At 38.1% G+C, this 288,358-nt stretch overlaps 5 protein-coding genes across 6 annotated transcripts; 2 read left to right on the top strand and 3 right to left on the bottom strand.

Annotated features, from left to right (window-relative positions):
* Positions 1-18,238: 18,238 nt before the first annotated feature.
* det1 (DET1 partner of COP1 E3 ubiquitin ligase) lies at positions 18,239-31,047 on the bottom strand. Of its 2 annotated transcripts, none has more exons than XM_022662349.2 (7): positions 30,967-31,047; positions 28,451-28,770; positions 27,226-27,681; positions 24,600-24,953; positions 22,455-22,645; positions 19,985-20,176; positions 18,239-18,777 (listed from the first exon to the last, which is right to left on the bottom strand). In XM_022662349.2, the coding sequence occupies exons 2-7, from the start codon at positions 28,745-28,747 to the stop codon at positions 18,588-18,590; spliced, it is 1,680 nt and encodes a 559-aa protein (XP_022518070.1). In that variant the 5' UTR covers positions 28,748-28,770; positions 30,967-31,047; the 3' UTR covers positions 18,239-18,587. The 2 variants fall into 2 exon arrangements, with proteins under 2 accessions (XP_022518070.1, XP_022518069.1); XM_022662348.2 differs by lacking the exon at positions 30,967-31,047 and adding an exon at positions 30,763-30,960.
* A 6,926-nt stretch (positions 31,048-37,973) lies between these two features.
* Positions 37,974-39,925, bottom strand: LOC111195966 (uncharacterized). The gene is made up of 3 exons (XM_049483988.1): positions 39,335-39,925; positions 38,881-39,163; positions 37,974-38,730 (listed from the first exon to the last, which is right to left on the bottom strand). Exons 1-3 carry the CDS (start codon positions 39,577-39,579, stop codon positions 38,071-38,073), a joined length of 1,188 nt encoding a protein of 395 aa, XP_049339945.1. The 5' UTR covers positions 39,580-39,925; the 3' UTR covers positions 37,974-38,070.
* A 93,330-nt stretch (positions 39,926-133,255) lies between these two features.
* map1lc3b (microtubule-associated protein 1 light chain 3 beta) lies at positions 133,256-147,562 on the top strand. Its single transcript, XM_049483989.1, has 4 exons — positions 133,256-133,498; positions 139,769-139,824; positions 143,585-143,691; positions 144,963-147,562. Exons 1-4 carry the CDS (start codon positions 133,459-133,461, stop codon positions 145,135-145,137), a joined length of 378 nt encoding a protein of 125 aa, XP_049339946.1. The 5' UTR covers positions 133,256-133,458; the 3' UTR covers positions 145,138-147,562.
* Positions 147,563-153,419: 5,857 nt separating this feature from the next.
* zcchc14 (zinc finger, CCHC domain containing 14) lies at positions 153,420-192,557 on the bottom strand. The gene is made up of 13 exons (XM_022683522.2): positions 190,389-192,557; positions 183,782-183,893; positions 169,740-169,810; positions 169,538-169,609; positions 168,041-168,123; positions 166,124-166,215; positions 163,088-163,124; positions 162,486-162,804; positions 162,109-162,197; positions 158,772-158,896; positions 158,493-158,636; positions 156,430-157,596; positions 153,420-155,069 (listed from the first exon to the last, which is right to left on the bottom strand). Exons 1-13 carry the CDS (start codon positions 190,983-190,985, stop codon positions 155,014-155,016), a joined length of 2,964 nt encoding a protein of 987 aa, XP_022539243.2. The 5' UTR covers positions 190,986-192,557; the 3' UTR covers positions 153,420-155,013.
* An 11,246-nt stretch (positions 192,558-203,803) lies between these two features.
* jph3b (junctophilin 3b) lies at positions 203,804-287,305 on the top strand. The gene is made up of 6 exons (XM_015602660.3): positions 203,804-205,774; positions 254,392-254,975; positions 256,320-256,543; positions 274,308-274,432; positions 277,768-278,804; positions 282,857-287,305. Exons 1-6 carry the CDS (start codon positions 205,393-205,395, stop codon positions 282,935-282,937), a joined length of 2,433 nt encoding a protein of 810 aa, XP_015458146.1. The 5' UTR covers positions 203,804-205,392; the 3' UTR covers positions 282,938-287,305.
* Positions 287,306-288,358: the final 1,053 nt, after the last annotated feature.

Genomic DNA, 288,358 nt, shown 5'->3' with positions numbered 1-288,358 from the left:
AAAATACAACCACTAATCAGAGTTTTTAAATGTGAGCAATAACATTGAGCATGTCAGGTGTTATTTTGTCCCATTCTACCTGCAAACACATCTTAAGGTATGTAACAGTTCAGGGTCATTGGGTATTTTTCATTAAATATTCTCAGTAATGCTTTATAATACAGCTCGCGTTTTAGAGGGTACGTTCCCTTTACTTACATTGAAACTCCTCTGGATGATCCAGTATATTCTTACATTATACATATATACTGACCAGGTCCTACAGGTACTTTAACAGTAGGTATAAATAAAGAACAACCAGAAACAAGAGCGTAACAACTACATAACTTTATGAAACTTACCTTATACTTTTATAATACTTATGATGTAACTCTTCTCTCTGAATCAGTAAATACAAAATACTTATTGGGTTCTACTCGTATTTATATGTAAGTACAAGTAAAGCACAGGAGAATCTGCAGTTTCCCTAAACTTCTGATACAATTTTCATCTAAAAATATATAATAATTTTGCCCTTTGTTCATGACTGCCGTTTCTGACGCAACAGGCCACCCAACTCCTGGTACAAGCAGTCGTCATCTCATGCCTCGACTACTGCAATGCTCTGCTAACTGGCCTCCCGGCCTGCGTAGTAAAACCACTCGAAATGATCCAGAATGCAGCAGCTCGTCTGGTCTTCAACCAGCCAAAACGGGCACATGTCACCCTGCTGCTCATTGAGCTCCGTTGGCTACCAGTTGATGCTCGCATCAGATTCAAAGCTTTTACAATCGCCTACAAGGTGATGACAGAACAGGCTCCTTCCTACCTGCACTCACTCCTGAAGGCTTACGCTACCTCCCGGCCGCTGCGCTCCTCCAATGAACGTCGCCTCGCTTTGCCAAACATTCACACAAAGCAATCCAGACTGTTCTCATACAGAGTTCCCCAATGGTGGAACAAACTACCTTCCACTACCAGATCAGGAGAATCTCTCGCTATCTTTAATAAACTCCTGAAGACAGAGCTCTTCAAAGAGCACTTACTCTCCTAACACCTCTAACACACTAACTACTTCTAAACTCATTTCCTTCTTCCCCTCCTTCACTTCTCTATCCCTTTATTTCCCTTCGACCTCCTTTAAGCCCTTTCTAAAAATGGTTTATCTTAATTCCTATTACTTTGTACTTGACTATTGTAAGTCGCTTTGGACAAAAGCGTCTACCAAATGTAATGTAATGTAAAATGTAATGCTTCAATCCAGTCACACGTCAGGGAATTACTTTATTATTTTATATTTTTAAATAATATTAATAATATTAATAATTATTTTATAAATCAGTATGAAATAGAAGATGAGAATTTAATTTATGCTTATGGTGGAGCAGCTAAAAATAGTCAGCGTGGAGCAGAGTAGGAAGAAAAGGTAAAATTTGTAATGTCAAGACTAAAATACAATAATATTTATATATATATATATATATATATATATATATATATATATATATATATATATATATATATATATATATATATATTCAATAACACAATCAGGAATACAGAGAATTTAAAGAAAATTCATTCGTTAATACACAGAAACCACAAGGTTTTATACTAATGGTTAATACCAACACCAACACATTTTTTGTCACTGGCCACTTTATTAAAAACACCTACTAGTTAGTGTTTTCTCTCACTGGCCACTATATTAAAAACACCTGTTATTTTAGCATTCTCTCTCACCGGCCACTTTATTAGAAACACCTAGTATTTTAGTGTTTTCTCTCTCTGGCCACTTAATAACAATAACAGCAACAACAAAAGCGCACTAAAGGTTCTTAAATTAACCATTTTTTTTGTAATACCTGACCAATCAGGCCACTAGGTTTACACCTAATAAACCTGCAAAACATTATGTAAAAAACATAACATTTACATGTTTATTCCGTGATCCAGCTGCAGTTTAAAAAAACCCTCTGAGCGACTACAGAAACATACAAAAGTGCAAAAAACTTTACTGTCTAAGTTATTGTTGAATATAATGTGAATAAATGTAATAATTTGATAGCTGATCAGTAAGTCCAGTCTGTATTAGTAATCTGAGGTATATGGAGGGAGTGCTGTGTGCAGGTCTGTGCAGACGCTTTAATGAGCTGATGATCAGAACTGCAGAACGATCTGAACTTCTGCCTTTTTACTGAGACATCTGATATCTGAACAAACATCGCAGTCGTGTCTGGTTGCATCACGGATCTGCAGTTTACCCCTTCTCTCCCTCCGTCCTGCAGGAGCTGCGCTGCACCCTCCCTCGCCCTCTGCCTTCTGGATGTTCTCCATCTGTTCCTGAGTGTTCTAACAGCTGTGTGTGTGCTGAGCGTTCTGCTCCTCTGGCTGGCTCAGTCGGGTTTTTACAGTGTGGAGATTTTAGCGCTGTCTCCAGCAGCTGTGTGATGCTCTTGTACACACTTTCACATGTGCCTTCACGACACGCCTGACGAAGAAGCTAAAACAGCTGCAGTTTTCCACCTAGAAAAGCAAATGAACATTGGTATAAACTTATTGGCTGTAGGTATGTACAGCTCTGTAACAAAATAAGAGACCACTTAAAAATTATGAGTTTCTTTGATTTTATCATTGTGAAAACCCCTGGAATGTAATCAAGAGAAAGTTAGATAATCACAAGCCGTCAAACCAAGTGCAGCATAAAGTTATCCAAAAGCAGTGTGTAAGACTGGTGGAGGAGAACATGCCAAGATGTATGAAAACTGTGATTAAAAACCAGGGTTAGTCCACCAAATATTGCTTTCTTAACTCTTAATACTTTATGAATATGAACTTGTTTTCTTTGCATTATTTACGATCTAAAAACTCTGTACCTTTTTTGTTATTTCAGCCATTTCTAATATTTTTCAAATAAGTTCTCTTAATGACAATATTTTTATTTGGAATTTGGAAGAAAAGTTGTCTGTTTTTAATAGAATAAAACAAAAAATAATAATTTAACTCAAACATATACATATATATAGCAAAATCAGATAAACTGATTCAGAAACTGAAGTAGTCTCTTAATTTTTTCCAGAGCTGTATGCGTGTGTGTGTGTGTGTGTGTGTGTTTCTCAATAAACATCCATTCCTTTATTTTGGTTGTCCAGTTATTGAAATGTTTAAAAACATTGTTCCTCAAAAGAATAACTGGAAGAGATTTCTATATACTGTATTTTTCTCTAACCTGTGTAATATCACTAAACAACTTAAGGAACAAAATCTTACCTTTAAACTTTACCTTTACCTTGACTTCTGCAATGTACCATCATGCAGTGGAAACTTCAAAACCAGGATTCCAGACTTTTACCCACAACAAATATTATGGGATGGTTTCAGGACACTGTTTTGAGAAACATACGCTACATTCAAAACAACATCTGTTCCAGGGATGTCCATGCATTCATCATCAACAAAAAAGTGCAAAATGCTGAACAAATTACAAAGACATGGCTGCAGAAGAAGAGGGTACTGGACTGGACTGTCTGTAGTTTTGACCTGTTACTAACACAGAATGTGTAGAGAATTTGGTAACAATTTATAGTATTCCCCACGTTTTAGAGGGTAAGTACTGTGTGCTTACAAAGTAAGAATGGTAAAACACTGTACTCTACATAGTTCAGCCCACTTCCGGTGGTGGAACTAGTAGGTGTTTTTAATACAGTGGCCAGTGACAAAAAACACTAAAGAGTAGGTGTTTCTAATAATGTGACAAGTGTGAGAAAATAATAAAATAGTAGGTGTTTCTAATTAAATGGACACTATATTTTTAAATGAAGATTGTTTTATATAAGATGTTTATTATTTTGAGAATGTATTAAAGAAAAGTATTTAATGCAGTTTCTTCTGAAACATGATGCAATTTAGATATTATTTTTTATAAAAAAAAAAAAAAACTAGACATTCATATTATATTATAGAAAAACAATATAGTAGATGTTTCTAATAATGTGGCCAGTGAGAGAAAATACAAAAAAGTAGGTGTTTCTAATAAAGTGGCCAGTGAGAGAAAATACTTAAATACTACACGTTTCTAATAAAGTGGCCAGTAAGAGAAAATACTAAAAAAGTAGGTTTTCTAAAAATGTAGCCAGTGAGAGAAAACACTAACTAGTAGGTGTTTTTAATAAAGTGGCCAATGAGAGAAAACACTAAAGAGTAGGTGTTTCTAATAATGTGGACAGTGACAGAAAACACTAACTAGTATGTGTTTCTAATAAAGTGACAAGTGTGAGAAAATAATAAGTAGTAGGTGTTTCTAATAAAGTGGCCAGTGAGAGAAAATAATAAAATAGTAGGTGTTTCTAATTAAATGGACACTATATTTTTAAATAAGGATTGTTTTATATACGATGTTTATTATTTTGAGAATGTATTAAAAAAAAGTATTTAATGCAGTTTCTTCTGAAACATGATGCAATTATTTGCAATTATTATTTTTTATTAAAAATCAAACTAGATATTCATATTATATTACATAAAAACAATATAGTATATGTTTCTAATAATGTGGCCAGTGAGAGAAAATGCAAAAAAGTAGGTGTTTCTAATAAAGTGGCCAGTAAGAGAAAATACTAAAAAAGTAGGTTTTCTAAAAATGTAGCCAGTGAGAGAAAACACTAACTAGTAGGTGTTTTTAATAAAGTGGCCAGTGACAACAAACACTAAAGAGTAGGTGTTTCTAATAATGTGGCCAGTGACAGAAAACACTAACTAGTATGTGTTTCTAATAAAGTGACAAGTGTGAGAAAATAATAAATAGTAGGTGTTTCTAATAAAGTGGCCAGTGAGAGAAAATACTAATATAGTAGGTGTTTCTATTTAAATGGACACTATATTTTAAATGAAGATTGTTTTATATAAGATGTTTATTATTTTGAGGACGTATTAAAGAAAATTAAAGAAAGTAGGTGTTTCTAATAAAGTGGTCCGTGAGAGAAAAATACTAAAATAGTAGCTGTTTCTTATAATGTGGCCAGTGTGAGAAAATAATAAATAGTAGGTGTTTGTAATAAAGTGGCCAGTGAGAGAAAATACTAAAATAGTAGATGTTTCTAATAATGTGGCCAGTGAGAGAAATTGCAAAAAATTTGTTTTTTTCTAAAAAATGTAGCCAGAGAGAGAAAACACTAACTAGTAGGTGTTTTTAATAAAGTGGCCAGTGACAAAAAAACACTAAAGAGTAGGTGTTTCTAATAATGTGTCCAGTGACAGAAAACACTAACTACTATGTGTTTCTAATAAAGTGACAAGTGTGAGAAAATAATAAATAGTAGGAGTTTCTAATAAAGTGGCCAGTGAGATAAAATACTAAAATAGTAGATGTTTCTAATAATGTGGCCAGTGAGAGAAAATGCAAAAAATTAGGTGTTTCTAACTGTGGATTTAAAATTGTCAATTTTACATCGGCTCCTTTTTTATTAACATATATTGGTGCAGTAATATTGCTTATGGTTTGGTCTAATGTGTTCAGCACTCAACACTCAAAGCAAACAGTCGCTAAGTTATTTTCCTGTTTTAGAAACCAATATTACTGGTAATTCATGTGCATTCTTGGTAATTATGCATCTGTATTAGTAAGGCAGAACCAATCAAACCGAGGCAAACTGCATACCCCAGCATCACGTTTCAAATGACTGTAATTTGATTGAGTGCTGGACCCTGATCCACCATAGCATGCATGCACTGTTGTCTTATTGGGGCACTTACCCGTACAGCATGCGTTGGAAGGTGGTCTGGATGGAGGTGGGAACATTTACTCTTGTGTTAAAAATAGTGCAGAGTCTCGGTAATGGGGGAATGATGATTTTACACCACGCTGAATGGTCTTCAGTAGCAACCGCTAGCATTAAGCCTCCGAGTGGAGATGTGAGGAGCTCTGGATGGAGCCAATCAGTAGTTTGGGGCTTGAGTGAAAAGAAGAGGTTTCTATTTAGAAGGATGGAGATGTTTTTGAGATAAAGCAGGTCTGAATCTTCATCTCACATATTTTCTTTGCTTTCAGCTAATGGATCACTGTGTGGTTCGCTGGTCAGCACATATAAGCAGGCATTTCACATTCTGTACCTCCACCAGTAGACATGAAACAAAATGGCCTGCGTAAGAGTGTTTTTACACGTGAAAATCTACCAGGTGTACCAGAGTCCAAAGCAAAGTTCATGTTTGTTATAATGTAGACCACTTGCAGAATCAAAGGGAGGCATGGGAGAATCACACCGGCATCACAGTCCGTGTGCGGTCCAAACGTACTGCTCAAACCCAATCTGATCTGTTCTAAGACAAAGTAAATCTTTCACTAGGTGTGAGAAGTGCTATAGTGCTCTGAGATCCAGAAAATCTATTTGATATATTTTTATGTTTTAAAATGATTTTTCTTGCTTATTTACATGCTTACTTGGTGTAAGAAGTGCTATAGTGCTCTGAGTTCCAGGTAATCTATTTTATATTGTTTGACTTGTATATTATGCTGTCTATCCTGTGCATTACAGGCATATGTGTTTAATCTGTATTATCTAAAAAAATCTAAGATGTCATCAATTATTTTAAAATATGCTGTATTTTTTATTTCTTCTTTTTTTAATGAATAATACAATTAGATTTTATTTTGTTTAATGATTATTATATAATGATTACTGATTTTATTATATTTTTTGTGCTGTCAGGTAAATAAAAAAATATATCTAATAAAATATACATGCTCTGTGAATAATCAGAATTAAACAGAATTTAGACAATTGACCATACCTTGATTAAAAGTTTAATTAGTAAAGTCCAAATAAAATAAAATATGTTTTAATATAATTTCCTTTTGGGACTTTTATTATGAAGTCCAAAATGGCAGATTAGCCACAATGGCTAATGGGTATCTGGTGACACTAACTGTTTTCCGAGCTGAATTAATGGCCGATGTTTGATAAAAGATGGACGGCACTGTGCCAGTTAGATTAGTAGGTTCCGTGGTTTTATATGTGGACTATGGCTATTGTTCACCGAGTGCTCATTTATTGACCTCATTGGAATATAGCCAGTAGCTCAACGCTAGCTAACAGACAAATTCAATAGTAGCTGTTTATCAGCGTAATTTTTTTTTCGTTTTTTTTTCTGTTATTTAATTAATCAAAATAAACACATTAATGTGTCTGCCCTATGTTTTTTTTTTTTGTTTGTTTTTATGCCCTTGTATTGTGCCACTGGGTATCAAAGGTGCTATACAAATAAGCTTTCCTTGCCTCTGGAGTGACAAGAAAGATGCAAAGTGCCCTATTGGCTTATTCTCATGGGAAAGAAGTGATTGAGGTGACCTTTAATCTTCCAACATGGCTGCTAAGAAGCCAGAATCAGTAATTAATGATAAATATTCAGGGTGGTCATTAACTAATATGAGAATTGAAGAAGGCAAAGCCATGTCTCAAACAAGGAATCACCCTCTGGAGCAGAGAAACGAAAAGAGAAGAATCAGGAAGAAGAGAGAAAATAGCAAGAAGTGTTCCAGTAACTAACGTAAGATTGTGGAAGCTAATAACGGGGGATGTTAATTAAAGTTGGTGATTGAAAACATCTAGGCTAAGATGTAGCCTACCAGTACATGCATGGAACAGAATCAGCAGGATTGCGTTTCATTATGGACAGGCTGTATGGATAACAATTGATGGGTTATTAAATTCTAAAGAAACAAAATCTAAACATAGCCAGGTTCACAAAAAAAGAAAAACAAAGAAAAACAGGCACAAATAATAAAAGGGGCACTGGAACACTGGCACTGGGTGATGTATGGGTTTAGAGTTCCTTAGAAGTAATGAAACATACCAGTCCTGCTTAAAAAATGTAAAAACATTTCCTAACCTTTTAAAAAAAAACACTTTAATTGTGGTAATTTCCACCTCTGCAGTGTCTCTAAAAGATTAGCTGTGCTATAGATGTAAATTATATGCAGATCAGTCTATCAATATTACCGCCCCCTCATGACATCACATCCAACCATCTGGGTCTCACGGCTATCAGAGGCACACTGCTACTGCTGCAGCTCAGCCAATCAGCTCTCTCTCTCTGTGCTGTTGTTCTGTGCTTAATCTTAATAAGTCTGCCTCTAGTGTAGACATTTATTCCAGTGTCGTTGTTAGAGATGTGGGTTGTGATTATCTATACTTCACACTGATTAATGTATTGTAGATTCTTGTTGTCAATTTAACAAGATGCAAGGTGTTGTGCCTAATTTTCCTCCTGACAGAATCTGACTACCTTCAACTAATTGCAGGAGCATCAGTAGTAATTAATCTACAGTTACAGTAGATAAAGCTATGCTGTAGATATAGCTATACTGTTAAATGACAGTCAAAACCATTGATTCTTTTAACCTAGACCAAGACAACTTCTTGCCAGATCAGGGGAACCTTTCACACTTGACATTTTGGTTTGGACCCAACTAGAAAGTCCAAAGGTCTGAACCAAAAAAGGTGTGAAAAGTGTGAAACAAACCTGTACAGCTCAGAATAAAGCAGATAAAGCATCATGCTTTTTCTCAGAAAGGGGACGCAAACACTTTCAAATAATAATAAAGAGTTTTGTGCTTCAATTGCAGTTAAGTACGAATTAGTTTGTTTGTGATTTGCTCTTTATCACAGCAGCAGATTGTTTGCTAAAAAGTGACAGAGCCCTTAAACGGCTCATTCTGAAAGGGACTGAAACTGGTAAGAATAGAGCTGGTGAGATTTCTTTATGTGAGAGTGATTTTGTGCAAAGAACTGTATGAATATGTTTTTTTTTATAACTCACAGACCTGTTCTACATAAGTAGTAAAAAATAATAATAAAAAAGGTATAATATGTCCCCTATTAATGCTTAATCAAAAATAATGGGTTTCTCCTTCCACAATATGCTCATATATAACTTTAAAGACATGAAAGACATGATTAAACTTATTTATTATTATTTTTTATGTGTTAAATATCATTAAAGAAAACGCAGATCAATTCTGAAGAAGGTAAAAAAATATTGAATTTTTAAATTATTATAAAGGACAAAAATATATTTCTTAACATTTAATACTGATCGAATTAGGAATCTCCAGAGGCCTAAACTTCGACCCGACCGGACTGATCAGCCCTAATAACAGCAGCGGCTCCTGGCTGCAGTGGAAATCAGAGCCCATTACTGCAGAGCAAACAGCGGAGCGGCAGGCCGGGCCTCATCCGCTTCATATTAAATATCTAACAGGTGTCAGGCAGCCTGCAGTTCAGCGCCCGGCTAAAATTAGAGTGAACCCTCTGGGTCAAACTCACCGCCTCACCTCCTTTTAACCCCCAAAACAACGCTCAACACGCACCTGCCGTCTGCCGGTCAGACGCCCGAGGCAGGCGCGGGATTCTGAGGCCATGAATACGCAGATTTTCTCGCAGATTGTTACCCGTTTCCCAGGATTACATCGGGCTCCACGTTGCCAAGACAACAGCAATTAGCAAGAACTGGGTTACCAGGCAGACAGCAGCGATAACAAAGTACACATGGTAACCATGGAAACCAGGGTCAGGCCAGCAACACAAACCCACCAACCTCGCTCTGGTACGGCGGCTGCGTCTCGGCCCGGAGTGATCATAAACATTGATTAAGAACACTCACTGATCTGAAGTCTGCAGCGCTGCGTTCAGCACCAGACCCAGTTAATTATAAAAATGTTTGTTTTTACCCGTCAGTGTTTGCGTTAGACGTGTCTCTATACTCATACTGTTCTGTTTGTGTTTGTCTACTTTTGTCTAATTTTGCTGTTATTCACCAAAAAATGAGAATGGTTTAAAAGAATAGTTTATGATTGAAAAGACAGAAAACAGTTAAAATGTACCAATTTAACATGTTAACAGCCACAGATTGTAGAGCATTTCTAGCTTTATACACTTAGCCATTTTGCTGACTAAATAACTAAAACAAAAACTCAAAATGCAATATTAACAACCTTTAGCCTTTATTAATAAAAAAGTTAACTTTATATTACAGTAAAAAAAAAAACTCCATAAAAACATAATGCAATGATTTATAAATCTTATAGACCCAATTTGTATTCACAATATAAAACATATATTTAATGTTAAAATAGATTTTTATGAAAACATAAACATAAACATCTCAAAACACCTTTGGACAGAAGCGACAAAAGGCTGAAAAGTAAGAGAATCAGTTTGCAAATATCTGTTGGCTGAGTAACAAGATTTTTGATGATCTTTGTGACTGCACTTAAGGATACAGTCAAAAATTTGGACATTTTTTAGATTGACTGATCTTTATTTCTTAAAAACGTATAATTTTTTTCTTTATTTAGTTGCGTAGTTCTTGCTATAATAGCTCTGGTCATGTGATTACTTACACCACCTACGCACCACTGTTCATATAAACTAGAAAGAACAACTAACTAACTAACTAACTCAAATTCAACCCTGGCAGGGTATAAAAAACAGGTTGGAGACTATAGGGTTCTTTCACAGCCAGAGATTAAGACTAGTATACAGAGCTACAGCATTTTAAATAGAAAGGGATGATTAAAAGGAACATAGACTCCATCCCTTTCTGGAAAACCAACACTAGGAGTTGGTCTTCTGGACAGGAAATAATCCTAGTCCGAGGCACATTTTCTTTTAAAGACATGAAACTAACCCACAAATCAATAAGATGTCTTTTAAAAGAGAGCACTACTCAGAACCTGCTTTCCTGGAACAAGTCTAAATGATTATTATTAGTTACGCACAAATAGCAAACATTTTTCTTAAGCCAAACTGATGATTTCATTTGAATTATTTATTTTTTTTCCTGTTATTTTATGGTCAATGTTGTTCTGTGTTTTTTTGGGACCTCCTGGATGAGTTTTCCATGCCCTTTTAGAAAAAATTCGGTCAGCCGGCCACTTCTGGAAAGGTTCCCCAGTGTTCCATATTTTCTCCAATTGTGAATAATAGCTCTCACTGTGGTTCTCTGCAGTCTCAAAGTCTTAGAAATGACTGTGTAACCTTTTTCAGACTGATAGATGTCAATGACTTTGTTTCCTCATCTGCTTTTGAATTTCATCAGATTGCAGCATAATGTGTCAGTTTGTGAGATCTTTTAACAGCTTCATGTTGTCAGACAGGTTCTATGTGTTTTCCTTACTCTAAAGATCTGGTAGGAACCAGGCTTGGTTGTGGCTAATGAAATTAAACTCAGCTTTCCAAAAATCGTGATAATTTTTTTTTTCCCCTAATAAATCAAATCATTTAAAAAGTGCTTTATATATTTACTCAGATTACATTTGTCTGATATTAAAATATGTTTGATCATCTGAAAAATTTACGTATGACAAAAATGCAAAAACAAAAGAAATCTGTAAGGGGGCAAATACATATATATACAGCTGTGTTCAAAATTTTTCATATCAGATTAAATAAGGACTTGTATAATAGACAAATGTAACTTAAACTACAATATATATTTTTTTTATTTTATTTATATATACCATCTAATGTCCTTTTTGTGATTTAAAGATTACTCCTCTCAGTAATAAAAGTTTAAATCAGGTGTCTTTATTTAGGCTTTCAAAGTACCTGTAGATATAAACAGAAACATAAGCAGCAGCAATTAAGCAAATTTACAAGAACTTCGATACTCAGCTCCTTCTAGAAAGTTAATGGTGTCCTTGCGAAATGTTGAAATCCCCAATAAGGCGCACAATGTGACTCCCAGATACACTGCTGACTCCAAAGCATACAAAGAGTGCACTCCAGTATGCCAAAAAAAAAGGAGAAAGAATGAGGCTTATACAGAAAAAAAACACCTTGCCTACTGTGAAGCATGGTGGTGGGTCAGTCATGCTCTGGTGCTGTTTCGCTTATTCAGATGAAGGAAATCTCCAATGTGTGGAAGGTACCCATAAATGCAGTAAACTGCCAGGAGATCTTGTATGAAAATGTCATTTAGTCAGTGATAAAGCTGAAGCATGGGAGATGCTGGATCTTCCAACAATACAAAGATACCAAGCATACCTCCAATTTCACCAAGGCTTGGTTGCAGAAGAAGAGCTGGAAGATTCTGGAGTCTGGAGTGGGCATCACAATCGCCAGACTTAAATCCCATGGAAAATCTCGGGTGGGATTTGAAGAAGGCACTGGCAACATGCAAACCCAGGAATGTCATGATAATGTTATGAGCCCATGAGGAGTGGCTAAGATGCCTGTTGATTGCTGCAAGAAACTTGTATCAAGCTATGTTTCACATCTGAAGGATGTTATTACTGCCAAAGGGAATAATATTGTATGTGACTAAGGGAGTGAACAATCTTTCTGTTTATTTTAATGTTATACAGAGTTGTATATATATACAGTACTGTGCAAACGTTTTAGGCACCAAAGCAAACTAGCATTTATCTCAACAACTAGAGTGTTTTTACATGAAAAAAACACCACATATGATTTGAACAGATGCAAATAAACATAAATACAGTAAAACGCAACAAGGAATTCTCTAAGTATAACTAAGTATGTTATACCTGTGAGCCAAGCTGAAGAACAAAGTGTAGAGACTCCAGATTTCTCCTGGATGCTCCTCAGCCTGCATGTGTATATTATGTTCAGTTCCAGGTGTTGATTAATATGATTAGAACTAGAAATAACTCTATCAAACTCAGATGAGGAGAGATTAGGAGATGTTTTTTGTAAAATTGTTTTTTGTATTTATAGTAATGCTGGTGTTTTACTGAGCTAATAAACACTTACTGCACGGATATGAAGCTTTTTCTTTACTGAAATTCCCACAGGTCCCTAAAACATTTGCACAATTCTGTAGGTAACACACTTAATACTGAAGGAACAGAGAGTTTTTTTTGTTTGTTTTACTACAATATTTATATTTCTTCTATATAATTTACTATTGTTGCCTTAAGAAGGTACCAACATATTATTTGAACAGGGGTATCTAAACTGCATACTGATAATTCCATTCCATATCTATTAACAAATAAATATATCTTAAACAGAAAAAGGGTCAATGTCTGTATTGTATAAAGGATGTCTTTGTATTTTAAAATGAGATTGATTTATCTTTTCTATTTTTCCCCCACTTTCATTCCATTAGTTCTATTGAATTGTTTGTTATTTAATCAGTAAAATCTGTTCTGATTTACTGAGTGCAGGTCGGACATATTCGGTCAGCTCGAATAACAATTCACATCAGAATAATTAAATTACACAATTTCCAGGTAATCTTACCAGTCAATCCCTCTGTTCTTTCAAACACACTCACTCTCTCTCACACACACACACACACACACACACACACACACACACACACAAAGAAAAGGCAACCTTCTGAGCCCTCCCACTCTGGAGGGCTACTGTGTCCCCCAGGTGTCCACAGCCTGTTTGAATGTGTTCAATTAGCCTGTGTGACCAGAGGCAGTCTGGACAGTTAATCCCACAACACCTGCAGCCTACCTCACAGGTTAACCTGAGAGAGGATATCACACACGGCCCCCAGCTTTACTCACCTGGCCTGATTGGACGTGCGAGCGGCGCTGACCCACTGACAAGCAGCTGGACACCTAATTAGCCACTCGAGCCGAGCTAGATCAGCTCTCTGAAACGTGTCACCCTTCGGCCTTCCCGTTCCCCGCCGCGTCGAGCAGCGAGGCAGTGGGGACCCTGGAGTCATAACACGGAAGAAGTTAGAAGAACTAATTAACAGAGGAACAAAAAAGAAAAAAGTATCCAATCATTATTTCTTTTCTAATTATTACAATGCTCATTTAAACTTCCAGATCATCTGAAAGCGAAGACTGGCTTGTGAGCTGCTGATTGAGAGCGAGGTTTGGAGAACATGTTTCTGACTCATTTCCAGCTCCTTCAGGGTGGGACAAAACATTGCAGAGTATTTTTGGACTCACCAATGTGGTTTAAATGAAGTATAAAGACTGGAAAGAAAAAGAAAAAAAAAAAACACTCAGAACTCAGAAATCACCCAAAAATGTGGTGAGATCATGAGATCAATGTTCTCAGAGTCAGATACATCAGATTGATGAGGCTAAGACACTAATTCTTAAGAAAACAAAAGAAATCCAAAATGTATTTTTAATATAAATCATTTAAGGCATGGTAGCCACTGTCAGAAACATTGCAGCTATGTTTAAAATGGAAATATCTACATTTTCTGAAAATGTATTTTTTTTTTCAATGAACAGTTAAACATCTAGCACACAGGCAGTGATGTAAGAACTGATTTTTTTTTTTTCTGCAAAACTGGGTCTGGCCCAGTGGACATAAACCAATTTACAGTATCAGTCAACAGTTTGGACACACCTCTTCTCATTCAGTGTGTTTTCTTTCTTTTTATGATTTTTTACAAAAAGGTAATTTTATAATGAAGAGCTTTAGATTATTAAATAAATTGTAATAGTGATACTTACTTACTTTTGATCCTCTAAATTGGTAAATCTGTTATTTTAAAATACAGTAGATTCTCTATGTATGCCTAAAAGAGTTACAGAAGTAGTGGACAGACCAAGACAGAGGCTAAACCCTTTTAAATAACAGTCAAAATTGAGAAACCTGGCAACCCATTGAGGACAGAATGTAATTAAGAAAGTAAGTAGTGCTGCTCCCGCAGTGCAGGAAAGCTAAATGTAAAATTAACTGCATCTGGGATTTGGAAAATCAGAGGTTCACATTCACGATGTGTTCATGTATAATGAGAAGCTGTTTTAGCCTAAAATAATTGTTTAAATATACCATATATTATTTACTATTAAAAACTTCAACTCAGGATCTCTGTAATAAAACTTCCCCATTAAAAAGCTTTTCTGACCAGTGATACTGCCAGAAAGACATATCCATAACGTAACCGTGGTTTGTCATATATTACCATTGATTTACATGGAATCTCACACTGTCTTCTACAGTTATATTTTACAACTAAAAAGTCCAATTAAAGGTTTGAAGAAATTATTACAAGTAATTACATCTTCTTATTCCTGGAAAGGGTCACAAAGGGTCCAGAGCCTACAAGGAATTAGGGGAGTGCCGTATCATACCGTGCACTATAATATCGGCAAAAGTGTTGAATATCATTATCAGAAGATACCATGACATTATTATTTTTATATCATTACTTTTTTTGCTGTTTGTAGCAAAATGAGAATTTATACTGTTCTTATTTTCCATTAAAAATATATATTTACTATTCAATCCTCTTGGTATTGAACACTTCTGGAAAAGAGGATAATGCTGAGACTGCTACTTATTTGCTATTGGAACTAAGTCATTCCAGCTTAAACAGCCTTGCAGTTATAATATGGTGCCAGTGCACCATTACGCTAGCTTGATGCTACGTTAAATACCCCGAGTTGTGAGTAAGGAATCTACCAAATGAATATGACGGCCTGGTAACAAACACTGTTATGGAAAAGAAGATGAAGCTAAAACTTATATGTTGCCAGCAGGGTTTAATTGAGCACTATTACTTTAGTTTGATGCTACCTTGATGTACCATCCCAGTATGCTCCTCCACTGAAAACAACTATATTTGAAGTAAACTCCAGTAATTGCCAAATTTTCATTAAATACAATTACATTTTCAGCTAATTCAACTGCATCTCCAATGTATACTTGCATCTTCCGGAAATACAATGACATCACCAGTAAATACACTTGAATCTTCAGTAAATACAACTGCATCACCAGTGAACCTAACTGCCACTGCATCTCCAGTAAACACAACTGAATCACCCGTTAATCTAACTGCATCACCCGTGAACCTGACTGCAACTGTATCTCCAGTTATTACAACTGCATCACCCGCATCTCCAGTAAATACAACTGAATCACCTGTGAACCTAACTGCAACTGCAGCACCAGTAACTGCAACTGCATCACCAGTGAACCTAACTGCACCTGCAGCACCAGTAAATACAACTGTAATTGTACCTCCAGTAAATACAACTGTAATTGTACCTCCAGTAAATTCAACTGCATCAACAGTAAACCTAACTGCACCTGCAGCACCAGTAAATTTAACTGCATCACCAGTGAAGCTAACTGCATTTCTAGTAAATACAGCAGCATCTTCTGTGAATTTAACTGATTCTTTAATGACTACTCGTGCCATACACACAACTTCAGATGACTACAACTTATATCCAGTAAATGTATCTGCTCCTCTAGTGAATACAGTGGCATCAGCAGTGCACGACTGCATTTCCAGTAAACACAACTGCATCTTTTTGGAAACAACACAGACCATATAGAACCTCCAGCTACGCTCTCGTTTCTGAAGTGCTCGTGCGGCAGGTTGTAATTAGTCACTGGAACGGGATTTGCACCTCAGTAGGCAGATCAAGATGACCTTTAGAGCCTCCGGGTCTGCCACTCTGCCCGTGGGCTGTTGCTGCCTTGGTGACTAGAACAAAAAGAGAAGGGAAAAAAAAAACACACAAGTACAATTTGACACAAAAGCTCACTCTCATTCCCCCTTAGGGCTTCCTCCTCGTTCAGAGAGCGCAGGGCTTATTGATTCAAGACTACTGACGACACAAAGAGCACAAAAATAAGGTAATATCCTGTGTTCTACAAACATGGTGCACATAATGGATGGCCTAGATTGCATAACACCCTCAAAGGCACAGTGTTGTGAGACTAATAAAGACAGCGGTGACACTGATTACACAGCCAGCCGCAACAATGAGACTTGTTTAACCTTGAGAGAAAACAATAAAAGCACTGTGTGACAAATCTGACAGCTAAAACGTCCTGGTTTTAAATGTTTAGGGGACTTTTCCACCCCCTCACTACCCCAACACCACCACCTCCCCGTTTCTTTTGTCCTAGCATTATTAATTAACCGTCACCTCTGCTCTTAGTAGCAGAAACGGGTCATGTAAATACTCCTTTTCTAATAAAGGAAAGAATATGAGAATAGAATAAAAAGGTGAACACAATGTAATCATGGTTATTCTATTTGCTTTTCAATCAAGTGCTCCACATATTCCAGTGTTTTTTTCCCCTCTCTCCACTCCTGCTCTCCCTCATTTTGCCCTGTAGTGCAAAACCGAACTGATTGTGCTGTAAAATTATAACCCCGGTAGATTTTTTTTGTTCCGTGCCCGCAACGGAACCATTACAGCTGAATTAAATGAGAGAGAAGCCCCACGAAACTCAGGCGCCTCCCACCCACGGCCGCCCACACTGAACCCTAGGATCAGACTTCTATTTTTTTTTTTTCTCCCATAGCGGAGTGCCGGCTAAAAGCATTCACAGCCTGCGCCTGGAGCGCTCGCAAGAATGCGGCCATCTCACAGGAAGGAGGGAATTTTTGTCAGTAACTAGCAGGATATCAGAGATTCGTATTCATAAAGCCTTGAGAGAAATGATTACGTTTACAGTAGTTGCACTTAGGGGTCTACTCACGAAAAAAAGAAAGAAAAAAGAAACCAAAGAAGCTTTCAGACTGAGGGGAGACTTGACTTTCTCCTTTTCTTCCCTTTTTCACAAGAGACAAAAAATATGGAAAAACAACCCCAAATACGTGTTTAGCTTCAGGTGTCCGTTTTATTTTATTCTTCATTTTTGTGTTGGCTGACAAAAATAAATAGGGAGACTGCATCTGTACGGACAAATCTGTCCTCCAATGACCAAAGTGGAAGCTAAAACAGATGGAGAACAGATTTTCTTCAACCTTTGCACCAGAACCATCAACACACACACGGCCCTGGTTTTCTCAGGGGAGATCCAGCTCCAGCATTTAGTAGAACCTGGTATAATGAATCAGTTCCACAATTAGTCCCTGTTATTATTGTGACATTAACAATGGTGACACAGATGGTAAGTGCTATGATACCACCTCCATTTTTGGTTAATGCTGGTCCACTATGTGGGATTCGGGCTGGTAATGGATTGTACCGGAGTTTATTTCATTAGGCTTTTTGAATGGGGGGGTGGACGGCTAAAAGGGGGCATCCGCAGACCCCAGCCTGGTGCAGCAATTTCAAAAATTGCACTGCATTTCGTGACTGAAGTATGAATTTCTTGTCCCTGTAGTCAGCATTCAAGAGAACAACAGTAGCATGTGACAAAATTGCTTTTAAAGAAGAAGAAGAAGAAGAAAAAAAAAAAGACGCTAAATATGGTATGATTTGTCATTTCAGCTCCAGTAATCCACCCACCCCCAGGTGGTAGAGTTAATGCAAACAAACAAACAAAAATAATCTGAGCACTGATTTAAATGTAAAACTCCTTAATGTGCTTTATTTACCATAAAATAATCCATAAAACAGTGAAATATAATACATCATCATTGTATCTGCAATAAATAAAGATTTAGTATAAAAGAGTTTATTTATAAAAAAGTAAAGATGTATTCCTCACAGCCTTTACAGTCCTGTTTTAAAATCCAGTAAGCACCTCGATCTCCTTGCCGAAGAGTATGGAGAAATTCACACATCACAGTCCAAAACCACCTGTTCTTTTCCACTCTGAAAACAAACTGTTTGAGGGCTGAAAACTGAAAAAAAAAATGTCCAAAATGCACACACACATACAGTCCATTTAGATACAGCATGCATGGTTTTATACACAACCGTGTCGCATATGGAAGTTGACGACATATTCAGCGTTTGTGCGCTGCACAGAAATCGCAAAAGGCTCAAAAGGATGGAATGTGAAAGCAACCAGTCTCCGGACAGCATGGTTTATCGGTCTGCCCAGCAGACCAGCCTGAATTTTAAATTTCAGCAAGCCGGAATCTCGCGCATAGAACCTGCAGACAGAGACAGACAGTCAGCAATGATAGAGTATTCAATCTGGAGCACTGTGTGTTAACAGAATAACTATGCACCAAAAGAATAGTTTGGTGATAAAAAAATATTTAACCAACTATATTTGTCCTGTATAACAATTAATGTTTATAGCTAACAATGTGTCAGTCATTAAACTCTACTGGAATCCAGTATGAATCAGCATGCAGCAAAGTGTAGTTTTATTAGTCTGGAAAAAAATTAATTTAATCCAGTATGAACTTGTTTGTGTTTGTGATACCAGATTTCAATCTAGTATACATTTCAGAGCACAGTTTCTATATTTAGACATAAATAAAAAAAATGAAAAGCTTTTTATTTAGTATTAATCAGCAATGTGTGTAGTTTTAACTGTTTTAAACTTTTATTTAATATTTCATGTGCTGTTTTTATAGCTGGGAAAAACATCTGGAATATACTGGATTTCAATCTAGTATGAATCTCAGATCACAGTTGCCATAGTCGGGCAGAAAAAAGTATGCAAAGCTTTTAATCCAGTATGAATCTGCAGTTTGCGCAATTGTTATAGTTAGAGGGGAATCATTACAGTTCATTTAAATCCAGCATGAATCTGCAGTGTGTGTACTTTTTTTATAGTCTCAGAAATAATTATAGAATGATTTTAACAGAGTATGAATCAGATTAGAGTAAATTTAACTGCGAGACAGGACAAAATGAGTAGTGCTATTTAAATCCAGTATGTATCAGCAATGTGTACAGTCAGGACAAGAATAATTGAAAAGTGAGTCAATCCAGTATGAAAACACATAGCGTTATTATTAGTGAGGCAGGAAAAAGTAAAGAATGTTTTGAATCCAGTATAAATCTGCAGGTTTTTTTATAGGCTGACCATAATGCATGCGGAGCAGTTCAAATGCAGAATGAATTAGCCATGTGAGCATTTTGTATTGTTTTTTTTTTTTTTTTTTTTACTTTGTGGACCAATTTAAATCCAGTATGAATCAACAGTGTGTCTAGTTTTTACTGACTGACTATAAAAATATGATAAAAAAAAAAAAAGAAAAATAATTAAAATGTGCAGTTTCCCTAAAAAAAAAAAAAAAAAAAAAAACAACAACAACAAAACATTATATAGTGACATAACTTCGGTATGAATCAGAAGTCTGTTTTTAGAACTATAAACCATATCAGAAGTCCCTCCAGTCTTACCGTATTGGATGGTCTCCACAGGTTTTGGGGCGCTCCATTACAGATACCCACTTATCATCATAGCTGAAAAGTGAGAGGTCCAAATAGGGGCTACTGCTGTATGACTGCGCACTTATGGGGAGTTGACCCAGCAGCCTCCGGACCGCTTCTGTGTGACCACCATACTTCGCATTTACTATAGTGTCTTTAAACCTGCAAAAACATAAAAAATATGAGAGAGAGAAAGAGAGAGAGGAGCTATGTTTAAATGTACAGAATCTTCAAATATCTGAATATTCAATAAACAAAAAAAAAAAAATCCTCAAACGTCCATATGTTAAATTGTACATTTTCCTTGGGCCATATGTTCTCCCAGGTTGGCTGAGCATACATCTGAATCATGAGGACCATACGGACGAAGTGCATTTTTCTCCACTTAATTAAGGCTCTAACTAAATCCTGTAACATATAGCATCCTGTTATCTCCTAACTAGGGTGGACAACAGCAAAATACAATGCAAAAACCTTAGTGATAGGGGTGTAAGAAAATATGTACACACTTGACTATCGCATTATTATGTTTAGCAGTACTGCATCAATTCCCAAAACTACAGCATGGATTTTATTTAAGGCACAAGCTATTTGCACACAGGTCTAAGTAAGAGTGTGTACGATTACAAAAAACCTTTATATGGAAGCCAATGTAATTTTTTTTCATGACCTAGAATGTCTTTTGATCCATTCGTTAAGACATTTCAGCACAATTTAAAGAACACCTGCCAGACTGAAATGATTGAGAAAATGAAAAAGAAAAAAAGGTTTTTGCATGACTTTGACAAAATTAGCAATTTACATTCAGAAAACTGGATTTCATTTTCACAATTTAGCAACTAGAATCTCTTTTCGCTTACTTACGCCTCAATATTAGATTAGTTTGAATACAATGGTCATTTTAAGCTCTTATTAAATACTTATTTAACCATATGATTAATCTTCTTTTTAAAATTCACAGAACTACACATTAACATATAAAAATCTGGATCTACCTAGTTAGATCTTTATCTTTACCAGCAAATAAGGTGTTTCCAGTCATTAGGGTGAACTGCAGTGCAAAGTGAGCTTGCTCATTCTAGCTGAGTTTGTCCAAAGTGATCTAACTTAAAGTGACAATACACAGTACAGACTGTGTTTTTGGTGAGAATGTGTAAATGCACTTAAGATAAAAAAAAAACGTACTTTTCAAACATCTGATGGAACTTTATAAATAAACATTAATCAAATCCTGCACTGTATTTCCTAGTGTCTTGAATTTGTGCTTTTATTTTCCCTCGCACTCAGTTGTAGACATGCACACTTGTTTTATTATTATTTTTTTTATTTATTATGGGGTTAAACTAGCCTCCCTGTTTTGTAAATGCTAAATGTACCTTTTAAACATCTCACTCACTGAACTGTATTCACAACTGACTGGATTTACAATCTGCTCACTTGCACTTTGCTTATTTGCACAGCTATACAGATGTTCCTCTGTAACTTCCTAAGCAATATTTAAGATAAACCTACCTCAGAAACATTCGGTTCTAATAATATATTCATATGTGTACAGTACAGATTTTATTTTATTTTATTTAGCTCTTAGCTCCTATCACTCTTCAGTGCTCTTTATTTCTGTAGAACTTTTAACTCTATTCTTATTCTATTTATTGTTTATTGTTCATTCTTTTGTAGTGTGATGTTTGTCTATAGTCTCTGTATTTGTTATGTGTCATACACGTGTTGCTCTCACCAAGACAAATTCCTTGTATATGTAACATACTTGGCGAAATAAAGTGATTCTGATTCTGATAAATTGACTTTAATCTTGTAATTCCACTGTTCAGACTAGTTAAAAACTTTTCTTCTACTAAGATTTTATGCAAATACAGCTCTGGAAAAAAATAAGAGACCACTTAAAAATGATGAGTTTCTTGCACAGGAGTGGCATAAAGTTATCCAAAAGCAGTGTGTAAGACTGGTGGAGGAGAGCATGCCAATATGCATGAAAACAATGATTAAAAAACAGGGTTATTCCACCAAATACTGATTTATGAACTCTTAAAACTTTATAAATATGAAATTGTTTTCTTTGCATTATTTGAGGTTTGAAAGCACTGCATCTTTTTTGATAATCTGACCATTTCTCATTTTCTGCAAATAAATGCTCTAAATTACAATTTGTTTTTTGGGAATTTCGGAGAAATGCTGTCCATAGTTTATAGAATAAAACAACAATGTTGCTTTTACTCAAACATATACCCATAAAAACTGATTCAGAAACTGAAGTGGTCTCTTAATTTTTTCCAGAGTTGTATATGGTGGTGTGTTTTTCTTAATAATTGTGTTTACTATATTGCAATATATCACAACAGACTTGATAAAACACCTTGATAAGCCTTATATCACCAGGCACCACACAACCCTACTCAAACAAACAAGAGCATGGCTGGAGTACCTGCGCTGGACCTGCCGGGCGAAGTTATTGCTGGATGCGGAGCAGGGGAACTGGACAGCCTCGCTGTGGAGCGTAGCGTTCCGGAAAAGGTCACAGAAATTCTCAAACAGCTCCAACAGCATGTCTGAAGTGTTTTCAAACACTGCAATCACCTCAGTGGTGACCATGTTGTACACAACGAAGAATGATGGCTATAAGGGGGGAGAGAGAGAGAGAGAGAGAGACAGAGAGAGAGAGAGAGAGAAAGAGAGATGTAACACAAAAGATAAATAAAGATAAATATAAATAAATATATAAATATAAATATTACAATTAGAGATGTATTAGAATAGGGATCATGCAAGTTGAAGACAATACAGACAACAGATTTTTAGTAAAGATTTCACTATAATGCATTAGAATTTTTTTGTGCATCATGAAATCTCAATACACCACATGCTTTGATTTCTTTTCTTTGGTGTAGATATGAATTATTTGTAAAAATGTTCGCACATCAATGGGGAAAAAATGCACTTTAATTCCATTAATTGTTATTAACATACTATTGAGAATCTAAAACCATAAATCTTTTTTCATTATATCTAAAATGTCCTTATTATTTCCATATTAATCAGATTTCTCAAATTTTTCCACTTTTCATCTTATGCTCAAATCAGAAAACGACAAATTGGACCAAATCTTTTTTCTAATCAAGATTATTTTACAAAGTGATGCATCCATCAAGCAAAAATGCATTTTTTTGTTACAAACAGCATCCATCTAATGAGTGCAACGCTACTGCTTGTATTTGCTGCGAGCCCTATGCTCAATCTCAGATGTTTCAGCACAGTGTTCTGTAAGCATCCTGGTAAATCACAGGTGTTCATCTAGTGGCTGACTAATCATAGGCATTTCCACAGAGCACTCTGTAACCACCCATTAAAATGTACTAACCACTGTTATATCGCTATAAATAATCCCAATTATCTTTTTACTGGTCAAAACCTCAGAGCTGATTCACCCACCTGCTTTTTAACCTGAATGTTAGTCATCAGTAGCCAGGACTGAATTCTAAAAGATTATACAGAGGTGATGTACCCTTAAGAAGGGGGTTGTTCATAGGTTTTTAACAGGGCTAAAAGGTACCAATCAAAATATGTAGAACTAGAAAACTTATAATAAAGAAATCTTTTCTCTATTATGGTGAAATTCTTGTTTGTTTTTTTTTAAGAACATTTAAAAAAAAATGGTCTGGCACAGCACTACAATGATTTTCTCAACCTTTTTTGCCCAAAACTAGGGCTGCAACAACTAATAAATTAAACTGATTAAAATGTATTATTATAATAGTTAGTAACTAACTTAATAATCAATTAGCTGGATCTTTGTTATTATACATGTAATTACAAGTTATAATACAGAAAAAAAGCTCTAGTCTGCCTGATCTAAACCACACTACACTATTATTATATATGAATGGTACTGTACATGTAACTGATTAGGGAAGCACCACATATTTGGCAACCAAATATATTAGTCATAAAAAAGTGTTTAATCAAATAAGTGAAAAGACAAATATTATTATTGCTGCCCCCTCTCAAGTCAGTACTGAATTCACAGTATAGTACCAGTATCAAAAATTTTAAAACTATACCCAGACCTAATAATGATAATAACATTTCTGTAACTGAACATTTCTGGTAATATTTCATAGTTGTAATAATGGTAGGTTGTATGTTTCTTTTTCCTTCTTTTTTTGACAATTACAACATTAAAAACAAAGACAAATTGGTTTATTAAATAAATAGCTAGGATTCTAGTTTTATGAATGTTTTTTTTCACCCTGTTATGGTTATTTTTGTAAAAAAAATAAATAAATATTAAAGTAATTTTTCTAGTTCATAACTCTGGAAGCAGTGGAACACATCTATTTATATGGTTATATTTATCATGACATTCTGATATATCTGAAATTAAATAAAACTGTGCACCTGAAAAACAGCAAAATTGAAATGCAAGGTTTTTGTGTGACAGCAACAATATCATGAACTGCAAAATCTTCAAGTAACTGAAAAATACGTTTTTGACTTTTTTACATAGAGAACAATACTGTAATAACAATAATAAACACACAAACAGACACACAACAGAATAGCTCAGCTCTACCTGGGAGGGGTCAGTCACCCTGAGTGTGACCACATCCTCGCTGGTGTACTTGATGAAAAGGTGATGCTCATCCAGAAGCTGCATTTTCCACATTCTCAGCTGCCGCAACTGATCAAAGAACTGGAAGAACCGGCGTTTGGCAGTAGCACTCCCGTCCTGCTCTGCTCGTCTCCACAGATACACCAGGAGTCTGTGTTTCAGAGAGTTGATGCTTTTCTCCTTGTAGAGCCGTGAGAAACCCGGCTGACCCTCTGCCTGGGCCTCAGAGTACACAGCTGAAAGGGTCAGAAGATCATCCTCGTAGCAGAAACGGCCGATGGTTCGGACGTCCAGGAAGGTTCCCTCTGGAGTCACCTACAAGAGAGCAAAGGATGAATACTTTATACAATATTGGTCAAATGTTTATAACATTGACACTACAGAACTTCATGTCCTGTGAATAACCCCAAATGGTGCAAAAGTATGCAGTTGAAAAGAATTTCGAGCAAAATCAAACAAAAATCTTGATGCACACAAACTCTGTCTGTATAAAAGCAGTGTTGAGACAGACTGTGTAACTGCATTTTCCTCTGCAGGATAGTGTTGTCACAAAAACAAAATTATAACTTAATGATACCTGCCTCTCAATTCCAATACTGAAACAATACCATGGAAAAAAACCTACCTAAAACATCAGAAAAATAATGGAACAATAGAAGATCCAAAATGAAACTAAACATTTTTAATTGATATTTTTTTAATAATAATAAAACCTTAAAAAAGATGAACACTTTAAAGTTTATTCTTCATTTCAAGTAAGAACATAATGCCTTGATGATTTTTTAAATATTAAACTCTGACTGTGAGCTGTGAGCTGTCTGAAAGAAGACAGAATGTGTTTGGATGCTTTGAAGAACTTACACAATAATGGCTTAAGTGAATCGGTTCACGAATCAATAGAAATCAATGATTCAAAACATTGTTTACAAGCCCATGTGTGAATATTAGGCTCTGAGCTTGTGTCTACAAACAGCTATAGGGAAACCCAGAGATGGCACAAAGCTCTCCTTACACACTGGATTATACTTCAGAAAGTGTGTTTGTGGCTGAAAACTGAGAAATAAAGCAGTAAATGAATACAAACAAACTAAAAAATAATAATAATTATTTGGAGGAGTGCTAATTATTGAGCTTTTCCTCAAAGAAATACTGAAGCGATGATACTGAAGTTTTTAGAAACTGTATGTTATATAAGGTTTATACTGATGTGTTTAGGTATTCTTGAGTTATTAAGCTGAGGAGAGGACAAGGTGTGATTTTGTGCCAAATGCAACATCTGGTTTCAACTGGGTTAAAAGTACCAGTACTAAATAAATGGGGTATTGTAACATTTTTAATGGCAAAGAATTGTGATATTTTCTAGTTTATCATAATACTGCACTATTTTCACATAACTGCTAGGGGTGTCACGATTCTCTAAATGCTCGATTCGATTTTATTTCTGATTTTAGGGTCACGATTCGATCCTCGATTTTTTTTTTTATAGCAGAGAGGCCTATGCCAGTTTTAGATTGGTCTATGGTCAGTCATTGGTTTGATTCATCAAATTTACAATATCTTATTTCAAAAGGTGGGCTTGATATAAGTGATGCAAAGTGATACAAGTGATCTGTAATACACCACATTAGGCACTAATGGTTAAATTTAAATAATTGAATTAAGATATAAATGTAATGCCATCTAGTGGCTTTTTTGGTACCAGCAGTGTGCATTATTAAAACAGCAATTGTGCAACATAAAATAAATAATAAAAAAATACAGGATGTATTTCACAATGTCTGCAAGACCAGTGTGCTGCGCCATTTGCGTAGCGTGCTGCGCCATTTGCGTAGCGTGCATATGCTTGCGTAGCTTAGAGGAAGGGATCGTCAATCATCTTTTTGACTTCGAGGCTCGAGACCATGACATACTTTTGATCGATTTCGATGAAATATAAAAAAAACGTGATACCCCTAACAACTGCACAATTAGATTACTCTTATAATGTCTATAAAAACATACAAAGAAGCACAGAGATTTCATTTTTGAGCTTAAACAGGGTTAAACAGCTTTTTCCTTTACAGACATTTTAAATAAAACCAGAGTGTGGCGAGTACAGTTTCCCACACCATCAACAAACTCTGGAAACTGAAGAGATCTGTTACAGGAAGAGGTCTGACCAACTCAAATTCACAACAGCATCAGAAGGCATTTTTCTGAGAGTCAACAGCTTGTGTGACTGACAGCTCCTACAACACCACCCTGTAGTTCAGCTTAACACATGTTTCAGTTTCAGCTTTGAGGAGAGGACTAGGAGCAGCAGGGTTGGCAAATGGTGCGACAGTAAAGGCACCGCACAGATAGGAAAAATCCTGTGCCATGCAGCACTGCAAGTGGAATACTGAAAAACATCTGGTGTTCTAAAACTTTTTAATGGTACTGTACATGTAACTGATATGCTTCATATGTGACTTATATGATATTTCTTCAGGCAAATGTCTAATTTTAATCAGTTTTCATTAAAATATATTTCAGTGCATCTCTATAATTTATATAAATAAATATCTAAATATATATGCATTCTTGTAAGTGTGTATAGATCACTCACCTGAAACACATGGATGGTCTGCTGCTGAACAGACAGGACAGCCAGTATGTTCCTGTACAGGTAGAGCCCCTGGTTGTGGGACAGGATGATCTTGTCACACTTGAAGGTGCGAGTGTCACAGAGGCGTCCTGTGTGCAGGTCTATGATATGGAGTGAATAATCCTCCAGAGGAGAACGTGGGTTTGGAGTCACAGACTCATTGTTTCTGTAAACCTCAAAGAAGTGCGGGTGCGGCTCCTCGGGCAGGTAGGCCGCAGATCCCACTATTACGTAACGACAGTCGTCCGTAAACAGGCTGCACTCTCGGTTCAGGTGTTCCCCATTCGAGGCCACGTTAGTGACGTGTAGGAGAGAGAAAAAACGCTCGAAGAGTCGGCCGCGGATGTTTAGAGAGCGCTGGTCGTTTCCGTTGGCCAAGGTTTCTCCTTCTTGACCCTGGAGAAGGTCTTCAGCAGCCTGGATGTATGAGCAAAAACAGGTTGTTAAATGTATATATGTAATATTTTACACTGCGTTTATAAAAACAATAGTGTCCCTAATACTTTCTTCTTCTTCTTCTTCTTCTTATTATTATTATTATTATTATTATTAATATAGATAGGATTTCTATTCAAGTATTATATAAAAAGTTTTCATGTTTGATAAAGGAAAAACATAATTGTAATTGTAATAGAAAATATAAAAAATATTTAAGTAAATCTGCTAATGTCAAGATATAATGAATAAAATCATTAAATTGTCCCTTTCCTGAACTTCATTTTATAATCAATATTTTCCTGGATACAAATCAAACAGTTAATTACCTCCAAACCTTTAGTTTCGTTATGTTTGTGTAGTTTTTACGTCCATTTTTAAACATGCAGAATTTGGGTTTGATTCCTGTTACTGATCTGGAATTATTAAGTGAAAACAGACAGCTTCCCCAAATGTCCTGTAGGCGATTTCAAAGCCCTCAAATTTTTAGAATGTAAGTAAGTTATTTTACTGCAGAGAAAAAGAGTTTACGGGACAAGGAATTTGTTCTAAAACAAGGATTTTTTTTTTTAGCTTGAATGAATATTTAGTTAATATTAAGTTTAGCTTTTCTCTCATAAGGCCAAAAAATGGAATAAATAATGGTCTTTACTCTGCATTACTGTATACCATTCTTGGCTTTATAAACATTATCATAGAATCATACTTTCTACATACTTTCACTTCTATACCAGTTATTGTCCCACCCTACCTGGCATCCCTGGTACTCGTATATCTCCAGGGAAGTCTGGTCTGAGGAGAAAGCAATGAAGCAGCGTCCATCCGGAGAGAACTTGCGCAGGAAGCATGGAGGCTTCTCCACATTTACCACAGTAAAATTGGGGAAAAGGTTCTGATGGAAGCACCGCACTCTGTACCAGTGTGCTCCAGGGCGGCCCGAGCAGATACGCCGGCGCTCCAGGCGATGGACAACATTCTGGTTCTGGATGCGTCGTGGTCGCAGGGTTGGGTAGTCGTCTTCAGCTGTCGGAGCACTGCAGGACGCCATCAGCGCCTACATTACAGTCAGTGCTGTGATAAAGGCAAATGACATGAGTAAAAAAGGTCACCACCTATATTTAAGTAAGTAATTAGGTAGGTGTATGGGCGAATATATTTAATCTGAAAACAAGTTATTTAACCCTAACAGATGCAGTGAGTGGCTTCTTATTTGTTAAACAACCATTCAGAAAGCTAGCATGGGCATATTCCAAGGCAACAATGGCAGAATTCATGGGGATCAGATTGTGAAAGAAACAACTAAAATTCTGTGTTTTTATTTTTTATTATTTAAAAATTTCTGCATTTTAGATTACTTCCGAAGTCATCCAAACTATAAACAAAAAACATATGGAATTATTTTGTGGAAAAAGTTTTAAACAATTCAGAACATGTTTTATATTTAAGATTCAGCTTTATGAGGAAGAGTGTCACCTGGAATGGCTTTAAGTTAACAGCTGTGCTGAACTTGAATGTCTTGCCTCTTAATGTGTTTAAGAACATCAATTGTAAAGTTGTGAAGAGGTAGAGTTGGTATACAGTGAATAGTCCTATTTGAGTAATGTTTTAATCCTAATTATGGCAAGAACCTGTCAACTAATTAAAGAAACAAATATTTTAAGAAATGAAGATTAGTCAATTGGGAAAAAATCAAGGACTTTGAAAGAATCCTCAAGTGCAGTTACAAAGACAATCAAAAACTTCATGATGATTCTGGCTCTCATCGGGACCACCCCAGTAAAAGAAGGGCAAGAGTTTCCTCTGTTGTACAGGTAGGGGTGGGCAATATTACATCGTATGCAATATATCGTGACACAGAAATATCGTGATACTAAAAATCCATATAGTGATAATAGAGATGTTCTGTCTTAAAAGTAGTCTATTATTTACTGTGAAGCTTTAGGTGTATTTATTGTATAAATGTTTTAGTTTGCAGTTTATATGCATGCACTAAATATTCTGCAATATTTTTTTGCTGCATTATATTATGTTATGCTATTAAAACATTATGATTATACTGTTATATTATTATAATACACTCCTGAAATGAATTGAATTATTTTTCTGTTTTCCTATATCGCCAAGTATATCTTATAGCAAAAATACCCTGAAATATCGTGATATTATTTTAGAGCCATATCTATGTACAGGATAAGTTCACCAGAGTTACCAGCCTCAGAAACTGCAAGTTAACAGCTCCCCAGGTAAGAGCAACTAAATGCTACACAGAGTATGTTGGTTAGTTTAACACATTTAAGTTACTACATGATTGCTTATGTGTTCCTTTATAGTCTGGATGACTTCAGTATTCATTTACGATGTAGGAAAAATAATAAAATACTAATTGAGAAAGCGAAAGTCCAAACTTTTTACTGGTACTGGAGAGTAAATTAGGAATAAAACCTCCAACAGTGTTTACAGTGTTTTTTCAGCTTCCTTTCATATGTAAGCAGAGCTTATTCCTGTATGTATTATAAAAATACCTAACTACTTAAACTAGAATCCAAACTAGCAATGAACGTGTAAAACAATGTACTGGATAAAGCTAATTCAGGCTCACAGTCCCCAGTAAAAGCAACAGTAGCAGTAACAGTTAGTGTTTTAATAAAAATAGATGTAACACAAAATATCTAAATAGTTCTATAAGCATTTCTGTATTTTAAGCAATGAAATCAATACACTCAGAAACCGCAGTAGACAAGAATATCCTAGTCGGCTAGCTTATGTTCTCTTTTACCAGCTTCTTATAAGAACTCTCCGTTCCACCTTAAATAATGCGCTGTGACAGACCGGCGCGTGTACAGACTCCGCGTTAAATCTGTTGCACCATTTAAGGTGGAACGGAAAATTCCAATAAAAAGCCAACTTCAGCTTCCTAAGCTAACAGCAGTTTTGACACAGACCTCACGTTTAAAGGCGTATTTTAAGCACCATATCACCCGTAGGTGTTTTTAATCCGTCACACTAGTTTATAAGCACTCGTGTTTTAATGTTTCTCGTTTAAACAAACTTAGGTTATCTTACTTTAATAGAGAATGCTCCGCAGTTCCGCGCTAACAGGTCGACTACTAATCAGCTTGGAGAAGAAACCCCCACACACAGCGCTGTATTCCAGTGTAGAGGCAGTGTGTGTGTGTGTTTTAGTGGGCGGTGTGAAGGCTGTGAATTAAAAGCTTTAGACTAAAAGTGCTGTTTAGTGTGTGTTAGCTTGTAGCTTAGTTAGCTTACCGGCGAAATAACAACGACCAACAGTGAAGAAACCAAGCTGGAGATTTTGAGCGCCACCACCAGACGCGGAGGAAAAATCAGATAAAGGCTGTGGAGAAAATCAACTATTCAGAAACTCTCAAATGCTGACTGTATCAAGCTTAATTCGAAAATAGAAAATTGGGTATAAAACTTAATCATTTTTTTTCCATTTAGTATAGAAAAAATAAAATGGATTTTTATCCAGTTTTCAATTATTTCGTTTTTTATTTCAGCCTTTCGCAAACAGAATTGCACTAAAAATTAAATGTTGAATCTATAGATTTTTAGATTTGTCCTTTTGTGTCCTGTAACACATATCTGATGTTTTAATCCAACTTGCAAAATGCAGAAATTGAAAAATCTGAAAATAAAGAAAAGATAAAATGATTTTTAATTTTTCCTAAAAAAGATTGCGAGGGGCAGAGATGAAAAAACAAAATTTGGAACAATAAATGAAAAATGATTTATCGTATACTGCACTACATTAAAAAAAAGAATAAAAAAAGACAAATTTTCTAATTTTTCATTTAGCTTCAAACGGTCGGAAAATTAAATTAATAAACATTACACTTACCATTTACACACTGTTGTTAGCATTTATTAAATTTGTGTAGCTACAGTACCAGTCAGAAGTTTGGACATACCTCTTCTCATTCAATGCTTTCTTTTTTTCTTTATTAAATTAATTTTCTTCATTAAATTAAAAAAAATACATAAAACAATTACAGAACACATGTGGAAATATTTAGTTAACTAAATCAAGAGTTTGGTCTCCACAAACCCCTGGTCTAAACCTGATCAACTGAGATGGTGATTTAGGATGAGCTGGAGCTTCACAGCATGAAGGAAAAGCAGCAGCTATTGTTCAGCACCTCCAGAAACTCCTTCCTTCAAGACGCTGAGAAAACTATTCCAGGTGACTCTTCCTCATGAAGACACTGAGATTAAAATACCAAGAATGTGCAAGATAAATGTGGTATATAAAACATAAAATATATTCTGGTTTATCTGGTAATCTCACGTGTAAAAAATACATTTATTCAGTTTTTTTAAGGGGCTGCAGAAAGAGAGGGAGTAGGCAGAGCAAACTTGTGGCACAGCAGAGAATTTTAGCTTTATAATTTTCTCATCCATATGTTTTTCTTTTTACTCAAACAACTAGTATGACTAATTTCTCACAGACATCTGTTTTGGAAGATAAAAAAAGCTTTCATACATGACATATATTTTCATGATAAAATGTATTTTTGAGAGTATACTGACTTTTGGAGGTTCCTCCTGGTGAAGGATCATGTGCTTTGTGACTCTGTGCTACTCTTCAGACGTTTAACATGCAAATTCTTACAACTCCAAGAGTGAACCTGGTTCATGGTGATGCTAGACACAAACACCACAAATTCTCTGCTATTTCTACCAATTTTAAGCTTTTTTTTCTTTTACATTGTGCATGCAGGGAATCGTGGAGAATTGTGGGTATACTAATCAAGGGCTGCATAAAGATACATCAGCTTTGCATGTTGGCTGCGTTGCTTATCTGTGTACAAAGAGTCCATCACTTTGGAATAGCCTACTATGATCTAGTCTAGGCTTCAGGGTGCTACTACTTTGTTCCTTTTAAGGTGGGTTTGTGAAAAATAAATAAAATAAATGAGCTTTGCTTTACTGTTTTACCACATCTGTTTATGGCTCACCCATGACATCACCCATATGGTAGTATCATGAGCCTTAGGGGGTGTTCAAGGTGTACAATGTGTCAGTATGATAGCAAACCCTACTGGAAAAACCAACTCATACCAGCTAAAGCTGGTCAAGCTGGTTGACCAGCTTTACCAGCTTAAGCTGTGTTTTGGAACCTGGTAACTGGTTTCTAGCTGGTAACTGGTTCATAGCTGGTCAGAACATCTAAAACCAGCTTGTAGCTGGTTTGCACAAGGTAACTGGTTTCTAGCTGGTAACTGGTTCATAGCTGGTCAGAACATCTAAAACCAGCTGGTAGCTGGTCTGTACCTGGTAACTGGTTTCTAGCTGGTAACTGGTGTATAGCTGGTCAGAACATCTAAAACCAGCTTGTAGCTGGTTTGCACCTGGTAACTGGTTTCTAGCTGGTAACTGGTGTATAGCTGGTCAGATCATCTAAAACCAGCTTGTAGCTGGTCTGTACCTGGTAACTGGTAGCTGGTTTTAGACGTTCTGACCAGCTATGAACCAGTTACCAGCTAGAAACCAGTTACCAGGTTCCAAAACACAGCTTAAGCTGGTAAAGCTGGTCAACCAGCTTGACCAGCTTTAGCTGGTATAAGCTGTTTTTTTCCAGTAGGGAAGACACACTGACATGCCCTAAATTAGGGCCCTTATGTGTAATACTGTGAAATATTTACTATTACATAAATGCAAGAATGTCAATAATGGCCTATTCTCCAAAAGTGGTTTGACTGCAATGTACTGTAGCTTTAGAATGAATGGCCTCTCTGTCATTCCCACTCCAGTCTGGAACGTTGCTGCTTGTAATGACCCCCTGAGAGTCTTTGCTGGCGTCTTTGCTCAATTTAGAAGAGAGGTTAGAATAAAAATTCCTCAGAAATATTACCCAAAACAAGGTCTGAGCACTAAAACAAAGAGAGCGAACCTCCGCTATTGGCCTCAATTTTAATCATACCTATTCCAGTGACACCCAGGTGCAGCCACTAATCACTATCCACTTCCACCTACCAGTCCAGCCCAAGACACCAACCACCAGCAAAAAGAGTCTCAGGGGGTTGTAACACTGCTGCACTATTGATCTGGATTTGAGGAAGCTGCACACAACCTCTCTCCAGAACTGTGTCACGATTCGTAAGTCAACGTAAGTCATATTTATTAAACATATAAGTTATATTTGTTAAAATTGTGTCATTTTGCCCTATTGCTCAGCTTACATGATTCTTTCACTTCAGATGCTGCGTTAGTATATCTCAGCTTGTCAACAAATGCATGTGTACATTTACCTATAAGAAGTGCTGCTCAAATTGAATTGTGATTTATAAAAGTGAACCATATTCCTTAAATGTAGGGGGAGCCTAGCAGCAAAAGCATTAATTCTCATATTAAAGGGTAGATTAAAAGGTAGAAAAATATATGCAGTATTTGCCCCCTTACGGATTTCTTCTTTATTTGCATTTTTTGTTATACTTACATTTCAGATTCACATTATTAAACAAACTTTAAATAGTAATTTAATTTATTAAGGGAAAAAATATCAAAAGCAACACATTATGCCCAAATCTGAAGAAATTCAACAACAGAGGAAAAAACAAAGTCATTGACATCTGTCAGTCTGGTTACAAAGTAATTTCTAAAACTTTGGGACTAAGGCAGATAATTATTCACAATTGGAAAAAACATTGAACACTGATGAACATTACCAGGAGAGGTCGGCTAAATGATTTATTCCAAAAGGGCATGGACAACTTATTCAGGAGGTCACAAAAGAACCCAGAATAACATTTAAAGAACTGCAGGTCTCACCTGCATCAGTTAATGTCAGTGTTAATGATTCAATTTTAAGAAAGGGACTGGGTGAAAATGGTCTCCATGGGAGAGTTCCAGGGCAAAAAAACACTGCTGACCAAAAAGAACACAACAGCCTATTACACATTTGCCAAAAAACATCTTAATGATCCCTAGAACATTGGGTAAATATATTTTGTGCTGACATAACAAAAGTGGAACTTTTTGGAATGTGTGTATCCCATTACATCTGACGTAAAACTAACACATAATTTCAGAAAAAGATCATCATACAGAACATAGAACATGGTGGTGGTAGTGTGATGGTCTGGGGCTGCTTTGCTGCTGTTTCAGAACCTGGACATCTTGCTTTGATAAATGGAACTAGGATTTTTTGCTGTTTAACAGAAAAGGATATTCTAAGAAGGAGAATATCTGGCTATCTGTTTGAGACCTCAAGTTCAGGTGTACTTGGGCTCTGCAGCAGGACAATGATCCAAAGCACACAAACAAGTCCACCTCTGAATGGCTTTAAAAACAAAACAAAATGAAGGTTTTGGACTGGTCTAGTCAATGTCTGATTGAGATGTTGAGGCATGATCTTAAACATAATGTTTATGCTTAAAAACTCCCCATAGAGATGTGAAAGACTCATTGCCAGTTATCGGTAAAGCTTTATCGCAGTTGTTGCCATCAAGGGTGGCACAACAAAGTTATTAGATTTAGGGGCAAATATTTTTTTCACACAGGGCTAGAATGGTTTGGAAAGTTGTTTTTTCCTTTCATAAATAAAATTATCATTTATAATAAGCTTTTTATATTTACTCAGGTTATCTTTGTCTTATATTAAAGTTTGTTTGATAATCGGAAAAATATCAGTATGACAAAAAAGCACAGAACATAACAAATCTGAAGGGGCCAAATACTTTTTTAACGCCACTGTAGGTTACTATGCATAATGCCAAGTGTGAGCTATAAGGGTATAAAGCCCTCAGCATTGGATATTGGATTCCCACTTACGTTTCTGAATCAGTTTCCCTTATTTTGATATTTACAGGTTTATGTTTGAGTAAAATTAACATTGTTGTTTTATTCTATAAACTACAGACCACATTTCTCCCAAATTCCAAACAAAAATATTGTTATTTATTTGCAGAAAAAGAGAAATTGCTGAAATAACAAAAAAATGCAGAGCATAACCCTGTTTTTAATCACAGTTTTCATGCATCTTGGCATGTTCTCCTCCACCAGTCTTACACACTGCTTTTGGATAACTTTATGCCACTCCTGGTGCAAAAATTCGATTCAAAGATTTGATGGCTTGTGATCATCCAGCTTCCTCTTGATTATATTCCAGAGGTTTTCAATTTGGTAAATTCAAAGAAACTTAACATTTTTAAGTGGCCTCTTATTTTTATCCTGAGCTTTATGTCCTTGACATCACTGAAACTAGTTTGCGGTTGTATGCAACCAAATATTTATAACAATGTTCCAAATATTTGTAAAGTAAATTCCTCTTGGAAACTTAGAGACTTTCACTGTTGTAAATGAGAGACATACAGTTATTAATCCCCTAGATTTCAGAAGAAACACTGGGTATGTCTCCACACTTTTGGACGCGCAGTGTGTTTTATACTGTCTGAAGTGCAGGTCAGTGGATGGTTTTTAGCTGCTGTGGGTCTTAGTAGTGAGAACGGAGAGACATTAGGACAGAAAATTACAGTCAAAAGTACCCTAATGTCCATTAAAATAGCTTCACCCATTAACAGATTACACTGAAAAGGTGAGCGAGAGGAAGACGGGGTTTGTATCCTCTTTTCCTGCTTTTTTGCCATTCACAGAACAAATTGATGGATGTTTAAAAACCCTGTCCATTCCCTCCAAGCAGGCCGGCGGACATTTGGACTTTGTAAATAGACCTTTTCATGGCCCTGCTCCACGGAAAGCATGCTAATCTACCACAAAAATTACGAAATTAACACACCTTTTCAAAATGTCAATTGACATCTTCCGACAAGCATATTTCCATAATGATTCTGAAAAAGGTCATTTTTTAATTTCTTTTTCAACTGAACGTTAGCAGTGGAGCTGCTCTTCTCTTATAAAATCAAACTCAAAACGGTATGAAACATAAAATACTGCAATAAAGTTCAGCATTAAAAGAGTTTTCAATAAACCAGATATACAATCATTTTATAAAACACAATAAGTGAAATAAATTGTGTTCGGTGTGTATTAATGTGTATATGTCTATATAAGAGACTGTGTCTAAGCAAAACATCCAGTAATTTTGATCCATTTGGAGGAAAAGATTCAGAAACGTACTTTACTGGGTGGTAATGGACTGTACTTGTGTGTACTGGACTGAACTGTTCAGTACTACAGTACTATATTGCTGATACACATAAATGGACCAATATATTTACTATAATACACAAACCTGAAGTTTATGTTTTACATTTTATTAGCTCTCTTAATAATTTAAATGCATTTTACAGTTTTTCTCCATTGCTTTGGCTCATTTCTTGAAACTGAGATGACATTTTCAAAATAACATGGACAAATCCCCAAACTAACTTGCGGTTTCTCATAACAGAATGGCATTTCTCATTGCTTTCATCACATTTCAAATGCTTTGTAAATGTCTCAAGCACTTAGTACTTCTTTGCAAATGGTTATGTACAAGTAGCTTACACTTAACACAATCATCCTACATTAAGTACATTTTCCAAAATAATGCATCTTGTTGATCTTTCCCAATTGGTTGGTTCTCAGTGTAATGGTTGTTCTCTCCAAAACATGTCAGCACAATTTCATCGTATAAGTCATCATCTGCAGAATGGTCTGCTCAATTGTCAAAATGAGTTAAGAAGTTGTAATACAATACAGAACACATATTTTGGAACATTTCATAAATTCATGACAATCAGGTGAGTAGGTAACAGGTAAAAGCAGGTTTTGACGAGGAGGAGTGTCCCACATTACAGGTGACCAATCCATCAGTTTGTTACCTGACAGGTGTTGTCTAATGTTTTGAATGCTGGCATTGTTGCATATACAGTCATATGAAAAAGTTTGGGCACCCCCATTACAGTTTTTCTGGATTGTTTACACACATTTCTGAAAACATGCCTCGTATTCTCAGCACTCTACACACAAATCCAACAAACACACACACAATGGGCAAAACCCTTCAGTTCTCCTGCAAAATGAAACTTTACATTCAAAACAGTTTTATCTCTTCACAAAAGGCCATTTTGTGTTCAGATGACACACACAAACTATCATATGAACAGACAATTAAAAAAAGCATTTAAACACTGATGTGCTCAGTGTAAAACACCATTCTCCATTCATCATAATGACTTTTTGTTCAGTGTTACACTTACTACAGACATTAAATACATAAGTGCGTTGTAAAATATTTTAGGATATTGTTTTTATACTCAGAACACACAAATATACTGTAACAAACATGTTTTATTTTTCCCACGAAACAATGTACACAGTGTACATCCCAACCGACACAAAGTTGCACATACAGTGCAGAAGATTTTACTGTATACAGTTAATAATAAAAAAACAAAACAAAATAAACTATGCTGCATCCTCTCTTCTGTTTCGGTCTGGCCACAGCACCTCATCTACATCACAAGCAATGTTTTCCCTGGCCAAGCAGCGGGGGAAATATCGCCTAGCATGGCGAATCCAGCCATGAAAAGCATCAACTGCTATATCTCCACATGCGTCTTCCATAGCTTGGAAAAGGGGTATACGCGTTTCTGAATTTAGGTCGTACACTTTCCATCTCCAGGCAGAAAAAAATTCCTCAATAGGATTGAGGAATGGAGAATATGGAGGGAGATAAACAACTGAAAAGCGTGGGTGGTCAGTGAACCAGTTATGAACCAGAGCAGCCCGGTGGAAGCTTACGTTGTCCCAAATGACAACGTACCTGAGCTGCTCTGAGCCGTCTATCTGATCTGGTGGAATGAGTGTGTTGTGTAGGGTGTCCAGGAATGTGATCAGATGGGCAGTGTTGTAGGGGCCAAGGGTAGCATGGTGATGGATGATGCCATGGTGGGTCATCGCTGCACACATTGTGATGTTCCCTCCGCGCTGGCCAGGGACTTCAACAATGGCACGCTGGCCGATTATATTCCTTCCCCTCCTTCGTCTTTTTGTGAGGTTGAATCCAACCTCATCAATGAAGATGAACTGGTGCTCCACTGCATCCACCTCCAGCTCAAGGACTCTCTGAAACACACATGACAATATCAGAAGTAGACATGGAGCGGTCACTATTGTGAAGCACAATCATTATGATTACAATTTAATAGAAAGAAATATGTATGATTTATACAATGTTGACAGTATGCATCAAGGGTGGGAATGTATAGGACGTACTTGCACATAGTTATATCGCAATTCTTTGACTCTTTCTGAATTGAGCTCAAATGGCACCCTGTAGACCTGCTTCATCCTCAGTTTATTTCTGTGCAAGACACGGTCCAGCGTTGATAAACTTACCCTATCAATATTTTGAAATATCTCATTGTTTTCTATTATTTTTCTTTGTATTTGCCGTAAGGTAATGGCGTTATTTTCAAGAACCATGTTCATGATCTCTGTTTCCTGTTCAGGAGACAGAAGACGGCCCCGTCCACCTCTTGTTGGTAATCTTTCAGTTCTGCAATACAAAGAGTGCAATACTGTAAATACTGTGTAGGAATACATTTCCCAAATACTCGAAACACAATGTCCTACAGAACAGTCCACAGGTAATACTGCACTACTGTACTCATTGAGTACTGTATTGATATGCAGTACTGCAGTTTTGTAGTGAGAGTAGATTTCTTACCTATTCTCATTGCGGAAAGTCCGGATGATGGATGCTACAGTGTACCTGCTCAAATTTGGCTGTACTCTTTGCCCAGCCTCCCTCATTGTTAGGCCATGGTTGACCACATGGTCAACCAAAGTGGCTCGGATCTCATCAGAAATGATTGTCCTTGGCCTTCCTCGTCCTCGTCCTCCCCATCGTCCTCCTCTTACTCTCACTCCTCTGGCTCTGGCTCTGCCTCTGTTTACAACATTGGCCTCCATTGCTCCAAAACAGAAGAGCTCACCTGTTGCCCTTTTATGCTAAAGCTCTGATTGCTGAGTGGAAACATGTGTGTTAGGTGTTTGCCCATGTGAGGAGTCAGTGTGCATAGTAGGGCAATTAACTTTAGAGTTTTGAATAACAGTGTGTTCCTTGTGAAAACAAGAGATTTTCTTCATGACAATTGTGTGTAGAGTTTTGGAAAAAGTGTGTTTTAGAACTGCAATTTGAGTGTAAAGCAGGAATTGTGCTTGTAGTTTAGCAGAATTGGTTCAGGGGGTTGGTGCATGAGTTACATTTTGTGGTCATTGTGTTTCAAGTACCAATATTTGTGTGTAAACAATCGAGAAAAACTAAGTCCAGAAGTGGCAGGCCAAGAAAAATATCAGAAAGGCAGAGAAGAAGAATGGTGAGAACAGTCAAGCACAATCCACAGACCACCTCCAAAGAGCTGCAGCAAGAAAGAAAAAGAAGCCATTTCTGCAAGCACGCCACAAACAGAGTCACCTGAGGTTGGTTGATTCATTGCTTTTGCATACCTCAGGCGTTTGTGGCGTGCTTGCAGAAATGGCTTCTTTCGCATCACTCTCCCATACAGCTTCTCCTTGTGCAAAGTGCGCTGTATTGTTGACCGATGCACAGTGACACCATCTGCAGCAAGATGATGCTGCAGCTCTTTGAAGGTGGTCTGTAGATTGTCCTTGACTGTTCTCACCATTCTTCTTCTCTGCCTTTCTGATATTTGTCTTGGCCTGCCACTTCTGGGCTTAACAAGAACTGTCCCTGTGGTCTTCCATTTCCTTACTATGTTCCTCATTTCCTTACTATAAACCTCATTTAAATCCTGAAATATTACTGTGTCCATCAGTTATTAGATATATCAAACTGAAATGGCTGTTGCAAACACCCAAATATTTAGAACTAAAAATGAATAAGATTAATAGGGGTGCCCAAACTTTTTCATATGACTGTAAACAGCTTGGCCTGGTGCTAGTACTTTTATACTAGTGATGATATAACGATGATATAGTCCTGTGGCGATCAGTGTAGAGGATGGCTCAGGCATTCACAACGCTTCTTCCCACGATGCATTGCTAAGGAACACATCAGATGTAATGTTGATGAGAATTTATGGCCAAACAGACTGCAGCGGATGGATGGCCAGGAAGATGAGCAGGAGAGAGAGGGGAGTGAGTCAGAATGTTACTGTACTGCATTTGTGATGCTTGACTGTTTTTTTTTTTTACATACTGTAATGTATTTTCCTTTGTATTTTTTTTCTTTACTACCTACAGTAATGTGTAAAGATGTACTTGTAAATAAAAATAGTTACAATTTCCTCAGCAGAATGAGTGCAGTGTGTGTGGTGTGAAAATTGTATTCCTTTAGCTAGACCCCTGCCATAAAGACAAAACATCTAAGCATTTTGACTTGCAGTACTCACACAATGCCAAAGGGACAATGCATTTTGAGGGCACTGATGATTTGTGTGAGAAAGAAAATTAGTTTTGACACATGGGTAAACTGTTTTTGGAGCGATATGAGCATTTGATGAGGATCCATGTAGTTCTGCACCGTCCAGTTTATTTTGACAGGAGGACGAAATGAATGAAAATGTGCCAAAGCAATTGAGAAGGATCTACGCCATTTTTATGGTACTGACTATTTATATGGGAGAGGGACTTCATTTTGAAGCAAGAATGAACGTTTTGGGAGACATATGACATTTTGCTGGTTATCTGAAGTGTTGAGAAAAACTGTAAGTCTGTTTGGCCAATTTACCTTATGGTTATAGGAATGTCATCTCAGTTTCAAGAAATGAGCCAAACCAATTGAGAAAAACTGTAATATTTTGCCTGGTTTTTAAAGGCCCTAGTTGAGATTTTGTGCACTGCAATTACATTTCATGAGGTTAATAAACATAAAAAAAATTTAACTGTGTAACATGTACACAACATAATTGCTGTGTGAATGTGACATTTTGAGTAAAATCCACAGTTACCAAATTTTCAGGAAATCTATTAAAGAGCCACTAAAACTCTAAACCAAAGTTTTTTCTATTATTATCTAAAATGTGTTTCTTTGAAGTAAAGAAAAAACCAGACCTGCTTAATTTTTTTTTTTTATAATCATATCCTAACCTTTAAAAATAACACTTGGGTCTCAACTTGCCCCTATAAACACTCAAACAAGCTTGAAAAAAAATCCATCCATCCGTTTTCTGTAAATCAGCTGAAAAAGTTTGGTGTCAGGAATCATATGCTTCTATGAAACGTTTGGTTGGTTTTCTGATTGTGACGTCACAATAGAAAAACTTGCATAGAACCACCTTGGCACCACACCTCACCTGCCAAACCACATCCAGAACCCCACCCACTAGATCAGTTGAAAAAAAAAAACACCATTTCGGGCTGCTGGTTAAGAACCAGTACATGGATGGATTATCCAGCAGACTTTGTCTGAGGGAGGGATCTGTACCTACAGTTTGTGGCAAGTCAGCAAATGAGGAAGATCAATGTATTTTCAAATAATGCATTTATTTGTGTTTAACCATTTAGCACAAGCTAACCTGAATGTGCTGTAAATTCTAAGCATGCCCTGCAAGCAGCTTATTTGCAAAAAGTGACAGAGCTCTTAAATGGCTCATTCTGAAAGGGATTGAAACTGGTAAGAATAGAGCTGGTGAGATTTCTTTATGTGAGAGTGATTTTGTGTAAATAACTTCATTAACATGTTTTGTATAGACCATAGACCTATTCCAACTCGTGTAAAAAATTGAGGTAAAACATGTTCCTTTTAATACGTCTACCAAACATCACATGCGAACATCATACTGACGTAAAATCCCATCCTATAGTTATAAGAGGTATGAACTTAACTTGATAATGATACTGATCATCATGAAGTGGAGTTATGTGTCATAACTAAGTTTTGGGAGTGATCCACGCCCTCACTCCTCCCACTTCCATCCCTATTTAATCTGTCACTTCCTCTCTACCTACTCATTGAACAAACCTCGCATGTGGTGTTGCCGACCGCTCCTTACCTGGTACACGATGGTTCTGCACCTGTCTGTCTCCTGCGACCAGCTGCTCCCGTCCACCCTGACTCCTCCACTGCCTCTGCTCCAGGCTGCCTTCCCTGGTAGTGGTTTTATCTTGTCTCAGCTGCTGTGGCTGTCGTCTCCTCTACCTGGTCTGGCAGCTCCGGTATGGTCTCCTCGGTCCTTGAGCAGTCTCTCTTGCCGCTGCTGCTAAACCCTTCCTCCTGCCCCTGCGGGGCCTCCACGCGTTCTCCGCGTTCTCTCTCTTTCCGCCATCTCTCCAGCGACGCTGCCGCTGTTTATCCTCTCCTGATGCCACTGCGGGGCCTCCACGCGATCTCCGCGTCCTCGGCGGTCTCTCTCCCTCTCTCTTCGCCGCTGCTGCTTCCTTCACGAGGCCTACCCGCGACCCTGTCATCCGCGGCGGCCTCTCTCTCTCTCTCTCTCTCTCTCAGCGCTTCCGCTGAACCACTCCTGCTACACTCGCAGGGCTTCCTCGCGTCTTCGCCGGACTCCTCTTCAACCCTTTTTGGCGCTGCACGCGCCCCTCCGGCGGCTCGCTGCACTGTTTGGAGCCGTCTGTTTTGCATTTCCTCCTACTACTGCCTCTCTGGGTGATACTCGAGCTTCGAGCGTGGACACGCCTCCTCTCTCTCTCTCTCTCTCTCTCTCTCTCTCTCTCTCCCGTGCGAGTGCCGGCGTGCCTTCATGTCCATGGACCGGCGGTATTTCTGCACATGTGTTTAGCACCCTTCTCTTTCTCTCTCTTTCTCTCTCTGCCGCTACCGCGGCCCGCTCCGGCCTGTGTTTCTTTTCCACCCAACCCGCTGGCCGGGTATGGCTCCGCCTTCCTACAGCCTCACTGGGCCGTTCTTGAGCGTAGCCACGCCTCCTCTCTCTCTCTCTCTCTCTCTCTCCTAAGCGAGTGTCGGCGTGCCTTCATATCCATGGATCAGCGGTATTTCTGCAGATGTGTTCAGCGCCCTTCTCTCTCTCTCTCTCTCTCTCTCTCTCTGCCGCTACCGGCGCCCACGCCGGTGCCGCTACCGCGGCCCGCTCTTCCTTTTTCCCCTTCCGGCCCGTGTTTCTTTTCCGCCCGACCCGCTGGCTGGGTGTGGCTCCGCCTTCCTACAGCCTCACTGGGCCGTTCTAGAGCGTAGCCACGCCTCCTCTCTCTCTCTCCTGAGCGTGTGTAGTTGTCCCTTCAAAAAAAAAAAAAAAAAAACATAGTTCAGTGACATTCCTGCATATGAGTTCAGCGCCCCTCTCTCTCTCTCTCAGCATCTTCTTTCTCTCTCTGCCTCTACCGGCGCCCACGCCGTTACCACTGCCGCTGCCGGCGCCCGCGCCGCTCCCGTGGCCCGCCCTTTCCTGTTTCCCCTTCCAACATGCTTTTTCCGCCTGACCCGCTGGCTTGGTGTGGCTCCGCCTCCCTGCAGCCTCACTGGGCGGTACTCGAGCATGGCCACTGTGACATTCCTGCTGCTGATTTGGCGCCGCCTGCTGGTCACACGCTGCTAATTTCAGTGTAGACGGCTGCATGCCGGGAGACCCCCAGCTGCCTGTGATATCCCTGCCGTGGGCCGGCTTGCTGGCGGCCCGGAACGGGCGTTCCTTTGAATGCTGACCTCGTTTCGGAATTGAGGACAATTATCCAACGTGGTGTCTATCCTTTGAGCTGGACAGAGTGCGTGGGTCGCATATGCTCCCTGCTTCCATCATAACCCTCCTCACCATGATCGTAATCATTTTCGCCATCATTATAATTATCTTACCATCGTATTCATCTTTGCCATTAGCATCTTCACCCTTGTAGTCGTTGCCTCCATATCTCTGCCACCATCGCTGCTCTGTCTATTGTATTGTGCCATTGTCGTCACCACGATCCTTGGCACCCTCATCATACTCACCTCCATCATCACCATCGCATGGCCATCTTCACCATCGTCGTCATCACCACCATCTTTGAATCACCATCGTCACCACCGTAGTCGCCATCTTCGTGGCGGTCTTCACCGTCATAATCACCTCCATCTTTGCCCACCTCACCATCATCGCCACAATCTTCTCGCCGGCATCTTCATCACTTTCACCTGCTTCGCCTGCATCATTGCCTTCGTCATCGCCATGGTCTTGAGCGTAATCTCGCTCTCGTCATTGCCCTCTTTATCGCCATCGTCATCACCACCATCTCCGCCTGCATCGCTTTCATCGCCGCCATAGTCTTTATCACCATTGCCATTGTCTCTGCCTACATCACCGCCTTCATCTCCGTTGCCACCATTTTCTGGCCTGCATATTCGTTGCTTTCACCTTCTTCGCTCTCATCAACGCCATGCTGAGCATCGTCTCATCCTCATCGTGGCCATTTTCACCTTAATCGCCTCCTTCTTTGTCTGCATCGCCTTCATCGTCGCTGCCATAGTTTTCGTCGTGGCTATCATCGTCATTGTAGTAGCCATCTTCATCCTCATCATTGCCGCAATCTCTGCCTACATCACCATCAGCGCGATCTTCTCACCTACATCTTCATCTTCCTCGTCTTTATTGCCATCGTCTTGGGCATCACCTTGCCCTCGTTATGGCCATCTTCGCCACCATGGTCATCATCGCCACCATCTCTTCCTGCATCACCTTCATCTCTGCCACTGTTGTCATGGCCATCCTCATCGTCTTTGTCTCTGTCATCGACATCATCATCGCTGCGATCTTCTCTCCTTCGTCTTCATCTTCATCGTCGTGGGCATCACCTTGCCCTCGCTATGGCCATCTTCGCCACCATGGTCATCATCGCCACCGTCTCTGCCTGCATCACCTTCATCACCTCTGCCACAGTTTTCATGGCCATCCTCATTGTCTCCGTCTCTGTCTGTCATCGCCATCTTCGCTGCGATCTTCCCGCCTTCGTCTTCATCTTCTTTGCCATCGCCGCCATCGTTTTGGGCATCATCTTGCCCTCATTTTGGCCATCTTCACCACCATCGGCATCATTGCCACAACTTATAGCTTGCACCTTCACCGCCCGCATAATCGCCACCATCTGGGACATAATCTCGCCCTCTTCATTCCAATCTTTCGTTGCCATCGTAACAATCACCCTCACCATACTAACCTTTGTCACCGCCACCCTCGTCTTCGCCTCCTTACCCATCTTCGCTACACCAGTCTGTCTGTCCTCCCTGCCCATCCTCCATCATCCCAACGCCATTTCATCTGTCCTCCCTGCCCATCCTCCATCATCCCAACACCAGTCCATCTGTCCTCCCTGCCCATCCTCCATCTTCCCACCGCCATTCCGACTGTCCTCATTCTGTCTGTCCTCCCTACTCTTTTTCCATCTCCCATTGCCGCCATCTTCCCACTCCTTCTTCCCATTTCATCGCCTCGGTCTTCCCACTCCGTCTTCCCACGCCATCGCCCCGTCTTCCCTCTCCGTCTTCCCACGCCATCGCCCCATCTTCCCTCTCCGTCTTCCCACTCCATCTTCCCACTCCATCGCCCAGTCTTCCACTCCATCGCCCCGTCTTCCCTCTCCTTCTTCCCACACCATCGCCCCGTCTTCCCACCGCCATTCCGACTGTCCTCATTCTGTCTGTCCTCCCTACTCTTTTTCCATCTCCCGTCGCCGGCATCTTCCCACTCCTTCTTCCCATTCCATCGCCTCGGTCTTCCCACTCCGTCTTCCCACGCCATCGCCTCGGTCTTCCCACTCCGTCTTCCCACGCCATCGCCCCGTCTTCCCTCTCCGTCTTCCCACTCCATCTTCCCACTACATCGCCCCGTCTTCCACTCCATCGCCCCGTCTTCCCTCTCCTTCTTCCCACACCATCGCCCCGTCTTCCCACCGCCATTCCGACTGTCCTCATTCTGTCTGTCCTCCCTACTCTTTTTCCATCTCCCGTTGCCGCCATCTTCCCACTCCTTCTTCCCATTCCATCGCCTCGGTCTTCCCACTCCGTCTTCCCACACCATCGCCCCGTCTTCCCTCTCCGTCTTCCCACTCCATCTTCCCACTACATCGCCCCGTCTTCCACTCCATCGCCCCGTCTTCCCTCTCCTTCTTCCCACACCATCGTCCCGTCTTCCCTCTCCGTCTTCCCTCTCCGTCTTCCCACTACATTGCCCCGTCTTCCACTCCATCGCCTCATCTTCCCACTCCGTGTTCCCACTCCATCGCCCCGTCTTCCCACTCCATCGCCCCCACCCCCCCCCTCATTTCTGTTGGACAATCTGGAGCACCCCTTCTACCTTACCAGGTCGCTCCTGCTGCGCATGCGGGTCGGTGGCTGCTTTTGGGGCCTTTAAACTACATGTACAACACGTGCATCATTCCATTAAGTCGCTCAACACTACCTTTCCACTTCAACCGATTTCTGCCACCAAGGACCTCATACATTCCTATACTCGAATAGGCTGGCAGCACCTTCAAATACCTTACTTAATTATTCCCTACCTTTCTTTCCTTTGACTTCCACACTGCCTTCCCCATGCATCGGTTCATCCTCTGGCTTTCTAAAAGACTACAAGGTTGGACTTCCAACACTCAGTTGCTTCTTAAATCCTAGCAGTGGTCGAAAGTTCTGATTTAATTTTTGGGGCTTCGGCTTCACGCTTTACAGCGAAGCTGCCCCGAACTCCATCCCAAATACTCTGAGTTCGCTCCCCCTCTTTCTTCTTCTCTGCCCAGTCAAGGGCGTGGGTCAATACTAGCAAACACAATGTAAAACACTTTTACATTGTTAGATAGTTATATTTATTTGTTGATTTGTATGTGTCAAATCCTGGTGATAAGCAATCAGAGTAATCTTTGTCTAATCATTGATGTCTTTGTGTAGAACTTGATGTCAAACCAGTTCATTTCTGACATAAAACAACAGGCTAAAGCTGATTTTTTCCTGCAGTGACACAGAACAGGGTACAGTGCATCTCCTCTGGCTTTAAGAAGCTCCCAGGAGCGCAGTGAATATAAAGCAGCGAATAAAAGGAGAAGCTTTTTGAGTATAAGTAAAATAGTCAGAGCTCATTCCGTCCACAGTAATTCTGATGAACATCATCAAAAGCAAGACATCAGGTAAAGTCTCATTTGCCAAAATTCATTTAGTGCTCTTTTTTCTCTAATATGGACTTTGAGTGCTGGAAAATTGAAAAAGAAGAATGAAAAAAAGACAGAACGGAGCACAGAAGGAAGCCTGAATAGGCTACTTGTCCTTCGGAGTATGATAATGGCTCTGTACCCAATTATCCTGACCCAAGTATGTAGAGACCAGGTTGGTAGATTATATAAGTTGTAATTTTCAGTAATGGCAGGCTGTGAGCATGACGGTATTACAGAGGAAAAAACACAGAGGAAAAAGAGGAAAAAAAAAAAAACACATCAGTGCCCGGTTAATGTAATACGGCTGAATTCTGAGTGCACTCTCCGCACACCGAGCCAAGGTGCTTCATTCAGAGGCTGCAAATATCTATAAGATTACAGTGTAAGCTTCAGTCATACAGTTTCCCAAATGACAGGCTTTCATTCCACTCCTTTTTGTTTTACGCTCCTTCTTCTTCTATCTCTCTCTCTCTCTCTCTCTCTCTTTCATTTTTTTTTTCATTGTTTTTTGTTTAGAGTTTTTTTTTCCATCTTTCTCTTTTTTTTTGTTGTTTTTTTGTTTCTTCACAGCACCGCTCAAGCCCTTGTGGCCCGCTCAAGCCCTCGTGGCCCGCTCGAGCTTTTAGCGGCCGCTGGCAAAGCATTAAGGGCTGCGCTCGCCAAGCTGCTGAAGCCATTCATCGCGGAGAAGCAGGAGCCTACTTGAGCTCCATTTGCTAACTCTCACCCCAACTTGCTCCCACACCCCCCCACCCCCAACCACCACCAAGCAGCGGACAATGTACAAGCTTGCCTAACCGTTTTATATACAGAGAGAGTATGAGGTAAGGACCATAAAAAGTTCTAAATAAATAATTAATTAAATAAATAAATATGAATTTATAAACGAGGGTGGAAAGCAAGCAGGTTTGTATAATGTCACGGAAATTAAATGCACCAAAGAAGTGTAAAGCTCGTTACAGTCGAGAAAGAGTATAGGCTACACCTCCAGCAGCCTGGTGTTAGCTAAAAGACGTGAAAGATTGCTTTTTGCGCCAGAAAAAGCAAGAAAAGTGTTCTGTATTAACGTTTTCTGCAAAGTCTCCTCAGCAAAGAGGCTGGGCCTGACATTTACAAAGAAGCTTTTACCTTCTCGGTATAGGCCGAACTCGACAGCATAATGAAACGCTTCACCATCATTGAACCACCGCTTCTTCATTTTGCAACACTTTTCAGATTTTCTCTGATTGCGTATTTCTCTATTCTAATCCCTCCCATTTTTTTTCCTGCCTCCGGCTTCAGGTGTGCTATTGATCAACCTCGGTGGCACTGTTGGCTTTTCTTTAGCCTTCTTCTTCTTTATCATTATCGTCTTTTTTTTTTTTTTTTTTTTTAGAAGATTGTTGGTGGTTTTCAGCAGCAGATTTGGACAAAAAGCTAAAAAAAATGACTGCAATTATTATTATTACTCATTTTTTCACAAGGCAAAGTACAGCAAAGCACAGCATCAGCAGGGCCTCGAATGCAGTGCTTGGAAACTCGAAGCAAATATTTTTTCCCCTCTAAATATGGCTTAATCTTAGAAAGTAGTAGCCTACACATTTCTCTGGGCCTATTTTTTCCAAATTATGACAAATTATCGTTCATTTCGCAAAAAGAAGGGGAATGGAGCGAGGGATGAGACATCGTCATCTCTATCAAGGTGACCTGATAGTAGTAGTAGTACTTATTGGCACTGATCTAAAAGTACAGGGTGTTGTTATGGTGGGTGACGTACAGCATGGAGTGGAGATTTTGCATTTAATTTTTTTTTTTTTCGATTATTAGCCTTTATTTTAAGCCACTGAAACATTTTAAGACTCATATATAATATAATATAACAACTGTGGAGGAAAAAAAAGGGGGAAAGCTAAAAGAAAAACAAAATGCTATTTCAGATTTTAGATTTCATTAGATTTAGATTGAAATTCTCTGTATTTGTGCACTGTAGATATGTGTGTCCAGCACTGTCCAGCATGTTTACTGCAATGTAAAGGACATAAAAGCTCAGATGAGCTCAGAGAATGCGCACACAAGCAAAGCACTGGGAAAGCAGCGTCTGCCGTTTCGCTCAGCCTGCGAGGGTAAATATATACCCTCCAACAGAAAGCACCCATACAGCCTCTTATTGGTCTCCAGCTTGAATACATGGCTCCACTTCATTGGCCTGCCTGATCAGCTGACAGGATGCTGTTGCCTAGAAACATTGTTTCTCTCCAAAGCTAGCCCTTCAAGCCCCTGCCAATAAATGAAGTCTGAAATTGTCAGGTTGCAGCCTGTGTTTTTCCCTCTTTCTTTCCTGGGATTCCTGATTTCCTCTGTTTATCAGAGATTCAGAGAGATGCAGTAGTCAGATGACCATCTTCACAGGGTAATAACCTAAAGATCAGTGCTCTGACTGATTGGTTTAGTGTCACTTTACAGTCATTGTACTCCTAAATAGATAGAAGTGTTTATGAGTGAATATCAATGTATCATGCTTTTTGCATTTTGCATACAAACACTGTATAACAATGCATTTAATAAAACATAATATTCTGAATGAACACATTATTACAAATACAGTAATCAGAATGTTGTACATATTTTATTATATCTGTTAATAGGACAGCACTGAAGATATGATACTTTAATAGAATGTAAAGTAGTCAGTGTACAGCTTGTATTACAGTGTACATTTGCTGTGCCCTCAAAATAACTCAACACACAGTTACATAAAAAAAGGCCAAATTATGCCCAAAGTGTCAATATTTTTTTGGTTGGTCGTCATTATTTTCCAGCACTGCCTTAACTCTCTTTGGTCTGGAATTCATTAGAGCTGCAAAGGTTATTTTCCACTCTTCCACCTTAAGGCACTGGGCAATGTTAACCCTTGTGTGGTGTTCGGGTCTGTGGGATCCGTTTTCATTTTTCATCAAATGATACTAAAAAAATATTTTTTCGAACTCAAACTCATTGGCATTGGCTAATTTTTTGTGAAAAACATATATCAAAACACATTTTCGATAAACACACACTGTACAACCCCCCCCCCCCACACACACACACACACATTTATATTATATACAGTATGTTTGGCCAAGGGCTAATAAACATTGTTTCATTAGTAAATTTGAAACTAAACCAATTTTCTACTCATATCTTGAGATTAATTCATTTTCATTTACATTTTATTAAAAAACGAATAAAAAAAGAGTAGCACTTTTTGAAAGAAATGTAACATAAGAAAGGTAAAGGGCAAATATTAACCATGTAAGCTGTATAATTGCTTGCAATTTAGGTGAAGCAAGCATGTGTAAAGCATTTTAATGTAAAATTGCTTAATTTTGCTGAGTTAAATACAAGTAACAAAGTAAACGAGTAACAAAAATATGAACACTACACAAGTGTTAAACACCTTGTCCTCCTCCACCTTCCACTTCAGGATGCCCCACAGGTGCTCAATTGGGTATAGTCTTGGAGACATGCTTGCCCAGTTCATCACCTTTACCTTTAGCTTCCTCTGCAAGACACCTGTCATGTGGGATGTCTTGTGGACCAGTTCCTGTAGGCAGGGGATCATGTTCTACTTTAAAATATCACAGTATATGTTGAAATTCACCTCCCTAATGTGAGAAGCACTCATACAGCTCCAGACCATAATGTTACCACCACCATGCTTGACTGTATGCAAAGGATAGTTGTCTTGGTACTCCTCACCAAGATGCCACACAGTACACCACACATGCTGAACACCATCTGAGCCAAACTGTTTGTGGCTTTGCTTGTGCATCAGCTTTAGAAGAGGCATCCTTCTAGGACAGTGCCATGAAGATGGAGTTGATGCAGGGTGTGAAGTATGATCTGAGCAATGCAGGCTGACCTCACACTGCTATGGGTATTATTTTGAACATGTGAACTCCACTTCTTAAGTCGACCCTGGAGAGGTCTGTTCTGAGAGAAACCCATCCTGAAAAACTGCTGTATGTTTTAGGTTGCAATCTTTTAATATCCTAGGCCAACACTTCTGTTTCTTACATCCTTAGAGTTGTACTGCCATGAAGTGCTATGTTGAACATCAAATTTAACAGATGATTTAATGAGTATATATGAAATCAACTCTGCAGCAAAGTAAAAAGCAGTGTGTAAGACTGGTGGAGGAGAACATGCCAAGATGCATGAAAACTGATTAAAAGCCAGGATTATACCACCAAATACTGATTTCTGAACTTAAACTTTGTGGATATGAACTTGTTTTCTCTACATTTTTTGAGGTCTGAAAGCTCTGCATCTTTTTTGTAATTTCAGCCATTTCTCATCTTCTGAAAATAAATGCTCTAAATGACAATATTTTTATTTGGAATTTGGAAGAAATGTTAAATAAAACAATAATGTTCATTTTAATCAAAAATATATCTATAAATAGCAAAATCAAAATAGCAGAAACTGATTCAGAAACTGAAGTGGTCTCTTAATTTTTTTCAGAGCTGTATATTAATTTATTTTTGTAAAGAAATGAAAAAGCACGTTACGTTTTCTCGTAAGAGTTGTCACATAATGTTAATATTTCTCATGTTTTCTCCATATAAGATAGCCTTAGATAAAGATTGCAGATCCAAGACTTCATGGACATTTGGGAATTGTGGTAAATGGAGATGCTAGTGCTATCTGATGTAACCCACAACAAGAACAAGATTCCTTAGGTTTGTGGACGGTGGAGTGGGTGGATGCCAGTGTTTCAGGGTGTTCCTGTGTCTATGTTATCTTCTGGCAGTCTCCATTTAGTTAGGCTGTTTTATTTAGATCTGCTGGAGTCATTAGACACACTCTGATAATGTTACATAATGCCTGTTCTCCATAAATCCGGTCTGATACCGATGGATGTTCAATCTGCAGGATTCTCATGTCACATGTCTGGCCAGACTGATGGAAGTCTCTGGAAGTTTACCCATGGTTAACACATTTAACACCTTGCCAGAGTTCCTTTTTAACTCACATTTGTATTTCTTTAACTTCCTAAATTGTTACACTAACACTGAAAAGAGTTAAAAAATCTATAAATAAGAAGAAGAGTAGTCAGTCAATTGATATGACTTTTTATTATTTAATTATTATTCAGGACAGGTTAGCTTGTAATTTTCCATTGTATTTCTTTATCACAGTTTACTGTACAAAGGATGGTAACTTGCTCTTATAGCCTACAATATATTGGCTAGAAAAACAACCATTCAACAAAATATAACACAATACCCAATGGAAGGGAGCCCTTGTGGGCAAGATTTCACACTGATGGTAAGTTAGGATCTGGGACACACACCCATTATGCAAAAAAAAACTGGGCAGGGATTAACACTGAAATATTCAACTCTGCCAAAATAACTCCAACACTGAACACCATTTAAATCTGAATGAGTTAAAATTACACTTTGAGAGTGAAAATCAACTCTCAGCTCTTTAACTTGAAATTTCAACTCTCCTGTTTTTGCTGTGTAGGAACTTATTCAAAAACAGAGAACAAAGAAAAATGCAACCTAAACATACAGAGAACGTACAACACCAGACAAAGAAGACAGGAACAGAGGGACTATTTAAACACACAGACTAATAGGAAACACGAAACACCTGTGGGCACGTAACAAGGGGGCGGAGCTACACAGACGGGGGCACATGGAGAAAAATGGGACTGGGGCGGAGACACGGAGGTAAACGAACACAAAGAGAGCACATGAGACACAGAAACAGAAAGGGAACAGGGCAAGGATGTGATACTCCTTGATAGTGACAGTAATAGTGACTTGATGTGATAAAACATTTGTTTGAACAAGGTACAAGTGAGCCTTGGTTCCTCCTCCAGCTCTGAGGGAGATTTTCCTTGCCTCTGTCGCTTACTGGGGGTTCTTTGCTGCATGTTCAATATTTTTCTGATTCTCTGAGCTGCGATCACATTTCTGTAAAGTTGCTTTGCGACAGCATTATTTGATTTGATATTTAGCTGAGGTAAAGCTAAAGAGTTAACCTGATCACCCTGTCATGGGAAAATGTCCAAAGACCGAAGTTCCAATGATTAGTTCAAATCATTTTCCAATGTAGCTCAACCTTGTTTTCATTAAATGATAATTTTTACTAAAACTTTTCACCTTGTGGTGCAGCTTGCCATTACAGGGTGGCTGCATGCATAGCAGGAAATAAAAAGAATGAAAATGTGATGATTTCAGTGGAGTTTGAACTCTTATAAAGATGATAAATAGACACGAGAAGGTTTTTTTAATTTATAAGGGCCAAATAGCAGAGTACTGTAATAATACCTATAGAAAAATAGAGGTGTTTGCACATCCCTAAGCTTGAATCCACACCGCAGTCCTCTCTGGGCTGGTTCTAGTGGAGCGCAGTGAGATGTTTGTCTTTTATTATTATCATCTCGCAGGGCTTGGTGGCCTCTCCAGCACAGAGTGCCGCTGCGTATACCCACGACACACACTCCAGATGCTTTACAACAAACAGTTCTCTTCTTCTCCGACTATCGGATGAATTGTGTTGCTGGTTTCCGTGGAAACATCTCAGGACCAAACAAAAGATGAAGGGAAGAGGAGGTGCATTGGAGGATTCCGATCTGCCGTTTGTTGGAATATGATGTGTGTGAGTGTGTGTTTGTGCATGCAGATGTAGGCACATTTCTGTGTGCATGTTTTTTTTTTTTTTTTTTGAGACTGCATACTATATATGTGTGTGTGTGTGTGTGTTGAAGAGTGTGAGTGTGTGTGTGGATGAGCATGTGTACATGCATTCATTCATGCGTGTGTGTGTATGCGTGTGTGTGTGTGTGTGTTGTGGAGGAGGGGAGTGCTGTCAACAGACTGGCGATGAGTGTGTGTCTGGTATGGGGATGTGTGGTGGGAGTGTTTGTGTGAGAAACCGCAGGGCATGCAAATTTCATCTCTTCACTCCTCTCTCCATCGCTCTTGTAATGGGTTGGGGAGCAGTAGCTCTCCAGCCCAGAAGGTTGTAGGAACCAAGTGCAGAGCAGCAGATCTCAAAGCAGGTAAACCCAAGAAAAAGGGGAAAATAATAATAATAATAATAATAATAATAATAACAATAATAATAATCAATATATAATTGTATATATATATATATATATATATATATATATATATATATATATATATATTAATAGGATATATAATAATATTATAGATATAATTATTATTATTAAACCCAGGCTGTCGAGGTCGCAGCCCAATGTTGTAACCGCTGAACCAGCGAGTGAATTGGGACGCGGCCGCTTTAATCGCCCTTCAGAGCCTCCGCCGAAAGGGGCGGAGCAACGAAAACGGGCGGAGAGGGAAAACAGGCGGAAAACAAAATTCACGCCGAGCGTGAGTGAGAGAAACAAGACTCGCCGTGGAAGCTACGGCTACCTCTTATGAGATGAGGTGAAGGGTTAACTAAACAAAAGGGCTTCCAAAGAAAACAAAACTGAACTGAGGTGCTTGTGGATTATATGCTATTCCACCAGAGAGGGGAGGAACAGCGGGAGAGAGAAGGTGAGCAAAACCGCGTGCCTCGCGGCTGCTTCACATACACACACACACAGGAGAGAGCACACAGCTTAATCTCCAGCAGACTCGAGAGTGAGGAAAGGGACAGAGGAAGATACTTTTGCGGGAGGAGTTTTGCCAGCGGTGCTGAACAAAACTCTCTCCAAAGGGACAGCAGGAAGAGAAAGAGAAAAGAGCCGAGGCTCACTCGAAAAAACGGGCATAGATCCGCTCTCACGAGCTTCAAAGATCCAGCGCCGAGTGGCTAGTTGGCGTTGCTTATAAGCTGTTGAAAGCAGGTGTTGATAATTAGCCAACTAACCCTCGGCGCTGGCCTGGCGCGCCCTCCGATGCCCTGGAGGACGCCTCGATCGGGCACCAGCCCTTACAGCTCTCTCTTCCTCATCTTACTCTCTCTCCTCTGACCGCAGGAAACGAACCCTGAAAACTTTAGTATCCAGTGTAAAAACCTTCAGCGTGGTACAGTGGATTAAACTGCCTGGAAACCGCTGGAAGTTACAGATGCAGTCTCTTGTAAGATGCCTGGGCATAACTAAATCTTTTTTAGGGGTGCTGAAGCACTCTTAAAACGCTAAGAAAGTTCATCATTAAACAGTATTTTAAGAATTAAAATATCGCAGTTTACAATTTTTTATTTAGTAAGCTAATGCTGAAGGATGACAATCAGCCACTGTCCACTGTTTAAACTGGAGTGAGGAAGAGAGCTAGCTGAGAGAGTAAGGTGAAAATAAATGATGGGATTTCATTGCCCATTGTAATCAGATGCCCTGAAAAACCTATACTGAGTTTTGAGTAGCTTCCCACTTTGAATTATTTAAATTAGACCAGGGGCTCTGTTTTACTGATCTATTGTGCACTGGTCATTTGTGCTTTGCGCAGATTGATTCAGGGGCTTGTCCCGTGTCTTTGGTATCATGAGGGAAGTGTGCAAATGGCATGTACTAATTCTCTTAATTATTCATGGGTGTGTTGTAAAATAAACTAATAAACTAAAAATAAACTAAAAATAAACTAATCAGTGTGCCAGCAGTCATTCCCTTTAAGATCTAGACGTGCTCTGACTTTGGCGCGTTCCTGTCTTAAGGACGCGGCACTTTGTGCACCTCAGCAGAGGAAATTGAACTGCGCATTCACTCTGTGAAGGTACACCAGCAGCTTATTTGCTGTAACAGTAATGTTATTTAATTATTTATTCTATTTATTGTTGAGTTAAAAGCTGTGTTTGCAACACTGATTAACTGACATTAGTTTTTACATTACATTACATTACATTACATTTGGCAGACGCTTTTGTCCAAAGCGACTTACAATATTGAAGTGCAAATAATAGAAGAGGTTAAGTACAAAAATAATAGAAGTTAAAAATAAAGCATCTATAGATAGGGCCTTAAGGAGGTCAGAGGGAAATAATGGGATAGAGGAGTAGAGAAGAGGAAGAAGGAAATGAGGTTAGAATTAGTTAGTTTGTTAGAGGTGTTAGGAGAGTAAGTGCTCTTTGAAGAGCTCTGTCTTCAGGAGTTTCTTAAAGATAGCGAGAGATTCTCCTGATCTGGTAGTGGAAGGTAGTTTGTTCCACCATTGGGGAACTCTGTATGAGAACAGTCTGGATTGCTTTGTGTGAGTGTTTAGCAAAGCGAGGCGACGTTCATTGGAGGAGCGCAGCGGCCGGGAGGTAGCGTAAGCCTTCAGGAGTGAGTGCAGGTAGGAAGGAGCCTGTTCTGTCATCACCTTGTAGGCGATTGTAAGCGCTTTGAATTTGATGCGAGCAGCAACCGGTAGCCAATGGAGCTCAATGAGCAGCAGGGTGACATGTGCCCGTTTTGGCTGGTTGAAGACCAGACGTGCTGCTGCGTTCTGAATCATCTGTAGTGGTTTTACTACACAGGCCGGGAGGCCAGTTAGTACGGCATTGCAGTAGTCGAGGCGTGAGATTACCACAGCTTGTACCAGGAGTTGGGTGGCCTGTTGCGTCAGAAACGGTCGAATTTTTCCAATGTTGTAAAGCGCAAAGCGGCAGGATCGAGCAACTGAGGCCACATGGTGCGTGAAGAGAAGCTGGTCATCAACCATAACACCCAGGTTCCTAGCAACCTTTGTCGGTGAGAGAGAGAGAGAGTCGATGGTTATGGCAAAGTTGTGTTGAATAGAAGGTTTTGCTGGTATGACCAGAAGTTCAGTCTTTGAGAGGTTTAGTTGGAGGTGATGTTCCTTCATCCATGCGGATATGTCTGAGAGACACTGTGATATTCGTGCAGAGATTATGCAGTTTTATTTTCATATCATGGAAACAGCACACAAAAACCTCAACCTCAAAGTTCATTTGACTGAACTGAGTTTTATCTGTAGCTTTTTTTTTAAAAAGAGGCAATGTCTTGCGCTTCACCGTGATCTCGCACTGGATGAGACTTAATATATTTTATATTTTAATAAATGTGACATTTTTAAGGGATGGGTTTATTATAAGACAAACAAGACCTGCTATCAGCTGTTATCAGTTCAAAATACAGGGTCTGTCATGTTGTTGGGGTGTGTCAGTACACGTCTGTGATGCAGAACATCAGCTGTTTCAGAGATATCATGCATTTTTCAACAAAACAATGCAAAAGCACATGCTGCACACACTACAAATCCATGACTGACTGCTGTCCTGACCTGTCCCCAACAGAATGGAGGATGGTGTGGAGAATTCTGGAATGACAAAGCCAACAACAAAGACACATAGTGTTGTTGCACACTATAATAGGACTTTTTTTGCAGGGAGAATGGGACAAAATAATACTTGAAACACTTTACACGTGTGCTTGGTGTGTTCAGGAGCCACAAAGGATTATTTGAATGATGGCATAAAACAACCACTTTTGGTTCCATTAAGAACCAAGTGTCTAAAAGGAAAAATATGTGTGCATGTTACACCTGGTGCCAAAGGTGCTTCCGTTCCGCCTGCACCTGTGTCTACTGTGTGTTTACCTGGACTGTCTCACTCTCCCTTGGCATTTTTATTGTCCTTTGTACTCGCCTTATGGTTTTGTATTACCCATTTTCAATTAATCCTTTTATGTATAACCAAGCTTGTCTCATCTCTGCCTGGTCATGCATTTAAATAGCCTTGTGTAAGCATTAAAAAGTCATCTTAACCTGATTTCAAGCTTATTCACACTAATATATCTACATTACAAACATTTGTATGGAATGAAATGTGATTTATTGGTAACACTTTACTTGGACGGTCCATTTTATGGCCTTGTTGATGCTCAACTGACATTCAACTAACACTGAATTGAATGTCCATTAAATTTAACTTAACCCTATGTTGAATGTAAAATATTCAAAATAGAACCTAACCGTATACCTAACCCTAACCTTAACCCTTAATCAACCATAAAATCAAACCCTATGCCTAACCCTTACCCTTGGGTTAGAGTTGAATGTAGGGTTATATTCAATAGAGAATCATTTACTTTCACCTTTTAGTTCATTTGCATTTAATAGACATGTAGTTGAATGTTAGTTGAAAGTCAGTTGAGCATCAAAGAGGCCATCAAATGGACCATCCAAGTAAAGTGTTACCGATTTATTTATAACAATAGTAAAATAAATGGCTTTTAAATATTATTAAAATGATTCCATAAAAAAAAAGGAAAAATCCCTTTTGGAAGAACCTTTTCATTGGAAAAAAGACACGTTACAGATTATTACAGGTTATTTTAGTCTTTAAACTCTTCTTTGTTCACACACACACACACACACACATCTCTATGACAGAAATGGCTCATGAAGGAACCCGACGTGATTCTACTATGGCATCACTTAAAGAGTGTAGGTACAGTGGTATGATCATTTTCATGATTTTCCTTCATAAATCATTGGTCGTTCCAATCAGCAGTTTCAGTTAAATATGTCTCATAGCAGATCAACGCAGTGATATTTGAGAAGTGAAATGAAGTTTATAAGGTTTACAGAAAGTGTGCAATGATTTAATACAACTGTAAGTCTGGCACTGCGGTTATCTATGACATAGCATCTGTGTCTTTAATGAGTTTTGTCCTGTTGAAATTGTGCAACATTAATAAAAAATAATATAAAAAACTGTGGAACTTTTCTCTTTAGAAAAAAAACAACCAGGTTTCTTTCGGTAATCACAATGCATCAAACTATTATTTTTTTCCAGCAAATGTAAGATAAAAATCACTTTTGGTGAACAAACCATTACTTCTAAGAAATAATGAAGGAGCAGACGGGACAGTGCAAAAGTAGATTTTTAGCCTTTTTATATAAAAGTACTGTATTTTCAGTAGTACCTGAACAAATGCACTTTCTCACCAAAGATGACCAAAATGATCCAAATAATGCTCTCTCTGAGGCGGCCAGAGCTCCAAATTCAGTGGATGGAAGTGAAGATGTTTTTGTTTGATGATCTCAGCCGTAAGTGGGCAGCCTAAAAACAACTTTTGTCTTTCTTTACTGTAATTGCATTCCCTCTCCAGTCTCCGATGGCTTGATTGCTTCGAGAGCGGCGCCTTCTGCTGCGTTCCTCTCAAAGATTTTTTATATGGTAAAGCTTCTAAAGGGGGCCAGCTGGGGCCAGCAGAGGCCAGTGGGCCAGCGAGAGCGGCACAATGCCTGGAGCTTTTGTGGAAAGCGGCGGGCCGGCTCCAGGTCAGCAGAGATGGAATGAGAAGTTTGGAAGAAATTATTTTTTTCAGAGATTTGTAGGGAGAAAAAGAGCTCCTTTAAAAGGGAGGCAGGAGAGGTCAAGTGCGAGAGTGGAGCTCGGCGCGATTAGCCTCTTACCCCGCTCGCGCAAAGTTAAGGGGCTTCGCAGCATGGTAGCCTCACAGGCGAACACGGGCCGCTCGGGCTACAGCCACCTGCTGACGTGCAAGGCTGCAATTTCTGCCACTTGGGGGAATACAGGTGAAGGCAGAGTGATGGGCACTTTTCTATTATTACGTCTACGCTGAGTGGAGGAAACATTAGTGCCAGCACAAGTTGTCGGAGTGCCACTGTGAGTTTCTCCGCCCATGAAACCCCACAGCATTTTAATTCCTCCCTCTCCTCCATTCCCACTGGCTTCATGTGGCACAACCTGCCCCCCTCTCTTTTTCTCTCTCTCTCTCTCTCTCACTTTCGCTCTCTCTCTTTTTCTCTCACTCTTTCAACCTCCCCCAATCAAGTCCAGTTCAAATAACTGGTGCTGCTGGTTTTCCTCATAAACCCCCACAATTTGCATATCTATATATTGTACAGAATACATGCAGTCTTGTACAGACTTGTGTCTTCTTTCTGAGGTGTAACTCATCATGCATCTAAACTTCTCGTTATGACTTTGTACCTTTTTAGTATATATATATATATATATATATATATATATATATATATATATACTAAAAAGGTACAAAATCATTACGATATAATATATATATATATATTTATTTATTTTTCAGAAAAATGCCCCAACTAAGCTTGAAATATATTTGGATTGTAGTAAAATACATTTATTTATAGAGGGACCATTGAGAGCATCCTGAGCAGCTGCATCACTGCCTGGTTTGGGACCTGCACCGTCTCTGACCGCAAGACCCTCCAGCGTATTGTGAGGACAGCTGAGAGGATCATCGGCGTCTCTCTCCCCTCCATCACGGACATTTACACCACCCGCTGCATCCGCAAAGCAACCAGCATTGTGAATGACCCCACTCATCCCTCACACGAACTGTTCTCCCTCCTGCCTTCGGGAAGAAGGTACCGCAGCATCCGGTCCAGCACGACCAGATTCTGCAACAGCTTCTACCCCCAAGCCATCAGACTCCTCAACTGCAGAGACTGAACTGATGGTTTTTCTGTACATGCACACACACTCTTACCCCACTTACCCCAGAAAATGGAAAGCACTAAAAACCCTACTACCTCACTGGACTCTATTGCACACTGTGTAATAGAGGTAATTACTACCTCACTGGTCTTTTTTGCACACTTTTTGCACACTGCATAATTTGCACACTGTCTTGTTATTTATTATTCTTTGTCTGTATTGTGTTGTATTGTCTGTCTGCACTTTTGTACTGTTGCACTATTGTTCTGTCTACACTGTGTTTATGTGCACCATGGTCCCTGGAGGAACGTTGTTTCGTTTCACTGTGTACTCTGTATATAGCTGAAATGACAATAAAAACCACTTTGACTTTGACTTTTTGACTTTATTTATTTTCAGTTGACATATATGCAGCTAAAACAGGGAGCCTAGTGCATCCCAAATTTTAAACATTAACATTTTAATATGACATTATAGTCAATATGGCTTTGAGAAAAATGTGTTTTGTGAGGACGCAGGGACGCAGCAGTGAGGAAGCAGCGTGAGCCGACATAAACGCAAGTAAATATATTTAATGAAACAAGAAGACAACAAAATGTAAACCAACAACGTAAAACGAAAACAAACTAAAAAAAAAGGACTGGGCTAAAGCTAGGAACATGATAAACAAACTGTGAGAGATAACATTGAAAATAGCAAACTAAACAGATGTGAAACATGTACAGAAACCGACAAGGGAACACTTGAAACAAAAGGGCTATAAATACACATGGAAGTGGAACTTGAAACAGGAAACACTTGGGGAATGTAACAAGGGGGCAGAGTTACAAATAAAGGGACAAGGGAGACAAGGGAGTACAACACAAGGCCATATGTTAGGAAGTACTTTTGACACCTTTGGAGAGAGGAGAAAATCAAGTGCTACTATTGCCTCTGAAACGTCAATAGGTGTCCATTCTTTCATTTTAAGAAGACGACTCAGTACTGCTGGTCAGAAAGAATGTCGAGCTCATCAAAAACTTCTGACTGAGAAAAGTAAACAGACAAACTGCTGAGCTGCTGCTGTTCTCAGATTCATTTGAAACATTTGTTCCTATTCTTATTTCCCACTTCCTATTATTCCTACTCTGAATGGATTACTGCAGTTATCTGGTAATTCAATTTGTCATGTAAACAGCATACTAGTTCAACTGGTTTTGAACTATAGTCATGTTTCTCATTCTATGTATACGCATACCCAAATTATTCTTGGATTTTTCAGTCTGTGCACATGTGAAAACATACTGTGATGCTAGAAAAGACAAAAAAAAAACACTTTTAGAGTGATGTTATAGATAATATTCATCTGATATACACACATATGCTCAGGTTGCAGCTTCAAACCAAATCTGATTACCTTATTTGTGCTTTATCCGACTCATGTGAGGTTTTCTCCATATGTAACTTTATGTAAACACATTAATCGGATTACTGACAAACTCCACTGTCTGTAAAATCAAAAAAGTGCATGTTAGTCTCCTGATAAAAATGATTGTCTCCAATACAGCAGCTTAATAGGAGAGAGAAAAAACATTGTAAACTTTCAATGGAAGTCAATGTAAAGAGAATTTATTTCAGGTCATTTTGAAGAGTTTCTATTGGTCCATTCATCAAGAAATGTTGGCACAGGGACAGTTTCTCTGTTCAAATAATGCAGTAAACTAAAAATCGACAAAAATAGAGATAAGTGTTTTTCATTGGACAGTGACGATTTAGTTGTTGAAGGTTTTGTGTCATTTTGTTTTAAGTATGTTGCTTTTGTTCTTAATGCTAAACTAATTGATTATTAATTGCCTGGCATGACTGGACATTAAGTTATGCAGTGATGTATTTCTTTAAATGACTCAAAATTGATAATTTTTATTTATATATATATATATATAGAAGACCAGCTAAATGCTTGTCTTCACCCTCATACTCAAGCATACACCAATGCCAGTACCTCCGCCGTTTTTTTTCTCTGTGACCAACATATACACGCTAAGCAAATTTGTCCAATTAATTTGTCAAATTAATATATTAATATATTATATAGCAAACAATATGCAGTACCATCCCCCATACTTCCCAATACACACACACATACAAACACTGCTGCTTTCTTGGTCAACCCCCATCAAGCAAACACACGGACACATGCATTCTTGTGAAGCCAATTTGTGGGGTATTTTTCCATGAACTTGTGATGTACTGTAGCTGAATTCTGCTAAAACACCACATGCACAATTTCCTGAACTGCTGGAACCAAAAAGGACTTGGTTTTACTCAGGGCTAATTCTAGGATCAGAGGTTCAGGGGTGCTGAGCTCCCAAGGAACCCTGCCACACCACCCCCACAGCACAAAAGCTAAAGCAGGAGAGGGGACATATTAGAAGAAATTAAATTATTTACATTTAAATCAGACCCACAAATGATATTTACAGGTGTCAGATGTGTTACTTTCATTTTAAACATCTTTAAACATCTTGTTTAGCAGTTAAGAAGATGTTGGGAGCACAATTTCCATATTCCAATCCTACATAAGCATTTTCTTTCCTTTATGATTCTTTTTACCTTATAAATAGATATACAGCTCAGGAAGAAATAAGAGACTACTTAAAATTATGAGTTTCTTTGATTTTACCAAATTGAAAACCTCTGGAATATAATCAAGAGGAAGATGGATGATCACAAGCCATCAAACCAAACTGAACTGCTTGAATTTTTGCACCAGGAGTGGAATAAAATTATCCAAAAGCAGTGTGCAAGACTGGTGGAGGAGAATTAAAAACCAGGGTTATTCCATCAAATAGTGATTTCTGAACTCTTTAAATTTTATAAATATGAACTTGTTTTCTTTGTATTGTTTGAGGTCTGAAAGCTCTGCATCTTTTTTGTTATTTCAGCCATTTCTCATTTTCTGCAAATAAATTCTCTAAATGACAATATTTTTAAATGGAATTTGGGAGAAATGTTTAACATAGTTTATAGAATAAAACAACAATGTTCATTTTACTCAAACATATAACTATTAATAACAAAATCAGAGAAACTGAAGTGGTCTCTTTTTTTTAGTTATTAAAAAGTCAAATCGTCAAATTGGGGGCCAATAAATGTGCTAGATTTTGTCTGTCAAGTATTGTCAACAGTAGTATAAAAATGTTAGAATGATTTATTAATTTTAAATTAAACATTTTATGTTTGATGTTTGATGATTTCCTGTCATTGTAGGAACACTTAGTCGCTGCAAAGACCTAATCACACACACACTCGCACACACACTCCTGTGCAAAAGCCAAGTCTCAGGCTGTGCTGATTGGCCGCTGATAGGCTGTGCTGGGAGACTAATGGTGCGGCTGTGTGCGGGTTAGAGCCCAGCTGTGGGCTTCATCAGTTGATTACTGAACTTACCTGGAAAGAGAGGCGGAGGGGTTTCCCTCCTGCGTGCGCAGGGGCGGCTGAACAGATGCCTGCGTCTCACTAAACACAATGAATTACTTATGGGCCGCTTAGGTAAACAAGGAATCTCTGGGCGCAGGTGTACATAACACAGATAGGGACATCTGCCAGAGTGACTTTTGAATTTGGCTGCAGCGCCGGCCCGGAGGTAACCCGACGCTTATCACTGTGCCGCGGGGCTGCGGGGGAGATTAGGCCGAGATATACACACACAGATCCTCCTGATGAATAAAGCAAACACACCCCCAGACCGGGCTCCACGGCAGTTAGTTAGATGCAGAAAATAAAGATGTTTCTTCAACCTGTTAACATCCATATCTGCAATTTTCAAAACAAAACTTTTTTGCTTATTATTTATTAAATATCTTTTTATTAAGCAGGACAGTATAATGCTGTATGTACTGTCAATTAATAATCTGTTGAGACTAGGGGCCCTATTTTGGCATTTTTAAGCTCAGCCATCAACCGCGTACCATGAAGGTTCATTTAAGGTATTAGGTCTCAGGTCTTTGCTATCATAACGACAGGAAAAGTATATCTTACACAGTTCAATATGTACAAAAGGCATGTACTGATTTTCTTAAATTATCATGGATGTGTTTTAGCTGTAACGTGAAATCAACTAATTAGCATATAACATCAGCCAGGAACAACAGCCAGGAACACTCTGACTTTGGCAAATTGCTATTTTAATGGTGCAGAGCTTCTGTGCTTCTCAGCAGAGAACACTAATCTGCACGTTCACGCTGTGAAGGTCATTTATGGGAACAGCAATGTTATTTTATGTAGTATTCTGTTTATTGTTGAGGTAAAAGTTGGGTATGTGCACTGCTGCATGTCCTTGTGCCTGTGTTCCCAAGATAGCAATGAACATCTGACTGTTGATGTATGCCTGAAGTAGTTTTCAGTCACTGGAGCGCTTGTGTTTTCCATTGCCAAGATAAAAAAATATGCCAGAAACTGTCCTGAACACTCAGCATTTCGAGACCACCACACTCATTGGCATAGATATGTTCCTCTGTTCCTATGTGTTTTTGATGTTCCTAAGTGTTTTTGATATTTAACAGCACAGGCGGAAGGCTTAAAAAGGCGTGACTATTGACAAGGTGTAAGATAGGGCCATAGGGCTGTCAACTTAATGTATTAATTTTGGTTATTTAATCACAGAAAGGATAACACATTTACACTGATTAATCTCCTTCAGTGACAGAGGCAAACAAAATGCTGTGAAGCGGCGCTACAATGGCACTATTAAACCCCCTTATTGGTACTTACGCTCACCTACAGGTAACATACTCCAAAAGAAGAAACACCTTTGAACTCTAAATTGAGTATGAAGATAGGGTTGTTTGTCTCGGTAACTGGTTAAGAGAGTGTAGAAGGGAGGCAGGAGGAGCTGCCGACTTCACCCTTAATTCAGGCTTATTCAGGTGCTGCTTATGAGGAAAACGCTACCAGCACTATTTAAGCACAGCTGTAAAAATAAAAGTAAGTATTTAAAAGTACAGTGTCGATTGCTTTGTTCATTTTGGTGCTAAATGTGTTAATAAACATGGCTCTGCTGTCCAGTCACATGACTCGGCTGCTACTTTACTGTGGTAAATAACACAAAATTGAGAAACTGTTGCTTCTCTGACATTAATTCAGTATATTTCTACATTAGGGGTCAGCAACTAAGTTTGGAGACCAGATATTTTCCAAGCCATTACATGGCAGGCCACGAAAATGAAGTGTAATAAGATGGAGTGCTACAAACTAATAGCTCTCCAGGCCAGAGGTTTGTTAAACCTAATCGCAAAACATTTGATCCCAAAACAGGTAAAACCAAGAAGAAAGGAAAAAATAAAGAAATAAGCACAGAGCTCTACATGGAAGGGTCGAGGTCCAATACTCTACCGCTGCCCCAGCAAGTAAATTGGGACACAGCCTTGAAAAAAAAACCTTATTAGGAGATAGGGACCCCAAGAACACCGACCGTGAGAGAGAGACAGGGGAGGCTTGTAAACAAAAGCTCACCAGAAAAGCATTTATTTATTTGTTTTTTTTTTTTCATTATCATTCATTACAGTTCAAATAACCTCACAGGCCAGATGTTTCAGGCTTGCTGGCCACATCTGGCCCACAGCCCACCCATTGCTGACCCCTGGTCTATTGTATAGAGAATTAAAAAAATTACGCCCTATAAATTGCAAGGGAAAGTGGTAAATCTATAATTTTTTTATAAAATGTGTTTAATAAAATGTGTCATATTGCAACTGCGATAAAAATGTGTGGAATTTAAAGCTGAGCCAATTTTATGCTAAAAATTTATTTGATTTAAATCAGGATGTGATTAAATTAGGTACATTTAGATTAATTAACCACACGACATGGAATTATTATTTTTTTTTAATCAAGTTGAAACAACTAGTTGAAACAAGTACTGTTACTATTTGTGACCTTTAGTGTTGCCAAAATATTTTAAGTAACATATACTGCAATCATTTATTTTAGGGGTGTACACTGATCCAATCCAGTGAATTGGGTTTGGGCTAGACTTATAATAAATTGGATCGTAGATCAGATATTTTGATCCTAATTCAGTTCCACAATTATTTTTATCATATCATTTTCAGATGATCAAACAAACTTTAATATCAGACAAACATGGAACACTGGTGAACCTTCCCAGGAGTGGAAAACTGACCGAAATTATTCAAAAGGGCATGGATAACTCATCCAGGAGGTCACAAAATAACTCAGAACCGCAGGTCTCATTTGCCTCATTTAAGGTAAGTGTTAATTAATTAATTAAAAAATAAGAAAGAGAATGATCAAGAATGATTTCCATGGGAGAGTTCCAAGGCAAAAACAATGCTGACCACTTTCTGACTATTTCAGAAAAAGAACATCATACTAAACGTAAAACATGGTGGCGGTAGTGTGATGGTCTGGAGCTACCTTGCTGCTTCAGGGTCTTGCTGTAATAAATGGAACCAGGACTTTTGCTGTTTACCAGACAAACCTGAAGGAGATTGTCACATCTGTTTGTGACCTCAAGCTCAGGCGTACTTGGGTTCTGCAACAGGACAATGATCAAAACAACATGAACAAGTCCACTAAAAAGTAGCTAAAAGTACACTGTTCATATAAGAATTATTTGGTGTTAAACACCATGTTTAATGTTTTCAGTTTAAACCCACGCTGTATATACACCCTGTATAGCTGTTCAGCTCAGCTCTAATTGGTTGACAGTTTTCAGTCATGAGGTCAAAGTCATGTTTCCCACCAGAGAATCAACTCTGCACTACAGGATACTGAGTCATAAATATGTATAAACATGTTTCAGATATAAAATTCGTGATCAGGGCTAACCCCAACTGCTCTGGGTGGAGATCAGAGGTCTAAAGTTTAGATTATCGAGACACACCCTACCAAATTATCTGTGAAAATTTAGAATTTAATACAAATATGTTCCTTAACTAAATATATGAAAAGATCCTACATCTAACAGGTAAAGGAGAAATCTGATGTAAAATGGACTTGGGGTGTAGTGAAATATGATAAGATACATTTAGAAATACAGTGCATTTAGCTGATTCTCCATACAGGTTTACACAAACAGCCTCTAAAAGAGGATCCGGCTCAGTTTTACTGAACGCAAGCGGCTGGTGGAGCAATGGAGACTTCAGAAGGGGAAACTCAGTAGCTCATTCATTCATAGTAAAACCAAAGTGTGTAGTTGAAATGGAGTTTCTCTCTCTCTCTCTCTCTCTCTCTCTCTCTGACTGAACATAATCTGGAATCGAATTCATCCATTCTGAAAGGAGACCGCATCTCACACGGCCAGTTTAAAAATGATTCTTCCACATGCTCTGTGCAATTACCAAATCTCACCAGAGGGGGCCTTATATCCCAAAACTTACAGACATCAGCTTTAAACTGAGGCACTGAGAACTTTGAGAAGGGCACAGCTACTTTATTTTAAAACACATTTTATTCACACAGTACCATGACATAATTCTTCGGGCACCGCCATCTTAAAATTAAGTCACAGTAAGTTTGTAGAACATTAATGGATAGGTAGGATAGGGGAACAGAAAATGCATGTCTGTGGTAAAGCATGGATATTGAAGGCCTTGTCTCATATGTCAGGGCCCTCTGAATTCTACCAATATAGTGTGGCGCTACTTTGAGCTTGCTAATGGTGTAAAAATGGCAATTGCATATCATGGGCAACACTATGCCCCTATCACTAGTAATCTAAGCATGTTGTGAGCATCCACTAAAATCACTGCATTTCTGAATGCTGGGGGTGAACGGTGGTTGGCTTTTCTACAAAGGTTTGTACTTGTTATCATGTTTTACTACAACCCAAGTCCATTTCACACTGGATTTCTCCTTTAAAATTACACATAGCTTTTCTTTTACCCATCTACTACTCATCTGTTTTACCGCAATCTCTTTACAGTGTTCATCAGGTATTCACATTCTTCATCATCAGATAACTAAACAGAAGCTGGGCTCTTATTCAAAGAAACCAAAACTTTCACAGACTCAGAATTACTACCAGCAGCACATGCTGATTAGCTTCCTGATTAAAAACTGCCTCATTAAGGACTGCCTGATTAAAAACAGCTAAAATAAAAAAATAAAAGTCCGTTTTGAAAGATGAAAAAGTGTAGATTTTGACTCCGGGTGGTCCAGCCGACTAAGGCGCTGCCACTATGATCGGGAAATTGCTGGTCCGAATCCCGGTCATGCAGCTTGCCATTAGCTGCCGGAAACCAGAGAGAGCAAGGCCAATTGGATAGATGGCGCACTTTCCAGCACAATTAATCAGCACAAGGAGTCTGTGAGCTGATGTATAGGAACAGAGTCACTGCGCTTTCCTTAGAGCATTCTAGCTACTAGGCAATAATGCATCAGTAGCAGTTCAAAAAGAGGTGGAGTCTGACTTCACATGTGTCACAGGAGGCGGGTGCTAGTCTACACTTTCATTCATATAATGTATTTGTGTAAAGTCATGCAATTGTATTGCAATGCCTCAGTCCACATGCTTCTTTCACTTTCAGTGTGTGTTCTGTAGGTCTCAGCTTGCCCAGAAATGCATGTGAATGTCCTGTGCTATCTGAAGTGAAGGGATCCACACAAACACTTACAACTATATAGATCCAGTTTTGGGTGAACACTTCTTGCAATACCGATGAAGATTGACTTTCACTTACATACATACCCATATCTTTGAAAATAATAAAAAAAGGTTGCTTACACCAAAAATTTCTTTCTTAAAATGGTCCATTTTAAAAGAAGCAAACCTTTATCATGATTCTGTTATTCTATTCTTCAAACGTTGTTTTTATTTGTTCAGATAAAATACAACAGTTAATTAGAAAATTAAAAATTTGTTTACAACCAATAATTTAGTCTTTACTGTGAATTATTCAGTATCTACTATTAATTATTTAGTATACAAAATGAACTATTTTGTTTCTACTATGAATTACTTAGTACCAACAATATATGTTGTGGTATCCATTACAAATGATTAAGTACGTACCATTTAGTCAGTATCAGCATCAACTAGGAATTATTCAATATCCAATATAAATTATTCAGTACCAAATAAAACATTGTGATTTTTTCAGAATCTACTATGATTATTCAGTACATATTCAGCATGCAATATAAATAATTTAGTATCTACTCTGGATTATTTAGTACCTACTAATAATGAATTACTGCATACCATGAATCCAGTGTTTACTATTAATTTACTATTAATGCAGTGTTTAAATTATTTAGTACCTACTATATATTATTTTATCTGCTAAGACAATTTCAGTTTCTAATATTAATTATTTATTATCCAATATGCAGTGTTCAGTATCCAATAGGAATTATTTAGTTCCTACTGTGAAATATCCAGAACCTACTATAACAGATCCCCCAATTTAGAGGATTTTTAACCTTAAATTTTATTTTTGCACTTTTTAAAATCATTTGGAAATGCCAGTATTTTTTTATTTGTTAACATTTACAAACATTTAAAGCATAATTGAAGGGAAAACATACTTATATAAATTTAATTCATTCAAGTACATTAAGGTTAAGATGAGTTTCAGTATGTTCAGCAGCTCCAGCAGTATTGGAATATTGTGAAATGAATGTCAAGACGTGTTTAATCTTAAATACAGTAGATTTATAGTTACTTTCATCATTTTTACTTTAAGGCAACGTAAACCCACAAGGCTTTTCGTAGATTATGAGACTAAATATTAAATATTTACTGCTGTGTTGACTGAACCTCTTCGGATGTTCACACTGAGCAAATCTGAGGGCAGCTTCAGATCCCATAAGGATCAGAAATTGCTGCTGTTAAGCTATGCATGTAGTCTGACAATTAAATGGCATGACAGACGCCAATTTATGTGTAATGACATAATTGGGTTTAATGAATTGATTGCAATGTCCATAATAAAGACTCTCTTAATTTGGCACTATATGTACCTCATGTGATTTGTGTGCCAGGATTGCATAAACAGGAATTAATGATTATTATGATGGACACATTTCGTTTCAAGGGTCTCCAAACACGTGTGGCCTTGGACGGGCTCTTGTTTACCCAGTCTGTTCCACCGTGAGTGTATTAGGACACCGCACTTATTCCTGATCAGCCTGAACAGAGGTCTATGATATTGTACACGCTGAATATTTCCACTTTTCACGTCTTGTCACTTTATTTCTTGTCACTTCAATTTTTTTTTTTAAATTGCCTGGATCAGTGCAGAGCACACAATAGCAACACGGTGACACTCTGCTCAAGCTTAAGTGCTCTGAAAAATCCCTCCTGCCTGGAAAACTGGGGAAATAATGCCATCAGGATACACAATCGACCTCTCAAGGAACATCTTCATCATGCAGAAAGGCCCCAAAAAGACAGCAAAAGCTGCAAAATACAACAGCAATCATGCAAATGTACAAATATGTACAGTACGCCGGCACAAAACCCACAAAGACTCCACAACAACATGATGAACACCATTTTAAACCCCCCTTCCAGTCTCCCCAGGCCCTCAGCCCGACCCCCACGCGTCCCGCAGGACCGCACAATAGGGCCGCGTACACAATGGGGAGGCGAATAGTACATTTGTGCTTGAAAATATATCTCTGGTGGCTTTTTTCAGGCAAATTATGGAAATGCAAAATGGCAGCGTGCTCTTCCACGCAGCTGCCGTCTGCTAAGTGGATAAAATTCACGTTAAAGTAAAATCTAACGTAATTTTCCAATTTCTTTGTTGAGCATAGACAGCAATTTAATCCCACTTATTATTGCTCTGGAGGAGATGTTGGCATTTAAAACGGCTCCGTCGTACGCAGCTCGCACAAAGGTTTCAAGCTGAAGTAGAAATGTGTTAAATTAAAGGAGGAAAAATAGGTGCATTTCCCCGGCTCACAAAATGTCACAAATGACACAAAAGTAAAGTGCTAAAATTGTTAGCGAGGTACGCTGCTGTCCAGTGACTCTTCTTGTTTGCAACAAAAAAAGAGATGCATGCTCTAAAATTAAATTTAAAAAGAGAGAGAAAAACAGAACGGGCCTGAGTAATCAGCTCTCAGCTGACTGAAGCCTATTTACCGTCATTGGTGTTTAATAAACTCGGGCGTTTATTTTAGTCTGACGTGGTCAGGGCTCCTGCCGCAGTATTAATTCTGGTTCTGAAGGAGATACGGTGAGTGTGAACAGTGAGTGTGTAAAGGGCAGCTGCAGGGGCACGTCTCTGTTGACTGAAGGGGAAATGTGAGGCCGTTCTAATCAAATCAGAGCGGAGTTTAAAACACAGCTCCTCTCTAAGTCTAATTCATTCTCTGCAAAGGTGAACAACATGCTTGACCTTTGCTTATGATTAAAAGCTGAGCATTAAAACTAATGTCCGGTTTAAATGGACAAATGCATGATTTTTTATATTAGATTGTTTTGCATACACTTACATACTAAATATACAGGACCAGTATTAGTATCTAATCTGTGCTGTTTTCATATTAAAATTTAGCAGACCTTCATCAGTGATGTGATCAGCAACACTGCAGCCAAGCATATTGCAGTAAGCTCATAATAATTACTGCTGCAATATCTTTAATAGAGTTAATTATTGTAATGTTTTTTTTTATTATTAAGATCCTCTTCTAAAATGTATTTGAAAAGATATATAATGTATATTTAATCTACACTGTATTTAGAGCTATACACTATTCACAGCTATACATTATATCAACAGCTATATACTCATATATGTAATGTGCAAGGAATCAAAAAAATACTCTCCAGGGTGTGGTTTCTGAGGCTGGCAACAGAGGAAACTCTTGCTCTTCCTTTCCTGGGGCAGTCCTGATGAGAGCCAGTTTCATCATAAAGTTTTGACGGCCTTTGCGACTGCACTTGAGGACACATTTTTTGGATTGACTGATCTTCATTTCTTATAGTATTTTGTCTTTATTTAGTTGAGTAGTTTTTGCCATGATATGGATTATAACTTAAATAGAGCTATTCACTGTATACCAACTCTACCTCTTCACAACTTTACAACTGATGCTCTCAAACACATTAAGAGGAGCAAGAAATTCAATCAATAAACTCCTGAAAAGTTCAGCACAGCTGTTAACTGAAAGCCTGAATTCCAGATGACTTACATATTCTGTTTTGTTTAACACTTTTTTGTTTACTAAATAATTCCATATGTTTTTCATTGTGGTTCGGAAGACATTAATATTGTAACATTGTCATCAGCTGCTGGATCCCTGAAAGAGCACAATTGGCATTGCTCTCTCTGGGTGGGTAGATGGTGCTCTGTCCCCAAATCACTCCAAAGGGTGATGTCAATCAGCACAAGGCATCTGTGAGCTGATGTATTGGAACCAATTTGCTGCGCCTTCCTCCGAGTGCACTGTGATGCTACTCTGTAATGCTGCATCAGTAACAATTGGAAAAGAGGCGATGGCTGGCTTCACATGTGTGACAGGTAGGCATGTGCTAGTCTTCACTCTCCTGGTGTGTTGGGCATCACTTATGCTAGAAGGAGTCCTAATGAGTGGGTTGGGTAATTGGCCTTGTAAATTGGGGAGAAAATAGAATAAAAAAAAAATACAGAGAGTGTGCAAATTTGTCTTTAAAGTTAAATGTGGTACTTAGAAGAATTTAAAGTAAAAAGTATATTCTGGTTTGTTTAACATTTTAATAATTAACAATTCTGCCTGTGCCTAGCTTTAATATCTTCAATATTAAATGTATAATTAAAAAAAATCATAAAAAGAAAGAAAAGAAAAAACACATTTAATAAGCAGAGGTGTGTCCAAACCTTTGGTTGGTACTGAGATGTAGGTACATGAATGCACCTGCTGTATGTATAAGCTGTTGTTTGTGTGAGCTGCTTTTACGGAAGCAACAGGAAGGAAATAGGAAGAGGAATAAGAGAGAGCCTATACTTTTTTTTATATACTTCTGTTTCACTGACCTTCAGACTGTATAGAGTCCAAAGCAATGGCTGTTACTATAAGCTGACCTCATAACATGTTTAAAAATGCAGATACAGAATTTTCTTCCTTTCTTCCTTTTCTCACAGATGCACTCACCACACACACACACACACGAGAGCAGTCTGACTCTAACAGACACTGAGAGATGGACGAAGTGTAGAGCAATGACGCGTTCAGACGCTTGGAAATTGCAGGTGACTCCCATGTCAGAGCTGAACCTATAATAATAAATGTCATTCATCCTCCATAACAGACACTAAATGATCCATTTTCCATGCAAAGCAAACAAACAGAAGTGGCGAACACAAAGCCGCGGACAGACCGCGCAGCCAGGGCTATTTGTTTCATCCCATGCTTAAAAATAATGCAACAGATGAATAAATAAACAGGTCGTGCTATTTAAACGTGTAGAGTTACTTAACAAGTCAAGCACTGTGAGAAAATAGCGCACCGCCCATTAACACACTGAGCGAGTGTGATGTGTGGTGTGTGAGTACTGCCGTGTGTGGGTGGATGCTTTGCATTGCAATCATGACTTGCGCTGCACATTTCTGACCACGCTGACATTTACTGACGTCTATTTATGGAGCAATAGTTATTAACAAAAACATGCACATCACTTCATGTTCAGAATAGGGGGCTCACAATGAGGCATCTGAAATGTCAGAGCCATCCAAATCCCTCTGGACTTTTATTATGAAAGAAAATTTGCAGCATTTTCCCTCCATTTCCTGAAATTGATTTCTGGAACAGTATGTATGATTAGCTAAGGCAGGCAGTTTTTTGAGTGGTTATGAGGCAGAGGATAAATATCTTAAATGTCAGAACCATCAAAATCTTTCTGGACTTTATATTTTACCTTTCATTTTACATTACATCCACCTTGTTTCCTGTAACCTTTGTATAAAGTAATTTAATGAAAGACAACATATAGAGCTCTTAATTTCTTAATTTCTAGACTTTTGGAAATTATATAAAATACAATCATCATCATTGTGGTGAAAAAAAAAGTGGTACATGTGTGTATATGGAAGGAACATAAACAGTTACTATAAACAAAAAAATGATTACAAATCAAATTTAAATTAAAATTGCCAAGTTTTATTGAGTTACACATACACACGCAGTGTCTCTCAGTATGGTGTCGGGCCATCATGTTCACTAATGCAACATGCCAAACGTCTCAGTATGGACTTGTAGAGGTTCCTAATGGTGCCCTGTGATAATCCATCTAGAATATCCTCACACAGTTTCTGTCTTTGGTGTCATTTATGTTGTGTAAGGGCAGTAATCATAATGATCTGCATGCATGTGGATTTGCGTCTTCCAGCCATCTGCCAATGGTGCTGTCTCTAACAGGATGGACACTCACTGTTTGCTATAAGTAATAATAGGTGTATATTTAATTTAATTTTAATGTAACAGCTTAGGGCGGCACATGTGTCACACAACTCCAGGGGCCTGGGGTTGTAGGTTTTAGCCTTGTTCTCATCTCTCAGACTCTCCTTCAGGCACTCGGGTTTCCTCCCTCCTCCCCAAAAAAAAAAACACATGGTAGGTGAATTGGCTTTGCTAAATTGCCCTCTAGGTGTGAGTAAATGATTGTATGTGGTACCATACAATGGACTGGTGTTCTGTTCAGAGGTATTCCTGCCTTGTGCTTAATGATTTAGGGTTAATGACTACGCTTCATGGAAACATCGGTACTGCCTGCTGAAATGCACTTATGAATTTTTGAACAGCAGTGAAATGTGACTATTAGACCTAGGGCTGAACCTTACACCCTGTGCAAGGTGTGTTGCAATGCTCATTGCTATCTTAAACCCTGCCAATAGTCTATTTTTACTACTTCAATGTCATTGATGGGTGTGGTTGTGGAAGTGAGGTGTGTTGAGGTAAATTCCTGGTGCATTGCTATCTTGGCAATGGAAAACATAGGTGCACCATTTAATGGAAACTAACTAGACAGACATCAATAGTCAGATGTTTATTGCTGTCTTGGCATTGAATTGAGAACACAGGTGCATCCCCAACATGCGTACACCCCCCGCTTGTTAGGCACACATGGACATGCAAGAGTGCACAAACGCATAGCATTTGCCTGCTGGCAGTTATGCAAACTTTTAAATCAACAATAAACAGAAAGGTCAGCTTTTCTCCTGCTGAGAAGTGTTGAACACACCCAGGTAGCTGCGCCCCTATAATAGCAATCCGACAAATTAGACCGCCCCTTGCTCTTAAAGGGAAAGACAAGTGACACACTGATTGGTTTATTGCAGGTTAAACCCAAAACACATCGATGATTAATTAAGAGAATAAGTACATGCCTTTTCTGCATTTCGAGCCACACAAAAACACAGTGACATGCTTTAAAACATGCTGCATGGTAAAGATCGTTAAAATATTCACAGGGTTAGGGTGACACTAAAAATGTTGAATTAACACTGAAAAATCTGCTGTTTACACAGATACATAAGAGAGGAAAAAATTTATATTTTGATCAAAAATTGGCCATTTCTGAAGTTCCAATTTGATGATTACACAATGGCTTGATAAGTGAAATGGTAATTTGAAATGTTAGTCCACAGAAAATACAATTGGACTTTTATTGTGAAAGATAATTACTCTTATTTTTCCATTTCCTGTTCTTAATAGTATTTCAACCTAAGCAATGCTTATCATAGACCACATCTAGTGCACTTAACATATTTTTAAATATTTAGATTTTTAAAAATGATTCAAGTTTTTTATTTCTTTAATTATGTATTGTACTATTTCCAATTTCACTTTTTTCTCTTTCCTCTCTTTTCTAGTTATAGAGCAACATTTATGATTCATATCACCATTTACTTTTAGAGGTTGCTTAATTAAAGGATAGGCATATACATAAAAAATGTATACAGTACCAGTCAAATGTTTGGACACACCTCTTCATTCACAGGGGTAATTCACAATTACCCTTGCTGTTTTGTAGTTGATTTGATTGAGCTGTTTTATGTATATAAAGGGGTGGGGCATCCTCATAGCCTAAAGAATCTTCTTCTGGATTATATAGGAACACCTAAAGGCATTTTTAATTTATTGAAAGGAAATCATCCAGACCAGTCAAATATCACCCTTATGGACTTGTATTGTGAAGGAGTGAATTTTCAACATATATATTAATATGTTTTTTTTTCTTCTGATCAATGACGTAATTGTCCCCGCCCCTCGCTCGTCGTCTGTGCGACGTCACACAGTCGGGGCCACCTGTAGCGAGGCAGCGGAGCTTTAAAAGGACAGAGCAGCGGATAGACGAAATGCTTTTGTCAGAGACAGAGAGAGAGAGGGAGAGAGAGGGACAGAAAGAGAGAGAGAGACAGATAGATAGAGACAGAAACAGAGAGCGAAAGAGAGAGAGAGATGGAGATGCTGCTGTTGCTGCTGCTGATGCTGTTGCTTCTCCACGCCGTCCTGCAGGGCGACTCCCAGCCTCAGCCTGCATGTAAGACTTCTTTCTTCTCTATATTCACATCTTCTCCTTTTCCTTATTTCTTTACTGTGAGGGGCTTATGAGCGATGGAGGAACAGAGTGGGTGGTGAGAGAGAGAGAGAGAGAGGTAGGTAGGTGGGTGGGTGGCTTGTATGGGTGGGGGTTGAGATGCAGGGATGCAGGCAGGTTGATGAGGGTGAGGATGGGCTTTTTTCTGTCTTTTTTACTGATGGAAACAAACACACTGGTGAGCTGCAATAGTGTCAGATGTGAGGATATAAGGATGAGCAGCGGGGTGTGTGTGTGTGTGTGTGTCTGCTTGTTGATGTCTAACCTGATTTAGGCGGGATTTAAACAGAGAACTCAGGATTCGAGTGGATGGGGGGATGTTTTGGTGGGTGAACAGGTTGATGTGGATGGAGGTTTTGGGAGGATCTGTGACGTTTTTTTTATTCTTATTAATGTGGTGTGTGTGAGAGAGCGTAGGAGAAAGAGAAAGAGTGTGTGTGTGTGTGTGTGTTTGTGTGTATATGGAGACAAACTTACTAAGTGGCTGCAAGTGTCCTCAACAGGTAGGTTTGCTGTTAACACTGTTAGTAGGCTGTGATGTTAGATGTTACGATAAATAGTATGTTTATATTAGACATATACGACTAATATATATATATATATATATTTTTTTTTAAATTTGTGATGTAATATGTGTAACAGGTGTCAAAAAAATATTATAAGATATTTTACAAAAATGTATAAAATATACAAAAAGAATAAAAGTCCCTTTGGGAGAATTGCTATTATAATGATTTCTGCAAACATGTATATAAAATAAAAGTCCCATCATCTTATTTATACAATAAGCTCTCACACACACACACACACACACACACAGACACCTATTCACTCTAATTTTTTCTCTGTGTGTACGTCTCTTTTCATAATTGGCCAATAGGACTTTTATTGTTCTTTATTGTAAAAGTCCTCTTTTCCTGCTTAGAAAAATCATCCAGAAAAAAGGTCTGAAGGTTACCCGCGCCTGTTCCCAAATCCTGCATTCCCTCTTTATTGCAGATAAACCACGTCAACATGCTTTTTGTCTTTTTCTAAAGTTGCATTGATTGTAGCGACGGCGCCCCTGTGAGAAACATAATTTCCCAGCTGTTGTGTTGAGCGAATGACTACAATTAGGTTTGAAGAGCGCTCTATTATAGTTATCTTTGGCAAATCCAATACTGGAGCAGAGCTCTACACACACACTCGTCTCGCTTGCCTCAGTAATCGTATAGAGAGGGCTTTCCGGTCGCCCCCCCCCCCCCCCCCCCCCTCTCGCCCAAGTCCCCCCACCACACAGCCCTTAACTCCAATGTATTCCGATGGCAATGCGAATGTAATATAATGAAACACAGCCTTTGGACAAACTCCAAAAACCTCCCCCCAGGGGGGGATGAGAGCACAGAGCTGGATGTGGTTTTGTGGGTTGTGTGTGTGTGTGTGTGTGTGTGTGTGTTTGAGAGAAAGAGCACGGTGTGTGTGTGTCAGTGTGAGATTTCGCACAATCCCAGCTGCACTCTGTGACACGTTCATATCTCTCTCTCTCCTTTTTAATGTTTAGTGAGAATTAGACTCTATAGGAGCAGCCGACGGTTCCTACTGCCAACAGCTCCTCATAATAAAGACGGCATAAAGGGTTCAAGCACCTTCTGCTCTCTGAAGAACCTCTCCGCTGAGGGTTCCACAGAGACAGAGCATTAGACGCACACACCAGAGAGTTCTCCCAGAGCTGCATGGTGTTATCTTATGTGAATTTTTTTATTAAAAAAAAAAAGGTAAAGTAGAAAATGTACACAGAATGTACACTAAAAAAAGGCAACGTGAATTAAAAGTGTGCCTGACTTAAAAGTTGAAAAAATGAACACAGTTCATCCCAGCCAGTGCTGGTGAACTTTAAAACGCACCAGTGTTCATTTAACACCTCTTAATTAATTGCAACAGCTTACCCTGTTTACAGCAAGCAAATTCAAAGTGCTGATTTTATTTTAGTGTAAATAAATTACAGTGCATTATAATAAAACCCAGTGTAAAACACTACTAAAACTCCTGTGTTTATTGTTGATCATTATTTTCTGAATAGAATATAAAATAGAATATCAAACATATCAAGTCTAATGTGATGCTCATTTACTTTTGCACATGCTCCAATTATTTTTTTATTTTTTATTTTATTTCTTTATTATTTTTTTTTATTGATTTAACAAATAAACCGCAATTGTGCTTTAAAACATGCAAAATAGGTGAGTCTTTGTAAAGGATATTAATTATCAAGTTTTGAAAAGTGAACAACACACGTGCTTTTTAATCTTTCGCATAAGATTGGCTTTATCGACTGTATAGTAAAAAAAAAGACATTTATTGTAGAGATTTAAAGAGTCTAATCAACAAGTGATTATGTTCATGTATCACATTGTATTCTTATGCACCCACTTTTTATGGCAACATGGAATGATGTAAGTACACCTGCATCGTTCACATTATTGCAACTATATATATATATTTCAGTGTTATATAAAAGTGCTCCACGGAATGAAACCCTCAGGGATAAAGGGTGCTGTCCGTCAGGGTGGTGCTGATATGTGGTCAGATTGTAATCCTGGTGGCTGTTATCTGTTAAACTGTGTTAAACACTGAATTTGCTGTTATAGTGCTTAATTTACTATGAGTATTAAATCTATACTGTAGTAGTACAATAGTATTCAGTATTCAAGTGTTTAATGGAGTATTAGTGTTGAATTTATTTTTACTGTGTTGAATTCACAATTCCAGTGTTTAATACACTATAGGTGTTGAATTTACTGCTGCAGTGTTGAATTCAAAATTCAAATACTATTGCGATGCTAAATTCACTAATACAGTTTTGCTTTTAAAATTTGTGTTGATTTCAGTATTACAAAGTAAAATTCACTATTGCAGTGTTGAATTCACTAGTACAATGTTAAATTTACTCTTAGTATTAATATTTATACTGTAATTTTATATTAAATATTATAGATCTATTTAACTCTTTAACTCTAATTTTCTATTAGTGTTTATATCACTGTTACTTTGTTTAATTCCCCATTAGTGTTGATTTCAGTATCACAAAGTGAAATCCACTATTACACTGTTGAATTCACTATTACACTGTGCTGAATTCTCTATTCCAGTGTTTAGTACACTATAGGTATTGAATTCACTGCTGCAGTGTTTTTGAATTCGCAGTTAGAGCTAAATTCACTATTACAGTGCTAAATTCACTAATACAGTGTTGACTTACAATTTGTGTTAATTTCAGTATTACAGTGGTAAATATTTCAGTGTCATATAAAAGTGGCTAAAAGTGGCTGCTATCTGTTAAAACGTGTTAAACGCTGAATTTGCTATTATAGTGCTTAATTCACTATTAGTATTAAATCTACTACTGTAATAATATAGTAATCCATATTAAAAATGTTTAATGAGCTATTAGTTTTGAATTTACTATTACTGTGTTGAATTCACCATTAGTGTCAATTCCAGTATTAAAAAAAGAAAAATTCACTATTACACTGTTGAATTCACTACTGCAGCATTCAAATCACTTTTAGTGCTGAATTCACTACTTCAGTGTTTAATACACTATAGGTATTAAATTCACTGCTGCAGTGTTGAATTCACTATTAGAGCTTAATTCACTATTGCGGTGTTAAATTCACTAATACATAAATTAAAACAAGGAATGAAACCCTCAGGGGTAAAAGGTGCTGTCTGTAAGGGTGGTGTAAAATGTGTTAAACACTAAATTTGCTGTAAAAGTGCTTAAATCAATATTAGTATTAAATCTACTACTGTAATAATATAGTAATCCATATTAAAAATGTTTAATGAGCTATTAGTTTTGAATTTACTATTACTGTGTTGAATTCACCATTAGTGTCGATTCCAGTATTTTAAAAGAAAAATTCACTATTACACTGTTGAATTCACTATTGCAGCATTCAAATCACTTTTTAGTGCTGAATTCACTACTTCAGTGTTTAATACACTATAGGTATTAAATTCACTGCTGCAGTGTTGAATTCACTATTAGAGCTTAATTCACTATTGCGGTGTTAAATTCACTAATACATAAATTAAAACAAGGAATGAAACCCTCAGGGGTAAAAGGTGTTGTCCGTCAGGATGGTGTAAAATGTGTTAAACACTAAATTTGCTGTTATAGTGCTTAATTCACTATTAGTATTAAATCTACTACTGTAATATTATAGTATTCTGTATTAAAGTGTTTAATTAACTATTAGTTTTGATATTACTATTACTGTGTTGAATTCACCATTAGTGTCAATTCCAGTGTTACAAAGAAATATTCACTATTACACTGTTGAATTCAGTATTGCAGTATTTAAATCACCTTAAGTGCTGAATTCACTACTTCAGTGTTGAATTCACAATTAGACCTTAATTCACTATTGCAGTGCTAAATTCACTAATACATAGATTAAAACATGGAATTAAACCCTCAGGGGTAAAAGGTGCTGTTCACCAGGGTGGTGCTGATATAGTGCCCTAAAGGCTGAGCATAATAGCTGGTCAGATTGTAATCCTGGTGCCTGTTATCTGTTAAAATATTGGTATTTTAGTGCTTAATTCACTATTAGTATTAAATCTACTACTGTAGTAGTGTAATAATATTCAGTATTAAAGTGTTTAATGAACTATTAGTGTTGAATTTACTATTACTGTGTTGAATTTACCCATAGTGTTGATTCCAGTATTAAAAAGAAAAATTCAGGGTGCTGTTCACCAGGGTGGTGCTGATATAGTGCCCTAAAGTCTGAACATAGCTGGTCAGATTGTAATCCTGGTGGCTGTTGTCTGTTAAAACATGTTAAAAAAAGGATGGGCTGTTCACTCAATATTATTTAAAAAATCAGTGAAAAACAATCTGAGCAAATCTGAAAACAGGTTTGTGCTGTAATTTCAGAACCATGGTCAGCTCCTCAGATGATAATTAAGGAAAAAAAATAAAGCCAGTCATTTCAGAGCCATTGTGGTGGACAGCAACTTTAAGCCTCAAGCCGCAAAATATATTTATATAATTAATAATGTGAGTAAATACAGTAGATATATTAACAGTGTAGGTTCTACATAAATCATAAGAAATTACAGTTATTGACACTCAACACTTGGTCAGAGGTTTGGAAAGCCTTATGAGGATTTCAAAGAAATGGGGAAAGGTGATTAATAGATCCATGAATTATCCTAAAATCGACAATTACCGAAAAAATTGATTTTATTAAATTAATTTTGAAATTTTCTTCATTTCAAACCTGTTGATGAAATATCAAGGCAGACAAATAATAAAGGAACATGAATATCTAAATATACATTCCATCTAAATATACCTGTGCTATTCATAATATATAAATAATAATAAAAAAAAAAAAAAAACATTTTTTGTAAGTTGAATGATAGATGAAAAATAACCTAAATGCCTAAAAGAAATGTGAACGCACCCAAGTTAAAAGACATCCCACAGGTAAAATGTTAATATAGCAGGAGCTGTAGAGGCTGTGCTGAATCCTATCAGTACTGCACCTTTGCCAGCAAGCTTTCAGTCATGGTGCTGCTTTTTTCATGCAGCTGTTTATGGCGGAGCCACCTGTTAGCATGCTGATATTTTCCATGGGATTTCATTTTAAATGAGCTCCTGTAGAATATTGCCTCCTCCTCCTCCTCCCCCTCCTCCTCCTCCTCCTCCCAGCCTTATGAGAGAGCTTTACAAAACAAATAAACTCAACTCAGAGCTGGACGTTCAGCCTGCGCTGCAGCGTTTAAGCGAATCCAGGTGTTTCAGTCAGACTCAGCGAACTTATCTCTGTCTTCATAAAGAGATCACCTCAGAAGAGAAGATACTGCAGAGAGAGAGAGAGAGATAATCAGCTCATCATTAGATACAGATCCAGTTAGTACTGTTTCATAATCCTGGATTAAAGCCTGCATTATTTCACTATTTATTCACTATTACAGTGATAACGTCACTGTTATAGGTTATTAGTAATGTTTTGATTTTTGAATTGATAAACTTACTATTACAGTGCTGAATTCATTATTTCAGTGGTAAATTCAATATTAGATTTATTCAGCCTTACAGTCTATATTTGCTGCTATTAATATGACTTAATTATTTGTATTTTATTAACTTTCCAGTATTTCTATTTTTTATTAGCATTACATTCACTATCACGATTTTGAATTCATTATTACAGTGTAGAATTCACTAATAGTTTTGAATTCACTATTTGTGTTGAACTCGCTGTTATGGTATTGAATTCACCAGTAACACTGAATTTGCTATTATAGTGCTTAATTCACTATTAGTATTAAATCTACTACTGTAGTACTGGATTAAATATTACAGTGTTTAATAAATTATTAGTGTTGAATTTACTATTACAGTGTTGAATTCAATATTAGTATTAAAGCAAAATGTAAAATGTAATGTAATATTATATTGCGTATTATAGTGTTATTTAACTATTAGTAATTAATCATTACTGTTAAATTCACTATTACTTTGTTGAGTTCACCATTTAGTGTTGATATCAGTATTACAAAGTAAAATTCACTATTACAGTGTTAAATTCACTATTACTCTGTTTAATTCACCATTAGTGTGGATTTCAGTATTACAAAGTAAAATGTATTATTACACTGTTGAATTCACTATTACACTGTTGAACTCACTATTACAGCATTCAATTAACTTTTAGTGCTGAATTCACTATTAAAGTGTTTAATACACTCCTGCAGTGTTAATTTGAACTAAATTCACTATTGCAGAGTTCATTTTAATTTTACAGTATTGACGTTGTTTATTTTTATTGTTACAGTGTTGACGGTGTTAAATTTACTATTCTAGTGATGAATTCACTAATCTAGTTCTGGATTCACTATTATAGTGGTGAATTCATTATTGGAGTGTTCAATTTTCTATTACAGTGTTGAATTCACTACTGCAGGGTTAAATTCACCATTGGTTTTAAATTCACTATCATAGTCCTGAATCCACTGTTGGTGTCAAAATCCCTACTACAATGTGTAGTTAACTGTTGCAGCGCTGAGGTGTGTGTGTGGTGGGGTCAGGGTGTGTGGTGGGGTCAGGGTGTGTGGTGGGGTCGGGGGGTGAGTGTGTGGTGGGGTCGGGGTGCGTGTGTGTGTTTGTGTGGGGGTCTTGCAATCTGGGTGTGTCACTGAGACAACGAGAGAGCACCAGAGAGACAGGTTGTCTCACGATCAGATACAGTACATTTACATGGGAAACACACACACACACACACACACACACACACACACACACACACGTATAAACACACACTTGCAAATGGGTCTGAGTTTGCAACAGAAACAGGTGTTCAAACAAACGGAGTTCAATTAATGCAATCAGATGCAGCTCCGCTACGGCTACTGACTTCGTAAACACAACGGGAGGGACACACACTTACACACACACACACACACACACACACACAGCCAGTGCCCTTGTGTGAGTGGAGGTGGTGGTTGGGATTTTAAAGACAACGTAAAAATACATATTTCTTTTTAATGTTTTTGTGTCAAAGCCAAAATTAACTTAAATTTGTACATTTAGCAAAAATCTATTTTATATGATTAAAGCCTGACAGTACCTTTTTGGTGCTATATCAAACCCTAGTATTTCTATCAAGATTCACCAGGAAAATAAATAAGTTCTTAAGCATTTTAATGGTCGTTTATATAGTTCTGTATTAAACCACAGCCTTCAAACAAAGAACCTTACAAGAACAGTTTCCTAATGATGTGACTTTACCAGACATTACAGGCTGAACCCAAACGGTCATCACCGTCTTTATCTTCCTCAAACAGACGTTGTTTGGCTTTCTGGTCTGATTTGTTGATGTCAAACAAACGAAGAGTAAACAAACCTGGTGCGAGAACCCAAAGGTCAGGGCCTTAATGTCAGAAACCCAAGAAAACAAGGCTTTCAGGTAGAGTCACGTACAGGCGTTACAATCACTGGATCCACTGTACTGCAGCTTTCATCTGGTTTATATGGTGACAGTGACATCAGAGAAGAAAGAAGCACGAGGAGGCCGTCAGTCAGTGACCTTCAGTTCAATTCAGCTTTTCAATCCAACTCCAACTCCTAGCATTGAGAAGAGAGAAAACATAGTGTGATTTTTTTTTTTAAAGAGAAGAAGCAGCATACACAAATACACACACACCTCCACCAATCTTACACACTGCTTTTGGATGACTTTATGTCACTTCTGATGCCAAAATTCAAGCAGTTCAGCTTGGTTTGATGGCTCATGATCATCCACCTTCATCTTGATTATATTCCAGAGGTTTTCTCTATCTCTCTCTCTCTCTCTCTCTCTCTCTCTCTCTCTCTCTGTATATAAAAAAATTGTATCAGTTTCAAACATTTAATTGAAACAAAAAAAAAAACAACAGCAATGTACCAACACCTTGATTTTGTATATAATACAAATAATATAACAAAATTAATACAAAGTATACTTAAGTGAAGTATATTTACAGCATGCTTATAAACCACTATATAGTAAATAACAGTACACCTACACTATGCAACTTTTATCATTTCCAAAATTATGATGCCTGCATGTGTATGATATGGTTTGTACCTACAATTTATATGTTAAAATATTTTTTAATATTTATTATTTATAATATATCTCCTATGGATCATGGTTTCTAAAAAAATGGCGAGACCTGCAGATTAATTCCTTTTGACAGGACAGTTTGGTTGTGATAATGTAGGTGAACCAGACTGATAGTGGTGTTGAAGAAAAGGCTGTGACATCACATTGTGTGTGTGTGGTGTGGTCGTGTTTGAGGTGCAGGTTCAGTCAGGCAGAATGCTGGGGACAGGTTAGCTTTGGGGAGAGTGTGTGGGGGGGCAGTGCTCTGTGCCAGAGGGGTGGGAGGAAGGGGGGCGGGGGGGGGGGGGGGTGGTTTGATCTGTCCGGGTCTCCTGCGGTGAGTCTGGAGCTGACGGACACACAGACAGGCGAGGGTGTGTGTAGTGTTCTGACTGGATCCATTAGTAGAGCAAACACTGCAGAGATCACAGCCGGCCTATACACACTCCTGCTCCTGACAAACACACACACACACAGGACAAACTGTCACCCTGATAACTGTACTTTTCTATATATATGTGTGTGTGTGTGTGTGTGTGTGTGTGTGTGTGGGTGGGTTGTATATTTCTATATTGCATCAATTTGTGTCAATCAATTCATACTAGATTCTGAATCAATTAGGGTACTGAATAAATAATAACTAAATAGACTATATACTAAATAATAATAATTAATTGTGAATTCTTAATAATTAAAAACATATATAAAACAACTTAAATAATGCATAAGAAATATTGAATAATTAATAGTACATGCAGAATAATTCATAGTGGTTACTGAAGAATTTATAGTGTGTCATGAAAAATGTATAATAGATACCAAATAATACATAGAAGATCCTGAATAATTCATACTTGATATTAAATAATCCATAGGATATTTTGAATAATTCATATTGTATACTGAATAATTCATACCAGATATATAATAAATATGCATAATAGATACTGAATAATTCATATTGGATACCTAATAATTCATACCAGATATATAATAAATATGCATAATAGATACTGAGTAATTCATATTGGATACGTAATAATAATTTATACCAGATATATATAAAATATTTATAATAGATACTGAATAATTCATATTGGATACTTAATGATTCATACCAGATATTGAATAATGCATAGTAGCTGCTGAATAATTCATATTGAATACTAAATATGATATTAAATATATGGATACTGAATATGACATAGTGCATCTTGAATAATTCATTGTAGATCCTTATTACTAAATAATAATACATACTACTTACTGAATATTCAATAGAGGATAGTGAATAATTCATAGTGGATACTTCCGAAATTGAATTGAATGCTATTGAATGCTATTGAATAATGTTAATAATTTGTAGTAAATACTAAAAATGCTTATAAAGTAATAAGTGAATAATAAATATTCTGTTTTAGGAATGGTTAGGGGTCAGGTGTTGTTTGTAATTCATACTGAATCATCTGAGACAGTACAGTGTTGGAGGTGCTGGAGATGTTCAGCAGCAGATATAGGTAAATCCAGACAGGCTTTTTTAAGGTTTGTTAAGCATTTAAATTAGAATAGGAACACAGTCTGGTGTAATGACCAATGACCTGGTGTGTGTGTGTGTGTGTGTGTGGTTCAGTGTGTGTAGGTGAGTCCTGTGGCTGTGAGCATGGTGAGGCATGCAGGTCCTGGGAGACATACAGCAATAACACACCCACTGAACTGACACAGTGTGTGTGTGTGTGTGTGTGTGTGTGTGTGTGTGTGTGTGTGATTTGACCAACTGCATTAGTGCACAGGAAGTGAGGGAGAACAGGAAGGAGTGTTGGCATGGTTACCATGGTTACCTTGCTGTGTCTCTGAAACAACAAAGAAGGATGAAATAAATAATAATATATTTTTTATGCATTCATTTAAATGCAGAATTCAATATGCATTTTAATATTCATTTTGCATACTTTGTGTATTTAAATCTTTACTTATAGATGCATGTGTTTAAATGAATGATGAGGGATGTGTGTGAGATACAAATGATACATGTGTAAAATTTTTTGCGCTATGAGTGTTTAATACTTAATTTTTGTCTTTTTTATTAAAGGAGAAAAATAGAAGTATGTCCACACTAAGCTCAGAACCCCTCACTTTTCTCATGTTCCGTAAGTATGCTTGTATTCTTTCTGTACAAAAATACATTCAAACACATCTAATATACCTAAAAAAGGTGAATAAATTAAAGTAATGCACACTGTTGTTAAATCGTTATCACCATAGTGACCTTTTCAATATTAGTACCTTATTGGGCCACTTAATATTCCTTCCACTACCAGATCAGGAGAATCTCTCGCTATCTTTAATGAACTCCTGAAGACAGAGCTCTTCAAAGAGCACTTACTCTCCTAACACCTCTAACTAACTACCTTCTACTACCAGATCAGGAGAATCTCTCACTATCTTTAATAAACTCCTGAAGACTGAGCTCTTCAAAGAGCACTTACTCTCCTAACACCTCTAACTAACTACCTTCCACTACCAGATCAGGAGAATCTCTCGCTATCTTTAATAAACTCCTGAAGACAGAGCTCTTCAAAGAGCACTTACTCTCCTAACACCTTTAACTACTAAACTAACTACTTCTAAACTCATTTCCTTCTTCCCCTCCTTCACTCCTCTATCCCATTATTTGCCTTTGACCTCCTTTAAGCCCTATGTAAAGATATTTTTACCTTTAATTCCTATTACTTTTGTACTTCACTATTGTAAGTCGCTTTGGACAAATGTGTCTGCCAAATGTAAGGTAAAGTAATGTAATATGCAGATGTGCTTGTGATCATTCTAGCCAATCACAGGGGGTTTTGGCCAAAAACATGCAACATCATAAGGGTCTGTCTTAAACTAAACGAATGTTATATTAAAGACTGTTTATTACACCATAGAGGCACCAAAGCAATGCAAATTACCTGAGTTGTTCCTAAGTTATACCAGTTGGGTAAACAGAAACCAGCGTATGCCTTGCTGTTAAATAGTTAGAGTTATGAACAAAAGCAGAGGTGTCTGCAAGCAGAGCAGTTGAGGTTTTTTTCCAGCCCTTTGTTGTCAAATATAAAATACTTTATTAATGTGTTATTAATACAAAACAGTTTTTAGCATAGCATTCATCATTAAACACCCATATTATGGTACAGGTATTGTAGAAAATATCACATCATATCTGTTACTAAAGAGCTGCTGAAGACAGTACTGACAGACAGAAAACAGTATATGTACTGCACTTCCGGATGTTTTTAATTGACAATAGTTACAGAGTATATACTGTACGTGTGAGCTTTGTTAACTCATTGTACTCTGTAGTAACACTATAAATACTATACATGCGGAATTTAATAGCTGGCAGTACTGTGGAGTAACAGTATATAAACTGTACATGTAGATAATGTTAACTGACAGGACTATATAGTCACAGTATGTATACTGTATGTGCGGGCGTTGTTAATTGACAGTACTCTATAGTAACAACATATATACTGTTTGTGTGGATAATGTTAACTGACAGTACTCTGTAGTAACAGTATATATACTGTATGTGCGGATGTTGATAACTGACAGCACTCTATAGTAACAGTACATGTACTGTAAGTGCGGATATTGTTAACTCACAGTACACTATGGTAACAGTATATATACACTGTATTTGTGGATATTGATAACTGACAGTACTCTGTAGTGACAGTATATATACTGAATGTGCGGATGTTGATAACTGATAGTACTCTGGGAAAAGTATACAGTTTATACTGTACATGTGGATAATGTTAACTGACAGTACTCTATAGTAACAGCGGATATACTGTAGGTGTGGATATTGGTAACTGTGACAGTACTCTATAGTAACAGCGAATATACTGTAGGTGTGGATATTGGTAACTGTGACAGTACTCTATAGTAACAGCGGATATACTGTAGGTGTGGATATTGGTAACTGTGACAGTACTCTATAGTAGTAGTAGATATACTGTAAGTGTGGATATTTTTAACTGTGACAGTACTCTATAGTAACGGTATGTATATACTGTACATATGGATATTGTTAACTGTGACAGTACTCTATAGTAATAGTGTATATATTGTATGTGTGCATATTGTTAACTGACAGTTCTCTATAGGTACAGTGTATGCACTGTACGTGTGGATAATGTTAATTGACAGTACTCTATAGTAATATTATATATACTGTACATATGGATATTGTTAACTGTGACAATACTCTATAGTAACAGTATACTGTATATATAGATATTGTTAACTGTGACAATACTCTATAGTAACAGTGTATATACTGTATGTGTGGATATTGTTAACTGTGACAGTACTCTATAGTAACAGTGTATGTACTGTATATATATTGGTATTGTTAACTGTGACAATACTCTATAGTAACAGAGTATATACTGTAAGTGTAGACGTTTGTAGGGTCAGCGCTGAACCCTCTCTCTGTTGAAACAGTAGTGGAAAGCTCTGTTGCTTGGTTGCTCTGGTTACAGCCACTTATCTCAGAGAGGTCTTGGAGATCAAACAGGTGTTGTGTCCAGATGCCGTGGCCTCCTCCCGTTGCTATGGACCTTTGTTCACCGCTGAGTCCAGGTGCACCTCCAAGCAGCACGGACACACACAAAGAAAACATGACAGTGCGACAGCGGGCATTGTGCTGGAGCAGCACGGCGCTGTGAAAACCACACAGCGACCCATCAGTCCATCAGAGAGGAGGAGAGGGGGAGGGGGAGGAAGGTGGAGGGGGTGAAGATGAAAAAGGGGGATGGGGAGGAAGTGAGAGAGTCAGGTTGAGATTTAGTGTAGACACTTGCACACCTAGACATTTGAAATATTTTTAGTCTAGAATCATTAATAACACACTCTTAATTATGTATATATGCATATTCAAAGGCATAGGAGCAGGTTTAACATGGTTGGTGTCCTAAGGTGTCCTTTTACTTAAAAAAATAATAATTATTTTAGTTATTATTTATTAGTTTGATAGAGATTTTTTTTGGCAAGAAGTTAATATAAACATTAGATAACCCAAACCTGTCCAGTCTGTAATCAGAACAAGACATTATCCAAAAGCTGTTTTATTGCAGTATATTGTCATTGTTGCGATTCACTGGTCTCATCAATGACCTCGCGTTTAAAGCCGGTGTTGTGCCGAATTCAGCACCCCCGCCAGGTAAAGCACCCCATCTCGGGAGCGCGCACGCACGTCTTCTTGGCTTTTACTTTACTTTAAAAAATGAAAATACCCAAAATACTGTTCTAAGCTATGCTGACTCGTAAGAAATTTAGAAAAAGAAACATGTGACCTGCAGACTGAATTCAGCACCATAATAGTGCCTAAATCTGCACCCACACCATGAAAAGCAAGCTAATTTTAACTAGAAACACTCTCCTGAGAGTGGGTGCTTTTCCTGGCGGGGGTGCAGATTTCAGTGCGCTTTCAAAAGAAAAATCTATTTAAGAACAATTTCTGCTTTTTCTGCGGTATAATTTTTTTCCACCTATTTCTGATAGTGGGTGGGGCACAACCCATCCACCCACCCCGGTTTCTACGCCAATGTACAGAATGTATACAAGTGTCGGTACAATACTACTTGGGGTTGGGGAAAGGCTTTCTACTAGTTTTTTTAAGCATTGCTGTAAAGATTTGATTGTATTCAGCAACAGCATAAGTTAGGTCAGGGTCATCACCACTCCCCTTTATCCTCAACTCAACTGAAGTTGTCATATAAAAAAAAAGGGATTATTAGCAACATTAGCTGAGAAAAAACAGTTCCACTTACGGCTGGTGGCTTTATAACTCCCTAGCCCTCATGTTTGCTTCATGCTTATCTGCATCAGAAAGACATATTCTAGTGTCAGTACTTATACAGGGCCACAGGGACTAGACAAGCTGTATTTGCAGTTTTACATGAGCACAACTAAAAAATACTGTTTAAAAATAATGTTTAGACATTTAGGTCCCTATTTTAGCGATCTAAAGGCGAATCATCAATCACACACCACGAAGCTTGATTTAGGGCATGTCAATGTGTCTTTACTATCTTAACCACGGGAAAAGTATGCCTTGTGCTGCTCAAAATGCACAAAAGGCATGTACTAGTTCTTCTAATTTACCATGGGTGCGTTTTTAGTGTATCATGCAATAAACCACTCAGCGTAACTCTTACCATGCCCTTGCACTCTGGAAGAGCCAGATGCACTCTGATTTTAGCAGATTGCTATTTTAATGGTGCAGCCAACTGGAAATGTTGAATGCTTCTCGTGCTTTAATGCAGAGGAAACCGACCTGCTTGTTCATGCTCAATCATTTTGTTTATTGTTAATGTAAAGATTTGTATAAATGCCAGCTGGCACATGCTATGGGTTTGTGCACTGCTGTGTGTCTTTTGGGACACTCATGTGTTGACTATAGCAAGATAGCAATGAACATCTGACTGTTGACTTCTGTCTAGATTGTTTTAAGTAAGTGGCGCGCCTGTGTTTCCAATGCCAAGATAGCAATACGCCGGAAATGTACCTAAAAACACACCTCACTTCCAGACCACCACACCCATCAATGAAGAATATTCACAAACACTTTTGCTATTTAAACGACAGAAGTGTTATATTTTACAAGTAGTTAAGATCTTGTAAGCTAGTTTGAGAAAACATTGATTCTGGATTTGTTCTGGATGCCCCCAGTCAAGCGCTTATTTCCTGATTTTAAAACACACACACACACACACACACTGTGTTCTGCTCCCCACTGCTTTAAGCTACTCCCTGAGGCTCTACAGGAAACACTGCAGTGCACTTCCCCCATCTATTCACACACACACACACACACACACACACACACACACACCTGCAGTCCATCTCACCTGATGCATCGGCTTCACAGTTGCACTTTAGTCTAGCATGATTGTTTCTGCTTTTTTTCCTTCCTCCAACACTCTTCTTCCATCATCTGACCCACAACGGCCTGTCCGAGCTCCTCTGTGTCTTGAGGGCAGGAGCAAAATCAATATCACATTATATCACTATACTGTGGGTGAAAATAGTAGAAAAGATACATGGCCGACCAAGTATCAATATATCATTTTCAGTCATTATTATTATTCTAAAGTATATAAAGTTTGCTGGGGTAAAATAAAAAAATATATTTAATTGCTGTCTTAGTCTTAGATCTGAACAAAAAGAAAATACCTAGAAACCACTTAGCATTAAAGTAACAATTTGGGATACCAGAGCAACTAACCACTTAGCAATGTCATGGCAACCACCTAGCAAAACCATAGCAATCATTGTTGATAAGCAATGCCATAGCATCCATCTAGCAACAACATAGCAATCATTATTAATAATGTAGCAATGACTTAGCAACATCATAGCAACCACCTAGCATCACCATAGCAACCATCAGTGATAATGTGGAAACATCTTAGCAACATCATAGCAATCATTGTTTATAATGTAACAACTACTGGGCAACATTATAGCAATCATCAATGATAATGTCGCAACCGCTAAACAACATCATAACAACCACCTAGTAACACCATAGCAATCATCATTGATAATGTAGCAACCGCTAAACAACATCATAACAATCACCTAGTAACACCATAGCAATCATTGTTTATAATGTAGAAACATCTTAGCAACATCATAGCAATTATTGGTAATAATGTAGCAACCTCTTAGGAATGTCCTAGCAACCACCTAGCAATACCATAGCAATCATTGTTTATAATGTATCAACCACTTAGCACCATCATAGCAACCATCTAGCAGCATGATAACAATCATTGTTAATAATGCAGCAACAACTTAACCACACAATAGCAACCACCAATCAACAATGCCACATTGACGATGAAGCTTTTATAGTTATTTAACTGTAATTGTATTGCCTTTTTTATTTATATGTGGATAAGTAAAAAGATACATTTGGAGCATTTAAATGAATACACTTATTATGATCTTTTGAAACAAAATCTATCTATTGTTTATTGTTTGTTTATTGTTTTTTGGATTCTCATTAGTGGCTATTGCAATAGCAGCTGTTGTTTCTGAGGTCCAACAGACATAACATACATAACAAATATCAATCACACCCCGTAATTATACATAACAAGAAAAACGGTCTGCCTGTCTGTCTGTCTGTCTTTCTTTCTGTCTATCTATCTATCTGTCTGCCTAGGTTGTATTCAGTCAGTAGTGCACCTGTTCATACAGCTCTGGAAAAATATAAGAGAGCACTTCAGTTTCTGAATCAGTTTCTCTGATTTTGCTTATTATAGGTTTATGTTTGAGTAAAATGAACATTGTTGTTTTATTATATAAACTACAGACAACATTTCTCCCAAATTCCAAATAAAAACATTGTAATTTAAAGCATTTTTTGCAGAAAATGAGAAATGGCTGAAATAACAGACCTCAAATAATGCAAAGAAAACAAGTTCTTATTCATAAAGTTTTAAGAGTCCATAAATCAGTATTTGGTGGAATAACCCTGGTTTTTAATCAGTTTTCATGCATCTTAGCGTGTTCTCCTCCACCAGTGTTACACACTGCTTTTGGATAATTTTATGCTGATCCTCTTAATTATATTCCAGAGGTTTTTTAAGTTGGTGAAATCAAAGAAACCGGTCACTGGAAACTAGTTAAATGGTGTCTTATTTTTTTCCAGAGCTGTATGTCTATTTGTCTACATACATACCGATAAATCTGTCTTTATATATCTATATTTAGACATGTAGATATGTAGACAGATACATAGACAGTAACTACAGACTGTATATATATAAAAAATGTAAAATGGCAAAAAAATTGAGACAAGCTTATTGCACAACAGTGACTAAATGCTTGAGTGCCAGAATCCTCCACAGCACCGCTTGATAACAGGACTGCCACACGTTTATGTTGGAAAAGTGTAGACAGCTGTTTCATCTATCTATCATCGCTGCCCAAACATGTTATATTCGATTTCTGCTGTCACCAGTGACAAAAAACACCAGCGTCCAGAATCCAACTGCCCTCTCGCTGCCCGCAGGACACAATCTGTAGGATTCAATTTGAGCTCAGTGGCTGCGAGCACACCCCGCTTCAGTGTGTCATTTTACAGTTTAGAAAACGGCTAAATTGATTCTGTTGCTGTAAAAGAGAGAGAAAAAAGAGAAAAGCAGACAGTTTAATTCGAGCTGAAGCAAAGCAGTTGAGAGGCTGGCGGAGGATTCACTGCACTGTGATGCCTGGAGAAATGTCTACAAGCAGGAAAATATTTCAGTATGCTGTGTATATTAACCCTTGTGTGGTGTTCGGGTCTGTGGGACCCGTTTTCATTTTTCATCAAATGATACTAAAAAAATATTTTTTCTAACTCAAACTCATTGGCATTGGCTCATTTTTTATGAAAAACATTTATCAAAACACATTTTCGATAAACACACACTGTACACCCCTCGCTCCCAACCATTTATTACATATTATTTACATTATTATTCATTACATACAGTATGTTTGGCCAAGGGCTAATAAACATTGCTTCATTTGTAAATTTGAAACTAAACAAATTTTCTACTCATATCTTGAGTTAAATTCATTTTCTTTTACATTTTATTAAAAAACTAATAAAAAAAGAGTAGCACTTTTTGAAAGAAATGTAACATAAGAAAGGTAAAGGGCAAATATTAACCATGTAAGCTGTTTATATTGCTTGCAATTTAGGTGAAGCAAGCATGTGTAAAGCATTTTAATGTAGAATTGCTTAATTTTGCTGAATTAAATACAAGTAACAAAGTAAACGAGTAACAAAAATATGAACACCACACAAGGGTTAAACACACTTGAGGTTTTTGAAAAATTGCGACATATATTCTGACCAGTGATCAGTATCCATGACATAGATAGAAAGCTGTTTTACCATTAACTAGACACTCTGCTTGGTTTATTGCAAGATATAAAAGATACGTTAACAACTGTAGTCTTAATCTTATGAGTTGAACGTTTATTATAGCTTATTATATATGATTCAGCCTGTTTTTTATAAACTGAAAAGGTTTTAGATATTATTACATAATATTTCTATATCAGTCTATATATCAGTAACAGGTAACACTTTATAATAACTTTTATTAATATATTTTTGACTAATGGTCAGTAAATGTGAACAAAGCAGTAGTTCTTCAGAATTTGAATACTAACAAATGCTCACAAATGACACTCATTTATCAGCATGGATATTTATATTAAAATTCATAGCAAATCATTAGATCATCAGAATTAGAACATTAATAAATCAATAGTAAATGCGAATTTTAAACTGTTCAAAGTTCATGTTGCCAATGCGTTCATTTGTATCTATAAATGTGACAGCAACTTTTTAGATTCTTAATTAATTAGTTATTAATCATTAGCTAATGGTATATTAATGAAAGTTATTATAAAGTGTTACCCAGTAACAAACAGCATATTATATAGTATATTATATAGATTTAATATGTAATGTATTAGATTTTATTAGCTGTAAAATGCCTTATTAACATTAAATTAACATCACGTACAGCAGGCTGAAGATTCTCCACAATGGGGTTCTAATGGTAGTCAAATAGCTTTTGGTGCTCTGTATCACTGACACTGTGTGTCCTTGTTTTTACAGTAACTGCAGGGAGTTTTTAGCACACCTGTTTTAAAGTGAGGGCTTCGGCCCCGCCGGCGTAAAAATAACTGCTGTGTTTTTTGTCTCTGTTTACATTAGCAGAAATAAAAGTGACCTTGAGGCGAGTCGTTCAAACACAGCATTCAGCAATTACATTAAAATCATTCTGTTACATTCAGAACAGTCAGAGCATCCACACACACCTCCCACACCTAATAACACTTTCTCTTCCTCTCTCTCAGTCTCTTTCTCTCTCCTTCTCTCTCTCTCTCTTTTCCTCTCTCTTACACTTTTTCTCTCTCTCATTTTAGTTTTTGTCTCTCTTTTGTTCTATTATTTCTTTTATTTATTTCAATCTTTCTTTATATCCTTCTTTTCATGTTTCCCTCTTGCACTTCTTTTAGTTTCTTTGTTCATTCCATTTCGTTCTTTCCATTTTATCCCTATTATACTCTTTCCCCTCTGTCTGTCTTTCTTTTTTCTTTTCTTTCTCTCATTCTTTCTTATTTCTGTTTTATTATTTTTCCCTCCTCTCATTTTATTCTTTCTTTAATTTCAGTCTCTCTGTCCTTCTTTCATTGTCTCTCTATTTTCATTTCATCTCTCTCTTTCCCTCTCTTTTTTCTGTTTTTCTTTTTCACTTTTCAACTATAATGCCCTCTCTCTTTCATTTTCTTTAATTATTTCTCTTTCCGATTTTCTTTTTCTTCTTTCTCTTCATCCATCCCCCTCTCTCTCTTTCTCATTCTTTCCCTTCCCTGTCTCTCTTTCTCATTTAAATTATTTTTCTTTCTCTCTCTTTTTCTCATTGTAGTTTTATTCTCTCCACTCTCTCGTTTTAATTTCATTCTTTCTTTTAATTTTCAATCCCTGTCCTTCTTTTCATGTTTTTCTTTTTTTTCAATATTTTTTTCTCTTTTTTTAATCTCACTTTTCTGTCTCTCTCCCTCTGTTCTTTTCATTTTATGTCTTTATTCTCTTTTATTATTATTTCCCCCTCTCCCATTTCCTTTTTACTCTTTGTCTCCTTTCCTATTCTTTCTCTCCTCTCTCTTTCTCTCTCTCTCTTTCATTTTAGCTCTAGTTTGTTGTCTCTTTTTTATTTTATTAGTTCAATCTTTCTATCCTTCTTTTAGTGTGTCTTTCTTCATCTCTCTCACTCTCTCTTAGTTTCTTTGTTTATTTTGTAGCCATTTCATCCCTATTTTACTTCTCCTGTGCTGTATGTCTTTATCTTTCTTTGCTTTCTCTGTCCACCTTTTTTCTTTTTTGTTTCATTATTTATTCCGTTTCAATCACTCTGTCCTTCTTTTCGTGTCCCTCTTTTTTCTTCGGGTCTTTCTTTGCCTCTATCTTTCTTTCATTTTCTTTCTTTATTCTCTTTTCCTATTTATTCTTATACTCCCATTTTCTTTTTCCTCGTTACATTCTCTCCCTCTCTCTCTCTCTCTCTCTCTCTCTCTCTCTCTGGTAGGTCTGTAACGGTGGTGCAGATGTTCCTCCCCCATGGCCTTTCAATTTGGGTTCTGTTAAAAAGGGAGGGAGGGATTGTTAAAATAAAAGGTGAGGGAGAGAAAGCGGTAAAAGGCCGTTCCCCACTGAGCTGCTGGGAGGAAGCATGCTCAGGTAATTAAGTGTAGCTTCACTCAACCCCTTTGTCAAGGCAATTACCTCAAATCATATGCTCTTACCCGCTCTAATTACCAGCAAATCTGCCGCGCCGCTGAGTGACAGCCCGGCTCCAGCCCAGCCTTGTTTACAACAATAACAATTACAGCATGTACCGTTACACGGCTAACTTCTGCGGTCAAAACATGCGCCGCTCACCAGATGCACACCGACGCACACCGACGCATTCAACACACCAAAACGTGCATGATGTACGAGATATTCCTGTTTGTTTTTAGCATTTTATTTTTGTTCTTATTCATATTTGTTGTAATGTAGCATTATTTTTCATTTAGCATTAGCAATCTAAAGCAGTCACGGCCTGACGCAGTGCAGGGAGAATTCAGTTAAAGCTAAAAAAATAGCTCAGTTAGCAGTATAGTGTACTGCATGTGTCAGTGTAACTATATAAAGTTAACAACATATGGCTAAATTTATGTATAGCTAGATATATAGATATTGAGACCACCCATAGATTTTATAGCAGCTACAAGAAAATATGATCACTAAGATATTGAGGTCACAAATATTTATTAGAGGACACATGATTATATTGTGGAATATTGAGGCCAAAAATTACATTTATAGTAACTACAAGAAAATGAATGCAAACACTAAAGCGACACATTCATTTTCTAGTGTCCACAAGATGATATATTGAGATACGTAGGCGTCAAATTACGTTTCTAGAGCCCACATAGTTATTAAGGGAGATATTAAGGCCATACATTAAGTACCTTTTGAAATATATTGAAATGCAGGGGCCACACATTAATTTCGCATTCTGGTGGCTACAAAGTAATATTTGGAATGTTGAACACACACGTTAAATTTCTAGTGGATAAACAATGATATATTGAGATATTAATGAAACCAATTATGTTTTTAGTGACCACATGTTAATATATTGAGATATTTAGGCCACACATTTTTCATGTTTCTTCTGGCCACATCGTAATATTTTGAGATACTGAGGCCACAATTTTTTTATTTCTAGTGACCATAAGATAATATATTGAGATACAGAGGACATACATTCATTTTTCTATTAGTTTCTGGTGGCCACAAGATCATATTTTCGGATATTGAGGTTACACGTTAGATTTTGGCAGCCAAAAGATAATACTTGTGATGTTGAAACCTCACATTAAATATCTTGTGGATACACAATGATATATTGAGATATTGAAGCCGCAAAATATGTTTGCGTTAGTGATTTAGAATATAATGTACTGGAATATTGATGCCACACATTGAGCATCATGAGTCCCTAGTGGCAACAAGAAAATGTTTCTAATAACAACAAGTTAATACATTGTGAGGTTGAGGCAAGACAATGTTCTGGTGGCCACAAGATAAAATATTGAAATATTGGTGACACACACTAATAGGGTGTACTTGGGGGAAAAAATACAGTGCATCCAACAAGAACGTAAGTCTCGTACATCTTTTATATAGCAGTAAAAACATGGTAGCTGACAGAAAGCTCTGCTGGTGGATTCTACACACTGATCTATTTTATTGTGTGCATTGTGAACAGACCCCACTGTTACACAAGTAAAAACACACAATATAGATATATATAGTTCCAATGTACTGATGGACTGAGGATTTGGGGCTGTTGGATATTTTTTTTAGGAATATGTTGTAAAACACATATAAAAAGCCTGTTCCTTTACTGCCTGTTTGTCTACTATAATTATTGCTGCATTATTTTATTAGTATTACAAGGAGAATGTGAAAAAAGTGAACTAGTGAGAGAGTCATACACAAAGAGAGGGAGAGAGAGGGAGAAAAGGAGAGACAGAACAGGAACTTCACCTCTGTAACTGTGTCATGTACCTAATCATCTCAGCACCTGTAGAGAGACAGTCAAAAAGAGAGGGAGAGAGAGAGAGAGAGGTAGAGAGGGAGAGAAAAAGAGAGAGAGAGAGGTTGAAGGGGAGAATGAACACTCTCTCCCCCCGAGCAGGCCATGTTCTCCCAGTGGACGCTCCAGTAGAAGTGAAGAGAATGAAATTAGCTGAAGAGGGCCGGCCGGCCGGGGTCCAGCGCAGGGTCACTCACACTCTCACTGCCGGCTTATTGAATTAAAGCTCCATGCAGTTCTCTTTGATCGCCCCTGAGTAAAAAAAAAACACACCGGAGCTTTCCATCATGTCGGTTTCCCACAGGGACTCATTTCCTCTGCTTTCTGGAAAAGCTTCGGGATTCGCGAAGGAAAAATGTATAAACCAAAATCCCAAAAATTAGTTTTACCATTTTCATATTTTTATATTTTGTCATTCATTGTTAAGAAATAACAGGCTGTTTGTGTTAATAATGTGACTAATATGTGCTTTGTTTAGAAAGCAGTCTGGGATAAAACAGTAATAATTATATGAAGTGTACTAAATGCTACACATTTGTTACATATATATATATATATATATATATATATATATATATATATATATATATATATATATATATATATATATATATATATATATATATATACCTAATATCATTAATATCATTAATAGTAATAATATTGTAATATTAGTAATAATATTGCAAATTATATTTATCATTATAATCATCATCATCTTTCATTTCCTAAAACAGTCCTAAAACACTTTATTAAGTGTTATGTATGCTAAACATTTAGCATACTAGTTTTAGTAGTACTACTACTACTACTACTAATAATAATAATAATAATAATAATAATAATAATAATAATAATAATAACAATAATAATAATCATAATAATAATAATAATCATAATAATAATTCTAATCTCAATACTAAACATTTTCTAAATGTTTAATCTAAAACCCTTTATAAAGTGTAACATATGCTAAATATTTATCGCACCTCTACTGCTGCTACTACTACTAGTACTTTTACTATTACTACTACTACTACTACTACTGCTAAATAATAATAATAATAAGAAGAAAAAGTAAAATAATATTTTGGTATGTTGTGGCCACAATTTACATTTATGGTGGCCACAAGATAATGGAGAGAATCACACTAATGGTCTACTTAGGACAAAATACAGTGCATCCAACAAGAATCAAAGTCTCCTCCATCTTTTATATAGTAGTATAGTAAAATCATGGTAGCTGACAAAAAGCTCTGCTGATGGATTCTACATACTGATCTATTTTACTGTGCGCAGTGTGAACAGACATCGCCAGAAAGTGAGAGAGTGAAAGAGTGTGAGAGTCAAACAGAAAGAGAGAGAGAGAGAGAGAGAAAGATCATCATCCTCATCATTATCAACTTGTCCAATATTGTCTAAATTTTTCATTTAAAACCCTTTATAAAGTGTAATATATTACTACTACTGCTAATAATAACAAAAATCCTACTTGCATCAAACACAAACATGTGCAAAATATCAGCACATTGCTCTGAAAGCCAGTTACTGAAGCACAAAGGCATCTGTTAACAGGAGCAGTCCAGCATTTAGAATGTTCCAGATGAAATACAAAATTAGATTAAATTACATTACATTCGTTTATTTGAAAAAGTGTGAACACCTGTTCAATTTACAGCAAAGCACCTGATACATTTCTAATCACCCCCAATCCACTGACTAGATAGATTTCTGATCAGTGTCTGTTAATGGGAGAAATGTGCGTTTATCACTGTATCTGCTGGCTGTGAGGCTCAGGGCTCTTCTCAGCAGGATCAGCCTCTTCTCCTCCCCCACACAGCGTGTTCACAACAGACGTCTGAAGCCTCCGAGGTCTGGAGTCACTGTTGTTTGGCTGCACTGAGGTTTTATTAATTACATTGGATTTACATATACATTTAATGGATATTTAGTAATTGAGCCATTCCAATGCATAATGATATGTCAATCAATTGTTCTATTTCTTTTTTTGGACACTTTTTTAACAGTAACTAAATGTGCTTTGTGTTTAGACTTTCTATATATTTCTTCATACATAAAGGCTCGTAAGATTGTCTGGAAAAGCTCAATTGACAGGGTTGATTCTGTAGTAATGTGGCCCCAAAATAATATAAAAAAATTTCATAGTTAATTTTTGTGATAACAGTATTGTCGGCTATACGACAAAAAAAAATATATATATTATTATTATTTGAAGAATATACAACTGACAACAAAGTAAATATAAATATATAAATACATTCAGTAGATACAAAAAGAAAAAAAATAATTGTTTGTCTATTTGTCTTAGTGCAGCATATTTATTGAATGCATGTAAACTGCAAACATACAAAAGTAAATACAGTAAATATTAAATCAAATCACAATATCATGATATAGAGGTTTTTTATTCAGTCAAAAAGTAGGCAGTATTATTGCTACGATCCAATATGGCACACCACGGTCTATACCTACTTTGCAAAAAATCATTATAAAAAAGGTGTTTATTTTATAAACACTCCTACATGGTGCGAATTTAAAATAATTTTTAAATTCATTTTCCACCCATTTTCTCCACTCGGTTCCATGAATTCTGAGTTAGTTACAATTCCAGTAAATCTGCAGCACGCTCCGTCTCTAACAGAGCCTTCTTTAAATGGTTAAACTAATGGCCTCGTCCTCACACTTCATAATTAGGCCATGTTAGCGCTGCTGAACCTATAAAACACCCATAACGTGATCAACAGCCTTTAAAAAGAAGACATTCTGATTTCCGCACCGCGAACAATTCTAATAAAGACTCGCGAGCGTGGAATGTCAGGAAAGGTTATGATTCGCTTGGTAAGAATCTTATTTTTATTATATATTTCCGGGAGCGAATCCCGTTTAGGCCAATAGCTATGACAGCCTAATTGGACATTAGTCTTAATTCAGATGTTAAAGAGCTGCTCTCCTTCACTGGACACAGTGTTTTTTTTTTTCTTCTCGCTCACCCATACAAACGGCATTACATTTTTCTCTAATTGTACGGAATAAAAGGAGTCCGTCCTATAGCTCTATAGCGAAGAGCATAATTTAACCCAACTTAATAAAGCGTCACCTTTCATTACAGTGCCCATTATTTCCTGCTCTGCACTGGTTTGAAAAAAAACCCTGCTTCATCACCTCCATCTCTCTCTCTCTCTCTCTCTCTCTCTCTGTGATTCCTATTTCTTCCCCTGGTTCTTTCTTTTTTTCCTCTTCAGTAAATGTGTAAGTACATGCAGAAACAGGTTTGGCTACTTAGAGGGAAAGGGGGGAGGGGGGGTGAGGAAGGGGAAAAAGGAACACTTCCATTTGGTCGGTATGAACTGAGAAGCTTATTAGGGCTAATATGTTTTTTTAATGGGAAAACCGTGGTTGATCTGAACTAATTTGCCTTGTTCAGCCGCGGCTCTGAAAGTAATCCATCACCCCTGTACGAGACTGCGGCTGCTCGGCCGTCTCTAATGAGCCTCCCCCGTCCTGAAGGGGGCCAAAAGAATTGTGCTGTGACTCCACTCAAAGCCGCGCGGGGCCCACACAACGCAGGCCCAATTGTTGAGCTCTCATTGTGTGTGTTAAACCAAGCAGGGCCTTATACAAAATGAATGGGACCGGCGTAACTTTAACTTCACGGGGTCAGCACCACCCCGGAGCACCCTGGCCGGCATGCTTTCCACACACACACACACCTGTCTGATAGAGCACAGAGCAGAACAGCAGACATCCCACCTCTCCCGGAACATGCATGATTCTCACATATACTGATTAAAGTGCCCTGATTTAGAATATGCTGGAAATGTATTTTTTTTCAATAGATAGATTGATAGAAAGAGAGAAAGAGAGAGAGAGAGAGAGAGAGAGAGAAACAGTAAGTGAGAGATGTAGCAAGAGAAGACAAAGATATCACCATGATCGATTTACTTAGCACATTGAGACTGGTCAGTATTCTCCTTGATTTTGAGAATTTTTGCTGTAAACTTTCTATTTTTCGCTTTTCCATCAGTTTAATTTAGTTCTGCAATTTCATAAAACGAAAAAAATAAATAAAATATAAATCATAATCAGTGTTGGGCACGTTACTTTGAAAAAGTAATTAGTTATAGTTACTCGTTACTTCTCCAAAAAAGTAACTGGGCTGTTTGAATGAGCGAAATATAATCAGAATTATGTTAATTTACACTGTAACATAAAAGCATAGAACTATTATTTAATTTAAATGATTTTTAAGAACAGCTACACACAATGCTGCAAGTCAAACGCGGAGGCGTTCACGTGCGCCCAGAGTTACGTGATTACATTTTAATTTTATTTTGTTTTTTTATTTTTTCTGTTCAGTAAGTTTTTAGGGTGGGCTTTCTATTTTTTATTAGTTTTCACACATCTCACACACTGTATCTCCTGTTTCTCTTTCATCTGCCTGGCGCTCATATTGTAATCCCATACGTAGTTCTGCAGTTTCTCAGTGTTTTCTGTCGTATTTTGCGGCTAGCGCGAGCGCTTTACACAAGAACAAACGCCACGGACCACGAGGTGCCGCACGCTCGGCACAACACCGCCCGCTGTACAACTCCGCTGTACAACAGCGCTTATAAATAAACTAAACACGAAAATGAGGGTATTCTATCAGTAATTTCAGTTCGTTTTAGTTAGTTTTATAAACACAAAATACAGTTCGAGATAGTTATGTTTTTTCCTTTTAATTACCGTTTTTATTAGATTCAGTTAACACAAATGTTTTTTCACTTTCAGTTTTCGCTATTTCGTTCGCTTTAGTGAACAATAATAATTGGTTACTTAGCAACATTGTGATTATCACACCAGAGCTTTATATAAAATAAAAATAGGAGCCCGATTTTGGGTCGGTCCTCCGGTCAGGTCGTGTTCGGGCAGAGACTCTAAGCTCTAAAAGAGAAAGCAGCAGCACCACAAAAACCGGAGCAGCTAAAAAGAGTTTAATGTCCTTAATTCGGAACTTGGGCTGTCCACGGCAATCACTGAATTGATTAGAGCACGCAAATCGTCACAATTTTGCCTCACTTCACCACGCCAAACCACAGGCACAGCGGCCAGAAGCTCAAGTTCACCGACAGAGGAGGGGTTAACCAGGGCAAAGCGAAGTTAAAAAAAAAATAATTAAAAATAGAGCGGCTAAAGTAACGTGCAGTAACGGGGGTCCGAAATGGTAACGGCGTTATAGTTACAGTCATAGTAATTAGTTAGATTACTCGTTACTGAAAAAAGTAACGGCGTTAGTAACGTCGTTAGTTTTAACGCCGTTACTCCCAACACTGATCATAATAAACCCACTTACCCCACATATAGGGTTTAGATAGTTACTGTTCGATTGCCCCTGGTGGTTAAATTATGATAAAGGCATGTTGAGGAAATAAGTTGTGTGACATTATTAACATTAACGGGTTAGTTGTGCTGCTTCACTGCATGTACATTGTTTGTGTAATGCATGTAGGAGTTGTAATAGAATTAAAAAGTTGCATACAATGTATAACATTCAATAATATATAAATAATATGTTTATTTTAATGACACTTTGTCTGTGTGTATTCAAGTAAGTTAACCAATTAGACTAAAATCCAACGTATTAAGAATATTTTTATGCTTTTATGCTTTTTTCTTTTAGAGACCATAATTGCCAAGTGGACTGAAGGCTGCTAATGCTGGTGCTAATATTTTGAAGTTGGAAGTTGGAATGTCTGAGGTGGGCAGCTTTTTTAAGTGGTAATATATAACACATTTATTCATACAGTGCCCTCCATAATTATTGGCACCCCTGGTTAAGATGTGTTCTTTAGCTTCTCATAAATTGAGTTTTGTTCAAAATAATATAGGACCACGATGGAAAAAAAAGAGTAAAATACAACCTTTAACTCAAGTGAATTTATTCAGTAGGAAAAAAATCCCACATTAAGAAATAATTATTTAACATCAAATCATGTGTGCCACAATTATTAGCACCCCTGATGTTAATACTTTGTACAACCCCCTTTTGCCAACAAAACAGCACCTAATCTTCTCCTGTAATGTTTCACAAGATGGGAGAATACAGAAAGAGGGATCTTTGACCATTCCTCTTTGCACATTCTCTCTAAATCATCCAACGACCTGGGTCCTCTCCTCTGCACTCTCCTCTTCAGCTCACCCCACAGGTTTTCAATGGGGTTGAGGTCTGGGGACTGAGATGGCCATGGGGGGAGCTTGATTCTGTGTGCGGTGAACCATTTCTGTGTAGATTTGGCCACATGTTTAGGGTCATTATCTTGCTGAAAGACCCAGTGACGACCCATCTTCAGCTTTCGGGCAGAAGCCACCAGATTTTGTTTTAAAATGTCCTGGTATTTTAGAGCATTCATGATGCCATGCACCCTAACAAGGTTCCCAGGGCCTTTAGAAGAGAAACAGGCCCACAGCATCACTGATCCCCCGCCGTATTTCACAGTGGGCATGAGGTGCTTTTCTGCATACTCAGCTCTTGTGTTACGCCAGACCCACTTAGAGCATTTGTTGCCAAAAAGCTCTATCTTTGTTTCATCTGACCAAAGCACACGGTCCCAGTTGAAGTCCCAGTACCGCTTAGCAAACTCCAAACGTTTGCGTTTATGATTGTGAGTGAGAAATGGTTTCTTCCGTGCATGCCTCCCAAACAGCTTGTTGGCATGTAGATAGCGCCTGGTGGTTGTTTTGGAGACTTTGTGACCCCAAGAAGCTACCATTTGTTGCAATTCTGTAACAGTGAGCTTTGGAGAACTTTTTATTTCTCTTATCATCCTCCTCACTGTGCGTGGTGGCAAAATAAACTTGCGTCCTCGTCCAGGCTTGTTTACCACTGTTCCAGTTGTTTTAAACTTCTTAATAATTCCTCTGACAGTAGATATGGACAGGTGTAGGCGAGTAGCGATTTTCTTGTAGCCATTGCCTGACTTGTGAAGGTCAACACACATCTGCCTCACTTGAATGGTATGTTCCTTTGTCTTTCCCATGTTGAAGATAAATGGCCTCTGTGTCACGTCATATTTATACCCCAGGGAAACAGGAAGTTGTGAATTACTAATTAAATGTTCCTACATACTCTGATCAACTTCGTAAACTACTGTAGAAGTGACAGAAATACTTTTATTAAATTTATTTCCTAAGAATTGTTAGGGGTGCCAATAATTGTGGAACAGGTGATTTTATGAAGAATAATTATTTCTTAGTCAGGGATTTTATTTCCCCCTTAAAATTCACTTGAGTTAAAGGTTGTATTTTACTCTTTTTTCCATCGTGGTCCTATATTATTTTGAACAAAACTCAATTTATGAGAAGCTAAAGAACACATCTTAACCAGGGATGCCAATAATTATGGAGGGCACTGTATATATATATATATATATATATGAATATGTTAATAATGTCACACAACTTATTTCCTCAACATGCCTTTACCATAATTTAACCACCAGGGGCAATAGAACAGTAACTATCTAAACCCTATATGTGGGGTAAGTGGGTTTATTATGATCAGTGTTGGGAGTAACGGCGTTAAAACTAACGACTTTTATATATATAAAAATATATATATATATATATATATATATATATATATATATATTAACCAATAAAAAATCAATCAATTCATTATTATTTACAAAAATCTTAAGCGATGAAATTTAGAAATGTTTAATAATGTGTCATACAATAACTAGTGTCAATTAATAATTACTAATTAGTTGAGAAATTACTTAACCAATTAACAATTTTTTTTTGTCATAAGAACTGTTATTTGTGATCCTTATTGTAAAGTGTTGTCTAAAATGTTATGAAAACGTATATTTAAAAAGACATATTTATCCATAAAAGAAAGTCCACTGTGCATCAACACATCATGTACATAGAACAGTTTTTGTAACATTTAGACAAATTTTTATATTTATCCTACAGTTTGTTGTAGAGAGTAATATCTGTATGTACAGTAGGACAACTGGGATTTAAACACCAATCGCTAGAGTTTTAGTGTTGGGTTAGCATGTGGTTTGGGTTAAAATGGGTTAAAAGTGCAAGTGTGCACGGGTAAGACCACAAGAACTACAAGATAAGAGAGATAAAGAGAGAGAGAGAGAGAGAGAGAGAGAGAAGCAAATAAGACAGAGAGAGGGAAAGAGAGAGCTACACACAAATAGAGGCCGATAAAACAGGAGAGAAAGAGGAGAGAGACACTGATAGTGAGACACAAACAGAGAGAGAGAAAGAGTGATAGAGAGAGATGCACACAAATAGAAGCTGACAGAAAACAAGAGAGAGAGAGAGAGAGAGAAAAAGAGAGAGGGAGAGAGAGAGAGACAGATAGTGAAAGAAAGAGAGAGACAGAGAGAGACTGCTAGAAATAGAAAGAAAAAAAGTGCACACAAATAGAGGCTGATAGAATAGGAGAGCAAGAAAGAAAGATGAAGAAACAGAGAGAGAGGGAGACAGCAGGTGTACCTGTATGTCTGTAAGAGAGTGACAAAGAGACAGTGTGTGTCAGTGTGTGTGTGAGGGACAGAGAGTGTGTTGTGTGTTTTTAGAAGAGCAGGGATTCAGTGCACTCAGCTGAAATGTCACAACCAAAGGTCTTGGATGTTTGTGTGTGTGTGTATATGTCTGTCTGTCTGTGCGTGTGTGTGTGTGTGTGTGAATGGTGTTCTGATGTGCCAGATATGGCAAGAGCCATCAACACATTTCTACCTCTCCCCCTCCCCCCTATCCCCCTCCCCCTCTCTGTGATTTCTTCATTATGTTCTGAATGACAGGCTTTATGTGGGAGATGTTTAACAGAGCGGCTTCCTGTTAGCATGTCATTCTGCTCACTCGGCTGCGTGCCTCGCTACCTCAGCTGTAATTGATGCATTAAAAGGAGAATTAAGGAGTCGTGCACTTTACCCTCGCTGCCCCCAGAGCAGCACACTAATCTGAACACGCTGATGTGATTTTTACCACGTTTTTAGCCTTAAAACTTATTTTGGCTAAACTAGTCTGCAGATTTCTGATCAGTCGGAGTGCACAGTTTGACAGTGCATGGTGTATAACACTGCATTTACACTGCTCCGTCACATCAATGCACTGCAAATTATACCACAGTTAGTTCCAACCCTGATATGTGATTGGCTAAGATGCGTTTTACGAGTGCCATTATCAGCCAGTAATGCACTGTAACTAAAGCTCTCTATGTATTACTCCGCCATATGCTGGTAACCTAGCAACGATGCAGCGCTTACAAGCCAAACAGTTTAAAAAATACAACTATTTTATCTCACAGCGTGTTTATAACCAAACAGACCTCTTTAACTCAAAATCTTTCAATAAACAGCGATAAAGAAACTGTGGGATAATAGCAATAATACACTCAAGGTTCGTGCTATAACGTGTAATATTGGCACTGCTGTGCGGCAGTCAAAGGCACGATCTCTTTGGTTAAAAAACACTCCGCAAGTTAAAATAGTTCAATTGCTGCTCTGTTTGTAGCTGCGCTGTTTGGCTGGTAAGCACTGGTATAGCATTCCCTCTTGTGTATTATTGCTTAAGTATCCCTTTCATTTTCAATAGGAAGTAACAGTTCTGTCAGAAGCAGCTGCATAGTGCATCATGGGTCACGCAATTCCGGAGACAGTATTCCCATTTTCTCCCAATTTAGCTAGGCCAATTGTCCCACCCATTCAGCTGCTACTCAGCTGTATATCCCCCGTCACAAATGATGCCATAACACAAGTAGGGTGAAGACTATCACATGCCCCCTCGTATACATGTGAAGTTAGCCACCAACTCTTTATGCACTGCTGGTGATGCAGCATTGCCGAGTAGCATCACAGCGCTTGGAAGAAAGCGCAGCGACTCAGTTCTGATACATCAGCTCACAGATGACTTGTGCTGATCGACATCACCCTAGGAATGATGAGGGTAAAGAGGGCCATCTACCGACCAGTGATGTCAGTAACGCGTTACTTAGTAACGCGTTACTCTAATCTGACCCTTTTTTTCAGTAGCGAGTAATCTAACGTGTTACTATTTCCAATCCAGTAATCAGATTAAAGTTACTTATTTAAGTCACTGTGGGTTACTCTCTCTCTCTCTCTCTCCACCTCATCTCCTCCACACACACACACACCGCTGCCTTACCCATTCCCCCTCCGCTCTTCCCCAATCACACACGTCGCGCTTTCTCCCCTGTCTCTCTCTCTCGCGCTCGGCGTGTCTTTAGTTTCCGCCCGTTTTCGTTTTTCGCCAGTTCTCGCCAGTTATAAAGACGTTTTTTTTTGCAGCCGCGTCCCAATTCACTAGCCAGGGCATCGGTCTGCCACAAATTTGATTGGCAGAAAAGAGCTTTTAAAGATTTTACACCACACGTGATTGAAAGTTCACTGTGGCGCAGAGCGCACACACCGTAAAGACAAGAAAAGTTCCGGTGCTTTAAATGAACACTGTCAGAATTAAATCCTTCTCAGTAGTTGGGTCCGGTATGGGTCCGCATTGGACAGCGTCTGGGTCCGGACCCGGACCGCAGTCTGCAAATATGTGATCCCTGGTCTAGACCATATACACGGTTCTGTTTTATAAAACCACTCCTTGCTGCCCTGCAGAGAACAACAAGTTCAATGTTCAGTTTTACAGTGTTAAATATGTCAGGTCAAGAAAGACTTTCTTTATTTTATATATTTTTTTTATAAAAACTCAAAAAAAAAGAGAAAGACCATATTTTATTTTTTATAAAAAAAATATTTATGTTAAGTTAATTTTTTTATTAAAAAAAAACTTATTTTTTTAGGAAATAGCTCAACTTAATAGAGATAAAATTGTTGCTTTTAAAAATGCATTTTCCAATAAAGGGAGTATTGGTAAAACTGGTTATAGTTTTTATGTTAAGGCGGCGGGAGGTGGTGTCTGCAGCTGCTGAAAGTAACTAATAAAGTAACTTGTAAAGTAACTTAGTTACTTTTAAAATCAAGTAATTCATAAAGTAACTAAGTTACTTTTTAAAGGAGTAATCAGTAATCAGTAATCGGATTACTTTTTCAAAGTAACTATACCATCACTGCTACCGACCCAGACAGAGCAAGGCCAATTGTGCTCTCTCAGAGCGCTGGCAGCTGATGGCAAGCTGCATGACTGGGATTCGAATCAGCAATCTCCCAAACATAGGGGCAGCGCTTTAGATTGTTGGACCACTAGGAGCCCCAAAAAAAAGTTTGCTTTTATTAACTGATAATAAATAATGTTAAAATAGCAAAGTCAGAAATAAATCAGCCAAAGTCAGAGTGCTCCTGACTGTTAAAGGGAATGGCAAGTGACATACTCATTGGTTTATTTGACGCTATGCCAAAAACACTCATGATTAATAGAATTAGTACATGCCTTTTTTCAGGATTCAAGCTGCACAAGACGTATTTTTCCTACCTTATATTCCTAGAGATAAAATAGATAAAATAGTCTGTTTATAATCTAATTTGTTTTAAAAGTCCATTAATGTTCCCAATGCTTTATCTACACTAAACGTCCAAATGTTTGTGCACACCACAAAATACATAAGCAGGTGTCCCAACACTTTTGTCCATAGTGTCTAAATCTACTGTGAGGACCATAAAGGTCTCAGCTTGTCATGGTGACTGGAGTGGAGCGAGGTTAGGCTAAAGACAGGCTGAAGGATAAATGGTGAGGAATAAAGGCTTTCTATCTCCAGGTTTGTAAGCTCTCAGACTCCCCAATGACTCCTCCCAGGGCGCCATATTAACCCCTGTCCCACTGCCTCTCAGAACAAACAGTACCACACACTCAACGGCCACACAAACAACAGCCTCTGTAACACACATACACATGCTATCTATCTATCTGCCCATCGGCTTGTATGTCTTTCTTTCCATTTATCTAGCTACCTACCTAAATATCTACACTCGTTTATATAGACACAACTTTAGCATATGTGTAAATGTAATGATAGTAAACTGTATATGATTACAACTGATTACAATATGACAGAAAGAGGATATGTTTATTGGGAAAACTGTACAATTTATCACCTTTAGCCTCGAAACAAGATAAGGTCTGGTTAGGCATGGAGACAAACAGCAGAACATGCATATTTGTCCACAAATGTTACAGCTGGACCTGTAGATCAGGTACAGACCAAGCAAGTGTTGCAGAGGCAGAGACATTCCTGCGAAACCCATGCTGTGTGTGGGTGAGCATTATCCTACTGAAAAATATCAGTTGTTTATCACTACTATTATATTCCCAATCCAAAAAGGACCATTTGTCGCTAAAGACGATACAGTTCTTGTCAGCAGTAGTCTAGGGACTGCAAGCAAAGGTGATGTTGACTGGCTGACAGATGGCCTACATCATGCAATTAAGTTAATAAATTAAGTTTGGCCGCGGGCCAGATATTTTCCAAGCCATTACGTGACGGGCCACAAAAAAAAAATCTGTTTTGAAAAGTGAAGTGTAATGAGATGGAGTGCTACAGACTAGTTGCTCTCCAGCCCAGAGGGTTGTTGAACCCAATTGCAGAACAGTTGACCTTAAAGCAGGTAAGCCCAAGAAGAAAGGAAAAAATAAATAAATAAATAAACACACCGCTCCTCACACAGGATTGAACCCGTATCATCAGGGTCGCGGTCCAATACACTACTGCTGCCCTGGCTCGTGAATTGGGACATGGCCGGGAAAAAACACCCTAAAAAGGAGATAGGGGGGCCCAAGAACGGGTGGAAAAACGAGAACAGGCGGAAACTAAAGTCACGCCAAGCGCGACAGAGAGACAGGGGAGGCATGTAAACAAAAGCTCTCCAGAAAAGCATTTTATTTTTAATTTTATTCATTATCGTTTGTGATAGTTCTAGCAACCGCACAGGCAGATGTTTCATGCTTGCGGGCCACATCTGGCCCGTGGGCCGTCTATTGCCGACCCCTGGTCTATATGGTTGGCAATTTATCGAAAAGACCATCCTGGTTTTTGTTTAATCAAATGATCTCAAAATCTGTCAATTGGGCAAAATGTCTTTTCAAGAATTGTAGAGAACGTCTAGCAGTCGTCGATCTCTCACCAAGAGGTACACTATCCAAAAGTAGTTTCTGATGACATTTTTAAGGGCAGCAAGGGAAGCACATTTTACCTCTTCGTGTGACGACATGCACTGTCAGTATCTCCTCTAATAATTTCAACTGTTCTTAAAATGTCATGTTTTAAAATATATAAACATCAGAATATGTCTTTAATATGACATTGTTTTTTTACATCAAAGCATTTTAATTTTCTGTAAATTGTGTGAACATTGTAAGTAAGTAAACCAGTAGGTATAATTTTTTAAAATACAGCGTTTCAACACGTTTATATACAGATGAAGTTAAAGTTTTTCCTTCTGTAAAGTTTTCATTTTTGTCAATGCCAAGAAAAACAGAAAAGACTAACAATACACAGAAACTTCAGGCTGGATTTATTTAATTGTGCTGGTGCAGAACCAGATTTGTGATCCAGATCCAGACCAGTATAAGAGCAGCAGCAGAGCTTGGCTGAGAGGGATGTAGAAGAGGAGCTCCAGCTCGTGCTCATTGTAGAGTCAGAGTTTCGCCGTTCTGTGCCGCTGGTGTATTATTCCTCCTACTCCACTCTGTTTTGTTCCAGGATGCTTTTCAAGGCCATCTCTTGAGTGCGGGCCTTTCTTTTACCCATCCTTTCCTGTTTTTCTCATTCCTGCCTTTCAAACATGCCTGTGTTACTCACACCATCGCTGTGTCTGAGAGAAATCTGGCCTTTTCTTCTCCTCCTTTATTAGCAGCAGAAGCTCAATCCTCTACTTCTCTCATTCCTACCAGGCCAGCAGAGGAGAGGAGGTGGGGGGAGATACTGTAACCCCCAGATATGAGAGACATTTAGCTGTGTGTGTGTGTGTGTGTGTGTGTGTGTGCGCGGTACTCTATGGAAAGGGCAGCTAGGCTTCAGGTATTAGAGCTTTATTAGCTCCATAACTCTGGATTTCACACACTTCCACATGGATCTTCAGTGTGAGTTAGTAAGTGTCTGTCATCTAACACACACACACACACACGCACACACACACAAACACACACACATACATTACAGACAATACTGGTTACCTGCATCATATTTCTAAATCTGTCATCTTTGGCATTTTAAAAAAATCACATTCTAGAACATATAGAATCTAATTCAGGTTCTACAGTGTGCAGAGTGTTACTAGAACTTTGCATATGTTAGTATGGAACATAGTTAACATTAAACTGTTAAATGTATAGAATGTGACAGGACACGCTAATTTTAGAACGCGTGGAATTGAATTGTACCTTACATTTTATGTGTCTATAAGTCTATAGAAAGTGATAGGGCCTAGGCTAATTTTAGAAAGTTTAAAGTGCAATTGAATATTACATTCTTGAATATACATAAAATAAACAATGAATTTAAATCTTAACCTCTAGAATGCATGAACTGAATAAACATAAAAATGTATAGAATGTGTTTGAACCTTAATTTCAACATTATGTGGAATAAAATTATGTGGACCTTAAAATGCAATTAAAGAATGTGTAGAATATAATAAAGCAAGACATAGAATGTGACAAAGTTCTTCATTTCTGTGGCTAAAGCCTACATTTTAAAATGTTTTACATTCTAAAATGTGTTGAATGGATTAAACATTCAATTCTATAATGTGTAGAAAGTGAAAAGTGACTGAACTTTAGGTTCTACAATAAATAGAATATGACTATGGTTTAACCCTCCAAATTGTGCAGAATAAAATCTTTAAATGTAATTAAACTTTAAAGTCTGAGATGTGTAAAAAGGAGTTGAACTTTAAATTCCAAAATGTGATTAAATCAGAAATCATAAATGTGACTAGAGCTTTAATTATATAATGTGCTAAAAGTAAGTGTACCCTAAATTCAAGAAGGTGTAGAATGTAACTGAACCATACATCTAAAATGAGTAGAATGTGACCTATAGAAGAGATTTACCGTTTAGAATGTGTTCCGAGTCAGAATGTATATGTAATGTATTCTATAATATGTAGAATATGACTGAATCTTAAGATTCCCCTGTGTTCTGAAAGAGTGAGCACTGAATATAAAATTATTTAATACACAGTTGGAAGTCGTTACTTCTAGAATGAGCTGAAAGTAAATGTACCATAAATTCTAAAATGTGAGAATGTGAGCAGAATGGTACCCTTTAGAATATGTTAAAAGTAATTGATCCTTCAATTTCAAATGTACTGTAAGTGTAATGTAACAAAACATTTTATATTATATTATAATATGACTGAATCTTAAGTTCTGAAACATGCAGAATTTGACAGACTGCTTGAGGACAGTCAGCAGTGCTCGGGGGTGTGCCGCGAGTTGTCTCAGGCTGGCCGCTGTGGAAGACTAGTGATTTTGTTGTTCTACATTCTGATCTGACAACAAGTCACAGTCTACCTCAGCGCTCGGACCCCTTTGCCCTCGGCTGCAGAGAAAGCCCACGCAGCCCCCCGGTTCCTGAGTCCAGCCTCTGATCGGCTGCTTGTTTTGCTGTTCATTAGAGGGCAGAGGTAAGTAGTGTGTGATAAAGCGCCGGCCTCAGTCTCGTAATTAAGTGTGCTTTTCTCCGGTGCTGGAGACGCTGTGTTCCCGGTCTGTTTGTCTCTAACAATAGCGTGTTTGGCGAATGCTGCAGGTCTAACGTTCTCCAGCCTCCTGTTTTGAATGTTATCAAGGTGCTGTTTATGTGAGTTAAGTGACTGTTTTTGCCCTCGGTAACTCGGAAAAAAGAAAAAAAAAAGCCCAAATGTGTGTAGCAGGCAACTGCAAAACTGCAAACTGCCGATAGGCCTGCAAACCAACACGGGCGGGCGTGTGTGTGGGAGGCAGATCAGGCCTGGAGCTCAGAGATGATCTTTTATTCATGTTCAACCTCTTCAGCTTCATTTGAAAAATGAATTAATATTTCACAATGAATGGTGATGCGTGCGGTTCCGTGTATGTCATGTTTATTAAATAAATAAAGCAATAAATGGATGAATTAATAAAATGCAGTGTTTCTCGTCACTTTTGTCACCCGGCTTGTGTTTGTCTTGTGTGAGCACCCTGACTGACTCATGGCCATCAGTCTAGAGCGCCCAGGCTGCGGAGCGCTTCCTCTAAGGCCACAGATGGACCTGAACTCATAAGTGCTTTAAATCATATTCAAGCAAATAGGCCTAATCATATTTTGCCCCATTAGGCCCAATCATCTGACAAGGTTATTAATCCAGTGTCTGTGAATTGAGAGGCCATGGTCAGATGAACTGCAGCATTTGTAACGGCATTTTGCTTCGTCTGGCCAATGAAAAGCCTTCAGTAATGGCTCTTTCTGCAGCTATGAATATGAATATGCATCGGCAAGAAGGAACAATGCGAGTGGGTGTTTTCCATCAACTCTTGGCGAACAGTGTATGGCGTCGCCATGGAAACCTTGGCCTCCTGCCGACCGGATCCGGAACGGCTGGGTTTATATTTTATTCTTGAGGCCTTGAGGGTCGGGACTGAAAATACGAGAGATTTCTAACATGCTGAACCTGTAGAGCAGTGGCCTGTTAACACTGTTAACACTGCTAACTCCAGTCTGATAAGACACTGAGTAGGAAAAAAAAAGAAAACATGAGGCTATTCACGTCCGGAAGCATGCCGATTGGTCCGCAGGCTCTTCACTACACTGTGAATCAGGGGTAAATGGAGTGGATGTCATTTCCACTGAAAAGCCCACACACACCTATTGTTCTGCCCCGAGTCTTTTGTACCCGGCTACAGTAATTATCTCTGTAATTACTGAAGGAACAGGAGAGGCCCTGACCATCCAGGGGTCCCAGAAGAAAGAAAAAAAGAAAGAAAAGGATTCAACAGGTTGAAAACAGGTGCTAATGCTGAGATGTAATAAGAGTTAATGGGTTGGCACTATAATGCAGCTCAGACTTTCTATATGAATCTGAATTCAAAGCAGCATGTTTTTCAGTGTGTAAAGAGGGATGGGCAATAATATTGCAATTAACAGCATATATATATATACAGTTGTATGAAAAAGTTTGGGCACCCCTGATAATTTTCATAATTTTCCTTAATAAATCATTGGTTGTTCAGATCAGCAATTTAAGTTAAGTTAAATATATCATATAGCAGAAAACACAGCATTATTTGAGAAGTAAAATGAAGTTAATATATATATATATATATATATATATGCATCAGGCTGGTGTAAAATATTTGATTAATTTTAAAGCACTTCTACTGGAATAATAGAAATAAACCATATGTAGTATAATGGACCAATCCCCACTAGTAAAAAAGTATGAATGTGAACTTATTTTTTTAATAACAATGCCAGTATATTGCCAATTCTGAAGTAAAATCTTTTCGCATTGATTTTCTTTGACAATAAAGTGACAGTTGAGACGCAAGGGTTGTCACGGTTGTCTTACTACATTTGTAAGCGCTTAAAACAAAATAATCTTTACAAACAAATGTCTATTTCACGTAGACCTCAATTTAAAATTTGATTACATGTGTAAGCATTGCATTAGCAGATACATCCCTGACAGTATCAGATAAATACAGTACATTGGCCCACATTTTTTTATATCAGTGAACCCCTTGTACACACAGTTCACTACAATGTACGTTTTAAACGCCCAATTCTGAGAGAACACTTGTGTCAAACCTCTGCTGACCAGGTCCCCCACACTGACCTGGCACTAAGCGTCTGAATGTAAAGGAAATTGAATAAAGTGAGCTGTCTATTTCACTTACAGCACAATAACGATAGCAGGAGCCATTCAGAGAGCTTCTGATAAAGACGTCAACACGGCTCTGCCTTTGAAAGCTCCCCTGTGACTCTACATCAAGCCCCATGATATTTCCTGTAGCTGGTCTGAGGGGTTGTTCAACAGCGCCTCCTGCTGGAAACACAGAGTACATGAGGCACCTGTTGGGGATGATGTCACCTGGATAGGTGGATTTATCAGTTTAATGGCTGCACAATCATGGGGTCAAGAAATGAACACAATAGTCAATTAATCAGTTGATTAATTCATCATAATATTTGTCCTGCGCTGATCAATATGATAGAGAAATGCAGCAAAATGCACATGCAGAATGGTAATGCAGCTTTAACACCTTATCACCATTTCCCTGTAAGAGGGTTTTAACTCTATGAAAAACAGATTACCTTAGATGCAGCTTACCATAAATGCAGTAAAACAATTTAACAAGTATTTCTCATTTTGAAGAAACTCTTTGAGATCTTGTGAGATAGTTTAGAGAAGAGGTTCTCCTAGATTCCACCATCTAGTTATACTATCATGCTGTCCTAAAGGTACAGTACCAAAGCATATGGCATATGGTTTTAACTAACCATAATATGGTTTAAATTTTTGATTTTTCAAAGTAGCACCTCTTGCTTAGATAGAGACAGCTCTGCACATCTTGACTGGATTTTCTCAGTCAGATTTATGAGGTAGAGTCACCTGGAATTCAGGCTTTTAGTTAACAGCTGTGCTAAACTTGTCAAGAGCTAATTACTTGAATTTCTTGCCTCTTAATGTGTTTGAGAGCATCAGTGGTATACAGTGGTATACAGTGAATTTGAGTAATGATCTAATCAATATTATGGCAAGAACTACTCAACTAAGTAAAAGAAAAAAATTACAGTCAATCAAGTGCACTTGCTAAGATCATCAAAAACGATATGAAGAAACTGGCTCTCATCAGGATAGGACGAGCCCCAATAAAGGACGAGCAAGAGTTACCTCTCCTGCACAGGGAAAGTTCATCATAGTTACCAGCCTCTACAGAGTATTTTGGTTTGTTTAACACTTTTAAGTTACTACATGATTCCTTATGTGTTCCTTCATAGTTTGGATGACTTCAATATTTATTTACAATGTAAAAAAAATAAAATAAAACATTGAATAAGGAGGTGTGTCCAAACATTTGACTGGTACTGTACCTCATAATAAACCATAAGCAGGTAATTTTAATTTTGTGTGAAAAGCCTGCATGATTTAGAAAAGATTTTTTTAACAACAACCAACAAGCTGTGTAAAATGTAAATAGATTTACATAAAAATTGAATTCAAAGATTTGCATATTTGATTTACAATAGAATTTAGAACAGACTGCTTCAAATACTGAAATTGAGACCATTTAATAAAAAACATTAGCATTAAAAGCCTAAAACAGAAAGATGTACTGATAAAAAAAACAGCTGGAGGAGCAATGTGCCACACCACTAGATTTATAAATAATATGTTAGAATGTCTCTCTGAAGCAAAGATGGCTAAAGGTTCCCCAACCTACAAAAAATGCATCTAAAAACTGTTGAACAATGAAAACTGTGGGGTTTTTTTCAGAATGGTTTAAATTGTGAATACTTCAGATATAACTCTACATTCAATGTATAATATCCCCAAATGATTCAGAGAATATGCAGAAATCCCTGTGCAAAAGACAGAAGGCCGATGGTCAATATTGAATTCTGGTAATCTTTGGACCCTCAGGCTCAGTGGCGATTGCTCTAAGACTGCTAGGGAAGCTCAGCTTCCCCTAAAATGTAAAAAAAAAAAGTGATTAAATATATACTATTGTGTGTACATGTCACTGATTTAATATGCGCTACACCGCGCTGAACTTAGTTCAGAATCAGTTTCTTATCACTGGTAAATCGCAGCTTTCCTCTCACTCATTCCCGCAGCTTCACAGCGCTGCTTTATACAGACTTCAATAGCGGAGCAAAGCGCGCGGCGAAACGAGACGAGTCATTGGATAAATGCTGGGCTTTGTCCCGCCCATCGGACGCTCAGCGTCTCTGGGGGTCTATGGAGCAGTGGGCTGGCCTCGGCCGGCCTGGACGCTCAGCTTCTGCATGATGATTGGATGATCTGTCTGAGGCGGAGTCCATTTTTGATTGACAGCGAAATTAGCGAATCAGCAACCTTTTAGTGTAAAACTCCGTTCATTCTGTTCTGAGTTGAACCTAAGACTTTCCTAATCCTTATAGCGGCATTTTCTTTATTAAAAACGACTAGCGACAAATCGAGCTTCTATTTCTGATGATTTTCTGTAGCTGCTTGTGTTTAGAGACTGACTTCTGTACTGTTGTCCATGCCTCTTGATGAAACCATCTCAGGACATAAATGAACAGGGGCCAGTAGTAAGTATTGTTATCATTAAAAATAATTAAAATAATTTAAATTATTAAAGGGATTATTTAAGGAAATTAAAACTGTGTGAAATAAATTTACCTGCATTTTTTCCTTTACCAACTTTAAAGATTTTGTGTAATGTTTTTTTTTCTGATCATTTTATGTTTATTCATGTCATAGCATCTTTTTTATGTAATTGTTCAATGTAAAGAATGGGTAAATTTTTGTTGTGTAGTGAAAACTTGAAAATAATGCCTTTTTTTACAAAAAAAAAAAAATCTCAGGGAGAGTAGAATTTACGTATAAATAAAACTACATATGTTAAGATGTAGGCCGAAATTGAGCAGATGCAGATGTAAAAGTATGCATGAGAAAAAAGCATGCAAAGAAAGAAGCCATATGTTAAAATGATCCAAAAACACTTTTGGACTGAGGTAAAATGGAAAGTGACCATTGAGCTTATCATTAGTGTACAGTTCAAAAGTCTACATCTCTGGTGGTATGGAGTTGCATTAGTGCCTATGGCATGAAAAGCTTACACATCTGGAAATGCATCATCAATGATGACAGTATATTGAAGTTTTAGAACAACAATTGTGTCTGTAAGCATAAAAAGGCCTGTATTCTGGCCTAATTCTCTTAATTAGTCATGGGTTTGTTATGCAATAAAGGAATCACTGTGTCACTTGCCATTATCTTTAAGAGGCAGGTGTGTTCTGTTTTTCTATTTTAATGGCTCAGTGTCCATGTGTGCATAACAAGCTGGGTGTATGCTCGTTGTGCACATGCCTGTGTTGACAATTCACTGCCAAGATAGCAATAAACATCTTACTGTCAGTGTCTGTCTAGGTTGTATTAAGTTAGTTTCACACCTGTGTTTTCTATTGCCAAGATAGCAATATGTGAAAAATGTACCTGAAAAATACCTCATTTCAAGATTACCACACCCATCAGCAAAGATATATTCACAAGCACCGATGCTATTTAAACTATGCAGGTGGAAGGCTTATAAATAGACTGTTGGCAGGATCTAATATAGTAATAAGCATCATGACACCTGGATGAATAGCTTGTCAAACATCTTGACCATCAAAGACAAGTTAGAACATCACAATACAGCTTTGTGCAGATCCAGCTACACAAGTGCTGGATTCCACTACAGCAGGGGTGTCCAAAATTTTTTTGTTGGGGGCCAGAAGGAGAAATATATTTGAAGTCACGGGACACAGACTCTGTAATAAAACAATAATTAAATATACCACTTTAAATAATACATTTTCCTGATTACTTTCAATGCACCCTCTCCACTTCTCTTTGGCCCGTTTTTATGCGCTACAACTGAGCACTCTCTCCGCTTTTAGACTATTTGGCCCGTTTTCCTGCGCTAGAAATGCGCACCCTCTCCGCTTTTAGACTCTTTGGCCCGTTTTCCTGCGCTAGAAATGCGCACTCTCTCTGCTTTTAGACTCTTTGGCCCGTTTTCCTGCGCTATAACTGCGCACCCTCTCCGCTTTTAGACTCTTTGGCCCACGCTACAACTTCAATCTCGCCGTTTTTAGACTCTTTGGCCTGTTTCTGACACCTAGCGTTCAAACTTTGAATCTCACATTATAAAAACCTGCTTAACAGCGGGCCAACTTTCATTCTATTTCTAAAATACCTCACGGGCCGCTCCAAAAAAGGGAAAGGGCCTCAAATGGCCCGCGGGCCGTAGTTTGGACACCCCTGCACTACAGGGTTAATAGCAACCAAGTTAATTTTAAGGCAGAAAACATCACTCATGTTACTCAGTAGGTCATGACTGAATGGAAATGTGTGGCCTAATTAACTGAAGTTTGTTTATGAATGCACCTCAGTTAAACATCAAAAAGAGAATTAAAGGCTATCATCCACTGCTCATCTTCACTCATCCTTAAACACCATGATCTTAATCACTCGCAGGAGTTTAGATTAGATCCCAATTACTGATTCACCACAGCCTTATTGAGCACAGCGTGGCCTGACCAGATTCCAACGCAACGGACCAGAGAGATAAAAAGAGACAGAGAGAAAAAGAGAGCTAGAATATCGTGGAAAAGGACGGATCCAACTGTGCTTCCTACAGGACATCTGCCGGCATGACCGCCCGCCATCTGATGACTGGGTGGATGACAGCAAAGAGGGAGTGATTCACACACACACACACACACACACACACACACACACACACTCTGTCATATATACTATACATGCTATTCTTCGAACATTACACAGGCTGTGTGTGAATTTGCTTGTAAAATGGATATTGTTTAAACCTTTTGAAGATTTTCTCAGACACTAATTTACAAAATGTTCGTAATGGAACTAAAAGTGTTTATTCCTATGGAATCACTTATTCAAATATTCCTTAAATTGTATTTAACTTTATTTTTGAGAGTTATGAATGACAGCTATTAAAGTAGTAATTGCACCCCCTTGTAGTTAATATTGAGCCTGTTAAACTCAACAATCAGCAGTCTTGTTTTTATTTCTTTTAAAGATTTCTTTCTTTTTTTATCCTCAAATTTAGCTAGTTTTACACTTTCGGCTGCTAGTAAGCTTCATATCCCCCATCACTAGTGATGCCACAACACAGGGAGGGTAAAGACCAGTGTTTACTTTGAAAAAGTATTTAGTTATAGTTACTAGTTACTTCTCCAAAAACAGTAACTAAGTTTCTAACTGAGTTACTCCACTTTAAAAATAACTAGTTACCAGTAAAAGTAACTATACTTTTCTGTTACTCAATGTTTATTTCAACGCCGTTATTCCCATCAGAGGAAAGCGCAGCGACTCGGCTCCAATACATCAGCTCACAGATGCCATGTGCTGATCAACATCACCCTGGGGGAAAGAGCACCATCTACCCACCCAAAGATAACAAGGCTAATTGTGCTTTCTCTCTCAGGGCTCCGGCAGCTGATGGCGAGCTGCATGACCGGTATTCGAACCAGTGATCTCCCAGTCATCGTGGCAGGAACACTCACTGGAACACTCTGTGGCAGTCTGTTTTTTATGGATGTCGCCAAGCAGGATGAAAAATCAGCCAACAAAGCAGGGCTGAAATCTCTTTGCCACCCTTGTAACATTCACCACATATGGGAGCACAAACACTCCAGACAGTTTTAGGGGTCATTTTTAGACATTTAGACATTTGTGTTTGGCATTTCAGAATGTCTAAAGTTAAGTATCTTTAAAGCAATAAGAATAAAACGATGCATTATATTACTGGACACAAGGGGTTTTTGATACATAACCATTTATCCGACAAAAACAATTTTTTTCACAGTTACAGCAGTAATATTTAGAAATTTGATCGTAGGATAAATACATTTTATAATAATAGTGTTGCCAATAAAGTGGCCAGTAAGTGAAAGCACAGGATAAATATGTGTCTCTAATAGAGTGACCAGTGAATGGAAACACAAGTAGTAGGTGATTTTTAATAAAGCGGCAAGTAAGTGGAAGCACGAAATAATAAGTATTTCAATAAAATGGCCAGTAAGTAGAAGCATTAAACGGTAGGTGATTCCAGTAAAATGGCCAGTGAGTGGAAACAGTAGGTGTTTCCAATAAGGTGACCAGTGAGTGGAAGCACAAAATTGTAGGCGTTTCTTATAAAGTGGTCAGTAAGAGGAAACACAAGTAGTAGGTGTTTCTAATAAAGTGGCCAGTGAATAAAAGCACAAGACAGTTGGTGTTTCTAATAAAGTGGCCAGAGAGTGATTCCCTTTTGGAGTGTTAGGACTGTGAGCTAGTAGCGCCTCTATCGTGCTCAATATAATTCCAAAATGTTAAATTAAAATTAAACACAAAATAAACACATTTTGAACTCTGCATGTGTGAATTCACTCGTTATAAAGAGTCTCCATCGCCTGTGATTTACTGTGTGTGTGTGTGTGTGTGTGTGTGTGTGTTACCTGTTAATGCCAAGGCAACACCTACACTATGACATTTAACTTCCCCAATCTGGCTCGGGTGGCAGCAGCTTCTAATTCAGCTACAAGATTCATCGGCTTCCAAAAGACTGAGCGCACTACTCTTCAGGAACACTCATACAATATGTATGACAATATGTCCCAGACAGCCGCCTCAGCCAAGCTGCACAGCCCTGCAGCGAGTAGGAGGAAACTGCCTCTGTATGAGCACAACCACCGACATCCCACACCCGCAGAGGATACAGTCATTTATTCCTCACTATACTCTTTTATATACTGTACTGCATTATATACTGCTATACTGTATTTCATTATGAGTCTCCTGTTCTGGTCATTATTATACTGTGGTTTTTGACCCTTATAACTTCTTATTCTTTTGACTTTTTTATTATATTTCTTGGACTACAGATAATACAGAAATCATATTTTCCCAGCTTAAAGAAGAACTCCGGTGTAAAATTGACTTTGGGTGTAGTAAAACATGATACAAAGTACTTACCTTTTTCCCAGCACTCTGTACCATGGCTGTATATTGCTTTTTACACTGTTGTCCAGGCTCAAAGTAGATCCACACCTCCTTGGTAGAATCCATAATGTCCTGACTTTTAAAACAAGGCATTAATAACGTAAAAAGTGCCCAAGAAGCTTATTAAAAACCACTGTTTACATCCTATAACTTTAGCTTTCAGCTCTGGGCGCCGCCATTACTGTACTGATAATAACATAGATATGTATACATAGACTCCGCATAGCCTGCCTTCTGGCACCGGCGGCAGTGGGCTATTGCCGGCAAATTAAGTACTTTTTTTACTTTTTATCTTCTTTAATCATTGCATGACATGGTTGACCTAGAGCTGTAGACATGTTGAATTGCTCGTGGTAAACATCTTCTATTTTAAAGATAAATATTCATTTTCTAACATGCAGCAATGCTAAACACGCAGCAAGTGTCTTTAGTGTCTGAGTCTGGGCCAAACAAGGTGGGTGTGAAAGTCCCCAAAGAGCATTTTAACACCTAAAAGTCTGAACCAGAGTCTACATCTAGGTTTGTGTGTTTGTTGGGTAATTGGTTTTGGTTTCACACTGCAGTTTAGTAAGCAGAATAAACAACTTTGCTATATCATAGTCATCAGCCATGTGGGCGGAGTCTCTCTTTAATTTATATTAACTGGTAAATAGAAGGTTAGGTTATGAGTTTAGTGAGTTGTTTTGCCTGGTGTTGTGTCGAATTCCAGCTCTCTGTCAAAATCCAACTGCCTTCACGTACATGCACCCCACAGCAGGATGAGTGTAAAAATTTTTCCTTTGATTCCTTTTATCTCTATTTATAAATAAGGGTTAATCTACTGTTACAGTAAATAAATGAATTCCCAGTCTAAGCATTTTATGAAACATGGTTGATCTAGAATTGGAAACATGTTAAATTGTTTATGGTGAACTTGTTCTATTTTAAAGATAAATATTATTATAATTTAATGACAGTTTACACTGACAGGGTGGGACGATTAGGCTTTACCTCAGCTAAGTATGAAAACAATATGAGAAATTGAATTATTTTTATTATTTGCAGAACACACAGCAAATGTCCTTACTCTCTTAAAAATAAAACAAATAAAAGTTGTGATGTCACTGATATCAAATGTAACTTTTTTAAAGGGGCGGGGTTATCCCAGAATGACGGGGTAGAACTCTGGTCATATTTAACTAGCTTGATATTTTTAGGGAAATACCTAAAATAATTAATGATAAAAAAATAATGAATAGTAATAAGAAAATAATTAAATGTTTAAATGATTAAATCTAATCTTTAGAACATTAGGAAAATATTATTATATTTTAGAAGGTAATAGTGCGATTTAACCACTTAGATGAGTGGAAGCACAGAATAGTAGGTGTTTCTAATAAAGTGGTGAGTGTGTGGGACCACAAAATTGTAGGTGTTTCTAATAAAGTGGCCAGTAAGTAGAAGAACAGAATAGCAGGTGTTTCTAATAAATTGGCCAGTGACTGGAAACACAAGACAATACCTGTTTCTAAAAAAGTGGCCAGTAAGTGGAAGCACAAGATAGTAGGTGTTTCTAATAAAGTGGCCAGTGAGCGGAAGCACAGGTGTTTTTAATAAAGTGGCCAGTGAGTGGAAGCACAAAATAGTAGGTGTTTCAAAAAAAGTGGCCAGTTAGTGGAAGAGCAAGGTAGATACTAGGTGTTTCTAATAAAGTGGCCACTAAAATTAAGCACAAGATAGTATGTGTTTTCTAATAAAGTGGCCAGTGAGTAGAGGCACAAGATAGTAGGTGTTTCTATTGAAGTGGCCATTGAGTGAAAACACAAGGTAGGTGTTTCTAATAAAGTGGCCAGTGAGTGGAAGCACAAAATAGTAGGTGTTTCAAAAAAAGTGGCCAGTTAGTGGAAGAGCAAGGTAGATACTAGGTGTTTCTAATAAAGTGGCCACTAAAATTAAGCACAAGATAGTATGTGTTTTCTAATAAAGTGGCCAGTGAGTAGAGGCACAAGATAGTAGGTGTTTCTATTGAAGTGGCCATTGAGTGAAAACACAAGGTAGGTGTTTCTAATAAAGTGGCCAGTGAGTGGAAACACAAGGTAGTAGGGGGTCCTAATAAAGTGGCCAGTGAAATTAAGCACGAGAAAGTAGGTGTTATTAATAAAGTGGCCAGTGAGTGGAAGCACAGGGTAGATGTCAGTGAAGTGCTTCTTTAGCCATATTTCTAATCATTTTGAAAAGCTGTTGATGTCTGATAGGCTGTGTGTACTGTGGATGAGTAATGTACGTAATATGAATCTGTGCTGATTGAGGGCCCTCTAGTGGCAGGGTCTTGTATGTGTACCCAGAATGCCCGGTTGTAATTTTTCTGTGACTAATATTATCTAAAGAAACCCTGCCATGAGTCAGCGTCCCCTGAACAGGCACATATTTACATTATTACTCATGTACATATTTATATCTGCAGTGAAGTCACTCCATTGTTTTGGTGAAGTGGTGAAAATCACTGTACCCGAGTAGTTACACTGTTAACGTATCAATGTGTAAAAAATACACACTGTGTGAGCTTTTACTGTTGTATCTGATAGTCAAGACCTAGATTAAGTCTAAATCTGATTGATGAAGAGTAATTAACAGCTTCCCTGTTCGGGCCTTTTTTTTTTACCCCTAAAAGTCTTGATCAGGGTTGTACAAAATTCAGAATTGAATTTGAGAATGACCCCTAAATTGAAATCCCATGAAATTCAAAGAAATCCATAACGCATAATTAAGGTGTATTTAACAACAAAGCTTTATAGCATATATTACATATGATTACAACATGAAATTCATACAGATATTACTGTTTGGACCACAAATTAATATTAACAATACAATAACATTAACATAAAACAGATCATTAAAACCGTAATTACTTTCAAATTGTGGAAAATAATAAGACAAGTCTTCAAATGGATTTTTCAAACATTTAGGCCATATTAAGAACTGAAGGCAATATATTAAGACCAGAACGATACGGCCTCAATCACAAAGAAACCATTTACCAGGCCTGTGCAAAATTCAGAATTTCTGAATTGAATTCAATTCAATAAATAAATGTGAATTTGAATTTAATCCACCCTACATGATGTTGAATTGAATTTTAATTACAGGAAGTGAAATTTAATTTATTTCCATTAAGAGAAATTTCTTCCTATCACATATCAGTGAGGATGTAATACTTTTGACATACATTTTTCTTCCAAATGGAATTACACACTCTAACATTGAGCATGCATTCACTTAATGTTGAGTAATTAGCAATGTCTTCATTTTAGAGTAATCAAATGAAACAATGTTTCAGTAAATGCAATTTTCATTTATTAAAGTACTCTAGTGTAACGCTGTTAAATCTAATAGTTAACAGTTCTTCAAATGACCTAAATGATCTTCCTTTTTTATTACTGTTTATAAATAAGAGTTAATCTACAATTATGTTAGATACAGGCATCACAAGTGTATATGTTTATACCAGTATTGATGCATGACTGCTGCATGATGGAATTTAGAATGACACCGGGTTTTTTTTTCTATTGTTTAATAGTTTAATAGTAATAGTTTTCCTTTTTTGGATCACTTCTTGCAGTTACTGACCACTTCAGCATACCATAAACATCCAAACCCAAACCTGCCTAAAGTTCTGGAGATGTTCTAATCCAGTCTTCTAGTCATTACAGTTTGTTTTTGTCAAAGTGTCTCAGATTCTTACTCTGCCCATTTTTCCTGTTTCAACACATCAAGATCTTGCTGCCTAATATACACACCACTTAACAGGAGCCACTGGAACCAGATCATCAATATTATTCACTTCACCTAACAGTGGTTTTAATGTTATGGTTGATTAGTGAACCATTTACTTGGGTTACTGAATTATTTGTTCATTAAGGGGATTTGTAATAAAGAAATAAAACACTATGAACATTAAAAAGTTATCAGTCGAGGTAATGCCCATAACAGCTCTTACCTACTGCTCACTTCTGAAAAAAGTTACTGGTGGTGTGAATGGCTGTGTGTAAAATTACTTTTTTACGATGTTTAGCAAATGTCAACTGCAATTACAGTCACTGTTTCTTCTCTACCCCTCCCCTTTCCTCTTTTTCTCTTTTCCCCCAGACCTCGAGTCACATTTCTATCAGATGACAGGAAAAAAGAAAATAAAGCTAATGAAACTGTGTGAAACACCAAAACTATTTTCCACCCCCTCTGCTGTAAGGGTTATAGTATTATATTTATTATAAATAATTTGACAAAAATAAATAAATAAATAACGTTTTTTTTTAAATTAAATTAATTTTGTGTAAATGTAATGTTGATAAATGAAACTAACCACAGTATTAAAGTGAATGGAGAAGACTCTAATTTCCTGTTAGGCCACATCTAGATATGGTTGGTGCAAATATCATTTTTTTACATTTTAATAGTGCTGTCAGGCAGTACAAATATGTAATTAATCACTGATAATCTCAATGAATTACATTTAATCACAATCATAGTTAAGTGATTTTAAACTGTACAATTTAATTGAACCTTGCTGAAAAGCAAATGTATAAATTAATAACTGGCATAAACTTAAAAGCTTCCTGTAATGAACATCATTGAGTAACAGATTCTGTTACTACTGTACATCCTTAGGAAATATACCAGTAGGAAGCCCTTCACATATCGTTCAGCTGTTCTTCCTACTACTAAGAGCCCAAGCCCGAGCCTGCCCGACCTGCCCCATCTTTGTGTGCCCGATCAAACATTTTTAAAAAAGTTTAAATAAGCGAAGTTCGTTCAGAATGTTGATGATTAACATTGCAACACTGAAGAAGACCTGTTGTTTAAGAAACATGTTTATAAAGAAACGATCTCCTTGTCTGCTCTAATATAATTAACAATGTCTAAGAATATAAAATACTTTTTGAACAAACAGTTTTTTTTTCAACAAGGCTATGCACTGTACAGTCATTAAAAAATTACGAAATAGACAAAGAACAATAACATACTTTACAATGACTTCCCTTTACTCTAATATAATTAACAATGTCTAAGAATAAAAAACACTTAAAAAAAAAAAAACAGCAGTAAGGCTACACACAGACAAGCGGAGAATCTCACAGAAGCACAGCGCTCGCTGCAGTTCCAGAGCTGCGTGTTTAGTGTTATTATAACATTCTAATTGTGCATTTTTTTTATTTTTATTTTACTTTGCTATATTGTAATTATCACACCATAGCTTTATATTAAATAAAATTAGCGTTAAAAAATAGAGCCGGCCCGAGTTCAGATCGGGCCTCGAGCAATGGTGACTGACTGATGGAAGATGCCTAGATGGTGGAGAATTTGTCAAGACATCTATCCATATATCCTGCTTCAGCTTGCTTCCATTGATCAGTTGCTCACACTTACTTGGGTTGAATAAACTCCATAGAATAGAATGACACACACTGAAAGCCTAAAATCACTGTGCCCAGTGCTGAGTGATGGCTGGAGGTATATAAAGCTCCCCAAGCATTGGGCTCTGGGGACCTGTCAGAATGAGCTGGAGTGGCAGAACTAATCCCTCAACACCATATTACCTGTCGTTACTGATGCACCTGTGTGGCTGAACACAATCAAATCCTTACAGCTAGTCTAAAACAAACCCGGAAGGGTAGAGGCTATTACTGCAGCAAAAAGGACAACTTTTTGACATTTAGGAAACAAGGAAAAGGGAATTGCCAGAATGTTTCGGGTGAGCATGTGAATGTGTCACTCTTGACCCATAATAACCATCCTAACAGCTATTTCTTAACTGAGCCCAGAAAACACTTGTCATGGTCATGTGAGTCATGCCCTCCTGATTGTGTGCAACCCGCCGGTTTAGATAACATTATGGGCCTACAGTGAATTCTGCTGACCTCAGTCAGCTGCTACATCACAGATGTTATCTAAAGAACATCAGTGTTTCTGTAGATAAATAAGACATACAATTTCGTCCTTAATAAAGTTATACATCTTATACATCTTACACTCTTTGGAGTATCATTTTAGCATTGCCCAGGCCTGAAAAAAAAAAAACTATTTTAAAGAGGATTTGTTTCACTTTATATTCTAAAATACAAACAATGCTGTAAACATCCTCATTGACATCTTCTTCCTTGTTGGTGTTATTTTATTCCCACCTGTATTCTGACAAGGCCCTCCTTCCTGGATTATGATTGGCTGACAGTTCATCTGCATCTGGGTTATTATACAGAAACCTCAATTTTGGACATTGGTAGGCTATTTAGAAGAGTAGTTAGTTTATTTTTCTAATATTTTTGAGCCACAAAAAAAAATCATATTGTGATAACAGCAGTATTCTCTTTTCTTTAAAGCATTTTATTTTGTATTTGTTCACCATAGCTAATTTCTGTAAAGCTTTAAGAGTATCTGTTGTGTAATTGTTCGTTTGCAGTTTGTGGTAGATTTCTTTTTTGGTTACATTAGTATTATTTTTCTTTAAACACAATCCCAGCTAAGATACCAACGCGCCAAAGTCACAGCTCGTCTGGCTCCTAAAGGGAATGACTAATGGCACACTGATTAGTTTATTTTACGTTATGCCCAAAACACACTAACATTAATTATAAAGAGAATTAATATGCTCTTTTTGCTCGCTTCGAGCTGCGCAAGGTGTTTTTTTTTTTGCGCCCTCACTATACTAAAGTCACAGGACACACAAGACACTAAATCAGTCTGTTCAAAGCGCAAATGACCAGGTCACTAAAAAAGGGTCCGTTATCACCTTAAGGGCTTCGTAATTTTGTTCAAAGAACTTGAACATGTTTTGTACATCCTGTAGAGCAGGGGTGTCCAAACTACGGCCCGCGGGCGAGTTATTTTAGAAATAGAATGAAAGTTGGTCCGCTGTTAAGCAGGTTTTTATAATGTAAGATTCAAAGTTTGGACGCTAGGTGTCAAAAACGGGCCAAAGAGTCTAAAAGTGGTGAGAGTGAAGTTGTAGCGCAGAAAAACGGGCCAAAGGGTCTAAAAGCGGAGAGGGTGCGCGTTTCTAGCACAAAAAAAATGGGCCAAAGAGTCTAAAAGCGGAGAGAGTGCGCATTTCTATCACAAGAAAACGGGCCAGAGTCTAAAAGCGGAGAGGGTGCGCAGTTGTAGCGCAGAAAAACAGGCCAAAGTGTCTAAAAGTGGTGAGAGTGAAGTTGTAGCGCAGAAAAACAGGCCAAAGGGTCTAAAAGCGGAGAGGGTGCGCATTTATAGCTCAAGAAAACAGGCCAAAGAGTCTAAAAGCGAAGAGGGTGTGCATTTCTATCGCAAGAAAACGGGCCAGAGTCTAAAAGCGGAGAGGGTGCGCAGTTGTAGCGCAGAAAAACAGGCCAAAGAGTCTAAAAGTGGCGAGAGTGTTCAGTTGTTCCGCAGAAAAAGGGCAAATGAGTCTAAAAGTTGCGTAATTAAGGAGTTTAATATTAAGAGACATAATGAAATTAAACATTACTTTAAAAGATCTTAGTTTACACAACACTGTCAAAGATAAAGATAGGAAGTCAAGTAAAATGGTGTGTAAATGAAATAATCAGGAAAATTTATTATTTAAAGTGGTATATTTCATTATTTGTTTTATTACAGAGTCTTTGGCCCGTGACTTCAAATATATTTCTCCTTCTGGCCCCCAACAAAAAAGTTTGGACACCCCTGCTGTTGAGCTTTACACCAACTTGTGTAAAAATAGATATAATATGTTTCTTTTAAAGCAAGTTAGCTTTTAGTATTTCTACTGCACGGCTCACAGTAACTATACCTTAAACATGGTGCTTTGGTGACTTTACACTTAGTAAACACATGTGACTGACAACGTCAAATTGTAGCCCTTTTGTTCTTGAGTTAATTCTCGGGAACTCTAGTCCAGTTCTTGGAGTTCTCGGAACTGAGAAACTACCCAGTATTGAGAAACACTGTTCTACAATGTTTTGTATGCTTTCATGTTTAACCAACAAACCAATCACAGTGCTCGAGAGGCGGGGTCTTCCTGAGAACGGGTGGAAATTGAAAGACGACCGCCCTGTGACGTCAGTGACCAGCTGACTGGTTTGTTTTGCTGCTTGGAGACTCGCTGAGGAGAGGCAGAGGAACAGCACGGGCTCTTCAGCGCTCAGTATTCCTGTATTTCTGAACACCAGCGCTTGTTATTAGGATTAAACCGGTTCAGAACGCGACGTTTCGTTGTTTTTAACTCGAATTTAAAGCGCAGGCTGTCTGACTGAAGACGACACGGTCCTCCAAACATGCCTTCAGAAAAGACGTTCAAACAAAGGAGGACATTTGGTAAGCAGCCCTGCTTCCCTGCTCATAACACACAGAGCCTGCCTCTCGATTTAGCTTTTATTATCACTGATCACTGTGGCCTGATATCAGAGCTACACTTTATATATTAAGGTCCATAGTTAGTTAGCTAATACATATAACCTATCTAGGTTAGTTTGGTATGTCTTGTTTAGGATGACACTTTAAACGAGTCCTGTTTGTGTTTGTGTTTATTTTTTTGCCAACCAATCCATAATGTGTTATTTTCGTGGATATATCGTGTATATAACCTAGCTAGAAACTCAGATAGCTTACCTAGCGTTAGCTTAGCTTAGGTCAGATGTGAAGTTGAGCTTCTCAAGCTTCTCAAAACAGAGATACAAAAGATATTTAGCTAGATAAGGTTGTCCAGCTAGCTAAATGTACTGTAATGTTTATGTAAATGTGTACATATATGTTTATATATGAGTCTGTGTTTAAACTTAGCTACCATATGAAAGGGATGCGTGTATAAAATGTGTTTAAAGCCATTAAAGCCAGGCTGAGTGTCGCAATGTCTTTGTTAGGCCACGTTTGTTAGATGTGTGTGTGTGTGTGTGTGTGTGTGTTTGTGTGTGTGTTAGAGGGGAAAAACAAGTCGTTGGTGTGTGAGTGTGTCTGTGTGGTGTGTAGAGCTGAGGCAGGCTGCAGTATTGGGGGAAGGGGTTGCGGTGGGGTTTTGCAGACAGCCTCAGTAAACAGGAAAAATATTATTATGATTTAAAAAAGGAGTTTATATTCAGTTTTGATGCACTTTTGAGTTTTAAGCTCAGCCCTGTGACCTGATGAGGCCTAAAAACACACTCAACAGAACAGGCCCTACAAGGCCTCAGAACTGACTGCAGCTTATCAGTTGTGGCCTTATTCACGGGAAATATGATATTAGGTACTAGTTATATTGTGGAGGTGATCTATAGCAGTACTCAGTTATTACTTATTGTTTGTTATTTGTAAAACAGACTAATAGTCAGTTTAGACCAGGTGTGAACAATTAATTTTCCCAGTAGGCCACATAGCACTAATAATGTTACAGTTTTGGAGAGCTAGGCCAACACATACACCTCAATTTACCTCAGTTTGGCTAATTGTTAATTTTTTCTCATTAACCTATAAGAGCCCAGGCACATTTATTGAATTTTAATACCAAATTTAAAATAAATAAAGATACGATAAATAAACATTTCGTACTGTGACTATAGGGTGTGCTGCATTGTTTTGTATCACACAGAATAATATTGTCAAAAGAAAATTCATATAGTTATCGTAAAAATAAAATGAAATATGCTGTATTATATATGCTGTATTAATGTAATGTTTTGTCATGTCTGCAATAATATCATCATTGTAACAAAACCCTGATTATTGTGATATTTATTTAGGGTCATATCGTCCACTAATACATTAATATCAGAATAACTATTTCATTTTGTTATTTATATAATAAAAAACTAAAAGTAAATTTTTAAAAGAAGTCAATTTCACCTCAAGGACTAACTCAGCACTCTTGTATTCTGTAAATAAGGTAAACACTGTCCTGTAGTGATGTTCTCAGGATGTTTAATATATGTCACTTAGCTAGACACTTTACACATCTTTTAAAGGGTTTGTGACACATGTCACCGCCTGCTCTATTGGGTTAATGTTCTTAAGGGAACACATAATACACAACAATACTGTTTTGAAAGACAAAGCCAACAAATTCTCAATTTGGAATAATGTGAATTGTATCTTCTTAGAATTGACAGTAATTCAGTTTAGTTTCTGAAGATGAATATATGAAGCCTTAAAAAGGTTTTGGCCATTACTGTTCTTAACAGGTTACTGCTGGGAACTACAGGGTTGATACATGACCCATTTTAGAATTGCAGGTATATTTTAAGTGTGGAAAGATCTGACTCATCACTCAACTGTTATTGTTAAACCATTTATACAATTTAAAGAATGTTCAGATTTGACAGTAAAGCTGCTTTCATTTTTCGTCATTTTGCGGCGTAACTCTGCCATGTGCTAACCTCACCCTGTAGATTCCACATGGCACATCTAAAAACAAAATTCTGCCATGTTTTTTTGGCTCATTTTATTAAAATTATTTTATTACAATATGAGATTCCCTTAAAATGAGACAAATAATATTTTTTAACAAATAATAGTACCTGTATCTGTAACAATTTATAATAAATAGTTTTATATAAAGAGATGGCTTTTCACTTTCATCTACATGTTTCCTGTCAGAGGAAGTGACATCATTGTGGGTCGCATGTTTGTATTCGGCACTGTTTAAATATTTGTTGCCATTAGGAATGCAAATTATCGATTAATTCGTTAATCATTAGTTGATTGATCTTATCGATCGACTTTCGATTAATTGATAAGCGGCGTTTTTACCTGAATTTTAGTGTTTCAATAGGGCCTTTAAAAATACCAGCTAAATAGTTAAAACACTGAGCTCAAAAAGTATATATTATATTATGATAATTATATTATATTATATTATATTATATTATATATTCCTCAAGTAATTATGCATTAGGAAAAGAAAGCAGACTTTTTATGGTATAAGAAAATACATTCTTTCATTTAAAAAAGAAATAAATTAAGGATCAGTTTTTGCGTTTTTGTAACATTAGACATATTAAAAAAAAAAAAAAAAGAATAGAAGAAATTAAATAGAGAGCCAAACAGATTATTATTGAGCCTATAGATTATGAAGAAACTGCATCTAGGCTATTAATTAGGAAATCCTCAACAATCCTCAATGCAAAGAGATCCTGAAACCCTGTACCGTCAACTGTCTTGATTGGCATCAAATCTCTCTTGATCATGCTGCATATCCTCTCTGTAATGTCCTCCGCCCTTCTCTCATCACACGCTCGCGCTCTCAGTGAAACTGTGACGGTGTTCAAATGATAACTGAGTGAGCTAGTGGAACTGTTGTATTTCAATACCGCATTACACAGAGAACATTTGACTTCTTTGCCTAAATTAACACTGTTGAAATGGTCCCACACCGCACTTATTTTCGCCCGCTTCATTTTGTTTTCAACCCTGGTCTCTCGCGAGTCGTGTTCACCTCTCGTTCTCACGCTCTGTTCAAGTTACTACAGTAGCGCCCTCTAGCGATTAATCGCGAGTAATACATTTTGTTCGAGCAACCTCTTGATCGACAATTAATCTAAAGTCGATTAATCATTTGCATCCCTAGTTGCCATTTTAAACCAGAGGTAACAGTATACAGAGGTGATAAAATATACATTTTAATTTCTAAAATATTCTAAAGAAAAAATATAGATTAATTTTATAGCATGTATAGGAGGTCACAATAAGGCCTAAATATATGTACCAGTATTGAAATATCATATTTATATATTGTGTAAGTATAGTAATTGATATTAAGGTAGTCAATTTAAATAAATCTGAATTCTTTAAGTTCCCTGATAGTCTTAGTTACAAAAAACTTCAAATATGCAAAATGATGTTGAAAGATGCTGATACTGTGTATACTATAGTATAGTATATAAACATTTATATGTAGTATGGGGGTGACAATATAACATACTGTATTTAATGTATCAATGCTAGAATGTGCAGGAAAATGTCTTTTTAAAGCACATGCAAAGGCTTGTACACTCCTTGTAAAATTTATAAGGTTGTATAGTACTTATTACTAGAGGGTTGCTTGAGCAGTACTCTGAATTACATAAGCTATACATATTTTAGTGCAGTAGTTAAGCATCACCCAAAAATGCACATCTAAATAAACACACAATATTTGGATACAGTTTAGATATTTTAATAGAAGTTAGTGGTACAGTGTAGCAGTGGGTATTTGGTGTGAAGGATGAAATGATCCATCATAGTTAAAGTGTATATTCTTTTATTCTGAAGGAACTGGAAAACAAAACCCATGTTCTCCCGAGTGAAAAGAAACCCATATTTTACACCAGCAATAGCTCAAGGACTAAGTAAACTCACAGTTAAGTTAAGGGTGGATCATCATACTTTTTATATTCTTTTATTGTTTTATAATTGCTGTTTGTACTGGTGTCAGAGGAACTGCTGAGTCACTTTTAGTGCTGGTTGCCTGGTCATCGTCAGACACACAAAGAGCTTCCTTCTTTCACTTTTCCATCGGCCTTTTTTACTCGTTGGCCCAAAGTTCAGTTTAACCCTTATTCAAATGATCAACTCCGGTTATTGTTCAGGTCCCTTATGTTTCATCATAAATTCTGTGTAGGATGGTTGAAACAATCCTTTAGAGTTTTGTAAAACTGGTTTATTTGACAGCTTCTCAAAATTTATATTGAAGATATTAAACTTTACAGTATTTATATTGTATGTGCCACAATTCTTTATTAAAACACTTGCAGAAAAAATTGTACAGTACTGAGTATTAATAAGTCCACAAGAATGATCTTATATAGTGTATAATGCAATTTGGCATCTTGTGTGGTGGTTTGGGACACTGTACAGTCCTGTTTTGTATAAAATATTAAATTATCACAATAATAGTAGCTACGTTTTAAGCCACTTCTTATTTTTATTGTATTGAAAAATACAGCAATTGTATTGAAAATGGTGAAACTACTGTATTGTACCAATCTGGTTTCTAGGCTAGGTACACAGGTAGATGATAGATTAGATAAATAAGATAAAAAGGGTCAATTGGATGGATAAGTGCACCGGATAGACAGACAGACAGATAGACTGGATAAGATGGGTAAATTGCTTTAATGGATAATTGGATTAAATAAAATGGGTAAATCAGTTAGATCAATAGATCAGATAAGATAAGTAATTTGGATGGTTGAGTAGATTAGTTGGATACAGATAAATTGGATACAGATTAATTTGATAGAATGGGTAGATAAGACAGATAAATCAGGGTTCCTACAGGTCCTTAAAAAGTCTTAAATTACATTTAAAAAATGTCTAAAAATCTGGGTAATTAAGGTCTTAAAGTTGCTGTAGGTATTACATTTTAAGACAGTGCGTTTAATGCTGGTAGAAAAGCACATACTAACTTTGGCTGTGAATTAGCTACTGTAACCGGAAAGAGAACTAAGGTTAACAGAGAGCTAGCTAATGTTAGCTGAGAGCTAGCTAACATACTAACGTTAGCAGCGAGTTATCTAGCTACATTATTGGGGAGAAATAAGGTTAGCAGAGAGCTAGCTAACATAGTACCGGTAATATAAGCAGTGAGCTAGCTAACATGCTAACATAATAACATTAACAGCGAGGTAGCTTAGCGGAGAGCTAGCTAACATAATAACATAAGCGGCGAGTTAGCTACGTTACCAGGGAGAGAACTAACCTTAGCGGCAAATTATATTTATTGCTGTATAAAAGGTCTTAAACAGCATAAAATTTGGCTTTTAAAATGGCGCAAGAACCCTGCAAATTTAGGCCTGTCATGATAATAACATTATTGACCTATTGTACAATAAATAGACATGACCTCTATAATATTTGTTAATTGGGATATCATCTGTTGTGTTTATTTGTATGTTTTTTCACATATATAACAGTGAACAGTATTTTAGCCAGTCATGCAATACCAGACCAGTGCTTCAGTAACTGTGACTCCATATACACAGTGTGGAATGAAGGTGAAGGAAAAAAATATATATTTTCCAATCTATGATTGATTAAATTTGTATAGTCTTTAAAAGGGTATACTTGCTGTGTAGTGCTTTTCCATTATCATTATATCAGTGGCATTTAATAGTCTTAAAATAACAAAAATAATATTGTTTATTTCAATAATTTCTGGGGCGATATATCTATCTATCTATCTATCTATCTATCTATCTATCTATCTATATATATATATATATATATATATATATATATATATATATATATATATATATAGAATTATACAGTTGGTTGACTGAATAGATGGATAGAAAGATGGACAGGTAAATTAGATTCATTTTATTACATATATAGTTTGGATAATTGGGTAGGTGGAAAGAAATAAAGAATCCAGTCTAACATCAAATGATGTTAGACAGAGCTTTTACCATCAGCAGGGCTTTTAGGTTAGTGTGGAAACGTGAACACACGTGAACTGGTGTGTGATATATGTGGTCGTACATTATTTATTCAGTATTACCTATATTTAGACTCTAATCGCTCGTGATGACTCAGTTCTGATTCAGAACTGTCTGAAGGGCTCTGTATGATACTGTGGTGACTTTGCGATGACTGACTGTGTCTGATGTGTTGTTTTTATTTGTGTCTCTACAGAACAGAGGGTGGATGATGTTAGACAGATCCGAGAGCAGCACCCAAACAAAATCCCCGTAAGTGTGTCGCACCTCACTGGACTAATGAACATGAGTAATGGGCAAGAGTCTGTCTTTGATGCTGTGCCACATTAAATCATATCAAATATACAGGGCCATCTCAAAAAATTAGAATATCTTTGAAAAGTTACTTTATTTCATTAATTCAGTTAAGAATGTGAAACTCATATATTATATGGATGTGTTACACACAGAGTGATCTATTTTAAGTGTTTCTTTCTTTTATTGTTGATGATTTTGGCTTACAGCCAATGAAAACCCAAAAATCAGTGTCTCAGGAAATTAGAATATTATATAAGACCAATTGATACTTTTGTCAGTGTGGGCAGTGTGCCAAGTCCTGCTGGAAAATGAAATCTGCATCTTCATTAAAAATTGTTAGCAGAGGCAAGCATGAAGTGTTGTAATATTTTCTGTTAAAACACTGCACTAACTTTGGACTTGATATAACACAGTGGATCAACACCAGCAGATGGCATGTCTCTCCAAACCATCACTGATCATCAGTAAACTTTACATTTCATTTGTAAATCAATGGACCAGAGTCTGGAGGAAGAGTGGAGAGACACACAGTCCAAGCTGATTGAGGTCTAGTATGAAGTTTCCACCAATCAGTGATGGTTTGGAGAGACATGTCATCTGCTGGTGTTGATCCACTGTGGTTTATCAAGTCCAAAGTCAGTGCAGTGTTTTCCTGTAAAATCTTACAGCACTTCATGCTTCCCTCTGCTGAGAGCTTGCAGATTTGCACATTTCATTTCCATCAGGACTTAGCAAACTGCCCACACTGCTAAAAGTATCAATTGGTCTTATATAATATTCTAATTTTCTGAGACACTGATTTTTGGGTTTTCATTGGCTGTAAGCTTAAAATAGGTCACACTGTGTGTAATACATCTATATAATATGAGTTTCACATTTTTAACTGAATTACTGAAATAAAGTAACTTTTTAAAAATATTCTAATTTTTTAAGTTTTTAACTTCAGAAATGAAAGTAAATAGAACAGCGTGAAATAAGTAAAATCAGAGTTATAAGAGGTAAAAATATGAAAAAACACAAGTCAACTAAAGAAATAATCATCCTTTATTGACTAAATTGACTAAATAAATAAATGTGACATTTCTAAAAAAAAAAAAAAAAAAAGAAAAATATACACATTCAAAAGAAAAAAATAAGCAAGCCTAAATTAAATTAAGCAATGTAATTGACAGTTTTAGACCATTTAATTCCAAAAATATACTAATAACATAATTGCATAGTTACTCATTTTCATGTTACATATTTTATCATTATTTATCATACATTAATGGGACCTTCTCACTAAATAAACACAATGGGCAGTAGACATTATTGGACTATATTGGATTATTAGTTTATAATGTAATTTAAACAGAAAAAAAAGGAATGGAACATTTTTCGTACAGCCAGTTGCATTTAAAAATACCTCCCACCTCAAACATTGTTAGTTCTCCATTAATGTCTTTTTCCTACAACCATACTTTCTCCGAGCTGTTAAAGAGTTTTTATTTTTTAGATTGTATTAAGAGGGACATGTTGGGCCTTGTCCTAAAGCTGTTTTACCAAGAGTGCATTTTTGTAAAGCCATGTGAACACTGTGTTAACGCATGTTAGAAAGGGTCAAAAAGGTCGAAAGGTCAGTAATCTCATGATCACCTTCAGCACTTTTAACCTACCACTAAACTGACTGTCCACAGATAAGAGGGTTTCATTTACATGTTAAAATAAACTGAAGCTTCAGCAGATCTGCATATCTGAGCTCCTGCATGAAAGAGAATAGGTGTGTAAGGAGTCACCTCTATTCACCCAGCTGTAGACCTGTAAGGCTGTTCAGCAGCAGTATTGTTACACAAGCTGACCATGAGGATTAGGTGACAATCAACTTCCCATCTGCTGCGCAAACACACACACATACACACACGTCCCCCAGTTTGCAGTGTGACCATTTCCTGAGTGTCTCCAACCCTCAGGCCACTTGTAATCCATCTAGAGCAGAGGTTTTAGTCCCAGTTATTCAGAGGACTGCCATAACACACCTGCTTCTGCTCACCAGCTAATTATCAACCCTCTAAGGAGGAGAAAATGACGTAGCTCTGCATTCAGGAAACACAGCAGACAGGTGTGCAGCGTACTGTGTGGTGTCTCCTGGTTTATAAAAGCCTATTAATGTTTTCCCTGTAACAGTATCACTATTTGGAATCTTAAGATTTCTAAGATAGGTAAAGATATATAAACATGGAATACATAGAATTAGAAAATCTAAAAAAAAATGGCCGGTAGTGACCAGCACTGTAGCCTGGTGCTGGTGATCTGATCTTTATAACTAAAGAGCAGAATAATTACCATAATAACTAACTAGCACAGTAACATCATTCGTCCATCTGTTATTAAAGCCCAGAACCTACTAATCTAACCAGCACAGCACCATCCGTCTGTTATCAAACCCCAGAACCTACTAATCTAACCAGCACAGCACCATCCATCTGTTATCAAACCCCAGAACCTACTAATCTAACCAGCACAGCACCATCCATCTGTTAACAAACCCCAGAACCTACTAATCTAACCAGCACAGCGCCGTCCATCTGTTATCAACCCCCAGAACCTACTAATCTAACCAACACAGCTCCATCCATCTGTTATCTAACCCCAGAACCTACTAATTTAACCGGCACAGCTCCATCCATCTGTTATCAAACCCCAGAACCTACTAATCTAACCAGCACAGCACCATCCATCTGTTATTAAACCCCAGAACCTACTAATCTAACCAGCACAGGACCATCCATCTGTTATCAAACCCCAGATCCTACTAATCTAACCAGCACAGCACCATCCATCTGTTATCAAACCCCAGAATCTACTAATCTAACCAGCACAGCTCCATCCATCTGTTATCAACCCCCAGAACTTACTAATCTAACCAGCACAGCACCATCCATCTGTTATCAACCCCCAGAACCTACTAATCTAACCAGCACAGCTCCATCCATCTGTTATCCAACCCCAGAACCTACTAATTTAACCGGCACAGCTCCATCCATCTGTTATCAAACCCCAGAACCTACTAATCTAACCAGCACAGCACCATCCATCTGTTATTAAACCCCAGAACATACTAATCTAACCAGCACAGCACCATCCATCTGTTATCAAACCCCATAATCTACTAATCTAACCAGCACAGCTCCATCCATCTGTTATCAACCCCCAGAACCTACTAATCTAACCAGCACAGCGCCGTCCATCTGTTATCAACCCCCAGAACCTACTAATCTAACCAGCACAGCACCATCCATCTGTTATCAACCCCCAGAACCTACTAATCTAACCAGCACAGCGCCGTCCATCTGTTATCAACCCCCAGAACATACTAATCTAACCAGCACAGCACCATCCATCTGTTATCAAACCCCAAAATCTACTAATCTAACCAGCACAGCTCCGTCCATCTGTTATCAAACCCCAGAACCTACTAATCTAACCAGCACAGCTCCATCCATCTGTTATCCAACCCCAGAACCTACTAATTTAACCGGCACAGCTCCATCCATCTGTTATCAACCCCCAGAACCTACTAATCTAACCAGCACAGCACCATCCATCTGTTATCAACCCCCAGAACCTACTAATCTAACCAGCACAGCACCATCCATCTGTTATTAAGGACCAGGGATTAGGGTCTTTATAAGTGGAAAGAAGAATAAAGCTGTTCTTTTCATTTCTCTTATTTCAGGTGATCATTGAGAGGTATAAGGGTGAGAAGCAGCTTCCCATTCTGGACAAAACAAAGTTTTTGGTTCCTGATCACGTGAACATGAGCGAACTCATCAAGATCATCAGGTAAACTAGATAAATAACTGACACTTGTCAGCTGTTTTACATTAATATATTTACTATATGTCCAAATGTTTGTCGTCTTCTCTTCATATTAATGCATTCAGCTACTTTAAGTTTGAACCATTACTGAAAAAAAGATGTTTAGATGCAAACACAGTTTGTTTCTGGACAGCAGAGACAGTAACTCCAACAATGATCAGTGATCAGTGATCTTCGGTTAATATAGTGCACACATATACAGTACCAGTCAAAAGTTTGGACACCTTCTCATTCAATGTTTTTAAGTCATCCAGACTATGAAGGAATACGGAACAAGGAATCATGTAGTAACTTAAAAGTGTTAAACAAACCAAAATACTCTGTGAAACAGTGTGTTTCTGAGGCTGGTAATTCTGATGAACTTATCCTGTGTAACAGAGGTAACTCTTGCTCTTCCTTTCCTGGGGTGGTCCTGATGAGAGCCAGTTTCATTATAACGTTTCTGATGGTCTTTGTGGCTGCACTTGAGGATACTTTTAAAGTTGTTGAAGTTTGTTGACTGACTTTTATTTCTCTGACATTTATTTTCTTTACTTAGTTGAGTAGTTCTTGCCATAATATAGATTAGAACATTACTCAAATAATTCTATTCACTGTATACCTATAACTCTACCTCTTCACTACTTTACAACTGATGCTCTCAAACACATTAAGAGGCAAGAAATGCAAGTAATAATTATCTCTTGATGAGTTCAGCACAGCTGTTAACTGAAAGCCTGAATTCCAGGTGACTCTACCTCATAAAGCAGACTGAGGAAATACAGCCAAGAAGTGCAAATCTGCCATCTAAGCAGGAGGTGCTACTTTGAAGAATATAAAATATAAAACATTCTGGTTTGTTTAACACATTTTAGTTAACTAAATATTTCTATATGTTTTTTCTTTATAGTTTGAATAACTTTAGTATTAATCTACATTGCAGACCATTTTAAAAGGATGTAAACCACTGAATTTAAGGTGTGTCCAAATTTTTGACTGGTACTGTATGTTTATTTAAATGCATGAAAGACCAGTTTTAAAGGAACTGGATTATAAAAAGCTGCATCATTTACATGAACTCCTGTTACCCTGCAAGCGGAAGCGTCTGAGAAAATAAAGGAGGCCAGTTTTCTGAATTAGAACCAGATCCTCATTGATATTCCTCTTCCGTGCTGCACATGAAAGCAGGATAAATATAGCAGCAGGTTAAAATAGAAGTGCTGACGGCTTGTGTGTTCTGTCTGTGCTGCCACCAGGAGGCGCCTGCAGCTGAACTCCAACCAGGCTTTCTTCCTGCTGGTGAACGGTCACAGCATGGTATCCGTTTCCACGGCCATTTCCGAGGTCTACGAGCGCGAGAGGGATGAAGATGGCTTCCTGTACATGGTGTACGCCTCCCAGGAGACTTTTGGATGGGCCGACTCGCAGTAGAACGTCTGCCTCCGGCTGTTTGTTCTGGACAATAATACATCCCTCCCCCACCCTCTGCCCTCTTCTATCATAAAGCACCTCTACACCCAAGCAGATCAGACCGAGGGTCCTTTCTGCTACGACGGCCCTGTTGACCCCAGCCATGATCAGATCCTACGTTTCCTTCCTGTAACCCAGCCTCCGTTATTGGTGTTCTCTTCTTCTTATGGATCAAAAAGGGGTCTTTTTTTTTTACAGAATGGATGAGTTAAAGGGTAGTGAATGTAAGAAAGGCTGCATATAATCAGTGGGATGGACTGGTTTGTTTGCAGATAGGTTTGTTTTAACAATTTTCTTCTTTACCCGAGGAGATCTGTGTGTGTGGTTTTAGACGCAGTCAGCACACGATGATTTACTGAAACGGTTTGAGACGGCCGTGTGAAACATCGAAACTTAACTTGAGCGCATCAGATCTGCCTGGAATTTTCTTTCTTTTAAACTGGGAATATCTTAAATCTTTGAAGAAGTCTGATGTAAAACATGACGTGGACTGCACAGTTTAAAGTTCACAATCAAAACTGGTTGGACTTTATTTTATGGAACACAAATGAGTGCTTCACTTAGGTTTTGTTCTTTGTTTAATAAAGTATGAATTAGACATTTCTGATGCATAATGATTTACCATACTATTATGACCTTAATTGGAACATAATTAGAGGTCTGTTGTGTGAAAAACACTAAGAACAGCATTAGCATTCCTTCAGTATCTATGATAATGCATAATAAACATCATAATATACTACCCCATGTGGATTGAATAGAACATTATTAGATACTAATGGAATTTAACTGCCCTGTCTGTTTTTTTAGTGAGTGATTAGTATAACCAATTGAGTTGAGAATATGGAACACATGCACACATTTGAATGCATTAAACTCTTATTAACTCAACACATAAACATAAAACAATATCATATAAAACCTGGCATTGTCTGGACCCTACACAAATTAAGAGTGCTCATAACATGCAGATGTACGTAAACATTCTTTCAGATTTTGACAAATTCGTTTATTAAGCATATCAGTCCAAACAATGCAATTATTTGTGAATTTTACATAAAAGAGCAATCAATTTTTTTTGCATAGAGGTCATAATAAATAAAGCTGAACGCACAGTAATTATCTAGGCATTAGGAATGTCTAATTCTAATTCAGACAAAAGTCTATAGATAAAGACTTTCATTTATGTTCCTCAAACACTGCTAAACTAAAGCTCTTCTATCCAGACATAATTTATTTAAATGAATGAACTCCTCAGCTTGTATAAGCTTCTGTGTAGTTCTCGGATGTAGACAAATCTAAACAGTGCTCAGTTTCAGAATTTGACTTCTTGTGTCCCTTTGGAACAAGGTGTTCTCCGTTATCTAGAGCTCCGTTTATACAAACTGCTTGCCGTTGATAAACCAAATTTGATCGGAGGTGTTTAGCAGTTCTGCCTTTCTTCTCTCAACTTGAGCTTTCTTCAGGAAGACTGTGGATCTATATTCCCATCTTGAGAAAGCAAGAAAAAAAAGGAAGTATACCCTGCCGTGCTTTTCCTTACTGATTCGTTCCTGAGTGATTTAGACCATTTAGACAGAGTGTGGCTCACTCAGATGTGGGTGAAATTGCTTATATTTCTCTCTCTCTCTCTCTCTCTCTCTCTCTCTCTCTCTCAAAAAAAAAGAAATTCTTGCTATGATTGTAGTGCAAAGCTTTGTAATGCAGATGTAGGAACAATAAGAGAAACCCATCCTCTAAACAAGTCAGACACATAGGAACAGAGGATACGTCAATGAATGTCGTTGTTTGCAAAAAAAATGCTGTAGATGGAAAGCCGCTCACCTGTGCCATGACGCGCAGGAAGGTACCAGTTTTAGATGTAGGCTGACGTCACTTTAACAGGTGCAGGCATCCCTGAGTTTGGGCTCCGACGGCTCCCAAATCACTGCTTTTCTTCTGGTGCACGCTTTAGAATTCCTAATTTGAATAGAGAGGGTTATTTACGCCTTTATAAACGCATAAGTACATGTGCTACTGTACGCCACTGTCAGTATGTCTTACTTATAACTGTACAACAACAAGAAAAGAGAGGAAAAAAAAAATAGATGCCTTTTATCCTGAGCATCTCTTTGCTTTTAGCTTTGTCTTGTTTTTATTTAAAGAGATGTTTCCTTGTACAGATGTTCATATGCTATACTTCTGTGTAATGAACAAATAAATGAGTAAATAAATGAAAGGTGTTGGTTGAAAGCAGGTGTAATGGAGAAGGACAGCAGAGGTGATGTGTTTTATCTGTTCGGTCCCACCTCTTCTGCATCTCCATATTTACAGCAATAGTACACTGCTCTGTTCATGATCTTTCTGTTATTTTAAAAGATAAACAATAAAACAGAGGAATATTCAACTTGTGTTTACTTCTGCATATTGATGATTCAATAGAAATCATTTAACAATTTGAAAAACTAAATATACAGTACCAGTGTTTTCTTTCTTTTAATGATTTTTTACATTGTAAATGTAATATTGAGGACATTAAGCTATACAGGAACACAGGTGGAAAAAAGTGTTAAACAAACCAGATGAATTATGTATAATATTCCTCTAAGTAACACATTTATCTTTGAGGACAGATCTGCAGACTCTTGGTATTTTAATCTCAGTGTCTTCATGAGGAAGAGTCACCTGGAATAGTTTTCTTAGCGTCTTGAAGGAGTTCCTGGAGGTGCTGAACATTAGATGCTGCTTTTCCTTCATGCTATGAATATCCAGCTCATTCCAAATAACCATTTCAGTTCATCAGGTTTAGATCAGGGGATTGTGTTGGAGTTGTTTACTAGGTAATTCCATGTGTCTCTTAATTCTTTTCATGTCTTTAATTTGAATATACAAAGAAATTTGAAAACAAAGAAATGTAGAAACACTTTGAATAAGAAGGTGTGTCCAAACATTTGACTGATAATGTACTTCATGCAGTCCTTGATAAAAAAAAAAAATCCCTGTCTTGCTGTAAAATTTGTTGCGCCTCAACAGGGTGTAAAAGTGCTTCTCCTGCTGTCTTGCAAAAAAAGCTCTCGATGACTACTTAGGTAGTATACCTCTTGGTAAAAGATCTATAACATCTCGGCATTCATCTACTACACTCTCAGAAGACGCTTTTGCTCAGTTGGCAAACTTTGTGAGAAGGTATATAATTGGAGCGAGAGAAGAAGAAGCACTGCGCAAAGTCTTCTCCAGCACATCCCAATAATTCTCAATGAGGTTAAGGTCTGGACTCTGTGGTGAACAATCCATGTGTGAAAATGATGATCTCATGCTCCCTGAATCTCTCTTTCACAATTCCAGCCCCATGAATCCTGATATTGTCATCTTGAAATATGGCCGTGTCATCAGGGAATAAGAAATCCATTGATGGAATAACCTGGTCTATATTCAGTATATTCAGGTAGTCAGCTGACCTCATTCTTTCAGCACATACTGTTGCTGAACCTAAACTTGACTAACTGCAGCATCAACCCTAGATCATAGCACTGTTCCCAAAGGCTTGTACGGTAGGCTGTAGGCATGGTGGGTGCATCACTTCAGCTGCCTCTCTTCTTACCCTGATGTGCCATCACTCTGGGGAACAGGATAAATCTGGACTCATCAGACCTTCACATGATTTTTTTCCATTGGTTAACCTCACTGATAAGTGGATATCTTAAGGCTGCACAGCTGCCTTCAGATGCTTCAATGCTCCTACTTTCACTGTTAAACATATCCTCTAGTGTTGGCTTTCTGCCTTTTAATTTCACCAAATGTTAAGGAAGCATGAGATCCTCATTCTCACACATGGATTGTTCACCACAGAGTCCAGACCTTAACCCCAATGAGAATCTTTGGAATGTGATGGAGAAGACTCCACCATCATCAATAAATGATCTTGGTGAAAAATTAATACAACACTGGATTTAAATAAATCTTGTGACATTGCAGATACAATCTAAGCTAAAGGTGATCCAACGAAACTAGTGTGATATATATATATTTTTGTGGTGACTTTTGGCCAGGTAGTGTATAAAGTTCCATTTGATTTCAACAACTCTTTCATAGTGCATTATTGTTTGGTCAGTGATTAAATAAACACCTAAATCTAAATTGAGAAATCCAGTTGTGTGAGTTTGATTGAAAGAGGTGGTGTTCACCTAAACTAGACGTTTTACAGTGTAAATATCTGAAGCTGATCTTGCCCACAATCAGAATGTTGACGAACAAGCTTTAATGGCACACTGCTAACACTCACCAGACAAACATGAGACACACCCAGATGTTTAGTGTGTGAGCTGTAACTGTGTTTTTTCGTTAAGCGAATTTCCTTCATTTTCCTCACAACATTAAAACTACTGATAAGTAAAGTGAATGACATCAGTTATCTTGTTTCAGTGGCACCTGTCAAGGCAAAGAATTAGGTCATATTTTATGTAAACATTTTTTGTCATAATGACGTTTGATCTTCATTTGAACAATTAGAACAACTATCTTAAGTAAAAACAAGTTGTCTCACTTGCAAATACTTTTATATATTTTGCGCTCATGAGGAATTGTGTATGAATGTTACCGATCTGCATGTTGCTCACATGTACTTATATAGTACCAGTCAAAAGTTTGGACACAGTTAATTAAGTGGTTTTTCAGTATTTTACATTTTTCTGAATTGTAGATTATTAATAAAGTCATTCGAACTATGAAGGAAAAACTTGAATTTTTTTAGTAAACATTTAGGAATATGGGTAAAATTACATCTTAATTGTCCCCCATGGTATCAAATATGCAACCAGAGCCTGTGAAGACCAGAAATAGAGCCATACTCTTCAATTCATCAGGTATGACTGCTTCCTTTCTCCAAATCAAGCATGTCTCAGACCTGCAGATCCAAGGAAACAAGTTTGTAGATGCAGAAAGGCCTGGGAAGGGATTTAAAACATCTCGGAACAACTAGACCTCAGTCATTCTACTGTCCAGAAAATACTTTACAACTGAAAGAACTTTCAACACGACCAGGTTTGGCCATCCTAGCAAGTTCACTCCAAGAAGAAACCAGAACGTGCAAAAAAGCCTCCAAGAGTCCTTACAAATTTCATAACAGGTCATTTTTCTGCAGTTGCTGTCAAAGTACAGGATCTAACATGAACCAAGGGCACCTATATGATACTAGACAAGTGGCTTTAATATTATGGCTGTTTGGTGTGGGCTAAGATTACATGTAACGTACATTTAAAGTCATGACTGAAAGTGTTGGCACCCCTGAAAATATACACAGAAATGGGCTGGACAAAATTGCTGGTAAATAACTTGTTTCAAGCATGTGATACTTGTTTTAAAATACATTTCTTGGTGTAATAATTGATCATAAATTATGCTGGAAACAACACAAATAATGTAAAAACTAAAATCTCAAAAATCTTGCCAATACTATACATAGAACTAAAGACATATTAAATCAAAATCCACTTTATGTGTGGAGCAGTGGGACACACCCAAAACATACAAAAAACGTACTATAAACCAACCAACAAATTATTTATTAATCTACATATTTTAAAATTCACTGATATAGTCAAACTTCAAACTGCACAATTAATGTACAAAGCAAAAAAAATCATTTACTTCCTAGCTGTATCCATAAGCTGTTTGAAATTAAAGAGAGCAAATATGAACTTAGAGGAGTAGGTGTGTTTAAAAAACAAAAAGAAGTAAGAACTAATTTAAAAAATAGATGTATATCTGTTAAAGGGGTTAGGTTATGGAATAAATGTGAAACAGATTTAAGAATGTGTAGAACACTCTGCAAATTTAAAAGAATGTTTAAAGATAAGATGATAAGCACTTATAAATATGAAGAATAAACTACTTATAGTGATGGGAGGCTCTGATATGTTGATTAACATACTTCTGTATTATTTATGTGTATGATTTCACTATAAAAGATGGCTATATAAGATTTAAAAAGGGTATTCAAAATCAGAGGTGGAAAAAGTACTAAACTTTTTAATTAAGTAAAATTACCTTTACTTTGCTAAAATACTACTCAAGTAAAAGTAAAAGTACCCATCTAAAAATCTACTCGAGTAAAAGTAAAAAAGTACTCAATTTAAAATTTTCTTTGAGTAAAAGTTACATAGTTACTTTTAATTATTTGATGTAAAAAAAGTAAAAACAAATCATAAATTAAGTTGTTTTTAATGAACTATTATTCCACATAATAATTTGGACCTTTCAGGCAGTATTTGTTCAGACCACCCCATAAAACAAGTGGTATAGGTTTCTATGATCCATTTTTTTCTTTACTATTAAAAAGTTATGGTAATATATGTGACTATAAACTGTAATTTTATAGTTTTACAGTTCATTGTTATTTTTTAACTTGTCATTGCTATGCTATGCTTTAAGCAGATTGTTTAATGATAAAAATACTTATCACCACATGCTTTCACAGGTTTGATGTGGAAGTTTTGAAAGCTGACAGCTCTGTCCGGTGGGGCGGGGCACATTTTTTATTGCATGAGGACGTTATTGCCTTGTTATTCCACGCACGTGCATCCGTGCCAATTTTTTTTAAATTCATTTTATTTTTTAGTCAGTAATAGGGAGTTGATTACTGACTCTCATTAATATTATTATTATCATTATTTTTTTTCTTCTTCTTTCTTCTTTTTTTGTGTGTGAAAGTATGTGTGCACTTAATATTTTTCATTACTGTTAATATTGTCACTCTGTATAAGTGTTTAATTTTGATGAACCGAAATAAACTAAACTAAACTAAACGTGGTAAGTAACAGGTGTGTGCAATCAAAATTCAAGCTGTCCTGCAGGTTCAGGGTGCATCAGTGTCAGCATGAACTATCCATCGATATTTGAATAAAATAAAATGCTATGGCAGTAGACCCAGGAGGACCCCACTGCTGAAACAGATGCATAAAAAGCTAAACAGCAGTTTGCCATAATGTAGACGAGTACACCAACAAAGAAAGGAACACAGCACCAACAGTCAAATATGGTGGAGGTTCCAAGATGTTTTAGAGTAGTTTCCTGACTCGAGGGCCTTGACTGTGTGCAAGGCATCATAAAATCTTAAGATTACAAATAGATTTTGGGTTTGCGTCCTAGGTCATGGGTCTTCCAGCAGGACAATGACCCAAACCATACTTTAAAAAGCAGCCAGAGATTGTTGGACTCAATGTGCTGCAGAGTTCTGAAGTGGCCAGCAGTAAGTCTGGATCTAAATCCCATTGAACACCTGTGGAGAGATATTTAAAAATTGCTGTTGGGAGAAAGCACCCTTCAAATATGAGAGACCTGGAGCAGTTAGCAGAAGAACAGTGGTCCAAAGTTCCAGTTGAGAAGTGTAAGAAGCTTATTAATTGTTATAGGAAGTGATTAATTTCATTTGTTTTTTCCAAAAGGTGTGCAACCAAGTATTTCGTTGAGGGTGCCAATAGTTTTTATTGTGAAATTTTAAAAATTGAGTCCACCTGGTCTTTGTTCTGACCAGTCAGGCTCATAGAATATTAGAGGCAGGTGTGTAGAATTAGAGAATTGTGGCTACAGGGTTTAACAAATGCTTCTAGAGATTTAAAAATTACATTTTCAGTATGTAGTTCTCATTACAGATACCCCCTGCCCAACAGCGTTCACACTTTTAATAAAAACTGTAAATAATAAATGCCCCTCTAGCTGTCAGAAAAATATCAATCACACCACAAAGAAATATAAAGCTCTGGAAAAAATTAAGAGACCACTTCAGTTTCTAAATGAGTCTCTCTGATTTTGATATTTATAGGTATATTTGAGTAAAATGAACATTGTTGTTTTATTCTATAAACTGCAGACAACATTTATTTGCAGAAAATGAGAAAAGGCTGAAATAACAAAAACAATGCAGAGCTTTCAGACCTCAAATAATGCAAAGAAAACAAGTTCATATTCATAAAGTTTTAAGAGTTCAGAAATCAATATTTGGTGGAAAAACCCTGGTTTTCATCATGTTCTCCTCCACCAGTCTTACACACTGCTTTTAGTAACCTTTATGCCACTCCTGGTGCAAAAGTACAAGCAGTTCAGTTTGGTTTGATGGCTTGTGATCATCCATCTTCCTCTTGATTATATTCCAGAGGTTTTCAATTTGGTAAAATCAAAGAAACTCATCATTTTTAAGTGGTCTCTTATTTTTTGTCAGAGCTGTATATCACTTCAATTACACTATTACAATACTAGAGGTGGAAAGGTAAATCTGAAAAAAGTTTAATATTGAAAAATCACAAATTGCCCAAGTATACAAAATAACTCTGAATACAAACTCCATTCAGCATCCACTGTTAAATACAAAATGGCAGAAACGAAATGAAAAGAGATTACCATTCAAGGTGCAACCTTACTGTGATAGTAATAGAGGCTGAATACATACATATTCCAAATGTACAGAACAAATACTTCTTATAAGGCATCATGCAATGAGTTCCGACTGAAGACTTAATAAAAAAGGCTCCATTGAACAATTTCCACATTTCCTTAGAAATGTCTTCCTCTGAACATGGAATTGGATTGTGGGATACTGAAGTCCTTGATAACTTATTTGTTGACAGTGGCTGTTTGACTGTTTAGGACCATGCATGTGTAGATTGTCAGGTAAGAATTATTTAGCACTTGAGCATGTTCTTTCATCATTTTCCAATGTGCAAAACTGTCCAACAGTTTATAGGCAGCTGTGGATTTAAACACCATCACAAAAGTGAAGATTATATTCTCAATTTCTCTCCCTTTCACACTGATGTATTTACTTTGTCCCAACATGAAGGCTTAGCTGTGAACGAGATATTAAAAACAAAAACTGACAACCCGATATCAAAAACCATAAAGATCTTCAAAAGTAAGACATCCAAACAGACATCGTAGACCACAATTTCAACAAGAAATAACTTGCTATAAAAGATAAGAGTCATTCCTGGGTAGTTTTTTTTTTTTTTTTTTTTTTTCATTTTTCATGGCATTTAACATGGCACATAAAACATTAAAATAACAAAATGTAACCATTCAGAATAGAACACTAATAATTGACAGTCTTCCAAAACATTATAAAATTTGTGAGTCTGTGCAAATACAGTCAAAACCATCGCTTTACTCTGTTTTCCGCAGAACTGAAGAAGACGACAGTGTCTTCTTTCCTGTTCTTCCAAAGTGCTTCCAAAGGCACACAAAATCCATCTCCCTAAACCACTTTCTCTAAGCAGTAATAATGTCTATACAAAGTGGTGTTTTTTGTGTGAAACCACTCAATTATGGGAGGAAGAACATGCCTGAAGCCCCTCCTCCCAACACAGTCTCCGCCTTGTTCACAAACTCCTTGCAACACTTCTCAGAGGAGGGACTGGCTTTCATAAAGCAGAAGGCCCTAAAGAGTTCTCTCCAATCTCTTAAAGTCTCCTCACAAAAGGCATGGTCCGAACTAGCAAAGTGCACAGCTAGGCCAGTACAAACCTGAGGAGGGAGAACAAAACGGCTATGTTTACATTCTCCCATTGCAATAATCCTTTATAAAGCAAGGTGCTTTTTGCGCTTTGGTTTTAGTGCTGTTTATACGGTCTAACTCCCTGACTGGACTGACACCTCTCTTCAAGGTAACAATCATAATAGTTTTCTGAAGTCTTCTGATCCAGTCTCCCAACAGCACTTGGAGAAGCCCAGGCTGGGTTGTTATTCCAAGTGCTTCAGCTGTGGAGTAAATCCAGAGCCTTGTTCCTGTGGGGGTTCTCGACGAGTGCAAGTTCACACATGGACGAGGGCTCCGTTCCAAAAGACTCACAAACACTTGCGAATTTGCGCCTAGTCACCAGAGTCCTGGCTGTCTGACTGAGGAGAATACTTAAGACGAAACATGCCTGTAAAAAAACACACACACGAATACCAGTCAAATGTTTGGACAAACTTCTTCTTATTCAAGGTGTTTTCTTTCTTTTTATGATTTTTTACAATGTAAATTTAATAATAAAGATATTAAAGCTGTACAGGACACTGCTGGCATATTTTGTAAAAAAAAAAAAAAAAAGTTCCACAAACCAGAATATGTTTCATACTTTAGATTAATCTACAGTGGAGCAGTGGAGCAATTATAGTAGTTATATAATTGCAGACTGTAGTGCTGTATCTGTTTCTTTGTATACTTTGTTCTTTAATAGTCAGGACACAACAGGACCACCATATTGCAGGTATTATTTGAGGGTGGGTCATTTATAGCACTGCAGTGACACTGAATGGCGTGGTGGTGGTGTATGAGGTTTTGGTGTGTGTTGTGCTGGTACGCATGGATCAGGTACAGCAGTGCTGCTGGAGTTTTTAAAACATCAGTAATAGTCAGTGAAAATGACCCACCACCCAAATAATAGCTGCTCTGTGGTGGTCCCATGGAGGCATGTGCCAGAGTTTTTCCCCTTTAAGTATGATTCTTAAGAGAAGATTTTCCTTTACCGAAGGAAACAACTTAAGTGTGTTGCATAAAATCCCTCAGACGATTCATTAAACTAAGGTATTTACTGCAGTGACTGAGGTTTTATGGCAGTAAAGTTCCACTGTAACCATGTCAATGACTCATCAACAAAAATAACCATTCACTAAACACCACTGTTACAGAGCCAGTGTTGCTAATTTAGAAATGTCACTAGATTTAGCAACTTTTAAGAACCATTTAATATATATATATATTTTTTTTAAAGTGAGTAAATATAAACAGTGATGTTTCTTCTTCTTTCTGCATCGTTTATTCTCGTTTTTGTAGTGAACTGAACATATTTGTGGCACTCTTGCTTGATGAATTAATAAATATAGACTAAAAAAGCTAATTAATCTCAGAAACTCAGCCACATTCTCAGTTTTTTTTAGGAGTTAAAGTGAGGTTTTGGGTCCCCCAAATAATTCTAAAGGACTAAAGCATTAATATGACTTTACGCACCACTTAAGATAAGAATTACTTAAGATAAAATTTAAGGGTTTGTCAATTTCCCTGAAGAAAACCCTTACATAACACTAGGCATTTTTTCTGCAACACACTTATCTTTAAGGGATCGTTAAGGGCAATCTTAAGGGAAACAATTCACGTAGGGTCTTTTATGCAACTGGGCACTGACTACAAAGTGCTCCTACAGGGTCAGTGGAGCTCATATAACAACAATGAGTGTAGAAACAAGGGAGTGGTGTTATTTCATTTGATCACATTCACTATTTTTAAATGTGCTTTTCCAATACCTTGCTGAGTGGAGTCCATTGGTGGCTGTTTGCAGTCTTGTGCACGATGGCCGCTCAGCCCGCAGTTGTAGCAGGACATGTTTCCTGTCTTCTTCTGTCCCGTGCCTCCATTTCCCATTATCCCATGGGGTTGGTATATGTTAGCTCCTCCCCCTAAAAAGCCCTGCACTGGAGGCAGAACGAGGTTCTGCTGTGAGTCATGTGATAAGCTGCTGTTGTAAAGAGGTGGTGCCACCAGGGGGTAGGAGAAAGGAGAGGCAGAGCCACTTCCAGTGAGGAGTGGACTGAAGTGGAGCAGAGGCCCCAGTGTAAACACAGATGTCCCGGAGAACGGGTGCGGGAAGTATCCACCATAGCTGGCCGGCAGCGTGCCGTAAGAGCCACAGTTTCCACTGCAGCCGCACGAGCTGCACACACACACAGCTGAGCCTGAACTCGCACCGTTTGCCTGGCCTGAACCGTAACCTACAGCTTCTGTGCTGATGGGACTGGAACTGAGGGGGGCTATGGAGGGGCTATTGATGCTGTAGGCGTTTCCAGACACCGCTGCCACAGGAACACTGCTTGCTGTTGCCACAGGAACAGCACTGACAGGCAGGAAAGCTGGTTTGGAGGCCAGGCTGGGAGAGGAAGAGCAGGACGAGGAGGAGGCAGTGTGAGGGTACTGATTCGTGCGGGGGTGGGAAGGAGAGGGAGATACCTGTAGGTGTAGTGGTGGGTGAGAGACGTGATGTAGAGTGTTAGAGGTTGCAGTTAATGCAGTGCTGGTCTCCACCATCAGTCCTGGAGGAGAACGCAACCCTGCTAAAGGCCCACGAGCACCAAGGCTGTCCTGGTGCCCCTGAAGGACACTATCTACTACGCTCATGCCAGGAAAGAGACTTTCTAGGCGGCCACCAACAGCCAACCCTGCCCCAGTGGGTTTAGGCCTCTCCTCGGAGCAGTTTGGTGGAGGTCGGGGCTTTCTGGCAGAGTTCATTCCTCGCCCTGGAGACAGTAACGGGAGGGAAGGAAGGTTAAGGCTGCTCAGATGTGATGCCGATAACGATGGGTCATTCTGGACTGGAAGAACCTGAGCTGTGGGTCGACAAGGGCTGGCGGAACCAGCAGCGCTGAGCAGAAAACAAGGCCGTTCCTTTTCTCCAGGCTCCGAGAGAGAATCTATACCTGTTGGGTGAAACACAAATGTCAAAAAATCGTTCATTACAATATTGTTTTTCATAACAAACATTGTCACTAAAGCTGGAGTTAAGCTACATGAATTTTAATCCAGATTTCCAGTTGTGTCGAGTCTGTTCTAGTTGGGTCTAGTCTTCAGACTCTGGTGCAGTCGTAGTTAAAAATGTGTAGTATATAATGAGCTGAGACTCGATTTTCAGCCTCAAAACCGCATCTGACTTCAGTTTTAGAAAATCAAACGTCAGATTTTTTGACCAGATTTTAGGCAGAATCTGGTAGTGTACACTCGTCACCAACTCGAGGCTGAACCCTCTCCATTAGCAGCCAATGAAAACAGTCTAACCAGAGACAATAAACTGTGCTATTAATTAATTAATGAAGTAAACATTTGTCTATAAATACAAAAAGAGATGTATAGTAGCAATGTAGAACTGCTTCACTACTGTACTTACAGACAAAAATCCTGCATCTGCATCTGCTAGATACCGCCAGAGCGGTAAATGCTCTGCACTGTCACCGGGTGTCGCCATCATTGAGTTAATCAAGAGATCAAGCTGATCTTTTAAGAAAACCTCGCTGCTCCCGTTCTGTCGTTCACTCTGAAAACTTTCTGCTGTTTCTGTAATAACTACAGTAATAACGCTGTACTGTACTTTTACTTTCAGTACTTCAGTACTACATTTTACAATACAACTACTCACTTAAGTACAAACAATATTAAATACTTCAGTACTTTCACTTGTGTGGAGCTTAAAGAACACTTTAACTTTTGGACTTTTACTCAAGTCTGGGTCTCTAATGCTTTATACATATCTTAATGTTGGCTCTAATAAGTTCTCGCAAAAGAGCTGTAGTTGGTGTGCGGTGTGATGCAGTGCTCATACGTCTGTGAGGCTCTTTGGCTCGTTCGAAGGATGCGTCCCGGGACAAAGGGGTCATTGGGCTGGATGGGGCGCTAGAGTAGCCAGATGAGGAACTGCTGTCACGAAGAACAGGCAACGAACCAGACTCTACCTCCACCCTCAACTCTAAACACACACAAACAAACAGTACATATATAACAAAATACAAAAAAACTCAAACATTATTGTAAACATTTACCAAAATATGCTCCACAGAATTTTAATAATAGTGTGTGTGTGTGTGTGTCTCTGTGTGCACACCTGTATTGCTGCTGCTTGGATGTGTGTGTGTTAGAGGGCCATTGTAACTGGAAGGCGTTACTCGAGCAACTCCTCCACAGGACAGAGGAAACTGAGACATCACGTATCTTTTCTCCAACTTCTCCCTGTTTTCAACAACAAAACACACATTACTGTAAAATCTCTAATTGCTCTAAAAAGCTGTTCCTAACATTAGACACACTTGATTTAACTGTTTGTTGAGATACATATTTTAGAGAAGACATTCCAAAAATGAAAAACAGGGCTAAATTTACTACATAAACTGACCTCAAGATGGCAGTATGTACACACCTATGAGAGAATTGTCTTTTGCTGCCAGAATGTATATATCCTGTGATGAATGTTAATTATATACTTTACCACTCAACAATATTTTTGAGATACAATTTAGGTCTGGCATGTAAACACCTAAAGATGTAGAATTATATGTGTGTATGCATATTTATCGTCGCTGTCCAATGAAAAAGAAGCATCTCCATTTTTGTCAATTTTTAGTTTATACATAATTTTTTACATTAACTTCCATTAAAGGGGATGAAGGTTTTATCTCCTGTAAATTGGCTGTTTTGGAGATACATGTTTTTCACAGGACAGCGACATTATACACATACATACATACATGACAATTTTTTATTTTATCAGATATTTTGACTTTTCTCCACAAGATGAAAGTACAAAATACTCTGATATAAGCCAATAAATGTCATCTGCAGTTAGAGCTAAAAAATATCTCGAGAGTTCAGTGTATTGTGATAATTTTTCATATCATATAATAAGGTCGATAAGGTCATCATCATCATCATCATCATCATCATCATTTATTTATTCACACACACATGTTCAGAACAACAAGACAAACTTCAACATTTATATCATGTGAAAAGGGACACCCTAGGAAGCTCAGGAGCTTTTGAATGGGGCCCGAAGGTTTTTGTAGGATACATTACAAAAAGTGGAAAAAATCCTGTTTAACTGGATGTTGTGCAGCAAAAAAATAATAAGAATCACTGTATTATGCCTTTAAAAGCACTTAAATAGCAGAATGATAAATACTGTGTATTGTAAAAATTTCTTTAAATATTGTGATATAATATTTTTACCACATCACCTAGCTTTATCAGTGCGTCATTATGTAACCTCTTCATATTGATATCAGAATTGTATCGTATCGACCAAAATTTAAAAAATGTATTGTAATAAAGATTATTGCAATATCGTCCAGCCCAATCTACACTTCTATGATCATTAGTATAGTATAACAATCAATTGTAAAATCTGGCATTAATAAAAACTGGATAAACAGAAGTTAGCACAGTCTTGCTGTCAGCTGTCCTTCTGATTTTTCCAGGTACACTGATGGGAAAACTGGAAAAGCACCTGCGGCTGTCCTTTGCCTTTATCTCATTCCTATCTCCCCTGCTTGTGCTGGCCAGTGGAAACTTGCTGATATTGTGAGTGGAAAAGGCAGTAGAACAGTGTGTGTATGTGTGTGCGCATGTTCGTTCACTGAAACAGTCACTGATAGTGTTTTTCCTTTAACATTAACCTATGGCAATTCTGACCTAGTTCTGCATTCTAGACTTTCTAAAACTGGTCTTGTAAAGAGCAGAACTGCTCTATGTGGAAAAAGTGGATATATTCTAAAGCTGGCTGGATATCTGTGTGCCTACAACATTCATAACAACACCACACACACTAATATCAGAACTACCACATCAGTGTCACTGTAATTCTGAGAAGGGTTCACCACACAGTTTATACTTTCATATATTCTAGATCAATATTGTGGTCAGAAACTCAACAGTGAGTCCATGAAGGCTGATAAATAAATACCTAAACTGTAATTGTACAATTATATAAGCAGAAGGACCTCATAAAGCAGCCAGTTAAAATATAAGCTAGGGGGTTGTAATAAAGTAATCGTGGAAAGCCAATATAGCTACCTAATCTGAAAATGATTTTTTTAATGACACTGTCTCAAGAATGTAATCACAGATGCAAATAACTGTATGTACAAGCAAAATGAAGGAAATGAAAATGAAGGAAAGAGCTCCTTCTCTGGACATTAATGTTTAATTTACTCTTTAAAGCACTGATATTAATATAAATTAGAATATAAATTAGAATATTATAGAATTATTCATAATATCTCTTCTTGCTAAATACAAATATAAAATACATTTAAATAATGTGATTAAAATATATAAAGCCTAAAACATATGCTCAGTACTGTAGAAGTAAAGTACTATGCTAGGAAAGAAAATCAAAACTAATATTTCAGATTAAAAGGAGCTCATCTTTTGATACGGTGCATAGTCTAGAATATAATCATTGTGTTATACATCAGTGTGATGTAGCCAACAGTAGACTGAGGACAATAAACCATATATATATATATATATATATATATATATATATATATATATATATATATATATATATATATATATATATATATATTACAGTATAAACTGTATACAATTTTTTTATAGAGACTGCAACTGCAATTGTGGCGTACCACAATTCAAATACAATAAAACCAAAGATTCAAGGGAAGCTACAGTACGGTAAAATAGTGGCTACCACTATCAAGCATGAACGCCTCTACCATTCCACCATACCTGTTACCATGGCAGCGTTTACATGGCTGAATAACTGGAGTTAACACTGCTGACTGTAGTTTGAAAGTCAAGTTGTGAGGTGTTATCTTGTGAGTGAGGTTTATCACTGGCCAGCATGCTTATGGTGACTGAAAAGCACCAAGTCCTTATGAGCATAAACGAGATATTTTGTTCATAATGTGCTATCAGTGGAAAAAGGTTCTCTTTTTGGCTGAACATCTACTACCTTTTTCAAATAATTATTTTATAGAAAAAAACATGTTTTAATGTAATTTTAATATATGCTAATGTAAGAAGTTACAAGCTACACATTTTTGGGTATAACCTTCTTGGATGGTCTATTTTAGAACTACAACTATGTGTCTTAAATGCAAGTGATTCTCTACACCAACTCGTACCTGAACCCTGAACATTTTAGCGTTATATTTAGGGTTAGATTTAAACTATAAGTTAAGGTTAAGGTCAGGGTTAGCTTTTAGGGTTGATTCATAATTAAATGTAGGATTAGGTTCTATACATAATAATTTACATTCAAGTAAGAGGTAACTTGCATTTAACAGACATTCATTATGAGTGAAGCATCTATGAGACATCAATAATAGACCACCCAAATAAAGTGTTATTCATTTTTGATAAGACGGTGATCATGTGCCAAATCTGGTTAGTGTGTCCTTTCTGTATATCACACAACTTACTTCTGAAGCTCTAATTGAGTCTTCAGCTTCTTTTTCGCTCCCTGAGTCAGGTCATACTTATTCAGGTCCTCCTCTGTCAGAGCAAGAAACTATGGAAAAAAGAACAATCCACAATCAAAAATACAAAAACTACAATATCGCTCTTTTGAAGTCACGTGACATAAACAAGAGGTGCACATTGGAAACTTGCATGGTGACAGCCTAATTATTCTTTTTTTTATCTTGTCACTGCCAAAAACCTTTCTGCTGTTTAATATTTGCTTTTTGTTTTAATGTGAATCTTGCAGTTGTTTTTTTTTTTTTTACAGTGACTTCCTATCAAATTATTTTTGTTGTTTTGTTGTGTGACAGCAACAATATACCACACGCATTCTCACCTCTTCCATAGTCAGCTGCTTGAAGACAGGATAGTATTTGTGTAGACGTAGCTTGCGTAGCCAGTCCAGAATGCCGTTTTGCTCTGGACTTGGCTGTGATTGGGTCTGGGGGTGTGAATGAGGTTGCTGTTGAATAGGGGGCTGTGACTGGAGATGAGGTGCGAGATTGGTGTGATTTTGACCTGGGGTGCCCTCTACCAGTGGTAAAGCAGGGTGCAGGGGCAGAGTTGGCTGGGGTGGCAGATGAGGAGAAGAGGGCTGAGGTATCGGGGCATGGACATTAATGACTGGCTGAATGCTGGCAACACCACAGACTGTCCTGCAATATGGAGAAAGCAGAAAATGTTAAATGTGGATGAGAGGTACAAAACACAATATTAATTATTAATATTAGCTGTAGGTATCCCACTCATTATCCTTTGTCTTATTCCTACTATATACAAACAGAACAAAGCTGCAGAAAAAAAGAATATCCTGAATAGGCTGTACAATCTATGGTTAAATATATTTTTTATCTAAGCTATTTGGCTCTCAAAATAAATCACGCCTAAGTCTTTTTTATGGTAAAATGTGCAATCCACACATGCAGATGAAGCTCTTACCTGCTTGCTCCTCTGTACTGAAGCAGACAACTTAGATCTGAAATAAATGAAGCATAACAATATGATCAATATCTTAACACCAACAATTTTTTTATCCTTTCTCCCTTTTAGTATTTCTCCCCAAATATTATTGCATTTACATGTTTTGTTATAAACATGTTTATTTCCTTTGCATGTATTGGAACAGCATAAAAATGCATAAACTGATATTTGAAGGGTTCATGTTTCTCATATGTAAAGGTTTTCTTCTCCAAACAGCAATTTAAGCTCTCTCCACAGGTGTTCAATTGGATTTAGATATGGACTCATTGCTGGCCATTTCAGGACTCTCCAGTCCTTTTTTCTCCATCTCTGTGTACTTTCTGAGTAATAATTTGGGTCATTGTCCTGCTGGAAGACCCATGACCTAAGACACAAGCCCAGCTTTTTGATACTGGGTCCTACATTGCAACCCAAAATCATTTGGTAATCTCAGATTTCAGATTCGGGGTTGCAAAACAACAAAATTGACCATCAATGGCTATGACTTTGAACCTTGAATTTTTAATTTTATTTGACCAATTTTGGTTCTTAAGTCCTCAGTTCTCTTCTCTTTCAGTTCTCCATGCTTAGTGTGACACACAGACACACAATTCCAATATTGAGACAACTTCTCTTTTTTATCTGGTATCTGGTGTGGAATTTATATTGCACAGACCTGTAGCTTGAGTGAGTTTAAGTGAGAATTACTTGCTTGAAACAAAGTTATTTACCCAGAATTTTAAAAAGGTGCTAAACATTTTGATAATTGAGTTTTGCATGCAAATGTAACCCTTTTACAGTACTGTCCCATGGTAAGCAGGTGTTTTGCAATTGAAAATATAGAATGAACGATGGAAGACAATTAGTGCTTTGATTAAGCCTTTTCTGCCTTTTTATATGAGCTACAGTGCTTTATTGTAACCATATACAATCTGCATAATCTGTATTGAGAGAGAGGAATAAATATTATGAGATATCAGACCCCTTTAAGACTTACTCATTATTCATGACATTTAAAAAAGTGAGTGTTCAACTGACACAAGGTTGTGTGGAAGCAACGAATTGATCAGAAAACTGACTTAAAGAGTCACCAGTACATATGGCTAAAAAAAGCTTTATTGAATGAATTAGTCAGTGCTGTGGGATCAGACAGCTCTGTGTTTATGTAAAAAGCTGGTAAGCCAACATCAAACATAATGACTGGAAGATACAGCTGTAACAACTGTGCCCTCAGACTTGAGGACGCCACAGAGTCTAGTCTTATTTCAGGGCTCTCTCATAGCACAGAAAACTGGAAACCAGCATACAGGATTACAACAGAGAAAGTTCCGAAGAGAGGAAGAGAGGGAGAGAGAGAGAGAGAGAGAGAGAGAGAGACTGAAAAGGACCGGAGAGTAGGAGTAAGAGAGTAGAGAGTAAAGGAAAGAAAAAGAAAAGCTCCTCTCAGTCACTGGGCACACCAGCCTCCACACAAACAAACACCTGCACATATGAACACACACAGATGCCAGTGTCCTTCTGTGCTATTTACAGATAACCAGATGAGGTCATCTCTCTCGAGGACTCCCTGCTCACAACCAGGTCAACTCACATTCCTATGTCGCCAAAAATAGTAACCTCTCCCCGTTTTCCCAAGAGATGGTCTGATCCTAGTCTGAAGTTTGGTGTGAGGAGTGACGGTTTGACCACTGTATTTTAGGGGTGAAACAATAAGAAGTATTGTATCGTATTGTGATGTATCGTGTCTTGAACGCACTATATTGTATTGTAACCTAACATATTAGAATGTGTTGTAATATATCCCACTGTTTTATATTGTGTTATATTTTACAGCTTGGGAAAAATCTATTTCTCTGATTTAACTATTTATAGGTATGTTTGGGTAAAATGACAATTGTTGTTTTATTTTATAAACTACTGAAAAAAGTGTCATTTAGATCATTTAATTGCAGAAAATGACAAATGGTCAAAATAACAAAAAAGATGCAGAGCTTTCAAAACTCAAATAATGCAAAGAAAACAACAATACTAATGTTTTCAGAGTGCAGATATCAACATGGGGTCGAATAACCCTGATTTTTTATGTGCCTTGGCAAGCTCTCCACCAGTCTTTCACACTGCTTTTGGGTGACCTATTGCCACTCCTGGTGCAAAAATTAAAGCAGTTCAGCCTTGTATGATTTCTTGTGACCATCGATTTTCCTCTTGATTATATTCCAGGTTCTGAAAGCACTGCATCTTTTCCTTTTTTGATCATTTCTCATTTTCTGCAAATAAATGCTCTAAATGACAATATTTTAATTTGGAATTTAGAAGAAATGTTGTCAGTAGTTTACAGAATAAAACAATATTGAGCATTTTACTAAAACATATACCTATAAATAAAAGTAAAATCAGATAAACATTTAGTGATTTTTTACAGAGATGTCTACAGATTAGATATTTTAAGTGGTGTCTATTGTTTTCAGTGCTGTACCTTTATATATTGTACTGTTTCCCATCATGTTGTATTGTACAGTCTCCTACAGTATCATAATGTATTGTTTTATTGTGCCCTGCATAATGTATGATATTGTATGGTACTGTTATGTATTATATTTAGTGTATTATAAGTTATGCTTTTGTATTGTACTGTATTGCAATATATTGTATTATATTACATAGTATTGTGTAATTCTGTATAGTATTTATGATATTCTAAAATAGTATTTTAAAGTGACATATTGTAATATCATCTAGTCATACCGTATTGTACCGTACCACGGATAGCATATTAGCATGTGATTTGTTAGATCAAATAATTATAAACAGCAATTATAAAGCTTTTCTGTGCTGCTAAAACTGTGAATAAATAAGGCTTTTGTCTCAAATACAGATTTCTTCAGTAAAAATGGAAATATTAATAAATGTTTTTAGCTGGAACACCTGTAGAATTAAAGGTACTGGATTCTAACATTATTTTTTCAAAGCACTACACTCATGTAAAAGAGTATAAGGGTGTATGTGGGGGCTTACTGTTGGCAGGGAAAGTAGGAGTAGAGGAACAGCTGAAGAAGAGCCGCACTCTGTCATGTCGAAGAACGTGGAGAGGGAAAGAACTCAGGCACCTGCAGAACAGGACAAGATATCATGTTAAATGTGTGTGTGGCCAGGCACATGCTTGTGTGATCATGTGTGGGGTTTTACGTGTGAGTATGTAAAGAGTGAAGAGAACAGGATTCACCCAGTGACACTGAAACAGTGCAGGCTTCGTGATTTTTTTAATCAAATTAAAACTGGTTGAGCACATGTGTAGAAACAGCAGTTTTTGTGAGATACCATGATTTTTTGTTGTATTAGCGGTGTATAAGGCTTTTTTGTGCGGTGAGTGAATATTATATTGCTATTTGCTAAACACAATATTACATATCTGTAAGTGGCATAGGTTGCTTTCAGTATGTGGTGTGACCCCTTGTGGAATACAGTGGTATAAAAAGTTTAGGCACCCCTGATAATTTCCTTTTAAAAATAATTGGTTGTTTGGATCAGCAATTTCAGTTAAATATATCATATAGCAGATGAACACAGTATATTTATATATTTGAGAAGTGAAATTAAGTTTATAGGATTTACAGAAAGTGAGCAATAATTCTTTAAACTAAAACTAAAATTAGGCAGGTGCATACATTTGGACACCCCAACAGAAAAAATGCATCAATATTTAGTAGATCCTGCTTTTGCAGAAATAACAGGCTCTAAAAGCTTCCTATAGCTTCCAATAAGAGTCTGGCTTCTGGCTGAAGGTATTTTGGAACATTCTTCTTTACAAAACATCTTCAGTTCAGTCCACTTTAAATCACACTTTAGATTTTCAATAATATTCAGGTCTGGGGACTGAGATGATCATTCCAGAACGCTGTATATGTTCCTCTGCATGAATGTCTTAGTACATTTTGAGCTTTGTCGTAGGTCTGCTGAAGTGACAAGTGACTTGGCGGTCATCTGACATCACAAAACCACTGTTACATGTGCATGTATACGTAACGTTTTATCGGAGGTGACAGTGGGGGATGAGCAAGACAATCACCACCACAAAAAATATCATCTGTTGCTGTGCAGTAGTCTAATGAGTTCTAGCATACCCACTGTGCATAAGACAGCAGGAATGCAGTTCAATGACCTTCTTGCACAGGCCAGAAAGAGACACAGACAAAAAGCTGAGAGTTGAAACAGTGTCAAACTGAAGGATAACATCATATAACATTAATGCCGTAGAAAACAAACAAAATTCAGTAACAGTTAAAAGTTTGGACACACCTTCTCATTCAATGTTTTGTTTTTATCACACTTTTTTGCTACATATACACTGTAATTTAATACTTAAGCTGACTGACCTCAGTTTGAATAGTTATTGTTTGATTAGGGTATACACACTATATACCCACTCTACCTCTTCAAAACACAACTCATCCTCTCAAACAAAACAAATCAAGTTATAAATTCTTGACAAGTTCAGCACAGCTGTTAACTGACTAAGTGACTCTACCTCATAAGGCTGACTGAAAAAAAAAAGATGAGCAAAACTGTCATCTAAGCAAGAGGTGCTAGTTTGAGGAATCTAAAATGTAAAACATATTCTGGTTTGTTTAACACTTTTTTGTTTACTTAATAATTACATATGTTTTTTTTTTCATGGTTTGGATGACTTTCGTATTAATCTACACTGCAGAAATGTTTAAAATTATGAAAAAACACTGAATTTCAGTTGTGTCCAAATTTTTGACTGGTACTGTACATACATAAAAACACAGAATTTAAAACAGCAATTTATTTAAATTATTTACATGTACATTAAAATTACTTTTTTGCATACTCTGTTTGATTATACATTTTCACCAGAGACATCTCTAAATCCCCAAATGCACAAACGTACAGAATGTGACTTTCAGTTACCTTGGGTCTAACTCATGAGCAGGCTCGAGGCCAGACTGGGGCAGGAACTTCTCCAGACAGTCATCAGGAAAAAGTTTGGACAGCTAAAGACACACACACACACACACACACACACACAAAAAATTACTATATGGACAAATGTATTGGGACATCTACTCATTTTTTCTGAAATCAAAGGCAGTAAATGCATTCTACTAGATATTGGATCATTACTGTGAGGAGTGGATTGCATTCAGCAACATTTAGCATTTTTAAGCCTCTCAAAGTAATTATTTTCACAGACATGTTTTAATTATAACTTCCATATGCCATGTTTTATCCCATTCATGATTTCTATCAACAACAATAACTATAAGACCCTCTCTAGTGACGGGATTACTTGTCCTAGAGTTTTTAATGAACTAGAAATATGGAAGTCAGAACTGGAAACTCTAAAACTCCTAAAATCATTCAGAATTATGAATGGGTGATAAAAAAACAAGAAAAATAATCTTGATATTCTTCAAATATATAAGCATTTCTTGATTAAAATGTTCAATACAAAACACCATATAAAGTGATGCACAAGCTATTGTTTCCTTTACATTTAATTGTTTTCTTCAAAAGTAAGCAGCCCACTTCAACCTTACAGTAGCTTTTATGTTAAACACGCAGTACAGGTTTACATGTAGTTCTGTCACTTACTAGTGTGGACACAGGGCATAGGACTCACAGCATGAAAGCAAAATAATACAAATGAAGTTATACTTTATATTGTGTATATGTTAGTGTATTTACAGTACCAGTCAAAAGGTTGGACACACTTTTTCGTTTTCATTTCTTTTCTTTTTTTTGTTTCTTAGATTGTAAATGAATACTGAAGTCATTCAGACTATGAAGGAACACATAATGAATCATGTAGTAACTTAAAATTGTTAAACAAACCAAAATACTCTGTGAAGCTTTTAGGTGCTCTTATTTGGGGAGCTGTTAACTTGTGGTTTCTGAGGCTGGAAACTCTGATAAACTTATCCTGTGTAACAGAGGTAACTCTTGATCTTCTTTTCCTGGGGTGTTCTTGATGAAAGCCAGTTGCATCTTAATGTCTTGAATGCTCTTTTTGACTGCACTTGAGGGTACTTTCAAAGTTCTTTAATTTCTTTGGATTGACTTAGCCTGATTTCTAAACGTATTTTTTTTTACTTAGTTGAGTAATATGGATTAGAACATTTCAACAAAACTGATGTAATTAAACTCTTGAAAGGCACAGCGGTTAACTGAAAGCCAGTCCAGGTGACTCTATCTCAAGTTGACTGAGGAGATTCCAAAATGTGTCTACTTTGAAGAACCTAAAATATAGAACATATTCTTGTTTTGGCCTTCATAGTTCGGATGAATTTAGTATGAATCTACAATGCAGAAAAAAATTATATATTTAAAAAACACTGACCACATTTAAGGTGTGTCCAAACTTTTAAAATGTCCTGTAATATATTTACATTATATATCCACACTTACCTGGGACACTAACTCTATCAGTTCTTGTGATGTCTTCCCAACAGTAGTCAGCGTGGAGTCGGACCAGAGAACCTGAAGAAATGAAAGGAAGAGAAAGGGAAAGGCACAACATATTCTAAATATATGGGTCACCCACAGGTGCTTGATTAAATAGTTCATGATAGATACTGATTAAAAAGCAGGTTACTAGGTTGTAACTCACCTCCAGAGTGTACTCTGCTGATGTGTCTGCTTTGTGTGTGACTCCCTTCAGTTCAATCCTCTCAACCCGAACTAAAACAAAAAACATATATGTTTATATATAAGAGGACATATGTTTATGACCTCAGAGGACGCTTGTACGATTCCATGTTCTAAAGTACACATATTGTTTGATGTTGTAATTCCCTCATGTTCTCACAAATGTGTCTGTGGTGAGTGCGTTCACTGCTGCTCTCACTGCGACCCTCAGCCTCTCTCTCTGTCTCTCTTACACACACACACACACACACACAAAGCTCATGACATATTATATGCAGCTAAACATTTAGTTCATTTAGTTTATTTCACCCCTCATCTCCCAGTCATATTCTGCAACTCATCAAATTACAATACCATCTTTTAAAAAGCATCAAAACTACCCTGAGATATTATAATACAGTACAAAAAGCTCTATCATGTACTTTGCATAATACTTTATTCATACACAGATCAAACATAGATCAGCCACAACATTAAAACCAGCTCTGTATATTCATTACACTGGTCAGCCAGAACATTATAATCACCAAGATGCATCAAAAATAATTTAATAATTGCATCGCAGACCTCTAAATCATAATCAAATTGTATCATAAGGTGACTAGAGATCCCCAGCCCCAGTTAACCTAGTTAGTCTTCAAAAAACAAAACAATCAGACACATATTGTGCAATAAGAAAACATCTTGAAGCATTGTCATATTTCTATCATATTGCTTATTACAATTTGGGCAAAGTCCCACACAGAGGATTTAAAAGGTATGTGCATAGACAGTTGCAAGTTTCAACCACTGACAAAGCTCTAATTTAAGATTCAAACAAACACACACACACTTGTATACACCACATATACACACACGCACAGACAAGCAAGCAGAAACACATCCGTAGCTGGTGCCATACACAGGCCAATGTGTTAAATATACCCTGCAGAGTCAGCACTTCCTGCAATATGTGTGTGTGTGTGTGTGTATTTGTGAGGAGAATCAGGCCTGAATGGATCTCTGTGTTTTCTGCGAGTCCTATCAGAGGATCAGAGAAAAGTAAACACAGTAAACCTCCCCCAACTCTTTCTCTCCCCACCATCCCTCTCTGATTCATGCTGAATTTTACCCTGTGAGATCTCATTTAATGAGGAAATAGCTAAGCTAAAAGGAGTGTTTAGGATGTTTAAGTCCAGGTAAAATCACATACTGTGGCCATAATCTTGACGCTGTACACAATTTAAAAAGGCACATGTTCAATGTTATGCTAAGTGTACGACCTTCAGAAAAAGTTGATGTAAACAATTTTTACCTGTAAAACTGTTAAAGCATCTGAATTAAATAAATTTGTAGGGAAAGTAAAAGCAAAAGGGGAGGTCAACACATTTGAACTCCTGTTCTTTAAAGTAAATAGTAAACATTATTTATGGAATAAAAAAATGGCACTGATAAAAAAAAACCCTTTTTTTGTAGTATCATGTAAGCACAGTAAAACAGAATTATGTGTCAGAATTATTATTTATTATAATCAACTGTGCAGTGCAGATGCAGCAGAAATAGATTACGTTAAACTGCTGGAGCATCAATTGAGCTCCTGGAACACGTTTTGTGTATAATACTGATGGAGCATTTATTTGCAGTTATTTTCTAATCCTGTCCATCATCTATTACTCACTTTCTCCCTATAACTTACATTGCATCAGAAAGATGTGAATATATATGTGAGTGTGTTTCAGGCACTCTGCTATGGAAAGCGAGTTTGGACTCATCTGGAATGTTCTGCAGAGCAGGAAGCCTCTTCCCAACAGAGTCAACGGCCTGCTCCGCCCTCAACACCCACTCAACCCATCATTATGCTCTGTGGGTTTAACTAATGTGCATATACTGTATATGTGTGTTTCTGAGTGTGTGTGTGTGTGTGTGTGTGTGGCTGGATGAAAATGAGAGGTCAGTGAGAGTGAAGCAGATGTATAATAAGATTCGTTTGTGAAGTGGCTGAGTGACAATAAGTGAAACAGAGAGAGAGGTAGAGAGAAAGAGGGAGAGAGCAGAGGGGGCTAAAAGAGTGTAGGAGTGAGTGGTAGAGGAGTGCATGTGCATAATTTCGGAAACCAGAGCCGGTATGAAGAGTACACACACACACAGGCACACACACCCTGACCTTTCACCAAGTCATCATCACACTCCTCAGCCCTCGCTCTTCGCTCAGGGGCATTATTTGTAGCCACCTGTCGTCCCGCCCACGCAGCGCTGAATCACCGTCCTGCGCAGGTGCTGCTGACCCCACCGCTCTCTCTCCTCTGTTTCTCCTCACCCAGACAAGAGCGAGTTTGCTTTTATTCCTGTTTCATTATTTTATTCTGGTCCAGCTTGTAACTGTGAGCCGTTTATACCTTGCATTAAACTGCATTTTATATTAAGATAGTGGGCCCAAGGTGCGTTGAGATGCTCATTGCAATCTTCCACTCTGCCAACAGTATATTTTCATGCCTCACACCTGCGTTGTTTAAATAGCAATGAAGCTTGTAAATATATCTACGCTGATGTGTGTGGTGGTCTCAAAATAATGTGTGTTCGGGTTAATTTTTGGCAACAGAAAACAGAGGGGCTCTACTGACTGAAATGAACCTAAACACACAACAGTAAGATGTTCACTGTTTTCTAGACAGTAAATTGTCAACAGGCACATACACAACAAGCGTAGCCCCTGCTTGTTACACAAACATTGACACACAGCAGTGTACAAACCCATAGCATGTGCCAGTTGGCAGCTATGCAAACTTTTATATCAATAATAAACAGAATTATTGAGTGACAGTTTTCTTTGCTGAGAAGATTTGGAAACCTCCAGGTAGCTGCACCCCTGAAATAGCAACGTGCCAAAGTCAGAGGGAATGGCAAGTGACACTCTGATTGGTTTAATTCATGTTATGCCCAAAACAAACCCACAAGTGTGTTTTGCACGAGTCGCACAAGTCGTACTTTTCCTGTCGTTACGATAGCAAAGACAGTGATGCCCTAAATCAAGCTGTGCGGTGTTCTGGTTAAACCTTTTTTTAACATCCTAAGTCCAGTGTTTTTTTTTAATGAAGTTTTGAGCTTTCTTAACAAAAAATCAATGTTAAAAAAATGACACTATGTGGACACTCCTAATGAATGCAGTTAAATATGAATGCACACATACAGCCACACCATGCAAAGTGTGGGCTAAATCTTTACACCCCTTTTTTAAAAAACAAAAACATTCCAATCTGATTCACAATGTCCCAATTTAATTTTTACTTCTGATGTGGTATTGATTAATTTAGAAATAGTTACACATACTTATAGTTACAAATACTGGTTTTGTTCAGATATAAGAGGTTTTCAGAGAACAAATTGTACAAGGAACACTCAACCTATCGTTATTAAAAATATTAGTGTTTACATGGAGCATTACCACCCCACCAGTTACATTAATGTTTTTTTTTTATTTAACAAGTCTATAACACAATAACAGTGCATATGTAACAATTTCAGTGTCAGAAAAGACCTTAAAAAAGGCTTTCTGTGTTGATTTTCTTTTACTTTGAATTTAACTTCTATCACATTTAAAGGAGAAATGAAAGTGTGAAAAGTCCACAGCAGGAAATGCATGAATATTATAGAGATATTTTCAGCAACACCTAGAATTCATGCATTTCCACAGAATGAACTAAATCTGTTCCCTATCCTACCCATTCATTTGTGCTCGTCAGTCGACACTGTGACTTCATTTCATGATACTGTGTCTTTTTTTAATAAACAATCTGTGCACTTTTAATGCTCTCAGTGTCTCGTTTTTAATGTGAGGGTGTTGTATCGATAAAGTGTAGAGCTACATCAAGCTTGTTAATGGTGTAAGAATAGCACGTTTGCATAGGCAGCCCACTGTAAGCCTGTTTGAAGCATCAGCAAAATTTTTTTTAAAAAAGCTGCATTTGCCCCAAAATACTTGGGACGACTTCAACAAAATAAGATTATGCTAACTAAATGCCAGTGAGACATAAATTTACTAAAATTGATTAATCTTGTTTAACAGGTCTAGCAGGCTTCAGTAACATTGACTGAGAGAAAAAAAACTAAACTTGAAGCTAACATCTGTAGCATCTGTAAACCTATGGCATATTTTGAAACTGCTGGATGAACACATTTAAAGATCCACTAGGTAGGATTGAGATTTTGTGCTAGTGGGCTCCCCCTATAGTAGTTCAGGCGGATTAGTTTCTCTTTCTAGTTTTCTGGCTTTCACAGACATATTCGGTCTCTTTCCAGCTTTTTCCAGCGTGTCTGTATGTTAGTTTGTAAAGAATGAACCAGTATTCCTTGTAGAACTGTTGGTTGGAACTAAAGGTTGGAAAGCAGGTCGCAGTTCTCGTGAGCGTTGGTCGCGGCCGCCTCGGAAAACTTACAGAGTCTGGTTTGAGCCCAGAAGAGCTCCGGCACAGACACGAGAGCACCGCTATTCCTCCTATTACACCTCAATGCAGCGCTGCAGTGAGTTTCAAGCTGTAATTTTACTTCTTTAAAAAGATCAAAAATCAAGGAAATCCTACCTAGTGCTGCTTTAAGGTGGAACAGTCAAACGGAAAAGGCTAACATGTTGATTTGAGAGAGGTCTTGTGAAGTTCCATACTGCAGTAACAGTGGAGTTCTGTTATAAGCCATTTATGTTAATCAAAGTACACTTAAACATGACTAAGCTTGTGCCTACGACCGCAGCACAACACTGACAATATCTCACACTTCAGCACTATGTATCATTACCATGCAAAATAAAACAAAATGACACCCAAATAAAACAGAAATGAAGCAAAGAAGGGTTACAGACACCACAGTGCACAGAGAAAGCCCTATCCGTTATTAACTATGTGGTAAGAACATGTTTTGCTAACGACGACTTAAACCTTTTTAACTACATCAGCAACCACACATATTCAGCCCTGACACAAATAAGTCAATTAAATCCATTATTCCAAAACAATCTCTGTGCCTTTAGTACACACACACACACACACTCATCTGAATGCCTTTAGGGCTGCAGCTGCTGCATACTTGATGGCAGGCCTGTTAATCCAGAGCATTCACCCTTCTTTTGGCTTCGGTTACTCAGCCAATACAGATTTCTTATGCACACATACACACACTCACAGAAACACACACGCATAGCCAGACACACATACACATATATAAGTTGAACTTCATTCATCCAATCATAATACCTAATATTCAAGACAAAAACTGTATGCTAGAGTGCCGATCAAAAGTTTGGACACATCTTATGTTCAGTGTTTTTTCATTATTTTAAAATGTTTTGCATAGTAGATTAATACTCAAGTCATCCCACTATGAAGAAAAATACATGGAATTGTTTAGTAAACAAAAAATGTTGAACAAACCAGAATAGTTTAATTATTATATATTCTTCAAAATACATACTTTTTGCTTAGATGACAGCTTTGCAAATTTTGGTATTTTGGAGTTGTGAAGAGGTAGAGTTGGTATACAGTGAATAGCCCAGTTTGAGTAATGTTCTAATTTATATTATGGTAACAACTACTCAACTAAGTAAAGAAAAAAACTTTAAGGATTTTAAATGTATCCACAAGTGCAGAAGAAAAGACCATCAAATTTTATGATGATCATCAGGGCTACCCTAGGAAAGGAAAAGCAAAAGTTACATCTGTTGCACAGGATACGTTTATTAGAGGTACCAGCCTCAGAAACCACAAGTTTACTACATGGTTCCTTATGTGTTTCTTTATAGTCTGGATGGCTTTTGTATTAATTTTCAAAAAACTTTGAATAAGAAGGTGTGTCCAAACTTTTGACTGGTACTGTATATGATTGCATACCAACACACACAAGACAACAACAGAGGAAGCATCTCTCTTTCCTTTCTCTCTCTCCGTCTCTCTCTCACACACACACACACACACACACACACACACACACACACACAGACAATACTGCATAATTCAAACGGTGTTCATACGGTGGCTGAATGAGCATAACACCACTGTCTGCCTGGATTTAGCAGAAAGAACATCAAAGGGTTCAGAAAAAGGACTATGTTATTATAGATGCATAATAAGAACTTTTTGAATAGCCTTTTGTAAAAAAACGCCTAACACATATTCAGTTTTATTACAGACCTGTTCTGACACACACACAGACACACACACACTATATGGACAAAAGTAAAGGGGAACCCGTTCTTTCATTGCTTCTTACGAAATTAAAAGCATAAAAAAAAAATTCTATCTTTGTTGGAATTTCTATTATCTATGTACAAATTTTTGTAGCAATGCTTGATCAGAAACAAGAGCAATAGTAAGGTGAATAACTTGGCCCAACTCATTCCAAACTCCCCAACTCATCCCAAAAGTACCAGATGGAGCAGCAGCATTCCAGAGTTCCACTGCTTTACAGCTCAGTGCTGGGGGCTTGATAATATAATAATATAACTCATGCATGACATTAGCCACTAGCTTATAGCCGCTCTAAATAAAAAAAATGAATAAAAAAGAACACACCTGTAGACAGAGAATAGGCAGGTCAAATACACTGAACTAAATAATACAGAGTCTTTCAGTTTGAAATATGGGCTTGTGATAAAGTTGGAATATCATTACTAAATGCTACGTAACAGAGGGGAAATCTGACTAGCGGAGAGTTACCAGCAGGACTGGGGGAACAGTAGCCAGCAAAAGTGTAATTTATCATGCATGCATGTAATGTAATAATATTTAGTATTTCACTAAAACTTAAATAGCCAATGATAAAAAAAATCAATAAAAAAATAATTACTAATCAGCATTAGAGATTAATTCCCAATCATTTATATAAGTTTCACTATAACAATAATAAACAATACTTGACTTTTTTTTTTTAAAGTTTTGTATTTAACTAGTTTTCTTCTTAAACGATAATAATTAGTTACTCTATATATTAATGGAAACATATATTATGGCATTTATTAAATCAAATATCAAACAGTGCACATATTTCTTAATCATTTATTAATGAGCATTTACATGTAAATAAAAGAATCAGATTAAAAATGCAATTCTATATTTATATTAGTGGTGTCAATTACTTAAAAAGTAATTCAAATAAAATAAAATAAATGCTGGTATTTCTCTGTATTGCTGGGAGGGGGCAGTAATTACAGTGTAGAATGGTTTGTGTCGGACAGACTAGAGCATTTTTACTGTATTATAATATCTCAGGAAAAAGCATGAGAGAGAAAGAGAGAGAGAGACAGAGCGAGAAAGAGGAAGAGAGTGAGAGAGCACCTATGAGACTTGCGTGAGACTTGTGGTGTGTCAACACTTTAAAGGAAAAATAAGTGTATAAATGATTTTTTAGAAGCAGTCAGGACTTTGGTTTCGGTGCGCTGTCTGCTACTGTGTCCGCCAGAGCGCTGTCGCATTTTTTTTTCCCACTCTGCTCGCTCTCCCCCTGTTTGGCACGTTTATGTGTGTTTCAAGCACCACAAGTTCATTTTGTACAGTGCCTTTTTGGTATCGAATTTCGATACCCAGCCCTAGTCAAAATTAGGGCTGTGTATCAAAGGCTGCACCACAGGGTCCTATAGTGCATTACTCCCCCCTCCCCAAAACACATTCTTCTAATAGCCATAATGATTATAATATTATATTTAAACGTTATTGTTAAAAAATTGCGATGCACTAGGCTCCCTGTTTTTTTTTATACACCTATTATACATTTAAGTAGTGGAAACGGTTGCCTGTTTCAGGTTCCTGGTGCTTGAACTCAAAGCACTGCAGTCATTCTGATAAAGGTGCAGTATCTTCTCTACATTCTGAAGTACTGACAATCTCACAGTGCCTTCTTCCTTTTTCTTTTATAGTACTTTTTCCATCGTATTTTATTTCTTGATGGACTAATGTTCAAATTGAAATACATCCAAGGTACAAATATGCCAAAATTTTATTTTAACCACAGCTCAGGATATGACTTCATCTATCTGAGTGAATGACTGCATGCTGTGTTGAGTGGAGCGATAGAATGACTAACCGATGATGACCTCAGACTGCTTCAGTACTCTTTACACACTCATAACTATAACATAAACTAAAACATCGCCCTGACACATATGCACATGCATGCATACACACATGCATGTTCCTGACTTGGCAATAACTGAGTATTTTTTTAAAAAGGTGACAATACAATACACAGCACATATGTGCTTATTGAAAATGAATGTATTTTAGCACAATACAAATATATTAAAGAAGCTTAGTTAGACGTTTGTCTCGAATTCTCTTGAATCTCTGCACGGATCATCTTCATACTAGGCTACATACGTCTGCTATGTTCTTGCTGGAGTGTGGGCGTTACATGTGCAGGTGTGATGGATCGTATAAACCAATAAGGGGTCAGAAAAGTATGTTTATACTTCTCATTCAATTACAATCAGATTCAATCTATTTGGATGGAGAGATTTATTTTTGAATGAAGAGAAGACAGAATAAAAACAAATTTAAATTAAATAGAAGTAATAAGGCTAGTTTTAAAATGTAAGGAGTAGTAGGAGTTCAGATAATGGTGTGAAAATGTAAGGACTAGAAGTAAAAACTTGTCAAAAAAAATAGTTACTTCAGTAACGTATTGACAACCAAAATTTCTATTTAAGTAAGGTAATTAAATATGTGTGCATAGTTAATTGACACCTTTGCCAATAATGTTTAAAAAAAGTATACAGTTCATCTTTATCATCATATTATCCACCTCTACCTTAGGAATATAATGTATTGCTATAGTCATAAAAATGCCTGCTCTTTATGTTTATAGACTGGGGTGTTAATATTGTGCAAGAACGTTGTGTCAGCATGGGCATGTCAGTGTGTGTACTTGTTGACAGACTGACGAGGCTCTGTGTAGAGAGGTGTCGTACTGATCAGAGGCATGTCTGTGGTCATGAGGTAATGCGTATCTGTAGAGATTAGCTTACAAGAAGAAAAAAGCCACCATCTACACTGCCTGTTTCCTGTCCAAACTCAAAACTAGCCTCTAGACTTCAGACTCTTTTATAAGAGCCAGTTCATATAAGGCACAGTTACTGTTCAGCTCATTTTACAGCAGAAGGGTCAAATTCCAGTACTGCAAGGTCATATAATACTGCACTTATGTATTTTTCTCACTTTTACACATGATTCAGCATGTTAGGTAATTATTATAAACACTGCACAAGATGAAGCAGACATTAGTTCTGGCAAATGACTCGAGATAGTAAATTAATTGTGTATGGCTGAGGGTTTACACTGCCTTACTAGAGTTACTGGTGTCACTCTTAAGTTATATGAAGAAAAATACATGTTTTCAACTGATATTTCACTGTAATTCTATAAAATGACAACATGAATGAGCAACCACTAGCCTCTGATGTTGCAGAAAGGCTAAGGAAAATGAAAAAGTCATACTGAAAACCCTTGACAGCTCCAAACACCACATCACCCAGTGTATAATGCAATATATAAAGCAGAAGGTGTTCAGAATAGAGGTGTGCCATATCATATCGGACACGATAATACTGATATGTTTTTTAAAACAATAAAAATATACAAATTTCCTTAATGTTTACTGCAAATATTTGATGGTGATTCTTGTATAATTTCTATATTTGCAATTTCTATATTATATTCGATATATATATATATTTTTTTTTTCTATATTAGGCAATTTGATAACTGCATTAGTCACTACTGAAAATAAAAATAATCATACTGTACCACCTCCAACCAACCCACTTTTCACCTCACATCCAAAATAAGGCAGAAAAGGCTTGGTGGAATGTGGCGTCTGATCAGTGTTGATGGGGCAGTAGTGGAAACTGTTGCCTGTTTCTGGTTCCTGGTGCTTCAGTTCAGAAACTGTGTTAGACTCAAAACACAGCAGTCATTCTGAGAAAGGTGCAGTAGTATCTGAGTATTCTGACGTGTTCTCAATCCTACAGTGTCTTCTTCCACAGTGTCTTTTTCTTTCACAGAGCTTTTTCATAGCATTTTATTTCTTGGTGGACTAATGTTTAAACTCTTTACCAAATAAAAACTAACATACATCCTGATACAGATACATCGAAGGTACATGCTAACCCAAGATTTAAAACGTGTACAAAAATGCTAACTGTCTATTCATAAAATATTTTAGACACAGCTCAGCATATGACTTCATCCATCTGAGTGAATAACTGCATTCTGTGTTTTGAGTAGAACGGTAGAATGACTAACTGATGGTGACCTCATATACACATAATCTTAAGCCCTGACAAATACACACGCAAACACACACACACACATTAGTAGTATCCCTATAACTTAATTTTATAATTGTATCTTCTTAATTTGGCAATAACCAAGTACATTTATTAATGGGACAATACTTACACATTCAAATCGAATTTATACAGGTTTCTCAAGTTTTTTACACATGCACGCACGCAAGCACGCACACACACACACACACTCACACACACACATACACACACACACACACTTACTTTACTTAAAGACACTGTCCTTGGTTAAACATATACCATGATTATATAGAGTGTATAGTTCAACGCACTGTAGGACTGGTCCAACAGCAAAAAGTGTTAAATCATTAGATATTTCTGAATTAAAGTAAGGATTACGGAACAATCAAATAAGCAGAAAAAATATGACAATGTATAAATGTAGAAAAGTGACAGTGACATTTTATTTATAATAATAATAATAATAATAATAATAGTAATACATGATTATATAATAGATATGTAATTAATCCAACTACACTGTTTGAACAACAAAGTACAATTAACACAAACTAATAGCTGTATAAAGGATCACAAGTCAGATTACAGTTTTTGAGTCACAGATCAGATGAAAACATGGTCTGTTGTTTCCATTTGTGTAAGTGACTTTTATTTTGACAGACAGTTTTTCTATTTGTATTGGTGACTTTAATTTTGAAAGTGTGTGTTTGTGTGAATTACATTATATAGCATGTCTCCGAGTGAACACAATTCTTTACACTCTGCAACCAACACACACTGCTGAGAAGCAGCTTTGGAGGTATTTACAGTGCTAATCCACATCCACACAGGCACACACACATACACACACACTCACACACACTCTCTCTCTCTGGAACTGTGGAAGGAGTCCCCAGAGGAACCCCATGCGGAAATGGGGATAACATGGGAACTCCACCCTGACAGAGACTAGACCTCAGTGTATAGAGGCAAATTTGCAGTAATAGCAGAGTCATTCTAAAATGTACTTTCTTCAAGATTTCTTATTTCTACACTAAACAGACACTAGAGCAATGTTTCTGCAGATGTGTTGCCATTGAACATGTATTGTTATTTGGTTCTTGTGGCACAATGCTTACAAACAATTACATTTTTATCCACATATTCCTTGCTTATGAAATTCAGCTGCTCAGTCTGTGTTTTTACTGCAGCTCTGTAGGAAATTATCACTGTAAAAACTAATAACATCGGTTTTCCACACAGTAATGGTTAAACTATGGTAATTAATATGCAGTTCACATTAGCCTGCCCAGTTGGAACTTGGGCCGTGTTGGTCCGAGAATTCCCACCACTTTCCTTGGGCCCTGTCAGTTCAGGCTCAGGAAAATGATCTGCCAGGTAGGCTTATGTTTTTAAATGCTATTTTAAATTTTATATAAATCTATGGTGTGATAATCACAATATAGCAAAATAACAAATTACACTGTGGTCGTAAAATAGTTATAGAATTTTGGCCTGCACATTGCACACACGCAAGCTCCTCCACTTGTCCAAAGCTGCACCGAGGTCAAAGTAAAAGCTTCGCATGTTGATCAATTAGTGCGCTGCTCAATTAGTGCGCGAGGGTGTGGACGTAGCAGCCAGGCAAAACAAAGAAAACTTTGGGGGCAAAAAACAGGAGGTACAGGCACCTACAACTCAGAATTGTAGTTTCATTTTCACGCTCTACTTACTGAAAAAATGTTGGGATTAGCCTGGCCTCAGGCTCATATTAAAAGTTTATGGGGTGGGTGGATTTTTTGGGCACGATCTAAGCTCTAGTTTATGTCCATCCCAAACCACTGGGGAACATGTTTTCAGCCATGCCTATGTAGCATCACTACTAACCAGTAAATCAGTCTAAAACATTGTTCTTGATTCACATTTTGTTTAAAATAGAGTGAGAGTTTGTAGTTAATTCCAATCTGAGTGTTTTAATACAATTTTTTTGTATTTTATTCTTTATATATATATATATATATATATATATATATATATATATATATATATATATATATATATATATATATATATATATATAAATCTATGGAGATTGTTAAGAGCACCAAGTTCCTTGGTGTCCACTTAGCAGATAACCTCACCTGGACCCTGAACACCAGCTCTACAGCCAAGAAAGCCCAGCAGCGTCTCTACTTCCTCCGGAAGCTGAGAAAGGCCCGTCTCCCTCCACCCATCCTCACACTCTTCTATAGAGGGACCATTGAGAGCATCTTGAGCAGCTGCATCACTGCCTGGTTTGGGACCTGCACCGTCTCTGACCGCAAGACCCTCCAGCGTATTGTGAGGACAGCTGAGAGGATCATCGGCGTCTCTCTCCCCTCCATCACGGACATTTACACCACCCGCAGCATCCGCAAAGCAACCAGCATTGTGAATGACCCCACTCATCCCTCACACTAACTATTCTCCCTCCTGCCTTCGGGAAGAAGGTACCGCAGCATCCGGTCCAGCACGACCAGATTCTGCAACAGCTTCTACCCCCAAGCCATCAGACTCCTTAACTGCAGAGACTGAACTGATGGTTTTTCTGTACATGCACACACACTCTTACCCCACTTACCCCAGAAAATGGAAAGCACTAAAAACCCTACTACCTCACTGGACTCTATTGCACACTGTGTAATAGAGTAATTACTACCTCACCTGGTCTTTTTTGCACACTGCAAAATTTACACACTGTCTTGTTATTTATTATTCTTTGTCTGTATTGTGTTGTATTGTCTGTCTGCACTTTTGTACTGTTGCACTATTGTTCTGTCTACACTGTGTTTATTTGCACCATGGTCCTTGGAGGAACGTTGTTTCGTTTCACTGTGTACTCTGTATATAGCTGAAATGACAATAAAAAACACTTTGACTTTGACTATATATATATATATATATATATATATATATATATATATATATATATATATATATATATATTGCTGGAAACAAAAGTCTTGTTCGTTGTGCAAAAAGCAGATGTCTGTAGAGTCTCATTTGCCATTGTACATGTGTAAAAGTAAATAAGCATGGTATTGAGCGAATACACAATACCAGTATCTGTATTTATGCATCTCTATTTAAAACACACCAGTAAAATTTTATTCAAATGAAGATTAATGAACCATCATAAACATTGTAACCATGTGTTTATATGCTAAGACACAGTATACTGCTTTTAGTAACCTAGGTGTTGTCTTGGTTGCTTTTACAGCGATTTGAAAAATTTATTCCAATAGACACACTCTTCCACATTCTGAGGAATGTAACCAAAATACTACACCCCTACACCCAAATTCTCCCTGTAACTAATTATTTATTGTCTACAATAACAAAGCGCACCATATGGCAGTATATTCTCTTTTATCCATGTAAAACTGCACACATTCTCAAGCTATTTTGATCTCTCTGGTAATAAGGAGACATACACACTCCTCTTACTGTTCTTAGAAACCACATTTGAGGAAAAAATAAGTCAAAAGACATTCCAAAAGCTCCTTCACATGTGGTTTCTAGTTTCAGCTGCTGCTGGTGAACTCTGTAATGAAGAGCACTGCTGACCTGTCTCTTCTTGTCAGGTGTAGCTCTTCAAGATGTTTAGCTGAACTCTGGACTCTGACCTCGCTGTTCACACTTTTCAGTCAAGGGTATTTGTGGACTGAAGTGTTGAGCTGGTGTAACATTTTGACACGTACCTTTTCCAGGTTTCACTGCATGCACTGTGACTGGCAAGTCCTGGCAAGTGGGAGCAGGGGTCGGCTGCATCACCTCATCCACTGTGGCTGTCGTCACATCTTGTTGCAGGGGCTAAAAAGCCAGTTAAATATAAAAATAAAAAAGTACTTCATTTAATGGTTTATCATTCAGCTGTATTTTACACAAATACATTGTATACCCAAATGTTTGTAGAAACCATTTCTAATGAATGCATTTATTAGTTGCAGCCATTGCTGATAGAGATGTGCAACTTGTTCAGTCCAGGTAGAAAGTATTGCCAATACAAGATTCAACAATTCCAGGCATGGGCTAGAGGGGATTAAAGCCCTTCAGCATTGAGCTGCGCACCAGTGGGACTGTGTTGATGGTGTTAACTTCAGTATTTCTGGGAAGAGTTGGGAAGTCTGAGAATAATTTGGGAGTTGGCAATGAGGTGGGATGGTAATCACACCTCACTATTACTTTTGCTCTGAAAATTAAAACCTCAAAACAGCACTTTAAAATCTAGAAGAAAGGTTTTCCTGACAGTTACTGCAACAACATCAGAATCTTTATATATATATTTACTCTTGATTTCTGAAGGTACCATAAATAAGGAGGTTATTTATTCCTATTCATTTGTCTATATAGATTAAGTAAAAAAAAAAGGGTCAGAAGTTTAATAGGTTATTAGAGCCCAACCTATTTATCACAATGTATAACTCATCTTCACTCTGTTGGAACATCATTAAGTACCAAGTCACTTTCAACACTTTGATTATACATTGAATACATATACCTCAATGAATGTTTACAATGTGATTCAATGTATTAGCAAGAGCCTGCTGATGCAATTTAAAGGGGATACAGTTCAATATACTGTAATGCTGTAAGCAATGCAAAAATGTTTTAGCAAACATTTCATAGTTGAAAAAAAAAACAGTTAGGACTGAAATGACTGGCTGGAAGAGACCATGTGCAAAGTAGCTGAGCTGCAGTTGAGATGTCAGGCAACTAACTACTCATTTAACCACACTATTATTGATCATGTGGTGATGTGCTGTTGGTTGCATTAACAGCTGTGCTGAACTTGTCAAGAGTTAATTACTTGAAGTTCTTGCCCTTTTAATGTGTTTGAGAGCATCAGTTGTGTTGTAAAGAGGTAAGGTTGGTATACAGTAAATAACTCTATTTGAGTAATGTTCTAATCCGTATTATGGCAAGAACTACTCAACTAAGTAAAGAAAAAAATATCTTTAAGAAATGAAGGGCAGTCATTTCGAAAAATATTTAAAAACTTTTAAAGTATCTTCAAGTGCAGACGCAATGACCAATAAAAACGTTATGATGAAACTGTCTCTCATCAGGACCAGCCAAACTACACCCCAGATAAGAGCCCACCTTAATGTTTCACAGAGTATTTTGGTTTAACACTTTTAAGTTACATGGCTCTTTATGTATTCCTTCATAGTCTGGACTGATTTACAATGTATAAAAAAAGAAAGAAGAAAAAAAAAACTAAAAACATTGAATCAGAAGGTGTGGTCAAACTTTTGACTGGTACTGTGTATCTCTAGTTTTATCAGTCAGCTATCGTGCAGTGTAATTAGACATGCTGGACTCAGTAGTGCTTGTACTTTGTCTCAGCCAGTGCTCCATCCAAATCTATTTTCTGGTCTGGACCATGTCTGACTAGAATCTGCTATGCTTTTGGTCCTTTAAACTGTACGGTAAACTCAATAAAGCCGTCCTGAGCCACGCTTTGTCGGTGAGAACGGACAGTGTCTACTATATGAGTAGGAGTGTGTGTCTTTGCCTCTGGTCTTTACTGTGCAAACTCTGGGTGGCATGGTGGCAAACAGTTTTGGCTTTATTTTTTATACAATGGAAGAGTTGGAACCATGGCATTCATGTTTTCTACAGTCATTGATTTGCATTTTATTACATTATTACGTATATTATTGCTAATGTGAAATTTTAGATCCTTAAAATCAGTATATATCAGTAATATATATGCTGGGTAATCACTAATGTAAAATTAGTTGTAAAAAGTATGTACATAATGTATAGTATGTATACAAAAACTACACCTGATTACCATTACCCATTCTTGATGCCAACATAAAAGACTAACCTTAAACCAGTTAAAATATATACTATATTACTGTCCTGATAGACTTTACAAATTGCCCATTGCAAATAATAACCACATAATATGTGTAAGTTGGTGCCAAACTATAGTTTTGTACACAAATGCACATAAGGAAAAAACAGCTAGTCCAAAATGAAGTTACAAAATTACACTGTAAAACAGTCAGCTTTTCTGTGTGAGTTACATAAAATACATGTTTGAGTCACCGGCTGTCTGGCCGTATTACAAACTGCTGTATGTGGCCACTCAAGCTGCCACTCTGGTCATTTGTGCTACCAAATTTTTTTGTTATAAATGCTGTTTTAGGGAAAACTTTTATATAATTTTCAGCTTGTTTTAATTAGTGGAACAAGTTTGATTCACCATCATAAGTTTGCTTTGGTCTGTGTTTTAGGTCAACTAATTTGAAAAAACATGCTTTGTTCTTTCTGAATGTCAGATTATGCTGGTCTCCTTTTTTATTCGCCATATGTGTGGTCAGAGACTTAAACAACTTCTAATATAAAATCATCTCTTGGTCCACAAAAAAGTATTTGAAACTGCATAAGAAGAGTTCAAAACAGATCCCAGCTCATGGGTTTGGCTCTGTTCCTCACTGCTGTGAGCTATGAAGAGCAGATATGCTAAGCACAGCAGCTCCTGAAGCTCAACTGAAACCAATTAGGACTGCTCTTATAACCCACTGCTGCCACATCCGCACCCATGGCCGCCAAAAACTCCTAACAGAGGCAAAATCTGCTCTGTTCTGGTGGAGACTTACCTTCAACACACAAGCAGAATACAGAAAAGAACAGACTAGTGTTCATTAAAAAGACTAGGTTCTTATAGTTTAATGTTCTTATATTATTTCTCTTTGTGGTCCACTTATGTACTAATAACTTCATTCTTTATTATCATTTTCTAAGCTGTTGTCTCAGATAAGCTGTTTTTACTACTGTCACTTTAGGACTGACATAAATGATCTCTGATCTGATTGGCTACACTGTACTGAACCTCACTATGTCAGTTTTTTATACACTGTACACACAAATGCATTGGAGCACCTGCTCATTCACTGTTTAGGCCATCATGTTGGTCATGATGTCAGATGGCAATATTTTACATCAGGATAACATCTAATACTGTTACGTACCTGCAGCGTTTACGTACTAAATTGAACACTTCTTTTAAGAAAGTTAGTTTTTTGCCTTTTAAAAAAGTTTACCAAAACTGGACCAAAACAACCAGTTTTTAACTGGTTATTCTTTGAATATTATTTAGGAAACCAAAATGTTACTTTAGAACAAAGAACCCCTATGTCACTTTAATTCCAAAGGGTTATGTCCAGAGACATTGCTTGACCTTGTTGCTAGACCTTGCTAGACCCTGAAGTGAAGTTGGGTGACTGTGTTGTAAATGATTCACTCTTAGAATCGTCAGTCTGGAGGAAGAGCTAACAAGAAGCAGCTGTGAGAAGATGTGCAGTGAGAATGACAAAACGACAGCATTTCACAACAACATACTTAACCAAAGGGTATAAAGCTATACAAATAAAAGGAGAATGGGAATTCAGTTAAAAACATTGCCTGAGTGTGTCTGAGGGTCTGTTTTCACTGATGTTTAGCTAAGGAAGGAGAGCGTTTGAACGTGAGGGCTGCCTGACTTTTCTCATGAATCAGTGGAGAGTATCATGCGGAGGGTTGACTTCAGCAGCGAGCAATGTGCTGAGCTGAACTCAACACAAGCCAAAACTAACAAAACACTAAATACAGCCGCCTTTTCTCTGCCTGCAGTCGGTACTTTCCCCCTCACACACTCACAAACATTTAACCAGCGTGTGCTTGCGTGTGTGTACATGTGAGTCTCCCTACAGACAATCTGTTAAAACTTTGGTTTTGGGTTATCGTGATGGTGGGCATTACCCAGCCTTCTGCTCCTTCTGATTTGCAGACAAAATTGTCTTTGGCAAAATCGAATCATACTGACTTATAGATTGTGGCTCGTAACACTCTTTCTATACTGTACATACCTGCATAACTACTGTGATAATACTTAATAATATACCAAAAATCAATTTAAAGCTTTAAGAACACTTTCCCTTCTCTATCTAACACCATTAATACCCATATCTAACAGGTCAAATCTGTGTGTGTGCTTACTTAAGTGTTAATTGGAAGAAACTACATCCAATAATATGGCTAAAAATAGTCAGTGTTTCAGTCATATGGAATTACTGACTTTCAATAAAGCTATGAAAAGTAACATTTTTAAAGCATACATTTCAAACATCTACATTTGAAGTAGGCAGTAAGTGTGGTAGTAATAGATTGGTTCTCTAACTGATGGCTACTACCTCATATAATATTAACAAAATGTATGGACTCGAGTCAGATTTGACTCAACAACAACATAAAAGACTGGACTTTGACTTTACCTTTACTTTGGACTTGGATACGGACCTATGCTTTAAAATAAAATAAAAAATACTTGACATCTTTATTTTTCACAGAATTTATTTAAAATATCAAATCACATAACTGGATAATTTTGTATTGATTACATGGTGCAGTATTACTGTAAAAGCAGCCACACACAGGGCATCATTGCTCTTAGCATGCGCAGCGCCGCACAGCACCAAGTACATCTGAACTCTTTCTCACAGAGGATTCAATGTTTTACATTTTGTCTGACTCTGTCCAGATACCTGTACCTGCCTATTAGCCTGTATCAACTTGAGACTTGCATGTATTAACTTGAGACTTGCATGTATTAACTTGAGACTTACTTGTCACTTGCAGCTTAGTATCTTGTGCCATGTTAATGTCATGTGCCATGTTGTCAACCTACACCACTGCATTTTGAAGAAGTGCTTAGGGGACCTACTGCCCTGCTGCCAAGTTAAAGCAGAGGATAAGAGCAACATTAGGTCACAGTTTGGTCTTTGTGTGTGGAGTAAACCATGTGCTCTCTGTGATCACTGGAAGCTGTGATCCTTATAAAACACTCTGCAAGACAAAAGTCATGATGAATTGTGTACTTATGCCTACATTTCTCTCCCAAATGTAGGCAGGCTAGGATGACTCTGGACTGAACAACAGCTGTGCTGAATTAGACCCAATAAGTGAAACCCAAACAGTGTGTGGTTATGCTGGGACATACAGCCAAAGTCAAATGAGGTTAGTGTCTTATTCAGATGCAAAACAGTTTATAATCTGCCCTTTCATAATTACATATAAGGAGGGCTGATACAGTGATTTGGTAATATGCTGATCTTTATCTTCATGGGACATGTGTCCCATGAAAGCTAAAAAAAAGCTGCACTGACCTAAAGAACATAGTGTAGGGCCTTTTGCTTTGGCTGTACTATCCGACTTTCGCTCAAACTCCAAACCATATACTGCTATAGAGCAGCTTTATTAGATCTTTATTACTTGTTAGTGATTAATTAAATAATCTAATTAAGACTCATCAATATATATATAGATATATAATTATAGTAAATTAACCAATAAGTTAGTCTTCATCACCGGGAACAGGAGTTACATTAGGTTTTAAATGAGTTATAAATACATTAGTTATAAATGAGTCAATAATTATGAATAAGTTAGGATTGAACCCAGGACTAGATTTAAAATCTTTCCCTGATCCTTGATTCTAAAAAAACCTCTTGAACTTTGACCCCAGAGATAACAGCCTCTTAGCTCCTAATGTCTGCAACTTTTTCTAAGAGACTGTGGTTACTACAAGCCACAATAATAGGTTTCTCTGTTGTGGTAAATAGTGTGTAAGTATTAGTATTTACAGGCATCCCTGCTGCTAGGGTGTTGACATTACACTTTGAAGAAATGTGGCCACTCTTGTGACTAAAGGCATAGCCAAGAAACTTCTACACTGGTGCTGATGAGATGCAGTCAGACAGCAATAACTCACAGAAATAGATATTTTTACCATTCCCATAATTATTGTGGCACAGTTCTAAATGATCAATTAAATGTGTTAACCACTCTGTCCTCATGTTGTAAAAGAACCCAAACATTTCTTATAGTAGAATCCTATGAGCTCTTTATAACTTAAGATGTTAAGATGTGCTATGCTAAAGACTAACATGTAATTGTTCAGCTAACTGTTAATTGTTGATAACTTACATCTAACAGATGATGTTCAGCAGTAGACAGCAAGCCTACCAAGGCTACTGTTTGCCACATTATGTATATCTACATGTCCAACACTTGTTCGTCCAGCATTTCTTTTGAAATCAAAAGCTTTCCACCCAAGATCATGTTTATGCTTAATTTAGTTCTACCACTCCAACCAATCCCAAAGCCATTGGATGGAGCTACTACCCCCTTCTCCCAGAACCCCACAGCCTACTTGGCTTTGATGCTCAAGTTGACATGTGTGTTGAACATTTATGTGACTGAATTCTGTACATAAACTGAATACTGAAACATGTAGACAGCAGTGCCATTCTATACCTTAGCGCAGCAAGGACATGGTCCTCCCCGGTAGATAAGATGTCCATTCGGACTCAGGTATGCAGGGACGCTGGCTGACGGTGCTGGTTCTCCACCCGTCACCTGCAGGATCTCCTGGAGCTGGGTGAGCTGCTGGCGGAGCACCTGTTTTTGATGAAAGCTGAAAGCCGGGTGGTTGGAGGCCATGGTGAAGAGCAGCAGGAACTGCTCCCCAGTGCGGCCGTCATTCAGCTGCAGCCCGTAGTTGTGGATCACGGCGTCAATGTGCGTAAGGGTCCGGAACAGCACGGCCGCCGCGGCTCGGTTGTCCGAGCTGAGCAGCGCCAGGGACACCAGAAGCTTGCTGCGCACCACCTCATCCGTGATGTTGGCGAGATGGGCCAGGTCGGCCGGGTTATTCGCCTTAATCTCAGCGTCCCTCAGCGAGTGGTAATCCTTGCGGGCCAGGTCCTCCAGACAGGAGCCGAGAAAGCGCAGTTCCACCGGCACACAGAGGTCCAGGATGCCGCAGAGGAACTCGGCCCGCTGAGCTGAGTTCAGCCCGGAGAACCAGCGGTACACCTCCTCTCTCTGCAGGCAGCACCGACCCTCCACCATTTTTACAAACAGCGTTCAGACAAACACGACTTCTTCTTTAGCTTCAGCTCAATTACAACAACTTCCCCAACTTCCATAAACAAGTCCCACTGCTCATCACGGGGTCCAGCCTGGATTAACGGCACTTTTCCTTCTCCTCCGGAGTTTATACACCCAAAGTCGCATTATCAAAAAATATCTTAGATGACGTTAGCTAATCTTAAAAAATGCAAGCTTCATTCAATATATGCAAAAACTGCTTTAATTGTATGAAAAAGTATGCTAATCTAATACTCATCAATTTAAGCTTTACTTTAATGCCCAACTTAGTATTTTAATTAAGTTAGCTAGCTAGCTACCTTGATATTAAACTTATAAACAAAAACGGTTTCATTATTATTATTTTTAAGCTAAGTTAATTATTTCACCTAGCCGGTTAGCCTAGCTAGTTAACTAACGCTAACTAACTAGCTAACATTAACGCTTAACGCTGTTTAACTCTCACATTACTTTGCACATAATATATTAACTAAACATTTAAAGTAAATGTTTGATAAGTAACATAGAGGAGTGTTTTTATTCTTCTACACTTTTATCCTAAACCATTAGCTAAACTCGCAAGTTAGATAGCTAACTTATCTTACTAGCTTTTAACCAAACTTAGCTAACCTTGCTAGCTAACATTTCTCTATTTCCCAGTTTAACGTTTTTTAAACGCTTACATTACATTTTATATGACTAGACATTTAAACTAAACGTTTCTTAAGTAGCTAGCTATATAATAGTGATGTTTTGTTCTTCAATACAAGAAAACTGTTTTATCCTTATTAACAGTTGACTTGCTTTCCATAGCTAATTAAGTTAGCTAAATGAACTAATTTTAAATATAGCTATAGCTATTAACACAAACGTTACTGTTTATTTGCTCTTCAAAAACAAAATAACGTTTTTATCCTAGTTAAACTAGCTAAAATGACAACTTAGATTGTGTCGTTTATCCTTGCACATTTTAACTATGTTTGCAACCTAGCTAGTTGACGTTAAACGTCACTTTAACGTTCACATTATTCTCAGCCGCTAAACTGAAGCGCTTGGAACGTTAGTTACGCTCCTCTCAGGCTAAAGCTAACGCTAACCGAGCTCTCCCCGTCTCCCCAGACCGTCCAACTCGGCCCACATCCCCGCTCCCCTCGGCCACGGAACTGCTCCTCCTCCAGAGCTAAACCTTCATTTTAAGTCGACGCGTACTGAAAAAAAACTTCGCTTCGCTTTCCGTTAGTAAAAAACGCCGCGTCCGGAGCTCGAGCTCGGCAACAGTTCGCCGTAAACGCCGTTAACGTTAGACCCGGAGCGCTGCGCGGAGAGACGGGTCTGAGTTCTTAAATCCCCCAACAGCGACGCCGTGAACGCAAACTGTGCACTTATTATCCGCCGTTTCGCCTTTATACGAATTTTATCACTATAAAGTGAATAAAAGCGAGTTGTTCAATTGGTAAAGGTTTTCTCTTCTCCCGTCTGCCTTGTTATTATTAATACCCGCTGTGTGGAGAGTCCTGAGTAAAGGCAGCAATGTTATTTCACTCCCTCTCCAAAAAAAAAAAGCAGAAAACTCACTCGCTAGCCCCGCCCTCAGATCAATCCTATTGGCTGCGCGGTCTATCTGTTAACCCACTACGTGCCGTGATTGCATCTTTCTCACTTTTATTTGCCACGCCCCCCAATAGTTTTTGGGGTACATTCGTAAGCCAAATATGAATATACACATTAACTATATGCCAAATATATGAGTGATTTTCGATTGTAAATAAACATTGTTCAAGAAAATTAGTTTCTTTCTCTTTATTTTCAAGGGAGTCAAGTAGCTACCCACAACGTGCAAGCACAATAAAACTTGGTATAAAAACAAACTAGAAACAAAAGTTCCATTACTTTAAGAATAGCAACGTTAATCATCTCCCTTTAAACTTTCAAATATTTAAATATTAATACAATGCAAACTGTATTTATTTTATTATTAAGGTAATGGAAAGTGAAAAACATCTACTGAGATTTATAATCAAATTGATTCGATATTATCGACATATTTTTAAGGTGTATCCGTTTGTCATTTAACTTAATAGTATTAAACACACTGATAGTTCAAATTGTGTTTACTGCTGAAAGATACTCGAGATGCTAATCATTCCCTCATCATCCAGAATGGGGAAAGCAAACCAGCTCTGTCAATGGCCTGAAGTGTTTCTTGGCTCTGGGCTCCACCAACTTCTGGAATTGCCATTTCATTACATCAGGTTTCCCGCTGGAGGCGCCAGAGTAAGTTTTCAGCCCAGTCCTGTCCCTAGCCTTTCCACAGTTCCACAGACTTAGTAATTATCTCCAGTGCCAGTACCAAGTTTGGATACACCTTCTTATTCAATGTTTTTCTTAAATTATTTATTCCTTTAATTTATTTTCTAGATTGTAGATTAATATTAAAGACATGAAACCAATTATGGGGCACATGTGGTAACATAATTCAGGAAGATGATAAATCATGCACTTAACAGATAAGGCCCATTACCTTAACCTATACTCACTAATACCTACAAAACACTAGTAACTTCCTCCACCTAGCAGCTAAGTTGCTGTGGCCGTTTATGATCCAATCAGTAACATTTAACACAAACATCAAATACCTAACCTTCCAATAAATAACTATCCACCATGCCACAAGCTCTTCAAAGGGATGTAGGCACCTCATTTCCTTTCACTGAATTAGGCACACAACACCTCCAGAAGGCTCAGCAGTGAATTCTGGCATTGCAGGCTCACTCCCCTCTAAGCTTACTATTAAAAGATATTATAAGATTTGTCCACAACCTTAATACCACTATTCCAAAAATGATGTAGTAAACAAAAAGTGTTTTTCCTCTACAATCTCCTGATCTCCTGACCTCCTGAACTCAGATGGTGATTTGAGATGAGCTGCAGCTTCACAGTGCGAAGGAAAAACAGCAACTATTGTTCAGCACCTTCAGGAACTCCTTCAAGTTGCTGAGAAAACTATTCCAGGTGACTCTACCTCATGAAGACATAAGAGTGTGCAGATCTGTCCTCAAAGGTAAATGTGCTACTAAGAAGAATTTAAAGTATAAAACACATTCTGGTTTGTTTTACACCTTTTTTTTACTAAATAAATACCATGTGTTCCTGTATACTCTTTAATATAAAAGCACAATGTAAGAAATGTGTTTAAACCTAGTACTAGTGCTATATCTACCTGTCCACCTATTTATCTGTCTGTGACTATGACTTGGTATTTATATGTCTGTCTATATCTCGATCTGTCTAGCCTTTATCTTATTGCAATATATGGACAAAAGTATTGGGACAACTGTGCATTACACCTAAGCGTTCCATTCAAAATCATGCCCAGATACCAAAGAGCACTAAATACACATTTAATTTCATTGGTTGTATTATATATTTTAATTCTGATGATGAAAAACATTTATTTAACATTATCTTATATGAATTAAAATTCAGACACTGGATCAACATCAAGGCTTTAAAAGTTTGAGGCTACATACTTACAATGCTTTAGGAGTAAGGTGTTTCCCATACATAATCATGATAATAATAATTTAAAAAATGAAACATTATGCTGTTCTCATTTTCTTCTCTACATGCTGTATCTACTCTACACAGATTATATCTGCCCAACATTTATTTTTACTATTAGATACAGAGAGTGTGTAAATAATATCATGATCATTGACAAATGTTAAAAAATTGTGGCAATTCCTGTAATTTAATTATTACAGTATGTTTTTAGCCTGTCTATCTACGTGTCCCATCACTTTAATTTAGACCAGGGTTCTGAATCCTGCTCCTGTAGTTCCTCGGCTCTCCAGAGTTCAGTATATTCCTGCTCTAACCCTCTGTTTCACCCTGATAACACTAATGAGCTGGTGAGCTGAGTCAGGTTTGCTACAGCAGGAAAGCACTTAAACATTCAGGACAGGATAACTGCAGGAGCCTGGCTGAGGAACATGGCATCAATCATTCAGTAAGATATTAAATACAGTTATTCTGTAATACTGGTATTTTGATTTTCCAGATTGTGGGACTGTGGGGTTTGTGGTATGTTCCAGTTCGCCATATTTGGCCTACTTTACTTATTTGCCTTTAAAGTCTCTCTCAAAGCAGCAGTCTGCAGTCTTAACTCTCTGCTACCTAACCTACAGTTACAGCCTGCCAGATTTAATACTGTATTACAGCATACATCAATTTTATCTTTATCTGATTCCCACTTTACCTTGGAAGCTGCTCCAGCCCCTGGACAAATGAACATTGGATTTACAGCCAAGGGGTAGCCTATGCCTAACTCTGACTTTAAGTAATTGTGTACCTGTAATACAGCCTTCTATGTTACCCTAACCAACACTAAGTTTAACTGCATTGTTTAATATTCCGAATGATAATTACGAGCGACACAATTATGCATTTATTTTGGTTATTATATTATTACAATAATAAGGCTCTCACATTTATAGTCTGTCAACTCTTCTTGTTACCCTCTTCTTCCTTATCAGGATTGCGGCGGATCTGGAGTCTACCTGGAATCATAGGGAGCAAAGCAGAAATAGCCAATGAACAGATTGATAGTCCATCACAGGGTAACTCATCATTATTGTATTAATATTATTATATAAACATATGCACACCTGTTCTCTGCAAGGTTTAAATAGTTCATATTTGTAAAGTACCTTATTAATTAAGTATTTGAAATAATAACAATTGTTGCTATATGAGGCGTTTAAAAAAAAGCTATGAGTAGTTAGTAATTGATATGTGGAGTTGTGGGCAGAAGATCATTACTACATGTTTAAGTGATACACTGCACCCTTTGTAAAAGACCACAAGAGGGTACTATTCGATCTCTCTTAACGTGATACTGTGTGAATCACTAGAGGGAGTAATTTGATCTTTCTGAAGTGTATTAATTCCCTAAAAACCTAAATTACACCTGAGATTTCTTTCTATAATTTGGCTCCTCCTCATTTTTGGATTTATCATTTGATCTATGTGGTGTTTGGACACTTTAAGAAACTTACACAATTGGTTGACTCACCGGAGAGAGATGACGACATGGTAGAAGCTCTTTCTAGCCATATATTTGGTTTACCATATTTTACTATACTTGACTATAAGGCACACTATCAGTGATTGTCTATTTTCTGGTCTATTTTCAGACGAAAGGTGCACCGAATTATATATTACAAGTAACATATGTTATAAGGCACATTTTAAACAACAATAGTAAGAACCAAGTGTTTCACCATGATTCCCTTCTATTTTAGCAGATATTGCAGCTGGGGTCCCCTACATAAACAAAAAACATTTTCTTTCAAAGTGAAACAAGCACTGGATGTTAATCCACACATATCTCTCCTGACCTCTTCTCTCCTTAAAACTATTTGGGTGAGTAAAGCTCTTCCATTATTTACAGTAAACTTAGAATTCCAATATTTTCAACAGTCAGCAGCAGCGCTAGCCGTGGTTAGCAGCCTGACAGCGCTACACTGAGGTCCCCTGAGTGTCCGGTAACCCAGGAAGCTATCAGCTAGCAGTTTGTTCCACATAGCTTGTTTTTACGATGTAAACACACACACTACAGTCAGATATACTCACCTCTGAACGAATAAAGAGCTAGCGCTGCGGTTAGCGGCTAATGCTGCTCCAGCCTGTTGTGTCAAATGTGGCACATGGTAAAGATTGGGTTAAAATACAGGTACTAAATAAATTAGGTATTGCACCATTTTTAATGACAAAGTGTATTGAATCAGTATATTGTGCAACACTACTTGCTATTAACTTGCATTGAGAACTTCTCACAATTTTGTTTACAGTTACTCTGTGTGCAGCAGACGTTTTGTTTTTGGTAAGTCAAAAAGTTAATTCTCTACCTTTGTCTAGAATTTGTATTATAGCAGATACATCACTTTAGCAAGTTAATTAGCTTTTTGTGATTAGTTTGCCAGCTATAAAATAGCATGTAGCTATCTAATGTAGAACCGATTAGCTAATTCTTTATAATTGTGGGTGTATATTAAGGATTAACTGCCATAATATAATATGCCATGGCTTGAGCATTTGTTGTAAATGTGGACATTTCATTTGACAATAATTCAGACTGATACAGAACAGCAGTGTAATGGTAGTAGTAGTAGCAGTAGTAGTACTAATAATATGCAAAAGATAAGCTATAATTTTGAGTGCAATATTAGCTAAATAGGATAATCTACCTGGGGTCTCTGTCAGGTAGCGGTATCTACAAGTCAAAATAAGTGCCACTCTATGAGGTCATTTTTGCACAATGATTTTGGGATAGAAAACAGACATATTTAGTTACGGGTATAATAATGGCCCTCATCAGGTAAAAGGGTATTGAAGCAGGATTGTGTTGATGTTTATGATGTAGCTGTTTCAAGACATGGGAACAATTTTCCATTCACCTTCATTTATGTTTAATGGAATGTTTTCTGCCACAAGGGTTTTTTCCTTTACTAAGGACATTTTCAGTAACTACACTCAAAAAGCTTCACAGTGAAAATATACTTAGCTAAAAAACAGACGTCAAGGTGGTGCGATAGAGCCAAAGGTTTGGCCAGGCTGATACTGTATATTATAAGTATATTTCTTAATTTCAGTCAAAATGATATATTGCCAATATTGTTATAAAACCCATTGCTTGTGGTGTATGTAATCAAATACAACACTGACTTTGCCAGTCATGGGAAGCCTATGGTATTTTGCTCTTTCTGCTCAGATTGAATGCAGTAAAAAAAACAGCATTGCCCTGTAATCAACATCAGTCAGTGAAAGATCCTGTAAATACTTTATATCTCTTTTTGTGTGATGTTTTAATAGTTTGCTGTAGCTTCATTCAGCAAAAATTTACAGTACATTTACAGTGCATGTGTCAGATATTATTTTTGGGTAATCCTAGGCTTCTCAAATAAGACTTAATTTGGGATAATTTTTGAGATAACTTTGAATTTTGATATTTGGTATTATTTTGATCAAAAGATTGCTTTATTTTAATGTTATTATTTGTATTTTGTTATATATGTATTGTATTATATATTATTGTATTACTATATTACTTTATTATGTATACACACCAGTTAGAGTTTAGAGGAAGTCTTGTTCTATGTTATTATATATGTTTGTCTGTATGTTACTCTGGTCCTTAGTTCTCAGGAAGCTCAGGACACTGACATGGGCATGTAGTTGCCAGCTAAATGTGAGCTTTGGGCAAGTTGTTTGTTTAGAAATCATATCACTATAATTGTAACAGTTTCTATCATAATATACATTGGGCCTTACATTGGCAGTTTAGTGTAATTTGGGCAAGTCATCAACAAAACTGACCTTTTAGTCCTTTTAGATAATATTCCTGCTCACATAATGTTTAGCACTTTTTGTTTGCAAAATAATTATTCCACGTGTTCCTGTATAGCTTTAATGTCTTCAATATAACATTTACTATTTAAAAAATCATAAAAAAAGAAAGAACACATATTGAATCAGATGAAATGTTCAAACCTTTGACAGGTACTGTATATTAGCTAATATTTTCAGTCTCGATCTCAATTGTTAACTCTTGATTTTATTGGTATAGATACCAATATGCGCATATCGGTTTAGCCCACACACAAACCCCACACATTCACCCCGGCCCCTTCATTAGCCTTATTATTCGGACATTCATAATCAAACAGCCTCATTTCCTGTGTTCATGTGTTCACAAGAGCGCTTAACAAAAACGCTTCCTTCCTAAGGAGACACCTGTCGTGCTTCACAACCTCCTCTGCATTTTCTCTCCCTCTATCTCTCTCTGTTTCTCACTCCCACGCTCTGCATGCCTAGCCGTGCTCATAAACTCCCCCGTCCTGCACTAATGCTAATCAAGTGAACAGCAGGCTGGAGCTGAAGTGGCGAGATTCAGCTAAAGCAGATCAGCTAGCCAATGTACAGTCCACACAGCTCGCCTCAACCAACAAAGATACTCATTCGCCATGTGTGGCTGTGTGAATGAGAAGTACGCCTCTTTGTGTGTGTGTGTGTGTGTGTGTGTGTGGCAAAAGTGCTATTTTACAATTAATTGGCCTATCCATGTTCTGACCACAGGTGCTAGTCTTTGCAGAGAACTGGTAAAAAAAAATCCCATAGAACTCAAAGAGAAATTGGAGCTTTACCTAAGTGTGTATCAAAAGACCTACACTTAGCGGAAGTTTCCCAAACAGGGATTAAGCCTAGTTTTATACTTCACACCAGTTTGAATTGAGATTTTCCATTTGAAGAAGCATATAGTCCTTTAATCCCTGTTCAGGAAACCAACCACTGGGGTGTTATTAATATTCATCCTAATGAAAAACTGTAACCAGTGCTGCACTCGAGCACTGAAATAACTTACAATGCTTGTCCCTACTACACTAGTGATGGCGATAAATTATCTAACTGTAATAAAACAATGACTTGCTTATTTTAAGTAATATTTTTACAGTTCTGGTAGCAGGCCACACTCCGTTGTGCATCAGTGGTGCTGTATAGCCAGCTTCAGTACTGGCATTGGGGAGCTGGGTGTGAACAAATGAAAAGTGTAAAGTATAAAGTTAATGAATTAAATGTTGTGTAGCGTTCAGTATTACTTATCATGCTTGGTATGTTTTTACTACCTTTTCACAAACTGTCTTTTTTCCAGCTGAATGACAGAAGTTGTACAGGGCTAGAAGAGTAATGTTAGCTAAGAATAACTTAGCAATAGCATTTGTTTGTTTATCAAAGGTCTGGCAGCCTGTCTCTTATTCGAGTAGCACAGTTGAGGTACATTTATAATTAGAAAAGCACTAAAAAACTAAAATTTTACTGTAGGTGTAAATTTATCTCTAAAATTGCACTTTGTTTTTTTGCAAGTAATGATTAGAATAGTGCCACCGCTAAGGTAAATGTTTTGTACATTGAGATTATTTAATTTATTCAGTGGTGAAAAAGAGACAAAATTATTTAAAAATGTAAGACAAAACAGGTTTTGTGAAAGGGCGCAAGAGCAAACTTAGTACAGACACAGTAAAAACAAATGTACTCACCTATAGAAAACAGGGACATTTAGAGAAAATTATTCTGCAATTGAATGAAAAAACAAAAAGGACAAAAGACTGAAGAACAAAAAGGTGACAACCCTAGATCCAACCATGCCAAGTCCAGCTGCTAGGATTGCGGCTAGCCTGCTCCAAACCTGGGTGCTTTGTCTGTTAGCATTGTGGCTTTAACCTCTCCAAGGATGGCTGTTAGCTGTCCTGCTCAAATTTTCAAACTTTTCAATAGTGTATGGTTTCTTTATATTGGTAGATGACTTGATACACAAACAGCCTGAATTTTTTCTTTTGAATAGTTGCTTTTAGCTTACAGTTTCCTATTGCACTCTGCCATCTTGCATGCACAGTGCACTGTGGGTGTTCCCAATTAGGGAGGGTCTAAGCTTCCACAGGGAAGGACTAATGTGCATGAAGGAACCAGCTATAAAATATCAGAAAGTAACACACACAGAGTGCATGACTTTTTACTACACCATATTTTTACATTGACATGAGTTGTTTGCTGTAATATTTTGTACATATAAGGAGTTAAAATATAAACAATGTGATAGCTATGCAACATGAACAGGAATACAGGCCTTTGCACTGAAATGACCCTGCATAAAAAGAAGTCTATCAGTATACTAAACAACTGCAGCCTAAAACTGCCAAAGCTTCTTAACTCCACAGTGGACTGAGCTTAAGGATGTTGTATGTCGGGGTTATTTTAGTGAGGTCAGTCTTATAGTGTGCAGCATTGTTAGCTTTTATATAGTGAAATTCATATTAAAGGTCCATAATGATCTAGTATACTAAATATAATAATAAAGATCCTGTCAAATTGTGAGTGAGTACACATGACTTGTAATATGAGGTGTAAAGCATTGCTGTTTGCCACAGGGTGCATTTGTAGTGATTTTCAAAAGCATCATTCATTTTTCACACCAAGGAAAACGTCTCAGACCGGAACTCCTTATCTGGGTATGTCGTTCCTGACAGAATGACGACACATGCTTAGTGGTCTGTCGTTGGTGTAATTGCATTACCAGGAAGAAATGGCCAGGCTGATCTAGGGTCAGTGTTACAGCGTAGTCTGTTTTGTCTGGGAGCCTAAGTCCTAAAGTATTTTTACACACATAGACGTATCTGTAGAACTAACCAGATAAACACACACATGCGTACAGTTGATCTTCCATATGTCACTGTGGACCAACATCTGACACTACTGATTCCTTTTTGAGTAAAACTTTTTTATTAAATAGTTTTATTAGGTAGTAAAACCTTATTTATTTTATTGACACACTTAGGGTGTTTGAAATTTGTATGAGATTATTTTTAATCAAATTATTTTGAAAAACATTTGTTTAATTTTCAAAAGCAGTATGTGTGAAAAGATTTAATTCCATTTTGGAGCACATTTATTGTTTTTATATTGACACAATTTAAATAACATTTACTAAATTTAAAGTATGTACAAATGTAAAAAAAATAAAAAAGAATGCAGATACAAGGACATTGCAAGAAAGCAACTATAATGTAGGTAAAATATACTGCAAATGGTGAATCCAAGCCACAGTGAATAAACATACAAAACAATCAACATAGTATACTCAGTTAGACGGATTTACAATAAATGCAAAAAGACTAGAATTTTGTTTGAACAGCAGTGTTTTGAAAACAAAACAAAAATATTAAATATTTTAAACCTTTATTAAATATTTATTAAAGACTAAATAAACAGACAGATGGCTGGGGTGGTCGCTGTGGTGTTACTAGATGGTTACAATGCTTAACGGGGTTGCTAAGATGTTCCGAAATAGTTTCCAGGCAGTTGCTGTCATATTTTATGTCATTGCAATGCTATTTTTAAGTGGTTGCTTGGTATCTGCTGCTATTCAAGGTGGTTGCTAAAATGCTGCTATGGTGCTGCTGTAGTACTGAGTGTGGATGCTGTTGCTGGGTGGCTAATGTTTTATCCCAAATGGTTGGTAAAAACATGGGTGAATTGTGGGGAACCATATAGCTTAAATTCATCACCTTTAAGAAAAAGGGAGCTGCGTCTGTGGTTGAATCTCCTAAATAAAAAACCTTGCAATTCTGGGTTAACACAAACAGATTAGGACATAAACTAGACATGATTTTCTTTAAAGGAATACCAATGAAATAAAAATAAAAAGTTTGTATGTTTATAATATATTTACTACAGACTAGATAGACAGATGGATGGGGTGGTTGCTATGGTGTTGGTAGATGGTTGCAATGCTTAACTGGATTGCTAGTATTCAGTATCCTAAGTGATGCTTAGATATGGAGTGGTGAAATGGCTGCTGGGCAGTTGCTATGTTATCCTCGCTAGTTGCTATGGTGTTGTTAAGGGGTTGCTTGGCAATGGCTGTGGTGTCCCAGGTGGTTGCTAAGATGTTGCTGTGATGTTGCTGTTGTATCCAATGTGGATGCTGTTGCTAGGTGGGTGATATTTTATCCTAAATGGTTCGTGAGCAGTTGCTGTGGTATCTTACATTGTTGGTAAGTAGTTGCTACAGTGTCTCAGTTGTGCTTTCTAAGCTGTTTGTAAGCTGTAGATGTTTAGATGTAAGCTGTTAGATGGTTGCTTTGGTATCCTAGGTGATTGTTAAGGTGTTGCTAGGTGGTAAAGTGCTGTTGTGATCATGATGTGGTGTGGTGTGAAATGGACTGAGCGGTGTGTAAACAGTGTTGCAGAAAGATAGATAGACAGATAGATAGATAGAGAGACAGACAGACATGCACTGTATTGTGCTCCTCAGCAGGCTACTCTCCACACCTGCACACAGACAGTTAACGCAGCGTCTCGTGCGATAGGCTATCATTAGCTGATGCCTTAATTCTGCGTGTGTGGAGCGTCAGAGCTGTAGAGAGAGGAGCGTTCAGGGGCTGTATAAGCTGGGCAATTAGAAAAAGCAATCTGCAATATCTGCTCCCCTGGGGTACAGAGAGAGAGAGAGAGCAAGTGAGAGAGAGAGAGAGAGAGAGAGAGAGAGAACACTAAGCGATAAAAGGGTTTCTGCCTCTTTAAGAGAGAAAAGACAGGGAGAGAGAGAGAGAAAGAGGGAAAAGAATATAGAGAAAGTGAGACACAAATTAGGAGTAAAAAAAAGATAAGATATAAAGAGAGAAAGAAAGACACGTGAAAGTGAGAAAGACAGAGAAACACCTGATAAGACTGTTTGTGTCTTTAAGACAGAGAGAGAGAGCAAGAGAAGGAAAAGTGAAAGAAAGCAAAAAGCAAAGAGAGAAAGCAAGATTGCAGCAAAGAAATATACAATATTGCAATGTGTAGTATTGAATGTGTGCTCATACGTGTGTATGTGTTTATGGGGGTGTGTTGACTGATTCTTGTATGTTAACAGATCTCTTGGGCTGGAAAAACAGAGCAAAATAAAAGAGAGAGAGAGAGAGAGATGTTATGTATATATTAGCACATATTCTCTTTAAGTGGAGAGATAGGATAGAGATAAAGAGAGAGAGGAAAAAACAAAACAGAGAGTGATTGTATAAAATGAGAGACAGAGATACATGTGTGTATTAACACATCAAGTGGAGAGATAGTATAGGGCAGAAGAGAGAGAGATCATATGTGTGTATTAGCACAGATTCTGTCGCTTTAAGTGGAGGTAGAGAATCAGTGCGTGTGCGAGGGGGAGGGGTGTGTGTGCGTGTGTGTGTTTGGCTGCGTTGGAACAGTCCTCCTGTAATGAGCAGATTTGAGAGACACCACAGAGATAGAGAGAGAGAGAGGGAGAGGGAAGAGAGCGAGACTAGAGCACACGGTCAGAAGAGGGGGAATAAGATGACAGCGGAGGGAAAGCAGAGATAAGCAGTGATACATGAAAACCAAACGAGGATCGGAAGGGGGGGACGGGCTGAAATCAGGGCCACAAATCCGGATCCCTCACCCATACACACACCCCCGCGGCAGCACGGGATTCTGATGTCGACCTGAAAGAGTGCAGAGGAGGAGGAAAGGTACGAGAGAAAAAGACCAGAGAAAGAGAGAGAGAGAACGAGAGAGCAAGAGTAGAAGGCTGGAGGACGGATTTATCTCATCAGATTGCTGTCTGGCTTGTTTTCATTCGGAGACCAGGCACCAGGCAGACCTTTCTGAGCAAGCTTTTGCACGATCACGCTTTCCTAGGCTCTATTTTTCTTTTTTTTACTCTTCCCTCTCTCTCTCCGTCAGCATCCGTTCGCATCCGCAGCATGTCAGGATGGCAGGAGGGGGGGGTTGACTCCTGCCAGAAGAGCCGCGGTGTGTGTAGAGGCGTATATGCAGCCTGAGCACTGCCTGAACAATTCTCTGGGTGGAATTGCAGGTTTCTAGGTGGGGCCTGGAGGTTCTGAGCCCTCACGCCTGTGTGTGTTTGGATTGGGCTGAAACCTCCGGGGCGTGCCGGTGTGTCGCCCGGAGAAGACGCATGGCTGCCGCAGGGCCTTCCTCTGTCTCCAAGAGGCGGCCGCAGGAGACCGGCTCAGGAATGAATAACAAGCACCGCTCTGGGAGAAGGATGGTGTAAGGAAGCGTGCGTTGATCCTGCTGGGTCTCTGTCGCCCTGGAACCTTCTCCGTCTTTCTTTCTTTTAGCCTCCTTTTTCTGGAGATTCTTCTGGTTGTTTTCTCCAACTGTTGGACGGGAGCTTTTGTTTCGCTGTCTTCCTCCTTTTCCCCCCCCTTCTGAAACCTGCCCTGCCCTCCAGGACCTGCCCCAATACCTGGAACCCCATCCAGATCCTTCACGACCTCCGGCCTCTTTCTTTTGGCCTCTTTTGGTCTGTTTTTTGGAGAGTTCTCCTTGTTGTTTTCAGCAACTGTTGGACGTGAGCTTTCATCTGGAAGTCTTCATTCCTTTACCTGGAACCCCATCCAGATCCCTTAGAGATTTCTGATTCTTTCTTTAGGCCTATTTTATTTGAGGTACTTTTTTGCTTTAGCAACAGTTGAGCAGGAGCATTTGTTTAGATGTCCTCCTTATTTCCTCCCCTGCCAAACCTCTAGACCTCTCACTACCACCAATTCAACACCTGCCTTGTTTGCTTGCTACTTCCCCCTCTCTTTCCTTTATTTTGACAGTATTATTTGGCTAACTATTGTTGTTTTCTGCAACTGTTAAATAATAAGCTTTCATTTTAGTTAACCACCCCCAGAGCCCCAGCCACCAACACCTGGATTTCACTCCCTCGTCCCAAACTGGTTTCTTTCGCTGTCTCCCCCTCACTTTTCTTTTCTTTTCGTTTTGAGGTTTGAGGTATTTGCCAAAACCTATTTCATGCATGTCCACTGGGGGCAGGTTCAACTTTGATGATGGGGGGTCCTACTGCGGAGGGTGGGAGGAAGGCAAGGCCCATGGCCACGGCATCTGCACGGGCCCCAAAGGCCAGGGGGAGTACGCCGGCTCCTGGAGCCATGGCTTTGAGGTGCTGGGCGTCTACACCTGGCCCAGTGGCAACACTTACCAAGGCACGTGGGCGCAGGGTAAGCGCCATGGCATCGGCCTGGAGAACAAGGGCAAGTGGGTGTACAAGGGCGAGTGGACGCATGGATTTAAGGGACGTTATGGTGTCCGGGAGAGCACGGGGGCCAGCGGGAAATACGAGGGCACCTGGAACAATGGGCTACAGGATGGGTACGGCACGGAGACCTACTCGGATGGAGGTGAGACCTAAAGAGTTCTTAAACGTTTCCTGGTTTGAATATGTAGTCCTGGGAAAAAGGTTCTTCAACTCACAAATATCTTTTACATTTCAGTGGATCCTTAAGGCTCTTCCTCTGTTCCTAACCTAACTGATTTAGCTAATCAGATAATTTTACAAGTTGTTCCTGGGTTAAAAGTGGTGTGTTTAAGCAGAGAAGCTAGATAGGTGTGCTTATAGATAAACAATCCTCCCAGTGTTTTAGCCCTGTAAAAACGTTAGGAAACTCCTCTCAAGAAGGCCCAGTATTCCCATTCCCAATGTTTTTATCTAGTAGCTAGTTTATATAATCAGCTCATCAGTGTAAATCAGAAGAGGTGCTGTTGGAACTAAACTAATCCATTCAAGGTCTGGACTTCACAGAGAAGATCAGCAGTCAACCCTGCATTGTTTCTAACCAGTTTACAATTTGTACTTTCGCTTACAGTTTGCTATATATTATGAACAATTTTACTATTACTTATCCTAAGGAAATATTGTGCACAGTTGTCATGAGCACAAAACATACAGCCTAAAAACAATTTATTTAGGTGGTCTAATTAAAGATGCAAAGTCCCGTAGACACCTGGTTAGGCTGCTTGGTGTTGAGGTACTGTAGGTGTTTGTTAAACATTGATGATGGCATTCAATGCTTAGTTCAGACTATTGGTCCAAAACTGTAAAACATATCTTTTTTTGGCTGATGTGATGCGATTCCACAAACAGGCTTCCACCTGCAATCTTACACTGCCCTCATAGAGGCATCATTCCTTTTTTATAAGGCGTGGTTTTCTAGTTCTTTCTCCAGAAGACTTTTTGGTGTTATTCTTCTCTTTTTTGTTTTTTTTTTCAAGTAAGCTGCATCCACATGCTGTGAAGAGAGATAAATCTGGAGCCCCAAATTAGGGCCATCCGGACCAGGCAGCCAGCTAGCCAAATAGAGAGAGAATGAAAGAGAGAGAGAGAAAGAGAGAGATTCATTTCAGGTCATCTGCAGCTTTAAAAACACACACACACACACATATAAATAAAATACCCCTTTGATCAGTGTCACACCACACTGTACTGAGGTCTGTCTGAACTCCCGCATTCCATATCCGATTCCACCTCGGCCGAGACACGATGCTGACCCCAGATCAGTGAGATGAGGATAAAGTGACAGGGATTGATGAGCGTGAGAGCAGTGTCAGGATTAGAGGCCCATTTAGTCGTAACAAGCAAATCTACCACAGGCCTAAGTTTACGTAACACAAACAGCAGGGCCTTACACAATGCCTGCAGCCAAACGCTGGACACACACACGGTCCGCTGTGTCGCCTCTCTACTGAGAGAAATGCTCTCTGTCATTCACAAAACAGAGATGATATGAAGTCAGATGAGCCAAGTTTAGCAGGGAAATGATACTCAACAGCTCACTGAACTGCAGATAGGACTTTGAATCTGAGCAGCAACTGGTCTACAGATGCTTTAAGATGTCCTGACGTATTGAATCCTTAATTTGTACATTTTTTGCCAGCTTTTTTTTTTTTTTTTTTACGATTTAGTCAGTGAAACAAATAAAAAGGCTGCATAACTGCTTGGGAGATACATCTTGTTACGTAATAAAACTTCACAATAAAAAAAAACGTATTACTGTATTTGGATGGTCCATTACTGATGCCTCATGAATGCTTACGTTACATTCAGCTAACATTTAATTGGATGTCTATTAACCCTTGTGTGGTGTTCATATTTTTGTTACTCATTTACTTTGTTACTTAATTGCGTAATTAATTGCGTAATTAAGCAATTTTACATGAAAATGCTTTACACATGCTTGCTTCACCTAAATTGCAAGCAATATAAACAGCTTACATGGATAATATTTGCCCTTTACCTTTCTTATGTTACATTTCTTTCAAAAAGTGCTACTCTTTTTTTATTAGTTTTTTAATAAAATGTAAAAGAAAATGAATTTAACTCAAGATATGAGTAGAAAATTTGTTTACTTTCAAATTTACAAATAAAGCAATGTTTATTAGCCCTTGGCCAAACTTACTGTATGTAATATAAATGGTTGGGGGGGGGGGGGGGGGGTGTACAGTGTGTGTTTTGATATATGTTTTTTCACAAAAAAATGAGCCAATGCCAATGAGTTTGAGTTTGAAAAAAAGTTTGTTTAGTATCATTTGATGATGAAAACGAAAAAAAAATGAAAATGGGTCCCACAGACCTGAACACCACACAAGGGTTAAATGCTGAATGTAAATGATTCTCTATAAAACCAACCCCACACCTAATCCTAATTTCAACCATAAATCAACCCGAAAACCTAACCCAAACCAAAACAATAACATTAACCTTAAAACTAATCCTAAATATAATCATAAAATACTAAAATTAGATTTGTATTAGAGGTAGATGTGGGATAACATTCAATAGAGAATCATTTAATTTCATTTTAGACATTGAAAATGTCAGCTGAGCATCTGTGAGTCCTCTATACATTTCCTTCTACAGCATTTTCAGTGCAGAGATGTTTGTTTGTGCCTCATTTATGCAGCTGATATTGTTACTCAATGCAGCTTGTATTAGTAAGAGGATGATTTGGCATGGAGTGTTTCTAGAACAACATTTTCTGTAACTTTCATATTCTCACTGACATTCAAAAAAATCTATTTTTGATCTAATCATACTGGCATAATTTGAGTCTGATGACAGTTTTACATTGACTTAACATCGTGATCAATAGAAATGCTCCAAAATGAAGTGGCATTAAATAGTTTTCCTTTGACATCTGTTGTGCAATAAGAATTATTTTTTCTTCTCCAGTAATGGTGTTATTTTGATCATATAATTCTACTGCACAACAAGCATTTATATGCTTGTACAAAACTCCTAAAAAGAAAAAAAAACGTTTTGCCTTATTTCAAGTTACACTATATGGACAAATGTATTAAGATGTACTGTAGCTCTTAATCACTAAAAACAGGTGTTTCGTCCAGTCACGTTGCTACAGGTGTATAAAATTCAGCAACTAACCATGCAGTCTTCCCATTACAAACCTTAGTGAAAGAATGGATGTTTTAAAGAGGTTACTAAATTCCAGTGTGGTACTGTAATAAGATGCAATGTCAGCTGGTAATATTTATTCTTTTCTGTATATTTCATGATTGAAATTTAAGAACCTCAAAAATATAGCATTAAAATCTGCTGTTATTAATGCCTGGGGATTATTTAAATCGATAATGAAGTGATACCTTAGGGGATTGCTTGGGAATGACCACACTTACAGGTGCATCTCCAAAAATTAGAATATTAATTGAAAAGTTATTTTATTTCTGTAATTTACTTCAAAATGTGAAACTCATATAAAAATGTATTACACACAAATTGATCTATTTTAAGCGTTTTTCTTTTATTTTGCTTACAGCCAATGAAAACCCAGAAGTCAGTATCTCAGAAAGTTAGATCATATAAGACCAATTGCTACTTTTGACAGTGTAAAATTTATCAGCAGAGGGAAGCATGAAGTGCTGTAAGATTTTGCGTTGAGACACTGCACTGACTTTAGACTTGATAAAACACAGTGGATCAACACCAGCAGATGACATGTCTCTCCAAACCATCACTGACTATCAGTAAATTTTGCATTTCATTTGGAAATCAAGGGGTCAGAGTCTAGAGGAAGAGTGGAGAGACACACAGTCCAAGCTGAGGTTGAGGTCTAGTGTGAAGCTTCCTCAATCAATGTAAAATCTACCTCAGCGTAGATTTGATGCATTTTAAACTAGAATATAATTAGAGTTTCAATGGAGAAAATAAACACTAGTGTTTACTCCATATTCCACCTTAAACAATTTGAAGCGTTGCTGTGTTATATCGCTAAATAAAACTGCCAATGTGTCTCCAGGCCCTATCAATTTTGTCACATTATTAATTTGCACTTAAAAAATACTTGTTAAAGTTTCCAGTTTAACTGTATGCTTTAACACATTAATGTTGAAAGTCATAAGACAAACATATGAAATTATTTACTAAGCAAAATGTGTTTAAAAAAAAATAAAAAACAGAATATGTTTTATAATTTAGATTCTTTGGAAGTTTTGCACATCTTGGCTGAATGTTTTCAGTCAGGTTTATGAGGTAGAGTCACCTGGAATTCAGGCTTTCAGTTAACAGCTGTGCTGAACTTGTCAAGAGTTAATTTCTTGCTTTTCTTGCTTCTTAATGTGTTTGAGAGCATCAGTTGTAAAGTTGTGAAGAGGTAGAGTTACAGGTACACAGTGAATAGAAATGAAGGTAATTCAATCTGAAAAATTCTGAGAACTTCGAAACTATCACCAACTGCAGTCTTAAAGACCACTAAAAATGGTATGATGAAACTGGCCCTCCTCAGGACAGTCCTAGAAAAGGAAGAGCAAGAGTTTCCACAGAAACTCATCAGAGTTACCAGAGAAACCACAAGTTAACAGCACCCCATATAAGTGTGCATGAATGCTTTTGTAACGGGTGATGAGACGGGAGGCGGACGTTTAAACGGGTAAGACATGACTTTTAATAAATAACAAATAAACAAATAAACAAACAAGGGAATAACGAATAAATATATGTACATAAACAAACAGGGAAAACAAACAAAGAGCTAAACTAAACAGACAAGTACAAAACAGGGCTAGGGATATATATACAGGGAAATATACGTAAATATATACAAGATACACAAAGGAAACAAACAGGAACCAAACGTGACTAGAATATAAACAAGAGCGAGAAACTACAAACAACCAAAGAACGAGAACTAGAGCAATAACGTAAACGTGGCGAGACAGACAACAGGGGAAGGTGCAAAGACCGACAGCAAACGTAGACTAACAATTACTATTTATACTAAACATGAAACAAGGAACACCTGGGGAAACAGGTAACAAGGGGCGGAGCTACAAATTACACACACGTAATGGAAAATAACAGTGGAAACAGCGGGGAAACAGAGGGAAACCTGGCGAGGGCGTAACAGAAGCCCCTCCCTAAACGCGCAGCTCCCGAGGCGCGTAAAAACGAAACCCGGGGGCCTGCGGCGGGGAGAGGCCGGGAAAAACAAAAGACGAGACCGGGGACTTGACATGAGGCAACACAGGAGACTGGACAGAAGACGTGACAGGAGACTGGACATAGAAAGGAGACTGAACCGGGGACGTGACTGGAGACTGGACATTGGGCGAGACAGGAGACTGGACAGGAAACTGGACAGGGGACGATGACTGGACGTGAGACATGACGGGTGACTGGACAGGACTAGACATGGGAACGGGAACAAAAACATTAACAGGAACAGACACGAAGACGGTGACAGGAACAGGCACAGAAAAACCAGACAAGACAGGAACAGGAACATATACAGACACGGGGACCAGAACAGGAAGTGACATGGGGACCAGAACCACTTGGGGATGCCCAGGACTGGCTAAAGTCTGTGGGGTAGTCCATGGAGCCAGCCTGGGCAAAGTTCTTGGGCTGGAGTCCGGGGGCCTTGGGGCAGACCTGGGCACATGGGGCTTGGGGTGAAACTTAGTCCTGGGTGCCGGGATAGGCGTGGGTGTGGTGACGGGCCTCGCTGGCGACGCGACGGCTTGGGCAGCAGGAGCTGGAGGCGCGGCAACTCGGGCAGCAGGAGCTGGTGGCGGTGCGGCGTCTCGGGCAGCAGGAGCTGGCGGTGCGGCGACTCGGGCAGCAGGAGCTGGCGGTGCGGCATCTCGGGCAGCTGGAGCTGGCGGCACGGCGACTCGGGCAGCAGGAGCTGGCGGTGCGGCGACTCGGACAGTAGACACTGGCGGTGCGGCATCTCGGGCAGCGGGAGCTGACGGCGCGGCGACTTGAGCAGCTGGGGCTGGCGGCGTGGTCGGTGCTGGAGCTGTAGGCACCGCTGGCACAGGGACATGGACGGTGGGCACTGCTGGCTTCGGAACATGGGCAGTGGACACCGCTGGCACAGGAACATGGACGGTGTCTGGCACCGCTGGCATCGTAGCAGGAGCGGTGGGCACCGCTGGCATCGTAGCATGGGCGGTGGGCACCGCTGGCATCGTAGCATGGGCGGTGGGCACCGCTGACACAGGAACATAGGCGGTGGGCACCGCTGGCACAGGAACATTGGCGGTGGGCACCGCTGGCATCGTAGCAGGAGCGGTGGGCACCGCTGGCATCGTAGCAGGAGCGGTGGGCACCGCTGGCATCGTAGCAGGAGCGGTGGGCACCGCTGGCACAGGAACATAGGCGTTGGGCACCGCTGGCACAGGAACATAGGCGGTGGGCACCGCTGGCACAGGAACATTGGCGGTGGGCACCACTGGCATCGTAGCATGGGCGGTGGGCACCGCTGGCACAGGAACATAGGCGGTGGGCACCGCTGGCACAGAAACATTGGCGGTGGCGGGCACCGCTGACACAGGAACACTCACATGAACAGACTTGGACCCTTGGGCTGTAGGTGTCTGTGTGACGACTCGGGCTGCTGAAGACTGCACGGAGACTTGACCTAATTTCACCGCAGCGTATTCAGGTTCCGGGGTGGCAGTAGCAGTACAGTGTAGCGCCGTTGTCATGGGAACCCCGGAGCGAAGATCTGCTGCCGCTACGGGTGACTGGAAGCGCTGCTCGGCGGCCGCCGTGGAAGCTGGGTCTGCAGCCGTAGAAGATGCGAGCGCCGTAGCAGCCAGAGAAACTTGACCCGTGGAATCAGGAGATGCTAACTGCGTTAGCCGCGTAGCAGTGGGGATGCCTGGAGCTGCAGCCGCAGAAGATGCTAGCTGCGTTAGCCGCGTAGCCGTAGAGGAGCTTGGAGCTGCAGCCGCTGGAGATGCTAGCTGGTTAGCCGCTGAAGCTAGCTGCGGAGCCGCCGAGGTGGAGCGCGCCCTGGGAGGCGGGTGGACGGAAGACGGCGTCTTGAAAGCCGGCGCTGCTGAAGATCGCTCCGGGACGTAGGCGGCCTCCTCCCGGAGACACGGAGGACATCTGAGAGCCGGAAGGATTAACTCATCCTCCGAACTAGACGCAGCTGCGAGGAGGTCCACGTAATCCCAGAAGTAGGGATCCTCACCGCCTGCGTTTCTGCCCGCCTCGTGTCCCCCGAGGCCGATAGCCCCAACAGTTAGCCCCCCCCCAAGAAAATCCTCCGATTTTTGGGACCTCTTAGAACGCCCAGCCCGAGGCCTTCTCCGGCCTCGAGGCCTCGGGTTTTCCTGCGCCGAGGTCCCAAAGGGGGCATGACGGATGGCCAGCCCGGATCCAACCCAAGGGTGTCCCGCATAAACGTCCATGGCGGTCGGTCTTTCTGTAACGGGTGATGAGACGGGAGGCGGACGTTTAAACGGGTAAGACATGACTTTTAATAAATAACAAATAAACAAATAAACAAACAAGGGAATAACGAATAAATATATGTACATAAACAAACAGGGAAAACAAACAAAGAGCTAAACTAAACAGACAAGTACAAAACAGGGCTAGGGATATATATACAGGGAAATATACGTAAATATATACAAGATACACAAAGGAAACAAACAGGAACCAAACGTGACTAGAATATAAACAAGAGCGAGAAACTACAAACAACCAAAGAACGAGAACTAGAGCAATAACGTAAACGTGGCGAGACAGACAACAGGGGAAGGTGCAAAGACCGACAGCAAACGTAGACTAACAATTACTATTTATACTAAACATGAAACAAGGAACACCTGGGGAAACAGGTAACAAGGGGCGGAGCTACAAATTACACACACGTAATGGAAAATAACAGTGGAAACAGCGGGGAAACAGAGGGAAACCTGGCGAGGGCGTAACAGCTTTGCAGAGTATTGTGGTTCGTTTGCCACTTTTAAGTTACTACATGATTCCTTATGTGTTTCTTCATAGTCTGGATGACTCCAGTATTCATTTAAAATTTAAGAAAAAGAACTTTGAATAAGAATGTGTGGTAAAAATTTGACTGGTACTGCACATGTAATACATAAAGTTAGTATTATGTATGCATACTGCTATGTAATACATACGTAATGTAGTTGCATAAAAACAGGTGTGTTTTTTGCTCATTTTTGAAGACAGTGACAAATTCAGCAGAGAATAAGTTGCATAAACCTCTACCTGCACTTAGCAACAGCAAAGCAAACAACAAAGTCTCCCTCGGTGTGTGTGTGTGTGTGTGTGTGTGTGTGTGTGTGTGTGTGTCTGTGTGTCTGTGTGTCTTTACAGTAAGTTGCTGTGGAAACACACGCAGAGTCCTGCAGCAGGTCAGAGTGTCACAGGGGACGTGATGCGCCTCACTCTGATTGGCTCACAGACTCTGCTAATGGTGTTTACTTACTTGGCCCTAATCTGCTTGGCTTAATCACAACCACAAGAGAGAGAGAGAGAGAGAGAGAGAGAGAGAGAGAGAGAGAGAGAGAGAGAGAGAGAAAGAAACAGACCAACAGACAGACAGAGAAAGAGGGAGAGACAGAGAGAGGTTACAGTGGCAGTATCATCTCTCATCAAACAGTGTCAGCACACTAAAAGCAGTGTAAGAAGGAGTTCATTCATAATAAAACTGGAACAAAACTCCAGCTCCAGGCTGAGTCCCTGACTGGAAAATCTAATCTGAGGGCAAGGGTCATGACTGTGTCACACTGTGTATGTTTGAGTTAGTTTATTTTGGTCTTGCCTCGTAGTTAAGCGCTCTTGTAGTTAAGAACTCAGCACCTAAGACCATGTGAGTTTCCTTATATTTAACAATGATTGGTTTGTATGTATCTGATATTTACAGGCTGTGAGTTCGGCAGGTTGCCTTCCCGAGAAAAAAAAGAATGAACAGATGAATTTCAGTTTGGCTAATAATAGCAGTACCAACACCAGCAGCAATTGCATTTGTTGCAGTTGCAACTGTTTACATCTATACCCAATCCTTTTTTTAAAGGTCTCATTTCATGGTTTTATTCATTAATGTTGCGGTAGTCGGTCTGTGATAAACATGCTCTGGTGCATGTTAATTCATTGGAGGAGTAGGCGGGAAAGAACGATTTCGGCTCTTACTCTTACTTTTGCTTTTACTAAGGAAGTAGAAATACCCCAGTACTGTACTTAAATACTAGAATTCTGTATCTGTATCTACTGGAGTATCATTACGTCTTCTACTGTTATTTCACTACATATTTTCGGTGAGTTTAATACTTTTACTCACATTTTTATGTGTTGCATCGTTAATTCAGATTTGATGAAGCTCCTCATAATTGAGCAAATCAAGCAATCAAGCTGATCTTATGAGAAGACCACACTGCTCCCATTCTGCCTTTCTCTCTGATGCCTGGCTGTTTAGTTTTTTTTGAGATTGAAGAACCAGAAACACCTTCTTCAATTAGTTAATTTGCACTTAAAAAAATCTTGTTAAAGTTTCCAGTTTAACTGTATGCTTTAACACATTAATGTTGAAAGCCCTAAGACAAACATATAAAATTATTTACTAAGCAAAAAAGTGTTAAACAAACCAGAATATGTTTTATAATTTAGATTCTTATGTTTTATAACTTAGAATTCTGCCTGTTTAGTTTTTTTGAGATGGAAGAACCAGAAACACCTTCTTCAGCACTGAGTGATCATGAAGGGGAGGGTGAGGAAGGAGACTACCCCTGGCGCTAATTCCATTTAGATCCATGTTTTTATAAATGTGAGTGGGGAAGAAAAGGGAGGGGTGATTTAAAGGGGGAAAGGACGTAGTGGATCTGTTTTTGTTCATAAAGGGTTAAGCACAGTGTTGCAAGGTGCAACTAGTGACCTTTTATGCCAGATTGATTTAAATATATCCTAATGGCTTGCTGTCAGTCTTTTGGGCGAGTTTGTTAAGACAGTTAATTGAAGACTGTACTATGACATGTATTTTATATCTGGTACATGTCTGTAATGAACTGCTGCTACAGTCGAATGAATTTTGATTGTCCTTTACCTTAAATAATTTGAAATTATATTAAAATAAACAATATGATATTCCAACTTTTTACTGCTTTCCATAATTACATCACAATTACAACACAATTCATGTAATTTTACTTTCAGTAGTTGAGTAGTACATTTTTCAATAAACTACTTGCAATACTTAAGTACAAAACCTCTGGTACTGTTGAAATAATGTTGAATACTTTAGTACATGTCTGATTTTGGGTTTAATACCCACATCTGCTAACCTGCAACTGTTGGGCCCTTGAGCGAGGGCCTTAACCCTCTCTGTTATAGCAGTGTAACATGGCTGAACTGGCTTTCTCAGCTGGGATATGCTTATATGAATAAGGATTTTGGTAATAGGCATTCCATATTGGGTAACTGTTAGTTTGTGATTATATTGTGCTAGTGGTAAATTAACATGCCAGCATGCTAGACATGATGGTAAGTTAGCATGACAAGTTTAGCATGCTTGACTGAAGTTGGCTTCATGCTCTAAAAATTTATATAGTGTATACAGTCACATACGGCTCTACCTCTGCAATATATGTTTCCTTTCAGAGCTGTGGATTAACTGTGTAACACTATAAAAAATAGGACTGGAAACTGGATTAAGTAAGATCAGGAAGATAGTGTAAGATTAGGCTTCACATTGGTAAAATAATCTTTAATTTTTGCATGCTTAAACATTTCCAGTAAGAGAACCTTGATAAAATTCCATAAAAAGCTGCATTTTGCCTGTAGTACAGCAGTACATGAGACTTCTCTGTCATTTGTTTGCATTGTATTAGTTTGGGGCAGCAAAGGGTCACAATATACACTCATTTAAACCTGGTTTTACTAGTAGACAGGCCATTTGTATTTATTTTGTTCCATTAAAAATAAAATAAATATCACATATGTTTATCTTTTCACAGAATATTTCAGTGACTGAAATATTAGGCTGATTATAATGAAAAGGAAAAAAGCACATTTACTTTTTTTCTACATGCTTTTACTTTTTTTATAGTTTTCATGAAATTAAGCCATTTTTGATTGATATGCGCTTAAAATATCTCATAAAAAATAAATGCACCTCTCACATTTTTGTAAATATTTTATTATATCTTTTCATGGGGCAACACTGAGGATACATAACACTTTGATACAGTGTAAAGTAGTCTGTGTAGAGCTTGTATGACAGTGTAAATTTGCTGTGCCCTCAAAATAACTCAACGCACAGCCATTAATGTCTAAACCTCTGGTAACAAAATTGTCCCATATTGTCAATATTTTGTGTGGCCAACTTTATTTCCATCACTGCCCTAATTCTCTTGGGTATGGAGCTCACTAGAGCTTCACTGGTTATCAATGGAATCCTCTTCCACCCCTCCATGATTACATTACAGATCTGGTAGATGTTAGAGACCTTGTGCTTCTCCACCCTTCGTTTGAGGATGCCCCACAGATGCTCAATAGGGTTTAGGTCTGAAGAGACGCATGGCCTCGTGCATAATATGTAATAATATTACATGTTATTTAAGTATGGCAAGTGGTCATGCATGAGAATTAATAAAATGTGTTCCATCAACCAAAATCATTTGTTTGGTTCACTTGATTTGTGATTTTAATTATAATACCAACACATTTTGGCACAGAGACCTTTAATATTCATATTGAAGATATCATCACTGGTTAAAGATCACTCACCCAACTGTACATTTCATTACAGAGAGTATAAAAAAATCCTGTTAAATTGGATGAAAATAAATTAGATGCAGGAAATATGTTACATTATGCATTAAAGAGCGTTTGAATTGGAGTTTATAAGAATATGTCTCGCATTTTTCTGCGAGTCAAAACATTTTAAATCATAAGATTATATTTTTAATACTGTGCTAAAATATTTTGCCATATCGCCCAGCCCTATTAGTGTGTGATTACGTACACCAAGGGTGGTGGCTTTTATACTGTTATAAAATAATATCGTAATATTTCAGGATATTTTTGCAATAACGATATTCCTGTCAATATGACAAAACATTTAATCAAAAACATATATATTTTAAGAATACACTACTGCAAAAAAATAATATTAATTTATTTGCCAATATTATTACATATAATATGATATGGCACACCACTAATTTAAAATTTAAAGTAAAATAATTTATGCTGAACAGATATAATCTGTCCCTAGTAAATATTTAATTCAAAATAAAAATAGTGCAAATTTAACTTTAGCCACAAACAGCCAAAAAATGTCTACCTTTATGGCCTATATAATTAAAATATTATAAAATTTCATGGTATTTTTGTGATAATAATATTTTAAAATGTTGGCGATATGATTGCATATGTTATGATATGGCACATCCCCACTGCACATCCTTAATGATAAGTCTGGGTTTGATCTGGAGTCAGCTGTGCTGCTGCAGAGGCCATGTGCTTATCTTTAAGCTTTTACTTTCGCACAAATGCATCTGCACGTATCAACAGATCAACACGGCTCAACACATCTTTCCCATTACTCGGGATGATCTTTTTATGTTCTATTTAATCCTGAAACAACAAATATTCCATTTGTGAGAGACGCCATCGCCTAAACCAGAGAGAGAGAGAGAGAGAGAGAGAGAGACAGTCTAACTGAAATCCCCTTAACCGGATAATAGCGTGCTGGTCGAGGTAGGCTTACGGAGATTTTTGGCTTTTAAGAGAGGCTTCATTTTGTAATGTACGCTCATGTCACAACAACACTTCTCCAAAGAAGTACGCATGAAATGATCAGACTGTGTGTGAGCAACAAACACCCAAGAACTAACACTATAAACTGAGCAAAAAGAAGCTAATGCTAAACCTTCAAAAACTGCCATTTTCAGGTAAAAACTAAAATCAATAAAGTTTCCCCCTCTACCCATTTAAAGTTAAAATATCAAGAGTTATTTGCTGCTTGAAGCTACATGGCTAATGTAGGTTGGTAGATCGCTAGCCAAATAATGGAGGCTCACACCTAACCGATTAGCCTGATGCTAACTGCAGGTCTAATGCTGAGCCCCATTTAGACTGGAAGTACATTGGATAACTGCACACTATTTCTTAACCTTTCCAAAGAACATTTAACTAAGGCAAAATACTTTTTTGAGTTTTAAGACTACTTGTTGTCATGTTGTATGGCAATGCTTCTTTTGTTTTGGACCTGTTTGCTGTCGAAATACAGTACCATACAAAAGTAATATTTGAAGACATCAAAACTATACAGGAACACATATAGAATTATCTTGTAAAAAAATGTGTTAAACAAACCAGAATATATTTCATACTTTAGATTCTTCTAAGTAGCACATTTATGTTAGAGTACAGATCTGCACTCTCTTGGTATTTTTATCTCAGTGTCTTCATGAGGGAGAGTCACCTGGAATACTTTTCTCAGCATCTTGAAGGAGTTCCTGGAGGTGCTGAACAATAGTTGCTTTTCCTTCAAGCTGTGAAGCTCCAGCTCATCCAAATCACCATCTTAGTTGATCAGGTTTAGATCAGTGGATTATGGAGGACAATTTTTTGACTATTTTGTTTACTGCTTAATTCTATATGTGTTCCTTAATTGTTTTGATGTCTTTATTACTAATCTATAAAGTAGAAAATAAATTAAATCAAGAAAAAAAGAAAAGGGTATCCACACTTTTGACTAGTTCTGTATTTCAAAATAAAATTCAAATGTATCTAATTTATACTGCCATATCATATTGTATGCAATAATTTTACCAAATAATATTTATTTTGTTGCAGTAGTGTGTTTTTTTCAATGTTTTATCATGACATTTTTACACAGTGTGAAGTACAAATGTCAGAGTTTGTTCAGATATTGTGTTAGAACATGGAAAACAGCAAAGTAAAGTTTTATATGTCAGAAAATGTAATTTTTTCACATTTTTAACATTTTTGCAATTTAACCATTTCCAGTTCCCACCCACTACCCAGAACTCCTTCATGACACTATGCTATACAAGTTCTGGCCCAATTTAGCTGATCATTTAGGTGGACAAAGCAGATGAATTGTGCACCTGTAGACCCAGGCTGTATCTGTAACACATGAAGTCTAACTACAGCTGACAGCTGAAGGGCTAATTTTGTTACATCAGTAACAGACGCCTGCAGTGGTTGTCATCTTTCAAAGTGATGGGGGAGAAGGGCGGCCATCCTTCTTCTCCAGAGAGTTCAAGGCCAGTCATGCTTTCTTAGATGCCCAGCCACAATTGATTGTGGCATCAAACCAGCACTTAGACAGCTGTGCCACTCGAAAGTACCATAACTGTTCAGAATTAAACAGACTGCTACAGTTGTTTCTGTACCTGAGGGGGCAGGATGTGCTTTAACAACTGAGAAAAATTATTTAGGACATTAGCTGAAGTGCGGAATAAAAAAACAAATTTCAGGCACAAAACATGCTTTGTCTGAGTTGATGTTTGGCTGAACTTTCACTTTAAGTCAGCAGCAGGCCATGGATGGAAGTTTTGAACATAATCCATCGATAACCTCATTCCACTTATGATAACTAGAGCTCTGTCCTGGATCTTTCACCACAAGCAGTGAGCTGACAGCTGGGCTCTCTCTCTCTCTCTCTCTCTCTCTCTCTATCTCTCTCTTTCTCTCTCTGTCTGCTTCCTTGTTGCGCACACACACACACAAACACAGTACTCCACAATTACTCTAAGGTAAAAGTGCTGACTCTGTGAAAAAGACAGAGATTAATAATTCATAGCGGGGCTGATTCGAACACAGTCCTTGCTCGCTCTGCAGGAGTCTAAATCCTTTCCTGGCATGAATTTCACTCAAGTGCAATATAAATCAGGCACAAACAGTCTCTTCTTCCCATGTTTACTGATAAACAAAGACAAAGAAAGATTCTTCGGCTTGATACGTCTTTAATGTGACGCAGAATAAGAAGCATAATCAGACATCTTCAACCTACAGTGCACAATGGTGGAGGAACAATTATAAATTCAGCCCGGGGGACGAAGCGTGACTCAATCCGGACGCCGGGATGTTTCCGCGTATTTGATCTTTCCACATTAACCGTTTATGTTCCGCCGAAGCCAAGCCGGAAATGAGCAGCGCGTGTCTTGAGGCCCGGGGCGGAAATGAGAGCGAATGGGTTTTGACATAATGAGTCGCAGGAGCTCATAGAAAGCCAATCGGCTTATTAAATGCTTATTAAAACAAGTCCAATCTGAGATGCTATGATAGTAAAAGTAGGATAAAAAAATCCACTTGTCCAACAGAAGCTTGGAACATGCTATTAAATGTCTTTTTTACATCTTTTTAAACATATGGTCATTAGAACTTTATTTTAAACATATTGAGAAAAATCTCAGTCATCTGCTCACCTGCCATGAACAGTAGGTGCAGATTCCTCCCTCAGACGAAGTCTACTGGCTAATCCTGCTGTGTACTGTCTGAAGTTCTCATGTTCTCCTGATAGTGATATTGCAATAAGTGAGTAATCCAAACGACTCATAGAAACATATGATTCCTGACACCCAACTCTTTTAAATGGATGTTTTTTTTTCTCTCTTGTAGTGTTCATAGGGACAGTCAAGTGGGAAGTCTAATTTTCCCAGAGAACTGATCGGATGTCTTTGTAGCATACTGTACAGTCCAGTGTTTCCTAGAAATTAGACAACAACATATATTATATAAACTTGTAACATAAAGCTCAGGTTAAATCCACCACAGTGTTTCTTTAAGGCTGAACGTAAGCAAGATTTTCACGTGTTCTTATGTTTTTTATAGTTTTATTTTTATAGCTGCAGGGGTTCAGGAGGAGGACTTCAGTCAGATGTTCTTTGAGAAACGCTTGACTAGGAGCTGCTTCTGTTCATGCTTGGTTTGGTCAAACAGGCTCAGCACGATTACAAAGATGTGACATGATTAGATCATGATTAGAGAGCGCTCATTAGTGGAAATGCGAGCACGTTTTTATAGCTGGCTGAAACAGGCCTGCACTGATTTCTGTTATTCCTGGCAACAAGCTTTCGAAACAAGTGGAGAAAATGTGTGTTCAGTCCAGACCACACTGCGATTCAATTTTTTGATAATTAAAAAAAATCCAAAACCCAGCTACTTGTATGCATTAGTCCTGCAGTGACAAACTGAAAACAGATAAATTGAAATACCTATGTGGACTTGGCTGATCAACAGATCTAGGGTTTTAGACCACAATAATTTATTGTCCAGACAGGCAGTTTTGGTGGAAACAGGAGAGTTGAGGTACACATTGAATTCTGTCGTGATTTGGGCAGCCGTGGTTTTATTTTATTTTTTAAATACAATCTGGGTTAGCACCCGAACATCCCTTTCAGACAGCTTCCTCTTGCGTCCACAGTTAATCCTGTTGCATGTGGTTGGTCCTTCTTGGTGGTATGCTGACATTACCCTGGATACCGTGGCTCTTGATGCATCACAAAGACTTGCTGTCTTGTCATTGGTCACAGATGCGCCAGCAAGATGTGCACCAACAATTTGTCCTCTTTTGGTATGTCACCCATAATGTTGTGTGCATTGCAATATTTTGTGCAAAACTGTGCTCTTACCCTGCTAATTGAACCTTTACACTCTGCTCTTACTGGTATACAGGTGCTGGTCAACGAATTAGAATAATTTGAAATAGTGCAATCATGAAATTCTTTGAATGCATTTTTTGTGCAGAAAGCAAATCAGGTGTTCACCGCACCTGATCTACTCGTTAGACTAAAAAGTTTGCTCAGCTGAGCTTTCCAAAAGGCCCATTTAGGCCATTTAACTGTGACACTGTTGTTTTATTGAATTAGAATAATGGAGAAACCGTGTCATTGAATTAGAATAATTTTTATTATAATTACAATCATCACTTTCTCAGTATTTTGTGGCTGCCCCCTTGGCTTGTATGACTGCCTGAAGTCTCCGCGGCATCGATTTGACCAGCTTGTCGCAAGTTTCCGCACTCACAGCTTCCCAGGCAGTGGCGATGTTCTGCTTCAGTTGGTCCAGCGTAGTAGGCTTTCTGTCGCAAATTTTCCGCTTGACGATGGCCCAAAGGTTTTCAATGACATTGAGGTCAGGCGAGTTGGCCGGCCATGCCAAAACTTCAAGCTGTTTTTTAGTGAACCAATCTTTGGTCGACTTTGCCGCATGAGCCGGTGCAAGATCCTGTTGAAATATGAAGTCTTCTTCGCCGAACTGTTCCTCAACAGTCGGAATCAGGAACGTTTCCAGAACATCTTGATATACAGCAGCATTGACAGTCTTCTTGAGGAAGCAGAGTTTCCCTACACCTCGAGCGGACATGCATCCCCAGACCATAACGCTCTGGGGAAACTTGACGGATCTTTTCACGCACTCGTGGTTGTAGGTTTCGCCACCACGACGCCAGACACGAGGACCTTGGTCACCGAAGGAGATGCAGAAGCGTGATTCGTCACTGAAGACCACTTTCTGCCAGTCTTCAGCAGTCCACTCGCCGTGTTCTTTGGCCCACTTCAGCCGTTTCTCCATTTGTTTCTTGTTCAGCATCGGTTTTACTGCTGGAACGCGAGATTTGAAGCCGAGTTCGCGCAGACGACGGTAAGTGGTTGATCTGGAGACGTCAGCGCCGGTCTGCTTGTTCCACAAGTCGGTGAGCTCGGAAGTGGACTTGAACCAGTTGCTGACTGCGATCTTTCTAAGCTGCTTGTTGTCGCGAGCAGAAGTTTTTCGGACGCCGGAACAGTTGGTGCGCTTGCTGCAGTTTTTCTTGAGAGCTTTGCATTGCTGCTCAGCAATTTTAGTTTGGGTCAAGCCTTGTTGGCGAAGGGCTTGAATTTGAGCCACTATTCCGGTTGAGAGGTCGCGCTGCTTACCCATGATTGATTTTACAACCCTGACTTTATACTGCACAGTGAACACTCTTCACAGAAAACAAAAATTCGAGCATTTATTCTAATTCAATGAAACGGTTTCTCCATTATTCTAATTCAATAAAACAACAGTGTAACAGTTAAATGGCCTAAATGGGCCTTTTGGAAAGCTCAGCTGAGCAAATTTTTTTCCAGGTAATGAGTCCTGTGATTAGTCTAACGAGTAGGACAGGTGCGGTGAACACCTGATTCTGCACAAAAAATGCATTCAAAGAATTTCATGATTGCACTATTTCAAATTATTCTAATTCGTTGACCAGCACCTGTAATGTGCAATTAATGAAGATTGGCCACCAGGCTGGTCCAACTTAGCCATAAAACCTCTCACACTAAAATGACAGGTGTTTCAGTTTCATTGTTCAACCCTTTGGTGACGAGTAAAAGTCATATGATGAATACTGTCTATGGTAGAATCAATATGGTAGTGCCAGCAAAAGACAGTTGTCTTGATACTCCTCACCAGAGTGTAGCCACACAATTGAACCAATATCAGACCAAGTTTCAGAAATCCATGTTCTTGGACTTCTTCAGCAAACTGTTCACAGGCTTTCTTGTGTGTCAGCTTTAGAAGAGATGACATATATTACCATGTGGCTTATATCAGTAAGTGGCTTATATCAGTATATATGGTCTGAACACAGACAGGCTGACTGCTAGGTAATATCACCCTGGCTTTATTGAAATACTCAGGGTTCCTCAGTGTAGCACTGTTGGGCGGCATTTACTAGCAGTTAGCCACTAATGCTAATGCTGCTGCACCCAGCCTTAGTGGAAATCTGGAAATCTAAGCTTACTGTAAATAAACGGAAGTGCTTCACTCACCCAAAAAAGATTTCAGAAGAGAAATCTGAGTAGATTAACATTCAGTGCTTGTTTGACTAAGAATTGCAGTTTTGTTTACTTAGCTTAGCATTACTTAACTTAAGATACCCCACCACCACCAAGTGGTGAGACTTGCTGAGTTAAAAGGAAAACATGACGACACCCCTGTTCCTTACTTTTGTTGCATAATGTGCCTAATAATGCGTCTTATGTCTTATGTTTATGACAGTGAGCCTTATAAATCCAGTGCATCTTATAGTGTGAAACATACTGCTGTACAAGCTGTGCACTGACTACTATGTTATTTGCATGTTTCATTTCTGTAATGTTGACCCATAAAAAGATACAGTAAAGGATTTGCATAATATATTTGGAAAATTTAAGGGGTGTACTCACTTTTGGGAGATATAAAGTGTAAAGTATATAAGTGTAAAGATATAAAGTATAAAGTGGCTAGCACCCTATGGTGACATGGTTGGGTCATGGGCCCTAAGGGTTTCTTACTATGTACAGGAATGAAATGATCTTATGCTAGATATTGTATTATATGATATAACATTAGAGGAAACTTTCTGAGGTCTTATGAAGTCCCTGGCTTGAGCGGTCAGAGCTGTTTTAGTGTCACGGGGGAGGCCTACTCAATTTTAGGCACACGGTTAGTTATTTTAATCAAAAATGTTTCTTGGGTTACCCAGGAGCACCTGAGGAATACCCATCAGCGTGTATTTTTGCCCCAAGAGAGGGAGTTCTCTTAAATCTGACCTCATTGAGGAGTGTGACATACATAAGGGATAACAGGAAGTTTCTCTGTAAGTGATAATAATAGTCTGAGCTTTCCTGCTGAAGGGACATTTTCTTACTGTCTGTCCTGAGAATAACAGTCATTATCCTGTCTTACACACTTTAGCTCTTTTATGGGCCAATCAGCCATAACATTAAAACCACATGCTAAAACAGCACTAACTCACCAAGAGCATAGCAGCAGATATTTTAAGTTCTGTAAGTTGTGAGGTGGGTTTTTTTTAACTTGCAGGGCCAAATGGCTACTGAGGTTGTGGCATAGGGTTCTGTCCAGACATGTTAAACTGGTTACTATTTCTTTTTTTTCCATTTGTAGTGTTGCTAAATCAGGACTAGGAAGTGGACAGCGCCTTGTGATATTAATGTGACAGTTTCTGACGTTGTATTTGTCTGGTCTTATACTCCCACTCTGATTTCAAGTGAGCCAACCAAGTTTTTTTTTGAAAGAGAAATTAAGAACTGTGAGTTTCCATGCTGGCAACTGGCCTCATCCAACATCACTACCATGAGGTTATCATGCTGACTATGATCTTTGTTCACTATTGCAACTGCAGCATTAGCACGTTGGCTATGTCCCACATCTCTAGCGGCTTCATCCAACATGGCTTAGAACAGTCTGGGTAGCCAATCAGCAGATCCCAACATTCTTAAGATTTCTCACCGAAATAGTCTGTGGCCTTAAAGTACGGTTATGCCTTTTTTTGAATGATTAGGTCAATCACTAGTCTTTTAATTGTTGTGTCTTTCACAAAGTATAACTGATCTGTAACACAGGTTAACGAATTACACATTTTTCACAGTGCGAAATCACTGACTTTTCTAGCTGCTTTCCAAAAGCTAACTTTTTGGCATACAGAATCTCTAAAGAGGGGATTGCCCACTTATATGGATCAATTTATAGCTATACTTACGGCCTTAACACAGAACAATATTAAGTACAGCTCTGGAAAGAAATAAGAGACCACTCAAAATGAGTTTCTTTAATTTTACCAAATTGAAAACCTCTGGAATATAATCAAGAGGAAGATAGATGATCCACAAGCCATCACACTAAGCTGAACTGCTTGAATTTTTGCTCCAGGAGTAAATGCATAAAGTTATCCAAAAGCAGTGTGTAAGACTGGTGGAGGAGAACATGCCAAGACGCATGAAAACTGTGATTAAAAAACAGGGTTACTCACCAAACATTGGTTTCTGAACTCTTATCAACTCATAACAAGCTTAAATTATTTACTATTTTTAATTTGACTAGTATTATTAATTAGTGTTTAGCAGTCATTTTCTGATATAATTGATGAGCATACTGAATGTATGACTTACTTTACTTTACGATTTGTGATCGCTGAATTAATTACAAGCGGACATTTTTGTCGCTGATCAATGAAAAACAGTTGGTAATTTAATAAATGGGCTAACCTAGGCATTAGTTTGTAAGCATTATGTGCTGTCATCTTCCATTTACACTGACAGGTGACAGAGCATCTTATGACCATTCATTTTCTATAGGAGGACGTGATTTGTAGCCGCAACAAGCTGCAAGCGGAAAGCGACAAAAACGCACATTTGCTCTGATGCAGGGGCAGTTTGAAGAAATTGAAGCATTAATGAATGCAGCTGATGACTCTAAATAGGTAAATTGCTAGATTAGCCTCTGTGCTATTCAAGTATTTACCAGTTATCAAGACAAAAAGCTAGTATTGTCTATGCGTTGTGTCTGTATTTAGCAGTATTATTATAGTTATGTAAGCATATTGCATGCATTAAATAAATTTGCATTGTTTAAATGTTAACAGAGTGAAAAATGAATAGCCTAACCAAGTGGATCACAATGCAGCAGCAGCTGAGGAAAGCAGAATAAACGCTGCCATAAGCAACTGTTCAAACAACTGATGTGATATTATTAGCTGAATGGCTACTCCATGCTAGTGTTATTCTCTTTTCAGTAATGACGTGTCAATAGTATTCGGTCAGTTGCAGTTATATACAGTATTGTAATGAGATCAGGTGTTATGCTATGTAAGATGGTTTCAGCTGTGGAGGGGCTAAGCTTTAGATTAGTGCATTAGGCTTTACATTATTGTGTGCAAGAAACTAAAGCTATAGCTAAAGCCAGCCTTATATATACATTTTAACAATAATGATAATATCAAGAATACTAACAATATTATTTAAGTCCATGTGTGTGCCAAGTGCCATGTGTATAGTATCTCTGCCATTTACTTATTATAGCCTGTAAAGGAAAGGAAAGTAAAGTATTTGTAACGAACTGTATTTCTTGTGAGTTTTAATATAATCAGACAGTGCCTGATCAACTAATTTTCAGCTCTACAAATTAAATTCTGCCTAAGCTATAATAAATATATAATATAATACCATTTCAGCAGACCTGTTCATAGATATTGTGAGCCTTTAGTGTTTGTGTTAGCCCTTCAGGATTCACACCATGCTGTAAAAGTGTTAGCTATCATTTCTAGAAAACATTAGGTATTATCTTAATAAGGTATTGGATAAACCATGTTTATTAATACTAGTTTGTACCATGCAGTAAAAAAATGCTGAATTACTTTGCACAAAAAAAGATTTTAATTTAGACCATTATAAATTAATAGAATTATAAATGCCTATACGAGCTTTGGTTTGACTCTCTGTTGTCCCTCCCCTCGCCTGAAAGGAAGAATCTAATTGGTTCTGCCTTAACATTTGACAAATGTAAGGGCTTTGGTTTGGCTTTGTTTTGTCCCAACCGTCCATTGAAATAAAGATTCTGTTTTGCTCTTTCTCTGAAGTTGACTTTTTTGTCCAACCACTAACTGAAATAAAGATTCTGATTGGTTGTGTGTCCAGAATAGTTTGTTTTCAACCAGACAAAATTTTAATAATGGTGAGAATAAAACGCCCAGTAAAGCATATTATTAAATAGAATGTCTTCTTGATTGTATTTGTTGCACAAGTACAAGCAAGCTTGTGGCACAAACACAACCAAATTGTAAAGTACCAGTTAAAAGTTTGGACACATTTTCTTATTCAATGATTTATTCATTTTTTGTATCTCCTACATTGTAAATGAATACTGAATACTAAAGTCATCAAGACTATAAAGGAACACATAATAAGCTCAAACAAACAAAATATGTGAAACATTTATGTGGCTCTTATTTGGGGTGCTGTTAACTTGCAGTTTCTTCATTCTGCCGTATGAAGATAGACGAGGCTTTAATACTTGTTGGATGCGCTATGTTTTTTCCCGGGTAAACCTGAGTGTAGGCTCTTCCAGGATCAAGCTTACAAGAGCTTATTACTGTTTTATTTATTCAGAGTCATGAGAGTTTCTGATACTGTCAGAATAAACGTCTATTAAGGCTGGGCTGTTAGACAATCTTCATTGCAGATGAAAGTCAATCAATGCAGCTCCATCAGTGAGGATCACATTGATAGAGGAACGAAGATTTGAATTCCTGTAAAGCAGAGTCTCCTACAGTAGCACACCTGAGTCATTGTCTGCGAGTGGTTTAGTTCTGTACAGTGCTGTACAGAGTTGGATGTTCATTAGGAGAAGATGGAAACGGTTCAGGTGCAGTACGGGGCTGCAGTTTTGAAGCACTGCTTGCTTTTAGATCCATTTAGATCCCCTCCAGTGCTATTCCGTCAGAGATAATAGGCGTTTGTGTGGTGAATAGTTGGACGTGCACTCATTGCTGATATACGCACATCTTTTCACACTTTCTCACCCCTACTGCGCACTTAACAATAATCCACTGTGACAGCACACTGTCTTCTAGCGATTAGCCACAGTTGTAATGCCACACAGTCTTACAGTGATTATCCCGTGGAGGGAGGGTGGATATATTTCTTCTTTGTTTGCAAATGTGTGTGTGTGTGTGTGTGTGTGTGTGTGCATTCATAATTGCTTACACTGCTTACAAAGTTCAGTGTTCTTCTGTGGGAGGTAAACTGCCCACCCAGTTGTTTGCACCAAGCAGAAAGTCACAGAGATGCTCCGAATGTGTTAATATATGCAGAACTCAAGAGTGCAGTTCCTGCAGAAGCTGGAAGTGTGTTGCAGTCGGTGCAAATCTTACTTAGAACTCTCTGATATTTCCCAAATTGCAAATTGTAATGACTTGATTCAGGTTTGGACACTTTACTGATCGATTTGCTGTACAAACTGTGAATTAAAAAAATATATTGTTCGATTCATATGTCAGATAATGTGGTTGGTAAGGTATTGTTTTATAGTTGTCGGGGTGTTCCCAGGTAGTTGCTATGTGGTTGATAGGTGTCTGCCATGTTGTTGATATTTAGTCGCTATGGTATCTCAGGTGGTTTCAGTGATGTACCTGAATGTTTGCTGTGATATCCTATGGGTTTGATAAAGTGTGACTATTTGGTTGCTGTGGTATTCCAGATAGTTTCAGTAGTGTTCCTAAGTGGTAACCATGGTATCATAGTGGGTTGGTATGGATTTGCTGGACTGAATTATTTGATATAGTGCTGATAGGTAGTTACTAGGTGTTTTCTATAGTGTTGCTGGTAGTGATTTCTGTGATCCACATAAGCGAGTGCTACTGTATCTATTTGGTTACTGTAGTATCCCAGATGGTTTCAGTGGTGTACCTGAGTGGTTGTTATGGTATTGTAGGCAGTTGCTATGGTGTGGCCATTTGGTTCTTGTGATATGCCATATCTTAGGTGGTTTCAGTGGTATCCTGGAGTGTTGCTAAGTGATTGCTGATGTATGTAAATTGGTTGGCGTGTTGCTGCTGGGTTGTTGCTATGTTCTATGCTATTACTTGTTTCCATGGGCTACCAAGCGAGAAAATGCACAGTAATTTTATAAAAAACATAAGTTTAAATGGCATGAATCGTACACTTTCTCTATTGCTTCTGTAGCTCAATAAGTGTGACCTGCAGAGTAGTTTAAAATTTGGGTTAAAAGTTTACAAACACACAGAGATATATTGTAACAAAGTAGAATTACTTCTTAATTACTAAAATGCTGTATCTGTATCTACTGAAGTATTTTTTTTATTTTACTGCCAGTTTTACTTTACTACATATTGACAATGAGTTTTACTCAATAATACAATACAATAATTTTTTTTATGTGCTGCATTGTTACTCGTTACCATTTTAAAAATGTTAAGAATCATTCCAAACCCATGTAATCACTAAAGTGATTTGTCACCCGGTTTGATGAAGCTACTCATCATTAAGTGTGATGAAGCTATTCTTATAAGAAGACCTCACTGCTCCTGTTTTGCCTTTCACTCTGAGAACTTTCCACTGCTTTAATGCTGTAATAACTACACTAATAACACAGTACTGTACTTTTACTTTCAGCATGTGAGTAGTACATTTTACAATAAACTGCTTACTACTTAAGTACATAAAATGTTGAATAATTTAGTAGTTCCACTTAAGTGTGGAGCTTAAAGAACACTTCAATTTCTACTGACTTTTTTAATAGAACACTTGTGTATTTACTCAAGTCTGGGTCTCTAGTACTTTGTACATATCTGCAGACAAATTTCATTTTAATTCTTTGGGAGTGTTTGTATGCTTATTGGCTGAGGTAAATGGCAGGCATATATTTGACTGGTAGAGGTAGATGCTAGGGGTTTTGTAGCAAAGTGTGCCACGAGATTGCTGACTGAATTCGGATTTAGAGGTTATGTGCTGAAGACAGTCGTGAAGGAGTTGTCAGAGGTAGCCGAAAGGTCTAGTCAATGGTTGTGGCTAAAAAGGGCTGAGGTTAGGCGGGGAAGGGAGTGTGTTTGAAGGAGCTTCAACAGCAAGCTTGGAGGTGGCTGGGTCTGGGAAGCCAGACATTACCGTTGAGCCTTCTGGAGGTGTTGTGGGCTTAACCCTAGAACGCTAATGCTGGGTAATTTTCACCCACACAATTTTGAATGTGATTTTTATTGTGTTGCTGCTGTCTGAGTTGTATGGGAATTTGCTTAGCTTCAGGGCTCATTGTTGTCATTAATGTGATGGTTGATTCCCTCCTCACATCTATGCTTTTTTTAAGATGCATGAGTTTGTGTGATTTTCATCCGATGTTAGTGATAGAGAGTAAGATATTTTATGGGTGTAATTTACCTGATGTTAGCATTTGTGTGTTTAAATCAGTCACTCAAATGTCCCAAGAATGGGTGAACCAAAGTTTTTTGTTAGGACATTATCTGTTTAGGATTACCTGATTTTCCAAAAAAATTCTGCTTTTTTAAAGGGTCATCCATGAGATCTTTTTTATTTTTTATTTTATTTGATGTTGTAGGTTGAAAAATTAAAGAAGGCATCCAAAAGTTGTACAGTGTATACCCAAAGTTAGTGATGGTGTTACGTTAGTGTTCTAGGGTTAATTCAGTGAAACACTGACCTGACGACACCTTGCAATGCAGTCAATGTTTAAAATATGGAATTTACACTATATTTCCAAAAATATCATGACACACCTCTTAATTACTGAATTTGGTGTTTTATTCAGTCCCATTTTCACGGGTGTATAAAATCACACACCTGGTTATGCAGTCTGTAGTTTTACACACCACGTACAGAGTAGGGAGAATCGTGAATAAATGTCTCCAACGCTCTGCTGGAACACCTTCTATTAAAGCTGCAAAAGTTATTCAACAAAGCCTATGGATGTAGAATTGGATGCCATAAATTAACTGTACACTGTAAAATGCTTTATTCCATATAGTGTGCACTACACTATTAATTTCTGTTCAGTATTGGGCTATTTATAATTACCCAATAACACTATAGCCAGTTTCCTGTGGTATTTCTCAAAGCTAGAGATGATCCCAAATCTCAGCTGTGTGTCTTTTAGCATAAGAAACAATGTAAGCAACCATTCAAACATGCAGATGAGCTCTCCGCACCCGATTAAAAAAATCACACAGTGTCTGTCTGGCTTAAAATAGTTAGATACAGCTATTAAATGAATAAATCAACATTCATTGAAAAGACCAGTGAGACGTCCTGTATGCTAAATAACAAAGAAGGCAGCAACAAGCTAGAAGCTATTAAGCTAATAACAACATTTAATAAAAACAGAAAAATAGATATGAAATAGGAAAATATCCAACTAAACTAAGCTCAAAAAGCTAAAAGAAATATAATCTAACAAATTCTAAAAGATAAAAATGAAATAGTGAACACACAGGTACAAAAATAAAGTAATATTAAAAAAAAACAAAAACGCAAATATCCCAAAGTAAATAAACTGCGTCTGGGCGACGAAACCAAATAAAGAAATAACCAAAAAAAAAAAAAAAAAAAGAAATGAACGAAAACAACAATCAGTAGCTTAACAGACAGAATATCATGCTTCTGTATCATTTAGGGCCTCAAACTACCTTTACCTGTATCTGTATTTAGATTTAAGCTACAGGTGGGCGTGCATTAAATTGTATCTTAATCAATAAATGTGTGAATTAAAGCAGATGTGTGTAAACTCTTTGTGTACTTGGGTGAGTTTGTATAAATATATAATTTTATTGTGGAGCTCAGTAAGGCAGTGTTAAGGTCAGGCCAGGCTACAGAAGTGAACAGCTGAGGTCCAGATGCTTCCAAATACTGCTGTCCTGGATCCTGCTGATCTCGTAGTAGGGTCGAAACTAATGATTATTTTGGTAGTCAAAAATCTATTGATCTTTTATGATTATTTATGATTAGTGAACAACAACTTCTGTCATGACTTTTACCTTCGCTTCCTGTGGGTGCGGCCCCTGTTTCAATTCATGTTTTACCTCACCTGCACAAGTCTGCACACTTTTGTATTTCAATCTACTATCTAGCCTATGCTTTAAAGGGGACATAAAGTGCAAAACGTACTTTTTGTGTGCTTTTTTTATTTCCACTTGGGTCTCGACTGCCCCCATACACTACACTACCAGAAAAAAAAGTGGTATCTTAACAGCGCAGCACTTCGTACGTCTCAGCAGAGGATACTGATTTGCTCATTCATGCTGTAAAGTTGTATGAGCAGGTAATTTATGGGAACAGCAATGTTATTTTATGTTGTATTCTGTTTTTTTGTTGATATAAAAGATGGATTTGCACACTGCAGCACTGAGCTTAGTTGTACACTCGATGAGCTTGAGCCTCATGCTTGGCACACCTACGTGGCTAAGAAGATGTAAGAAGGTATGGATAGGTGACTATCGACTGTTGTCAGGGTTTAAATCGGTCAGTGGCGCACTTGTGTTTTTTCACCGCCAAGATAGAAACACATGGATAGAATGGCATGGGTGTGGGCACAAAGCGTAAAAATAGACTGTTGATGGGGTGTAAGGTAGCAAAGAGTGTACGATAGGGCCCCTAATCTTTTCTTATCTGATCTCAGTTCTGACTGGCCTCTTTCTTTACATAATATCTATATTAGAGTACTCCTGCTGAATGAATGGGTAAAAAGGTTTGTATTGACTGCTACTGGTTTTGTAGCTCTTTGTGGCTTTTTTGTATTTTCAGAAGATTATTCCCGAACTGATTTGCAGCAGAACCATTAGTGACCCAAATAACCTTTAAAGAAGGTTTTTTAAGAACATAAAAGCAGGCTCTCATAATATTCTACAGTAGAATGTGTCTCTGTGTATTTCACATCTGTCTCTCATTACATTATTGCTTTTACACAACCTAGAAATAAAAGAAAACACACATTAGTCCTAGACATATTGAAGTCTGGTTTAATCGTTGCCTAGGTGGTGTTGTGTTGTTGTGTTGTTGGTGTTTTGGTACAACTATAAACCTGACTTACATTAGAGCATCTGCAGTACTGTATATTAATATAGCATCAGTGAGTACAGTAGTACAGTATTGCCTGTGGACTGTTCAGTAGGACTGTAAAAATAAAGTATGTTTCAATTATTTGGGAAATGTATTCATACTTTGTGTTCCTACACAGTATTTACAGTATTTTACTTTTTTTGTACAGTTGATTCAGCAAGGATATTTCCCTGATGCTTGACTTTGTAGATAAGGTGCTGTGACCAGATCAAAACAGCAGCAATCAATGCAGCAAAAAAAAAATCTGTTTTTTTTTTGTTTGTTTGTATGTAGAAAAGCACTAAGTCATTATGGTGAATAGAGAAGAAGTGTTTTCCATTCATCATAGTGTTTTACACTGAGCTCATCAGTGTTCAACTGGTTCTTATAAGTGTCTATTCATATGATGGTTTGTGTGTTTCATCTGAAAACAAATCACCATTTTGTGAAGAGATAACATTATTTTAAATGTAAAGTTTCATTTTGCAGGAGAATTGAGGGGTTTTGTCCATTGTGTGTGTGTGTTTATTCTTTATATTTGTGTGTAGAGTTCTAAGAGTATGAGGCATGTTTTCAGAAAATGTGTGTAAACAATCGATAAAACCTGTAATACCTTTTAATTCCACTTGTGTTCCTGTATAGCCTTAATGTCTTAAATAAAATAATCATAAAAAAGATAGAAAACACATTGAGTGAGAAGAGGTGAGTCCAAACGTTTTGACATTTTTGGTACTGTATCTGAGAAATGCTGTTTTAGTATATGAAGAAAGCTGTGTTAGTATGTGAGGAAAGCTTTGTTTTGTGTTTTTAAATGAAATCTGTGTTAGTATATGAGGAAATCTGTGTTTGTATATGAGCAAAGCTATGCTACTGTATGAGAAAAGTTGTTATATGAAGAAAACTGAGACCATGTGGGAAAAACTGTCCGTTAATCAGGAAAGTTGTGTTTGTAAATAAGGAAAGCTGTATTGTGTGTTTGCAAAGGAGGAAAGCTGTGTTGTGCTTTAGTATATGAGGAAAGCTTAGTTGTGTTTTATTATATGAGAAAAGCTGTGTTTGTATATGAGGAAAGCTATGCTAGGGTATGAGTAAAGTTGTTATATGAAGAAACCTGGTACTATGTGGGAAAAAAAACTGTCGATTAATGAGGACAGTTGTGTTTGTAAATAAGGAAAGCCGTATTGTGTGTTTGCAAAGGAGGAAAGCTGTGTTGTGCGTTAGTGTATGAGGAAAGCTATGATACTGAGAAAGTCATGTTAGTATATAAGGAAAGCTTAGTTGTGTTTTATTATATGAAAAAAAGCTGTGTTTGTATATGAGGAAAGCTTAGTTGTGTTTTATTATTATATGAGAAAAGATGTGTTTGTATATGAGGAAAGCTATGCTAGTGTATGATAGAAGTGCTTATGTAAAGAAAACTGTGTCACTATTTGGGAAAACTCCGTTAACAAGAACAGATTTGTTAGTTACTGAGGATAGCCATGTTCGTACATGATGAAAGCTGTGTTAGTAATTTATAAAAGCTGTGTTATAATATAGAGAAAGCTGTGTTTGTTAATAGGGAGGCTGTGTTGCGTGTTTGTATATTAGGAAAGCTGTGTTATGTTCATACAAAAGGAAAGCTGTGTTCTGTTTATACATGAGGAAAGAGGTATTAGTAAATTGAGAACTGTATATCAGTGAAGCTGTGCGTGTAAATAAGGAAAGCTGTGTTGTCTGTTTGTATGTGAGGAAAGCTGTTATGTTCATACATAAGTGTTATGCTCATATATGAGGGAAATTGTGTTATGTTTTAGTATGTAAGAAAGCTGTGTTGTGTGTTAGTATTTGAGAAAAGCTGTGTTTTGTACATAAGGAATGCTGTGTTATATGGTAGTATATGAGAAAACTCTTGCGTGTTTGTATATGAGGAAAGAGGTGTTTGTGCACAGGGAAAGCTGTAGTAAATAAGTAAATAAAGAACTCTGTATATCAGTAAAACGGTCTGTAAATGAGAAAATGTGTCAGTATATGAGGAAAGCTGTGTTATATGTTATATTTGAGGAAAGCTGTGTTTTATATGAAGAAAGCTATGCTAGTCTATGATAAAAGTTGTGTTTGTATATCACTGAAGCTGTGTTCGTTTATAGTGAAGTGTATAGTGTTTGTGTGTTTTGGTGTGTGTGAGGTCATTTCTGACCGCAGAATTAAGCCATGTTTATTCTGCTTTTACACACCCAATTAAACCATTACTTAATTATACAGCTGTTCATGAGCTGAACCAGGTGAGTTAGAGCAGGTAAAACAACTGTGCTGTTACCCTGCAGGCATTTAACACACACACACACACATGTACATGCACATACACTCAAATAACAGCAAAAACAACACTTTAAACCACTAGCATAAGAGTAACACTTTCTATGAATGTCATCTCTAAAAGACATATTCATAACACATTATAATGCATTCATAAGGCATTATAAACATGGCTATACATATTTATACAACTCTATAATTCATCATAGCCATGTTTATATTATGCATCATGAACTGTGATTATAATGCATTAATAGCTGTGTTTATAACGTGTTATACGTCAGTATCAAGAAACTTAGTCCCAGCTTGTAGACTTGTATCATGACTAAAACAGCTTCCAACTTATAAACACACCCTCACTAATCCTTTAAATACATGTTTTAACCACTCATGAATTATACTTGTCTTTAATATAATATTAGTTATAGTCAATTATAATGTATTATAACAGGTCTTTTTGCGCTCTAAGTAAAGTGACATACATTTTCATTGAAGGACTGGATTATTAACGATAGATATAAACTATTTTAACATGTATATCATAAGCATAGCTTATAATGTATTATAATCACAAGTCGTAATGCTTAATAAACATGGCTATAGCGGGTTATGCATTTTTATAAATATTTATAGCCATGTTTATGATGCCTTATGAATGCATTATAATATATTATGAATGTAGTTATAGAGTCTAATAAAGATGACATTCATAGAAAGTGTTACCGAGACTACTACTGTGCTTTAGAGATTGTCTGCCCGAACCCGACTTGACCCGAGGTCGGGCCGAGATTTCCCACCACATTCCTCGGGCCGGGTCGGGTCGAGCTCCAGAAAATAGTCTGAGATGTAGGCATCTGTTTTTTAATTATATTTTTATCTTTAAATAAAGCTGTGGTGTGATAATCACAATATTGCTAAGTAACTAGTAGAAAAAAACAATTTATTTATAATCGTTTATTTGTGCCGATTCTGTCCGCGAAGCAGGAGTCGGATTCAGCAGGGAGTCGGATTCGGCACAACAACGGCAGCGCAGCGGCACCTTGCGGTCCGCGGTGTTAGTTGTAAGCGCTTGCACTAGCCGCAAAATACAACAGAATACACTGAAGGAGCTGCAGAATTAGGAGAAACAGGAGATACAGTATGTGAGAACCTTTACCTGTGAGTAGCTCATACACCAGAACACGCAAATCTCTCTCTCTCTCTCTCTCTCTCTCTCTCTCTCTGTGTCTCTCTCACTCTCTCTCTCTCTGTGTCTCTCTCTCTCTGTCTCTCTCTCTCTCTCCCATGTGAACTCCTCCGCGTTTGACTTGCAGCACTGTGTTTAGCTGTTCTTAAAAATCATTTTAATTAAATAATAGTTCTATGCTTCTATGTTACAGTGTTAATTAACATAATTCTGATCATATTCCGCTCATTCAAAAAAGCCCGAAAACAGACAGTTTATGGGACGAGTCGGGTCGGGCTCGGGCAGAACGTGCACGGGCTCGGGCTTGGTCTGGTCGGATTTTTTGGGTCCGATCTAACCTCTACTGTTTATACATTTCACAATTATTGGAAATCTGGGTACTTTTGGTTTGCTTTCCACTTTAAAAGTAATTACATAGCCACATATTAGCTTATATAATTTGCCTTCACTGATAATAAAATAAACCATGCTCAAATATGTGATCTGTAATAGAAAGGAATTGAATGTTCTGTTTAATTGAGAATTAATTTTAGAATATAATAATAAGTGTAAACGTGTCACAAAAAGCACAAGAATAAAACCACTTTTTGTAGCATCATGGAAATGTTAATCAAAAATCACAGTAAGAATGACTGTAACTGCTGTAATGCAGTAATGGAATACAGTAGATTAGTGTGTGTTTGTCTGATAGGCGCATGCTAATTTCTCTCTTCTCTCTGCCTTGTGTGTTGTTGTGTGTGTTTGATGGGGATATTCATGCTAATCCCATTAGTTTAGTCCCGTGTGTAATGTCTCATCGGCCACCCAGCTGCTGACTGGCAGGCACTGGCCAGATGTTGGCCAGCTGCCGGTGAAGAAGTGGGAGATCACACTGTGTATGTATGATTATATATGTGTACATGTATGTTTGTGTAAATCCTTATATATTTTCATTCTATAGGCCTTTTTTACACTAGCCTGATACGCTTTCTCTGCGGGTTTGGTATGCTTGGTCAGATGTGTATGCTGCTTTCTGGTTCTCCAGCTATGGAAACTACAGTGGTGTGAAAAAGTATTAACGCCTACATATTTCTTTTGTTTTTTTTTTTTGTCATACTGTGATATTTTACCAATTATCAAACAAACTGTAATATGAAGAGATCAGCATCTCAATCAGACTTGGCCACTCCAAAACCTTTGTTTTGTTTGATTTTTTAAGCCATTCAGAGGTGGACTTGTTCGTTTGCTTTGGGTCATTGTCCTGCTGCAGAGCCCAAGTACATCTGAGCTTGAGGTCACAAACAGATGGCTGGATATTCTCCTTCAGAATTGTCTGGTAAACAGCAGAATTCCTGCTTCCATCTATTACAGTAAGTTGTCCAGACCCTGAAGCAGATATATCCAAAAAATATTTGTTTTTCCCATAATAAACAAAATCATAATTTAAAAAGTGCTCAGGTATATATTTGTTATATTTGTCTGATATTAACGTTTTTTTTTTTTTATCTGAAAAGAGTATGATAAAAATGCATAAACATATATCTGTAAGGGGCAAATACTTTTTTCCCGACGTGTGGGATGGTGTGATTGGGTAATTATGTGACACTTCCACTTAACACATTATTTCCCTTTCCATCAGTTAACAATACTAAATACTAGGACTGTGCGGTATGACCAAAATAATATCTTTTTCTTTCTTTTTTAAAGATTCTGGCGTATATCTTAGTGTTTATATTTATTAATTATATATTGTTTGCATGTCTGGGCTTTGATATTGGTTTGTGGCTTATTCTGCTGTAAGGAGGACGTAGAATACAAAAGATTTAGTTCCCCTTCTTACTCATTGCAATCTATTTGGACAGTCCAGGTTTTCATTCACAACAACACTGCACTATCCTGCTTCTCCTGGTCCACTGATGTGTCCACTGGTCTAGCAGTCAGTGATCTCTCATCAAGAGGTACACTACCCCGAAGTAGAGCTTAGATCAGGCCCAAAACATCCAACCTGACCTGGCCCGAGCCCATCCCGCCCTGCCCCATAAATTGTCCTTTTGAGCCTGAACCAGAATCAAACCCGTCATTTTTTGAGTAAAACTGAGCTTTAACAAAAAACATTTCGGGATGTTTGAATGGGCGGAATCTGTTCAGAATGATGATAATTAACATTGCAACACTGACGAAGCATAGACCAATTATTTAAGAAAAACGTTTATTAAGAACGGATCTCCGAATGTTTAAAACATGAACCATGCAAACAATGATCTACAGGCCTAAACATCGATAAATTAGGCTACAAGAATGATGTCTGAATGACTTTCCTCCAATCTAATATAATTTAACATGGTTTAAGAATAAAAAATAATTTCTAAATAAACACATTTTTTATACTGAGTTTACAGTCTAAGTGCAAAAACACAAAAAAACAGTAATAAGGCTATGCACTGCACAGCACGTGCAAGTCAGGTGTTTAATACGGACAAGTGTGAGTGTGCACTGCGCTCTTGTGCAACTTTTTTTTAAACACAGTTTGAATTATTACTTTGGTATATTGTGATTGTCACATCATAGCTTTGTATAAAATAAAAATATAATTAAAAAACAGACGCCTACATCACGACATGGCTCAAGGAAAGTAGTGGGAAGTCTCTTACAGTAGCCTTTAAGAGCCTTTTTATAAGGCAGCAGGGGAAGCACTTTTATGCTCTATTGTGACAAAACCCAGTTTCTGACCAACAATATGTGTCTCTTTTACCAGTAAACATTTTAAATTTGATAAAGTTGTACGTGCCTGTATTTCTACTGAGAAGGGCCTGTATAAAGGGGCTATGGGGTTTCCTTACTGACCCACAGCAGCCGCACCTCCATTGTCAGGATTCCAGGTTTCAGCTATAACCTTACAGCATGACTAAGGAATAAATCCGCCCCTTTGGGTGCTCAATTAATCTTTCAGTGCACTGTTAGTGGAACTCATTAATCGCATGGCAGGAGAAGCTCTCTGTTAAGAGAACAGAAGCAGTCCAATGATACTGACTTTAGACTTGCAGACTTTCAGATTTTGTGTCTTAACCAAAGTAGCAGGTGTGAAAGGGGGCGTGAACCAAAGGACCAGAGTTTGAGATCTACTGAACCATAGTCTGGTTTTGTCTGGAGTATGAAAGCACTCGATAGTTTGACATACCAGTTACAGGAAGTTGAGTCAGTCTTTAAACAAACCAGAAGAGAAAAGAATTGGTGTTGTGCTGAAATCCGACTCCCCTTGGCGTGCAGGAGAGTCACACAGCATTATGTACAAACGCTTGGGATTTCATTTATTTAGTGTAACAGTAAATTAACCCTTTTTTATTAACAGAAGTAAATGGAATCTGAGGAGAATCTTTTACACTCATTCTGCTGCGGAAAGTGAATGTACACAAAGGGTGTTGGATTGTAACACAGAGCTAAAATTCATCACAACACTCCCCACTAAACTGCAGTGTGAAAACAAAACTAACTGGATCAATTGTACACAATGTAAAAAAGACACAAACCTTGCTGCAGGTTTTGGTCTCAACTTTCAGGTGTAAAAACACTCTTCAGCTGCCCATCAAAAATTTGAGCTGTTACCAATAAAGCACAGTGTCACTTATTTAAATACTGAAGATACTAAAAATAGTGAATGAGAAACTAAGAGACTCAAGATTTAATAATTGGAACCAAGTATTGCTACGATTTTAAAACAAGTTTAGCTAGGGTTAGCTACCCACCACTGAACCTACATGTGTCTCCTGAGTTTTATGTGGAGGGTCGCTGATGGTGAAATCATGGAAAATCTAAACAAATAAAATTCTTTGCTACTTTTTTGCTAGATATCCTTTATTGTGAGGCTCTGAGGGGTCTAGAGGACAAAGACAATGCAGTATGGTCCAAGGATTACTGGTTTGAATTTCAAATCATGCTGCCATCACGTTGCCATCAGCAGCAGATTCTGAAAGTGATTTCACACCAGCATTATTTGGTCGGGTTGAAACAGACTCTGGTTCTTTTGTAACTTTAGTGCGGTTCATTTCAGCAGGTGTGAAAAGAGTAATCGCACTCGGTTTCGGAAAAAACAACCATACCAAGACCAGCTAGAGGAGGTGGTCTCTGTACAGTCCGAACACTGGAGTGATTCTTTTGTGGTGAGAACGTGGTCCAAATACTCCTTTTATTTGAGCTAAACTGCTGATAAGGCACAGTTTAATCTGATATATTAGCTACATAACGTTAATTACCACAGCTATGAACAAATGCTGTTTCTGCTCCATGCTGTTTACACACGCTGTGTGTGCTGGATGCACTACTGTATGTGCTGGAACACAGAATTTTTACTCTATTTTACCCTTGTGTGGTGTTCGGGTCTGTGGGACCCGTTTTCATTTTTCATCAAATGATACTAAAAAATTATTTTTTCTAATACAAACTCATTGGCATTGGCTCATTTTTTGTGAAAAACATATATCAAAACACATTTTCGACAAACACACACTGTACACCCCCCCCCCCCCCCCCCCTCATACACACACATTTATATTACATACAGTATGTTTGGCCAAGGGCTAATAAACATTGCTTCATTTGTAAATTTGAAACTAAACAAATGTTCTACTCATATCTTGAGTTAAATTCATTTTCTTTTACATTTTATTAAAAAACTAATAAAAAAGAGTAGCACTTTTTGAAAGAAATGTAACATAAGAAATGTAAAGGGAAAATATTAACCATGTAAGCTGTTTATATTGCTTGCAATTTAGGTAAAGCAAGCATGTGTAAAGCTTTTTAATGTAAAATTGCTTAATTTAGCTGAATTAAATACAAGTAACAAAGTAAACAAGTAACAAAAATATGAACACCACACAAGGGTTAACTTTCTTGCTCATACACCATACAGCTCTGACCAATCAGAGGAGACAATGTGCTTGCGTAGCTTTTTGGTGCACATTTTGATGGGTTTAGGTTTATGCCTGTGTTAAGCAAACCTACTGTAAACATAGGAAGAAACAATCAAAGTAAACAAACTCATCAACTGATCCGGACAATAGAAATAAACTACAGGTTCTCTTCACACAGTCCTCCTAATGTGATGATGCCGCCATAACCGTCTGTTTGCTGACATATCAGAGCTGGAGTGCTGCGTTTTCCTCCAAACATGCGGGCTACCTCAGCTAACATTAATGCTACTTCAGAAGGAAGCAGTTCTAAAAAAGATGATGGCTGGCATCACAAGTGTCTGATGAGGAGTGTGCTAGTCTTCACCTTTGTAATGTTGTGCCATTTTACCAGTGATAAAAAGAGTTAATATAAATGGGGATTGGGTATGAGCATTGCTAATTGAGGAAGAAATGTTTTTGAAGGCATTAAACTTGTCAGACATCTCATTCTGACTGTGAATAATTCTGACTAGGTACGTTTCTGTAGATTAGAGCATTTCACACAAAACCCACTCTGGATGCTTTTGTTTGTAATAAGAAATTGTCACTAAAAAAAACCAAAACTCTTCCTTAAATAATTCCCCTTTAAGTGCGGAAGACAAATAATAACAGATCTTTTAAAGTGTGTCTGTAGAGAGCTGCTGTAAACAGATCTCCTGAACAGATGTGTTTCTGGGTTCTGCACAGGCGTAGGCGTTCCTCCTGCTTTACATAGTGGATTAAATACATCTGTTGCAAAAAGTCTAGAGAAATCTTCCCTTTATATTAATTTGCATGGACAGAACAGCTGCAGATCAGTGCTTATTTTTTGTAAATGTATTTATTTATTTCAGAGTCTGTTTTTGTCTAAGATACAATTTCTGCATGCACACTATTACAAATAACATTTATATTTACATTTATATTTTGTCTGATGCTTGTATTCAGACCTTTTACAGGGAGAATGTAGAGATTTACGGAGAACCTAGGTAGCCTGCTTCATTTCGATCTCTGGTCCTCGCGAAATTTGTAGTCTGAAGTTCACTATAAACAGACTCTATAGTGCTCCTCTGTAGGTGTAGGAGCTATCCGCTCCTTGTGCTGCGTGTAGGGGTGAGTGATTGGTTCATGTTGTAATGTGACATCAAAAAAAAATTAAGATTATAATCATTTTAGGTGGCACAGTAATACAAGATACACATTAATAAGACACAGTATGGTGTGATGTAGATGATGGTGATGATGATGATGATGATGATGGGGTTAGACTGATGTGTGGACCTTACTCAGGAAATGTGATGTAAAACAGATCAGCATTGAGCTTCCTCTCACACAGCCTGAGTGTGTAATGAGGAAGCAGGGTGGCTGAGTTTATGTGTGTGTGTGTGTGTGTGTGTAGAGTGTGTGGGGGTGGGGAGGATTCCAGTGCTCAGTTCTGTAGCTCCATGGAGCGTCCGGCAGCGTTCCTCTGCCTGCAGCCCACGGAGATCAATACAGGCCGGGGGGACGGGGGCGAGCGTACAGCCAACAGAACAGGAAATACAGTCAGAAAGAGAGAGAGAGAGAGAGAGAGAGAGCAGGAAAAATAGAGAGTAGAAGAGCAGATGGGGAAGTGAGAGCATACCTGTCAAGTCTCCCGTTTTGGCCGGGAAACTACCGTATTTTACTCCTCTTTCCCGCTGTCCTCCCATATTAGTATTTTCCCGTAAATTTCCCGTATTATATTAAAATAAAAATATATATATTATTGAGGAGACAGGGAGCTGATTGCTCTGTGTCTCTTAACCAATCGTGCAGCCGGTTCAAGGAGAAAGTCCCGCCTTTCAGGAGAAACAGCCAATCAGCTTGCAAAGGAGGGTCAGTGTGGGGAAGCCACAGGCAGCTAGTCGGAGCAGCTGATGTTAAAACATATCTGGATATACAGCGATTTTTCTAAAAGAAAGGGAACGGTAGGCTAATCCTGTAAACTGTGATGAGATTTTTCTGATAGCTGCTTAAAAATACTCGTCTCTGAAATAAAACACACATATTAAACCTTTTAAAATAAAAAAAAATACAGCTTGAACTAGAAATGTTAAAAATTAACTAAACTGATCAGGGGTGGAGTGATCAAAAGATTCAGTTTGCAGAATTTGTGCACCCTTTAAATATTTAAATCCATTAAATAAATAAAAAATATATTATGAAAAAGAGTGCATTTATGCCAAAAAGACATGAAATCTTAACTTTTAAAAAAATATTTGGAAAAGTGTTTTTAATTTGGCTGTATTAAAAGAATGACATATGTAGGAATGTCCGCAACATAATCTAATTGTGTGTAAGTGGTTCACATGTCGTTATTTTAGATTTTTTTAGTAAACCTGTCTTAAAATGTAAGGGATACTGAACCTACGTTGGGCTGGTGGGACAACTTTAAGCGGACAGAGGAAAATATCCCTTATTTTTTAATCTAAAATTTGACAGGTATGAGTGAGAGAGAGGAAAGGAGAAATAAAGTGAGAGAGGGAGAGGTAGGGAGTGAAATCATAAAAGAGAGTGAAAAAGAAAGTAAGAAAGAAATTCAGAATAGCGAGGAAAAGAGAAAGAGGGGGGAAAGTAAGTCAGTGAGAGGTAGACAGAGAGAGAGAGAGAGAGAGAGAGAGAGAGAGAGAGAGGTAATGAAAGTGGTTCAGTGAGTTGTTTACGTGTGTGGCTCCTGTAATAGCAGCATGTTCTCGAATGCTGCTGAAGTGAATCATCAGTGTGTGTGGGGAAAACGATTACCTCACATGTACACTACTCTCTCTCTCTCTAACACACATATACACACACACACACACACACACACACACACGCGCACACACACAAAGAGGAAATATTTCACTCATACACACCAACGGGCAAAACCCCGACACACTTTAAAATCATCTGGTCCGTCTAAATGTTTGAGCACTATGAATGTGTGTGTGTGTGTGTGTGTATGTGTGTGTATGTGTGTATTTTAACTGTCCCACTTTCCAGTACCATGGACAGCAGTGCCCGGCTGCTGCTCAGGAAGCCATGTGTATCCTGTATCCAATAGGAAAAGTTCTGGCCGATATCATAGAAAATTATATTTTTCTATTTCTTAAGCAAAAAAAGTGTTTAATTAAGCAATAGAACACGAGAGGGAGTGTGTTATCACGAATAACATCACGGCTGTGTTTCGGTCGTAGGCTTTGTAGTTAACTGAAACTTGACTACAAAACAGTGTATGGTTCATACAGACTAACACCACGAAAGTTAGCTTGAAATCAATATTGGGAATAAACGAAGATGGTAAACTTTAGGAGCATGAAATAACGCTAATACTCTCCTCTCCTGCTCCGTGGAGTCGTCTTCAGGTGAAAGCTGCGCATTTTTTGAGCATTTCTGCCTGTTTTGCTGGGTGGTGTTGGTTTTAGCCAATTTAGCTGGACTGTGGTTAGGTTAGCATAGCTTGCTTTAGCTTAGCATTAACTTAGCTTAGCCTAGCCTGGCTGGTTAGCGTTCTGGCTGTCAGGCGGCAGTAACCGAGCAATTTTCTTTCCCTTTTTTCCACAAAATTCGAGTCAGCGCTGCGGGCTGCGGGCGAGCGTGCCACGGCTGAGCGCTAGCCTGTGCTACGCTAACGCTGCTGCGGGTGTCCTGTGTATATACGCCGTTACTAGGCAACGCATCGGCGGAGAGATACAAGTTTAGTGTGAGAAGGCCATGATGTTATCACACATATATTAACACGGCTAGAACACTTCTCAACCAATCAGATTGTGAGGTCGGAACTAAAATGTTGTAAAATGTAGTTTTAAGCATAACTAAAGTTATAATCTTAACCATACATTCCATCGGTAAAGAACAGCCCATGTTCTGAATAAACATCTGCACTAATGTGATCTGGAGTTTTAATTTTTTCTGAGAGAAATGACATCTTCTCATTTAATGTTTTTATTTTTTTTTCTACATGGTAAATAAATACTGAACTCATCAAGACTATGAAGAAACACATAAGGAATCATGTAGTGACTTAAGTGTTTAATAAACCAAAAAACTGTGAAGCATTTAGGCGCTCTTTTCCTGGGTGCTGTTAACGTGTAACTCTTGCTCTTCCTTTCCTGTTGTGGTCCTGATGAGAGCCAGTATCATCATAACCATTTTGATGGTCCTTGCAATTGCACTTGAGAGTACTTTCAAAAAGTTCTTGATATACATTTCTTAAAGTAAGTTTCTTTACTTAGTTGAGTAGTTCTCACCATAATATGGATTAGAACATTACTCAAAATAGTAGAACAAAATAGTAGTAGAACAAAATAGTGCTGTTTACTGTATACCTGTAACTCTACTTCTTCACAACTTTACAACTGATGCTCTAAAACACATTAAGGGGGTTTTCACACCTGTAGTTTTTTTCTCTGTTCCGAATCAGTTGATGAGTTGGAGTGTTTTTTCCCTCTGTTTGGTCTGGTTTTACACAGGCATAGTGCGATCACTGTTTTCACACCTGCTTAATTGAACCGCACTAAAGTTATAAGTGGACCAGAGTAAAATTTTCCTAAGAGTTTCCTTAAAGTGTCTGTTTCTGTTAGTTAGATAGATAGATAGATAGATAGATAGATAGATAGATAGATAGATAGATAGATAGATAGATAGATAGATAGATAGATAGATAGATAGATAGATAGATAGATAGATAGATAGATAGATAGATAGATAGATAGATAGATACTTTATTGATCCCGAAGGAAATTTAGCAGCCAGTAGCAATTACACAACACAGTAGAAACAAAAACAATACACAGTAGAAACAAACAATAAGTGTAGTACAATACACTTATTGAGGGATAAATTCTAAATTGAGACTTAAAAAAATATATACATAAATATATAAATACAAAAAAACTATAGAAAGTGTGGAAGTAAACAGTCGTAGATATGAGGTAGTGCAGTAAAAGAATAAACTAAGTATAGGAGGTATTAGTAGATATGACTATTAAACATAAACATAAACATGTGCAAGTATTATATTTAAGTTAGGTGCGTAGTGTAGTGTCCAGGGGTGCAAAAGTACAGGATGTACAGTAAAGTGTCCCGGAGTGCAAATGTACAGGATGTACAGTAAAGTGTCCAGGAGTGCAAGTGTACAGGATGTACAGTAGAGTGTCCAGGAGTGCAAGTGTACAGGATGTACAGTAAAGTGACAAGTGTCCAGGAGTGCAAATAAACAGTATATACAGTAAAGAGGCAAAAGAGTCTCAGGGTGTAGATGTGTATGGTGTTTTTCCAGTACAGATAAAAAATAAAATAAAAAAAAGGCTGTGATTAAGAAAGCACATATGAGCCTTGTTTCTCATCTGTCTTCTCTCTTCCGGCTCCACTGGGAGGAGTTGAAGAGTCTGATGGCTCTCGGGACGAACGATCTTCTCAGTCTGTCCGTAGAGCAGCTCTGTGACAAGAACCTGCCACTGAAACTGCTCCTATGATCCATGATGATGGAATGTAATGGGTGACCATCATCATCCATGATGGAGAGTAGTTTGTGCAGTGTCCTCCTCTCTGCCACCGTTACCACAGAGTCCAGCTCCACGCCAACCACGGACCCCGCACGCCTGACCAACTTGTTCAGACGCATCTCGTCCCTCTTCTTCATGCTTCCTCCCCAGCACACCACAGCATAGAAAAGACAGCTGGACACCACAGTCTGATAAAACATCAGCAGGAGCTTCCGACAGATGTTAAAAGACCCCAGCCTCCTCAGGAAGTAGAGCCGGCTCTGTCCCTTCCTGTACAGGATGTCTGTGTTGGCTGACCAGTCCAGCCTATCATCCAGATGCAGTCCGAGATACCACCACCACCATCTCCTTGGTCTTGGAGGTGTTCAACAGCAGGTTGTTCCTATTGCACCACGCCACAAAGTCTTCCACAAGGTGTCTGCACTCCTCCTCCTTTCCTCCCCGTATACATGCCACAATGGCAGTGTCGTCCGAAAACTTCTGCATGTGGCATGTCTCAGAGTTGTACTGGAAGTCTGAGGTGTAGAGTGTAAAAAGGAACGGGGAGAGCACAGTCCCCTGTGGTGCTCCTGTGCTGCAGACCACAGTCTCTGATGTACAGTCCTTCAACCTGACATACTGAGGTCTGTCAGTGAGGTAGTCTGTGATCCAGGAGACCAAATATGGATCCACCTGCATCCCCACCAACTTGTCTTTCAGTAGGAGAGGCTGAATGGTGTTGAAAGCACTGGAAAAATCAAAGAACATGACTCTCACAGTGCTGCCTCCTCTGTCCAGATGAGAGTGGGTCCGGTGGAGAAAGTACAGTATGGCATCATCCACTCCCACTTTCTCTCTGTAGGCGAATTGCAAGGGGTCCATTGCATGTTGAACCTGGGGTCTGAGGTGGTGTAGAAGCAGACGTTCCAGGGTCTTCATGATATGTGATGTAAGAGCGACCGGCCTGAAGTCATTGAGCTCACTGGGATGCGTCTTTTTGGGTACTGGAACCAGGCATGTTGTCTTCCACAGTGTGGGGACCCTCCCCAAATGCAGACTCAGGTTGAAGATGTGCTGCAGGGGAGCCCCCAGCTCAGCTGCACAGGACTTAAGTAGTCTGGGACACACTTTGTCTGGGCCAACTGCCTTTCTTGGGTGGAGTCTCCTAAGTTCACCTCTAACCTGGTCAGCAGTGAAGGTGTGCAGAGGGGGAGGAGGAGGGGGGGCTACAGTGGTGCTGGTGGTCAGGACAGCTGAGTGTGGGGAGTAGGGGGGAGCGGGGGCTGAGTTGCTTGATGAGATGAGGGGGGGTGTGGAGGAGGTGTCTACCAGAGCTGTAGGGTCTTGAACAGGGCAGTCAAACCGGTTGTAGAAGGTGTTGAACTCATTGGCTCTCTCTACTTCACCATCTGCAGCACTGTCCATCCTCTGCTTACAGCCAGTGATTGTCTTCATTCCATTCCATACCTCCCTCATGTCATTTTCCCTCAGCTTCTGCTCCACCTTCTTCCTGTAGGACTCCTTGGCCTCTCGCAAATGGACTCCTGGTTGTTTTCTTTAAAGGCCCTCTTCTTCTTGTTTAAAATGCCTTTAACATTGCTGGTTATCCAGGGCTTGTTGTTAGCAAAACAACGCACAGTTTTCACAGGAACAACAATGTCCATGCAAAAGTTCATGTAGTCCGTCATGCAATGTGTAATCCCCTCAATGTCCTCACCGTATGGCTCCTGCAATACACTCCATTCAGTGGACTCAAAACAGTCCCTAAGAGCTGCTTCAGCATCAGGAGACCATTTCCTGAAGGAGCGTGTAGATGCAGGTTGTCTACGGACCTGGGGCTTGTACTGGGGCTGCAGGTAGATCAGATTGTGGTCAGATTTTCCCAGAGGGGGTAGAGGTGTGGCGGAGTATGCATCCTTTAGGTTGGAGTAAAGGAGATCAATAGTTCTGTTCTTCCTGGTGGGACAGTTCACATACTGGTGGAAAGCAGGGAGTACTGAGTCCAGTGTGACGTTGTTAAAGTCCCCCGAGATGGCAAGAAAAGCTTCAGGATGCTGTGTCTGAAGTCTCGCGATGGTTGCGTGAATGACATCACACGCGGCCTCGGCGTCAGCACGAGGAGGGATGTAAACACAAACAACAATGGCGTGGGAAAGCTCTCTGGGCATGTAATAGGGTCGGAGACTCACCGCCAACAGTTCAACATCCCGACAGCAGATGATCTCCTTCACAGTTACATGTCCTGGGTTACACCATCTGATGTTTACAAACAGCACGAGGCCCCCACCTTTGTTTTTTCAGCTCCGTTTGGGGTATCTGTCCGCTCTTACGGTGGTGAAGCCGGGAATATCCATGTTAGCATCCGGAATGTTGCTAGTTAGCCACGTTTCCGTGAAGCATAAAATGCTACACTCCCGATACAACCGCTGGTTACTAACTAGTGCCGCTAGTTCATCCGTCTTGTTGGTCAGAGCGTTCACATTCCCCATCACCACGGAAGGAACAGATGGTTTAAACCTCCAGCGTTTCTCCATGCGCTTAGCCTTTAGCTTAGCTCCAGCTCTACACCCGCGGTAGGGTCGGCGCAGCTCTGCTGGGATGTGATGCGTCTGGCTGGCGTGTTCCTTTGTTCGCAGCGCCAGCAACTCTTCCCTCGTGTAAACAAGGTTAGTTCCCCACGCGCTCACGAGAGTGGATTCCATGTCCATAGGACATACAAGTAATCACTACACTAGTGATAAAAGAGTCTTAAAACAAAGTAAAAGTAAGGAAAAAAGGCTAAAAAAGTACACAAAAGACGGAGCTACTGGAAAGGCTGCCGCTCTGTGCGGCGCCGGAAGTAGTTAGTACGGCGCCGGAAGTAGTTACTGCTTTAAATAACAGGAGGGTTGGTTAAAGAGTTTTAGATGGTTCTTTTTAGAACGTTCTAACCCTCCTATTGTGTTCAATTTACAAATTCATTTAATATAATTATCCTGATCATCCAATACTTTAGGCATTTTGCATCTGAATAAATTTGGAAAAAATATACATGTCAATTATTTTTGTACATTTTTTGCGTTATATTGAACTTTTGTACAACCATGGTGTACCTGGTCAAAAACAAACTACTAGAATTAAATGCTTAATGGTATAAAAAGGTGTATATAACTGGATTTAAACAGGACAAAAGATCTTACATTAAATGGACAATGTTCCTGTCCCACAGCTTCAAATGCATTTGTATACAGTTTATTTGTGGTGTGAATGGAGGTAAACCCATGCTGAAGACAGGGATTTTTTTACAGAAGACTATTCTTAAAAGGATGTCTGCCTATGATATAAATGCACTAGAATCACTTAACCAACTACATGGGGTACCACGGCAACTAATTAGCCTGAGTATCCACTTGAGACACACTAGCAATCACATGGAAGAAAGTAGACTGCCTAGCAACCACTAAGAAACTCCATAGCAGCCACCACTGCAAGGATATAAGAACCAATCGAAGCTGAAACATTGTACTCCTTCACCTTCCATTTAATGAATTCCCCAAAGATGTTAATTTTGCACAGTTTGACTATTTTAACTTAGGAGTGTACTCACTCTTGTTGCCAGGTCAGTGAGGCCTACATGCCTTAAGTAGCAAATAGAAATAGTCCGCTGAAATACAGCATCATAAAGGAGTTTCAGTAAAGTTTCTCCAGCACTGAGGCTGGAGCAGTACTAGCATAGCTGCTAACCACTGTGCTAGCTCTTTTGCCATTCAGAGGTGAATATATGGGACATTAGCCTGTGTGTTTACAGTGTTTAAACAATCTGGGGCAAACCGCTAGCTGATAGCGGCATGACTCAGGGTTTTTCAGTGTAGCACTGTCAGCCAGCGCTAAATGCTGCTTTCCATGGCTAGCTTTGCTGCTAACCGTGGTAAAATATTAAAAATCTAAGCTTACTGTAAGTAAACGGAAGTGTGTTACTCAACCAAATAAATGGTTTTCAGGTGAGAAATCTGTGAAGATTAATATACAGTGTTCATTTGACTTTAAATGGAAATTAAATGTTTTTTTTACTGAATGAATTACTGCACTGTTAATTGTGAATTGTAAATTGTTGTTAAAAGTCTATTGGACTGAAACCATATACAGCACTCCTAAACTTAATATAAATTTCCAGCCCTGTAAAAAACATTCTGGTTAATATCAGTTTCAATATTGAGTGGTCCAGAGGGCTAAGCGCTGCCACTATGATCAGGAGATCACCGGTTCGAATCCTGGTTATGTAGCTTGCCATCAGCCACTGGAGCCCTGAGAGAGCACAATTTGCCTTGCTCTTTTTGGGTGGGTAGATGGTGGTCTTTCCACGAACCACTCCAAAGGGTGATGTTGATCAGCACAAGGTGTCTTTGAGTGTTGGGCATCACTAGTAATAGAGGAAGTCTTCATTTGGTTGGGTACTTGGCCGTGTAATTTGTGAAGAAAATAGGAAAACATTTAGAAATAAAATTATTTTAAATATCTTTTTTCCCTGAGGCCGTTTGTCGTCTGTATCAGTGATGATTAGGTAAACTCTGAGAAAACCCCACCCACACCACTAGGCTGTCAATAAATTTCTGCATATTCTCATATCAGGAAAAGAATTCCCACCTGTATGGGGATAGGCTGAAATATATAGAAACAATGGCTTATATAATTTATTATTATACTTAAAATTATATTTAATGTACTGTATGAAATATACTGAAATCTATTCCCAAAGCCCTGGATACTATGAGTGTGTGTGTCATTGTGTGTGTTCATGGTCCTTCACAGGAACATGCTAATTATACACTCAGTGGCTAAGTCTCTTTAAAGATCTTGAGACTCGGCTTAATTTGTGTCCGGAAAACCAAAAACTGAACAAAGCATGACTCATCCAAATCTCCGGCCATCTGCTCCTAAAACACTGGTTCCCAGTCCCAGTTCTGGAGACCCTCCATTGTCTGTGCATTCCCTTATCACTAAACACAGCCAGACCTGTTCATCATCTTATTAACAATCTTTTTTATGAATTCAGGTTGGTGTCTCAGGTGTTAGATTCAGGTTAGATAAGGAAAAACATTAAGATCTGGAGCTGCTGTAATTGATGCTGAATCACACATTGCGTGTCAAATCAAGTACTAGCAGCAACATGGGAACAGCATTGCAAACCAATTTCATGTTTCATAATACTACCATAATGGGATGATATAATAAAACTGCTAAGATATGAAGGAAGGAATGTTGATTATTGTTAACACTAAGCATGTAAGTGGACCAGGATATTACCTGATTTCTGATATTTCCTAATCTTCCTGAAAATAAAACTTGTTTGTCCTCTTTCTGATGGTAAATTGCTATATTTTCAACTGTGGCAGAAATTACACTGCAAAATCAAAATTAATCAATCTACAAATCCTGCAAACGAATTGCCTTAAAAAGAACAAATAAGTGTTACTCATTTAGCCTTACACATTTATAGCATTATAATACCTGTTGATTTATGTAACTCAAATCATCTGTGCTTACCCTAAAAAATAAACTAGTTTCAAAGATTAAATTGGACGATAATGTTTACACTTGGCACATTTTTCTGTCTGGACTGGCTGTAGAAACTTTTACCTGGGATCCCCGCAATCTTGTTGTAAATCAATTATTTACCACTAGATGGTACGGGTAGTGTCTCCAAATGAGGTTGAAGTGTCAACTTAAAAAAAATTATAATAAATTATCATCGTGCAGAGAAGCAGAAATGTAATGTCCCCATATGAGGACGCAGGGTCTCAAGAGGTTAAGTGAGACAACTTGTTCAGTACACGTAAAGCAATATTTTTCAACCCCTCTGGCCTCTCTTCAGTTCTTATTCAAATTATGTTGTTACTGTGGTTTAAAAATGTGGGAATGAAGAAATAAAGACTTGAGTTGGCCTTTCTGATTTCTCTATGTTTGCAGTAGCTCTTGTATCAGCACCATCAGAAGCACTGTGGCTGCTCTGCTTGCTTGCCACTGAGCATGCTCACATCACATGTTAAGGTTAGTTTAAGGTTATCTGAAATCAGAACAATAAATACATTTATTGTTACCCTGCAAGTAAGTAAAATGTAGAAATAACTTGCAAAAAGTGCATTTTGAAGAAACCAGGTTTACTCATTTATTTTATTCATGACACCTATTAGATGTCACCGCGTTCCTGTATGTGTGTTGATGACAATTTGGGATTGGTGAAGACCTCTTTGTGTTTCTTTGAACTAGCTTTGACCTAGCTTTGTTGTCAGTTGTTTCACTTGTAAAATATTTTGCAGACAGTGAAACAGCTGACTGGTCTAATCGTTGTGAGATGTATCTACAGCCTTCTTTTTAAAGGCCTCAGAGAGCTCTTTGGATCTTCCCTTTGTGATGTTTGTCTTAAAATGAAGGTCCAGGTCATTGTAGAGGAGGTTACCCTAAAATGTCTCACTGTATATTTTCCTCTCTACCCGCAGGGACGTACCAGGGCCAGTGGGTGGGTGGCATGCGCCACGGTTACGGCATACGGCAGAGCGTCCCCTACGGAATGGCGGCCGTCATCCGGTCACCCCTGCGCACCTCCATAAACTCTCTGCGCTCGGAGCACAGCAATGGCACGGCGCTGCTAGCAGGCGAGCGGGCGGGCGTGGGCCCAGGCGTAGGACCGGGCAGCTTGGTGGCCAGCCCTGCCGTCTCTCGCGGCGGCTTCGTTCTGACGGCCCACAGTGAGGCCGAGCTGCTGAAGGGGAAGAAGAACAAAGGCCTGTTCCGGCGTTCTCTCCTCAGTGGCCTTAAGTTACGCAAGTCTGAGTCCAAGAGCTCACTGGCCAGCCAGCGCAGCAAGCAAAGCTCGTTCCGCAGCGAGGCGGGCATGAGCACGGTCAGCTCAGCCGCCTCTGACATCAACTCCACCATCAGTTTGGGTGAGGGAGAGAGCGAGCTGCCCGCCGGAGAGGAGGATGTGGATGCTACGGCCACAGAGAGCTACGCTGGCGAGTGGAAGAACGACAAGCGAACAGGCTGTGGAGTGAGCCGGCGCTCTGACGGACTCTGCTACCAGGTAGGGTTGAGAGTTTACTAGATTAAAAGTGAATACTGATGTTTCTAGCTACACCTAACATGTATCATTCTGGGGCTGACTTGCCTGCATTTTTTTGGCCGCCCTAAAAGGAACTCCAGATCCAGAAACCTTTTTAAAAAAAAGACTGTTCTAGTGCCTGTGGAAGAAATGGCCCTGGGGTTGCTAACAACTATCAGCTCATCTCAGAGGTTCCCAAACCTTTTGCATGATAAGGCCCACCTGTTACCACTTTTATTCAGAATACTGTTCTTTTATTATAAATAACAAAATAATTAGCTATTTGCTTTATTTTCTATATGTTTAGATGTAACTCATTTAGCTCTAATCTTCAGTATGAAAACATTAATTCAGTCACTAATATTTCATTTATTTTGTTCTGATAAAATGTCCTCAAACAAGCACATGATCTGTTTATATTTGTTCTGATTTGGGATTGTATGACATGACTGTCTCTAATGCGAGGTTCATACTACATGAATGTTTGTGTTGAAATTGCGAGTTAATTGAGTTGTTAAATTGTTGTTTAAATGTTTCAGCACCAGAGACTTATTTTAGTCTCTAGCTTTCACCAATCAGCTCATAGCAGTAGTGCTTGCATCTTAACTGACTAAACCCTGTTTGCTGTAAACAATTTTTTTAAGGGAAATTCATTATTCTGCTTTTTAAAACTAAAGGAATAATATTTAGCAATTAATCACTATTTGTGATAAAAATGTACTATAACCTCCATTCTCTGTTTCTGTGTTCCCATTGGCTGTAGGTAGTCACTGCTCCTGACTCCCAGTCACTGACTGGGACAGATATTTAGCGTGCTAAATGTTTGCCTTGTGTTTGCTCCGACCAATTGGAGACAGCTTAGTAAACAACTTTCAGTAGTTCACACTATAGGACTGATGATGAAAAAATAGATCTATTGATAAAAAACATTGTAAGTGACAAGTAAATGTCTATTGGCTCTAAGTGTAAGGGAATTGGTGTGTGTGTGTGTGGTACGCTGTGGATAAGCTCTGGATGCTCCAAGACCAGATAGATAAGAAGATAAGAAGCAGATAAGAAGATGAATGGATGGATGGTAGCGTCTTATGTTGAGGTCACATTAGATCAGAGAATAATTTGTATTTCAGCTTCTTATCTATCACAAACTTCAAAGGATCCAATGGAGTGTATTGAACTTAAAATTTTAAATAAAGCCATGTTACAATAACTTACTATACAATATGAATATTACTGATTCTTCGGCAAAGCTTCTACAACATATCAACAACAACATATTTAAACGTAAATATGCTGATTTAAGTTAATATTGCCCTCTTCTATTTCCAGGGGGAGTGGATGGGGAACAAGCGTCATGGGTACGGCTGCACCACCTTCCCAGACGGCACCAAGGAAGAGGGCAAATACAAGCAGAATGTGCTGGTCAGTGGCAAGCGCAAACACCTCATCCCACTGCGGGCCAGTAAGATCCGTGAGAAGGTGGACCGGGCGGTGGAAGGGGCCGAGAAGGCAGCAGACATCGCCAAGCAGAAGTCAGAGATCGCTCTGTCCAGGTGAGGCACACATTCTAGCTGTTATTATCACTGCTACTAAACTAAATAAGCCATAATGTAGAATTAGAAAAGTGCATTTCCAGAGCAGTCATGCAGCTGAAGTAGTCCCACATCCAGAGAGTTGCTAGTTGGTTTTTCTAAGTGGTTTCTGTGTTGTTACCATGTGGTTGCTATGGTACTATGGTATGATAAGTGGCCGCATTGACATTATTTAGTTGTTTGTAAGGTGGTTGCTATGCTGTTGTTAGATGGTTGATATGATGTTGACAGGTGGTACACCAGGTGTTTGGCACATCAGTAAAATGCTGTCTTTCAGTTGAAGTACTGTAGGTAGAGTTTGGCCACAGTGTCAGAGTGTGGGAGTTTACTACACTCTGAAAGAATAAGGTGGGAATAATGTTGGGCCAAGCAGTTTGAGGGTGAGGCTATACATGTACAGCACAGGCCAAAAGTTTGGACACACATTGTAGATTCTCACTGAAGGCATCAAAACTATGAATGAACACGTGGAGTTATGCACTTAACAAAAAAGGTGAAATAACTAAATAACAAAATTTATATATATTCTAGTTTCTTCAAAATAGCCACCCTTTGCTCTGATTACTGCTTTGCACACTCTTGGCATCTTTCTCTCAATGAGCTTCAAGAGGTGGTCACCTCAAATGGTTTTCCAACAGTCTTGAAGGAAGGAGTTCCCAGAGGTGTTTATTAGCACTTGTTGCCCCATTGCCTTCACTCTGTGCTCCAGCTCACCCCAAACCATCTGGATTGGGTTCAGGTCCGGTGACTGTGGAGGACAGCTCATTTTTTGTTAAGTACATAAAACTCCACATGTGTTCATTCATAGTTTTGATGCCTTCAGTGAGAATCTACAATGTAAATAGTCATGAAAATAAATAAAGAAAAGTCATTGAAAAAGAGAAGGATATGTCCAAACTTTTGGCCTGTACTGTATGTGCACTCACCAATATCTCACTCTCCTAAACACATAGCTCATTGATTCATATGCAGTAAATAGTATGATTACGATTACAAAATAATTAGCCTAGGGTTCTAGAGAACTAATAAATATCACATCAAAATATGCAACACTTTATTATAGTGTATGAATGTAGCAGTACACAAAAATCACTGTTTGGTTCCACACAATTCGACACATTATTTGGATCAATAGGGAAAAAGCAGCAAAATCCTTTTTTCATTTATTTCAGACACCAATCAGTTTGAGCTTAGTTTAGCTTAGCATGGACTATTGTTAACTTGCTTATACCGAACATCTTGTTATAAATGTTCTTAAACATTCTGTTCTTTTATAGAACCATAAATCAATAAGCTTTCCTTGTTCTATTTTTAAATGTGACCCACTCAACTCAAGTCTTCATTACAAACCCATTAAAAGGAACATATTATACAAAAACTCTTTTTGCATGTTTTTGTATTTCCACTTGGCTCTTGACTACCTCTATAAAGCACAAAAAATGTAAATTAGCTGAACAAGTTTAGTGTCAGGAATCATGTGATTCTATGAGCGGTTTGCATGGCTCCCTTATTGTAATGCCACAATAAGGAAACCTGCATAGAACCAGCCTTCAACCGTCAGCCCCTATCGGAGCCCCACTCACTAGATTAGTTGAAGGAACACCATTTCAAGTATTTCGTTTGAGAACCTCAGACAGTATACAGCAAGATTAGCCAGCAGACTTTGTCTGAGGGAGGGATCTGTACCTAATGTTCGTGGCAGGTCAGGAGATGATGGAGATGTAACTACTTTTAAATAATGAGTTTTGTGTTTCTATCAATCACAGTTAAGCATAAAAACTGCTATAGTGTGGTAAATGCTCAGGCTAAACATGACGTGGCCAGCAAAAGCTTGAGCCCTTAAATGGCTCATTCTAAAGGAAATTGATATTTGGCAAGAATATCTGATCAAAAAACCTAATCCGATTTTTCGCCTGAATGTGAGACAGATCTGACTTTTTCAGGCATCAGTTCTGCTGCTCTGTGTCTGTATCACTGTCAGTAATCATTTCTGTAGAGTTAATGGGAAATAACCAGTCTCTGCAGAACAAATGATGTATTTCAGGCCTGATTTCAGCAGCAGGAGCTCATGACCCACAGCAGGTTTTACACACTTTTTTTTAGATTTAATGTGTATTTTTTTTAGATAACAACGTATAACAAACCTCAGATAAAGCTCTGTACAAGTATAAAGATCAACTGCCATTAAAAAAAATTGCTATAAAACCAAAGCTGTGGTAGAAATTAAGAAAAGTCTTTGCAAGTGGGTTTTTACAAATGCCTTATGTGGTCCAGACTTTCTGACTTTTCAGTTTGGATCTGAACCATCGTAGCAGGTGTGAAAGGGGTCATAAACCACAGTGTGGACCAAAGGACCAGAGTTTGGTTCGACCAAAAGACTTGTTCTCTGTTCGGATCAACTGTTTCTCTGCCGTGTGCAACACTTTTCTAGGTGGTTTAGACTTTCAGACCAAACCAAAGGAGAAAAGAATTGGTGTTGTGCCGAAATCAAACACTTAGACTGGGAATAGATTTATTTGCTTTAACAGTAGATTAACCCTTGTTTATAAACAGAAATAAAAGGAATCTGAGGATAATCTTTAACACTCAATCTGCTTGGGGGGGGGGGGTCATGTGTAAGAGAAGGGGAATTGAGAGCTAGTGCTAGAGAGCTAGAATTCAGTACAACACCTGGTACAGCAACTCAGCAAAATACTAAATACTAAAATGACTAACTTTCTAGAAACCAATTATTATGAAGTATAGAGACTCCGCTCATGCAGCTGATGATGACAGGATGTAGTAAAGTTATTTAGTCGATAAAATGTAGTGCGAAACCAAAACTAACCAGATCAAATGTACACAGTGTAACAAAGGCATGAACCTTGGAGCAGACTCTGGTCCACATTTTCATGTTTGAAAACTCCCTCAGTTACACTTCAGTTTCAGTTAATTTAAGTTAATTTAAAACCTACTGAAACACATTTGTAATGTGTTTGTCTGTGTGGCACACTTCTGCTGAGCCGTGTGTTCATTCCGGAGATGAAACTGACTTGCAGGAGGCTAAGTACGTCAAGGCACCATATAGATTGCTAGTATATTGGCATGCTGGCTGATGGCTCTATTGATGTAGGGCAGCAAAGGCACGCATGATCAATAACGCAGGCATGTGAGAAGGCTGTGTGTGGTCATAAACTGCACAGTCCAGTTCACATGTGTTTACAGCTGTGTCTGCCTTTGTAAAGTGATATATGGAAAACAGAAACTGTTTAGCCATAATATTAAAACCTAAAACCTGTCTATTATTGTGTGGTTCCCACTGGATCAGCCAACATAGCTCTGACCTGTCAAGGCATGAACTTAACAAGACCTTTTTTTTTTTTATCCCACTTTTCTCCCCAATTTAGCTATGCCAAATTGCCAATAATCCCACCCACACTGTTTTTTTCCCCTCCATTTATCACTAGTAATGCCTCCTCCAATACATGTGAAGTCAATCACAGCGCACTCTGAGGAAAGCGCAGCGACTCGATTCCGATACATCAGCTCATTGACGCCTCATGCTGATCCACATCAAGGCCAATTGTGCTCTCTCTCTGGGCTTCAGCAGCCAATGGCAAGCTGCATGACTGGGATTTAAACCAGCCATCTCCAGATCATGGTGCCAGCGCCTTAGTCCGCTGGACCACACGCAGTCTATCGGATGGCTTTTAAATACACACACCTATATAAGTTTGAGGTGCTATCTAGTGAGTGGGGTTAAACAGTAACCAGAGGTTTGAATTATTGTAGTTAGAGGCCTAATGATCGGTAGATCATTGTAGGTTAATAACTACTGATCTTCAATGCAGCCAAAATAAAATTAAATAAATGGACATTGGGTGATGCTGCCATGTGCTGAGAATAAAAGGCAATTAATATATATTTGACAAGATAGTTTTCAGATATGAAATATTTTAACGGTGTAGATTAGATTTCTAATGTTGTAATTGTATAAGAAACAAACAACATACCATTATTAAACATATTAGAGTTTATATGCAGAAATACAACACAACATGAATTTTATTGTTATAATTTTTTTTACTAATACAATAACAGTGTTTATAATGTAATGATACACTTAGCTGTGATTCTTAAAGACTTCCAAGCAACGTCAGAGTCAGAAAAGACCCTGAAAAACTATACATTTACTGTTTAAAAAAGTTTGTCTTGATTTTCTTTTACTTTGAATGCAACTGCTGCCGCATTTACTAAAAATGTAGTAACATCTTGTTTAACTACTCTAGCAGGCTCTAGTAACACAGAGTGAGAAAAAAATAGAACTTGTTGCTAATGTTAGCTTGAATAAAACTACGACTTGATTTGGGACTGCTGGTCAATCTGCCCATTTATGATGAAATTTAAGGTGGAAGGGACAACTCTAAGATAGCTGAGGTTAACTTGTTTGCTAAATGCGAATGAGATATAAATTTATAAAGAATGTGATTCTTCTTGTTTAACCACTCTAGCAGGCTACAGGAACACTGAGTGAGAGAAAAAATAGAATGAACTTATTACGAACTTACAGTGAACCCCCTACACCGATAGCTCCAGCATACAGTAGTTCATCTTCATGTTCTCATGCAGTGATGTTGTGCTGTCGTGCCATGGTGCTTTACTGCCATGGCTTTCGTTGCAACTGTACTTATGTGTATAATAACATATACCCAACTAATCAATTTGTAAATTAGTTGCCAACTCAATCGATTTTTATTTGATTTAATCGATTTGTTATATTGAAATATATCACAGTAAACATTACCACCCACAGTGGACAGTCTGGTCATCCCACTAGAATTGTCAAGGCAAATAAACAAGCAACTCTGACTGAACTCCACATCTACATTTAGTTCAGGATTTCTCACATACAGTGCTCTTTAGCATCCATGGGAAAGGACAAAAGTCATGGGACATGATTCTAGTTCCAGTCCCATGCAATATGGCAAGTCAGTATATATGCACTCTTTGTCAGGAGCCATTAGAAACTTGATTTTAATGTTATGGCTCATGACATTAATTTATGTACTGAACTAATTTCAAGGCCCTACTTTAATTGTAGTTTTGTGTTTTATTGCATTGATCAGGATTATTAATTAGTGTGATTAGCTTTATTCCTTCTTAATAAAGAGGCTAGTTGTTGGTAAAGTAGCCAGCAAACGGAATGAGAAGAAACAGAAGAAGGAGACAGAGAGAGAGAGAGGGAGAGAGAGAGAGAGAGAGAGAGAGAGAGAACGAGATAGAGATTTCCGCATTATGCCAACACTGCTGGCGACCTGCCGAATAGAGAGAGCAGGAAGGCTAAACAGGAATGAAGCCAAATCTCTCTCTCCCTCTCTTTCTCTCTCCCTGTCTGCCTCTCTCTCTGTCTCTCTCTCTATCGCTCTCACTCTCCCCCTCTCAGTGATCCATCTCCATCCAATCCATCATTGTATTATTGTACTATAAATGTCAGGAGAGCATATGTTTGTAAGCATGTGTATGATCGTAAACACTCACACCTGGGCACCAGTGTGTGTGTGTGTGTGTGTGTGTGCAAACGTGCATAGGTATGCATGTGCTATATTCGGATCATCACTCACCCCTCAAATCCCATTGACCTCATTATACTGTGAGCAATGCAATCACTCCAGCTTAGTGCTGCCCAGCCGGCACTGCGTCCAATGGGCTGCACGCACTTCCTGCTCTCGGCTCTGGAGTGCACAGAGGTCAGCGTCCCACACGCCACTGTAGTGTGTCGTCTACAATACACACACTGTTCTACAGCCGCCCTGCAGAGCCGACTGCACATTATATCATATATATTTTATATTATATATAAATGACTACAATGTCTCAGCTTAATGTTTATAGTTAACAGCATGCCCAACAGTGTCAGAAACCATAAAATAAAGTATATTAGAAGATGCTGAACACGGTTTAGGAAGAGTGTGTGATGATCTATGCAAGCAGTTAGCACCATGCTAATTGGTGTGGTATAATTGTCTGCTTTTTGTCAGTTACATTATCCTTGAGACAAAATAATGAATCAAACAAATAGAGTTATTAAAACTACAAAAGTATATATATATATATATATATATATTTATGAAGAAAACTCACAATGGTTTATAAGCTTTATCACTTCTGTTATTATGTTGCTATGTGGTTGCTGTGGTATTGCTAAATGGTTAATGTAGTAATGATCGCAAGTGTTACTTTTAATCAGGCTTGAACCCAACTTTAACCCAATTTTATCAATCATCAGAATCAGATTTAGAAGTTCGGTATAAATTTTCCATCTATATTTTTCACACTGGAAGGCGCACCAGATTATAAAGTGCACAATCAATAAATCAAAAATTTCTGGTATATTTTCATACATAAGGCGCACTAGATTATAAGGCACATTATGTGACACTAGTAAGGAACAGGGGTGTCGCCATGTTTTCCTTCTAATTCTGCTGTGTGGCGAGACCTGTAAAGCTAAGCTAATTAAACAAAAGTGTAATTCTTAAAAAACATTTTCTTTTAAAGTCAAACAAGCACTGGACGATAATCTACACAGATTTCTCTCCTAAAAACTGTTTATTTAGGTGAGTAAAGTGCTCCCGTTTATTTACAATAAGCTATGCGCTGTTAGCGGCTAATGCTAATAGTGCTCCAGCCTCGGTGCTGGAGAACAAAACTGAAACACCTGTATAACTGTATTTCAGTGGGGTGGCTTTAATGCTCCCTTATACCTGACTGGTAAAAATTATACATAAGGCGCACCACATTATAAGGTGCACTGAGGATTTTTGGAAAAAATAAATGATTTTAAGTGCAACTTATGGTGCGAAAAATACAGTATTTATCTGTGTACCTTGTATAGTAAGCAAAGTCAGCAGAGGGGAATGTATTTTGGTGTTAGGAAAATGCAGAAATGCTAATCTTGTGTTTAGAAAGTTTTAGCTTTGCCAGCTAGCTTGCTAAGTTTGCCAGTTTGTGCAGCCAGCCATAATATATATATATATATATATATATATATATATATATATATATATATATATATATATATATTATGTATGCAATACATACCCACAATTATAGACATAATCTTAGTTTGTTATGATGTAATAAAGTCTGCAAACTTGTACAAACTCTCTCGGACCCTTCACCACAATGCCTTGTAGGACAACCTCCTTAACGCTAATGCTGCTAATAATCAATTAAAGCTAGTAAGGCTTCAGTTAGCATTATGTAACAAGATCTAGCTAATCACTCTCCTTTAGCCTACATTCAGTCTGGCAAGGAAAGCACTTTTTTAATGATCGGAGCATATCATTTTTCTTTGGACAGCTGTTTATAGAGTATGTAAAATTAATTTATTGACATTCACTACTGTTTATTCAGACCTAGATGAACATTTTAGATGAGATTTTGAAGTATATTTAAGCATGTAATGAGATATTAAGTCATTAAATTATATTAATCAAAGTGTACTTTAGATGCTGCATCACTTTCCATAAGGATTTATTTGTGTTTTAAACAGGAATTTCATAACTATAAGTGTCTTTCATTATATTTAGTAAATGTGCTCATCAGATTTCCCCCTTTTTACTACCATAAGAATTGCATAACCAACTCTGCATAGGCCTGCATATGTTATTTTGAAGTCTTCCAGACTATGAAGGAACACATAAGGAGGAATCATGTAGAAACATAAAAGTCTCAAACAAACCAAAATACTCTGTGCAGCATTTAGGTGCTCTTACCTGGGGAGCTGTTAACTTGCGGGTTCTAAAGCTGGTAACTCTGATTAACGTATCCTGAGAAACAGAGGGAACTGTTTTGATGGTTCTCTATTACAAACATGATTCTTCTTTATTTTATGGCTCAAAGAACCCTTTTGTAGCTGCTTTATTTTTAAATGTATTCAGAGTAACCTACTGTTCAGCTGTAGGTCAGACCAGAATAACGTGTTTTTTTACAATGTGGAATGAATATTGTATATGGGAGGAACACCAGGGAGAATGTTACTTTTTAGGCACCGTCAAAATACAAAATAAAAGCAGAGATGTTTCTCTAGAAAAAGTTCAGGGCTGAATTTAGTTCCCAGTCCAGCTCAGGCATGGCTTCATATTGATTTGTGGAATAATGAGAAAGACATTTACTTAAGTTTTATTTTACTTTAAACTTTGAAATTAACATATCCTTATCATATTGATAGCTAGGTGGATGCTATTGTTATGATGCTGATAGGTGGTTGATTTGATAGTGCTAGGTGTTTGCTAGATGATTCTTTAAACGTTTAACTAAAGCTGTTCTTCTATGGCTCAAAGAACACTTTTGTAGCTGCTTTATTTTTAAATGTATGCAGAGTAACCTACTGTTCAGCTAGAGGTCAGACCAGAGTAACGTGGCTTTTTACAATGTGGCATGAATATTGTATATGGGAGGAACACCAGGGAGAATGTTACTTTTTTAGGCACCGTCAAAATACAAAATAAAAGCAGTCAGAAAGCAGGTGCCCTGAGGAAGAGAGCAGAACAGTGTATTTCCAAGGAGTAGTCTAAAAGCAGGGCCTTGAAAAGGCTTGAGACCAGGAGAACATAGTGCAGACAAGAGAACAGGAGCTATAAGTGTTTCAAGGAATAGTACAGACAGGGAGGGGGAGGAGACTCTGACTCAACTTCCTCTGAAAAAAGAAATTAGTGCTTCAAGGAACAGGGAAGATGGACCGAGGAGATAACACTGAGAGAAGTTTCTAGAGAATAGACATAGATGTTTCTTAGGATGCGATTAATCCTTTAAATATCAACAGGCTTTAAAGAGTGTGCAAGTCTTCAGTCACGTAGGTCCTCAGGGTTGTGAATGAGAGGGCATTTGAATTAGATTTCTCTATAATCCTCCCAGTAATCCCATGACTTTTGTCATGCCCCATGGAAGCCAAACAAGGCTGTACTGTCCTGCAGGATATACATGCAGGGCATCCTGCATTAAATATGAATGTGATTTCAGCCAGAATGTATGTAGGACTGACACATTTTGATTAACTAATCACAGAAAAGATATCATTCCTGTATCAAACATCGGCCATTAATTAATCTCAGAATAAAGTTAGCATCCCAGCTAACATGCTTCAATCCTTACTGCTGATTTTGGCTGTTAGCTAGCATTGAGCCGCTAGCTGCATTCAGGTGTTCTGAGGTCAATAACTAAAGACTGATGTGAACAAGAAACATAATCCACACATCATATCAAACCACAGAACCTACTAATATTAATTTAAATGCAATAGTTTCAGGAATGGGCAGGGCTCTCAAGTTTTGAAGTTTGGTGGGAGTGAGATTGGGGAGGTGGGGTGGTGGTGGTCGGTGCGCGCAATTCTTCGTCAGTTATACAAAGGGGGGGTGGGTTGGCGCGCTGTTCTTCTTCAGTTGTTCAGGGGGGGGCAGTTCTTCAGTTGTTAAACAGGGGGGGCGGGGCGGGGTTGTTCATCGACATGTGTTTCAGAACTTTTGAAACGGACAGTTCTTCGCGCCTGACACTCTGGCTGAAACTCCACCCTCTTTGACTAGGTCTGCCTAACAACAGAGCGATCTATATTCTGATTGGCTCAATGAGAGTATTTTATAATATGCAGCCGATGGATTGGCAAGCGTGAGAAATACCATGTGTGGCGTGTGAGCGTGTGAACTTGCTGAGGTGCATGTGTCACACGCTCAAAGCGTGAGACTTGAGAACACTGGGAATGGGACATTTCATTTCTGAAGTTGTGTGGTAATTAAACATTCCTTAGTTCATACTTGGAATATATCATAAGCTTTACCACCACAATGTTGGTAATGATAGTGACAGGTGGCATCTGAGTAGAATTGTCAATGTGAACAGTGAACAAAGTGAATTTGGCAGAAATCACATCCACATTCAGTGCAGGATGTCCCACACACATATTCCACAGCAGGTCAGTGCAGCGTTTAGCATTCTGGCAAAAGTCATGGGACACGCCACACCAAAAATGCAACGTAGTTTATTCAATGTGAACATTATGGTGTCTGTAAATAATTTACAGATATAATCCTAGTACATTTAAAACATTTCCAGTGTCTGATAAGAGCATCTATGATGTCATTTAAAACCTCTCAATTTGTAGTACTGGAAAGCAACACTACTGGGCCATGTAGTGCTGTCCCTATTCTTCCACACCAGACTGAGCTCATTAAAGCCTTCATAATTAGATAACACATCGTTTCAAGGTCGTAAGAGCAGGGAAAACATTCAGCTGTGCAGCGCAAACTGGAGTTTGGCACCCACTGCTTGTTTATAGTACTTAGCATAAAGCTAACAACAAAAACAAAAACAAGCATGCATGCTTGCAATTTACAGCACAACTATATTCAAACTCAAACCAGTGCACCCTGACAGGCCTCTCTTCAGACTGGTAAAAATCAGTGTAAAGGTGCAGGATACCAGCTAGCGGCTAAGCTGATTAGCGCCGCTGGGTCAACGCGGTTAGGGGAGTTAGAGGAATCTCTACACCTTCACTGAGGAGCTAACGCCGGAAACAACCGTGACTCATCGCTAAATCAACTCTTTATGCTGGTTATAGAGCGGCTTAGTGGTGTCAGCCTCAGATTAGAGCTACTGTCAATAAAGCTCCATTCTCTCTTCAGCGGGAGGGTATCGGGTTTGCTCATTTGTTCAGCGGATATTAGGGGTGTAAATCTCTGACGTCACAGTCAATCGAATCAGTTACAGTGACAATGCTTCAGGCAACAATGCCGTGGATTATAAAATATTAAACTTCACTGGGATTAAATTATTTATAATAAAACTGATTAGTGATATTTCTTTAGCCCAAAAAAGCACATGACATGGTGACATGTGTCAAAGACCCTTTACAATATGTGTAAACAATATGTGTTTCTACAGATCTGTTCAAATACTTACATGAAATGTTCTGTCTTTATAGCTAGGTTCTGATCTGATATATAGACAAAAACTATAAAAAAAATGTAACTTGAAACTGTTGTTGTGTCTTCATGTTAGAGCAGTATTAGCCTTAGCCACTAACCGTGCTAAGTGCTAGCTCTTTTGCCATTCAGTTTTGAGTGTATTGGACTTTAGCCTGCATATGTACTGTGTTTAAACAAGCTACGTGGGACAAACCACTAGCCCTGCCCTGGGTTACCAAAAAATGTAGGGTTCCTCAGTGTAGCACTATCAGACTGTATTTACTTGGGCTAATCGTGGCTAGCACTAGCAGTTAGCTGCTAATGCTAATGCTGCTGTATCCAGCCTTAGTGGAAATCTTAGTTAAAATTTAAGCTTACTGTGACTAAAGAGATGCGCTTTACCCAAATTAACAGTTTTTAGGAGATAAATCTGTGTAGATTAACCAGCACTTGTTTAACTTTAATAAATATATATTTTTAAGAATTACAGTTTTGTTTACTTGGCTTAACTTTACTTAACTTAAAACAATTCACTGCATCGCAAGTCATTAAATTTCACCACAAATTTGATTCAGTTAAACAGCCTCAACTAAGCGATTTTTAGGAGTAAACATATCTAGGCTCTTTATAATCTGACGAAATTAACGTTAAATTATTTAATTAATTAAAAATATATATTACTGGATCTGATTGAAAAATTGTATACAGTAGTCAGCAACAGACAATAGCCAATAAAGCTCAGACCTGCAGAGGCATAAACTCCACAAGGCCTCTGAAGGTGCCTTTGGTATCTAGCACCAACACTGACGTTAGCAGCAGAGCCGTTAAGTCCTGTACGTTGTGACAAGGGGCCTCCATGAGCATCAGTGAGCCTAAAATGTCTCAGATTAGTATGCTTCAGCTGGTCATTTCCTGCTTCCAGCAAACCAACTTCAAGAACTGACTATTCACTTACTGCTTAACCCTTGTGTGGTGTTCATATTTTTGTTACTCGTTTACTTTGTTACTTGTATTTAATTCAGCAAAATTAAGCAATTCTACATGAAAATGCTTTACACATGCTTGCTTCACCTAAATTGCAAGCAATATAAACAGCTTACATGGTTAATATTTGCCCTTTACCTTTCTTATGTTACATTTCTTTCAAAAAGTGCTACTCATTTTTTATTAGTTTTTTTTAAATAAAATGTAAAAGAAAATGATTTAAACTCAAGATATGAGTAGAAAATTTGTTTGGTTTCAAATTTACAAATGAAGCTATGTTTATTAGCCCTTGGCCAAACATACTGTATGTAATATAAATGTGTGTGTGGGGGGGAGGGGTGTAAAGTGTGTGTTTATCGAAAATGTGTTTTGATATATGTTTTTCACAAAAAAAATGAGCCAATGCCAATGAGTTTGAGTTAGAAAAAATGTTTTTTTAGTATAATTTGATGAAAAATGAAAACAGGTCCCACAGACCCGAACACCACACAAGAGTTAATCTATTCACCTCTTGACAGAAGCCGTTAGGACCAGATCATCAGTGTTATTCACTTTATCAGACAGAGGATTTAATGTTATGGCTGATCGGTGTATATTGAATATTAATAATATTGTTAATATTTTTTTTGTTGAAATCTTTATACACAGCTGGAGGTTATGAATGCCTCTCTGCTTCATTCAGAGGTTGTGGTGTTCTGTGACTGGGTCAGCACATCTGTCATGTTTAAATGTGTGTTAATGAGGGAGGGATTTGAGAATGAATGGCCGTGTTTATGTGTGAGAGGCAGTGAGTGTGTTTCTGAGCATGCTGGAGTGTGTTAGGGAGGGGTGAGAAAACGAGCGTGTTGATGAGTGCAATTGTGTGTGTGTGTATGTGTGTGTATGTTTGTTACAGTAAGAGGTAGATCAGTGGCTGATGTCACAGAATCGTTAGCCTGTTTAAATCAGACGTGGCGCAGCTACTGAGAAGAATAAAAATACAGTTTAAATCCCTGCACCTCACACACATGTGGATATAAACACAAACACAATAAACCCACACATACAGCCCTAGAAAAAAACAGTTTCTGAATCAGTTTCTCTGATTTTATTATTTATAGGTATATGTTTGAGTAAAATTAACATTGCTTTATTCTATAAAGTACAGACAACCTTTTTCCCAAATTCCAAATAGAAATATTGTCATTTAGAGCATTTATTTGCAGAAAATAAGAAATGGCAGTTCAGGGCTTTCTGACCTCAGATAATGCAAAGAAAACAATTTCATTCTTATAAAGTTTTAAGAGTTCAGAAATCAATATTTGGTGGAATAACCCTGGTTTTTTCATGCATCTTGGCATGTTCTCCTCCACCAGCCTTACACACTGCTTTTGAATAGCTTTATGTCTTTACTCCTGGTGCAAAAATTCAAGCAGTTCAACTTGGTTTGAAGGCTTGTGGTTCCATCATGCTGTGGGGCTGTGTGGCCAGTGCAGGTACTGGGAATCTGGTTAAAGTTGAGGGCTGCATGGATTCCGGTCAATATTCTTGAGAATAATGTTCAAGAAAAAGTGCCAAAGTCAAAATTGTACAGATCAAGACATTGACCCTAAATACTGCTCAAAATCCACTAAAGCATCCATGCAGAGGAACAAGTACAAAGTTCTGGAATGATCATCTCAGATCATCTCAGTCCCCAGACCTGAATATTATTGAAAATCTGTGGTGTGATTTAAAGTGGGCTGTTTTTGCTTAGAAACCATCAAACCTGACTGAACTGGAGGTGTTTTACCAGTCTCTCATTGGAAGCTACAGGAAGCATTTAGATGGCTATTTCTGCAAAAGGAGGACCTACTTCTGCTGGGGTGCCCAAATTTATCGGAACAACCAATGATTTATAAAGGAAAATCCATAAAATTATCGTGGGTTCCCAAACTTTTTCATTCCACTGTAACTTAAAAGTGAACAAACAAAAATACTCATTTAGATGGCTCTTATCTGGGGTGCTGTTAACTTGAAAGTATCCTGTGCAACAGAGGTAACTCTTGCTCTTTCTTTCCTAGTGCAGTCCTGATGAGAGCCAGTTTCATCATAACGTTTCTGATGGTCTTTGTGACTGCACTTGAGGATACTTTCAAAGTTGTTTCTTAGTAATTGTCTTTGTTTAGTTAAGAAGTTCTTACCATAGTATGGTTTAGAACATTATTAAAATAAAGCTATTTGCTGTATACCAACTCTACCTCGTCACAACACAACTACTGATGCTCTCAAACACATTACATTAATACAATTAACTCTTGACTAGTTCAGCACAGCTGTTAACTCAAAGCCATTTTAGGTGACTCTGCCTTATAAAGCTGACTGAGAAAATGCAGAGATATGCAAAGCTGTCATCTAAGCAAGAGGTGGTAATTTGAAGAATCTAAAATATAAAACAAAGTCTGGTTTGTTTAACATTTTTTTGTTTATGAAATAATTCTGTATGTTTTTTTATAGTTTAAATGACTTCAGTAATAATCTACAATGACATACATTTTAAAATAATACAAAAAAAACACTAAATCTCATACCACCTCTGCATATGCTTTGAGTATTCGGATTACAATACATCCTGGAGTTGCTCTGTATCGCATGTACTTTGCGCTGATCTCTTATGATCAGATCACACAGAACACATGTTAATTCCAAGTGTGAACGAGGGTCAGAGGGTCTCTAAATGTGAAAGAGTAATTTATTATGCTCCCTGTTTCTCTCATTTTCTCTCACACTTCGTCTTACTTTCTAATTGCCTTTCCCTTTTCTACATCTCTCTCTCTCTCACTCTCTCTCTATCTCTACATTTTCTTCTCCTTTACATGATCTCTCTTGTGGTTGCCAGGACAACCAGAGAGGCATGGGGTGAACACAATCCACACAGCACTTCATCTGTCCCACGTTACCTCACCTCACCCTCTCTCTCTCTCTCTCACACACACACACACACACACACACACACACACAAATCTCACGAATCACCCACATACACAATTCTTATATTGAAAACCCACTCATGATAAATCATGCAGTAACACACACACACATATGCCCACACACTGTTTCACAATGACCATGCACATTAAGACACACACACACACAAACATGAATACAGACACACCTGGCCTGCTTGGCTCTCCTGCCTGGGTGAAGATGCCTAAAGCAAAGAGAAACAGACAGAAAGGGAGAAAAAACATCAATACGCATCGACATGCAATACTGCACCAAGACACTACTGCACTAACACAGGAGAGAGAAAGGGAAAGAGAGAGAGAGAGAGAGAGTTAAATATTGAAGAGAGAGGTTGAAAAGGCCTTTGTGGTGTTTTGCTATCATATACAGTACCAGTCAAAAGTTTGGGCACACCTTCTCATTCAGTGTTTTATTTTATTTTTTTCCCCTACATGATAAATGAGTACTGAAGTCATCCACACTATAAAGGAACACATAAGGAATCATGGAGTAACTTAAAATGTGTTAAACAACCAAAATACTAGGTGGCTCTTATCTGGGGAGCTGTTAGCTTGCAGTTTCTGAGGCTGGTAACTCTGATGAACGTATCCTGTGCAACAGAGAAAACTCTTGCTCTTCCTTTCCTGTGGCGATCCTGATGAGTGCCAGTTTCGTCATAGTGTTTTAATGGTCTTTGTGACTGCACTTGAGGATACTTTCAAAGTTTTTTACTTGTTTTCAGATTGACTTACCTTCATTTCTTTGTTGTTTTACTTAGTTGAGTAGTTCTTTTACTTAGTTGAGTAGTTATTTTACTTAGTTGAGTAGTTCTTTTACTTAGTTGAGTAGTTCTTTTACTTAGTTGAGTAGTTATTGGATTTAAACATTACTCAAAAAGAGCTATTCACTGTATACCAACTCTACATCTTCACTACTTCACAACTAATGCTCTCAAACACATAAAGTGGATGCTTTTCTTTAGCAGGGACAGAGAAGTTGGTCAGAGATGATGAAAAGATGGATGGAGATAAATACAGGGCAATCCTAGAAGAAAACCTGGTGGAGGCTGCAAAAGACTTGAGACTGGGAAGGAGATTCAAGACAATGACCCAAAACATACAGCCAGGCCTAAAGTGGTTTAAATCAAAGAATATTCATGTGTTAGAATGGCCCAGTCAAAGTCTTGAACTAAATACCACGGAGCTTCTGTGGCAGAACATGAAAATTGCTGCTGTTCACAGACGCTCTCCATCCAACCTGGCTGAACTTGAGCTGTTTTATAAAGAAGAATGAGCAAAAGTCTCAGTTTCTAGATGCACAAAGCTGCTAGAGACAAACCCCAAAGCACTTGCAGTTGTAATTGCAGCGAATGGTGACTCAACTAAGTATTGATATAGAGGGGATAAATACTTTTGCATGTCACAATTTTCAGATTTTTACATTACATTACATTACATTTGGTAGACGCTTTTGTCCAAAGCGACTTACAATAGTCAAGTACCAAAGTAATAGAAGTTAAAAGGTAATATATTTTTAGATAGGACTTAAAGGAGGTCAAAGGGAAATAATGGGATAGAGGAGTGAAGGAGGGGAAGAAGGAAATGAGGTTAGAATTAGTTAGGAGAGTAAGTGCTCTTTGAAGAGCTCTGTCTTCAGGAGTTTATTAAAGATAGTGAGAGATTCTCCTGATCTGGTAGTAGAAGGTAGTTAGTTAGAGGTGTTAGGAGAGTAAGTGCTCTTTGAAGAGCTCTGTCTTCAGGAGTTTCTTAAAGATAGCGAGATATTCTCCTGATCTGGTAGTGGAAGGTAGTTTGTTCCACCATTGGGGAACTCTGTATGAGAACAATCTGGATTGCTTTGTGTGAATGTTTGGCAAAGCGAGGCGACGTTCATTGGAGGAGCGCAGCGGCCGGGAGATAGCGTAACTTTTTAACTTAAATTTAAAAAAACATGTATCGTTTTCATTCCACTTCACATGTTGGTCTATCAGTTAAAATCTCAATAAAATACATTTTATTTTGAAGTCTGTGGTTGTAACATGACAAAATGTGAAAAAGTTCAAGGGGTATAAATACTTTTTCAAGCCACTGTATATACTGTATAATAATAGCAATGTCTAAAAATCTGAAATTTTTCTCTATATCTCCCATCTATACTCCCTCAGAGCTGCTCAACTCTTCTCCAGCGTCACTGTAGCATCACGCTGAGAGTGAGGCTGAATCAAGCGTCATACTGGGAGATGAAAACGCTGATGCGCTCAGCAAGGCCCTGGAGCCAAACTGATTCCCAGATTGAATTATTCAGTGTATTCTTGCAGCTCCGGGGTTTACAGTGTGCCGAGTGGAAAAGAGGTTGATGCCAGGGAGATACAGCAACCTCCAACGTGCACTCAGTCTTTCTGTTTTCAGTCAGATATCTCCATAAGTTTATGTGAAAAGAACAGCAGAATGCAGGCAGTCATCTTGACCAGGGTTCAGTAAAAAATAGACCCCTGTTTTTTGTTTTAGGGCATTTTATTGTTTTATTATTTGGTTTGCTATTCTTTTCTTAGTTCCCTAATGGTTAAGAGGAATTCCAGAGTGAGTTTAAGGGCTCTACACTCTCCCATAATCACATGTAATTGGTAGCAAACACTACAGATCACTGCCTGCATCAGCTGAATACAGACCCAATCATAACATGCATTGGAAGAAAAGACAGCTGAGATCAGCTGAGAGTCATCAGCATAGCAGTGAAATAGCTACAAGACATACTATAAGACACAGGGAACACTGTAAAAGCACTGCAAAGTCCCTTGAAATGTGCACTTTTAATCTTTTGGGTAACTTGTCTTTCTCCAGGACGGCCCATGCACGAGGGAAGGCGGAGGCGGCCATTGCAGCGGCACAGAAAGCTCAAGAAGAGTGCAGGCTGGCCAGAGTCGCAGCCAAAGAGTTCTCACCATCCTTCCAGCATCGGGGAAACGGTGAGCACCACAACACACACTGTCACACTCGTCCAGTCACCAGCCTAACAGCTAAACCATGCATATTTATTTGTGCAAAATGCATGCTTAAACATCCAATGTGCAAGCATTGTAGACCTTTAATCCGTCCCATATTTGTGACTGTAAGTAGAAGAGGAGAATTTTTGCTATACACCTGGATTTATTAGACCTGTGTAAATGCATAATGACTTAATATTCATTCAAAAGCTGATTGACCAGTGGTAGGATGGCCCCCTCCCCTTATATGTGAGTCTTGGTCCTCCAAAGGTTTCTTCCTCCTCCAGCTCTGAGGGAGTTTTACCTTGCATCTGTGCTCATTGGGGTTCTGTATTATATGTTCAATGTTTTGTCTGATTCTTTGTTCTGGAAAGCTGCTTTGTGATAACATCAGTTGTAAAAAGCACTATATAAATAAATTAGATTTGAATTGATGAAGAAAATTTATTTAAAAAAATATTAAAAATATATTAAGTATTCGAACTGGAAAAACTGGCCTTTCTCTTGAAGAATATATATTCTAATGTTGTGTGTATACTGTTATATATATAAATTAAGACATTAAAACTATGAAGGAACGCATATGCAATTATAGAAGTATAGAAAAGTATAGTATAGAAAAAAAGTGTTAAACACATAAGAATATAGCAAGTTTTGCTGGGAAACTTTGTCAACTTTGTGGTTCCTGCATAGTTTTTAGATCTTTAATCGACAATGCAGAAAATAATACGAATAAAAAAAAAATACTATACTCATGGGCAAGGCATCTGATCGTGGGTGCCCGATGGCTGGGACAATTCATTTCTGAAATTTTAATCCAGGCATTTAACTTTCTCCAGCCCACAGTGTCACATATGATGTGCCTGACATACATCATAGAAGACATTAACACCCACAGTGGACCTATACTAGTCCCTGTCCCATGACATATGCCATGCTAGTTACAGATACAATTGAACACGAATGTTGGGGTACCCCAAATCAAATAACACATTCTGTTGATTATTGATAAAATATCCTCTACAAAAAAAACTATAAATCTGCACATTTACTGTTAAAATAAAACATTTACTGTTTCTTTGTTTAATTTTGCACATTTTATTGCTTTTAGATTACATTACTTTCCGTACGTCTGCAAAACAACCTGTGCTTCCCGGCTTTTTCCCTTATTTAGTATAATTTAAGGACAACTTGGTAAATTTTCATTGCTTTATAATGAGTAATTCTTAGGGTGTAATTAAAAATGTGCAGAGTGTAAAGCCACAAATAAACGTTGAAGTGCTCTGTTTTATTAAGTTTTAATTAATTTATTTTCAAATCAACAAACATGCTATTTTAACAGGTGTACCTTAATGTTTGCATATGACTGCTACAATACCAGTCAAAAGTTTGGATGCAACTTCTTATTGAGTGTTTTTCATTATTTCTTTATATAATTTACTTTCAATATTGTAGATTAATATTAAAGACATCTAAACAATGAAGTGTTTGTCCTCCACAATCCCCTGATTTAAACCTGATCAACTGAGATGGTGATTTGGAATGAGCTGGAGCTTCACAGTGTGAAGGAAAAACAGAAACTGTTGTTTAGCACCTCCAGGAGCTCCTTCAAGATGCTGAGAAAACTATTTGAGGTGACTCTCCCTCATGAAGACACTGAGATTAAAATACCAAGAGTGTGCAGATCTGTCCTCAAAGATAAATGTGCTACGTACAAGAATCTAAAGTATAAAACATATTCTTGTTTGTTTAACTAAATAATTCTGCATGTGTTCCTGTATAGCTTTCATATAGTCATCAATATAACATTTACAATGCAAAAAATCACATTGAATGAGAAGAGGTGTGTCCAAACTTTTGACTGTTACTGTATTTAACACATATGACACTGTATGAGTGTATGTGTATGAGTGCACATTCTTACATGGTATAAAATTGTGTGTGGGTGTTGTACGTGTTCAGAGGGGGGTGGGGTGTCTCCCCCCATGGTGCAGTGAGGGGGTGAGTGATGGTGGAGGCAACAGAAAGATGAGGGGAGGTCAGGACTGACCTTTCTGAAGCGCCCACGCAAAGAACACACACACACACACACACATTTACACAGACACACACATACAGGCTGAACCCAAAAGGACCAACACACGCCTACATTCACACACTATCACTTTGCATCAGTGTTTCTTAGCAGAGACCACACACACACACACACACACTCTCTCTCTCTCTTTTAGATTAGTTTATCAGAACATAAAAAAAAACTGAGGCCGGATTCACAAAAGCCTTTAAAGAAATTTATAAGAATTTCCAAATAAAACAGCATGCTTAAAGCAACAATATGGATCCGTTTTTACTTAAAATAGCAGCTTGAGAATCATGCTGAAGCTCAACTGACTGTAGTTATTCCTACTCCAGGTCAGAACACTTTTACTACACTATGAAACTTTGAAGAAGCTGCACGAGACTCTCTTCAGAACTGCGTAATAATACATATTTGTGTAAACTCCTGTAATATTACTATCCTGCCTCTGTCCACATGCTTCTTTCACTTAAGATGCTGCTTTTGTATCTCTTAGCCTTTCAACAAATTCACATGTACAGCACTCAAAATTGTGATTTCAAGATTAATTTTTATTGTCATGCCACAGAGTACAGGTGTACATGTGAGTGAAAAACGTTGGTGTAGGTTCACACTATGCAGAAAACAATATTTACAACAGAGTACAATAATAAAGTGAAATAGAAATATACAGTTAACTTTACAAAGGTAAAGTAAAAAAAATACAAATTCTACTCCCACAAATTCTTTCCCCACAAAATCCTTGCCTCTAAATTCTCTATTTATTTTTTGTATTTTGTATTAAATGTATTTCGTAAAAAAAATATTATGATACTCTTGGCGATATGAACATTAACTTCAAACTAATAACAATTTCAAGAATACCTTACAGCAACAAAATGAATATTACACTTTATTTGGGGATATTACTGCATAAAATATGATGTGATACAATAATTGTTTAATTGAGATTTTAACAAGATTGTAACAGAAGTCAATGATCCAACATGTCATGATACTAATAATGCACTCCATATACCCTGGACAGAAGCAAATTAAATGATACTGGACATATAATGATAATCTGTCTGTAGATATAATAGATTTAATAAGAAATGAGTACAGTGTGAATTTTTATTTTGCTTCAAACAGCAAAAAAATTGTACCCTGATGGCCAATATGGCTCTAAAATATTAGTTTTATCTCGTATTGTACATTGTAAGGAGAGGTCCTCAGAGATGTGTTGTGTGGTTCTGTTCAGGAGTGGAGTGTCAGAGGCCGAAGCACCAGCACTCCAGCGAGAACGACGGGGAGGTCATCTCCAGCGGGACACCTGACAGCACTGACCTCTACATGAAGGGTTCCACTCCTCCGGACCTGACGCCTGACATTAGCCCAGTCCCGAGTCGGCCGTCCACTCCGCCCCGAACCCCCGCCTCCAAGCCCTCGCACCGCACCAAAAACGCCCGCTTCCTGCGGCAGAGCGCAGTGGACGACGAGAGGGGCGGAACCTCGGAGATCCAGGTGCTGCTGGAGGGACGGGGAGAGGGAAAGAGTGAGGGGCGGGGTGAAGGGCGGAGCGAGGGCCGTCCAGGTGGTGGTGGAGGAGGGGATTACTTGAGGGCCAATAGCTGGAGTGAGGAAAAGGACAAGCGATCGTCGCGTGGTGGCAGCAGCAGAGGTGGCAGCAGGGGCAGCAGCCGCTCAACCACGCCGTCCGTACCAGACGCTAATGGCCACAAGCACTCCTCCTCCAATCACAAGCCGCGAGAGCACAGCTCATCAAATCACAAGAGCTCGCGGGAGAGGTGGGCGGACTGTCCGTCCGCGTCCTGGACTGCACATCGGCACGGCGACAGCCTGGCCCACTCCCGCCTGCTGGAGCAGGACGAGGAGAAGCTCAGCAACTACGAGATGGAGATGAGGCCATTGCAGCCCATGGACTCCAACACCCAGAAGCCCTATGGGCAGGGGGCGGAGCATCACGGTCACTCTGAGCCCCGATCGCACACGCTGCAGCGACGGGCCAAAACGCGGGACCGAGAGAGGGACAGAGATAGGGAAAGAGAGAAGGAGAGAGAGACCCGGGACTCTGCGAGGTCCTCGGGGGCCCGGGACAGCCGTGAGGGGCCTAGCCCGGACTCCACCTCAGTGCAAAAGCTGGACACTCTCCGTCTGGGGGAGAAACTAGAGGCTCGGCCTCTGCGCAGGGACCTCACGCTTTCTCCCCCACAGAAATCCTCACCCATTGCACTAGAACACGACAACGAGAACCAGACACAGCTCAAAGCAAACTCGGTGAGTATCAGGAGCTACACAGAAAACATACACAAGACATACAGGAAAAAAAGAAGCAACACAAAACCTTTCTAATGAATCTGATTAATTCTGACATGTTAGAACCTGAACTTATTATTTACTCTGGGAGTCTTATTTGAAAAAGTGTTTAAAACTACCTTCACCATGTTTGGAAGCTGTAAATTAACCTGGCTAGCTCAGATTGTGAGTTGTTGATCTACTTTAAAATGGTGATCTATTACACCAACGAGAGGGAGATTCAGATCATAAAATTTAGGAAGGAGTTCTGAATTTACTTGTTACGACCTGTTGTATTTGTGGCTGTAGTGCCAAATGTAAATTTCAGATGGGCACCAACGTTGACAGATTTTGCTGCGATCTGGGTAAATGTAGATTATAATTATTTGGTAACCAAAAGGACAACATCTGATGTTTTATGTGAGTAAAATCCAAATTGTTCCAAACATCACGTCAACATCATACTGACGTAAATTACAAATGTTTAGTTGTAAATTTGGAGCTTTATGGCAACCCTTTTTTATCATAGTGGCGAATCAGGTCCAATAAGTGGCAAAAAGACAGGCTGAGTGCCAGTGTTAGCGTTTAGTGTGAATTATTTGAAAACTCAGAGTGAAAAAGAGCTGTTGTGTAATTGACTATAAATAGATTTTTTTTATTCTTTGCTGAAATGAGGAGCAAATGGATTGCTTCAATTCACAAAACTGGAATGCAGTCACTGTGAATGATTTAGGGTTTTGCTTAGTGTATTTATTAAAAAAACTGATTTCTGGCCACATATCGATGTCTATTGATTACTGTTTCTTTGGATCACAATTTCGATGGATCACTGTTGAGTCTAACTGCCTTTAATTTTTTAGCTTATAATCACTTGTTTCATTGACCTTGAAATTCTACCAATGAAGTGTGGAGATACTTTGAGCTTGGTGATCGTGTAAACTAGCCATTTCTTTGCATGGGCATGCTTTGCGACTATCACTGGCATTGTAACCCTGTTGGGAGCATCGGGTAAAAGTGCGGTATTTTGGAATGCTGGGGTGACCAGAGGTGAACTATACAACAAAAATTTGTATTCGTTATGAGTTTCACTACACCCCAAGTGTATTTCACACCAGATTTTTTCTTTAACATCACAGCTTAACACTCTTATATAGCAGTAAACCAGTGTCCATACCTTGGCAACAGTACAGCATATTTTTTGCAAGTACCATACATTTCGGACAGTAAGGTGCACCGGATTATATGCCGCATTAAGCAACACTAGTAAGCCTATATCGAAGTGAGTGAGGGTGTTGCCATGTTTCCCCTCTAATGGGGAAGCTCCTAAGTAAACAAAACTGTAATTCTTAAAAACAACATTTTCTTTCAAAGTCAAAGGAGCGCTGAACGTTAATCTACACAGATTTCTCTCCTTAAAACCATTTATTTGGTAAAGTGATTCCCTTTACTTACAGTAAGATTAGATATTAAACATTTTGTCTGAGGGTGATGGTGAAGTTTCAGTGAAGTTTCTCCAGCACTAAGCCTGGGTGCAGCAGCATTAGCATTAGCTGGTAACTTCAGCATTAGCTGCCCAATAGTGCTATACTTTGGAACCCTGAGTGTTACAGTAACCCAGGGTGCACTTAGCTAGCGGTTAATCACATGTAACTCATTTTAATATGGCAAACACCACAGTCCAATATACTTACCTCTGAACAGTAAAAAGCTAGTGCTGTGGTTAGTGGCTAATGCTGCTTAGTGGTGGTGAAACTCCACTGAAAACTCACCCTGATAACACTGTACTTTAGCAGAGGTGCTTTACTGCTCCTTAATACCTGACTTGTAGAATTCATACATAAGGTACAGTACAGATTTTTTGGGAAAATTAAAAGATTCTAAGTGCACCTTATAGTCGGAAAAATACGGTACTAAATGGTTTCTAGTGAATTTACACCTTTATTTTCTATGTGTGGCTGAAAGGGTTAACTTGCCTGTGTTTTAGAATCTGAGCTAAAGCAGACTGTAGGCTCTGCAATGGCTGTTTAATGTCTGGTTTATTAGGGGTACAGAGGGGCTGGCCTGCATTAGGCCACAAATGAGCCTTTAACTCAGGTGCCGAAAAACCTTTCGGCCCAGTGAAGCTGGAAGACCACGCAGCCTCCTCTGCTCCACACAGCCCTGCTGTAACACACACTGCACCGAACCAACCTTGGTAACAGCAGATTGGCAAAGTGGCTCCTTCCACTGCACAGCCCGGCATTGGCTGCCCTGCACTCTGTTGCTAGGGAACAGCTTATGCCTTGCTCCACTGGTAGCCAATGGGATGGTGTGTGAGAGTTACAGGAGGGGAGGTGTGTGTGTGAGTGTGTGTGTGTGTGTGTGGATGTATGTAGCTGCAGAGAGGCAAGGAGTGCAGTATAGTTGTGTAAAACAGGTTTACACAAAGCGCAAACAGCCTGGCACTGTTAGCTAACCGAGGAAAAACACACAGGATCCTCAGTGCTGACTGTAAAAGCTGTCCGGTTTCACACACGTCTATATCTGATGTGTTTAACATGCATTAAATATTAAAATCTGATCCCTGTTAACATGCATTTTATATGCATACATGCATACCTATTCGGCTCCATGTTTATAGATAACAGTGAGTCATACAGTGTCAGAAACCACATTATAGAAGAGAAAGTCTATTAGAGATTACAGAACACCTCCACACAGTTGGAGGGGGTGTGTGTTAATTAACACCACACTAATTGCTGAGGTATAAGCTTCTATTATGTGTGATCCACAAAAAAAATATCTGCATCATTTCATAATTTTAGCCAAATTCTTGAGGCTTGTTGGGTCACTGCTAGTAGTGGAGAGTCAATTTTTTTTAACCCCTGAAAGCCTGAACAAACAAATAAATGTAAAAACCCTGGTGTGCGTAAATAAATTACTTTTATGTTGTTTTATATCTAAAAAAAAAACATGAAATTGCTTAATTGGTCACAAAAGTTGTTTAAACTCTCAAAGTCTGCGTTGCCTTTAAAATTGATTATTAGTCAATTAATTTCCAACTTGAAAATCTGTATATAATATGTTTGCGCATGCAGTGCACAGATAATGCCCCAGGGAGTAAAAAATATGTATTCGATTTTATTAAATTATCTATGTAACTAATTCATTATTATGCATTCATTTGAATATTATGTAATGATTTAAAATAATCATTTAATTCACACACTGATGTTGAAGAGATCTCTATACATTCATACATACAAAGACGGACAGACAGATAGACAGACAGACAGACAGACAGACAGACAGGTAGATCTATTTATCTATCTGTTAAATGTGGTAAAAAATAATAAAATATTAAAATAATAATAATAATTACCGTACAGATAGTCAGACAGTCAGATAGAAAGATATATAGATATAATATTGATTTATGTATAAACAAATACACGTACACACATGCACTTGGCTATAAAGGGGTTAAAGCATTAAACAGCCACTGTGCTCCACACACGATGCAGATTCATCGCAGCCTGTTGTGTGTAGTTGAGTTGAGCTGAGTGGTTAGACTGAGGCCCTCGCTCTGTCTTTCTTCACACTTCACTTAGCACAGCCCGATTTCATGGCCCACATGTTTCTCACATGTAGAACGTGTGTGTCCTTATTCTCTTTCTCTCTCAGCGGCGGTAAACATGCTCCGTGATGACATGGTTACATAAGCTCATCAATTAAAAATCGCCTCAGCCGGACACTACGCTCTTCAGTTTTTTTTCTTGTTTTTCTGAACACGCTCACCCTTCGATTGCTCGCAGGATATGCACACGAGAACATTTTCATTCCACACTGCCACTCGGATCATATCTCTCCATCAAATACACACACACACACACACAAACACACACACACAAACCTTTGCAGGAGTTCATCTCTGCTGCTGAAAATAGTGCAGGTTTCTGGACCAATATGATCACACATAATAAATGTGTAATGGCACAGCAAATATTGATGTTTTCCCTCTTTCTCTCTCTCTCTTTCTCTCTCTCTCCTAACAGGGCTCCAGCTCAGTTCTGGTTGTCATGGTGATTTTGCTCAACATTGGAGTCGCCATTTTATTTATTCACTTTTTTATTTAAACTATGTTATCCCTTATATATTGGTTCCTCTTGTTTTATCAAAGCTATTATTATTATTATTATTATTATTATTATTTTGAATGGAATTATAGGAGCGTTATCCGGTCCCCTGCCTGATTTCAAACCGACGGCTACTTGGGAAGAGACCACAGACACACGCACACAGACGCGCAAAAGGACGGAGGACAGCATCACAAACAGAACCGAGATCCAAACCAGATCAAAACAACCAAACTTGGGCTCAGCTGCGCCATCTCTTCGCTTCTCCAAAGAGCCTTCAGGTGTTTTTCTTTTCCTTTTATTCATCTCAAGTGTAGAGCTCCAAAGCTTCCTTTCTTATTGTCTAGTTTTACTGATTTATTTAATCATCAATGATATTCCAATTGGTGTTCAATTTTTTTTTCTTCTTTATTTGCCTTTTATTTCCAGTTTCTTGATTCCTTCTATTCCAATGGCTTTATCTTTTGTTCTGGTTCATTTGGTTGGGTAGTGGACTCAAACGGACCTCGGTGGCGGGAGGTTGAGGGTGTGTGAGGTGGCACAAAGTGCGAAGGGTGTGTGTGAGGTTTTCTCCATCGATACGTTGTGGGTGGTGAGCGTACCGCGTAGCCATGATGTCAAAAGGATGGGAAACGGCCCCCTGTCTTACCCCACCAACCCTCCATACCATACCATTCCTCAGCAGATCTACACACTCCTTCACTCACACACAAAACTCCCTCACCATCTTTCCCTCTGCATCACACACCCTACTTTCACCATCTATGTCCAACTGCTGGTTGAAGGCCCCATCAGGAACTGCTGAAGCTGCAGACACAAAGGAGGTGCTAGTGGTACTCAGCATTAGCATTATACAAAGTTTTATTACATTATCATTTTATTATGACTATGTTTTTAAGGTCATAACTTCCTACCCAATGCAAGTTTATTGTATAGAAAGAGAGATTTTAGCTCTGATTTGGGCATCAAATCTTATCCTTTTAATGAAAAATTAAGGATTGAAATTCTGTAAACATGGCTATTTTCTAAACATAAAAATAAATACTCTACAAACAGATAAGTAGTACTACAAACAAACAACATATTAAAGATTATTAGCTCAGAAATCTCTGAGATTAGGGGGGATTCTGAAGGGTTTTAGTACAACTGTAGTAATACTTTTAGCAATACTATATAATAAGGTGTTTGTGACACCTTCCAAAATTATCTTGCAAAATTAAGCAAATAATTTACTTAAAATAGAACCTGTCATAACGTGTTAAAGCAAGAGGTGACAACATACACGTTTATAACTCAACTCTGCCTCCTATTGGATGAACTTTCTGCAGATAAACCTGAGCAGTGATAAGGGATAATGATCAGATTGTTGATAGTCAGTGGCTGTGTTTACGTGCAAACTTGATTGAATCCTTTCTGATTATAGATTAAGACTGAGGTATCTATATGCATATTCTATGCAAACAACCTGAGGAAAATCTCCATTTATGAATTATTAAACACAATTCAGGAATTACTTTAAAATTATGATGACTAGGGGGAATGTTCTATATATTCCCCTTTTAAAGAAGAAGTGGAGAGGAAGCAGTCATGTTCTGCAATGTTCGTAGTCACATTAGGTGAATGCAAGTCCCAAACTGACAACAAGAAACTTCTGAATCTCTGAAAGTGCACAGTAAAGATGGAATGGGAGAGGAAGAGAGTCATACTGAAGGAATTCACTGATTTCAAGGCAGTCATTCATAATATTATTAGTTCCAGGTGTTTAAATTGCTATTATATTAAAATGATTACCAACCCTATTTGACTGGATAAAAATTGTATTTGGAATTGCCTTTATTTTAACTGAGGAGTATACAGTTCATGGGCATATTCTAGTCTTTTACACTGTTAGTCAGATTTTTACCGCACAATCTGGCTGTGTGTAAACATGGCTACTGACTGTGTAGTTGTGTAGCACAGTGAGTGGGGAAAATACAAAAACATAAGCGCATGTAGTATATTTAAAATGTATTAAAAACACAATTTATAAAATTCATTATTACAATACAATACTTAAAATAAAATACAATACTTTATGCCCTTGTGTTGTACTGCACAGCTGGTATTGGTTTGTCCAACTATGTAAAAAAAAAAGTGTGCTGTTGGTTAAAAATGTACCATAAAAAAGCACCTTACTAGACCCTTTATTAATTTTTACTCAATTAAATAATCCTTAAATCTGCAACGTATGTGCTGACCCTGCATGCAATTGTCTGTTACAGTTTTATAGTTAGAAACTTTGATTGAAAAGTGCTTACAAACATATAAGTTTTAATTTACAGCACAAATAAAGTAGCCTTAACCCACATTCAAGATTCTGCCTAATGTTAATTGGAAAAAGCTTTTGAAAATGGTAGTCCTGGTGCCAGCTGCTACCTTTTCTGAAATTTCTTTTTTAGAACAGTCAGTGACTCTTTTTTGACTCTTAAAAGTTGTAATATTGTATTTGAACCACTTTAGACTTTATTTAAGAGTCTAACCAACCCACCTGCAGTGGTTCCTCATTGGGCCTTCACTTTGCTCACCTTTATGTCTCTACCTCTCCATGATACTCCTCCCTGCATCAAGTCTACGGTGTCATGGCAGATCTTGTATCTTTGGCTGTGTCTTTAAACCTCTGGAGGTCTGATCTGTCCTGTTGACACTCAGCCTGTGCATAAATTCACCACAGTGAAGGTCTGCAGCCAGCGCTTCAGCTTCTGCAGGAGCTGAAACAGTTCCATCATTAACCTTCATCAGAAACACTGTCCAGTCCAGCAGTTCCAGTTCAGCACTACTCATCCTGCTCCTCTCTTTACACACACATGTATGAGATGATATGGGTTTTGGTCATATGGATGCACATATGACGCTTTCAGTTTGGACAGGCTGCACTGTTTAAACACTGTCTGGATGTTGTACGAGGGCTAAAACACACAACGCTCTGGAAGTCCACACTCATTTTACTGTAGATCCCACTGTAAGGTCCCAAAAGCCCCCAGCTTTACTGCGGTAATGGCAAACGTTGCTGCCCACCTCACTTCACCCCGCACACCTGAGGAAGCTGGCGTTCTCAACCAGAAGTTTAGAGACTGTTAACGTTTTTTCCAACTGCTGCTTTCAAATGAAATATTTATCGATAAATAAAAAAAGAGGGAAAAAATAGAAAAAAAGAGATTTTTTAGCTATTTGCAAGAGATCTGGAAAGAAAAAAAAAACGCCAACTGCCTTGTTTTTTAAAAAGACAAATTTGCATGCTCACGTATGTTTTAGTTTTGTATAGATAACTTCTAAGAAAAATAGGGATATAAACTCTTCTAGTTTTGGAAGCAGTATATAGGGTTGCGATTTTGATTTATTCTATTTATCTACTTATTGATTTGATCAATTATTATTTCTTGAATTATTTCATTGTTAATTCTCCTCTTTAATCCCCAAACAAAACAAGCAACAGGCTGTATTATTTCCCGGGCTGTTTATCATGATGCTCTGCGTACGAATGGGCAGAGCATCACCCAGCAGACCGGACAGTAAAATGGCCGTTAAAAAAAAAGAAAAAAAAACTGCAATGGAAATGGTCACTCCATAGGATTGAATATATCCAAGGTGGAACCGTTTTAAACAAAGAAACTAAAGAAATTAGTGACATTTTCTTTATTTTTTTTCTAGCTGGCTTACTGAACTCAAAGACTCTGAGATGTTTTTATAGCATGTGTGTATGGGGCCTGTACCTACTTTCCGCCTGCTCCTGTCAATGATCGCTCACAGTCTGTGCTCTCTCTCTCTTTCTTTCCCTCTCTCTTCTCTCTTTCTATTTCCTGTCCCACCATATCTCTCCGTTTCTCTATCCAGCCAAAAAAAATTAAAAGAGGAAAAAATGTACAAACAATTAAAACACACACTGAAGGAAAGGAACGGAAGACAGAGGTTAGAGGTCAAACGTGTGAAGATCTGGATCTAGTTCTAGTTCTTCATCCACCACGTTTGTCCACCTCGTTTCCGATTTCTGGGTTTCTGCTCTGGAGAACATCCATCGCCACACACACGAACAGGCGCAGACACTGTGTTCTGTATCCGGTGTGTGTGTGGCGGAGATGTGTGTGCAGGGGAAGCAAGACAGACAAAGCAAGCGAAGCAAGCAGGGGACGTAATCTGCCCGCTCCGGTGGCTACTCTACCGCTCTCTACCGTCTGGACGTACCCCATCACCCTGTGAGGCCATCGCATGCCCGAGCATGCCAAGTTCTTTTTTCTCTCTTTCTCTCCTTCTCTGATTCAGTTCTTTACTTTTCTTGGGGGTTTGTTTGTTTTTGAGTTATGTGGAGAACATAATGAAAGTGTTTGAAAGTAAGCTGGTGTTCTGGGGTCATTTCTTATGATATATATTCACTGGATGATGGTAGAGTCTGACCGCTGTTCAAAGTCTTCTCCAGCACATCCCAAAGATTCTCAATGGGGTTAATAAGGTCTGAATTTTGTGGTGAACAATTCATGTGTGAAAATGATGATCTCATGCTCCCTGAATCACTCTTTCACAATTCCAGCCCCATGAATCCTGATATTGTCATCTTGGAATATGACTGTGTCATCGGGGATGAAAAAATTCATTGATGGAATAACCTGGTCTATATTCAGTATATTCAGGTAGTCAGCTGACCTCATTCTTTCAGCACATACTGTTGCTGAACCTAGACCTGCAGACCAACTGCAGCAATCCCAGATCATTTGCTTAGTTAAATCCCAGGTGGATTTTTTTTTTTACTTTTAATCCAGTGCGCCTTATGTATATTTTTTCCAGTTGGGTTTTAAGGAGAAGTAAAGCCCCTCTGCTGAAGTACAGGAGTTTTAGTTTAGTTCTCCAGCACCAGGGCTAAAGTAGCATTAGCATTAGCTACTAACCGCTATTTCCCCTTTCAGAGGTGAGTATTACTGTCCTGTAGCCTGCTCCTAAGCACTGCCAGAGAAGCATTAGCTGTACCTGCTAAACGTGCTTGTCCTTTTGTTGTTCAGAGGTGAGTATATGTGACTGTAGTCTGCGTGTTTACCGTGTTAAAACAAACAATGTGAGACGACCAGCTAGCTAATATCGCACTGGCTTAACCAAGCACTCAGGTTCCTAGTGGTTCCTAGTGGTTAGCCACTAATGCTAATGCTTCAGACTTAGTGCTGGGGAAATTCAGGAATCTAAGGTTAGTATAAATAAATGGAAGTGCTTTACTAATCCAAATCTGTGTAGATGAACATCCAGCTCTCGTTTGACCTTATAATATTTTTTTTTTACTTAGCTTAGTTTTACTTAACTTAGTTAGTTCCCCCCCACCACCACCACCCAGCAGCGAGACCTGCTGAATTAGAAGTTCCTTATCTTGTCTCTTAAAATGTGCTTTATAATCTGGTGCACCTT

This window comes from Astyanax mexicanus, chromosome 10, assembly GCF_023375975.1.
Source record: "Astyanax mexicanus isolate ESR-SI-001 chromosome 10, AstMex3_surface, whole genome shotgun sequence".
NCBI classification, from domain to species: domain Eukaryota; kingdom Metazoa; phylum Chordata; class Actinopteri; order Characiformes; family Acestrorhamphidae; genus Astyanax; species Astyanax mexicanus.
This window is presented reverse-complemented; position numbering and strand designations above follow the sequence as displayed.

What these genes read in the sequence shown, in the direction of transcription:
- det1 (XM_022662349.2), bottom strand. Translation starts at nt 28,747, where the DNA reads ATGGCGTCCTGCAGTGCTCCGACAGCTGAAGACGACTACCCAACCCTG. An exon ending in AGACCATCCATGTGTTTCAG is followed by an intron (nt 24,954 to 27,225) that starts GTGAGTGATCTA and finishes GCTCTCTTGTAG; the next exon opens with GTGACTCCAGAGGGAACCTT. An exon ending in GGGTGACTGACCCCTCCCAG is followed by an intron (nt 22,646 to 24,599) that starts GTAGAGCTGAGC and finishes CCCCCCTTATAG; the next exon opens with CCATCATTCTTCGTTGTGTA.
- LOC111195966 (XM_049483988.1), bottom strand. Translation starts at nt 39,579, where the DNA reads ATGGAGGCCAATGTTGTAAACAGAGGCAGAGCCAGAGCCAGAGGAGTG. An exon ending in ACTTTCCGCAATGAGAATAG is followed by an intron (nt 39,164 to 39,334) that starts GTAAGAAATCTA and finishes TTTGTATTGCAG; the next exon opens with AACTGAAAGATTACCAACAA. An exon ending in TGCGATATAACTATGTGCAA is followed by an intron (nt 38,731 to 38,880) that starts GTACGTCCTATA and finishes TGTGTGTTTCAG; the next exon opens with AGAGTCCTTGAGCTGGAGGT.
- map1lc3b (XM_049483989.1), top strand. Translation starts at nt 133,459, where the DNA reads ATGCCTTCAGAAAAGACGTTCAAACAAAGGAGGACATTTG. An exon ending in AGCACCCAAACAAAATCCCC is followed by an intron (nt 139,825 to 143,584) that starts GTAAGTGTGTCG and finishes CTCTTATTTCAG; the next exon opens with GTGATCATTGAGAGGTATAA. An exon ending in GAACTCATCAAGATCATCAG is followed by an intron (nt 143,692 to 144,962) that starts GTAAACTAGATA and finishes TGCTGCCACCAG; the next exon opens with GAGGCGCCTGCAGCTGAACT.
- zcchc14 (XM_022683522.2), bottom strand. Translation starts at nt 190,985, where the DNA reads ATGGTGGAGGGTCGGTGCTGCCTGCAGAGAGAGGAGGTGTACCGCTGG. An exon ending in GCTCATGAGTTAGACCCAAG is followed by an intron (nt 166,216 to 168,040) that starts GTAACTGAAAGT and finishes CCTGTTCTGCAG; the next exon opens with GTGCCTGAGTTCTTTCCCTC. An exon ending in TCCTACTTTCCCTGCCAACA is followed by an intron (nt 163,125 to 166,123) that starts GTAAGCCCCCAC and finishes CATTTATTTCAG; the next exon opens with ATCTAAGTTGTCTGCTTCAG.
- jph3b (XM_015602660.3), top strand. Translation starts at nt 205,393, where the DNA reads ATGTCCACTGGGGGCAGGTTCAACTTTGATGATGGGGGGTCCTACTGC. An exon ending in TCAGAGATCGCTCTGTCCAG is followed by an intron (nt 256,544 to 274,307) that starts GTGAGGCACACA and finishes GTCTTTCTCCAG; the next exon opens with GACGGCCCATGCACGAGGGA. An exon ending in CTTCCAGCATCGGGGAAACG is followed by an intron (nt 274,433 to 277,767) that starts GTGAGCACCACA and finishes GGTTCTGTTCAG; the next exon opens with GAGTGGAGTGTCAGAGGCCG.